Source organism: Pteronotus mesoamericanus, unplaced genomic scaffold, assembly GCF_021234165.1.
Source record: "Pteronotus mesoamericanus isolate MK-2021 breed Mesoamerican mustached bat unplaced genomic scaffold, CSHL_Meso_final contig_182, whole genome shotgun sequence".
NCBI classification, from domain to species: Eukaryota; Metazoa; Chordata; class Mammalia; order Chiroptera; family Mormoopidae; genus Pteronotus; species Pteronotus mesoamericanus.
This window is the reverse complement of record NW_026555078.1, coordinates 22,941,118-23,204,839: the sequence shown is the minus strand read 5'-3', so window position 1 is coordinate 23,204,839 and position 263,722 is coordinate 22,941,118. Positions and strand designations below refer to the sequence as shown.

The following is a 263,722-nucleotide window of genomic DNA, read 5'->3' as shown; positions in this document are numbered from 1 at the left end:
CATTGATTTAAATGAATAATAGTAATTACCTACACGTTTTGCTCCAAAGTGACATTTTAAAAAATCAGGTGCCTATACTTGTACATAGGGATTTCTGATAGCAAGAATTAACCAAGGAGACGCAATCTTACTGGGCCATGTGACCAATAAGGTGCAACTCTAGGATATGACCTATATATTTATGGTTCAAAACAGGGCATTCACCGGGACAGCTATTGCGTTAGCTGTTCTCATTTTTTTAATTTGACAATCTAAGGAAAAAGGGGTTGGTGCCCTTGATTACGTAAGTCAGGTGTTGCATGTTTTAAAAGTTTTGGGGCACATCCGTTGAAAATAGCTGACTTTAGTCATCCCTGAGTTCCATGGAATTGGGGGTGCAAGAGTGGATAGGGTGGAAACAGGCTCAGAACTTTCCCCTGGCCTCTAGTGGGGGCAGAGAAAAGCCCGCGTTAGCACGGCCACAGGTTTAAGGAAGCAGGCGCAGTCTGTAGGGCTCTTCTGCCCTCCAAATACACCCCTTCCTAAAAAGGGCTGCAGCGGCAGGTTTCATCCTTAGGGGCAAAAGTGAAGGGAGGCTGAGGAACTTAGTACTCTAGGTAAATAACAAACATTTTAATCAATATTTAAAAAATTACAATGAGTGACAAAAATCCGTGTTGAACAAAATATCACAATTTTAAAAGACAACTAAATCAACAGCAGCCCCTATTGGAGGGTGAAACGAAAGGACGCCTCAGGAGTACGGATTCAGTCTAAGACACAGTCGCTTTATTCTTTACTTGTGCTGCCTCCTGAAGCTCGCTATTAGGATGATTCACCAGGAAGGGGAAAGTCCCCAAATGCCTAAAAGGGAAGAGAAGGCTCTAGATTGGAATAAGGTGCCCCGGGCTGTGGAAGGCCAGCTGTGCCTTTGAAAGCCAGCCTGAGCTGACAAACTAAAGCACCAGGGTGGGGGTGGGGTGGGGCTGCCCTGGAAAAGGCTCACTTCAGCCTCCTGCACAGGTGACTTTCAGCTCTCCCCGCAAGTCCAAAAGCAATAATGCTCCCACTTCCTTTCAGAAGGACTATCATCGGCTCAGCACCTCGTGAAGCCAGGCCTGTCTGTAGTGGATGCTAGGTTTTATTGAATCCACAGCCACCCCGTGAGGTGAATTTATTATCCCATTCTTTCTAGCCAAGGAAAACTAAAAACTTGAAGAAATGTTGCCCCCGGTCCCCAATTTTTAGCTCCAGGGCAGTGTGAATGCACTTGCTCCTCAGTTCGTGAGCAGGGAAGGGGAGGAAAGGATAAGCTGAGCTCTGAAATCTTGCTGGGCTGAAACCCAGGACACGAGAAGGCAGAATGGGAAATTCCTACCCTCTTTGGCTCTAACCATGGTCTGTTATTCTCCTTCTCCCCAGATGCCAAGGGAACAGGCTGTTGGCACAAAGGCTGTTTTGGCCTTGCTCAGACACAACTTTCTAAGGCTCAGTAGAGGTGGCATTTTCTTGGGCAAGGAGGGTTCATGAATGAGTTTACAGAAATGGGAAAGGGAGACAGATTGGTTCTCTCTCCTGGCAGTGCCCCTACCAGGAATGAGCTAAGGCCTCTGTATACTTAGAACCTGCTTCCCATCCTAGGATAGCCCCTGGCTTAGCCCACCCAAAGTCTGACTCACTGGACACAGGGCATGAGTCATACCCCTACCTCCCCTGGCTGTGGCAGCTGAGCCATCAGTCAACCAGGGAACCACACTGACATAAGCCCGACTCAACCACAGGCAAGAGAATGGAGATAGAGGAAGCAGACAGGAAGGAGTGAGCAGCTGAGACTGGGGAAAGGGAGCAGGGAAGGGAAGGAAGCTCTCAGCCCAGGAACTTGACCTGCTCTTCCAGGCAGACAGCTCTCCTGAGCCTCTAGGGCTGGGGACTGATGTGGAAAGGACCCTGACTGTCTCAGAAGGGCCAGATAATGGCTAGAATGCGTGAGCTGTAGGGAGCCATAAAGCCAGTATTTGGGTGTAGGTGATTCAGTCTGATGTTAAATTCTACCATTAGAGAGCCACTCCTTTAGCCATAGGCAAGAATCCCCAGTTTAAGATATTTATACTGGAGAAGGGTAAATCATGGATCCTTATTCACAGTGTATACCTTGACTCAGTGAGTTTATCAGAATCACAGAATCAGAATATAAGCCTTGAATCATCAATTCCAGGCACTTCATTTTATAAATGAGCACCCCCAAAACCTAGAAAAATAAAGTGACTTGCCTACAGCCCCACAGCCAGTTAATGGCAAAGGCAGGACTTGCATATAGGCTAAAAGTGCGAGTGCTCGAAGGCTTGCTCCAGGCAACGCCGGGGCATGCCCCCAGCAGCGGCCTGCAACCCAGCGAGCAAGTGACCGCGCAGGCCAGGAGGAGCTGTCTGCAAGGTCAGAAAGGCCTTTAAACAATGTTTTCTGTTTTTCCAACCATAAAAATAATTTGTGCTCGCTATAGAAAACTGAGAAAATGCCAAAATGGACAAAATAATTCATAACCCATCACCTAGACCAGTGATTTTCAATCTTTTTCATTTCATGGCACACATAAACCACATTAAATAAAATTCTGTGGCACACCAAAAAATATGTTGTGATTTTTGCTGATCTGACCAAAAAAAAGCTATAATTTTGATTCATTCACACTGGATGGCTTTTCTTGCATTGTCATCATTTTTTTTTTTTTTTAATTTGACAATCTACGGGAAAAGAGGTCAATGCCCCTGACTAAATAGTCAGGTAGCGCATGTTTTAAAAATTCTTGTGGCGCACCAGTGTGCCGTGGCACGCCGGTTGAAAATGGTTGACCTAGACAGATGGTGAGTATTTTTACATGCATATATATTTTAATAAAACTTTTTTTAAAAAGTGTGCCCTGCCTTTTTCATTTATAATAGCTAATAAGCATCTTATCAAATCATCAAAAACAACTCAACAATATAACTTTAATGGCTGTATAACATTTTATCATGCCTGTATCATAATGTACTTAATTCCATTTAGGTCGAATTTCCTGTTTTACAGTATACTGTTGTATACTCTGTATGTAAACATTTTGTCACATCCTTGATTATTTCATATAAATATCTAGAGCATAATTTTATGTTAAAGGGCAAAATCTTTAAAAATTCTTGATACATTTCACCACACTGCTTCCCAGAAATGTTTCACATGACGTCTTCATGTTTCCTAGAAATGTCTTATCAGATGTGTATGATAAGACCGGTCTCAGGTGTTTATACCAACATTAAGTATAGTACTTCTAGAAATCCGTGTTGATTTTATCAGAATCAGTACAGACTATCCCAATTGCATGGACTCTGTGTAATTTCTGTTGGGGGAACCCCTAGGGACTCCCAGGAGTCAGCCAGCTGGACGAGGTCCCACTGAAAGAGACCCAGAAGTTGCTGGGGAAGAGGCCAGTACAAGGCCCAAGGTAGGACACTACTCACAGGAAAAGGAGGGTGTGCAGGGTCCTGAGCAGCCAGAAAAGCACCTTGAAGGAATTTAACAGCTTAGGCAGAGACAAAAAGGGGGAGGGTGGGAAATCAGAAGGGCGGGCAGCAGGAAAAGGTGGAAGAGAATTTTTTCCAAATTTATGGCTCTGCCCAAAGCCACCACATTGCTCTGTTACAACCAGAAACATGGTTCATTCACCTGTCAATTTTTTCATTCATTCACTAGTGCAAGGGACTCGTATTGAATATGTCCTGTGTACAAAACATAAACCAAGTGCCGTGGGCAATATGCACAGACCCTGCCCGTAAGCCTCACGCACCAGTGAAAGCAAGGTATCACTTTGGTTAGCCAAGAATAGTCATATTTTGGTATCCACTGGGGAACTGGTTCCAGGACCCTGTGGATACCAAACTCTGGGATGCTGAACCCTTATATAAAATGGAGTAGTATTTGCATATAAACTATATGCATCCTCCTGTATATTCAAAATCACCTCTAGATTACTTATAGAACCTAATGCAATGTAAGTGTTATGTAAATAGTTATTAATACAGTATTGTTTAGGGGATAATGATGAGAGAAAAAAGTCTGTGCATGTTCAATACAGACATTACCACCAGAGGCCTAACTACATAGTACATGTCAGTAACATTTTTAAAAATACTTTTGATCAGAGGTTGGTTGAATCGCCGATGCTGAACCCACAGAGGCAGCGGGCCACCTGTGTCATCCTGGCCGGCCACAGTGGACAGGGCAGGCCCCCTGGCACGTAGTGCTGGGTTGCAGAGCAGTGCCCCTCACCCCTTCTGTGGTGAAGACCAGCATTTTTCATTTATCCCACCTCCTGGACAACGGTGTGGTCTGAGCATAACTAGAACGCAGCCTCCACCACAGGCAACTTCCCAGAGACTTGTACATCCCCCTGACTGGTATATATTCTGTTCAGTGAAACAAGACCTCAGCCATGCATTTGAATGTCATAGCAATGCCCAGCTGCCATAGTTCCTAAATTTACTCTCAGTTTCTGTTCTTATCTTGTCCTAGAGCAGTACCAAGCAAATCACTCTAGAAAAGCATTGCTCTAGAGCGTGGGTTCTGGAATGAAGCATGGGTTCAGATCCTACCTCTACTGCATGGCTCAGAACATCTCCCTGACGTGGGGGGGTGGAGTGGCCTCTCGTTATCACCCTGGAGCCCACCACCCTGTTCCGCTGGAAAAGCTGGAACACCTTGAGAGGGTTTTCACTCTCTCCAGAATGCTCAGCTGGCCTTTGGTCGGGGACAGCCAAGACCCCCGGCTACCCCACCGGTGCCGTCGGCCCTGCCTACCCCTCAGACCCAGCCCTGAAGGAGAAATGCCCGTTGGCAGCTGTCTCAGGGCCAGGAGGGGTGCGGCAGGATGCATAGGGTGACTCAGCTGTGCCAGCAGGCAGAGCTGGACCTGTTCAACATAGATAAGGGCCCTCCTCGCCTTCCCTTCCCCCTTCCTTACCCTTTCTGCCTTCACTCCATTCCCTAAATGTTACCCTGGAGGGTAGGCTTTCTTTTTGCTTATTTTGTGTGGGTAAAAAAAAAAAAGGGCAGAGCCTTGGCCTGGGAATGCCTGGGGAACCCCAGCAGGACGGGGGTGGCCATGGTGTCACGTGCTGGCCACAGAGGCGCACACCTGGTCACATCCCCTCTCCAGGCCTCAGAGGCCCCCGCCTGGGCAATTATCAGAATCACCTGCAGGGCTTCCACCAGCTCCACCCAGAGCCACTGCTCCCACAAAGAGGGCACGGGCAAGCCGGGCTCCACCGTCCACGGCACGCCCCCTCCCCCCCACACACAGCTGTAATCCCCAAAGAGGAAAGGTTTTTCTTTACCTACAGTCTCTGTCCACTTGCCAAGACACATCCCTGCAGGGCTGCATCTGCCCAGAGTGAGGCTCCTTTTTCTAGTTCCTACCGAAGCAGCAGGGAGCATGTCCACCCCCAGGAGATTCTGCTTCAGGAGTTGGGGAATGCTCATTTCAGAAATCTCAGCAAGTGAGGAAAGGCTCTCAGAGGCTGAGTTGGTTCTGGGGGTCTTGGCCCTGGAAAATCCTTGAGCTTCTTGGCTCCTCTGGGAAGGGCCCTCCCAGCTCCAACAAAGTAGGGGCCAGAGGCAAAACAGCCCCCTTGCTGAGGTGGAGCCCCAGCTAGAGTCCTGCCTCTCGCAGGTGAGGTGAGCAAGGAGCTGAACTCAAGTGAGCAGCCAGTCCCCAGCCAGGCCTCCACTTGCACCCTGAGGCTGGTATGAAGGAATCCCCAGGCCCTAGGCACCCAGCTCCGCCTGCTCACGGAGAGGCTATCTGTTGCTAGGTGGAGCAGTTCGCTGGGGAGATGAGCAGAGGGTGAAGCCAGCCGGTCCCAGCCATCTCCACTGCAGAATTTAGAGACCAGTGAGAGGTGAAAGGTTGCTGTGGGCTTCCTGGGGTTAATAGTGGTAAGAGATGGAGAGAGGATTGAATTCTGATGCTGAGCAATCACGCCCCTTTTTGGAGTTGACCAGACCAGAAGTTCCCAGGACTGGAGCCTGGCGCTTCAAAGCGGGGCTAGCACTCCATACCGGAGGCAGGCAAAGCCCGGTGGTCCCAAGCCCGCCTAACTGTAGTCCCAAGAACACCAGCGGCCCGGACTAGGGTGGGGTGAGCTGGAGCCTAGGGCACAAAGTTTAAGGAAGCGCGCACCAGCTGTGCAGGTGCAGGGTCGGTGCCAGAAATCGTGTGCCTCCTTAAATGTTGCGCCCCGGCCTCTGCCGGCCCACCCTAGTCCCGGCAGAATCCTGACCCAGCGTAGGTGCAAAGTCTGAATTAGCTGGCGCTCTTTACAGCCTGTGGGGCGCCCGCCCACACAGTTCTGAGATTTGGAACACCTGGAAGCCCGCCTCCTAGGAGCAGGGGGAACCTACTCTCACCTGGAGATCAGAGAGGTCTTAATTAAGGATACGTTTCCAGTAAATGCAAACATGGAAGAAAATAGCAGACACACAGTGACTGAGCTTGCAGGCTCTGGGTGTAAAGTGCAGATCTGGTTTCGGAGGGTTATGCTGGGCCTGGGACTCTGCATTCCTATCTCCTACATGATGCAAATGCCATTGGTTAGGGACCACAGGAGTAAGTATTTAGCCCTTCTAAAGGGGAGAACTTGAACCAGGACTGGCTGCATAATTTGCAGGGCCCAGGACAAAATGAAAAGGTGGGCTCCTGGTTCAAAAATTAAGAATTTCAGCTGAGTAGTGAAACAATCACGGGAGCTGTGCCGCTCTCGGAGTCTCGGTCAGGTTGCCGAGAGGATGGAAGGTTAGCTGTGCGAAGCACCCTGTCCCTGTGTGTGGTGACTCCTTGATAATGTTAGTGATCATTACTGTCCAGCCCCAGACAGCCTCTCCCCCAACACATGATGACCTGCCAGGCTGCAAACTTATGTAGACCAACCTTCATTTTACAAAGGAGGAAATTGAGCTCCACAATAAGATCATAAGAGCTCGAAGAATAAGTGCTGGGTGAATGGGGCGACTTGTTAAGGGTCACTCTCAGGCCTCCAGTCACCCGGGCTGGGGCTTTTCCTTCTGGGCTGTCTTCTCTATGCCCTCCCCCCGCCGCCCCCCTCCCCCCAACACACAAAAAGGTGATGACAGCCAGAAGGTAACACCACATCTCCCAGAAATGCTGAGGAGAGCTGGGGACTGTCTGAATGGGTGAGAGGTGGCCCTGTATGAACACAGTTCTAACATCGGGTCGTGCATCTGTTGGGCTTCCAGAGACGCATGTTCTGAGCCCACTGGCAGGAGCGTGGAGTTCTACAGGAAACGCAGAGGCCCTCAAACACTGGGCCTCTGAAACAGATCCAGGCCTCTGTGTGTTGTGGGTTCTTGGTCTGCTCTTCGTAGTTTCTCCGTCTCTTCCCTTCCTGCCAGTTGCCACTTCCCATTGCTGTCAGGGCACCCGTCTCCAGCAGCTACTCCCTAGATTGCTAACCATCTGATGAGACTGGGACAAATAAACCAGGCTATTCACAGTGATGCTTAAAATGAGGATAAACAGCATCTGAGAGCATCAATATTTTCATCACCTGACATCCATTTCATCTTCTCCAGCTTTTTCTTTTTCACCTGATTTATGATTCTGCTCTTTGTTTTTGCATGAGTGAGGTTGCCAGATACTGAATTCTGGCTGAATGAGTTCTCCCTGTAGGAGCAGGAAATTGATAATAGAAAAATTGCAGGTTTTAAAAATTAACGTCATTATTCTGCACTTCCTATTACCAGTCAGGGTAATCCCTGCTAGAGTGGCAGCCTACCTTCTCCTTCTAGAGGCCACCCTCAGGCAGCTTATATTAAGGACAGGGCTTTGCTATTGACCTCCAGTTGCACTTTCCCAGGGATGGGGGCTCACTATGGCCAGAGATACAAAGACGGAATAGAGCGCTTTCCAGCCCTCAGATTTCTGTCCACCCCAAACCAGGGCACTGCTCATGGCCACCTCATCCCTCCCTCCCGCCATCCCTCCCTCCCTTGTACCCCTCAAAGTATCTCATGATTGGCTGAGGAAGGGAGAGATGGATGAGACCCAAGGGGTCAGCCCTGTCAAGTAGCCCCAACGTCCAATTGAGCCCAAAAGCCCTACAGGGTAGTTCCTTTGTATTTGCAGCTGAAACAGAAGTGACTTGCCTGGATAGCACAGGGCTGACTCCAAAGTCCGGGCTCCTCACCTCAGAGGGGCACTGGCAGTGTACCATGTTCCACGGAGGTGACCTCCTAAGGAGCAGACCAACCAGCACAGGGGCCCGGAGCTGCAGCGACTTCCGAATGGAGTGCGTGCATGCGTGCACAAAGGCAGGGGGTCGAGGCATTTCTGAGGGCAGGCATCTCTGCAGCCCAACTCCAGGGAGGGCCTCCAGGGCTGAAATGCTCCGCTTTTCCTTGTTGCCATGGCCCGCTCAGGACATCGCTGGTTTCTGAAAGTCGACTTGGGTAGCAAGCTTGTCACCTCTGATATGGAGGTCTCTGGGAAATAGTCCCGATGGAGAAAAACAGTCCTATTTCCTTCATGATCAGGAACAACTTGAGAGAATGCAATATTTGTGAGTGACCCTGAGGTGCTCAGGGAGGGAGACCCGGCCCTGGAACAGCCCCGTCCCTTCTTACATGACTTTATAGAACAGATCCCCCAGGAAGCCCATCTGTTTTACCTACCAAGTCCTTATCTTAAACTCTGAAACAAGGTCGCAGTCAGGGCTGCTCCCTTGCATCTTGTAGCTTCACGTGAACCATCTTCCCCTTCTGCTTCAGGAGCAGTACCGGGAGGCCATGTCCCCCTGAGGCCCTGTGCCAGGGCTCGATTCCAGGGCTGGGGGCTACCCCCAGCCTCACTCTCTCACAGACGGGGCAGGTGTGGGACCCCGGGGGTGGGCTCTCATTCCGTGACTTTACCTCCGGTCCAGCCCTGCAAGTGGAGCTCTTCTAGAGGCCTGAAGGCTGGACCCCTGGCCTGTCTGCCACCCTTATATGCATGCACAAGCACACACATGCCAGCCTCTCAATGGGCCTCCAACAGCCAGTTCATCCCAGTCAGTGTCCTGGTCCAGGAGTGAGCTGACAAGTGAAACAGACAGACCCCCTGCTTACATGTGGCCCTTTTCTCTAAGCCAGTGTTGTCCAATAAGGCTTTCTTGGCTGATGGAAATATCCTCTGTCTGCTCTGTCCAATACCATTAATGACTATTGAGCACTTAAAATGTGGCTAGTGTTAGGAGCTGAAGTTTAAATTGTGTTTCATTTTAATTAGAATTTCTACAGCCACCAATAGGGATCAGCAGGCTTTCTAAATAAAAACTCAGAACCCGGGACCTGATAAGTGGAAGTGGTCAAGTAGGGCAAACTATTTGAAGTTGGGACTAGACTGCTAATTCCTGGATGCTAGATCTGTGCTTGAGCCCTAGCTCAAATTTAAAAACTTCATCTTTGCCCTGGCTGGTGTGACTCAGTTGGTTGGAGTGCTGTCTCATATGTTGGAAGGTTGCAGGTTCAATTCCCTGTCAGGGCACATATCTAGGTTGCTGGTTCCTTCCCTGGTCCGGGCACATATGAGAGGCAACTGATGGATGTTTTTCTCTCTCCCTCTCTCTTCCTTCCTCTTTCTCTAAAAAGCAATGAAAAAAATGTCCTTGGATGAAGATAAAAAAAATTAAAAACCTCATCTTTGTCCCTCTTTCTTTTATATGTTTTTATTTCCAATTCCCACAGCAACTCTGTAAGGAAGATCATCTTGCATCTTTTTGCAGATGAGACAACTGAGGCTCAGAGAGCTAAGTGAGGGCTCCAGGTCCGTGGAAAGCTCGGTTAGGCCCTGCCCCCAGAGCTGTCTCGTTGCAAAGCCCGGCTCCTCCCATTGGGCCACACTGCCTCTCCTTAGGCCTTTTAAGGCAGTTTATCTGGAAAGTGCTCCAGCCATTCCACAAAGCCCCAGGCACTGCCGCTGTGAGAAACTGAGAGGAAGGGCGTGGCTGGCCCACCCACAGAGCCCAGCCTGCACCCCAGACTCCCCTGTGTGAGCCCACAGGTGCCTTTGGAGGATGCCAGGAGGCTGCCTCTTGGGAGGGGCGATGCCAGAGCCCTCCTCAGACCTAAAATTCTTTGCTTGCTGTTTGAATTCTACCAATGAGAGGCTGGTTCTCTCTCTCTCTCTCTCTCTCTCTCCTCTGTCCCTCTGAAGAAAATACAGGAGAAAATATCTTGGTTTACGGGGAGGAAAAGGAGGTTTTGATAGCGGAGAGAGTCATTTGAAGCGTGGGGTAGAGGGAGGAGCCGATCTGAGTGGAATCCCAGGGTGGGCGAACTTTAGTCAAAGCCCAGACACAGGGTTCCCGGGGGCAGTGTGAGATGGGCAAAGAGGCAGGGGGCAGGGAAGCCTGGTAGGCAGGACTTTGAGGTGGGACTGAAGAGAATTTTTTCAGCCCATTTACATTCAGTTTCCTCCCCTCAGGTGTCTCAAGCCTGCCTCAGGGCCTTGGCATGCGCTGTTCCCTGTACCCTTAGCCCTCGTTCACTTCTGCTTGGTTCACCCTTTTCTTCTGCCTTCAGCTCCCAGCTGAGAGGTCACTTTCTCAGGGAGGCTTCTCTGGCTCCCAGGCTTTATGTTGCATGCGTTGTGTCACATGTTCTCACAGCTTCTGTTTCTTTCCTCCACGTTCTTAGCTCAGCTTCTCATTATCGACTTGTTAGAATTACTGTTTGGCTAATGTCTTACTCCCCTCACTAGATTCCAAGCTTCATGAGAACTAGGACCATGCGTGCTTTTTCTAGATTTTAGCTACAACAACTCACAGCACATCAGTGCCACCCCCTAGGTAGTGGCTGAATAAGTTAAGTGGAGTTCCTGTCCCTTTCCACAAAGAGCTTGGGCTTGTCCAGACTGAGCACCAGAACTGTGACTTGTCCATCTTCAAGTCCCCCTTATTAACTTCCTTCTCTCATACACAGAAGAAAATCGGTTATAACACTTTAGGCTGTAAATAACCAAAAAGTTAACCAACAACGACTTAAACCCTAGGGAGATATTTTTATTTAATTAACAAGAAGTTTGGAGGTAGGTGATTCCAGAGTGGACTCAATGGCTTTATGCTGCCTTTGAAAAGCAGGCTTTCCCCATTTTTCTGCCTTGTCATCATCAGCGCATTTGTTGCCACAGCAACAAACATTACATTCTCCCAAAACAGTAGACCAAGCAGGAAAGAAAGGAACAAAGAGGGAATGGGAGGGTATTTGTGTGCAAGATTGAACTAAAAATACAAAGTGGCCACCTGTATAAGACCTTCAGGAGAGCCCTTATGACATGGTTCCGCAGTTATTTCTTTAACTGTGACCACCCCTCCCCAGTATCTCCCCAAGCAGCTTCTTGATGCCAGAGGCTGTGTTTGGGGAATTTCCTTCAGCAGCCCCTAGTGCAGCCCAGGCACCCGCATGCCTTCAGAGGGGGGAGACTTTCAGAGAAGGGGACAAGAGTGAGAGGTGAGAGGGGCCACAGAGGGGGGAGTCGCTGTGTCCACTGCTCCCAGGACTGGGGAACTCAGGGAAGGTGGGCATCAGGATGCTGCAGCCCAGCAAAGAGGAAGTGGTAAGTCTGAGAAAAGATGGGAGGGAGTTGTGGTGAACACTGGCACAGTCGGCAGGGAGAGGCAAAAAAGAGAAGGGCGTAGACCCCGAGGTTTGTGCCAATTCAGCTTCCTTTACATCCCAAGGGTTTCTGCCAGCTCAGTGGTGTGTCTTCCTCCCTGAGAAGGGCCGATGGGTGGCTGATATCCACCTCAAGTATTGAAGTGCAAGTGAGCCCTTGGGTGGCTACTTCTGATGGCTCCTGCAATAGTTGGAGGAAAGGATTTAAATCCTCCTCCCTCTTCTCACATCTTAGGGGCCAATGGAATGGAATGCTCCACAGCAGGCATTTTTTTTTAACATTGCAGGGAGAAGCTGAAATACCAGGGGTAGTTAAGGAGAGAAGGAAGCGGAACCAATCCCCTGACCCACTCCTTTCTTCCCTCTCCTGTGCATTCTCAGCACCTGGCATTCTCCCCAGTCTCGGGTCATGACCTGCCTTAGGAGGGTCCCTGCTGGGGCGTCCATGGTTGGGCGGGGAGGGATAAAACTGCCAGGGTCAGGGCTGGCTCTCAAGGTGCCATCGACCAGGAAGGACATGCCCACTGCTATGCTCACCCCTTGCACTTGGGAGTTGGTTCCCTCATGGTCCTAGCCCAGCTCCCCTGCACATCCTCCTCCCCTCTCACTGCCCAATTCTTCTCCTGTCCTTCTGGGAAAGGAAGGACACCATCCCAACTGGCTCAACTGCTTTGTACTGCCTGGGGAAACACAGTTAAGTTCTGGGAATGAAATCATCTTAATGACTGGCTTACGCTGCCCCAAACAAAACATCTCTAAGTCTTTTCTCAGAATAAGACGTCAAAACCCAAAACACACCCAATATCAAACATTTAAAATATTCAGTATGACTCTCAGATTACCTTTTTCTGCAGAAAGATAATCAGAGCAACAGGATCTAGGACATTCTTCATGCAAAAGAAGACGTTGTTAAGACTGATAGCATCTCCACGGAGCTTCTGAAGAGGGAAGAGGTTTTGAGCCTCCCCTCTGGGTTCTCAGTGACCTCAGCAAAGGCGTTGGAAACCCACGGCCAGGCGCCATGGCTGTGAGACCTTTGAAAGGATGGGAACCTCTGTAACTTGCCCTGTCGGAGGTTTCATTACCTTTAGGGGCAGTCGGTCAGCCTCTCAAATGGTCAAGTGTGATTACCTTCAGCAGTGGCAGAGAAAGGGCAGGTTTGGGGGGATATTAGGTGTGGTGTCTGGTTTTAAGAGGAACTGAAAGTCTGAAGGTGCCTGAGGCTTGAGCTTGAAAGCAAAGACAACTCAGTGCAGTTCTGGGCCTGAGGCAGGTCAGGGTACCAGGACCACCCTGTGAAGAGGAGAGAGTGTGGGCAAGCTGGGTGCAGGGGGCTGTCAAGTTCTGCAGTGCGCCTTCCGGTCCTCGGGCTGGAGTGAGAACCCAAGGCCCCAGGGGTGCCAGAACTCACCCAGCCTTTCCCAGGCTTCTCCAGGTTCCTGAAGGGACCCCTTCCTCTGCCCAGTAGGAGAAATTAGATATGCCAAGGGGGTCTGAGATGTGAGGTGTCAGAAGTGGCTGGGGAGAGTGTGGGGACAGAGGCTCAAGGTGGTAGGCATCCTCAAGCAAAAAAAAAAAAAAAAAAGTATTTGCAACAGTGCCTTATAACTAACTCTAAAGCACTATCCAAAGTCTATTACAAAGTCTGGTCTCCACCAATTTTAAGGGAACTTCTACACAATAGCCACTAGGGGGCAGCCAAGTTCTATATCGTCCCTGGCCTGGTAAGGTCATGGGCCCACCAAGGACAGGAAGGGAGAGGGCAGACCTGGGGGCCTGTGGCCCATAGAAATTATGCCAGCAGCCAACCCAGTGGCTCTGAGACAAAGCTGAAGCAGGCCACTGTGGTGGGATACGTCCTTCCTTCCTCTCTGGAATCTGCACACTATGCCCAAAACACCCAGGGCTTCCCTCCTGCCTCCCAAGGCCCCACCCACCTGTTGTCCCACAGAGTTGGCCAGCACTGACCTGCCTCATCCAGTTTGAGTTCTTATTCCTTTGGGTTCTACTCAAATATTGGCTAAGCTGAGAAACTCATTTGCACTGAGGAGCTAATGGCAGATGACAATTCACTATTTTGTCCATCCAAGGGATCCGATCACTAATCATGGTGGTGTAGCCTGAGTTTCCTCAGGCCCCTGCATTGAGGGCTTACAGTGACACTAAGACACCATACTTTCCTGACCTATTCTGCCATTGTTATGGGCTCTCCAAGAATCTCTTGCACGCATTTCTGAGACTCCCCAGAGGGTGTCATATAAGAGTTACACCTACACCCCAGAGCTCCACAGTCCGCATGGAGATGCCGCTGACCATTTCTTCTGAAGCATTAAAGGGATCCTCCCTTCTCCCTACATGAAGCCCAAAGCAGTATCTTGTTCCCTTTTGTTATAATATTCATTTCACAGCCAGCACTTACATAACGCTTATATGCCTGGCACTTTCCGAAGTACTTGGATACATTTAGTCCTCACAGCAACCAGTTGGAAAAACTATTGTTATTACACGGTTACACGAATGAGCAATGTGAGAAAACCAGAGAGGTTCGGTACTTTGACCAAAGTCACACAGCTGGAAAATGGAAGAGCCAAGATTCAAATCCAGGGCGTGAGGCCCTGCAGCCAGGTTTTAGCGAGAGCCCGCGCTGCCTCTTCAGAGAGCTTAGGAAACTGCATTCTCCCTCTGTCCTCACAACCTCCTCTCTCGCAGGGGGCTCAGTGTGAGGCAGACAGCTTCCTTCCGACCTAGAATCTCTGTTATTTCAGGTAGGCCTGAGGGCCAGGCGTCCTTCCTTCAGTATTACGCACCAGGCTTCTCCTGCAGTCAAGCCCCCCTGCCAGTGCCCCGCGATGCAGACAAGACAGACTTGGGTTTGGAGAAGCCAGGTGGACTTTGGCAGCCTCTCTTTTTCTCACTCTAGAGGTAGCCACCTTGTCTGATGGTACTAATGGCAAGAATTACCCCATTAGGGTAAAAAGGATTGTGGGCTCGTCGGAAGGAATATCGTGGCTCAAGGCCCATCGTCTCATTTTACATCAAAAAAGAGCCTGCAGAGGGAAAATAACTTACTCAAGGTCACAAAGCTCAATTGGGCTGAAGCCATAACTAGAAACTAGATCATTCCGTTAATAACTACAGCAACATCTGCAATATCTCCCATTTATTAGCCACTTACTCTTATACATGCCAGGTAGCAACACCAAGGCCTTTGTGTGCATTATCTCATTTATTTCCTTCAACAGCCCTGGAACCCAGCCCGGCTCTATCTTCATTTCACAAATGAAAAAACCGAGATTCCAGGAGATTAAGTAACTTGCTCAAGGTCCCATGGCCTGTGTACTGTGCAGCTGGGCTGGAACCCAGGTTTATAGTTGCCTCCACAGTTGCTGCTCTGAATGATCACAGTGTAAAGGGAATCGCGGCATCCTTATTAAACTCCCGCCGAGGAGAGCAAGACTGGCTGTGCCTTGGATGGAACCAGGGCTCAGATACAACGGCACCTGGAGACAGACCACAATTACACATTCGAGTCCCCTCTGATGCTCGCTCAAACCCCACCCTGAGCCAGGGGACACACCCTGAATCCTGTGTACAATTTGCCTTCATCAGTATACAGTTGGGGCTGGGGGAAGGGAGGTTATGGGGCATAGCATGAGGGCACAGGGAGGGGAGCTGCTGTCGGAGAGGAAGGATCCTGGCTTGGTGGCTCCGACTGGAAAACAAAGCCAAAGTGGCCATGGTTCTGGAGAAAGCCTGCACTGGCCCCGTGCCCAGTGCCTGGCTGGAATGTCTGAGTGCTCCCAAGCAGAGGGCCGATCGGCACAGCTGAAGGGCCATCCCACTGGGGGCTCCAACAACTGCTCTAAGCCCTCCAGCCCGAAGAAGGAGGGAGCGGGCCTTTCTCTGCTGGCAGAGAGGCAACCCGAGTGGAGCGTCGTATCAACGTATCAACGAGCTAGTGTAGATGGTGTCAAGGGGAGCGTGCTCTGGAGACCAGTGGTGACACAGGGAGGAGCTGGGGTCTGGGCGGTGAGGGGGCTGGTGCAATGTCAGACATGGAATCAAGACCAGGTCCAGATGAGACTCAGGACCCTGGAGGACTGCCCATCCCCTGGCAGGAGTGGGTCAAAGAGCCCTACTAAGTGGACCACAAGGCTCGGCCTCCTTTTCTGAGTCCGTGGGGATCCCGATCAACACCAACGTTTCTCGCTGTGCCTTTGGGATGGGCATAAGACCTCCGAATGCTCTGGGAAAATGTCTTCCCGAATATGCCTTGTCTTGGCACACAGTCCTGTAAGTCCCCCCAAGCACTCGGCAAGAGGGTCCCTGTCCTCCCTACATTCAGAAAGATAAATCAGACAGTGTGAAATCCATGGCAGCGCTGGACCCCCAGCTCTACCTTCCAAACTCTGGGTTAACCAGGAGCAGAGAAGAAAATGGTTGAGGGGCTGAGCTGGGTCGTGTCCCAGAGGCTCCCGCACCAGGAATCCAGGGGGAGACTGAGGTTCCAATGTCATCTTTGGGTGCCATTGGAATGGAACACGCAGGTTTACTTCCTTTCTCCCCTTCACTGCACAATGAAGTGGTGTTTAAACAAATTATTTTAAATATATACATGGAACAAAGAGATACAGTGAGAAGTAAATGTCCCTCCCACACTTCCACCCCATCCCTCCTGCCCCGCAGGCAACTGCTGTTGACAGTAACATCTGCCCAACGCTCTACAGTTGAAACAATGGTTTCCCATAAATTATCTCATTGGATCCCAGCAACAACTCCCTAAAATATGTTAGGGATAAGATCTTTATTATCTCCTTTCACAGATGGGGAGTCCCGCTCTAAGAGATTATGTGACTTGCTCAGAATTACTCTTCTAGGGAATGGCAGAGCCGAGATTTAGACCCTGGTGGTCTGAGCCCAGCTTCTGAACACGGCCTCCCTCTGCGAAAGAGTCCTGGGTTCTCAGAACTGGGAATACGCTATAAATAGTTTGCCTTCTACAAAGAGAGACTTGTGGTTGGTCAGGAAATAGGAAAACTCTCATCATTCCTTGATTATTTACATTCCAAAGGGGACTGTTCATTCTCCCCTTTGGGGCCTGTTTACAAGGATACCTCTTCCGTGTATTTAAGATAATCCTACAATTAAAAGTCAGTGTTGGGGATGCTTTCTGGCGAGCCCGCGGGTCCTGCGTGGGCTAGCTTCCAGGGCTGCCAAGCACACCACAAACTGGGCGGCTTAAATCAACAGAAATGTATTCTCTCACAGTTCTGCAGGCCAGAGGCCTGAAATCAAGGTATTGGCAAGTGTGGCTCCTTCTGGAGCCTCTCTCCCAGTCTCTGGCGGCTCCAGGCCTCTCTCCCAGTCTCTGGCGGCTGCCAGAAATCCTGGACATTCTGTGGTCTGTAGATGCGTCGTGCCAGTCCCTGCCTTCCTTGTCACATGACGTTCTTCCTCTGTGTCTGTGTGTCTGTGTGTGTGTGTCTATGTCTCTTTTGTAAAGACACCAGACATTGGATTTAGGGCCCAGTCTAATCCAGGTATAGCCTCATTTTCACTAATGACATCTCCAAAGACCCTATTTCTGAATAAGGCCACACCCCGAGGTTCTGTGTGGCCATGAGTTTTGAGGAGATACTTGTTCAAGTACATGATGGCTTCCTGTTTGGTTTAATAAATAGCGATGGCACTTGTAGAAAACGTTGCACCTTCCTTAACCAGTTGTGTCCTAACCCAGGAAGATGGTGCTGGAACCACGCTGCTTACCTTACAGACAAGGGAAGGAAGAGGGAGTAAGACAAACAGAGGTCTCCACAGACTAGCTCAGAGACTGCAGGCTGAAGCCAAGAGGCAACATATGCTGGGCCTGGGGACAGGGAGTGTATCATTTTATCTGCCTGGCTTTGGGTCAAAATGCTTGTGTTTTAGTGAGCATGAGAATAAGAGTAAGACTGGGACTGTGGGAAGGAAAAAAACTGGTTTGTTCAAAAAAATGACTACCTTCCCCCCTACCAAATAACTAGTTGGGAATTAATTGAAGTTGAAATAAATGATACTTTTTCAAAGAAAATTTTAAAGCAAGAGGAGTAAAGGAAACCATAAATGAATGAAGAGCTTACTCCTTGATTCTGACTGTGAAATCTAAAGAGTTACAATTGCAATGGAATATAAATTAAAGACACAATGAGATGCGTCACAGGGTTTAAAAAATAAATAGTAAAACTCATTTGGAAGAAGAGTGGGCAAAATGCCAAAAAAACATTTTGGAGGAACTTGGAATAACTAGATACCCGTTGCTATATTTTATTGAGGTAAAGACAAGAAAAACTGACCAGGGGAATAGAATGAAATCTATAGAAACAGATTCAGCTTATTTAAGGACTTGATGTAGGATGAATAGCATTGGCACAAAGCTCAAAGAAAGAGTCACTATTTAATAAATGTCATCTAAACGGCGGGACATCGGCATGCATCAGAATTAGCTTACACCCATATTTTTCACACCGTGCACTACAATACATTTCCAATGGGTCATAAAAAGCCAGAGAAGGAAATGGAAAAGCCAATGTGCTTCGACTGTGATGAGGAGAAAACATTTTGTCTATTGACGAAATAGATACTAGGGACAGGATGGATGGAACTAAATGTGTTTTTAAAAGCCTTTTGTGCCACAGAATGTAATAAAGCAAACACAAAAAATGAAAGCCATAGAAGAGGGAGAAGTGCATGTGGCAAACAAAGCTTTTTATCCAAAATAACTAAGAAATTGATATAACTATAAAAAGCCAGTATCCTGCTCCTTCTCTGATAAGTGGCCGCAGGAAATGAGTGGATAGTTTACATACAAAGCTTTACATAGAAAAATGAACAGCCCCACCATAAATCTTGAACTTACAATTTGAGCAACTTTTATGTTGTTACAAAAATCAATTTAATGCTAAAAGTTAATGTTCAATTATTCAGATTCCCTGGAGACTAAGTTGGCAAGAACTGCAAAGCAATGCCTATCCTTTGATTCTATAATCCTACTTTTAAGGAGATGTGTAAAGAAAATAATGTAAAAAAAAACAAACCCCGATTTCTACAAAGTCTTTATTGCAGTATTATTTTAAAAATTAAGAATCAGCCCTGGCTGGTGTAGCTCAGTAGGTTGGGCAGCATCCCACTGGGTGAGGTTGTTGCTGGTTCGATTCCTATCGGGGGCATGTGCCTGGGTTTCAGGCCCAGTCTCCACTGGGGCATGTGTGGGAGGCAGCCGATTGGTGTTTCTCTCACACGTTGACATTTCTCTCCCTCTCTCTTCCCCTTTCTCTCTCTCTAAGAATAAATAAAGTCTTTAAAAGTAAGTCAGTGTTTCTCAAGGGGGAGGTTCTTAGGAATCACCGGGGAAGCTTATAAAATGCAGGTTCCTGGGCCCCACATCAGACCTAGCGGATCGGAATCTCTGAAGGGGGCCTGGACATACCCATCTTATCAAGCAGGCCAGATGACTCCTAATTTCACCAAAGGCTGAGAGCCACTGCACTCTAAGCAAACTGCTCACCGTGGCAGCCTTTGGAGGACTAAACTCTGTTTCACGCAACAGAGCCTGTGCGTGCGTAGAAATTAGGAGGGAGGAAAGGTAACGGCGGAGAGAACCCCGGAGCCCATGGCCGGCGGCCACACCAGAGGCAGTAACTAAAGTCCCTGGGTGTTCGTCATGTTGTGTTTTGTACTATAGATTCTTTTAAAATTTCATCATGGTCATACAGGCTTTCATTTATCTGCCAGACCGCCAGGAAAGTCACCTGAAGAGGAATGTCACAAAGGCAGTCCAGCATTCCCGCCTCAAACCATACCTGCCTGCGTGTCAGTCCCTGCCCTTTCCTTCCTTTGGACCCTCAGCTCCCCAGGTGACAACAGATCCTTTTTGCCTTGGATCTGATTCAAGGTCTGGCACCCCATGAAGCATCACCCCACTGCGTCCTTGGTCATGGCTAGTGTCGGAGCCACTGTGTGGGATGTAGTCCTTTTATCGGGGCATTTTACTGACCATACCTTATTGCACCAAAGTGGGAGTAGACGGGGAGTTTAGCAGGCAGCGTATGGACACTGTGGAGTATTTTTTTTTCCAGGATGAGGAGGGGAGACAGGTCCAGTGGGGTGGGTTGCAACAGCAACTCTGAGTTCCAGAGGGCTTGCTTCCCTGCAGGCCGATCCCTGAGGCACGGAAATGCCACCACAGCTTTGCTTCCCACAGAAACCCCCTTCCTGGAACCCCTAGATCCACTGCTGCCCAGGACCTTGGGGCTGCTTGCCAGGACCTGCGGATGTCACAAGATATTACTGTCCAGTCAAGGTTGACCAACCTCTCCCAAGAAGGCTGGGCAAATGCCCCAGATGCCAGGCTAGTAGGCGTCTGTGCGGGAGGAAAGTCTACTCTCTCCCACAGACTAGCTGGGGGAGAGTGGAGCAGCCAGGCCCTACCCAGAAACATGCCCAAGATTTCGTTCTTGCTGCTCTGTACCCCTGAGGGAGAATACAAACGCCTTCTTTCAAACTGACACATCTGTTCCTGGCCCTGAAATGCCAGATCGCACCCCTTCCCGACTATCTCGCGGCCGCTTCCACTGCGCGGTGGCCAGCTCGGCAGCCCTGCACGGTCAAGCAGAAGGGGCCCCTTTTCCATAGGGAGACCAGGCAGAGGAAAGAGCTCCCTCAGAACACCAGAGGGGGCACTTGGGAGTTGCCACTGTGTTCCTGGCCTCCACACAGCACCCCATAATCTCACGCCTCCTTTGGCTCTTTCGCAAATCCTCCCCGCGGGTCAGAACCAGCCCAGAGAGCAGACTGGGTGCTTTCCCCACCTTCTACGCAGTGGCCTGACCTCTGGAGGCAGACAGCAGAGGGGCAGAAGCAGGAGAGGCAAGGCGAGACACTGCGCAGGCGCCTGTGGTCCTGCGGTGGCTTCTAGAATGTGCCTGCCATGCGCCCCAGACTTTGCTAGGAAGCCAGAATGATGGACAGACAGACATGGCAATTACAGTCCAGCGAAGGAGGCAAAGACCAAACAAGGAAGCAAAGTCACAAAATGACATTTACATTGTAAAGAGGGTTGAAAAGGAAATGAACAAGTGCTGTGATAGAAAATAAGTGGAATTCTCCTTCAGATCAGATGGTCAGGAAAGGCCTCTGGGAGCTGAGCCTGGGTGGCCAGAAACTTGACAGGGCTTTAGGCTGAGGGACCAGCAGGTACAAAAGCCCTATGGAGGAAAAGAGCTGTGTTCTAGGAACTGCAAGCCCACTGGGGCTGGGGTTCGGTGAGTGAGGGCAAGACCTAAGACCTGAGATGGTTGGAGGGGTGGGCAGGGGCCAAGCTGGGCAAGCCAAGGTCAGAGATTTTGACTGTTGCCTGAGTAGAATGGGAAATCATTGAAAGGCTTTAAGAAAGTGACATGATCTGATCTAAGTGTTCCAGCATCGCTGCAGCTGTAGGTGTGGGAACAGGCTTTCGAGACAGGACTGGAGGAAAGTGAACATTTAGGAGCCTCTGCAGTGTCTAGGTGAGAGGGGACACAGGCTTGGACTCGCCAGTGGGGTGGAGAGACAGGTGGTGGGTTTGAGGTGGATTTGGGAGGTTGGGCCTAGAGGACCTGCTGTTGGGCTGCAGTAAGCAAGAGGGAGGGACTGAGGCTGAATCTCCCCTTCCAGCTTGAGCAGCCTGGTGGTCATGGGCGGTTCCATTTACCGAGGTGGGGAAGACCGGTGGGAGGGAGGGCGACAAGGAGTCAGGGATAGAAACAGGACAAGACCTTCAGGCTTGTCCTGACTCCAAAGTCAAGGAAATCATGATCTCACATTCCTTCCCAGCCTCTCCCGTTTGGTAGGCTGGGAAAACTAGGCTGAGCACAGTGAGCTGAGTCAGGGCTGAGAGACAAAACCAAGGAGCCAGTCTACACGTGGGGCCTTAGTACCTTCCTTCCCAGCCCAGCAATGACCCATCCCTGCCAAGTCTCTCACGAAGGCCATTGTGAGCCATCTGGGCAAGAGCTCAGAGGACAGGATGCTCTGGCCCCAAGATATCTTGTCCCATCCCTAATCTCACCTGAGCCTCCCTCCTTTTCTCAAAATGCCTTTTCCAGCATCCTCTCCTGGGCTGACGTCCAGCAGGCGGGGCGCACCTGGGCTGGGACAGTAACTTATGAAGCACATAGGTCTAGGGCTGAGGCTGTTTTCTGCTCCTCCTGGTCTGGGCCTATTGCTGCTCTTCTCTGAGAACTTCTTCTTCTTCTTCTTTTTTTTTTTTTTTTTTTAAGATTTTAATTTATTTTTAGACAGAGGGGAAGGGAGGGAGAGAGGGAGGGAGAGAAACATCAATGTGTGGTTGCATCTCACACACCCCTTTCTGAGGGCCTGACTGGCAAGCCAGGCATGTGCCCTGACTGGGTATCGAACTGGTGACTCTTTGGTTCGCAGGCCGGTACTCAGTCCACTGAGCTATACCAGCCAGGGCTGAGGACTTTCTATTTCTGACTGCAAAATGGAACTCAAGCCCCCCTTTCTTTATGAGGTTGAATGTAGGGGCTTTTGAGTCAGGAAGACCTCAGTTCAAATCCCAGCCAGCTGTGTGGCCTTGGGCAGGTCGCCTCTCTAAACTGTAGTTATGTCACCTGAGAAAGAGAAATGATACCTTTCCTACGGGAGTCATGTAAAGTGAGATTATGGAAACCAAGTGTCTCAGACTCAGACTGTCAAAATAGACCGTGACTAATGCTATTGTATTGTTGCTGGACACTTAACGAGGACGTTCATAGGGGACAGTGGACAAGCAGCAGTCCCTAAAGTAGGAGGGAATTATAGGATCCAGGACGATGAGCTTTGGCCTTCATGCCCCAAGCCTTAGACACACACATACATTTTGGTCTGACCTCTGCAGAGTTACGAAAGTTCAAGGTCAACTGAATGCTATTTTGTGACTTCACTATTTTGTCTTCATGCCTCATTGTGCTTACCGGAAAACTGTGAATAATAATTGTGGCTTTCTCATGGAGTCATTGTGAAACTTGAGTTAGCTTTTTAAACACAAAATGTATAAAGTGTTTAGAATAGTGCCAGGCATGGGCTCTTGTTTGATCTTAGTAACAGCAGTCACAATGGCAGTAGTAGCAGCAGTAGGCTTTCATCAGTATCTGTCCTTTAGGGGGAAGTATCTCTTTACTGTGGTAGAAACTCCCTTGTCTCAGCTGCGGAAGGGAGAAAGGATCACTAGGTGCTGGGTTACTGACAACGCACAGACTGGCAATTCTGGGGAAAGGTGCAGATCTGGAAGGTTAATCCTTCCACGTAAGAGCTGGAAGATGGACCGGGAGGGCACGCAAGCCGGTAGCCGCCAAACGCCGGGCATCAGAGCAGTCCAGCCTACGATGATGTTTTCTCTCTCTAGGGCAATGTGGGGGAACATTGTAAATAAACTAGCAGATTTTTTAAAAATCTAAATTTACTCCACTTTCAATTTTGTCCTTTACACTTCTGGTGTTAAAATATACTTTTTCTTTTATAGACTGTTGGAGATAGTTGTTAATGATGTGGTTCTTTATGGTGATTTAAACTGGTCATGAAATCCAAAAGCCAAAAGCCATTTGTCTTTTTACAAATGAGGAAACTGAGTCCAGGAGGAGGAGTGACTTGCCCAAGGTCACAAGCTGGTCTGTGACAGAGCCGGGGCTGGAATCTAGGTCTCCTGACATTCGGTCCCATGCTCTTTTCACTGGACTCTTCTATGGCCTATTTAGGACTCTTTTACTTGCCAGTGATTGAAACCCAAATCAAATTGGCTTGAAAAAGAAAAGTTCAAGAAGTATTTCAACCTGAAAAAGAAGAAATAGATTTTTGGCAGGAAAAAAACCAATGGATGCCCACTAAACCCCTGGAGTAGACCCTGCCATGGCCAGAGTCTCCCCTCTCTGGCTCAAAACCCACCACTAGACTCCCCCAGTCTCTTTCTTATTCCCCACCCCCTCAGACACACACACATAATCCCCCTACACAAACACACTACCACACACAAATACAGACCACATATGAGGTCTGTCCAGAAGGTATCCAGCCGTGTAATATGAAAAATAGAGACATTTATTGAAAAAAGATACAAGATACAAGACACATTGTACATAGGACAACGATGCCTCAGTCCCCTTCAAAGTAGGCACCTTGGGACCTCACACAGTTCTCCCAATTGCCATCAGCTGCCCTGTCATATTTTCCTGAATCTCATTGATGGTCTGAAATCTCTTCCCTTTCAAAGGTGATTTTAGTTTTGGGAAAAACCAGAAGTCACAGGGAACCAAGTCTGGGCTGTAGAGGAGCTGAGTCACCTGGGTGATTGGATGTTTCACCCAAATACTCTGCATGAGATGTGATGCATGAGTGGTCATATTGTTGTGATGAAGCTGCCAGTCACCAGTTGCCCACAGCTTTGGCCTTCTGAATCATTGAAATAGTTTCCGCAGAGGAATGTTCAAGCTTAACTTAAAATTTGATGCAGACTCGTTGCTTTACTCGCTCATTTTGATGCAACAGCCACATAGCACACATGCTCACTCAGTGACGTCTACCACCCCCACCGACTAGTATAATGAAGTCATCATTGTTCGTACATGTGTATTCCAGTCCATTCTCCTTGGCTGCCAGGTTATATCGATGTCACCCAAACCATTCTTGTTATATTAACAGTGGTTGGACTTTTTCTAGACAGATCTTATATGTACCACATACTATAAACATTCCTCATGCACACACACCACACACCACATACATTCCACACACAAATACATACCACACACACCACACACACACACACACACACACACACACACCCATTCTGAGTAAGCCCATTCTTTGACCGAAGCCTTCTCTCAGGATGTACTGACCAGGAGTATCTAACCTACCCCCCACCATCCGACCCATCTTACTTGTTCTGCAGAGGCAGCTACCTCCCCAGCAAAGGTCATCAGAACACACTGTCCCCAGCAGCCTTTCAGCCAGAATTTATTAGCTAGGTAATTATGGGAAGCATTGGCATTTTCTTTATTGTGTTGCTGATGATCTGCACAAATCCAAAGATCTAAAAATAAACAGTAGGAGGGCTGACTTGTTTAAAGCTGGGTCAATGTTCATTTTCCCAAAGATTGAACCTCCTTGATATGGATGTAGTCACATGAAATGGGCCTTCACTGCGTACACTGTGGTCTGTGGCTCAAATACACAGGTGAGTAGGATTTGCACAGACAACTTTAGCTGTAAAATCTGTTTCTCTCATCTTGCCCTGCCCCTGGATCTCGCCTAAAGCCTGGAGGACACACTCAGCAAATTGCCCAGTTTGCCCTGGTGCTGCCCTGATTCCAGTATTTCCCCTCCTGCCTTGACACATTGAGCAAATGTGCATGCTTCCCTGGGCCCTTCTCCATCTGGCAAATGGGGAGACAGGAGAGGGTAGGAAAGATGGCAGACTATCAGTCTTAACTGTCAAAATGTCATTAGTCCCTGACAAAAGGCCTCAGGCCTTTCTCTCCAAGTAAGGGGGGCAATATTCCAGGAATAATGAAGCCACAGGATAAGAATGGAGCATTGCCTTTTACTGAATTATTTTGGGGGAAAATAAATATGAATATAATATGGGGTAGAATGCAAATTTATAATATAATTTTATAGAATAATAGACCCATGAAGGCACAAGTGCCTTAGGCGTATGAAAGTCATAACATGGCCCTGCTTGGGTTGTGGGTTTGCAATGCCCCATCCTTGGGTTGGGGGTCTTTTTACCTGGGAGCTAATGTCCACCCATGGGTTCAGTGGGTTGACCAGCATGGTGTCTCTATGGCCTTGCACTGACCTTGAAGAAGAGGTAGGTTACCTCTGGACTATTAAAAATAAAAAAGTAAAAAAAAAATTTTTTTTTAAAGAGTTTTTCAGCAGAACCAACAGCCTCCAAATCACTCCCGCCCCGCCAGATGCCCTCCACTGCCTGTGGTCTGGCTTCCCCCCAGCATGTCCTTTCCCAGGAGGGCAGCACAACCCCTCCTGTATTTTTTTTTAAAAGCACAATTACCACCTACAAGTTTTCAACGGCCTGCGAGTCTGATGCACCGTTAAGACATTGAAAGCTCGTTCTATATGCACATGACACAGAGCTGCTATGCTAGATGGTAGAATCAGGATTCAAAAATATGCCCGAAGACTTGAAAGACTGGTTGAAGCTAACAAGATTATATTTAATACAGAGAAATGAAAATCCCAGGCTCAGATCAAAAAGATCAACTAGATCAGGAGTTGACAAACCATGGCCCATGTGCTAAATCTAGCCTGCGGTAGCTTTTGTAAAACTAGGTTTGATTGGAACACAGCCACGTCCACTTGTTTATGTACTAGGCTGGCTTTCATGCTACAGCGGCACAGGCACTGTACGGTTCACAAAGTCTAAAATATTTGTTATCTGGCTGACCCCTGAACTGGACAAGGAAGTCCAGATGGGGAGATTTGAAGTGTAACTTTTTTTAGAGTTTGTGATTATTTAGTCTTCATTAATAGCATTACAATGTTAAGATGAGGAATGTCTTAGCCTCCTTTGATGTTAGTGACAAAAACTAATACAAAATTTGCGCAGGAGGAATACATCAGAGGGACGGTGTGGTAGCCCCAGAGAAGGTGAGGTTAACCAAGCCCCGGAGAAGGGGGGTGAGCCTCAGAAACAGTCTAATCAGGAGCTTTCTCTCCACTTCTTACCTCTTCTACCTATAATTGCTCCCCTCAGACCAGTTTTGTGTGTGTGGCAAAAACCATGGCAACTACAAGTTTCCTGTCACTAGTTTGCTACTTTCCACCAATCTTTGGTTTTCTTCTCTTTCTACTCAGCACCTAGAAGGATGACGTCTGCATCTCCCAGCATGCACCGTAGTTAGTTAAGTGAGTCTAGAGGTTGAAATCTGACTGAGCAATGTGGGCGGGAGTGAAGTGTATTACTTCAGGCAGAAGTCATTCAGAGCAGGTGGGCCTTCTCCATGCCCCAGCCCCCACCCACCCTTCCACCTCCCTCACCCTCATCTTCACAGCTCAAAGTGAAAGACATGCTTAGAGGACGGAGCCTCAGGGTAGGCTCTTGGATCCTGGAATCACCAGCCAGAGGAGAGCTCCCCAGAAGTACCCAACCCCATCAAACTTTGCATAAGAAAGAAACCTTTCATGCACCTTTATTGGATGAAGCCACTGGCCCTTCAGGGTTGATTCATCGCCACGGCATAGCCTACTCTATCCTGGTCAACAGAGGAGCCAATAGTGGCTGAGTTTTATGCCTCACGGTGTCAGTCTCCAGAGGGTCACTCAAACTTCCACAACCCAGAAGATGAATTGATTGGAGCAGCTCACATGTAGTGCCAAACCTCTTGGCCCATCAACTGTTCCTGGAGACAGAACCATAGATGAACATGGCAGCCCCTGCAAGGACCACATAGACACAGTTCTGAGGGGTGCAGTTTCCAGAAGAAGCCTGGAGAGCCAGAGGGGGCGGAGGGGAGGATGACAAAGAGTGACGATAGACAATAGTGCTGGCCTACTGAGCACTAGAGTGGCATGCTCTGGTCATTGTATTTTGAAAAAGATCCTGAGTCATGATTCCTGACAAGTCCATTAGAACAAATTGGGAAGAGAGGGGATGGGGAGGTAAGGATGAAGCCTTGAAGAGCTTGGACCTAAGAGGTAGAGCTGAAAGAAGTGGGGGATATTTAATCTGGAAAATAGAAGGCTTGACATGGACACAGGGACTTCCTTCACGATGGCAAAGGACTATGCCACAAGAGGGACGTTGTGCCCCTCCAAAGGGCCACACTAGGCCCAGAAGAGTCAGATTGCAGCCCTACTTCAGGAAGAACTCCAAACTATCCTGGCCAACCAGGAAGGGCTCAGACACTCTCAGGAGGGGCTCAGCTGGCCAACGCCAGCCACCTTTGCGAAAACTGCTGAAGATGAGATTCTGGCATTCCTGTCTATCTGCACTTTCCCCTCCAACGCTAAGATTCTCAGAATTCCTTTAAATTGGTCCCGGTGTGACCTAGAAGCCAAGTAAAATCTAACATGGGGGAGGATACGACCTATGAACACAGTGCACTCTGTCTGGAAGCCAGCCACTGCCCTTTCGGTGCTCTGGAGCTTCAGAAGAGGGCTGCGTGGGCACCCAGGAGGCCCTGAAGACGCTCTTTCATGGTCCCGTGTTGCTGATCTTTGAAGCCAAGTCTAGGAGACAAGGTATGGCCATGTTGGAGGCATAGGGGCACCATCTCCTGACAACTGTCCCAGTGCTTCGTGGGCCCATGGGTAGAGACAACACTCTCAGAAACAACTTAGAAGCTAAGGTAGTGCTACATGGGGTAGTCTCAGGGGGCCTTTCCCCTTCACTTCACAAGTGATGGTGTGGCATAAGTTACTAGCAGGTCCAGGATCAGAATTCTGTTCTTCAGGTCTTACAAGAAGCAGGGCAGTGTGGGGTGCTTATTTGGAGCACAGGCCAGAGTGGAGCCACCAGACTCTCCTGCTTACAAGCTGTGAAATCTTGGGCAAGTTAACTTTCCTCTCTGGGCCCCAGTTTCTCAAACATAAACTGTTATCAAAGACAGCACCTCCCTCAGAGAGCTGTTCTGAGGACTGGATTGGTTTCTGTTTCCAAGGTTCAGGGAGCCGCACAGACAGAAAGTGGCAGGTGCAGCGCTTGAACCCAGGTCTGCCTGATCCCGAAAACCAGGCTCCTTCTGCTCCCTGCCCTCTCCACGCTGCCTTCCTCAGCCCACAGATGGAATTGTTTTTTCTGATATTGTCTCAGGAAGGGCTCCCTTGGCCAAGCCTGTATGTGTTAGAAGCTTGAAAAGCTTGTTCTCGCACATAGGGAAACTAAGGCACAGATTGTCACAGTGTCATGTGAATAGTGAAGTCTGTGCCCGGTGTCTTCTGAGTCAAGCTCTTGAGCTGAAAGTGACCAGTGTGCTCCCAAGCTGCTCAGATGACCCCGATGGGCCTGGGTATGTGCTTGGCCCTAGGGCTCTGTGTCAAGGGTGGGACCCCATTGCCCCTCTCCCTGGTTTCAAGGGCATTTTGCCTGTCAGCCACTGGGCAAAGGCAGCCCTTGAGGCACAGAGCAGGAGAGCAGGGATGGGCAGCCCCAGGAAAGGAATCCTGGCATCCAAGTGGTGAGAGAGCAGATCTGCCTGAGGCTCCAAGCCCCGCCTGGGAGGCCTCCCGTCGGCCTGCACGCAGGGCCCTGGGATGCTGACTCGCTGAATCCTTAAGCACCTTCCCCTAGATCAGGCCGTCGCCTTCCTGTCCTGCAGGGCTGTACAAATAATTTTAGCTGCACCTATTTTTCCCCCCCAAAGTTGCTGATGGACTTAGCTGTTCCTAATCCGTGCGAGGTCAGGATGGTGTCCCCGAATCGGTCACGATGGATTAGAAACTCCCAGCTGGGATGGCAAGCTGGGGGCAGGGAAGGGGCTGCTGAGTCAGGAGTGTGCACGGGGTGCAGCCATCTGCCAGGCCCCCGCTTCGCTGAGGCCCCTGAGCTGCAGAGGGCATGGCATAGAAAACACCAGGTTCAGAGCTCAGCCGAGAGCAACAGGGGGATGCGGGAGGCAGCGAGAGTGGCTGTTATCAAAGATCCTGGCTCTGCCCCTTAACCAGCTGGCTGATCTTTGGTAAGTTAAGCTCTTTGAGTCTCAGTTTTCTCCTCTGCAAGATGAGGAAGACTCATACTTTCCTCTCAGGAAGATCTTTAAAAAAGTAACAATTCCTCAGTTGTAGCAGCAGAGCAAGGGCTGGCTGGAGGGTGGCGAAGGACTGGACTAAGAGCCTGGCTTCCAGGCCAAAGTGTGGGGGTTCGGAGCCTGGCTCTGTCACTTCCTGGCTGCTTGGCCCTGGGGTGTGTACTTCACTCTCTGCTCCTCAGTTTCCTCATCGGTAAAACAGACATAATCATAGTTAAATGCTTCATACAATTGTTATGAGGATTTAAGTGGTTTAATACTTGCAAAACACTTAGAACAGTGCTTGGTGCATAATGCAGTGAGAGCCTGCTACACACCCAGCTGACGTTCTCATTCAGCCTTATGAATGCATGGAATTTTATCTGTCAAAATCCCTTTTAAGCTCCTGGTAAACCAGTCCTCCTTGAAACTGTCAGCCCTCCTTCTCCTTAAGGACAACACTGTCCATCCTCCTTTCCTTCCTGTGGCCCTCACTGTACAGCATCCCCTGACCTTGCTTTTATAGCCTCTGGACCCCTTCCCCGCCAAAAGGCAGCAGGGTCTCCCGTCCACACGCTCCTGTTTGCAGCAGAGCTTAGCTGGGGCTTCCTGACTGTAGAAATCCAATGCCCTCCCTGACCTGAGAGCACTTCATTCATTCATTCATCAAACACTAATGGGACACTTATCATGTCCCAGCTACTCTGTGAGCCCCTGGTGGCATCTGATGGATAGTCAAGGTCTCTGCCCTCAAGCAGCTCACAAATCGAGAGACAGGAAGACAAAAAGGTAAGAAAGCAGATGATTAAAGCAGACTTTTGTAAGTTCAATGATAAGGGGAAGCTGGCTTCCACAGGAACGCAGAGGAGGAGGCCTAACCTAGGCTGAGGGGCTGGGGACAGTCCCCTGGAGGAGATGACATCTCCTGCAGGGCGCCTATGGAGCACATCTGAACTCTGCTGGCCGTCTGCTGCTGCTCTGGCCTCAGCGGGGGGGCAGACCCAGCCTCAGCTGCCCCTTCACTTCCAAGCTGTCCCTCCATTCCCCCTCCTTGCTCACTCTCCCCATCACCGGGACTTGCGCGTGCCGCTCCCTCTTCCCGAAGCATTCTTCTGTCCCCACTCTGGCTCCCAGGAAAGGACTTTCTTCTTTCAGATCTTGGCTCACACGGGACTTCCTCCAGGTAGCTTCCGCTGACCTCTCTGACGAGGTCAAATGTTCCCATCACGGATGCTTGTAGAGCTTTGTACCCCACTTTTGTAGCCCTGACACACACATTATGTGACTATTTTCATCTCTCCTAGAGATCAAACACAGGTTGACTGAATAAATAATCAACGAATAAGGCAGGACAATGTATCTTACTCCTCATAGACTATGGAAATTACTGTCTCCTTTTAAAGTCATGTATAAATTGCTTATTTATAATACTTACCATTTATATATATTAACATTGCAAGAGTTCATTTGTTGGTTTATTCATTCATTCATTCAGTCACAAGTGTTAATTAAGTACCTGCTTTGCTTCAGGTACAGTTGTTAGCACTGGGATGAATTAGGTATGTGTCCTGCTCTCTGGACCTTACATTTGGGTGGCAAAGACAGAGAATAAAGAGACAAATGAAAGAGAAGAAATCAGACTTTGGACAGTGACCAGTTGTCACAACCCCACAGCTGCAGACTGTCACGGCTCGGCTCGTCCTCTGAGATACTACAATGAGAAGGATGCCATTGACGTCAGAAACACAGGAAAACTCCTTGGGAAAGTCTCGCCAGTGGGCCAGGTGTCGGCCCCTTGAATGGGCTCCAGAGCGCAGGCTGACCGGGGCGGGGGGGTCCCCTGTTGTTGGTACCAAATGCCCCGGAGCAGCAAGCTAGTTCCAAGTGATGGAACCCTGAGATCCTGGCTGGTGGTGGATAAGGCCATGGCTGCTCTCTGGTGCCAGGTGTCCTCAGCTGGCCGGAGAGCAGCTGCTGGCTGCCTGACATTTCCCCGCCTCAGCAGCCCGGCACGGGGGATGAGGGTGGAACTGGTCAGTCTCTCGTGACCATGAGTCCTGCCTCCCTTGAAACCTGAGGAGACGCGCTGAGGTCACCGCCCGCCTCTGCTCCCCGGTGCAGGGAGAAATTTAGGCTTGGGTCTCTGCTCCCGTGAATGAGGGACTGCTCATAGTGGATTCATGGGTGACAGGGTCAGGGTGGGGACCGCTCTAGAGAGGATGGGGTGGGGCTGGGGCTGGAGAGAAGTCAGCCTGCTCCTCAGGCTCAGAGTAGAGGGAATGATGTGAGGTTCTTTGCCCATAGAGACTCACAATAACACCTGCTGATTCTCCCCTTGTCCACTCAACAAAGCTTGTTAAACTCCTACTATATGCCAGACCCACGCTGTGTTGGGTGTTTGGGGTGTGGCAGCAAATGGGACACAGTCCCCACACCTTCTAAGATCGTTTGAGCAACATTTTGTTCTTTCTAAAATAGTTGTCAGAGTCTCAAGTGATCTTCGTCACGATCCTGTGAGTCCTACAGAAGCATCACCGTCATTCCCATATGATGGATGGGTGAGGGGAAGCAGAGAAGGGTTCAGTAATTCACTTAAAGGAAAGTTAGAAGGGACAGCAACCAAGTCTTGCTTAGTCCTTGGATGACTGCACCGCCCCCTGCCGCCCCGCCCCGCCACAAGGGGAATCAGGGAAAGCGTACTTTATATTGATTTCTAATGGTTCGCCCTGACCATTAAAAAAGCATGACTTGATGAGTTGGGGAAGGCTTCATGGAATCCCCAACCTTGTTTTCCTTACTCACCATGTCATTGTTAGCACCTTCCTCCTGAGCATAAGCAAGGCCCTTGACAGGCAAGGGGATGCACCCGAGACCTGTTTACAGTTCTCGCTTTCACCACTTGGGTCATGCACGCTGGTGCCCATCTTGCCCAGCCCTCTCAGGAAGCCCCATTGGCTGGACTCAAACCCAGCTCGGTTTGAAGGTAAAAGGCCTCCCAGGGGACCCATAAGCTTCTTAAGGGTAAATGACACCGCTTATGCGTCCATGCCTCCTGCAAGCACTGAAGAGCACCCTGTTCCCCACGCAAGCACTCAATAAACCCCAATTGATTAGTTGATTATGAACAAATATATAGTCAAAGTGCCTGCAAATACTATCTCCCAAAGGCTGCCTGCCAGCTGGGGACTCAAGGGACCAGCGTTTTCGGATCAATGTGCTTGCTCATCCCCAAGGCAAAGTTTAAAGTGAGTGACTGAGCATTATTTTAGAACAGAGCAAAATTGGAAACATGCACAACAATAGGGGAATAGCTAAGCTAACTAGGTTATATTAAGATTCTGGGAGACTTCATGGTTTTTTTAAAATGACAATACACTACATTACAATACATTACAATGCAATACAGACAAATATGTACCGATTACCAAAGTGGGAAGAGCAGAATGTGAAAAGAATGTAGAAATATCCCTATATACACTTAGAAAGATGGGAAGAAAACCTGACTCTTTAGTAGCTGTTTTTTCACAAAATTCATTAAGCAAAGAGAATGGTCGTAACAGGGTCATGTCCGTCACCCTGTGTGATGTGATGGGAAGAGCCCCTGGGACAGACGGCCAGGTGACCCAGGCACCCTGCTGCTGCCAATTATGGACCCTGTGATTCTGAACAGCCCACTATTCTCATCCTTAGTTTGTTACCTGTCAAGTGGGAATTTTACCATGTGCCCTGCCTGTCTCACAAGGTAAGGATGTAAGACCATTTAAAGTCTTTATTTACTGCACTTGGTGTGATAGTCATAGATTTCCATGTAGAAATAATAATGTGTTTGACTATGGGGTGCTGACTCACATCTGGCTCAGGAGTTACAGAATATACAGCATACATATTTTTTTTTTTAAATCCAAAAAGTCTTGCAAAATCCCATAGGTTTAGTGTAAGAAATCATGGACCAATACTTAACATATTAGACATATCCTTTTATTTAACCTTTACAATAATCCTATAGAGTAGGTTTTATCATTCCCATTTTACAGATGAGGAAACTTGTATGTATAGAGGTTAATTTGACTTCCTAGTAATAATAAGTGGCCCAAGCCCAGAAATGCCTGTTAGCGCTTTTGACTTGTGAGGCTTACAGAGGAGAACATTTCTCCTGGCAGCTGACACTGATTGCATGCTAAGCGCTTGATGCGCATTGTCCCATTGGATCTCCACAGTGCTGGAAAGTAGGGACTATTGGTCCCATTTTTCAGATGAAAAGACTGAGGCTTACCCGGGTAATGTAACACACCCAAGTGAGTCAAGGACTTAGGATTCAAACTCAGGTCTAATGACTTTAAAGACCTTGGCATGTTTTCGTGGGCCACCAGGAAGTTCCCAGGGGAACATGAAGTGCAGAGGGCCCCATTCTGGGAAGACTGAGAAGGAGGATGATGGTAAACAGTTATAAAGTGGAGCACTCGGGTTCCTTCCATTTCCTGGTCCTCCCCCGCCGCCTGCCTTGCCCCCGACTCTCCCTCCTTCCTCAGGACAACAAGGTCAGCTGTCACCTCAGGGACATGAAGTGTAAGCCAGGATTCGGTGTCAGGTGCTTTCGGCAGAGTCATAGGAAGAAAAAAATATGTGAATAACAAGAAAGGGATGCACAAACATGTCAATCAGAAGGAGAAAAAAGTCATTTCTTCGGAAGTTCAGGGCCTGCACAGAGGCAGACATGATGAGATATCCCTGCAAAGGTGCCATCTGGTCCTGCTGGTCAGCAGGCCTGAGATCCTGGGGGAGCGGACTGAGTGAAAGTCAGCAAAATAACGCATAACGTCATGTTGTTTTCCGTTCTCAAGTTATCCAGGGAGGACGCGGGCCCTGTGGGGCTGAAGAGGTCCAGACAAGGTTCTGCCTCCTGCCTTGCCCTTGGCTCTGGCTCCCAGGAGAGCCTGGGCCAGCCAGGGGGGCAGTGGGCACTCACTGTCCTTGGCTGTGCATCCAGAGGGGTTTGGCAAACCGTTTGCCTCTAAAACACTCCCGGGGACCCTGCTGCAGAAAAGCAGAGCTCCGAGATGTATCTCGGCTTCAGCAGGGAAAGTCCCACGTTCTGGGAAACCCCGTAGTTCTGGCCCAGCTGGTCACCCTACAATCGGCGGGTGGGAGCGCAGCGTTGGCTGGTGAAAATTCCCCCAAGGGCAATGCTCACAAGACTTTTTTTAAAAAAAGATCTAATCTATTTATTTTTAGAGAGAGGGGAAGGGAAGGAGAAAGAGAGGGAAATGTTGATGTGCCAGAGAAACATCCATCGGCTGCCTCTCGCATGCCCTTAATGGGATACCTGGCCCGCAACCCTGGCATGTGCCCTGACCAGGGATTGAACCAGCAACCTTTCGGTGTGCAGGATGATGCCCAACCCACTGAGCCATACCCGTCAGGGCTCACAGGACTTTTAATAACAGAGATGTCTAGGGGGCATTCCATTTTAAGATGTTTCCTGTGCTGGACTGGAACCTAATCCCCCTCTGGTTGCTCCAAACCTTCAACGTATTTACTTCTACATTCAGCCTTGGAGGAGAGGAGGCTAGAATGTGTTCCCAGTCAATTAAACTAAACTGACTCAACTTGCACTAAATCCACCGAGCTAAATCCCAGAGGGGCTCCGCGTCTTGTCAAAAGTCAGACAGTGAGTGGCAGAGGCAGGCTGGAATTCAAGTCTATCTGATTCAGTACCTGTGCTGTTCTCCTCACTGCCCCTTGACCTGCTCTGAGATGTCCTAATGCTGCCAAGACCCGAGAGGCTCGAAGGGCCTATGAGTGGGATGAGGGCTTGAGTTGCCAGGGAGCTCCAGGAGGGCCCTTGCAGGCCCCACTCACAAAGGCTAGGGCGCACAATGTGTGGCATGTGTGTGAATGAGGGCAACAGACAGACAGATTGAGATTGCTCAGGACCTGCCTGGTGCAGGCTTCTCCAGAGGGCAGGTGTGCTTGTGGAACAGGTAGAGAGAAGGGTTTGCAGAAGCCAAAAAGACCCAAGTTTTACTCATGCTCAATCCCCAACCCAGCCTCTAGGAAGACAGGACAAATGCCAGGGGGACAAGAGGCCCCAGGCTCTGCCTACCATCTTCCGCTGCCTGGTCCTGCCCCTCAGGAGGGATTCTCCGGAAGGGGCACGGCCAGGCCCCCAAGTCTCCTTTGGAAAACCTCTCATGTCCATCTCTGCTCCCCACCCATCCTTCGACCCCTCCCCTGCACACTCTGACCCCTACCACTTGCATGCTGTGCTCCCCAGCCCTTTTCTTCTCAACTCCGGCCTTACCAGCCTTTTGTCTGTTAGTCAGACTATTCAAACTCAACCCATCCTTGGACTTTTGCCCTAGCTGTTCCCTCTGCATGAAATGTTCTTTCCCCATCTTCTTCCCCATTATCCAGGATTCAGCCCAAAAATCATCTCTTCCCAAAGACCTTTTAAGGGCTACCTAATCTAATGAGCTTCCTAATCCCTTACATACCACTCTGTTCTTAAAGCATCACAACCTGTTATCATCTTTGTTTATCATCTGTTGCTCCCTGCCTTGGTTTGCAGACATTTCCTGATCCAGGCCTGGCTTCCCGTGGACTCCACTATTCACCCGGGCTGCTTCTGCAGACCCACAGGTTCCCAGCCTTTGCACGTTGTCCTTTCTACCTGGAGACCTGCTCTTGATTCACCTCGCCTCCCATTTCACCCGCTCTTCTGGGTTCGTCAGATACAGAAATATTCCCTGACCCCCTAGATCAAGTTAATTCCTTTTTCTCTAAGTCAGCTCGTCAGAGTTCCTGGCACCCTGTAATTCAGGTGCAGCCATCACGCAGGGAGGGCAGAGGCTGAGTCTGCCTTGTTCATCCTCGTCCCGCAAGCCTACGGCAAGTCCTGGTGCACGGCAGGTGCAAGGGCAAATGAAAGTCTGCTGCGCTGACTGCACTGGAAGAACTTAGCTACTGCTGTTGGCGGGCTGTCACATGGAGAGTTTCCAGGGAGACAGCTCCCACCCTGTATTTGCTGAACTAAGTTGAGGGCTGGGGCCAGAGAGAGCCCCAAGTGACCAGAGACCACCGTTGCTGGCTGTAAGTGAGCTCCTCAGTCTCTTGCTGGGCTGACAGAAGGAGTAAGAATGTTCCGGGGACAGGAATACAGGGGCTTGCAGGCCCGGGGCAGTGAGCGGGGAGCTGATGGGGAAACTACAAATCATCCGGCCTGGATTGCGTGGGATGGAGGGGGAGGTGAGAAATGAGGCCAAACCACAAAGGGATGGGGAAGCCTCGCTAAGGCAGTGAACTTGATCCTAAAGGCCATGGGAAATCATTACAGTGTCTGGAGATGGGAAATGGTCAGATCTAAATCGAAACAGAAAAATCACATCGGCTACAGGAGGTGTCTAGGGGTGGAGAGCTCCATCCTCAATCTAAATCCTTGAGTTCTTTCTTGAGTCAAGCCACACTGTACTTCCAGCTCTTATTCTTAATGAATTCCTAAATGGGCACAAGGTGCAAGGGCTTCAGCAGAGATCTCCCACCTTAACCCCCATGGAGGGTTGAATGGTGGTGTCCAAAAAGATATGTCCATGTCAAAATCACTGGAAAATGTGAATGGGACTTTATTTGGAAAAAGGGTCTTTGAAGGTGTTATTAAATTAAGGATCTTGAGATGAGATCATCCTGGATTACCTAAGTGAGCCTGAAATCCAGTGGTAAAGTGTTCTGAGAAGAGGCAGAGAAGACAGAGACAGAAGAGGAGGGACACAACTTGGAGCGATACTGCCACAAGGAACATCACAGCCGCCGGACACTGGGGGAAGCACAGAGTGGTCCTCTCTTAGAGCTTCCAGAGGCTCCTGCTGACACCTTGATTTTGGACTCTGGACTTCCAGAACCGTGGGAGAATACCTGCCTGTTGTTTGAAGCCGCCCATTTGTGGTACTTCGTTATAGGTGCCCTAGAAAACTAATACAACCCTACACTCGAAATAGGAAGCTTCACTCTCAGGAAGCTTCATCACTAGTGGACCTTTATAAACCAGAAAACTTCCTTTCTGCTTGAAAAGTGTGATTGTGACAGAGGCAAAGAGCCAGACTAGATGACCTTCTTCTTCTGCACTGATTGGCACTCAAAGACACCTTTTCCCACACTGAGAAAGCATATCCCTCAGAGTGAAACAATGGGCAAATCAATGGGGCTGGGTCTTGGGCCAACGTCCAAAGACCCTGAGAATGACACTGGTGTGCTGGCAGGGCTCTGCAGGGGCTAGTGGTTTGGCAGGAGAAAGCAGGACAGTGAGTTGCTCGTGGTGGTGGGCACAGATTGGGCAGGAAGATTGTTGTTCAAACAGGAGTCCTAGCCTCAGGTTTCCAAAGGAGTCTTGGTGCTCTGGAACATTCAGCCTGGCCTTTAGGGTAGGCTTACTGAAGCTGACCCTTGATAGAACTCCATTATAAGGTTTCTTAAAGCACCCACTGTGTGCTGGCTTTGTTTTGCACCATATCCATTTAGGTACCTCCTGGGGCACAAAGCCTGCATTTCCAGACAGCGAGAAGCCAGCCTTCCACTGAAAGCATTGGTACTCATCCTTCAGGTCTATGGTGTCTTTTCCCTGGGGAATCCTTACCCATCCCTATAGACAAGATAGGTTCCTCTGTCGGAGGCTTCTCCTTTAGAGGTCTGTCAACAACGTAGTGATACAACGATCGTAGTGAGCATCCATGCAACATCTTTCTTCCTGAGTAGCCGAGTGTACTCCAGTAACTAGCCTGGTCCCTGGCTCACTGTGAGTGTCCGATAAGAAGATGAAGAACTAACCAGGTCAATTCTCAGGCCCACCTGAGTTTTCAGAGAGAGAAAGATTTCATCTGGTAGTTTTAAGCCTTCTGAGAACCTGTATAGTTAGGGGCCCAGGCTTAATCTCAAGTAAATGAAATAGGACCAACGGGAAAACGCTCAGGGTATGAACAAAACAAATGTGGGAGGGAGAGGTATCAACCCTAAACCCAGGGTTGAACAAGGCCAAAATTTCACAAACTTCCCTCCACAGGGATGGATCCTTGTGCCAATAGCATTTGAGAACTCCCCGTCAATAGCCTGTGGGTGGGCTGGAATCTTAAGAGCATCCATAATCTCATCAAAGTACAAAAGCGTACCTGATTCATCACAAATCCTCCCCAAAGTGTCTTCTGCTTATATTGAAACAAAAGAGTGATGTGATAAATTGGGGTTGCGCACTGGTTGCTACCAGCCCCCCTCTGTAAAACAGGGAACTAACAGTGCCCACCTCAGATGGGAGAAAATGCGAAAATGCCTTTGAGAGCTCAGTGCAGTGCCTGGCCACCCTGGCAGTACAAGGCACCATGGGGCTAGCAGTGGCAGAAACCACAGTTGTTAAAATTAAGCCCGGCGTCGCTAACCTGTAGTGTGATGAGTCAGTCACTTCCTTCTGCTAGCCCCGTTTCCCTGCCCAGCAAACACAAGCAAGCCAGCTGCCCCTCGGCTGCACCGGGGCGGCAGCACAAACAGTCTGCCCTGCTGAGACAGGCACCCTCCGCAGACCAGGCAAGGCTATGGTCATCCATTCATTGTTACTGATAATGCATTAGGCTCTCGCCAAGGCTGGGCAGATTTCACAAGATGCAGCCAAGGTCCTCAGCTTTCCTGGAGAAGTTCTCTCAGTGCAGGGTCGTCAGAAGGTCTCTTTGGATCAGGTGAGGAGGTAAGGAAGGAAAGTATCTAGAAAGGAAGGTAACCACTGAGTAGGGGACAGAAGGAGCTGGCTAGTTAAAAAGTCTTGCATCCCGTCAGCCTTCTTGTTCTGAGGCCCACCTCTTGCCTCTTCTCCGAAGTTCCTTAAGGTAGGTCCGTTTCATTATGCTTATCTCTTTCTTTCTACAGAAACCTGCTCTAAGGAAACAGCCTTACAGATTTGTTTACACCAACATATAAATGACTGTTGGGGCTTTATACTTGCCCATTTTTAGAAGGGGAAAATCTTTCATCAAAGATATAAATAGGTGAGTGGGGGAGGTAGAGGACCTTCCCAGTGACTCAGGAAGCACACTACCTCTCCGTCTGAAAACCCAGCCAGTGTTCTACAGCCTCGAGTGGCGGGGTCAGGGGGCGGGGGGCGGGGGGGCAGTGGGAGGGGTCAAACCCTGGTGTTTATTTGGACTGACCAGGCACATTCTAAACCCTCCATCCTCTTCCTGGAAGCAGGAAAGCAGGCAGGAGAACGGTGGGCGGAGGGGAGGCCGAGGGCCGCTAGATAGAGCAGAGGTAGACAAAGTAGGGAGAGATTGCTTCCTGCAAATGCACATCTCAGAGAGGGCCATGCTGCTGGGGAGAGCAGAGGATCAGCTTCTTCAACATGTGACTCTTAATGTAATGGAAAGTAGGGAGTCTGGCCTTCCAGCTCTTTGAGGTACCCTCAGCCTCCTGCCTTGTGCCCTCCCACCCCATGAGATAGCCCAGCTCATGGCTGGCATGTTCGAGAGAGCTCATCTCATGGGCAGATGCTGCTAACCTGTAGCCAACCTGGATACTGCCCAGGACTGCCCCTCTGCCTTGCAGCCTGGGACCAAAGTAAGGCCTGGACCAGATTCTGCTACTGGTGGGCAGTCTGGGCTTGGGTGGAAAATTGAGGTTACCAGACAGGGTCAGAGGGGAGACAGTGAAAAGGACTGGTGTGGTAAGTGCCACTGCGCTCCGCACAGGGCGGCCCCACACCGCAGCCTCTTGGTCCGGGACAGCGCGATGCCAGCGTGTGAAGAGCCTGGCCTTGGGCGGTCCCTATAAAAGGGGGCTCCAAAGTAGAAGAAGAAAAAGAGATGGATCGGAGCCAGTCCTGGAACACAAACACCAGTATATTTTATGTGCACAAACGTGAAAAGACAGAGACCAACAGAGACAGAGCAGGCAATGGGCGCACAAACCAGCTATGTGTCCTTCTGAAGAGCTGCTGCAGTTGAGAGACAGTCCCACCTGCCCCGAAGGCCCTTCTGCAGAGCTGGGACCTGCAGCGCCCCCAGGTCTAGGGCGGCCTCGGGCGGGGTGGCGGGGGAGGTGTTCTCCCTGCCGCAGTCATGGCTCCCTCAGGGCTGGGCCTCTCTGCATCCCCTGCGATGATGTCTGTACAGCCCAGAGCTTCAAAAATACAGGTTCTCATGACCTGGCCCACTCAGCGGCTGCCTCCCCAGGAGACCTATGCAGAGGGCAAGGGACCAGGACAAAAGGACTCATGGGCACTCTCTAGGTATTATTGCTGAGAATAAGCATAGGCCATTGTGACGCCATTAGGACTCACTGGCATCAGAGGGAACAGGGCACAAGGGGCAGGATACCTAGCAGACATGGAAGCGGTCAACCATGCAGGGCAGCACACGGCGATCTGTGTAACTCAGAGATGCTGTGATGTCCAGCGGAGAGGCCCAGGACACCAGCGGTTCATATACAGCAAGCAGAGTCTCTCCGCCAGTACCTCCACTGCTTGGCGGGGCTGGGATTATTCCAAACTTTGAGTCCCTGGGCACTAAGGAATGGGGGGCCCTGAAGATACCCAAAAAAGAGGAGTGGAAGTCTGGGCTACCCCCGGTGAGCTCTGAGCCTGCAGACCCTGTGGTCAAGCTCTGGCTCATCGCCTCCCTTTGTGGGGGACCCTGTGCCCTATGAGGGACAATAGGAGCCATGGGGCACCTGAATGAAGCAGAACCACAATGCTCTGCGCATTGCCAGGGAGGCAGGCTTACTCCAGGGCCTCCCGCACTTGGGAGTCTAGAGGGTCCAGAGAAAAGGTGGTGCCGAGGAATGCCCGTGGGGCAGCATCTGGAGCAGCCAGGTCCAGGGAGCCATCCAAGGGCTTGGTCAGGCTGAGAACTGTGGAGGCCTTATGCTGGGAGGCATCAACAAGCTGACCACCAGATTCCATCGGCGGAAGGGGGCAGCAAAGGTGGGTGGTGTGTTCTAGGGTCCCCTATGAGGGCCTGCAGGGGTGTTGGGGTCCAAGAGACTGAAATGGCATGGAGGTGGGGAAAAGGACCAAGGCAACAATTACCTGGAGGGAACAGGGAAGCCAGACAAGTCTTCCTCTGGAATCCCCCGCAGATGAAAAGCAATCTACCCCCACTGGAAGCCTGAATCCCTAGAAGGCCCAAAGCCTTGGAACTAGGGCTGCGGGAAAATCAAAGGTAGGGCTGGCCCCGGCAGAACGTACCTCGTGCCTGGAGGTGACAGCCTGCCAGGACAGAGGCTGGGACACACCCGTCATCCTGTCCCAAGCAGGGTCGACTGCAGGAAGCAACCCTGCCGAGGACTGAGGAGTCTCTCAGCCTTTCTCCCCACCGGGGACTGCACTCCCGCCCACAGCCCGCCCACCTGCCCTGGGCCAGTGCTGTCTGCACGATCTAGGGGCTGCGACAGAGCAAGGAAGAGGAGATTCTCTCCACAGGTGGCATTATCACTTTTTAATGTTCCATAAAAAAGGAAGGGCTCATTTCTACCTAAGAGTTCTAGTGTGGTCAAGAAGAGACCATGTACCATGGGATCGGCTCTGTGCTGATGGACCCCTCCCCTTGGCGAGTGGGGGCAGAGCCGGAAGTGGGCTGGAGTAATGGTTTCACCTGTCCACTGCCAGCAATGGACGCGTCCTGGGGGAAGGCAGGGCAACCCAGATGACAATGTCTGTGAGAGTGGCAGGGTAATACTGCTTCAGGGGCAAGCTCAAAGTGTCAGCCTTGCTGGGAAGGGTGAGGAAGGGGCGGCCCTGAGGAGGTTTTGCCGCAGGGCTGGGGCTATGGCAGAACCAGAAATGACCCCTTCCCACCAAGGATGGGAGGGTCGCCCTCACTCACTCTCCGTGGGTCTCCAACACTGGATGCCCTCCCCCATCCCCTAGAATGCTGGACTGCCCCTGAATGGACTGAAACGAAACCAGTGAGGTGTGCCTTTACCTGCCTCCAGGCGGCACCTCCCGTCACCCGCCACACACACTGATTTGTCTCTAAGTCCCCACCACGGACCTGTGGGGCCCATCTTGGCCTGACTGTGCGTGTGGGTGCCCTTCATTTTTCAGCTGGACCACTGCAGGGAGGGGCATGGATGGAGGAGAGCACCAGGGGCACTGCCACAGCCCAGGCTGGGGTAACAGCAGAGGGAGGCTGCAGAGGGCGCGCGGCCTGTCTCGGGGTTCTACCTCCAGCAGCTGCTGTGTGGGCTGCGGAGTCAGAGTTGGGGATTGGTAGATGACTGACATGGGTAAAGGGCTAAAAGTGATAAAGGCCTTGAAAATGAGAGAGAAAACGGGGAAACGCCACCGAACACACAGGGACTGAAACCTCCGAAAGCCCAAGGTTGGTGGGAATCCAGCACCAGGGGGCCCCCAGAAGGCCAAGAAAGCAGCGTGGGGCCCTGGGGGAGGGGAGAGGAGCCGAGGGAAGGCCTCCCAGCCCTTGCAGAACAGCACGGCTGCCCAGTCTCTCCTTAGGCTGCAGCTCAGCAGGCCCCGGGGAGGTATTGGTTGCAAGCAAGCACCTGAATATTGCCTAATGGAACCAGCCAAAGCCCACGTAAGTCAGGTGAGAGAGAGCCAGGTGGCCGAGGCAGCCCCCCAAGCCTCCTCAGACCTTGCCTCCCACCTCCTGCCCATTTCTCAGAGTCTCTTAGCCAGGACAGGGCCTGCTGCTTCCAAAGTCACCCATGTCCTCTAGCCGCTGCAGAGCCTCAGGTCCTCTGCCACCAGCCTCCGAGCTGGGCTGAGGTCCACGGACCATTCCCAAAGTACCTCTGCTGCCTCTACAGCCAGCCCCCAACACCAACTCACAGTGGAGGGAATGGGGGCTGCGTGTGCCCCACAGGGCTGAGGCCAGGATGGGGCAGGGCTTGTGCTGTACAGAAGGGGCAACTCCACCAGCTTGGTACCTTTCCCCACAGGGTGCATGAGACCCCCCCCAAAAGGCTCCCTCTCAGTCAATCTTGACGTGGCCGTTGGCCAGGGCCAGGGGGCCTCCAGGCTCCCCGGGCTCGGCGTCCTTGTCAAAGCGGAGGCGGAGGGTGTTGCGGATGATGAACTGCTCCATGATGAGGGCCCCGCAGAACCAGGGCACTGCGTACTCCAGGGTGATCAGGCCCATGAAGTCAAAGTCGAACTGGGAGTAGTCCCAGGGGCAGGCGTTGAACTGGCGCAGGATGAAGCCGGTGGTGAACTCCCACAGGTAGGTCCAGAGCGTGTAGATGAGGCAGCGCACCAGCAGCGGGCAGCGGCCCCGCAGGCGCAGGTACATGCGCTCCACGATCAGGATGGAGGTGCCATAGATGAAGAGCGCCCACACGCTCGTGACCCCTGGGAACTTCCAGTTAAAGTTCACCACGAAGTCCCAGGCCGCCGTGAACATCACCTCGCAGAAGTAGCCATGGATGGCGTACAGGTACCAGCGGGACAGCGCCGTCAGGGGCTCCGCGGAAGCCATGGCGCCGACTGGGGTCAGCTGCTGGGGACACAAAGGGGACAGGTGAGGGAGGGAGGGCTGAGCCTCTCCTGCTGCCTTCCCACTGTCCAGTTCAAGTCTCTGCTGTGACCGGGGCGGAGTGGATTTCAAACCGGTCTCTACTTTTCGCTTTGGTTACCAACCATAATCTCGACCGTAGTCCATGTTCATTACTTTATTCCATATTCTTTATCTGAGCCAGGGGACGCAAGAAATGAAGAAAACAAACAACCCCCCTGGCTTCCTCTGAGTAACTCCACTCAAATGCTTCTTGGGAGGAGCTGTCTACTGCCCTCCCTATGAAAACTTTTTTCGATGACCTGTGGTCTGTGAAAAAGTCAGCTGTCCTGGCCCATCAATCACCCCCATTTCTAGGCTACTAGCTGGTTTCTCAGCTGGTTTGCTGATGACAGCCATTCTAATGGGTGTAAAGTGGCAGCTCCTTGTGGTCACATTTGTCCTTAACTGCTCCATTAAGCGGGGTTTTGGTGTTTTGTTTTGATGTTGAAAGGAAACCAGTGGGCTGACAGAGGAAAGAGTCTTCCTCTCCACTTCTATTCCCTTCCCCCTCCTCTCCTTTAAACTCAGTCCTCAAAGCCCAGCCCGCAGGCCTCTCTGCTTTCTCCTCACCCTTCACGAGCAGCTGTCTGGAATGCCCATTTGGCCCTCTATCAAAGGCCATCCTCTTTACTGTTTGAGGCATGGGTCCTTTTGATCCCACTAGCCCACGTACTCCTTGAGGGCAGCACATGTTTCTGGGCTTCCGTTCTGCAGCCGCGCAGGGCACGGGCCTCCCCCGAACAGGGATTCTCTAAAGGTCACATGCTGTTCGTGCGGACGGTGGGATGGGGGAGTTCGGGGCTTCAGCGAGAACAGACGTGAATCCCAGCTCTGCCGGCTGCCAGCGGTCACCAGGCTTGACGTCGCTGTCAAGCCCTTCTCCAAGGGGGCAGAAGGGTCAGAGGTGAAGAAGGATCGGCAGCCTGCCTGCCTGTCTAGGAGGCCCAGTCTCATCCTTCAGCTGCAGTGGGCCTAGTCACAAAACGCCCACCCTTGTGCATTGCCCTGTGGTCTAAGCACTCTCGTTCACATTTTGTCACTGGTTCTTACCTAACTAAGATTCAGGTAAAGGGCATGTAGTTTTATTCCAATTGTTTCAGAGAGACAGTTTGGGCTCAGAAAGAAGTCATTTGCCCCATATCCCAGGGCCAGTGACTAGAAGAGCTGAAACTAGAATCCATACCTCTTGACTTCCACTTCAGAACTCATTCCACCACCCACTACTGTCCATCTCCTAGACATGAGGGCCTAATGTCACTCCCCTGCTCAAAAACATTCAATGGTTCCCCATTTCCTAGGGAAACCCTGCAGCATCCTTGGCCTGGCATTCAAGGCTCTCTGTGATCTCGCTCCAATCTACTTGTTCAGCCTTATTCTCACAGGCCACCTGTCTTGCCTCCATGCCTTCACATAGCCTTCCCATTGCATTTGCTTGCCTTTCTCTTCTCACCCGCATGAGTGCAAACCCAGCTGAGGGGTTACCTTCCGAACAAATGCTTTTTCATCCTCCCAGACACGAGTCCTCTCTTCCTCCTCTGAATATCCACAACACTCATTCTGTCTCTCTTTGGTACAGATGATTTTGTTTTCTGTTGATAACTCGCAGTCCCCAGCCAGGCATCTTTCATGCGTTCTACACCTGTATATCCCACTCTTTCCTGGACACCGTCACTTAAAAGTCCCATAGGGACTTCCAGCTCCTTTCCTAAATCAAACTCATGATCCTTTCCCCAAAACCTGCTTTCCTCCTATGACCCATCCTGATTGCTGGTACCATGACGCACCAGGTAGCAGCCGGAAGCCCTGGCATCCTTCTAGCTTCCTTTGCCACATCCCCACTCAACATGAGCTCCCTAAGAGTAAGGACCTTGTCTGTGTACACCCCACCCCCGTGCCTAGAAGGGTGCCTGGCACATGGCAAGCATTCCATACAAGAACAAGGACATTTCTTCATCAGCAATTGCTACGTAATAAATCATCCCAAAACTCAGTGGCTTCAATCTACTCTCATTTATTATTATAGCTCACGTTTCCGTGGGTTGGCAGATCTTGGGACTCAAGACTTCCATCCTGAGACCGCAAGTCCTCTGGGGTCTCTGTCCTATGTTTGGCTGGGATGGCTCTGCTCCACTTGCCTCTCATCCTCCTCCTGGGCCTAGGGGTCTGGCCCCAGCATGTTCTTCTCGTGGCAAGGGCAAAAGCAAAAGAGCCAACAAGTGCAATAGCACCAGCACTTTACAAGGTTCTGATTAAGTCACACCCACTAACATCTTATTGGCCGAAGCAAGTAACAGGGCAAAGCACCAAGTCAGCCATCAGCAACTCCTATCTTTTCTACCCCTTAAGTATCTTTGAAATCGATCTTCTCTTCATTCCTCTTTCTCATTGCTACAGCTCCAGTTCAAGCTCTTGTCATTGTTCACCTGGATGACTCCAGTCATCCCTCAGCTTGTCTCCTTGCTTGCCTCCTTTCCAATTCACACTACGAAGGAGTGTGTGCAAACAGCAATCTTTCTAAAATGCAAATCCAATGTTTCTCCCCACTTAAAGCCCATTAGTGGATCTTTAATATCATTAGGCTCAAACCCCTAGGGATGGCTGGCAAAGCCATTCGTGTGGCCCCCCTCTGCCTCAGATCCAGTCCTCTGGATCTCTGCATTGCGGCTTTTGCTACCCAGGGTGCCCTTCCCAACGGCTACCTCTACCCCCTACCCCACCATAGCCCATGAACCCATAATCCTTCAAGATTCAGCTCCTCCTCCAGGAAGACCTTCCTAAGCACCTCCAACTCCAGAGCCGTCCACTACGCTGTCTGTCCCCCTCTGAACCCCGTTCACTTCTGTGACAGCAGTTCACACTCAGCTTTGCCGTAATTCGTCTGAAGGCCAGCACCACAGCCACTCGATGAGTGTCTGTTTAATACAATGTTAAGAGAAAAAAGCAGGATTCGGAACTGAATATTTAATATGACTTTGATTTGGCAAAGGCACACATACATGTAAATATTCACAAAATTAGCCACGATCGTCTCTGGATGGCGACGTAAGTGGTTCTTATTTCCTTCTTTGTACTTTTCTAACAAGTGTGCATAACTTTGATAAAAAAATTTTCTAACAAGTAGGCATAGGTTTTATAAAAATAAATTTTATCTTAAAAAATTGTTACATGAATATGTATTAGTCATCTTTGTGCCTTGTATATAGAAGACCATCAATAAATTTGCCAGGCAGATGAACCTGAGGAAACCTGAAATGCACATACGTTCTTCCCTCCTGAACCATCCCCCACAACAAACCACGACGCACAGGTGTGAACAGGGTGTAGTGGCTTAAATGTAAGCACAGGGCCTCTAGATCCTAGCTGCCCAGGTTTGCATCCTGGCTGAGGCCCGCCACCTGCACCGTCTAGGGCATCTCACCTGGCCTCTCTGTGCCTCAGTTTCCCTACCGGTAAAGTGAAGATAGTAAGAGTAACTAGCTATCCCTGAGGGTTACTGTGAGGAAGGAGCTCATAGCTACATCCCACTACCGATACAGCCAATGAACAAGAAAGGGGGGCTCTCGTTTCTGGCACAGAACCAAGCTTCCCAGTCAGCGTCTCCTATGGCAGTGCCCCCTTCTACCGGAGGCAGGGTCATTTGGCCCCTGCCCTCACTAGCCACCTTTGCCAAGCAGGTCAGGTCTTTACCTCCACCCACAGCACCAACCCGGCAGCCAGAAAACCCTGTGAAAACAGTTACCACACACACAGCCCAAGGAAGAATAAGACCTCAGCCAAGGAGTCGGTTTGAGTTCCCGGCTTCCGCGTGGCTGAGAGGGGTGGGTCTCGGAACCAGCCCTCTGACGACCAGGCTTGAAAAGGAGGGTGAAATGGAAGGGCCGGTGTTCCCGGCACAGCTTCTGACACCCTCACTTTATCCTGAACCCCAGACAGACCACTTTGTCTCCCTCTCCAGCTCAGGCCCCTCAGAACTTGGATCTGTCCACCTGACCTGCTGCACTCGAATCCCCGGCTCCCCGGTCCCACAAGACCCGGGGAAGGGGCTCCGCCCCAGCAGCCCACCACCCAGGTCGGCCCCCACCTTGATGCTGATTTTTCAAACCCTGCTCTTGTTGCCTCTTGGTCTCATCTTTTGGAACAGCCAAGAATGGTTGGTTTCCCAGTCACTAAGGAGTCAGAGGCTCCAGTCACCCCCAGAGACAGCAGGTGACTTGGAAGACCTGAACTCCTAAATCTTATGAGCAGAAGCAAGATTAAAGAGGTGGCTGTCACAGGGAGGGCACGCTGCTGAACAGAAGAGAGGGCAGGGGTGAGGACGGGGTGCCGGCAGCCTGGATTCCGTTTCTGGAATCTTCCACAACCAGAAGAGCGGGAGGGAAGCATACCTAGGCAAGGTCAGACGGTGTCGGAGGCGCTGTGGCAGGAGAGCATGCCTGGTCCATGCAAGACAAGGGGGGGAATGCAGAAGCCGTGGCTGGGGCCAGGAGATGGGCGTGGAGGCAGGGAACAGGGATGTGAGGCAGTACTGTCAGCTGGGATGGCCGCTCACGCTGTGGCGGGACAGGCGCTAAGAGCAGAGGCAGTCTTCGGCTCCGGTGGATTTTCAGAAGCCAGTCCCCAAACCCATGTCTAAGAACCACAGGAGCTGTGCTCACACTTGGAGCTCACCCACCCTCTGCTAGACCCAACAGACACCTATCGCTGCCCTGGACTCGCCCCACCTGAGCCCTTTGCCTGGGACCCTTCCAATACCTCCTTGCTCAGCCCTGGGCTCAGAGCCCTGGGAGAGCCGGCATCAGGAAGGAAGGAAGAACCAGCAGCGCGCGGGATGTTGGCCTCTTTCTCCTGGTGACAAACACACCACCCTGAGGACCATGACCCAGAAATGGGACAGCCCAGGAAAGGAAATTTAGGGTGGAGTAAAGAGGAGGAGAGTGTGGGAAAGAACAAAGGCAGGAGAAACAAGTTTGGAGAGCAGCAGACAGTTTCCCAAGAGGGCCTTGGGGGAAGAACACTCAAGTACAAGTGTTGATTCAACTCCTCAAACTTGTGGACCAAAGGGCCCGGACACACCTAGTTCCTGCAAGGGGCCAGAGCTGAAGGGGGCTTGTCAGGGCAGGGCACCGCCCCTCCAAGGGGACAGGTGATTAGAGGGAAGGGGGCTGGCTTTCAGAGCCCTGGGCCCTAGGAGTATCTTACCTACTGCTCTCAGGGCCTGCTGAGCTATTCCTTGGGGTGTCAAAGAGCAGAGAAAGCAGCTGAGAGGAGTGCAGAGAATGCCATAAAAGTCCAAGGCAGCCTGGAAGCAAACCCAGGTGAGATGATTGTCCTTAGTTTTGCCAAAAACTCCCATCTTGTTCCAGGAAGCTGAGGTGCTACAGTGCAATGACTCCGGGAATTTTTGTCCAGAGGAGCATCCTGCTAGAAAATCAGTCTTCCCCTCCACAGAGCCAGGCTGGACAGGACTTCCTCTTTCTCCCCATTTACTTCCCAAATTTCACTGCCCATCCCTCGGTCCTAAAATCACTACAGTTCTATGCTCTGGGGAGGTGCACAGCCACGAGGGCAAGGCAGTGCGGACACAGCTTGAGTGACTGTGAGCCCAGTCTCCTGGCAGACCCTGTGCTGGAGGTGAGTGGAATCAGGGAGCTGCCCTTGCCTCAGGGAGCAAGACGCAAGGTCTGAAACCATCCTGAGCTTTCCCTGTGGTCATCACGTTGAGAGGGGAGCAAAAAAGAGTTTGCCTCAGGGCCCAGAAGGGAAGCAAGTGGAGAGAACACATGCGGTCACTGGCTGGCGCAGATGCCAGAGTTCCACCCTCTCTTGCTGTGGGCATCCCCTGGGAAAGCCACCCAGGATAGAACTCCCTCCACCTCCCAAGTAACAATAATATTAATAATCAGCCACCCTTCTCAGCATGTATTAACTCAAATAATCTTCCAGCCCACTTTACAGATGGGGAAATTGAGGTAGAGAAAGGCTAAATAAGCAGCCTAAGCTCTTACAGCTATAGAAGGTAGAGGTGGGATTTGAACCCAGCTCCAGAGCCTTCACTTCCAACCAGCACACTGCACTGCTTGAGGTGACTACAGGCTCCTCCGAGGGCACAATATATCCCATTTTCTGAGTTTCTGCTTTTGGAAGGCTGGGATGGTACATGAAGAGACAACAGGAAACAAGGAGGACATGAGCTTGTAGGTAGATCATCAAGGAAGCTCAGAACTGGGTGTCAGAGCCAACAAAGGCTTTCAGCCTATTCTGAGAGACCAAGTTCTGTTCTGAGGCCAAGGTCTGGCAGGATCCACATGAAGGTCTTCCAGGGTCACAAGCTGACCCTCTCAGGACCATGGCAGCTACCCCTCAGGGCCTCAAGGCACGTGCCACTCAAAGATCCCTCACCAGGACACACATTACCTAGAGCCTCCCTGACTGCCAGCCCGCCCCAGCGCTCCTGGGAATCTCCGACGGCCCGGCCCCGCCAGCCGAGGGCAGCGGCCAACGTGCAGGCTGCCAGGAGAAGCCCTGTGCCTGGAGCAACCAATCCACACAGGCCAGTGGGCAGGGGAAGATTTTAAAGGGTCTCACACGCTGAGCAAATCCCAGGTGGGCTTGGAGCACAAAGTCAGCCTTGGCACAGAGGCTCCCCAAGGCTCAAGCAGCAAAGGGCGCCCTGTGGATGGGGCCTGTAGGCTTGGCATCCTGTGTGTGGCCTGCGAGGTCTTCCCAGATCTCACGCGGTGGCCTCCCTGCGGTCGTTCACAGGTCTCAGCTCAACTACCACCCCTCAAGGCCTCTGATCTCCAATCTAAAACAGCCTCCCTGTCACCATCACCCCACTTCATTTTCTTCATAGCACCCTCACATTTTGATGTTTTGCTGCTTGTTCACTGTCTCTCCCAATTAGAATGAAAGCTCCGTGGTGGCAGGGGCTCTCTCTCGTTCACTGCCAGGTAGCCTGTGCCTGGCAGTACAACCTACTAATGCCTATGGAATAAACGGATGAATGGATGGATGGATGGATGGATGGATGAATGGATGAATGGATGGATGGATGAATGGATGAATGGATGGATGGATGGATGGATGGATGGATGGATGGATGAATGGATGGATGGATGAATGGATGGATGGATGGGTCCAAACAGGCACAGGCCCACAAACACTGATGAGGGCAGGTATAAACAGCTAGCCAGCTCCGCCCTTCTCTTCTCCTCTTTCTTGGGGAAATACAGCCTTTTAAAATTTTAGCATTTTAAACTATGTTTTTTTCTGATTACAAATGTAACAAGTGTCCACAGCTGAAATTTAAATAGTACAGAAAGGAATGACTTAGAAAGCACAGTCCCCCTATCATCCCACATGGTAGAGAAAGTCACCATTGATGGTATGTTGTGTATTCATCCAGATTAAATTTAGTTTTAAAAGAAAATCCATGCATCGTAGAAAGAAAAGGCATTCATAATTCCACTAACCTAGGAGCCATTCTCATTTCTATTTTGCAATCTTTTCTCGTGTTCATTTTACAAGTTACCATAATGTACTTATCCTTAACTTGACATTATCACTTATTACATCATAATCATTTTTCCAAGCTGGTATATCACCTATGTGTTCATCTCTATAATGGCTGTGTAATATTCCACAGGTAGAAAACTATAATCTACTTAATGCAGATGGTCAACAAAGGGAGGACAATCGTTTCCCACTTCCTCTGTCACACCGACACCACTAGAAACATCTTTTTTTATGCCTGTAACAAAAGAATTCATCCCTTTTCTTCTCTGGGACTACATGTTAATGAATAATTCCAGAAGCTGGACTGCTGCACAGAAGAACACGACAGTTTCAAGGAGGATGGTGTAGATTGCCCAGGGGCATTCTGTGGTATGTGGGGAAGAGGTCTCCCGACTGAGCCACCGTGTTCCCACTGTGGGCTTTCGTGGCCATCCGCCCACGCCCACGCCACTCCCATGGTCCACGCACACTCACACCACACCAGCTGCAAATCAACCCAAGACCATACTTCCTGAGAGACCCTCCTATCACAAACTGATTTTGCAAGCCTGGGCTCAATGAAAATAGATTCTAGCCCTGAGTTTCAAACTCTCAACCAGCAGCAAAGTCAAGCTCTACCTAAAGCTGAAAAATACCTACTTACTCTCTTCCCTCCCTGCAAAGTCCTCCGTGGAATCTAAGGCTCCCGCTCCCATGGGCCAGCCCAGCTGCTCCCACAAGCTTGTGCGGTCGGGAGGGCACAGCACCTGCTCTCCATGCCCTGCCTTCCAGGGGAGTGCTCTGCCTGCTGGTCCCTGGCCCCACAGACACAACAGCCTTCACGCAACAGGCCTCTGGGGCTGGGAAATGCAGCCAATTGTCACTTTTTAAAGCATCACCCAGGAAAAGCCAGAGGCCTGAGCTGGAAAGAAAGGCCGCTGAGGACCGGCAATACCCTGTAGTTGGGGGCCTCGCACCCTATGTGGAGCTTATCTGGACTGAAGAGGAGACACAGCTAATGGGAAAAAAACAGCAGATCCCTGGTGGCCAGTTTTATGGCAGCTCGAGAGCCACAAATCCCTCCCCTTCCAGTGCCCTGGATGTTTGGCCCAGCGTTGTCATAGAAACTGCTCATGGCATCTGGATGGAGTCGAAGTCCCAGGTGAGGAGCAGTTCCTACTGCACACAAGCAGAGCCCAAGACTCAAAGCACCCATGAGCCTACACAGCAGAAGGAGAATTTGGGAAGATGCCTCCTCCCGTGTGCTCGGTGTCTCCTATCACGCAGACCAGCACTCTGGTTCTGGCCCAGTTCTTAGAGGCCATGTGGCTCTAAGACGGCTCCAGCAAAGGAGATGGGCTGAAACTGCTGGACACTCCCCTCCCATTCCTGCCCTAGGCTTCTCTGGGACTATTTCTTAATGCATCATTCCAGAAGCGGGGGTGGGTCACTTGGCAGAGAAGCGTACGCCAGCTCCACAGGCCCTTGGATGGAAGGCGGGCTCAGCACCGGGGCTTCTGGACCTGGGCCCAGTCTGCTGGGGCAGGGAGGGCTGGTCGTCCCCAGGGCGCCGGTCACATACTCACTTATCACACCCTTGAGTGCGCAGCTCAGAACAGACATCAGGATCACTCTCCAGGAGCGCCCCGGGTTTTCCTTTGTCCTGGTGCCTGTCTGGGCGACGGTGCCATCCTCAGCAGTGTGGGTAACCATTAGTCCCAGGACTCCGCTGGTCTTCAGCTAGTGGGCGGGCGGCTTCCATGTGTCCTGGGAAAAAAAGAGAAGGCATTCTTTAGCTGAAACTGTCCCCAGCTCCGAGCCACCAGGCCAGCCAGAGAAGCAGCCCCAAGGCAAACATCACAAGGCCCCGGCTCCAGGCTCAGCACCAGACACGCATCCTGCCCAGCCACCTGACCCTCTCCTGGAACCTGCCACCTCTTCCAGGCTGCCCTGTTCGCTCAGGTCTGGTTAATCCAGTGATGAGAGCCTGGGATCCACCCAAAGTCACATGTGGGGCCAGGACTTAGGGCTTCTTTCACCATGAGAGAATGTGTGCTCACTTATAATCTGCGAGGGGATGTACTTTTAGAGTCCGGCTCCATTCTCCTTTAGCTTCAAATTACACTCTCACTTTCACCCTGCAGTGGGTGCCTCTGTTCTCAAGGGCGGTCAAGAGCCTCACGGAGGGCAGGCAATGCAGGGCGTTTGTCTTAGCGTTTGGGGAGTTAAGAACAACACAGAAACACAAGCACACCAACCATATGCGCGAAAACCCTTTATCCGCAATCCCACTGCCCTGATATTTATTTCATCCTATTATTTTATCATTATTGTGGTTGAGGCCCTTCCTATTAGCATCAATAACTGACTACAAGCTGATTATGTAAATCTGACTTTATAACGTCCGTTGCCATGTACATACTTTAATAAATCCCCCAAACTTGACCATTTGATAGAAAGTCCCACATTTTTTGTTTTTACATGAAGGTGCTGAAGCTTCCCTGAAAACACTTTGAATACAGCGCCATTTGCACAAGTCCAAGGGCAGGCCCAGCATGGCCCTGTGGAAGGATGCACTGGTCGCTCGGAAGCTGAGAAGAGGATGTGACTGGGGGTGGGAGATGGCAGACAGGGTAGAGCACAGAGGGGTCACCTGGTGCTGACACCCACGGTCACCTTCCTCCTTCCACCGCCCCAGGCTCTCTGAGCAGCGGTGACTCCAGGTTTTGCCCCTTAAGCCGATGACTTGCAAGGCAGCAGCGGGGCTGAGAAGTTAAGGGCTGGCAAGCGTGCTGGCGGGCAGGGGGCGGGGACGGTGCACAGCCCTGAGGCAGAGGGCCCAGAGGGCACGGGGCTCCCACGCTCTGCCTGGCCCGTCCCTCCCCAGCTCCTGCAGAGACAGGAGCCTCCAACCCTGCCCCACCCGTCCGTCCTCCTCCCATCTCCCCACCTGCCCGATGGTGGGCGGGGTCACTGAGGCACATACCTACCACTCGAGAAAGGGTTTTAATGGGGCATGTTCGACACCCCCAGCACCAGGACAACCCTGTGGCCTGTAGAGTTAATCCACCCATGGGCACGAGCACCTCCCTTCCCTCGGCTCTAAACAGACCACATCAATAGCCCAAGTCCCAGGCAAAACAGAGAGAGAAACCAAAGCCCACATCCTGGCAGCACAGCCTGCCGGTCGCTGCAGTCAGCCTCGACAGCCCGTTGCTGGCCGAGGTACCACCCTGGCAGGTGAAGCCGCAGCAGTGAGGACAGCTCCCGAGCCAGCCTCTCGCGGTGCACCTCCTGCTTCCGGGTCTGCAGGCTCTCCCCCAGGGTGCCGGTACAGCAGGGGTCCCAGCCCCTCCGACACTCCCAACCCTCTGGGAGGAGGCCCGGGGCCTTCGGCTCCTCCGCGGACCGCAAGGCCTGAGAAAGAGGTTTTAAGAGTATATGAATGAATGTGTGAGAGCCCCGATAACAACTAACGTGCGGGCAGAACTTAGACCTCTTTAAGTGATACATCCTCTCTCCTGGTTCTCCCAGGACTCTGGCAGGGAGGGCAGGAATTACCACGCCCTCGCTCCCGTTTTAGAAATGAAAACACAGAGTCTCAGGATATTAAGAAATAAGGCCAAATCCACGCATGTGACACAAACCCTGGTCCTCGGGCTCCGGGATCCTCCCTGTCCCCACACAGCATTCCTTCAAACTGCTTCCTATGCAAACATCATTCTTAAGGCATGTGTCTGCACACACATACTTCATTGCATGTAATCAACTCAGTCCGTTCTATAAGTTGCTCATTTGTAAACATGGACAAAGCCGAGTCTGTCCATACAGTTTTTCCATCCATATGCCAGGTGTTGCTAGGAGTTTGAAGGAGCAAAGGCCAGCATGGTTTCAAGCCCTCTCTACCTGCCCCCCTCCACAGCCCATGCCCACTCCTCCAAGACCCTGCTCCCTCCTCATTCCTTTGACGGTGACACCATCTTCCATAGCCCCCCAGGTATTCCATCCGCAATGTTCCCACGGGCCTTTGAACGTCCTTCTGTTGAAACATATTACATGTCTGTTTCCCTCCACATAATGAATTCCTTGAGACCATGGGACTTCTGCTGGATGGATAGACAAGCAAGGAAGAGAAGGGTCCAGCTAAATTCTGGGGTGATTGCACCACCCAGTGATTTTAACCAAACACAGTGATGGCTGCGGGTCTTCTCCAATGTGCAGGCTACTGTCACGGAAGGGCCTTCTCCTCAAAGCACCAGGAACAGTGCTTTGCAGCCATCAGGGCTGTCTCTGCAGACGAGGAAAGGGAGAGTGCAGACTCACTCTCCTTTCTCCCTCCTCCAAGAGCCATCATCTGGAGTGAGAGGTGCAGACAGACGAGGTGGGGGCCTTGGGTCCAGACAAACCAGAAGACATGTCATAGAAGGAAGTCTGGGGCAGGCTCAGAGTGTCCCAGGCATCCCCAGAGACACGGCAGGCTCCCACGGGGGCAAGGGGCCAAGCTCGGGTGCAGGTCAGAGAATAATAATGCCTATTCTGTTACGTCTACAATGCGCTGGCGCTCTCAAAAGGCACATCCAGTTTTCATGCAAGTAGGATTCATTTCCCAAAGAGGTTTAATCGGCAGCTGCTGGCAGGAAATTCCTTCTGCGCCATTCACTCTCCTGCTCTATAACTATTTAGAGTAAGATGGGCTTGCAGGATTGAGTCTCTGCTTCTCTGACTAGAACCTAAACACCAAATCTACCCCACCCCTCTCCTCACCTCCCTGGCCCAGAACCTAAGACTGGACCAGGAAGCACACGAAACACTCCCTCCTCTCTCACTCTCCTCTTCCTTAACCCTCCCCAATCTCCTGCACCCCAGTCTCCCACAAAGGAAAAAGAGGATGCCCCTAAGGGCCACTGGAGAGTCCTCTGGTTACTCAAAGCCCCCTAATGCTTCCCATGTGACCCAGAACAAAGGCTTTTACTTGTCCTGTAGGAAGAAGAGCCCTGAACACAAGTGGATTTGGCAACTTCCCAAACCAAGGAGTGACCACGCTCAGCTGCAAATGCAATTGGAATTCCAAATCCTCCCAGGGGAAAGGCTGTGTCTCATCGGCTCCCCCTGGGGGGGCAAGGCGACCCAGGCCCTGGGGACTTGACTGGCACAGGGAAGGTGGGCAGAGATAGGGGATGAACGCCACTCGACCGTGCCTCTCTACTCGGGGCCTCCTCACTCAGGGCTTGGAATCCGGGTTTTCCTGCCTGCCGAACATCTCGCCACCAGCCTTCTGTCTCCCCTGGAGGCCACTCTCTCCTGTCACCCTCCTCTCCCTTTCTCTTCCCTATCCAGCCCACTCTACTCTACATGCCCCTCTCAATGCCTCCTCTGCACACACCCAGACAGCCCAGCCCCGATCCCATGGGGGGTGGTCTCTGGCCCCATGCCCCCTCCTCTCCCTCCCACCCCACCTCCTGGCACCGGGTAACGGCCGCCTGCTGCCTGCCTGAAAGGCTGGACAGCTGCTGGGCTCTCTAATTAGCTGCCTGGCCGCCGTCCCAGAGCGAGGCATGTGTTACTGTAAAGAACTGCCTCGCCTCCCCTTCATCAATAATCCCCTATGCAGATCCCATCAGGCGGCAGCTGAAGGGCCCGAGAATCCGAGTCACATGAGACCAACAAGGCTCCTCCTGCCAGCGGGAAAGGGACAAACAGTTGTCTCACAGTCTCACCGACAAAGTGACCAGACATCTATTTATCTGGGTCCTCCCTATTATTGCCACATCTGTGCGGTGTCCCATAGGTTACCCCACCACACCACGCTTTTGGAGCAACGGGGACTCCGTCCCTGTGTTCCCTCCCCAGTGGAGGACAAGCCAGGACCGCCCCAACAGCGTGACACCCAGAGCTCGACTTTTCACAGCTTTCTACAGCCAAGTCACCCCAGAGGTTTCTAAACAACCAGGACACCTAGTCCAAGAAGTCCTGTGGAGACTGGTTTGTTTATTCGAGGTATTGTATTCCAGTCATCAACAAATGTTTACCGAGTACCCGCTGAAGGTCAGGCTCTGTCCAGGGTGTGAACAAGACAACGTCCCTGCCCCCTTGGAGCTCACAGGCCGGTGGGCAGGCACACAATAGGTACGCCGGCCAATGCAAACTGTGGTTTCCAATGTTGGGCCACAAGGAAGGGGAAAGACCTGACAGAGGACGGAAAGAGGCTGGACGTTCGAGAGTGAGCTTTACACTTCTGTAAGGAGGTGCCATCTGGGCATAGATCCGAAAGATGGGAGGAGGCCCTGCAAAGAGCTTTGGGGAAAGCACTGCAGCCAGAGGGAACAGTCAGGGAAAGGGCCCCGCAGCAGGAAGAGCGAAGCAGGTTTGAGAAACAGCAAGGCCAGAGGAGCTGGAGGAGGTGTAATTAAGGGGTCAGACACATCCTACCCTTTATTGCAAAAGTCTTCTGGTGGTGCCCGCCATGCCAGCCAGGCCGGGGCAAAGCGCACCCCCCCCCACCCCGTCACCAAGTGAACGTGGCCAGTCAATGAAGATTCCCCCAGCAGGCAGGGGCTGGAAACTGCGGGTCCTAGTCGGCTTTTGTTTGGCACTGTGTTTATTAACAAATGAAGGGAAAGTGAGATTGTAAAACCGATGGCCTGTAATTTCCATCTGCTTCCGATCAAAAGAACTTAAGTAATTTTACCAGGCCCTCTCTGGCCTCGGTGTTTCACTTTAACAGGAAGGTAAATATTTCTTTTTACTCCAGCTAGTTTCTTGGCCTTCCTGTCACTTGCAATCAAGAAAATCCTGCCCTGGCTAGGCATCTCAGTTGGTTGGAGCATCATCCTGGGCACCAAAAGGTTACAGGTTCAATCCCTTTCCCCCTCCCCACTCCCCGGTTGGGGCATACAGGAGGCAGCCGATTGATGTCTCTCTCCTCCCCCACCCCACCCCTCTGAAATCAATAAACATATCTTTGGGTGAGGATTTTAAAAAAAGAAAACCTAGCTCTGGCTGGTGTGGCTCAGTGGACTGAGCACCGGCCTGCGAACCAGAGGGTCATTGGTTCGATTCCCAGGGTAGGGCACCTGCCTGGGTTATAGGCCAGGACTCCAGCCGGAGGCACGCAAGATGCAACCACACATTGATGTTTCTCTTTCTCTCTCTCTCTCTCTCTCCCCCTCCCTCCCTCCCTTCCCCTTTCTAAGAATAAATAAATAAAATCTTTAAAAAAAATAAAAAGAAAATCTTAACACATCAGGAACATACCTCATCGGTGTGAGGATCACACCTCTGAGCGCCACTTGCCTACCTCTGCCACTGTGAAAACTGCCCCTTGTAGACAGCAAAGTGCGGAACGAGAAGACAGGTCAGGCGCCTGGCAAGGCAGGTCGGCCTCAGCAAGGCGGCTACAGCTCTTGAGGCTGTCCCTTCTGGCTACTACCCTGGCTATAGTCATGTTCCCTTGACTGGCCAAGGATGACTCACCTGGCTCTCACCAGTGACCTAGCACACCTTGACTACCTTCTGTAAACAAGATACATGAAAACCAGTAGCCTAGAGACAAGGCACAAGCCAAGAACAGGTAGTGCACAAATAGTTTCTTTTTCTACGAACTCCCGAACTGCACTATCCAATTTGACAGCCACTACCTATGTGTGGCCATTTAAATTTTAATTAACTAGAAGCAAATAATAGGAAATATTCCATTCCTCAATTGCAGTAGCCAGAGTCCAGTGCTCTGTAGCCGACTGAGGTTGGTGTCTACCATATCGGACGGTGCAGATATAGAACATGCCCATCACTGCAGAAAGTTCTATTGGACTGCACTGCTCCAGAACTTACCAAGGGCGACCAGAAGGCTGCCAAACACGCAGACCTAAAGCTGAGCTCCATTTCCTTGCTCCTGGGAATCCTTTCCTTCTGAACAGACTCCCTGCCCTGCCTCTTCTTCACGCTCAGGCCACATTAACCAGGGCTGCCACTATGAGACGGAGGGTGGGTTAACCTCTGTTCCGTGAAAGTCACTGTCCACTGTCTGCAGAGTGGCTTACACCCAGAAGCGCAGGAGAGGGCCCTGACTCCTGGAGAAGGTGGCCAGCCACTGGGTCTCCGGCTGCAACTCAGGCGAGGGGTGCAGCCGGGAGTGTTCAAAACTCCAGGCCTTGTGTGGGCACCTTCCATGTGCCAGGCAGCTTTCTCACAGACCACCTCATCAGTCACCTGTACAGGTCTATGGGGCAGACAGTACCTCCCATTTGCTCAGGAGGCAAGAGAAGCCCGAAGAGGTTAGTGGGAGGGCCGGCACTTTCCCTCCTGACACCCTCATGAGAGATGTGGACATGTAGATGGGAACTAAGAGACTTAATTTACCCATGGTAACCGGATGCCTATAGTTGGCAATGGGTTCTCATGGCAGACAGTCTTACGTGAGCTTCCCCTTCCAGCCTCGATTCCACCCAGGGGCTGGGGAGAGCCACCTTCCAAAGGTCTGCCCATGAAGGCCCAGGTAACGAAAGACTCACTTGAGAACCCCAGGAAGGCCCCGGCACAGGTCAACCTGGGAAGGCGATAGTGGTCAGAACACAGGCGTGTAACATCTATTCTGGGTAAAGAGGGGAGAGGCATGATGGCAACTTTGTTTTAGAAAGCTATCTGGACCATGAGTTCCTTATCTTTGCACCCCTGTCCTGGATAACCCTTGACATACAGTAGAGGTTCAATATCTAAGTGTTGAATGGGGAAAAAAAGTGGGCCCTCAGAAAGTGGCGACGGGGCGCAGGGGGGTCCTGGCCAAGAGAAGCCTTAAGGGCCAGTGCAGTGGGTCAAAGGCTAAGGAAGGAGAGTTGTCCCAGGGCAACTGTGACAGATACTGACCCAACCAACGGCTCCTTTCCTTTAAGTAATGGCGCGGAGGAAAGGCCGGCAGACACTGGGCTGGACACCGATGGCAGCCAGGCCCTTGCAACGAGAGCCTTAGCCCAGAAACCGCGGCTCCTCACTCAGCCTCTCACTGGATGGCTCCATCTAGCTCTAAAGTATTGAACCTCGCGACATACTCAAAATATGGCTTCAAATAGCACTTAGGCAAGAGTAATTAAAGGGAATGTTATCTCACTCAGTTTCTCATTAGCCACATAATTAGACTGCTGAAAATAATTAACATTCCTTTTGACAAAGGAAACAGAGGCCCCATTCCATTCACTAGGACAGCCTCAAACCTAGGCAAGGCCGAGAACTCGTCACCTCCCAGTCCTGTGCAGGACAGAGTCAGCATCAGGTAACCCAGGGCCGGAGGCAAGACCAGCACTGGGCTGTGCTCTGGGGCGGGCTGATGCACACGGTGTCCTGATACAGGTAACAACAGCACACTTGTACACAGTCGGAAAAAAGGAACTTGAAGGAAATGCATGATGGTTTCTAGATGGCAGGCCAAGGGCGTATGCCTGCCTTCTCAAAGGCCCTAGAAAATGACGAAAAAGGCATTTTCTAGAAAGGATAAATCCATTACAGTTTTTTAAAACAAGAAGGAATTATGTGGATTCCTTGAAAATGGAAGGCAGATGGGAATAAATGTGGAGAAAGCACAACCCCAGAGAATAAAATGAGAACGATAATAATGATAGACGCTTTTACAGCACATGTATATGCCAGACGTTTTTCTAAGAACTTTCGCACATATTATCTCATTTAACCCTCACAAAAACCCTTTGAGATAGGGACTATTATTATCCCCACTTCATAAATAAGCCCCTGAGTTATACAGCTTTCTAAAAGCACAGTGCTAAGTGTCAGGTCTAGGATTCGAACGGAAGCAGTGCAGCTGGGGATTCGACGCTCCATCAGACGTGCCGCTCTGGGGTCTCCAATGTCGGAGCCGGCATTTTGGGGGCCCAGGAGAAGCCCTGAGTGGATTTAGAGCATCCAGGCAAGTGGGTCCCTGCCCACCTCTCTACCCATGCTTGTGCCCTGGACACTAGGGTAGGGAGGCAAGGGAGGGGACACAGAGATCAGCTCCTGCCAGTCCCCAGCAGGCATGTCCTACCCTGCGGCCACAGCCAGTGGCGGCTGGCTCTGGAGCACAGAATCCACACTCTCAGCGAGGGGCACAGAACCCAGACTCACCAAACATCTGACAAAAACCAAACCGCACAAGCAGCACCAAATCTAAGAACAGAAGTTCTAGCTAGAGGACAAAATTAAGTACTATTAATATCCTCTGTGGAGCAAGAGGGGCTACTAAATCCATCACACAAAGCAAGGCTGCTAGCAGAAAACCATTAAAGATGTTAGCAATGGAGAAAATACATAGCAGTTAACTGGTTATCTCTGGATCAAAAACAGGATGACTTCATTAAAATTTTTCTTCACATATTTCTATTTTTCTAAACTCCCTATGTTGAACATACATGACTTTTAAAATTGGAAAAGTTTCTTTATTTTAAATGTCTGGCCCAAGTTAGGTGCTTGATAAGACGTGGTTGTAAAGTAGTTATTTTGCAAAGCAAAAGGGTGTAGATTCTGACCCCACCACAGCCCTTTGCTTTGTCCAGGTTGGCCCTTGCCTCAGACCGTCCACGCTCCCATCTCTGCATACACGGTTCCCTTTCTGGAAGGCCCTGTCTCTCCTCTCTGTTTACCCACTTATGCCTGCCCTTCAATGCCCACGCAAAGATCAGCCTCATGAAGGAAAGGTCCCTGCATCCTGCTTAACCCCCCCAACCCCCTCCCCAAACTCTGAGGCGCACCTACTTCTCCAGGGTCATGGGACGGCTCTGGTAGAGCTGTCTGATGGGGTCACAGTACTGATAACACTCGTGCCCTTTACCTTTCCGTGAGTCCAAGTCTTATCTCCCCAGCTCTATGGCAGGCTCCTAGAAGACACCAAGAAGGCACTAGCCTTCTCTTTATAGCCGCCTGTGCCCAAATAAAGCTGAGAAGCTTTTGCGAGAACAATCTCATATGTCAGTTGAGTGAATGACAAATGAACTTCCGTTCCTGGTGGGAGTAGGAAGAGGAAAACTACTGTGGAAGCGATTATTCGACAGGGTTGGGCCCATTGCAGCAAATGGGCGAGGCCCGAAATGGCCCACCTGGTCCCGGACAGCTGCGCACTCCCATACGCGTGGGATCCAGAAATACCTGCAAACCCAGAGGGGAAGATTGCTAAACCTAGAGGTGAAATATGGATGGAGAGCCGGATATTTCTATGTTCTTAAGGTATCTCCCCACAGGCTTTTTATAAGTAGTGAGGGAAACCAGTAAGTACACAGTGAAAAAACTGGACAACACCTTGCCTGAGTGATCCAACTTCACACATAAAGGGCAGATGGACATCCAGTGCCTCTGGATATAATATACTGAAAAGGACACACATCACCCTTGTATATCCCAGCCGGGAATGTGTAAATCAGAGTCTAAACATGTGGCAACATCACACAAATCCAAAGAGAAAAACATTTTTTTTTAAGGGGGAAGAAGGAGGCTATATCCTTCAACAATGTCAGTGTCATGGAAGACAAAGGAAGTCTGAAGAACTGTTCTAGATGAAAGGAGGTTAAAGAAACACGACAACCACACGCAGTTTGGGCCCCCCAACCAGACCCTGTACTGAGAGAAAAATGCCGTAAAGGACATGATCGGTCACTTGGCAAACCTGACATACAACCAGCAGACTAGATAAAGCATCCTATAGTGTTCTATTTGTTGAAGGTCATAAAGTCATATAAAACAATGTGCTGCCCTAGCTGGTGTGGCTCAGTGGATTGAGTGCCAGTCTGCGAACCAAAAGGTCGCAGGTTCATTTCCCAGCCAGGGCGCATGCCTGGGTTGCAGGCCAGGTCCCCAGTAGGGGGCGCGCAAGAGGCAACTACACACTGATGTTTCTTCTCTCCCTTCCTTCCCCTTTCTCTAAAAATAAATAAATAAAATCTGTAAAAACAAAACAAAACAATGTTCTTATTCTTAGGAAATCCACACTAAAATATTTTAGAGTCAAAGGGCCATGATGGAGACAACTTTTAAATGGTTCAGGAGAGAGAGAGAGAAAGAGAGAGAGAGAGAGGAGAAACAAATGATAAAGTGAATGAGGCAAAATGTTAAAAAGAGTGAATATAGACAAAGAGTATATGGGTATTTTGTACTATTCTGGCCACTTTTCTGTAAGTTTGAAATTAATTTCAAAAAAAAAGTTTGGAGGGAAACAAAACGAAAGGGCCTTCCATTAGACAGGGGTGGGGTGAGGGTGGAGCAGACACAGAGGGTGAATCTGGGAAGGACACTGGTCATCACATGTCTGCGCTGGACTCAAAAATTCCAACTCCACCAAAATGTCCCTCATGGACACATTTCCTCTCCCAGTCTGGCCCTCCTCTGTTCTTACTTCTTCATCGATTTACTCCTTCCTCTCCCAAGATCAGCAGTCTCCTAGGAGGCCTCCCCACGAATACCAGAGGACAGGACTGATGAACGTTTTGGGTGTATTTTTAGATATAGTTAATATTTTCTAGAAATGTTTTGACATCTGTTTTGTCCACAAGCCCATAATAATGAGGCAATTATATTTATTAAGCCTTCTGGGTTTTATAAGGTTTTTTATTCCCCCGTCCCTCCAGTTTTGCGGCTACTACGACTCACACAGCCTCCTTCCAGGCCTTTAGGCCACGTTCCTCCTCTCGGAGGTCTCACGCAGCCTCTCTAGGCTGGATGCCCCATTCCCCACACTGCCACCACCATCTCCAGTGTAACCCTAAGTAACCCCCCTCCTGCACCCCCCCCCCCACGGGCACAGCCTCCCTCCCCAGGTTCCCCGTCGGTCACAGCTGGCTGTGGTCACTTTAAATAACTCCCAGCCAGCCAGAGTCTCTTTAAGCAGCCTCACTGCGGGCTAAAGGGAATCGAGCAAGCCATCATACTGTACAAATTCATTTCCTTATTAATTCAGAGATCCTTACATGCACTGTTCATGCGCAGACTAGGCGATGCCAAGTAGGTTGGATATGAAAACAGAAGCACAACAGTGGGGCTGGTTATTTTTACCGCACTGGACATATAAAATACCAGACCTTCGGCTGCAGTATCAAACAGCAGAATGCTAATAATAATAACTTACATTCTGACAGTGCTTTCTACTCGAGTCCTTTCATCTCACAATTCACGCATTCATTCACATGCTCACTAAGTAATTAGCATGTGTCATGCCACCAGGCACACGCAAGGACCCCACAGGCAAAGACCCAAGCCCTGGCCACAGGAGGCTACGTTCTAAGTGCTCCTGGATTGTCCAACTGACCCACTGGACATGTGCTCCGGGTACCACCCATATGGGACACCAGAGAAAACTATTTCAAAGATGAGGAAAGTAAGAGAGAACCAAAAAGAGGTTCTTAGGGCTTCATGGCACACGTAAATTCTGTTGTTTCTAAAACCATCACTTTCGATTATAACCCAGAACCATTATTGCTATTTTAATTACCTATGGGGCCTTAACCTGGTCTGCGCTGACGGCCTCTAAAAGTTGTCACCCATCCCAAGAGTAAGCAGAGGTTGCAATGCTAAACGCCAACAAGCAGGCAACTCAAATTAGTGAAGGGCTATTAAGAAAGCAGGAGTGACAGGACTGCGTGAGGGTTTCACGGGGAGGGGGCGAGAGAGCAGGCAGCGGAGGGCGGCACCCTGACCTCTGGCTCGGGCAATGGTGGTGTCCCTCCCCGAGGGGACCCGCGCTGATGAGCTGCTGTTTTTCAGGCGCTCTATGTCCGGGAGGCCACGGGAGCCCAGGCTGGGGCAGGCCTGGGGCCCCCGCGGGATGGAGCAGCCCAGAGCAGAACAACGTGCTGGGGAGAAGGTGGGAGGGGTGGCATCCAGGGCTGGCAGAGGGCACGGCGTGAAAGGGCCCGAGGAAGGGCCGGGGAGGCAGAAGGGCACCCAGGAGAGGACCCTGTTAGGAAAGAAGGGGCAGGAGAGTGTGGGGCGGTGGTCAACTGTAGAGGCCCGGCCGACAGGGAGCACAGGGGTCACCGGGGGCCATCCAGGAAGGAGTCGCTGCAAAGGGAGGTGGCTGAGACTGTGTATCGATGACTCTTGAGAAATTTTCTTGTGAAGCAAAGGAGGGAGAAAGCTGCCAGAGAACAGAGACGAGAAGGTGTCCTTTCTCCCTCCCTCCCTTCTTTCCTTGGTAAGAGAGACCTGAGGATGTTTAAATGCTAAGAAAAACCACAGTGAGGGAGGGCTTGAGGATGGGACATATATTACAGGGCACGCACGGATGCTCTGGCTGTCCTGAGGTCATGGAGCGGAACTCAAGGAGCCACAATCCTGAAGGCCAGCAGGACACGTGTCATTAAATCCCCTTTACAAATCGGGGGCGGGGGGAACCTCACCTGCGGAGTTGAGGTGACACAAATACTCAGGCACTACAGCCCAGACCGAGGACACAGGTCTCCCAGTTCCTAGCTCTGGTCCTTCTTCCAGACCTGTAGTCCTAAATGGGGCCGCCCCCGGGGTGGGCGAACCCTCTCTCAGCACCACAGTGGGTAGGGAGTGCGACAGGTACTGTCGGGTGTCCTACAGTTCCCACAACAGGCACAAAAGAACTCTCTCACACAACTTTAGAAGGGCCCACTGGACATTCCAAGGCGAAAGGCCCATCCGTAATCATCTGCATCTAGAACCAAACTCTCTTCTTCAAATAAACACAGAGGGTTTTTTTTTTTTGCCTAGTTTTAACATGTACTGAGTTGTCCGGAAAGGCCATTAGAGCAGAGGTCCCCAGCCTCCCAGCGCGGACTAGTATCGGTCCAGGCCTCTTAGGAACCGGGTCGCACGGCCGCGGGTGAGCGTGAATGTAATGCGCTTGAATCATCCTCAAATCACCGCCCCCCAATCTCAGTCCAGGGAAAAATTGTCCCACAGAACTGGTCCCTGGTGCCAAAAAGGCTGGGGGCTGCTGCATTAGAACACAAATGGAGGGGATACTGTACTTTATGGTCTTTGGAAGTTTACCGAGAGTGGTTCACCCTTTCAGATAATCAGGTCGACTTCAGCAGCATCTCCGCTGATGCTCGAGGCTCCCACACAATGCACCTGGACTGTGGGGGTGTTTGTGGCTGCTGCATTCTCAGTGATTCTATGTACAGGTTCAAGCATCTGACTTCTTCCTTCCGTCTTCCGTGTAGCCATGTTCAAGCAAACGTGATACTGTATCATAACTAACTTGTTCTTTATTTCTCTCTTCTTTTACAGTTAAGGCATTTTACTGATGTTTTTAAACTTACGTAAGTAGGTAGATCATATTATCTATGAATTCTATTCAAGGTATTTAGGAGACATTACAAATATTTGCTAAATAAAAGGAGGGACACCATTCCACATCATGTGCACCTAGAAGCAAGAGAAACTACGGTGCTGAGGGAAATGCAGGAGTGAGCAGAATCCGGGGGGGCCATCGAGTGCTCAATCCCACCGAAGAAATTCAATGGTCATTTACAGATTGCTTACATGAAGCTTGTGGGTGATGGGTATACTGACACTATGGTAAATATGTGGGGTTTACGAAAACTATTCACATGGGCACCTTTGGGAAATTTCATTTCTATGATTAATTTAAATTATCCGCCATCTCAGCATTTTCCAGCGTAATGACAAGAGGTAAAAGACCACAAGTCAATCTGCATGGGCCAGGGAAATGATAAATGGTTTAACGTCCAGTGGCGAAGATGAGCTTAGAAGTCAAAGCAATAGGTGCCAGGCTTGGTCTGGGGAATATCTTCTTAATGGATGAGAAGATGAGTAAACAGTTTGTAAGAGGATGCTTATGGAAATGTATTTATGGAAAATGCTATAGCATGAGGAATAGTGGACAGGCAAAGGGATAGAGAAATGATCTCAGAGGACCTCCCATAGGTTAAAAGGCAAGCCAGAGACTCCAAGAGGGGCTGGTTATTTAACAGTGCGGTGGGGGGGCGGGGGGGGCGGGGTCGCGGGATAGCGGGATAAGGAGGCATAAATTCCCATGGGTGTGCATCACTGCTAATCAGGGACCCAGGAAAAAAAAAGACTGTGTCCTTCAATCAAGAGGAGATAGCTAACTGACTCAGGTGTCCTCCCCGACCTGAGGGTGCGGGCGCCTGGGGAGAAAGGAAGAAGCAGCCTGCTGGCTTGGGGTGCTAATGGGATGCCCCGGACCAGCTCTTGGAGTGAGCTCTTCCAGTAACACTCGCCACTCCTCTCCTCTCCTCTCCTCTCAATTTTCTCATCAAAAAATGAATAGAAGACTTTAGATTCCATCATTGTATATTTTTCTATTGTTTTCATATTTCCCTGGTGCATTTGTACATTTAAAAAAGTTTTTTTAAACATCAGATCAAAGCAGCTGTGGGAATTTAACAAGCAGATAGACTCTCAAATGGGTGGCTGCATCACTTCCCCCAAGTAGGCGGAGGAACCAGGGTCACCGGGGCCCCAAAGACATGCCCACTCGTAGGAAGTGTATCCAGGAACCAGTTCACAAGTCCCTCGGGGGAGCTGACTCAGCGAAGGGGCCAACAGCCCCCCAACCATGCTACAGTGAAGTAGGAACACCCCAGCTGGGACTTCCCACGCCGAGGGCGTGCCAGTTCATCTCAGAGACAGGAGGAGGCCCTGGGGACAGGAAAAGCCTTCTAGGTTTAGGAGTCATGCACGGCCAGGACAGACTAGGGTGAGGCAACAGAGGCATTCGCCTCAGGCACAAAATTTAAATTTAAGGTGTACCAAAAAAAAAAAAAAAGAAGCAGCTTATTGCATTACACGTTACTGTAATGCACTATTTCACAAAATCAAATTGGTAAACTAAGGCCCAGGCTGTAGTTATACTGTACCCAGGGCCAGGATTAGGGCCAGGCCAATGAGGCAGAGCCGGATGAGGTTCTGTGATGTTGGAAGAGTCCCACATAACAAAGCCCTGACCCATTCCCGGGGCCAATAACAGCTCAGTGGAGAAACACCACATAGCACCACAATCCCTTATCCAAAACCCTTGGAATTCAGGGCTGAAAAAAATGTTAAGAAGGTAATGTAGAGCAGATCCCATAGACTACATAGTCCTACAGCGGAGTCTGGGGTAGCGCCTCGCATCAAACTCATGGACATTTCTGCAGCCGCATCTACGACCTGTCACGCTGCGCAGAACCAACCACCAGGGGCCTCGTGTTAGGTCAGGTTTTGCCATCACACGTGTTACAGAAGTTTTCAGTTTTATCATGTCTTGGATTGTGAAACTATAGATAGAGAAGTATGAGTCCCGATAACACTCCATTAGCTTTCTTATTAAAAAAAAAAAAGGCAGCAGATTGGACCCAAAATTTTTGTTATAAACATATGCAGAAAAGACCACTGCAAAGTCCTCACCAGTGAGCCCCCAGAAGAATGCGGTTTCTAAAAGCTGATCAGGCCCAGAGCAGCCTTAGGGCGGGAGCATTTCCCACCAGCCAGCCCACAGGTGTTATTAAACACCTTCTACGTGTAAAACCTTGTACAGAGTCCTGGGAGGTACGAAGACATACAAGACACAGTTCCAGCCCTCGAGAGCTTAAAAGGTAGGAGGGACAGGAAGGTCCATATAAGAAACCACAGAATATTGACAACTGAAGGGAGCTAATCGACAGCTACAATTTTAAAATAATGAAACCAGGCAGTTAACGACAGGAAGAGATCAGACGCCAGGTTAGCTAACCGCCCCGCCGCCCCTTGAACGGCCCTTGCATCATCGTTGCCAATCCAGTGGGGAAGTCCTGAGAGGGGCAGAAGATCCCAGCTGAAGTGGTTTTGGTGACACACACCTTTGCAGCAAAAGTGGGCACTGACTTTAAAAAGAGCTTGGGGCCCTGGCCAGGTGGTGCGGCTGGTCAGAGCGTCATCCCGCAACCAGGGGTGTCCAACCTGTCAGTCTGTCTGGGCCACACTGGAAGAGAGTGGTCTCGAGCCACACATTAAATACACAAACACTAATGAAAAAAAAGCTCATATTGTTTTACGTCAATTTATGATTTTGTGTTGGGCCACATTCATAGCCATCCTGGGCTGCAGGTCGGACAACCCTGCCAGCAAAAGTTTGTGGGTTCGATCCCCGGTCAGGGCACATACCTAGGTTGCAGGTTCAGTTCGATTCCCAGTAGGGGTGCCTATAGGAAGCAATCAATCGATGTTTCTCTCTCTCTCTCTCTCCCCCTTCCTCTTTCTCTAAAATCAATAAACATATCCTTGGAAGTGAGGAAAATATATATGTATCTATATACATAGTCTTAACTAAGGTACCAAGTACAATAGGTCTGATGTTCCCAAGCTGGTAAGAGGGGCTTCCACAGGACCACTCAGGAAACTTGATGTCTGACCCTGCAACTGGGAGGACAGGATAGAGTGGCATCTGGCCACCACCTGAGACACCCCAGGCATGAGACACAGGCTGGCCATCTGCTATCGGAGGAGCCAAGGGAGATGGCTGCGCTGGGGATCGGCCTGCGTTCCCAGGTTCACTGTGCCAAATAATGTGTGGCTGTTTCCTTGGACTAATGTGGGCCACGTGCAGGAGAAGCCCCTTGTCCAAAAGGGCCCCTCTGACAGACGGAAGGACCTTGGCCAGGAGGGGCTGGAGGTGAATCACTGGATTTTAGAAACTAAGGAAAGAACAACGATTTAGCATAGAGGATAATTTGCTCTTTTCAAAACGAATGGAAGTGAACAACCCTGGCAATTGGGGGTGGAGGTGTCTCTGAGAAACCATGGACATGGCTGCATGAGAAAGAATCGGCATTAAATACCTGCCAGGCCCGGGAAGCTGGAAGCTGGCAGACAACAGAGCTGGCCAAGTGAACCCCTTCCTGTCCCTCTCAGCCCACTGACAAAAGACCGGACACGTTAAATACTGAGCTGTGACTTAAAGTGACCACAGGACCTTCTACTGCCTAAGAATGATCAGAAAAAGTATGGGGACTGATTGAGTTTTCATTCCAGGGCAGGGAAAGAACGAATCTCGCTGAAAAACATAAAGGGACAGTAGGAGACAAAATTAAGTCACTTTATGAGCACATCCCAATGAGTCATGTTTCTTTACACTAATTAGAAACATAGTTATTAAAATGGAATGTTTGTCCCTGTACCAACTAAAATCATCTCTCATATTCCCATTGGTATAGGAAACACCATTAGAAATAACTGGTTTAGGGCGAAAAGGAACTAAGGGGAAAAGCAAGGCAGGCAGGGACCTAAAAAAGATTATTTTGGTGGGTTCAGTAGGAACTTATTTGCTCCTCAACTTCGAATATGATGAAATGAAAATAGAAGATGTATCAATGGGTAGCACAATCCATGAGTCCCTGGACAAACGGCTTTGTTCAAAGGGAAGTCCAGATGGCCCGATTCCATGTACACAAGAGCTGTGACTCCCTGAGTTTCTAAGCTGAGCTTATGATGTGTTCTTGTTCTTTTAGGTGGAGCAAAGGCAGCAGAGAAGAGGCGTGCTCTCACGACACGGTGTCACTTGGAAAGCATCGGTCAACACCCCCAAGTCCTGGGGGGACCCCGGGCCGAGCCAGCCCCTGGAGTCTGCCAAATCCAAGTACAGAATGTAAAGCATACACCGATGCACTACTTGCCTGCCGCCTTCACTGGGGGACAGTGGGAACGTGAGGGGGTGTGAAATTTAAGTTTTAAGACAGGATACAAGGGGTGCTCCTCATGGCTTAAGAGAGGAAGCATCACTTGACCCAGTGTCCCCTGTACAGAAAGGTACTTACTCCAGCTCTGACTTTGTCCCTTAGTTTCCAATTTGGCTCCTTCCTTCTGGGGTTTCTCTTTCAGCCCTACTTCTGCCTCCCCAGCTCTGTCTTCCTACAGTTCCAGACCAGCTGAGCTATTCCCTGAGACGGGACCAAATTAACCAGATGCTTCTGGATCACCCAGTATTTTCGCTGGGAGAGATGTTAGAGAATATCTCTTCTAACGTTCTTATTTTACAGATAAGGAAACTAAAGGACTCATGTGCTGTGTCCAGAGTCACTGGGCTGAGACAAGAGCCGAAGCCTCCTGACCCCCTGCACAATGCTCCATCGTGCTAACCGCCACAGGGGGTCCGGCCACCACCTGAACCCTCACTCTCCCCCCGCAGACACCTCAAAATGGTAGAAGGGCCTCAGAGCTAACTTGCCTGAAACGAACAAGGATGAAAGAGATGAGAATCACCTCAGAGAACTAGCTGGTCACCTTTGAACAGAGTAATCAGTGGCCACAAATCTTTTCTCCGGAGAATGGGACCGTCTGCTGTACTTTGCAGTGTACCTGGGGCCCAGAGTCAGGATGAGGTCTCCACCGCTGAGCTGTAACAACGGGCAGGGAAAGGCCCACAAACAAGGTTGGAGGGTAAGGACTGGAGTCAAGACTCTGAAGAGATAAGTCGCTTTGCCTAGTGACAGTAAAGTGACAGAAAAGTGCTGCCCAGGGAGCCTGTTAAGCAAGAGGGGAAAAGCTGGCATCAAAATGCACCGGGGTTTGTGAGCTACATCCTATGCCAAACGGAAAGTCCATTCTCCTTACAGGAACCCGCAGGCCATCTGGTCTACTTCCCCAGTGCAGGACACTGACGTCTCTCTTCTTTCTGAACATTCACTGGGATGTTTTTCAAATAAGAATCTGGACTTCCAGCTCCTTTTAACTACAGCTACATCAGTTTAATCCACATCAGCTCTCCTCCTTATAGCTTAACTAATACTACCTCCACTTTTATCTTGTCCCCAACGTTCAATCCACAGAACACAATGGAATCAGACAGATCTCAGATCAAATCCCAGTTGGGACCCTTCCTAGCTGTGTGACATACACAATCATATTAACTTGCAGAGGCTCAGTTTTTCTAGCTGTGAAATGGGGATAAATAAGTAGCTATCTCATGGTTATGAGAGAAGAAGAGCATTTATCAAGCGTTTAGCCCGTGCCTGGTATACAGTAAGTATTCAATAAATGGTGGCTGTCATTGCTGTTATTGCTATGAGCCCTGAAGCCAGCTGAAGCTCCATTTGAGTCTCAGAGGGCTGAAAGGGTCTGTCAAAGGTCACACAGTGAGTCAGGAAGGGATCCCAGGTTTCCTGATTCCAAAAGCCTCTGCCAACCGTCAGCTCCTACACAAACAACATCATTGCCCAATGACCTAGAAGTCTGGGTATCAGATCACATCCAAGTACCATGGCTGATGATTTAATAAGCCCTCACCGTGTGCTAGAAGCTGCTCAGGCTATATGAAAGCTTTAAGTCTTCCACAGATCAGAGCAGGAAGGTCATCTCCTTTTTCACGGCAGCCAGAAACACAACTGAAAAACAACAATCTGGAGCTGCTGCTTGCTTAAGTTGCCCAGTGGGGACAGTATTTCTCGTCCATATTTAAGAAGGTAAATGAAAGTAAGATGGAGGCTTATTCCTCACTTTGGAAAGGCACTTTTGACGGGAAATAAGGGGAAGGGGGACCCTCCGGACCAGACACTAAAATGCGGTCTGGCTAAGGACAGCAGGGAAAAAGTTGGGGTGGCAGTGAGCTAAACACAGGTCCCCCACCACTGCTCCACAGAATGGCAGTGATTGTCTACACGGTGGGCTTCTTGCTGCACCAGGACCTGTCCCTCCACTTGATGGACAACAAACAGCAAAACCATGGCGTCTCGGGAAGCTCATTTTATCATGAAGCATGAATTGCCCCTGGGAGCCCAGAAAAGAACCCTCTCCGTTTTGGCTGGCATCCCGAGCTCCACGGGGTCAAGGCCTTAGGGGAACTCTGGGCGAGTGGCCCTGCTGACAGAAACGAACCATTCCAGAAACCCATGCAACGGGGATGTCTCTGAAAAACTGAAAGGAAACAATGAATGAATTAATCAGCTAGAGGGCATTGGTCACTGAAGTCCAGCCACAGAAGCAGTGAAAAATGGCTAGTGCGTTCTGACTGCGGGGCTTTTGGAGTGGAAAGGAATAGCAGAAAGTATATTTTCTGATGAGCCCCGTGATATATTAGGTCTCCCTATGTTAGGTTAGAATTTGACCATGCAAGCCTCTTTCTTTTCCTTTTTAACTGCCACACTTCTGGAGGATGGAGCAGCAGGAAGGAGCAATTGGAGGACCCAAGTCCTGCCCATGTCGACTGTGCGCACCAATTGCAAGGACACTGGCCCTTCTATAATACCAGGCACACTGGGAGCCAAGAGCCCTGAAAAGACATCAAAAACTCCCTGTTGGGGAGCCAGCAGAGTAAAGGGTAACGGGGAGCTTGATGTTCAGACACAGAACGTAGCAATGACTTTGGTGACTCCTCAAATTGCCACACCGGATTGTAACCGACCCCAAAGGTCGCACCAACATCACCAGAGGGTGGAAAGCGACCTTTCCAAACCATCCTGCCAAGGAGCAGAGGGCCAGTATCACTCTGTGGCCTCGGCCCCAGGAAATTTACAAAGAGGGGAGCTGATGTGAAAATGAGCCTTGAGAACAGCCTTGGGGCGGAGGAGAGCAGCAGTCCACACTCGCAGGATGAAGTGAGCAAAGGAAGGGAGCAAGGCCTTTCTATCTGGAGATGTGATAGATCACTTGTTCCGCCTCAGTTCTATCTATGGATTTGAGTTGCAGGGGTGAAAACCACACCTTTTCCTTAAGTCACAGCAGCACGGAGCACCCCACAGCTCAGAGTCTGCGGCAAATGTATATCCAAAACCAAGCACAAAGGTGCCTATATTCTATCAGTGCATCTCTGCCTCATAATGAAAAAAGTGCCACCCCTGGATCTCTTCCAGTTCTTGAGCCTAAATATTCTTCTTGTTGTTGTTCTGTTACAGTTGTCCCAATTTTCCCCCATTGCTCTTCCCTCCCTGCCCTGTTGAGCCTATATATTCTCATATCCCAGGAAAGGAAAATTTCCCCAACACAGCCATTCATTCAAACCACAGCCAGTGTGCTAGCTCTCAATACGACTCAGTTTCCCTCAAGGGAAATCATAACCGAAAGTGCCACCTCCTAGCCCTTCCCCAGAAATCAGCTTACCCTTTACTTCTCAAATACAAGGCCCCTGATGTCTGAGAGGTGGTGGTGGAGAAAGCAGAAGACCTTACCAGAAAGGCTGAATTTCTTCCTGCTCAGAACATCAGAATCCCTTCCAACATTCCCTCTTTAGCCAGGTGTTGCCACAAAGGGAGCTGAGAGTTTGCCAAGTAAGAAATTATCTACATCTTAAAAATGTTCCTGCAATGAAAAAATAAAACCCAAACCGCCTTGTCTATAAATTGGGGGTGAGGGGAGGAGGGAGGAGAAAGGTAAAGAGATACAAATTTGAAAACAGCCAGGCGGTTGGAAGGTTAGGTTTCCCTTCCCTCAAGGACAGCCAGATCTTACACGGTTGCTGATAAGACCAAGCAGCCTCATTTTGCTGCCCTCACCCAGGTCTCGACTTGGAACATCAGTGTCCCCAACATCATCAGTGACCCTTCTCAGTGAGAGCTTGGAGAGTGACCGTCCCTCACGTGCAGGCTGGACACCATCTACCTGGAAAAATCCTACTAGGACGGAGCTCTAAGATATCTGGAGAGCAGAGGCAGACAGAAAAACACGCTGCCCGTGGCTACAGCAAGTGCCTTTCCGATTAGAAACTATATTTTTAAAACCGGCACTGAGCTTTCCCTTTCACAAAAGCTGTAATTAAGTTAGCCCTTCCCCACAAAAATGACACCCTTCCCTTTAGAAACAATATGTAAATCAGATACAAGTAAAACAAACACAGTATAAGGCCCCCTAACTCATTTAACAGCTTTTATTCAAGGACTGGAGGCTCTTAAATCACTTTATAAATGTAAAAATCTTGCTTCATTACTTTAAAAAAGGGAATCAGAGAGAGTATCATTTTCCCAGGTTACAGTCAGTACATTTGAGGAACAATCCATGAAAAATCCCCTTCACTCATGGTGGGTGGAGAGGTCAGGACTCCATGTCACTATCCTCAGCTCTGAATCAACAGCTTGGGATAAACCCAATGGGGGCTGAGCAATATCCACCCTGCCATTTAGAGGGGAAAGGGCCCTAGAAATGGGACTAGTGGTGCTCTATGGCCTGAAACCTGCACCAGACACCAGCCACAAGCTCCAGAACTACAGATTGGTAGCTCAGGGGACTTCTTGTTCTGCTGCCCCTTAGTGGTCTTGAAACAACCCTCACTCCTGTGCCTTTAAGTGACCGAAGTCAACACGAAATCAGCTTGTCATTTCCCTACAAGGACCAGACAAATATTGGTCAAAAAGTTCGTTTAGTTTTTTCCGTACAATAGCTCTAGTAGCGCTTAGTTGTCTTTAACTTCATTTGAAATAATTTTGTTAGATTGTATGGTGACAGTTGTCATATCGGCGTGCATTAAAAAAAAAAACCAAACATCAAAATTGGTGAATTTTTGCACAGCCATTTTAATATTGAAGATGGAAGAAGATATGCAACATTTTTGGCATATTATGCTTTATTATTTCAAGAAAGGTAAAAACACAACTGAAACAAAAAAAAGATTTGTGCAGTGTATGGACAAGGTGCTATGACTGATCAAACATGTCAAAAGTAGTTAGCGAAGTTTCTTGGTACTACTCACATTTGGCCAAATAATTCTTTGCTATGGGGCTGTCTTATGCATTGGTAGATACTTAGCAGCACCCCTGGCCTCTACCCACCAGAAGCCACTATCAGGAGATAGCCAACATACTCAAAATATCCAAATCAATAAAGTTATTGGTGAAAATAAAAATATGTCTTTTCTTTTACGGAAAAAACTAAATGGACTTTTTGGCCAACCCAATCAATTGCCCCAGCCCCCGCTGTCTCCCCATTTACCCATCCCTTTCCCCAAATACAAAGTCTTGCAGAGGAGGGCTCAGCCTTTTCTGAGCCCACCCCTCCATGCCTTGCTAGACCAAGATGTCCTGCAGGCCCACCCCTAGCCCCATCACTTGTGTCATTAGCTCATTCACAGGAGCGGGCAGGAGAGTCACCCAGTAAATCAGCTACCCCTCCCACCCAGCCCCAGTACCTTCTGGCTCCACAAGGAAGCAGATGTAGCTCTGCCTTGCAAACGAGGGGGGGTGGGGGCGGGTACCAACTCTCAAAGGGCTGTCCTTTCTGAGAGAAAGAAAGGCAATGGGCAGTCCTGCCCCAGGACAGAAGCCGGTGGTCACAATGCAAGTGGCCTGGAGCTGGAGTTACCTCATTCCTGAAGACACAAGGTCGAGACCTGGGATTGGAACTGGGCCCATTTGTTTTCTAGAGAGAAAAAGACACTGTACGACCTCCAGGGCAGGCCATTCAGCCTTCCCCCTTTATCCCTCATCCTGGTTACAGCAAAGACAGAACCTAGGTCTCCTGATGATCCAAGTCTGAAGGCCAGAGTAACAGCTCATTTGTTACTAAGTGCTGAGAACACACCAGAACTGATAGGCAGAGCCCCCAAGGTTACATTGGCCCAGCTCCCCCAGGGTCCTGCTCTCTTCCTCTGGGGAGGGCACACAGCAGCATCTGAACAACCTGCCACCCTAGGCTCTCTCTGTACCTGAAGCAACTAAACACCACCCTCCCTCCAAGAAAAGTGGAGCAAGGGGGAGATCTAGTCCTGAGAAGGAAGGGAAGGGGTCAGCTTTTGACTGGGCGTACACAGAAAGAAGGCAAGAAAGACACCTGGGAAAGAGGCCAACGTCTCTCTGCGCTTGCGGGGAACAGCGATGAAATGGTCCTCATCTCAGCCCTGGGTCTCGCACCGAGGACTGGAGATAAGAGAGGGCAGGTAGAGGGCTGGCAGCCAGGGGGCTGGGCTGGGCTCCCGGGTGTGCAGTCCACCATCACCTAGTTTTTCCATTCACCCCCGAGAGAAGGCAGTAGGGTCATCTTGGCATGTCGGTTCCCTCCCTTTCTGGAAAGTCCTCAGCCTCAAACTCAGGAGGGTCTGTGCTTTCTACTCCCAAACGCTGGCTCCCTAGCTTCCACCCAGACTGGCGCCCCCCTTCGCTCTCCCGATGCGGCCTGGGAGGGGGGGGCGGTGCTCTCCGCCTGTTGGAAAGGGGGTGTCAACCTTCCACTGTCGGAGATCCCCGGCTGCCCCCTTCCCCTAGCATCTCCCCGATGCCCTTTGTTTTCAGGCGGGGAAAGTTGCCAACACGCCCCCCTGTGCGCCCATCCCCCTCAGGGAACCCAAGCCCGGGCGCACCCTCTAATCTGAGGCTGGTTCTTTAGCCGGGGCAGCCGCTTCGAAACCGAAAGCAAAGAGGAAGCAGGATGGGGCAGCGCCCCCAGCCCAGTCTCCCGATCTTCCCCATCACCGTATCATCGCCCGCACCCCCCGCACTGGCGCTGGCCGCCCCGCGCGGCCACCCTTCTGCGCGGTGGAAAGGCCTCTCTGCGGGCATCGGGGGCACCTACCGGGGCGGGGCTGGGGCCGCGGGCAGGGGCAGGGGCAAGAGCAAGGCTGGCCCGGCCGCCTGCCGGGTGCAGGTGCGGCCAGGAGCGCTGTTTCGCCGGCTCGCTCCCGCTCCTCCTCCCGCGCCGGGACTCTGGGCGCTCTCCTGCGCCGCCTGCTCCCCGCCCCCACGCCCGGCGTTCGGGCTCCCCCCACGCAGAGTTGCCGGCCGTGCCTCCCCAACGCCGCCCGGCCTCCCACGCCGCGCCTAGTCCCGCATTGTATGTCGGCGCCCGCCGCGGCGGCGCGGGGGCCGGGGGGCTGCAGCCGCCGCTGCCCGGGCCAAACGGAGCCCCCGGCGGCGGCGGCGGCGGCACTCACCCATAGTACGGATGCGATGCAAACTGCACATGCTCGCGTCTGACAGGCGCCCTGCCTCCGGCGCCGCTTAACTCCTTGCTCGCCTAGTCGTCTGCGGGCTGCGCTACCCCTCTGACCCCGCCGCCTCTCGCAGCCGGGAGTCTGCGGTGCCCCGGGCGCCAGGAAGTGCGCTCAAAGCCGGGCCGCTGCGCAGGTGGCTGCAGTGCAAAGCTCCTTGGTCCTCTCGGTTCCTGCAACCCCGCCTGCGTTTGAAATGTCTGCAGGAGCCGGGAGGAGAGGACGAGACCGGCTTGTAGGAGTTGTGGGGACTATGTGTACAAAATCCACTGTGGGTATCCTGCAGGCCCCCACTACCCGAAGGCCACGGGCCACATGGAGTTGCAGACCCACTAAGTGCCAGCATTGTGTTCTGTGCAGTCCATTCATTAAAGCAGCCCTGCAAGGTCATTTTATTAGCCCCATTTTCAAGATGGAGAAACTAAGGCCTATGGAAGGTAAGGAATTTGCTTAAGGCAAGGCCTGAACCTCCAACACCCACAATTTGGTTTAAACAGCAAAGACTAAACAGAAGATATTCTTTCCGAGGTCCACCTAGATACTTCTATTGGAAGGTGTACAATATCGAATGTCATCTGGAAAGGCTGAAGATTCTGGAATGCAGATGGCGGGGAACCCTGACAGAGGTCCTAGGCCCTACAGAAAGATTGAGCAGAGACCGGGAACGTAATTTAACCCATAGCCACACACCAAGCCCGGTCCTTGCACTGGGTGCTGCAGCCAGGAGAAAGGGACATTTAAAACATTTTATAATGCCTCCTGCACTGTCCTTTTGTAAATAATCCGTCCAGAGGAGGCGCCCTTTTCTGATTCTCACACAAACCTTCTGTGTGCCTAGACCTGGACTGCAAGGTCTGAAGACTGCATTTCTCCTAGCTTCCCGCCCCCTCCTCGTCCTCCCCACGCACCCTCCTCGGTCCGAACGCCTGCCCCACCCCGACTCCAGCCCTTTGTGTCTCAAGCCACTGTGACCAGTTCTCAGATATCTAAGGCAGTCTTCTAAGAAAAGGAACCTGAGGTTCATCCAATTGGTCTTGCCCCACTCTGGGGGGAGAAGCTGGTCTGCTTTTCTACTGTCTGAACTAAATCTATCCTTTCACTTCCCCCAATTGCCTGATGGGGCCAGGGGTCTTCCATCAACCTCCTGCCCCTGGCTGGCATATTCAAAGGTGCATCCCAAACTAGAGCAGTGTGGCTCAGTAGTTCTAAGCCCATGCCATACACACCCTGCTCTTGGGCTGGCTGAGTCCTTTCCATAATGAAAGCATTGGGGGGCGCAGGGTACAGAAAGAGTTATGTCAAGTTTCTCAACCACTATAGGAAATACACAACCATGTAATGTCAATGTCAAGAGCTCTTGGCTTCCCTGGGTTAGTTCCTCCTCTGTAAAATGAAGATAATATTGCCTATTTCACAAGTATATGTTGATGCCTCAAAAACATAATGCATATAAAGTTCTCAGTACACAAGAGGCTTCCGATAACAGAATAGCGTTTTCTGCTGGGATTACTCTGCAGGGAATGAAGAGAATGGGTCAAGGCTACAGTGAGGCAGGAGAGCTGTCCCTAGAATTCTGTCAAAGAGGCAGGAGACAGCCCCCTCTCAGGAACACCTTGGTAACAAGTGGCTTTAGTTAATCTAAGATAAAAACCCACCTGCTGAAGCGAAACCTCCCCTGTGCCCCTGGCCTTGGAGGCCCAGTTCTCCTGCTCTAGTTCTTAGCCAGTGACTGGCATCTGAATTGGCTCCCTCCCGGACTCTGGGAGGCAGTGTTGCATAGAGGAAAGCATAATGGGCTGGAATGGCAGAAGATCTGAATGCAGGGTGACTTATCCATTAGGCACAGGAGGCGCTGTGCCTAGCACCTACAGTATTTTAGGGCCCACAAAAATGAATTTCTTTTAAAATCAGAGACCAAAAAATAAACTTTGAGGTCTAGGGAAATATTTTCATATATAATGTGTATTTCATATATAATAAATATTGTCATCCTTAGTATAGAAGCCATAGCATACATAAGCCAAGGTGCCAGTTACAGAATCAGAAGGAAGGAAGCATTAGGAACTAAGGCACAAGGCTTGGCATCAGTATGTCTCTACTTTATCCAGCTCTCCCACGGACTTAACTCCATCATCTGGGTTTCCTTTTACCTGGGAAGCAGTCATTTCTTCCTAACAAAACTTTATAGAATGCCTTACAATTCACTTATCGTCTCTCTTTGGGTAGGGTAGCTATTTTTATACCCATTTTATTAAAGAAGAAATCAAGACCCAGAGAGATTATATGTTTTGGTCAAGGTCGCATGACTAGTAAAGGCAAAATGCAGTTCAAAGTCAGGTCTTCTGGCGCCTCATCCAAGGTCCTTTCCAACTGCACCTGGAAGATTTCAAATAAGATCAAGTGCGTCCAGGGCAGAGAAGTTTGCTGCCAAAGGAGACCTAAAACTTCACTGAGCGGTTCCCTGGCTTTTCACCCAAAGAAGGCTGAGACGTGCACACAGTGTCGCGTGAACAGCTGAGGAGGGTGGCCCTGGGAGCAGGTAGGCACAGTGGTAGTGGTTTAATGATTCGAACACGGAGTCAACTTGGGGGGCCGTGGGACAAACAGAGCTCCAAAGGATGCCAGCCCCTCCTTCGCCTGGTTGGAGCGACCTGGATCCGATTCAGACCCACGTCCTAACCAGATGGCATAAGGCAGGCTATTTAACATTTCTGAGCCTGTTTTCTCATCTGCAAAATGGAAATGGCAAAGATGCCCAAGCCCATGACTGTTATAAGCATAAATAAGATGATTCGTGTTAGGTATTTAGCCTAGTGCCAGGCATATAGACATAGTTAAAAGCCTGTCCCTGCTACAGCAGGCAGTTGGTGATAGTTCTCTTCACATCTTTCTCCTGTCACCAAGCAGGAAAAAAAGAGAGTCCTCCAAGTGTCTTTTTGTCTCCAAAGTGCCTTGAACATGTTAAATTCTTAGCCAGGTTTTCTGAAAGACAAGAACTGTCCTGTCCTTCTACGAAGCAAACCGTCCATGAAGCGGTTCCTCTTGTCCACTATATGTAATTTTCTTGCTGACTTCCTGTATACTTGTTAGTGAGGCTTGGTTCCCTGGGGGTTGCCCCCGGACCATAAGTCAGGAGAGGGGTGGCTCATGACGGTGATTTCCGTGGAGGGACAAGGTCCGCAGCCAGCACCTGGTAGGAAGCCGGAGCATGGAGAGCGGAGGCCAAGAGAAAGCGATGTACAATCTGTCCAAGATGCCAGAAGACAAAGAGAGAAGTGAGGCAGGAGCAGCGGCAGTGCTGGACTCACGGTCAGCCTTGAGTTTGGAATCATTTGAGCAGGTTTTACAAGAAAACAAGCGCAGTGAGAGAGGACAGGGGAAGTGCCAGGGCAGCAATGCTCTCTCACAAGCTCGTGGAAATCTTTCTGTTTCCCCAAAAGTCATCAAGAAACTTACTTGTTGTGGGCAAGAGCAACCCCTTTATGGATGGTTTGCTTCTTGGAAGGGCAGGAAAGTTCTGGTCTTTCAAAAAATATGGGTATGAGGTAAAGGGGGAGAAAATGAGGGACATCTGTAATAGTGTCAAAAATTACACATCTATATATGGTCTTGGCAGTAACAGAGGGAGTCAAGGTAATTTGATGGAGTTTGAAAATGAGGGGAGTATCTTTGTAACAGCCCCTTCTTGAACTAGGAGGGAAAGAAGCTAAGAAATGTGAACCAGTGTCATTTAGAATTCTTTGGTTGCAAGCAACAGAATTCAGCTGTAGCTCTCTTAAACCTAAAAGGAACTTATTGGAAGGATACGATCAGTTTGACTTATGGATCTTAAGAGAATGTTGGCAAAGTGGACTTGAAAATGTTAAGGATAGGGCAGCTTTGGGAGCCCAGATAATGGTAAATATTTGAAAGTCTCCTCAGGGCTCTTCTGCCAGAACAACTTCAATCTTTTTATCACTTCTGCTCAGGTGTAACAAAGTCAAATTTGCCTAAGTTGAGTGACACATTCGACTGTTGGCCAGGGAAGAGCCAGCAGAATACTCTGATATAAACTCTACCGCCACCCCACATCATGAGTGAGGGGTAAGTAGTGAAAGAAAAATTAAAGTGTCATTACTCAAAGGAAGAGAACGGCTGTTGTGCCACCCGCCGAAAGCAAATGTTCACGACATGGGAGGAGCAGGCAGCACAGGAAATGTACCCTTTCAGGAAATGTACCTGAAAGTTTCCTGCTTGTGAAAGAGGGTGAAGGGAGGAACACACAAGCCTCAAGTAAGTAACAGGAAGCTCGGAGAAGTACCGGGACAGAAAGCAGAGATGGCTGAATGAAGTCACTGCTTGTGCTGGGGCTGGGACAGAGCTGGAGACAGACAGGGGTTCCATGGACTTTGCCCAGTTTGAGCTGCGCCCCCGAATGGGTGAACTGTGATAAGGAAAGCAGATGCAAAAGGTTGTTAAGGATGTCCCCGAGTGTTGATAAACTGCCTCAGAGGATTGGAAAGGGGCACCAGCGGAGGGCAAAGCGGGAGCTCACTCCCCGGAGAAACGGTCAAGCTGACTGCAGCTTTATCAGAAGGTTTGCTGTCCATCTGTCCATGTGGGAGAGGGGCCCGCCCTTTCACAAAGCTCTCACAAGAAAGTGTGTGCTACTACGTTGGGGATATTGAAAACCCATGTCCTCTGTCTTTTTTTAGTCATCAAAAAGACAATGCAGTGGATAAGGACTAAGCAGTATTTGTGAACACCTGGAGACTAACAATGGAGAGCTCACCATCCTGTGATAATGTGAATTCATCCGGCTGTGACTGTGGGAGGGCTTTCCCGATCTGCTAGCGTCTGGATGAGGGTAGGACACTCCCGCAAAGTGGCATAAACTTTAATAAAGAGACACTTTTAATAAGGAGAAGGGTTCCCGAGAGCCAGCCCTTTGCCCCAATGGCAGCCCAGGCCCCCCCAGTCTCCCCAACACTGAAAGGATGTCCCCTCAGTGGTCTTCTGATGGTGACAGCCCCAAGCCTTGGACAATTGGCTCCTCTGGGAAAAAGGCTCTTTGTGGCTGGCGTGAGCCCCTGCCCGGGGCGCACCCAGGGTTCAGGCCCATCACCTCTCGGTAAATCCAGGCGCGGGTGTGACGAGCGCACGGCCGGCCCTAGCCCCTCTCTTCCTTGTTTAGTCTTTTCTTTTCCAATAATAGTCTTGGGGTATTGAGGGAAAAAATGAATTCATCCATAAAGCAATAAGACATTAATGTGCGTGCACTGAGACTTGAAAATGAGTGTAGTTTCATGAGACTGGCGGTAAATTAAAAAGGGGGAACGCCAATGCTGAAAGATATTAAAGTGAAAGTAGAAGTATACATTAAAACGACTTCTTACTTTTAAGTGTGAGTTTAACTGTGAAGGTTGTAAATTTCGGCGGCACAGAGCTGATTATGAATCTTAGAAATCATGGGGAGAGCCACCCCAACTCCCCTGCTGCTGCCATTTCTAACTCAGCAGTCAGCCCAGGTGCTGGGCAAATTTGAAAGAATTTCTGCCCTAGAGATTAGAAACCAAACCCCAGGCTGGTCGCCTCCCCTCCGCGCCTCCCTTTGCCAGGATACAAGGAGCTTAGTCGTCTGAGGAGGGACAAAGGAGTATTGTTAAGGAGAGCCTGGGTATGAGAAGGCTTTGCAACTGAAAGCTTTTATGCTGCTATCTAAGCCATTCTGCCCAGGGGGACACTGTGTGCCTGTCCCAACTTCACTATATCAGTTCAAAGAGAAATTTCAGCCAGACGCAGTGATTGCAGAAAGCTATCTGGGGACTTGGCAACATTAATAGGTTAAGAATTTCTATCACAACATCTTATCCAAGTCCCAATTCCTGGCCCCACTAGGTCCTGGGATGGGTTAGAGTGGAAAAATCTTTCTTTCTGTAGATCAGAATCAAAAGGTTTCTCCCATAAGAGCTGGTTGAGAGGCAGCCCAGCTTGGGGGTAGGGGTGCAGATTGCATCTCCGAGGGTAGGATAAAACCTGTTCCCATTCTTTTTACCCTCCTTGCCTTGGCCCTTCTGGGAGAATTCTGCCACCTTCAGGAAAGGCTGCGTAAGCCTGACAAATTGATGATCCCAGGGACTCTGTCTTCTCTAGGGAATTAATTCGCTTGAGGTGTCCTATTAGTCTCAAATGCTGATTAATTAATAAGTGCGTATTTAGTGTCTTTTCTTCCCTTGCACTGCACCCTTGTGGAGACTGGACTCCTGACTGCAAAGAACTTGTTATTCAATTGAACGACAACTAATGTACCAGGCACTGTACTAAGGATTAAGGTCAGGCAGGTAAAAAGATTGAGACCTGCGAGGTAGTATGAGAACAATGTGCGATGGTCTATATGACGAAGCATTACCACGAGCTCCTAGTGACTGCTTTAAACTCTGCACCTCCCGTGCCATGGAAGTTGTATGTGTGTATGATTATTTGTGTTCTGTGATGGGACTGTTTCCATGTCTGGCTTTATATCTACCATACGCTATTTGTTTTGTTATGTTGTGTTTTATTAAGATTTTATTTATTTATTTTTAGAGAGAGGGGAAGGGAAGAAGAAAGAGAGGGAGAGAAACATCAATCGGTTGCTTTTCAAACATGCCCCCACCAGGGACCAAAACTGCAATCCAGCCACATGCCCGGACCAGGAATCAAACCAGAGACCTTTCAGTTTGTAGGACGACCCCCAAACAAATGAGCCACGCCAGTCAGGACTACCACATTCTATTTGTAAAGTGAACTCTCAGGCTTTGGCTGAAAATTGGTCAGTATTTGTAAATTTACACAATTTTTCCTGTCAAAAGAATCTTTGCCCCTCTTTCTTGCCCACAGCTGAGGTCAGGGTTTGCTTTCTCTTCTGTCCTTCAGCAAGACACAGACCAGGGAAGAGGGCAACGCCATCTTTGATCTGTGATTTTTCCATATCTATGGGCAGTAATATCAAGTGTGCGGGACTGTAACCTCCCAGGGAATACTGAAGGGCCAGGGAACAGGAAGGGAAGAATAGTGGGGTTTCTAATAACACAAGGGAGGACACGGAAGTGCTGAGAGCTCTGCTCTGGAGCCGTGTGGCTGTGTTCAGAGTGCATAGCCTGAGAAGGGAACTGTTGCTCAGGGGCCTCATCTGGGTGCAGTAAGCGTCCTTGTGGGCATTTGTATGATAGAGATAAATACTATAGCATATCCCTGAGCTTTTCCTATTTAAATCCCCTATGTAAATGTCATATTCTAGGAAGGTACTGAGCACAGTGGGTCCCACTCCCTGTCCTAATTGCTACTTGACGACCCAGGTGCATTGAACTGGGTGATGTTCCAAAACTCTAAGAATGTCCAAGGAAGAGTCATGAGGGTCTCCAGTGCTGCAGAAAAGGAGTGTGGAAGAGTGTGGGTGGGTGTGGAAGAATGAAAAGCGGTAGAGAGAAGGAAGACCAGCTCCTGATTTTCTCCTTGGACCCATCTATTGAGCCACTCCCCCTAGAATCTCACGAAGTCAAGCCTCCGAACTACACCCACCCAGCCATACTGTCCTTCTTTCCTCAAGAGGAGAACATGGCCGAACACAGCATTTCCCTTGCACGATGTAAAATGGGTTTGGATTAGAACTAGGTCGAACTTAACTCTGTTCCCAGACTTGGGTCTGTTCCTTCAAGACCGGGACAATGGCCAGACCACAAGAACATAATGTATAATGGGAATCCAGTAACACTGTTGTGGTCATAGCTCAATTGCTCTGAAGAGGTAACAGATATCCAGCAATATCTAAAGCATGTGAGTCCCTTCTGATCTGAACATGGATCCCCGACTCCCCCAGGTCTCCACTGGCCATGCCCCTCCCCAAGATTTTAACCAGTTAAAGGCGGTTACTCAGAGGGATTGGCTTCAAACTTAAGGGATGGAAAGTTATGAGGGCAAATTCTGACTCTTTGACTGGCAGGTTGTGGCTTTATTGAGTCTTTCTCAACTTCCCTGAATCTCAGCTTTCTACTTTACTGATGAGATCAATACTTTTAAAACATTTTAATAGCTTTATTAGAAAAATGATTCATACTCCTTATAAAACATTTATATAATATAGAAAAAAAGCACAAACTAAAAACATTGCACCAAATTTCTAAATCCAAAGATAATCACTGTTAATGTTTGAAAAAAATCTTCTACCTATATTTATATACATAGATATACATATAGTTATGTATATACATATATGCAATTTTACATAAAATAAGTCATGTCATACAGGCTTTTCTAGAAATTGTTTCACTTGAAATTAAGTAATGAATATCTTTCCATGTCACTAAATATAATTCTTGAACATAAATTTTAGTGGCTGCATAGTATTTTATTTTCTAGATGAATCATACTAATTTAATTGGTCACACTTGATGGATATTTAGGTTGTATGTTTTTCTCTATTTTATTACTATTGCTGCTAATAAATATTGGGGACAAGACAGTCATTTCAACCATTCTTTTCTTAACAAAAATTATGAGAAATATTGAATAATGTAGCTCAAGAAAGAACACAAGAATCATAAATTCATGTCAAATGAAAGCAGGAATTTAAAGTGGAGGAAAAGGTCCTAGAAACATGTTAGTGACCTTGACCTGCATAAATGACTTCTGATCTTATGACCACTACTATCCCATTGGCTTTGAGTGGCAAGTGTATTTAGGGAAATTTCTTACTCTGAATATGTCAGTGGATTTATTTCAACACTAATATTCTGCTTCCCAAAAAAATCAAACTCTTCCCAGGGGTATTTTTTGTTCCAGAGATCCTGCATCTACACGGGACCGTCCCCATGTCCTGCAGGGAAATTCCTGCTTCTGGGATCAGACCCTTCCAGAGGCCATCTAAGAGTTTCCCCTGCGGCCAGCCAGGCAGTATGTTGTATTTGGAAGGAGCAGCAGCCATGTGCCCCCGCAGAGCGATGCCTGTCAGTTTCCTCAGTTCCCATCCTAGGAATCTAGGTCTTGCGCTACATGTTCTGACCTCCCTTCTTATGTAGGAGACCTGTCTGTCAGCTCTACCCAAATCCTTTGGGTGGGACCCACTCTGTAAAGGGAAAAAGACCCAGTATTCCTCTTCTGGACCTGGACCACTTGGATATGCTGAAATTCCCTTTTGGAAAGGTGCACTGTGCATTCCACTTCTCTTTTAACTCCAAGGCTTACTTCTGCATGAACTAAGCTCCCAATATATGGATTCCCTCAGTATTCTGAGCTGGGCAGTTTGTTTCCAGCTTCATGTCCTGTCACTTAATCTGTGGCAGAGCAAAAAGGATCCTTAGCCCACAGCTTGGACTTTGCATTGAAGATGCTATACTTCTCCAGTCCCCTCTCTCATGGCATGTCTGGTTGACATGGAATAAGTGGCCAGCTGATGGTCTGTGCACTGCCGTAGCCAGGCATCCAGAGCTGGGAAGGGCGAAATTGTTCTTTCCATCTTTCCGCACTTAACCCTGGTCTTTTAATACTGCTAAATTTTTCAATCCCCTTCCCTGAAACTATGCAATATTGAACAGAAACAAAGTATGCAGAGTTTAAAGTCTCCACCCTAGACAGAGCTTACAGCCCCATTAACCACCCTCTGTGGTGACTAAAGCTTGCAGTGGCCAGATCAAAAGGGAACAGACCTGGTCCTAGGTGTGGATGGGAGCAGGAATGCTGGGGCTCAGGGTCCTTTACGAAAACAAGCCAGCCTGGGTGTCAGATGGGGGGTGGTCCTAGACTTATAGGGGTGATCACTTAAGTTATATAAATGTCTAATCATTATGTTGTATAATACTGCATGTCAACTACAATTGAAAAAATTTTTTTAAGAAAACAAGCGATCATCACCACTAGATGGCGCTGAGAGACGTCCTGCGACGTCCTGACAGGTCAGTGACATTGACAAGGACCTTGATAGGAGAGACAGGTTTTGTCATCTTAACTAAACTCCCTTCACAAAAAGGAACTGGCAAAGAGAGCTTCCAATGGGATGTGAGCCCTGACATTTCTGGTAAAAACCCTGAGCCTGAGATGATGATCAGAAGCACAAGATGAAGGCCTGATTGATCAAAGGAAGTAATAGATCTACTAGTTTCATGCCAGGCCACTGAAGGAAGGAGGGAGGAAGAGCTGCCACGGCTATGTCTTCTCAACCTGTTCACGTATTTCACGTCTTCGCTTCTCTATGAATCCTGGAGCACTTGTTGGCTCCCTCTGTAGCAACCACTCAGCCTGGAAGGCACCCTGCAGAGAAATGTATGTGTCCCTGAAGCAGAGGAAGCTCACACTCACCGCCCTACGTGCGGGTCCCCGCCCCAGACAGTAGGCCACTTCCACTTCCTGTCAGGTGAAGCATCAGCTGCTTCCAGGAGGGGAGGCCTGGGGCGCTCCAAGGTCTGGTTCGCCCAGAAATGAGCCACCTATCCCTCCACTCTCTCCCTGTCCTGCATCCTGGCCCACAGGCAACATTCCCCAAATGTACGAAAGCAGCTTCTTGGCTCACCCAACCTCTCAATCTGTTAGCTCAGCTCTGAGATGAGCTAGTGGAAAACTCAGGCAGAACGAAGCGTGCGGCTAAGGTGGGGGTGGGAGGAAGGCTCTTCTTTTTCTCAGCTCGGTTCTGTCATCAGCTGAAGAGATCAGAGCAATGCCCAGCATCTACTGAGTACTTACTAAATGCCAATATTGAGCTAAATGCCAGAACTGGGATCTGAACTCTGGAAGTGGGACACCAGGGACCATACATTGCCACCTTGAGAGCTGAAGTGTCCAGAGCTGCTACACACGTGCCACAGGAAAGAAGCTGTGGTGCCATAACCAGCACCCTGACTGGCCTGAATTTCCTTGGCTGCTAAGAATCCCAGAGTCTCTTCCCTCACGGGCTCCCCAGGCTGCCTACATAACCAGCCCCTCCTGTGCCCTGATGGGAGCAGCCATTGTTTCCATGTGTGATGAAAGCTGATGGACATAAGACAGCTGGTTTAAAACCATGATATTGCAATTTGTAAAATGATCTAGAATCCCAGTCAGAAGACTGGGTTTCCCTGGTCCTCATTCCCTGAGTTCCATCAGCTCCCAAGGTAGCTCCCATTTCTCCATCCCTGCCATCTTCTCTGCCCCCTCTCTGCCTCCAGTCCACTGCACCCCCCTCCGCCTGGCTCCCTTTTGCTTGGCGAGCCCACAGCTGCACTGGACAGATCACTTTGCACTGATATATGTTGTAATTGCATCCATTCTACCCTGAGGTCCTCCCCTGTGGTTGCTCTCTGAGAAGATCGCTGGAGTGTTGGCCTATGATGTATGACAAACCAGTCACTACCAGGCACCCTACTGGTCCTACGGAACATGAAAATACAGATCCCTGGGCCTGCTGGTCCCAATGCCTGGAGTCTGAATCCATATTTTATTCAGTGTCCTCAGGATTTTATGACATGAGGTTAGATGGGAAATCACTGCTTACCTCCTCATCATAGCCCTCGACCAGACCTTCTTTCTACCCTACCCACTCCTCTTGCTTAGTTTCCAAGCCCCTAGGTCTTTGGGTGCCTTGCTAGACCTTTATTCCTTTATACTTTCCTGTACTAACACCTACTAGGTGCCTAATCACGCCAGGCACTGGGATCGACCCTTCAGCTCCTCCTTTACAACCGCCCTGTAGGGAAAGAATTTGATTGTTTCACCTCGCCCCTCCCTCCACCTCAGCCGCCTGGCCTTCGGCCTCCAGAACCCACAGCTGCACTGAGCAGATCGTCTGCAGTGATACCTGTGGCAATTGCATCAGCTCTTTCCTGTGATCCTTTCTGGGAAGACCCAGAGTTCAACCACGATCACATCTCATTCTGAAACCTGTGCCCTGAGTTTATTGGCCACACTTGTCACATTCTGTTTCTTCACACGGTGTCTCGAAAATGGTAAATATTTGTTAAGGAGTGACTGAATGAATAAAATGAAAGAAGAGTCCACACTCAAAGTTAGGACACTCCCCCACCCCCCGACACACACACTCACGCACACAGAATTCTGTGTCTGGACAACCGCATTTCCTTCCTACCGTGTTCCCTACACTTCTCTGCATGTCTGATCACTGCTCTTCCAGCCCCGCTTGTACGGTGACTGTGAGCCTCTCTGATGCAGCCCATGGTTGCCCTGGCTGATCCCAGAGAATCAGCAGTGGGACTAGCCTCCTGACTTCTCTAACCCAAGAGCAACCAAGCTCTAGCCCTAGCTCCTGAGGCAGAAGGCTGGCCCAGGACCAGCCCAGGGCTCCTGGGAACCTGAAGCCCCTCCCCCTTCTCTTTCTTCTCCCTCTTTCCCTTTCCTGCTCTTCCAACAGCAGCAGAACCAGGACCTGAAGGCAGAACGATGGATGCTTCATTTGGGAGGGTTTCAGTGAAGCAGGAGGGGTCTCTTTGGATCCTAGAGCCCTGCTCAGAGAAAACAAGTGGGGTTGGGAAGTGGGGTCTCTAGAAAGCCCAGGACACAGGGAAGATAAATTGTTACACATTTCACCAGTTCTCCTAGTTATTTTTGTCTCTCAAGCTGTCTTGCTTATTGGCCGTGGTGATCTTACAGCAAAGAGAACTCCTTGTTAGAGATACCACCTCTGGCATTTGTAGACACCTGGTAGACATCAAACCTCCAGCAAATATTTATTCAAAGGGTGAATAACAAAAGCTACCCTTTATACAGAACTTGCTACTGTACCAGACATCATACTATCTCATTGAATCTTTCCAACAACCCTAACAGTCAAGAATTATTATCACCATTTTACAAGTGAAGAATTAACTCAGAAAGCTTATGCAAGTGCCCCAAGTTTACATCAGCACATACACAGTAAAGCTGGGACTTGAACGGTGGTCTGGTCGGTCTTGAGGTCACTGTTCTTTCCCATAGTGCTGCCAGGCAAACAGGCACATACTAGAATGCTGTTATACTGACTCTGTAGGAACTTATTTTTTTAATTATTTCGCTCTAAACCATGTGGCTTGTGTATTCCTGGACTCTCCTCTCACCCCTGGAGAGGTTAGTTAGCATCTGAAGCACTCTAATCAGGAATCCACACTCTAGAAGGTGGTTACATAAACACTTCAGCCACCATCCAAATCTACACCAGCAGCCAAATGTGCTTGAGGGATGCTAGGAACAATGTCTCGCTGGTGAAATAAGTAGTTTTAAAATATGGAGAGAGCCAGGAAGATGATTTGGGTCATCGCACGAATGATGTGAAAAAACCAGATAGGCCAACTCCCTGACTCCCTAGAAGCAAGTGGGATTCTTTGTACCTGCTTGCTAATAAATGTTTGTATATATGGCAGACTTTGGCCTTGGCCATTTTAAATATCTCACCTGTAGGAAGTCATGGAAGAGGGAGCAAATGGCCTCCACTCACCTCTCATCTCCAGTGGCTGCCAATGTAAGAATCTGAAAATTGCCAAATTGCCAAATTGGTCCAGGCCTGTTCACACCAAGTGCCTGTCCAGGCCTCACCCTCTTTTCGGAAGAGAACAGGAGGCCCTCCACTTCAGTGACCCAAATGGCCCTTAGACTTGGGGCACATGGTGGCTTTCTTCCTCTCTCTCAGTTGTCAGGCCAGTCATAATAAACTAACATCAAACAGCAACAAGCTGTCAGTGTGGTGGGTGCCTTTCCTCCACGGATCCTTACAGGAGTCTAGGGGATGGAGCATTTCTCCCAGGCCTCCCAGCCCTCAGCTCCCACCCACTACAGCACCAGCCAAGGACGGTGCCTAAAATGGCGTTTTCTTTACTTCAGTTTTACAAAGTCCCCCTCTGCCGTAGTGACTCCCCCATAATCTTGCCTTTTCCTCCAACTTTCAAATCCTCTGAACTGAAGGGTAGCTGAGCTGAAGAAATAATTTCTCCACTTTACAATAGGACAAACTCAAGCAGGAAGCAAGGAGAAGGTTCACCAAGCTTACAGTTGGGCATCTCATAGCATACCTGGAACAACTTAAAAGTCAGCTACCATGAATGAATGAATGAGTGAATGAATGAAAGGAAGGGAGGAAGGGAAGGAGAGAGAGATGTCGGTGTCAGCTGATGTCATTGTCCGGATTTGGCCAGTGGCCACAGTTAATGCTCAATAGAGAGGAATATCGGTGTCAGCTGATGTCATTGTCTGGATTTGGCCAGTGGCCACAGTTAAGACTCAGTCTCAGTTCCAGCGAAGGCTACGTCGAAGGCACCATAAGACAGAAAGTTCATGGGGAAATGACAGTGGCTGTCATTCCAACCCTTAATCTCAGGATTAAGTTGGGGCACGCCAGCCTGGAGGTCCATAGGGATCCATCCTTGGGGTAGGGTGGCATGAGGGCGGGGGCTGTGGTTCAGGGTAACGTAGGAGCCAGGTCTCATTGGAGCCAGAACAGCTGCTTCTGCTGGTTGGGGACCAGTGGAGGAGGTAGAGAGGACAAGGGAAACACGACCAGGGTTTGTGGGAGGTGGGGCGGAGTTGCATGGGCTGCCAGCATGGGGCATTTGCATCAGCAAACGACAGTCCCTAGTATTAGATGGGAAAGGCTGTTCTGCCCACGAGCATCCCTTGCCGTGCCTGGTTATTGATTACCTGCAGCCCCCAAAGAACGCCGGGGCCTGGGGCTGCGGGAGTCACTCTCTCCCTGGAGTGGAGGAGGGGATGAGCCCATTCTCCTCTAATCATCCTTTCATTCTGTGAGTACTAGGTAGGGACTAATAATAATAAACAAAATAGCTACAAAATTCAGCTATAAAGGACATTATTGGGACAACTGGGGAAATTAGACTAAGTCCTGCACTGTAGATGATAGCATCGGATCCATGTTAAATTTCCAAAGACCGATATTTAGAGAACACTCTTGTTCTTAGGAAAGTACATGCTAAAGTATTCAGGAATAAAAGCTCAAAAAGTTGTGTAAAAAAAAAAAAAGGATAAAAAAGTTGTGTAGAAGTAACTCTCAAATGGGAGATGGGGAGGGGAGAGAAAATGTGGCAATATGTTAACAATTAGTAAATCTAGGTAAAGAGTATATGGGTATTTAGTATACTTTTTTTTAACTTCTGTAGGTTTGAAATTTTCAAAATAAAAGTTGGGAGGAAAGCTTGAGGAAAAAAGAATAGCTATCACTTATTGAGAGTAATTGGATCCCAACATTTATGAAACTCTCTTATCTGATTTAATCCTCAAAACAACTCCAGAGACAGATACTATGATTCTCATATTAAAGATAAGGAAACTGATTCCCAGAAAGGCAAAGGAACTTGCCCAAAATTTACAGAGCTGGGATTTAAACAAACCCCAAAGCAGGGAGCCATCACACAGAGGAATGCAGTTGGGAGACTAATTACTAACACTTCCTTGTGTGCTAGCGGTGTTCTAAGATTGTCCATGAACATCAACTCATTTAACCCTCCCCTTCTAAAAGCTGTGTGCTTTGTGATATATCACTTCATTGGCACGGGTGAGAGAGGATGAAAGGGCACTCACACACACTGATAGAAGTGTAGGTTGGCACTCTCTCCTTTGAGGGTAATTTGGCAGCATCTGTTGGAATTTAAAATTCCCATTCCCATTGTGTTTAGAGCCAGTAATCCCACTTCTAAGTATGAAATCATAAAGTCATACATGAGGACCAAGAAGTATATACAAAGACAGTCATTGTAGCAAGGTATGTAATAGCCAGACATTGAAAACATCCTAAATATCCATCATTAAGAATAGAAGGGAACCATGAAAAATAAGGAATCTCTACGTGTGCTCATAAGTCACACTAAGAGTCCACAAATGGTACTGTGAAGAGAAAAAAAACAAGGGATACTGCCTCAATGTTGAAAGGGGGCTATGAACACATATGCCTTTAGGATGTATGAATACTTACATATGCATTAAATATCTTGAAAGGGTACACACAAAAACTCACAACAGTAGTTGTGTTTGGGGAGGAGTGATATGGGGTGCAAAGGAGAGGGTGGATGACTCACTTTTCGTTGTTAGCCCTTCTGTATTATTTGAAATGTATACTATGTGCATGATTACTAATTTAAAGTGAAAGAATGCATGAATGACTGAATCTCCTTCACAAATTCCAGAGTACTTGCTTTTGCGCTTCCTTAGGCAATTTCCAGAGTGTGGAAGGGGACAGCAGAGGCCAGTGTCCCACAAACTGGGCTAACCCATCTCAGTTCCCAGGAGCTATGAATCTGTTTGCAGTTCAGCCCCAGGAGTCCAATGGGCCCAGTTTAACTTTCCCCCTTGGCCTCCGGAACTACTGGGACCATCTTTTCACAGTGTCTGGCCTCTCAGAACTGCCCATGACAATCACCTGGGGAGCTTGCTCGCTGGGCAGTTTCCTGGCCTTAGATTCAAACCTAGGCTGGAACCAGGGGATCCTTCACTGCAACTGGACTGTCTTCTAAAGCCCCTTCGGAGAACCCAGCCCTGGTGGTGTTTTCCTGTTCATTCCTTTGGGGAAGAAAGCTTTTACCCCATACCCACCTAACCAAAAGTGGAGTGATCCAACCCCTCTCTGTGTAGGATTACACTGGTGAGCTGAGGGACTGAAAGCCGTTGAAGAACAAGGGTGCACTCAAGACAGCACTGCAAACTGCCCAACCGGCTGTGCCCTGTTTGCTTTTCTGCCTTCTCGGCTGTCTCCTTTAAATAAGTAATGCATGCATAGGCACATACACATATACATATGTACAGAAGCAAGCAAGTTACCCTCAGGGCTGCGGTGACTTTTTTTACATCCAAATTACAAATCAACCTGTACCCCAGTGGGACAGGTTGTTTGAAATAAGAACTTCTGCTTCAAATATCTGGGCGTTAAAGTTTTTACAGGTCGCCAGACAAATGCTGGAACCTCCTTTGGTGGTAGGGGTAAGGGTCTGGTCTTGCGCCCTACTGCGAGGATCACACGCTTGCTGGGAGCGGAGCAGATCCAAGGGCACGCTCGCCGTCCCTTATGGCAGCTGGTGCGGCGTCCGCAGAGAGCTAGGGGAGGGAGCCCGGGAGACCCCCAACGCCCAAGGGGCCCCCGCCACCCGAGGGACGAGCCCAGCGGTGCGGAGAGGTGGGAGGCTGGAGCCTGCTGAGGTCATTTCCTGTGCCTCTCCGCGAGCCACCCGAAAGCCGAGCCCGGCGCTCTGCCTTTAAGGAGCGGGCGGGGAGCAGGCGGGGCGGAGGGAGAGCGGCGGAGCGTTGAATGGGGCGCAGGGAGGTGCGGCTCGCCTCGCCTTTGTACTGCCTGCCTGCGGGCACACCTCCAGGCCCAAGTCTCTCCCCGCCCCGCCCACCCCGACCCCTGCTGCCGGGAAACGGAGACCCGGCGGCCGCTGTGGACTCGGACGAGAACGACGCAAGGTCAGCGGCGGACGCGCGCGGAGGGCGCCCGTGTGCCGGGTGCGCGGCGGGGTCGCCCGCGAGCTCGCTAGAGGTGAGTGGCACCGTGCGCCCCTCGGGCAGGGATGGGCTGGGGGTGTGCGCTGGCCCGGAAGGTATTTGGCTGGACGGAGAGGACCGGCCCCCTGTGGCCGGAGGGCGATTCCGGAGCAGGTGCCTCCCCACCTGGAGTCGAGCTCCGGGCAGCTGGGAGCGCTGGGAGCCGCGCGGCTTAGGCTCGGGAACCCGCACCGGGAAGCGAGGAGTAGACTTTCTAGGGAAGACCGGGAGTTTGGGACCGGCTGGATCCAGTTGCTCCCGGGAAGGGCCCTCGGAGTGTACTCGCAGGCTTTCCACCGCGTTGCCTGTGCTCTCGCTCCGTTTCATTCTTCCCTCTGCCCTTCCCACCTTATCTTAGATTTTTCTCTTCTCTGATTTCTCGGTGGTTCTCTAGGGCTTCTAATGGGTTCAGGCTGGACTCCTACAGGCAGGTCAGCCGTGCAGAAAACAAGTCGGGCGCCGAATGACACCAGGAGCTTTGTGTCCTAGGAGCCGCAGAGAGGAATCGGTCACTAGGGACCAGGGGGCCTTAAAAGGGGGTGGTGGCAAAGGCAGTGAAGACCCTCGTCGGAGAGCAGAATCCGCTCCCTGTTGATTTCTCTCTGTCGGAACATCGCCATAAGCTTTCACCATGAACCCACCTCATAAAACTCTTCCAGACAGAGCCTTAGTTCCTGCTAAAACTTCTGCGTGAAAGGTTGTTTTAGTAACAATTCCTGTGGAAAAGTCATTGGTTCCTTCATAAGACTTTTTGGACTGATATGCGCCAGACACTGTATATGGTAATATCACTTAACACTTTATGAAACATCAATTCCACTATTTCTGCGTATTATTATCTCCATTTATACAAGAGGAAAGAGACCCAGAAAAATTGTGATTTGCTCAAGTTCATATAGCTAAAAAGTGGAAGAGGCCAGACACATCGGACTTTCGTAAATTCCAAAGGATTTGGTCCACTGTCCGGCCACCCTCCCTCCCCAGTGATCTGCTGAGGGGGTTCTGCTCAGATCTGGGCTATGGAGCGGTACATCCTGTGCTCCCAAACTCATTAAAACTAACAGCTGAGAACATGTGGTGCCCCTTCTGCCCTCTTCAGAAGTCACCTGCTATGAGGAAGAGGTATGTACCTCCCACTCCTCCTCTCCTCCCCCTGCACTCCTCCTCACTATTCCCTTCTCTCTGAGGCCCGTACCATCTGTGTGTGGAATCGGTGCTCCTTCTGGGCTGCAGAGCGCTTTATACGTGCTGACAGTGAGGTGCCAGGATTCCCTCACTCCGGATCCAGGTAACTGCACAGAGCACTGACTGCTGAGCCACCACCCTGCAGAGCGGCCTCTCCTTTCTGTAAAAAACTAGTGCAAAACTGCCTTCCGCGGCAACAGGCCCCTTTTGCTGGCTGGGTTGTGAATTAGAGTAGCCACAAGAGAGGGCAATTTAGACTCTTTGGGCATTTAAAAATGTGTATCACTTAACCCTGCAATTCCATTTCTAGGACTTTATTCTTCAGATGTATTCTGTTGTGTATGAAATGATATATAGTCATTGAATATTCATTGCAGCAGTGTTTATTTTAGCAAAAGGTTTCAAGCAACCCAAATGTCTGTCAGTAAGGGACCCTAGAATATAGTCATGCACCACTTAACGACAGGGTTACGTTTTGATAAATGTGTCATTTGGTGATGTCATCGTGTGTGAACATCACAAAGTGCACTTACACAATCCTAGGTGGTGTAGCCTATTGCTTCTAGATTACAAGCCTGTACAGCATGTTACTATAAAAAAAAAACAAACCATGAGATTAAATCAAGCACAAAACAAAATGATACAATCAAGAGACATTTTTTTAGAAAGTAGAAAGAGTACAGTTTAAAATAACAATAAAAAAACTGACAGGGAGGAGATATTGCAAACACCTCTGATAAAATAACAATAAAAAGTATTCTATAGTAAATACAAAAACCGGTAACATAGTTGTTATCACCAAGTATTATGTACTGTACGTAATACATGCTGTACTTTTCTACGACTGGCATCACCACAAGCATGTGAGTCATGCGTTGTGCTGCGACATTACGTCGGCTCTGACGTCCCTAGGAGATAAGAATTTTTCAGCTCCATTATCTTTTGGGAGCTGAAATTTACATTTATGCATTTAATCATTGACTGAAACATTGCTATGTAGCCCATGATCGAATACACAAAGAAGTCAAAAAGCATGGAGGGAAAATAGGGTAGGTATGTATATTGATACAGGATGGTCTCTAAGTTATATTAAGTACAGTGGTACTGTGTGTTTCGTGGGCCACCATTTGTGTGTGCGCACGCACAACACATATATGAATCCTTGTCTGTGCACTGAACACCTCTGAAAGACACAAAACCCCCTAATGATGGCTTCCTCTGCGGAGAACTATGGGTGAGGTAGAGGGGTAAGAAGAATCCTTACTCTGCATTGTTTACTTTTTGGTTCAAATTTCAAAAATAAAGAGGTGAAGTCATTTTAAAAAATCCCCTGACCTTCTCTCCCAGGTGGATCAGGTGGTAAGCACATCCATGGGCCACATCTCCTCATCTCCCTGGGGCACTGTTGGTTTGCCTTTGTTCATTGATAGTAGCGGTCATGTATTGAAAGCTTACTGTCTGCCAGGCTTTTGTAATATTCCCTTTAGTTCTCAAAAAAAAAAAAAAATCCGCATAGTGTATGGTTCAAATTAATATTATTGCCCTCCTTTGGAAATATTATTACCCTCAATTTCAAAATAGAACGGAGGCTCAGAGAAGTTGAGCAAATAATTTAAGATCACAGGATTAATTAGTGCCTGGGCCAGTATTCAAACCCCGGCCTGCCTGGCGCCTGAATGCAGACTCTTAATTGCTATACTCTGCTGTTTCTCTTCACTGGTTTTGTTCTCTAGGGATGCTACTCCTGGTTGTCCTAGCCCCTTCTTTTGGTATTTATACCCCTGAAGGCTGACACTTCAGGGTGACACTTACTCACCTTTTCCATCTCCCCCAACACTGTAAAATGTGATGCTCGTCAAGTGCACATTGTTGGCTTGATCAAATGATGATGCCAGTCAGAAGGAGCTGTGCCCCTGTGTCCACTGCCCCTCCCCCCGCGGAGGGGGGGCACAGAGCTCTGCCTTCCCCACAGTTGGTCAGTCTAGTTTAGCAGAGCACTTTTAGAAGATGGTGGTAGCCCATCACAGCAAGTGGACATCACAAAAGGTGCTCACACTCAGGGAGTGAACCATAGTGAGGTGACACGAGAGAGTCCAGTGGAAATTGTGCCCAGAACTGAGTCTCCGTTGCCCTCTGATGCACCCTGCAGTGACCTCTGAACTCTTTCTTTTAGGCTCTTATATTGATTGGCCCCCTTTGCAGAGAAGTTCCAGGATATTCAGACCATAGATCTGAGCCTTGCAAGCCACCAACCTTTATTCATCCTTACGGGCCCAACATCGCACATAGGAATCACTTAACAAAAGTTGGTTGAGTGAAATTTAATCTCAGCATTTTGTCAATTTCTGGTCAAATTCCTAAACTTGCCAGAGGCATCCCAGGGCAAGTTTGTGTTTTCTCTGACGCAGGCCCAGAGTCTGAAGCCACCTACCCACTCTGTGTGCCCACTTTGGCTACCTACTCTCCCCGAAGCCCCTCCCTCCAAGGCCTGCCTCTGCTGACCTCTGTGACGCACCACTCCAGGGTGCGAGGGGACTCAGCGCATTCCGGAGCAGGGGTCAAGCCCACGGCAGCCATTTGACTCTCGCCTGCTAAGCAGTCCGGCAGGCTGGGCCCCGATGGGGATCAGAGGCCTGGGTTTCACGGGAGTGGCCATGAGTTGATGGTGACTGTAGTTGGGTGGAGGGTAGGCGCATGGAGGTTTATTGTGCTGTTCTTCCTAGTTATGTGAAAAAAATGAAAAAAAAATTTTTTTTGAGCTTGTTTTTGTCCCCATCTCATGTCCCCTCTCTCATTTTCCCATTAATGTTGTATCTGTGTTAAAGCAGCCTGGTAGCATGGGACTCTCCCAGCCCTGCTGAACCATCTTCATGGAAAGAGGATCCTTGGCCCAACACTGATGCTAGTTAGCTCTGTGTCTCTAAGCAGGTCACAGATGTGATGAGTTTCTCATCTGCTCATTGTCCTGCATCGTGGGAATAATGAGAGGATAAGGAAAGAGATAACACATGTGGCGATGCTTTGAAACGTTAAGAACCATTCTGTAAATTTATTTCTGCTCATCCTTGTGCATCTTTATGGGAGATAAAGTGCAAGGTGACTTAGCAGGTAAGATTCAACTTACTGGTATCTCCCCTTTATATCTCGGGTTTTATAGCTGCTTCTCTGACCACCTGCTTCTGTTGAAAGAACCTCTGAGTGGGTCTTGTGCTTGGCAGCAGGCACCTTGCTTCAGATCTGTTGCGAAATCTCTTAGCCCTCCGCATGTGGAGACAAGCCTAGCGTGATGCCAGCCCTCTGGCCAGCATCCCAAAGGCAGGGAGAGGATTAGCAGGCACCTGACTGGTTCAAAACCGTGATGCATGAAGATGCTTGATCGGGGAAAGCACTCCCTTCGGTCTGGGTATAATCTTAGATGTCAGGGCCAGGCAGAGGCCAATAAATATTTTATTTCCAAAGGCCCTGGAGAGTTTGATAATTTGAGTTTCCACTCTCCCCATGGAATCTGAGCCACAGCTTTGACAATCAATAAGAGACCATCAAAATCCACCGAAGTCAACACCACAGAACAATTGTTTCCCCTGCCCCTTGTTTTTTGTCTGGATGCTTTCAGTGCTAACTCTTAGCCCTGGGGTGGGTGCAAGACTTTCAGATCCTGCTGTCAACTCTGTCACTTTTTAAAAATTTAAGGAAAAGCAAAAGCCCCGTAAGGGACAAAGCAAATCAAATGCAAGGCCTCGGAGCCTTCTCTGGGGGGCCCACAAGGTTCTGTTCTGTCTTTTCAGCTGTGATCTTAGCTCAGCAGAGGTCATGTTTTGTTTTTGTCTTTTGTCTTCCTGCCCGTTCCTGTTGGTCCCAGTCCTTTGAGGTGGGAATTGCTGGGAGGTCACAATGCTGGGATTGTTTGCGATGACAGTTCCGGGAGGCGGGGCTGAGATCATACGTCCAGCATTCTGAGCAACCCAGAACCGAAAGACTTAGGACACCAGACCCATCAGTGGTTTAATTTTCGGGCCTTTCCCTACAGGTCTGTTGACCCTGTTTTTTAAATGAAAAGTCAGGGCACATGATAAATGTCTGTGTTAATGGAGTTCATGGTGTCAGGAGAGTTGAGACCAGAGTGCCCTGAAAAATCTGGAATATAGCCTCATCTTAGTGCCTACAATCCTGAAAGATCTTGTAAAATATTTCTTTCACTTTTAACAATCCACCCCACTCTTGGTGAAATCAGAATCCTTTCTCATTTCTGGATGGGTAACGAGCCCAGGGGCTAGGAACAGAGACTTTGGAATGAGAGTCCTGCTGTGGAACTCTCTGTGTCGGTCAGCCAGTGTCTCAGTTCCTCAGTGTCCCCGTGTGAGACAGTGGACTAGTGCCCACCCCTTAACTCATGGGTTCTAAGGATTAAAGAGACCACAGGTGCCTGTCATCCAGCAAGAACTCAATAAATGATCGCTATTTGTGGTATGTAATGGGAGAAAGATACTTATAAAAGCCAAATGTGAGGTAGGAAGCAGCATTGGTGGTTAACCCATCAAAGACAGGCTCGCTGGTGCACCTGGGGAATACTTGGCAACAGGACGGGACGTGACTGGGTTTTCTGAGGCCGTATGGCTCCTGTAGGAAGGGAAAAGGGATTTAAAAAATAGCAAATATGCATATGGAAAATTCCTGGCATATATTCAAGTAGAGAGACCAGTATAAAGAACCCCCACGTACCCCTCACCCAGCTTCAAAACTTAACATTTGGATAAATCTTATTTCACGTATCGCCCTCCCCACTACTCCTCACCCCCCTACCAGGAAGTGTTTTAAAGCAAAACACAGACATTATATCATTTTACCTGTAAATCATATGTATCTCCAACATATGACATTTTACAAATATCAACCTAAAAAAAAGAGCAATCATTCTTTCAAATGACCTAGTACTAGGGTGATCATATGTCATGGTTTGGGACAAACCTAATTTTTGCTTGTTACCAAACCTAAGTACTAGTCGCAGCCTGGGCGGGGGCTGGGGTCTAAAGTCCAGATGACGCCTGTGCCTTCCAGCCTTTCCCTCCTCTGTGATATCTGTGCCTGTGTCTCCTCTCCCATGCACACGCATACATTCTTCATTTTCTCCTTTTCTCTAAAATATGCCCAGGAGACATCTGGGTAAATTCCCCTGGCTGAAGGAGAAATTATAGGTGTCTACTTGATTTGGTCTGAGTTTCTATGAAGTGTTTTCCAAAGGTTTGTGGCTTTCTCCAGAGGCTGCCCTGTTTACCTGCTCCTATTTATCTGTATATTGATTAGCTGTTATGACTCCATCCACTGTAGTTTGCTGTTAGGCTTCCTTGAAAAACTCAAAGCCATGTCGAACACCTTAAATTACCCAATGTTATGTGTCAAATATATTTTAATTAAAAATATGTAAATAAAATAAAACAACAACAAAAGAAAGTTCACCGTCCCCAACTCTCCCTAACTCTGGCCCTCCCTGTAGAACACAGAAAAAACTCTGTTACTTTTCTTTGCATTTCCAGTGCTTAGAACAGTTGTCTGGCACATAAATGTTCATTGATTGGATAAAAATTTGTTAAGTGTAATTATCGAATGAAAAACAAATGAGCCCTGCCCTGGGCGGTATGGCTCAAGCATCGTTCTGTAAACTGAAAGGTCACTGGTTTGATTCCTGATCAGGGCACATGCCTGGGTTGTGTGTGTGGTCCCCATCTGGGTGCATATGACAGGCAACCGATTGATGTCTAACATCGTTCCTCTCCCCCCTCTCCCTTCCTTCTCCTCGCTCTAAAATGAATAAGCATGTCCTTGGGTGAGAATAAAAAAATAAATGAGGTTAGATTCTTGTTATGGGTTCTCAGGTTTTGTGATCCCCTGAGGTTGCTCAGCTAACTTATGATAGAACGTGACACACTGAGCTAAGAAAGGGGGGCACAGGACAGAGGGAGAGCAGTGACTAACCCACCTGCCCCTGCCCTGTTTTCTCTGGCCTCCTTTGGTCTCCTCTCCTCCTTTCCCAGTATAACTCTTCCTCCCACACTTACTTGTCTCTCCGACTCTCTGTGGGCTGGTTCGCAGGGCTCCCTGGAATATCCAGAAGTTGATTCCATCATGGCTGAACTCAAGGTGGAGACGTGGACCAGCATGGACTGGCAGAAACGCTGCCTGGCCCTAGAAACCCAGCTTTTCCGGTTCCGCCTACAGGCCAGCAAGATAAGGGAGCTGCTTGCTGACAAGGTGAGTTCTGGAGAGCAGGTATCTGCCTAACCTCACTGGAGAAGTCTCTGTTCTACAGGGAAGGCCAGAGTTAGGGAGAGTTGGGGAAGGTGAACTTCCTTTTGTTGTTGTTTTATTTTATTTATGTATTTTTAATTGAAATATATTTGACATATAACATCGGGTAAGTTAAGGTGTTCAACATGTTAATTTGGTACATTTATACATTGTAATATGGTTGCCATCATAGTGATAATGAGCAGTTCTATTGCATTATTAATTATCATTCCTTTTTTTTTAAAGGTTTTATTTATTTTGTAGAGAGAGGGGAAGGGAGGGAGACAGAGGGAGAGAAACATCGTCGATGTGCGATACATTGATCAGTTGCCTCTCACCTGCCCCCAACTGGGGACCTGGCCTGCAACCAGGCATTTGCTTCGGGAAACAAAGTGGTGACTTTTTGGTTCGCAGGCCAGCGCTCAATCCACACCAGCCAGGGCTGTCATTTCTTTTCAGTGGTTGGAATGATTAAGTTCCAGTTTCTTACCAAGTTCAATGATTATAATACAACACTGTTGTCCATGTTCACTATACTGCGCGTTTGATCCTTAGGGCTTACTTACTAATCATTACAGGAAGGTGAAATTTTAATAAGATGTTTTTCACACGCAAAATTAAACCCACCCAAGGAGGGTTCCCCCACCCCCTGAAGGCCAAAATCAGAGCAGTTTATCAGGCCGCTGTCATCTGGCGAACGTTCCTCCCTGCTCTGCCTCTCTGTACGGCACACCAAAGAAATGACCCGAGTCGTCTTGGTCCTCCATCGCCTCCTGCATCACATGTGGCTGCAGTGGAGGTTCTCATGTTCCATTAAGATCTCTTCAGCGTTGGGGAAGAGGATGTTTTAGGAGAGAAGACTTGGAAACCTCCACCCTGCTGTTCACCCTCTATCAAGCATAGGAGCCACGGAAAGCAGCCTGGTTTCCTGGTGACAAGGACACAGGCTATGGAGCCAGACCTACGTGGCTCTGCCCCTTATTAGCTTTGTGACCCTGAGCAAGCCTGTTCACCTCTAAGACATGGACACAAATGTCTACCTTTTGGAGTTATTTGAGAATTGTATCAGATCACATATACAAGGGTTCTGGCTAGAATAGGTCTTAAATGGGAACAGTTATTATCTTCACAGGCTTCGGTGGGCTGGTCTGGGAAAGTGACCACCGTTCATAATGTTTCTGTGGGAAGATAGCTTCTAAATGGCTTTCAGTGGTATTTTAGAGCATAACCCATCTAGAGAGTAGAGACCTGCACTTAAAAATATATATGTGTATGTTGTGTGTGTGTATAAAATCTTAATTAAAGCAACCATTCTTTGTATACTTTTGTTTATGATATCCATCTGCTTAGCAAACCCTTCTTTTATAGTACAAAAGTAAAATTCAGGCCACCTTCCTACAAGTAATGTCGAAGTCTTGATTAGTAAAGCCTGAATAAACGACCTTTTTTAGTGATAGGCCCACAACCAGGCTGACAGGTTATTGGCATCACCTTTGCATTTGCACTGCTGAGGGCAGGGGCCCTGGACTAGCCTGGACGAGAACTTGTGAACCTTGGGTCTGTTGGCATCGCCATCTCAGTCAGGCTTTGCAGAACAGATTGGCAGGGTTCCTGTGGATGTGGTTCAGGCACTGCAGATAGAAAGGGCAGGATTCTACCACCACAGGGAAAGGGAAGCCGTGGTTCTCAAAGAGGGGCCCTGGGACCACCCGCGCTGCAGACCCAGGGTGCCTGTGAAGCATGTGCATTCTCGGGCCCCCTGACCCTCCTGATTCAAGTCTCCTGGGCTGCTGCTCATAGTCTACATATTTAACAAGCCCCCAGAAATGGATTCTGTGCACTATAAAACTTGAGAACCTCGCTTTAGGTTATGGTGTTGGGGAAGGTGTATGAGGGAAGGCAAGGATAAGTAGGGATCAGCCAGCTGGTTGAAACGCATCCCAGAGGGAAGAGATTTTCGTTTCTAGTCAGATGGACAATGAAACAACCTAAAAAAAATGACCACTGTGAAACACCTAGATATACTGGGTTAAATATCTAAAATGTCCTTCTCAGTTTAGAGCTGCACACTGAAAAAAAAGGGATCCTCAGTGGGCAAAATAAAGAGGAAGAACCCAAGTGGTCCTCAGCTCGGGCAGCTGCCTGGGATGGGGTGTGTGGCTAGCTCCCTTTCATAATGAAAGGTGTGAGGTTTGCGTTTTAACATCTGCAGAGAGAGAAGTGAGGTCTGGGCATTTGGAGGCTGGGCCCAACCCTGAAACTGCCATGCAATGTCAGGACTATAAAAGGGCCTTGCCTTAAAGGAAGGCAGACAAAGAAAGGAAAGTCATCTGCGAGCACAAGGGAGATAATGGAACAGCTTCTCATACTTAGCCAAGGCTCTGGGCAGGAAAAAGAAAAGAAAAAAAAAAATGTTCCCTGAAAACCTCATGGTGATATGGATTTAACTTTAGAGTTTCTACTGTCTATGTGAATTAGGAACCGTAGTGCTGGGCCAGAAATACCCCTGGGAAACCTTGTTGGAACAGGCACAGAACTTCTCTGGAGAAAAAAGACCTCAACCCAGATCAGAATCCTCCCAAGAAAAAAAAAATAAAGCCTTAATGAAGATGAATATATAATCCAAAATGACTAAATACTGAGAAAATAATCTACAGTGAGTGAGAGTCCAAATATACAACAAACAACTGGGGGTCTAGTCATAATAGAACTGTTGGCAAGATACTGTAAAATAAATGAGCTTAAAACTATTGAAGACAGCCCTGGCAGGCATGGCTCAGTGGATTGAGTACTGGCCTGCAAACTGAAAGTTTGTAGGTTCAGTTCGTACTCAGACACATGCTTGGATTGCAGGCCAGGTCCCCAGTTGGGAGCATGCAAGAGGCAACCGATCTGTGTTATCTCTTGCACATCAATGTTTTTCTCCCTCTCTTTTCCCCTATGTTCTCCTTTCTCTAAAAATAGATCAATAAAATCTTAAACTATTGAAGACATAATGAAGTAATTGAAAACATGAGACAAGATCAAGGCACTCTTCAAAAAGATCAGATAGACTTTAAAAGGGAACCAATAGAAGTGCTTGAAGTGAAAACTGTTTTCATTGAAACAAAATGTTCAGTGGATAATTAAACACCAGATTAGGCACCATTGATGACAGACTTAATAGAAATGTGGACCTGAGGAGACAGTGCAGAATGTGGCACAGAGAAAGACACAGAGGCTGAGACATGCATGCTAGGATTACAAGATCCTATATAAGATTCCAGAAGTGGAGAGGAGAGTGAAGAAGAGCCATTAACAAAGAAATAATGGAAATAAAGAAAAATTGTCTGAACTTGATGAAAGACATGAAGCCCCAGATTCAGGAAGCAGAGTGAATGTAAACAGGATACATTTTTTTAAACCCACGCTCACTGTACTAGCTAGATTGTAGTTTGGCTGCTGTAAGAAAGAACTGAGCTCTGGCTGGTGTGGCTCAATGGGTTGGGTGTCGTCCTGCAAATTAAAAGGTTGCGGCTTCGATTCCTGGTCAGGACATGCATGGGTTTCAGGTTTGGTTCCTTGTCTGGGTGCATGCAAGAGGCAATCAGTTGATGTTTCTCTCTCATATCAATGTTTCTTTCTCTTCCCCTCTCTGTAGAATTAATTTTTTTTAAAAAAGAAAAAAGTTTAAAAAGAAAAAGAACCCAAAATAACAATGATTTATAGCAGACAGATGCTTATTTTCTTCTCATGTAGTATCTCAGACATAAGCAGCCTAACACCAAAGTGATACCTGCTGCTTGTTTGAAGATGGTTCATCCTAATGTCCACCCAACTCTTCTTTGAAGTGCATGACCTGGAGGTTGTATTCATTTCTTGTATTCATATCCCATTGGCAAAAACTTGGTTACTCAGTTGCAGGGGAGATTGGAAAGTAGAGTTTTTATTCTGGAATAATCATGTGCCTCTGCTAAGTTGGAAATTCTATTTACATGAGAGAGAAGGGGAGAACAGATGGGGAGCGTAACTGGGGGACATTTAGCAGTTAGTAAGTCTAGAATTTGAGTTTAGAATAATAAGAATAACATATAGAGTATATAACTTTCAAATCAGTTGAGCAGGAACATTAAAAATGGAAGTCTGTTAAATCCAGGCAAGGAGAGGAAAAAAAAAAGAGTACAGAAAAAGAGAAGTAAATAGAAAGCACCAAATGCCTATTTGGGGAGGCTTCCAAGGCGGAGGCCTAGGTAGATACGCTTCACTTCCTTGCACAACCAAAAGAAGGATAACAACCAACTTAAAAACAAAAACCAACCAGAACTGCCAGAAAATTGAACTGTATGGAAGTCCAACAACCAAGGAGTTAAAGAAGATTCGTCCGGGCTGGTAGGAGGGGTGGAGATGGGCAGCCAGGGCAGAGAGCATGCACAGCAAGGTGGCAGCTGGCAGACTGGGTGGGCGGCTGGCGGACCAGGTGGTCCCACATTTGTATGTGGAAACCAGGAGAAACAGCAGGGGAGTGGGACAGACTCTGCAACCCAGGGTTCCAGCTTGGGCAAAATAAAGCCTCAAAACCTCTGGCTGTAAAAACCTGTGGGGATTGTGGCAGCAAGAGAAACTGTGAGTTTCATAGGGGAGTTTGCTGGAGAGGCCTATGGGTCCTAGAATGTACACAAGCCCAACCACCTGGAAATCAGCACCAGGGCAGCACCTTGAAGGGTATAATTCGCTTGTGGGTAGTGGGGGAAGTGACTGAAAGCAGGTGAGAGCCAGCAAGTGGCATTGTTCCCTCTCTGACCGCTCCCTCACATATAGCACCACAATGGAGCTAAGTGGGTTGCCCCACCCTGACAAATACCTAAGGCTCTGCCCCTTACAACATAACACATGTGCTGAGATAAAGAAATATGGCCCAAATGAAAGAATAGATCAAAACTCCTGAAATAGAACTAAGTGACGAGGAGAGAGCCAACCTATCAGATGATGAGTTCAAAACACTGGTAATCAGAATGCTTAGAGAAATGATTTGGGTACGGCTGCAAAATGAAGATGTGAAGGCTACACAAAGTGAAATAAAGAAAAATACGCGGGGAACCAAAAGTGATGGGAAGGAAACTGGGACTCAAGTCAACAATTTGGAACAAAAGGAAGAAATAAACATTCAACTGGAACAGAATGAAGAAATAAGAATTTAAACAAATGAGAAGAGGCTTAGGAGCCTCTGGGACAACTTTAAACATTCCAACCTCTGAATCATAGTGGTGCCAGAAGGAGAAGAGGAAGAGCAAGAAATTGAAAACTTATTTGAAAAAATAATGAAAGAAAACTTTCTCAATCTGCCAAAGGAAATAGACATACAAGTCCAGGAAGCTCAGAGTATCCCAAATAAGTTGGACCCAAAGAGGGCTACACCAAGACACATCATAATTAAAATGCCAAAAGTTAAAGATAAAGAGAGAATCTTAAAAGCAGCAAGAGGAAAAGAGACAGTTACCTACAAAGGAGTTCCCATAAGACTATCAGCTGATTTCTCAAAAGAAACCTTGCAGGCGAGAAGGGGCTGGCAAGAAGTATTCAAAATCATGAAAAACAAGGACCTACATCCAAGATTACTCTATCCAGCAAAACTATCATTTAGAATAGAAGGGCAAATAAAGTGCTTCCCAGATAATGTCAAGGTAAAGGAATTCATCATCACCATCAAGCCCTTATTATATGAAGTGTTAAAGGGACTTACCTAAGAAAAAGAAGATCAGAACTATGAACAGTTAAATGATAACAAACACAACTATCAACAACTGAACCTAAAAAAACAACAACAAAAAACAAAACTAAGCAAACAACTAGAACAGGCACAGAATCACAGAAATGGAGATCACATGGGAGGGTTATCAGTAGGGAGGGGGAGGAGGGAGAATGGGAGAAAAGGTACAGGGAATAAGAAGCATAACTGATGGGTACAAAATGGACAGGGGCAGGTTAAGAATAGTATAGGAAATGGAGAAGCCAAAGAACCTGTAGGTACAACCCACGAACATGAACTAAGGGGGAGAAATGCTGGGGGGAATGGGGGTACCGGGTGGAGGGGGATAAAAGGGAAGAAAAAATGGGACAACTTTATAGCATAATCAGTAAAATATACTTTAAAAAAAAGTAAGCACCAAATGCAGCAGTAGAAATACATTCAAATATATTGGTCATAAGGAGACATATAAAAGAATGTATATTGCAGCACTGATGTATTAAAAATTGGAAATATTCTAAATGTCTATCAACAGAGGATGGATAAACATTGAGTATATTTGTACAATGGAATACGACACTGCAGTTCAACATAAATCAAGTAGAGCTGCATTTGTAAGGTCAATAAATCTCAAAAACCAACACTGAACAAAAAAGTTTAGAAGGGGATGTGTGTGTGTGTGTGTGTGTGTGTGTGTGTAGTTTATGTAAAGTTTTAAAACATACAAAATGGCAGTTTAGCGCCTTTGTTTAAGGGTACATACAAATCGTGAATACCAGGAGAGGACTAACATTGGGGAGCGGTACACAGGAGGCTATCTGTGATGGTCCATTTCTTAAAAAGCATTTCTGACAGAAATTAAAATTTGACGTAGCTGGATGGGGGATGCATGTTTTATTAAAAATGGTTCTCTACATGTTTCTGTTGGCCTGAAATATTTCATAATAAGAGGCGTTTTGAAGTGCTTCCCTCCCCTATTTCCCAGGAGTCTTAAACACATTATTACTAAACACCTTCTTTCTCCTCTGCTCCTTGAGTCTGGGTAGTTTGAACTATCGTAATATCAGCCCCTTTTCTTCCTGTCTGCTTTTGATCTTGGTGTAACCAGAACGACCTCCCATAAAAATGTTGAGAGCCCGGAGTGTGAGTTGGGTAAAGAAAGGGGAAGCACGCAGACACAGGGCAGAGGAGACCAGGAGTCGGGGAGGGGAGAGGGGAGTAAAATGTCTTAAGTAGGGACTGTGGGCTGGGAGACATAAGTAAGCAAGAAGCCTGAGACTTAAGGACGAAGTGTGTTGGAATCCTTGGTGGGATTCTTCAGGCCATAAACACCGTGTTGCTCATGGTTGGATCTGTGCCTGTCACCTGCAATCAGCCCCAAACCAAGAGGTTTCCACAATACATCAAGGTGAGTTTCAGATCCCAGGAAGAGATGATTGGGTTTCTCAGGAGAGCACCCGCTGAGGCTGAGCCCGGGTCCTGTCTCTGTCACTCATCCCAGAACTCACTTGTCAGTCATCATCTATACCCACCTGCACCTGGGTGAGCCAGGTCAGCGGCGTCCCTCTGGCCAGCGCTCTCACTCACCTGCCCCTTCCACCTCTCCACACAGCCTGCTCCTCTGTGCCTGCTCATCTGTGCCGACGGGGTGCAGAGTCCGGATGACTGATGGCTACTCGCTCATTGCTGGCTGTCGTGCAAGGCAAGCCAGGCCCGGCTGTTTCCTAGGGGACCGGCTCGGCCCGGATCAGATTGCACCCATTGGCTGCTGAGGCTTGGAAACATGCCCTTCCTCCTTCCCCACCACACAGCCTCCTCTTACCTGACTTCCTCTTGCAAAACTGCCATTCTGCACTTGGAATAATCTGTGCTAAAAATAGTCCTTTTTTAAAGGAAAAATGTCAAGGCTACCAGATAATCCCTCACCTAACGGTGAGAGAGGAGACAGTGCTAAACTGTTTCTGCTGTTACACCTCCTGAGGTCTGGTGTGCTGCTGTCATGGACGCCCAGGTGGCCAGGGTCGCTGCATTCTGGAGCTAGATGAACTGGGGGTTCACTTTCCCTCTGGTTCAGGAGTCAGAGGATTGGCTAATGTCTCAGGGTTCACTGTACTCTGCTCCTGGGAGGCGTTTCCCTGGTTCTCTTCCTTGGTGTGTTGAAGAAGTCACAAAGGCGAGTCAGATCAATTTAAAACTTGGATGCTGTTCGAAGAGGCTGTGCCAATGGCTATTGAATGTCCCTTGGACTTTTATCATTCTTGTTAAACTTGTGCCTCAGTTATCCCACCCAAAAAAAAGTGGGACTATAATACTTATCCACAAAAGAGCTTTGTAAGAAGGATCGTGATGAACGTGGCATCGTGATATAGGTTTTACGTTTTTTATTTATTTACTCCCTGTCTGCTGCCAAAAGGCATTTGAGCGGACTTAATTAAAAAGAAGAAATAACTAATAAAACAGTTTCACATTTTTGCTTGAATATTTTTAACTGAAGCAGCTTTTCCCAAGTCCTGTTCCAGTGGGACCAGGTGCGCTTCCTGCCTGTTAGAATCCCTCACTGATTTCTTTAACCAAGGTTTTGAAATACATTCACTCAGTTTTATATTTATGTATCAACAATCTGTAACTCGGGACTTTTTTGAATGTATAAATGGCTCAGTTCAGTTTCCGTAAACAAAAGAACAATGAATATCGCTCCTCCCCTCCCACCCAGACCGTGGGTTATACAGAGTCAGTGATTCAGTTTAGGCAGCAGCTTTGCAACGTATGGATCAAACACGAGGCCCGGTGAAGCATCCTAAATACCTCAGAATTTGTGGGAAGACCAGGGACTATGAAAGGGGAATACTAGGACTGGGAGGACTGGTTGGGAATGTGTCAAAATCTGCATAAAGTTATTAAAATCAGCCTTAGCAAATCTCTGTGCGGACAGACCTGGGTTGCTTTGGGAGCAGGTCCCTCCTAGAACTTTTACTTACTGTGTATGAGCATATGTGCACGCACGCAGGGGCGTGCGTGTGTGGAGAGAGAGTTTTTATTGTTTTCCTCACCACCCCATTTGTTACAAGGTCCACCACAGACAGTATTCCTCAGAAACCACAGCGTCAGTGGAGCTCCGGACTCCTGTGAGGCCTGTGCTGACCGGCGTGGCCTGGGGCTGCATCCCCGAAGGAATCAGTTAGCTTTGCTTTGCGTTCTGTGGCCAGTCTAGTGTTTTTCAGGATGGGGTCTGGGGACCACCTGCATCAGGATCACCTGGGATTTTCTTGTCAAGGGCATTTCTGGGTCCATGCCTCAGACCCGGTAAATCAAAACCCCTGAGGGCAAGGCCCAGGAATCTGCCTGTAACAGTCCGCATAGATCTCTGCACACGGGCACCTCAGACTCGTGGCAGCCTGAGGTCGGCCTCCATGAACTGCTGCCGCGGACCTGCACTGGGCCCCAGCCTGCTGTCCTTCTGGTGGATGCCCTGGGCCCCCTGTGCACAGAGGAGGTTCGGGCTGTGGGGGCACAGTGCGACCCACAGACAAGCCTCGGAGCCCTTTCTCTCTCACCTCTTCCATAGCCAGACACCAGGGCATCCACAGTCGTGTATTTTATATATTTGAGAATATAAAATTGATTTCAATTTTTGTTTTCAGTTGATTTCAGTTGAACAAAAGATCTACTTTTTAAAAAACAAAGTTGAAAACTACTGTCTTTGATTACAACCGAATCATTTAATAGCTAAAACTGGGGTTTGCGAGCTCAAATGCTTGCAGGTAACGTGGATAAGTGACACACAGGGGTCGCAGGGAGGAGTCCAGGGCGTGCGATAGCTAGAAGAGGAAGTGGCTATTGCCAGAAGAAAATGGAACCCAGGTGTGTCCAGGTGTTCTGAGTTTTCAGGAGAAGCTGAAGTCAGGGATTGTTTATGGAATCTGGGTTTTTCCATGGCATGTGAGGCACAGTGGCTGACTATACAATAGACTCTGGAGCCAATCCTCCTGAGCGTGAATCCTGGCTCTGCCTCTTAGCTGTGTGACCTTAGGCACATTTCCTAATTGCTCTAGTCAGTTTCCTTATCTGTACAACGGGCATAATAGTACCTGACTCCTAGGACTGGGATGAAGATCAAACAAGTTAATACATGTAAAGTGCGTAAGCCCATGCCAGACACGTAGAAGCAGCCTTATTTAGTCATATCTGTGTCGGCTAAATGCCCACAGCATTGTAGGTCTTTTCTTTTTTTAAGATTTTATTTACTTATCTTTAGAGAAGGGAAGAGAGGGAGAGAATAATCAATGTGTGGTTGCATCTCGCGTGCCCCCAACCAGGGACCTGGCCCACAACACAGGCATGTGCCCTACACTTGGAATCGAACCGGCAACCCTTCGGTTTGCAGGCCGGGGCTCAATCCACTGAGCCACACCAGCTAGGGCTCATTGTAGGTCTTACAAGACACTCCGCAGGCTAACGGTTGGCCACCTCTGGCTTAAAGCCGTTCTTTCTGTAGATGGATCCTAAGTAGAATGCCCATATAATTTATCATCTAAACCAAGACACTTTGGAGAGAGAAAGGAAGCCCTATTACTGATTATTCCGGATGACCGATGAACAGACTGTCCCAGGCAAACCGATGGCCCTGGCCCTAAGTGCCATCTTTGTCTATGAAAAAGCAGCAAGTAGCTTCTATCTGCAAATGGCTCAGGAAGTACCCAGCTGTGCACACGAGTTTAAGGGAAGCATTCTGTGTAATCTTCAACACCAGCCCTGGGGGGTGGGGGCCTGGTAACTCTCTTCTTACCAGTGAGGACACGGAGGCACAGAGAAGTTACAGGACCTATCTAAAGCCACACCATGGCAGAGCCATTTGGGTCCCAAAGCCTAAGGTAAGGACATCAAACCCTCTTTTCAAAGGGAAGCTAAGATCCAGGATGGCATGGCTCTTGGCTCAGGCCACTGCTGTCACGCCGGACTGTGCCTGGCACACAGGAGAGCACCCGCCACTTCCGCCGCCACAGGGCTGATATTTCACAGCACCACCGAGCGTTACAAGGAGCTGTGGACATGAGGATTACATGCCAGGTCGGAGCCAAGTGCATTTCATCAGGTCGCTGCCGCTGCCAGTTCTCAGGCAGCTGATGAGTCTCATGTGCGAGTCACCGCCAGGGAAAGTGGATCCTGCCTAAAAGTCAGCCGCCTAAACCTGATACCTCCTTGGCTGGCAGATCACCCCAGACCGACAGACTAAAAGGACAGCTGAGGACACAGTCCTAAGGAATCCTCTGAGAGGAGAAATAGTACTGAAATGGGGGGGCCCACCCTGAGGTCCAGCGCCTCCGAGCTCCCGGTGTGGCCCTTTCAGCGAGTAGAGAAAAGAATGACCTGCCGTTGTGAAAGGTGTTGATGCTGGGACTGAGAGAAGATGTTCCAGCATAGACACACCCGCGACTTGCAGTGGCAATGGGGAAAATGCATTTTCATCAAAAATGATGGGAAACATGATGTTAAAATATTCTCTTCAAACAGGGACAGCGAGGGTTTGATAATCTCTGGAGTACAGTGATGGATACCTAGATGGCCCTAATACTCTTTAAAAAGTTGCAGATGTTCAAAATGTTTTCCATGACCAGAAATTAGTTTTAGAGGGAAAAGAAGACTCCAGCATGGAGGCGGGTACAAAATGCTTTGAGTCTCAAGTGTCCTTGCTGGGAAGATGAAGGCAGCTGGGAGGGTCGGCAGCAGTGAGGACCCCGTGGCAGCCAGCCCAGTGCTGGGAGGAGCCCTTCCTTTCTGTCTGCTTCAGCGATAGCGTACCTTAAAGAGATGGTAAAACCTTGAGGGGAAAAATGCTCACTATGCTGTCAATAACAGAGTGCTTTCTGGCTCCGACCAGCCTCCCTGGCCACTCTGAACCCAAAAGGAAATGTCTAGATGAGAGGTGGGACTCCAGTCTGTTCTATTCTTCACTCTACCTTGGTTTCTCCACTTGTAAAATAGGAAAACAAATGTTTCCATCAGATGAAGTTAGAAAATAGCAAACATTGCTAAGGTCACAGATATGAATTATTCCTATGGAAGGCTTATGTCTTCAGAGCTACAGGGCAGATATTAGATCTAAATGGTCCAGCTGATGGTCCATCTAGGAGAACTGTCAAGAATCCAAAGCCTTCCCATTCAATATTTCATTATATTCTTAAATGCTCTTGGTAATTGTATTAGTTCAAGTTGTTTTTGATGTGGGCACACTCCAACTCTGACTAGCTTAAGCAAACAAGGAATTTATTTGGAGGATCTGGGACAGCTCACAGAACTGCAGGAACTGCCCAGCAATCACAACTTGGTGAAGATTGTGCATGTTCTCTGGTGCAGCCCCTGGCTCCCTTCTCTGGTCTCTCAGTCCCAGGTTTCAGATTCCTGGAGAGAGAGAACCTGACTGGCCAAGTCAGCCCTGGTGTCAAAGTGGGGAGGATTATGTAGTACGAACGTGGCCGCTGAGGGTCACCACTGTGTGTCAAACCGCGCCCCCCACCCCACCAAGTATAATTCTTTCTGCACCGGGCAGCCACCCTATGACCATAATACTGGTGTGTACTATGCTGTTATCTTCTCAGTAGCTGCAAGCTAATGTTTGAAGGTCAAGGGATTCCTGTAAGATAGGCCCAAGGACTGTTTGGTGTTGGAAAGGTCATCTGCTGCTGGGTGTTTCTGGCTAGAGCTAACCCTCCTCCGGCCTGAGTTGAGAGGTTTGATCATGACTCTTGAACCCAGGAGAGGAAGGAAGAGATGTTGGCCTCCTTGGCCTGAGCACATGAATGCCCATCACAGGTGGTCCTGTCCATTGAGAGCCCAAGGGGCATTTTTGTTTCAAATCTTGAATTTTGCTTGGAAACCTCAGGTCCTTTCAAAAGGAATGTGCCCTGAAAGCATCTGTGTCTCTCCAATCCCAAAAAGGAGAAAAAACTGGATGAGGAAAGGCTGCCCTGAGGAGAGCTGCCCCAGGTTCTCAAGCATGAACTACTCCCGGGTAACTCTCCGCGGCTCTCCTCCTTCTCCCTTTAATGAGGGGGAGAAAGCAGAATTTCAGCCAAGAGGATGAGAGACTGGGAAAGAGAAGGGATCGCTCAGTTCATCGGTGACTATCAAGCCAGGGTCCGGGCCAAAGGAGAAGGTTGAGTAATGGAGCAAAGGCCAGGTCTGCAGATGGGATGGGTGTGGGCTGGGCCAGATAGAGCTTGGAGAGCTGCGCCTGTCTGGCCTCATAGAGGACAAGGCTACGCTATTGTGCCTCTGATTTATGCTGAATGCATCGTGCTGCCCTGGGGCAGGGCAGGTGGGGGAGGAAGCAGTTGGTTGACTAGGCCTTGGCACAGGGCCTTTGACAGGAGCGTTGGATGCGTGACTCAGCCTGCTTCTGTAGGGCCCTTGTGTGATGTGTGTGGTTAGGGCAGCGCACAGCTGAGCCCTGACCAGGAGGAAGGTGGGAGCTGAAATCCAGCCATGCTCCCTGTGCCAACCCTTGAACTCGCGAAGCTTCAGAGATGCTGTCGTGGGCCATGGGCCAGTGAGCAGCACCTTAGGCTTCAGCTTAGATTCAGGCCCCTGACAGGCCTCCACGTATAAGAACATTGGTCTCTGTGCTTGGGCTTAAGATTCTGGAATTAACCAGCCTTCTCAGACCTGAATGACATACCCTACTGGTAGCAAGATAGAATTTCTGAAATGTGCCTGGAGCCCCTCTACTTCTTTAAGATTAAAGAAATCATATAAGGTGGTATCTGTGAATGCCATTTACAGTCAGAGGCATCCTTGGCAGGGTGAGGAAGTCTTTGTCCCCAGCCAGGGAGCTATTCTGAAGGGGGAAGGAACATTCTCTTGCTGATGACATAATGGCGGCTCATGAGGGGACCTGTTCCACGCCAGCCGCACGGGTGAGCAGTGGCAGGGCCCTGCCTACAACCAGTGCTGAGAGGCGGGAGACGTCCGGGAGAGGACACTGAGGCAGGGCTGGGAGCGAGTGCCTCAGGAGGAGCGGCGGCAGCATTGCTGTCCTCCCTGCGTGCCTGGCACAAGGAGGCACGAATGAGGCTTTTCCTCCCTCAGCAAAGAGGACAGCACCATGAGCATGTCCCCTCCCAGAAATTCAGGATATGCAAGCCCAGAGTCGCCACAGAAACCTTTATCCTGACCCTCAAGCCCACTTGAGATGGACAGTTCAAACCTAGCCTGTGAGGAGTGTCTGCACAGTTCACTTGCATAGCCTTGATGTCACATGCACAGTAGGGACACCATACCTACATCTCCTCTTTGTCTCTGGTTGAGCAGATGCAGGAGCTGGAGCAGAGGCTGCAGGAGGCAGAGCAGAGAGCAGAGAATGCAGAGACCCAGGTAAGCGGGGAGGCGATGGAGGAGAGGGTGCAGGGGAAGTGACCGTTGGCCTTTCCTGCCCCGCTCATGGACTCGTGGATATACCCATCCCACTGAAGAGCGCCTTAAGGGATAAGGAAAACCAGCAGTCGTGTGTTAGAACTGCCGAACAAATGAAGGGGTGTGGAGCTTTCGATGGGTATGAATGAGTCTGGCTAAGAGTCGGTGCAGTGAGCGGGTGAGTGGATGAGGCCCAACAGACTAGGTTATGCTGGGGTGACGAGAGAAGTCTGACATCCCGCGGTTTATCACACTGAGTCCTCACTCATGGTACCTCTGCACTGAGGGAGAGCCGGGGACCCGGCCTCACACAGTGATTCAGGGATCCAGGGCGGGGGAGCACCCCATCTGCTGGCTGGACCTTCTGGAACACACAGCCTCCTTGGTTGCCATGGTAGGGAAAGAGAGCTGGGCGCTCACGCACCAGCTCTGACACACTTGGGCCCGGAAATACCGTGTCGTTCCTCCAGCCCCATTGGCTGCAGTGAATTGCGTGCCCATCTAACTATAGGAGAGCCAAATACTGGGGGGCACGTGGACATGCAGTGCGCCCCAAATGTCTCTGCCACGGCGAGGCTGGGGCAGTTTCCCCCCGGGGCCATTGTCCTGCCCAGCTCATCCCTGCTGGGGCCCTCAGAATTAGAGGACCCAACACCTTATCAATTCCTTCCCCCTCCCCCAACAATGAGGCTTATTTAATAAATGGTCACTGAATTAATTGGTCCACAAGCCCCGGGAAGGGCCCTGCCTGAGTGTCACAGGCTGGGGTACCAGGAAGCATCCCTTCCCATGTTAGTGGCATACAACACATCCCAACCGTATGAGACAATTGGTCCTTTTCAGGTGGGTGTGATGGAAGAAAAGGTGAAACTGTTCAACCTGAAGGAGGTGGGTTCAGCAGGCAGCCTGCACCGGAAGTACCAAGAATTGCTGAAAGCCATGCAGGGCAAAGATGAGCTCATCAGCCAGCTGGAGGCACAGCTGGAGAAGCAGGTAAGGGCTCCCCAGCAGCAGAGCACAGGGCGCCCGTGCCCTCTGCAACATCCGCACCCACTGGCCCCGGCTTCTCGAGCAGAGTCCCTCTGCTTGGCCCTGCAGTGGTGGGGAGCTCGCTCCCTCTTGAGACTATTCTTTCATGCTGAGATTTCATTATTGGAAGGTACACTAGGAGTCAGGCAGGGATGTAGTAGGAAAAGGGCCTTGGGGCAGATGGATCTGGGTTGGAATCCCACTTCTGGCACCTGCTGCTCTGTAGCTGTGGGCAAATTACTCAAGTCACTGATTCTCATTCTCCACATCACTAAGATAGGGGTTGCCCCCCATCAGAGGGCCATCAGGAGAATGATCTCAGAACCGTGTGGTGCATCAGACATGAGGCTGGTGTTTGGTAAGGGGAGCTTTCCTTGTCCACCCCCGGCTCATGGCCACCAGCACGTGGGACCCGGCACTTGGCGGTGGTATCAGAGCATCGCGGAGCTGGCCCAGCAGCAATGGTCCTCTGGTCGGCCACAGTTTCTGGGTGACCCCGAGTCGGCAGACACCAGCATTGCTGCCTCCTCTGAAAAGGGGGGCCTCCTACCCTGAGCACATGGAAGCCCAGGAGAGGCCACTGCCCAGCGTCCCTGCTACAGTTAGCGCCGTTACCTCCAGGAGGACGTGTGGAACGTTCCCCGCCAGTTCCTGAGGCCCAGCCTCCTCCCCTTCACAATCTCATTCACCTCATTCTAACTCTGTCCCTTCCCTCTGCCATTGGCCTCCCCTGCCCAACGTTGCCTGGTGCCGGGGCTCCATCGTTTGCAACAAACAACCCCACAGCGGGGCCAGATGGCTTTTAATTCGCTCTGAAGGTCCCAGCTAATTCCAGTTGTACCTTCCCTGGTCATGGGCAAATGCATGATCACTGACATTTCCTTTGTGGGATGCGGCTTTGTAGTCTGTGGGGCACCATGTGTTCTTGAAAAGTGATGGGAAATAGAACTTTGACACATGGCATCTAAGTTCCATTGATTTTAGAGATGCCTTTCCTCTTCCGAGCGGCTCATTGGAGGGGCAGTGTCTGGGGGCTGGCGGGCATCATGATCTCTGCTGAAGCTTAGGTCCGGGAAAAATCATTTACAATAATAATGGGTCAACATCAGACTGGAAAGAATGCTAGAAAGCTGTCCTGTAAGTCAGTGGACCTGGCTCTGGTCCCAGCTGTGCCAGGAATGGGCTGAGGCGAGTCCTTTCTCCTCCCCGGGCCTCAGTTTCTGCAGCCACATAAAGGGGGTGTCAAAAGTACGTCAGGGGTCAGGCAGACTTTTTCTAGAAAGGGCCGGGTGGTAAATATGTCCAGCTTTGTGGGCCACGTGGCCTCTGTTGCGGCGCCTCAACTCTGCTGTCTGCGCGGAAGCAGCCCCCGACCGTGTGTAGACGAGAGGGCACGGCTGGGTTTCAGTACACTTACTTCATTTCCAAAACTAGGTTGCGGGGGAGGGGCGTGTGTGGAAAGCAGGTGGAAGGCTGGGTTGGGCCTGTGGGCCCGTTTGTAAACCCCCAACCAGACAACCTTCGGGGCCTTCCGGCCCTGAAATACTGAGCCTGACACTGGCAGAGTCTGTCTCCTTTGTGCAGCGCAGACGGCTACCCTTGCTGCGAGCCTACTACACCCTGCGTCCTCCATTGATGAGGCAGTTTTTTGCTAGAAGTGTAACCAAAGTCACTATTGCTGGTCTCTAAACTACTGCAGAATATACCAGTTTCCTTGCATTTTAGATCAGGGAACTTGTACTCATTGCAGAACTGGTTGATTACCCTTGCCTCAAGGCACTGTGCTGGGCACTGTGTCCGTCCTTCCGGGGGCTCCAGGGAGGAGCCCTACCACCCCCCACTCTAGAGATGACATCTAGAGATGCCCCTGAGGTAAGCCTCGGGGCAGAGCCCGAGCCCCAAAGCCTGCATTACTTTCTCTACCAGGCTGCTCTGCTTTACATACAAACCTCACGCTTCAATCACCTTATGTACTCTTGATTATTTTGAGGGAATCACTGTACTTATGTGCTAATTTAGCTTTATTTTCTGTAAAGATAATACATGCATATAGTAAAAAATATAAAAAACCCAGAGGAATATAAAATGACAACATTTTCACCGTGTCCCCAAGTCCTTTGTTTCTACTCCTCACTGTTGACCAGTGTTCACTGTGAATGTTTCTTGTGCATCAAAGCGCAGCATTCCATTTTCCTGTTGTTTATTTAGCCAAGCCCTTATTTGTAGAGATTTAGGTGATTTCCAGTTTTGAGGGTTTTGTTTTCGTTGCTTTATGCAATTGCAACTAATAATTCTTAAGCGGCGGACTTAAATAGTACGTCCACTTAAAACGTTGACAGAGATTACCAAATGGCTCCCCCAAAAAGATTTTGCCAATTTGTGTCAGAGGGGTTGTTTTCCTGCATGTTTGACAATTTTGGATAATATCAAACCTCTAAATTGTGTTGGTCTGATAGAAGAAAATGTCTGATTTTTATCAGATTTCTTAAAATTATCATTGAGGATGAACAGCTTTTCATGGGTTTCTTTCCCTTCTTTTTCTGTTGATTTCCTATTCATATCCTTTGTATAGTTCTTATCTTTTGTATAGTAAAGGATATAGTTCATATCCTTTGGAGTGTTTATTGCAAATTAGCCCTTTGTATGTATGTCATTTGTGTTGCAAGTCCATCTCCAGTTGGTCTTTTGATTTTGTTTAAAGGATTTTTTTTATTAGATAGTAATTTATAATGATATAAATTTATTAGTCTTTTCCGTCATCACTTTTTGGGATTTCTGTTATGCTTAGGAAGACCTTTTCCACTTTAAAAATATTAAACATATTTGTAAATGAATTTTATCTTTTTCTATCAGGCCACACCCCTTCTAGTTGCCTGGTATCTCTTCTCAGGGTCCCCTGCCTCCCTCGTGCCCTAAACCAGCGACTGCCGTGAGGAACTCAAGGCCCTCTCTTTCTTTTAGAAGCAGATGAGAGCTGAGGAAGCAAAAATTGTTCAAGAAAAAGCTGCAAAGATCAAGGAATGGGTAACACTCAAGTTAGCAGAGGTGAGTCCCACATTCTTCCCGTGGAACCTGGAATGGACGTGCATGTGGGGGTGCCCCTGGCCCCCCGCCTTTCTCTGCTTCCTCCTATTGGAGGGGCCTTGACTGACCTTTACTTTGTTAACCATTTGTCCTTCATTCAGCTTAAACGCTGAGACCCTTTGCTTCCTTTGCTTCACTTTCCCCTTCCTCCGTCGTGGTTGGGTTTCCCTGGAGCTCCTGATTAGCTTCGTGCTGTCTGTCAGTTTGGGAAAAGAAATGAGCCTCATTTGGAAGGCAACCAATCGATGTTTCTCTCTAACATTGATACCCTTCTCTCCATGCTCCTCTCTAAAAGCGATGAAAAAATGTCCTCGGTGAGGATTACACACACACACACACACACACACAGACATTATATATAATATATAGCTTTTTTTAAGTGTAGAATTTAGTGGCATTGAGTACCTTTCACAACCATCACCACTGTCTGTTCCAGAACTCTTCAGCACCCTGAATAGAAACTCAGTATCCATGAAATACTAACTCCATTCTGTCTCCCTGCCCAACCGTGGCAACCTGTATTCTAGTCTGCTTTCTACATACTCCTTTTCTGTAGTTCATCGCTTGCTGCAGTTTTGTTTAGGAAACTCAGGGCTAGAAGCTATAGTACTACTAGCAAAACAAACAAACAGACAAACAAATCCTCTTTCTACATACAAGGAAGAGGAATTGAAGTTTGGAAAAGGATGAAGGCTCATTATTTTTTCCTCTGTGCTGGCACATGTGGCTCACACCTGTAGGGTGTATCAGCTTATTTTGCCTCCCGTCCCCTTCTGTGGGCCCACAGCTCTGGTCACCTGTTAGACCGCAAGTTCTTGGGGACAGAGCTGATGGCCTCCACATGGCACAGCCCTGACCTCTTGCTAAAAGGTGTGTTGGATTTCATTGAAAAGAAAATGTAGCAACCATGAGGATGGACCTCATAGACGTTAAGTTCAAAAGAAGCCAGACACAGAAGAACATGCTGTATAATTCCCTTTATATAAAGTTCAAAAATGGGCATGACAAATCCAGTATGTATAAGGGTTCGCACTTCGGCCGTAAAACCCGGAAAACAAGGAAGTGAGTGTAAAGTCTTGTAAACTCAGAAGAATGGTTGCCTCTGGGGAGGGAGGGACGAGCGGTTAGAAAGGGGCAAGTCCAGGGCTGTTGGGAGCGCTGGCAAGTTTCTTAACCTGGATGGTGGTCACATGAGTATTCTTTTCAGCATCATTTGTTAAGCCTTTCATTGATGTGGTATTCGGTTTTCTGTGTACGTGTATTTCACAACTTTAAAAAGCTTAAAAATGAAACTAGAGGGGGAAAAAAGTGCAGGGATTGCCACATGGAATTCTGTCCCAAACAAAACTAGGTTGCACAGACGGAGGGAGAAGGTCAGGGGCAGCGCTGTCCTTTTTCAAAGATTTGATCTTTAAGAAGGATTTTAGGCTTATTTGGAATTGTATGGCTAAACCTGTTAGCTGAGTACTCTAACCCTCCCTGTTGCCTTTCGCCTAGCTTGAGATGGAGAACCAGCAACTGAGAAGCTGTAACCAGCGCCTGGCAGAGCAGGTGAGAGCCCTTCAAGATGCTCTAGAAGGTAAGTGGGCCTGCAGGGGAGGGAGTGTGTAGGTGTGGGTGTGTTCGGTGTGTTGGGATGTATGTGCCCGTGTGTGTGGAAGGGATGTTGGGGTGTGGGGGCATGTTGGGGTGTGTGTGCGCTCATGCCAGAGTGTGTTTGGGGGTGTTGGGGTGTGGGGCTGAATAAAGGGAGCGCTTCGATGTGCATGTTTTTGCCCCAACCATAGCTCTTCAGATGGCGCCTTCAGAGAAGCTGCTGGTGGCCCGTCAGGGGACCCCGGAGCAGGATTCTGTGCCTTCAGGGCCAGGAGCCCAGCTGATGGGGCAGGACAGCAGTCCTCAGGCCCAGGATGCTCCGAAGGCGGCTCTGCCTGCACCTTCTCCAGGTTCTCTGCAGAGCAAGGACTCTAAGCCTGTCCCCAAAGTGGGAAGCCCCGGAGAGGAGCCCAGTTCCGTCATGGTCCGTCCAGGGCGGGTATCAGAGGCCAAGACCCTTCCGCCTCGTCTGGGAAGAGAGGGCTCTCCTGGCCAGCTGTCCCTGAAGACTCGCACCCCCAGACATGGTTTGGCTTCCTGGGACGAGAGCCTGGTCACTGCTCAGGGAGGGTCGCACCCTGAGACAAAGGGCCCTGCCAGGGAAGGCGGCCCCGGCTGTAGCCTGACGCTGCCGAAGGTGCGGGCTCCTGGCACCCCCCATGACAGCGTCCAGCTGGCCAAGCGGCACCACAGCCAGCCCCAGGTGGGCCCTGGGCACTTCCACCACGTGGTGAGCATTGAGATTGGGGCCGCCCCAGCCCCGCGCCCCTCTGGCCTCCCCGAGGTGGCCACCCTCGTTGAGCTCCGGGAGGAACCAGAGAAGATGGAGATGGACGAGCAACCCCCAGCCGGGGGGAAGGAGCAAAGAGAGAGCCCGAAGGCCCCAGGAGCTAAGCTGGAGGAAGTGGATTTGGGGAGCAAACCACCCACACCCCCCTTGCACCGGTTTCCATCCTGGGTAAGGGGCCACCTGGGGGCTGGGCAGAGCTGACAATGTGGCCACAGTTGGTCGTGCGCAGCCACACAGGGTGCCTGAGACCAGGCGGGCATCCTCACGGTGCCTCCGGGGGTAGGCCCCACCGCGCCTGCCCAGAGCACTCCACCATCAAGGGCAGAGCCAGGAAGGGGACGCCTGGGTGGAGGCCACCTGTCATGTCCTGAGTGTGCCACTCATCAAGCGCTGTGTGCACGTTTTCTCTTTTGATCTCCATGGCTCTTGGAGGTGGCGCAGCAGTGGTGGAATCTCAGAATTAAACCGCCGGGGTCAAATTGCTAACTCTGTGAACCTGGACAAGTTACCAAACTGCTGCACCTCTGTTTCCTTACTCGTGAAGTGGGGATAATGGTACCTCCCTAACAGGGTTGATATCTAATAAGCACTTGCAGTAGTGGGTCATAGGAAGTGGCATGTAAGTGTTGGTTGATACATTTCTGAGCCGGAGCTTCCTTACTTGTACCGTTGGATAAAATGGCATGTGGTCTGGTGAAATTGCTTCAGAATCAGTGACCTGGGGCAGGGACACCGATGAAACAAGCGGCCACCCATTCACCTCTGGGTGATGAAGTCGTACTTTATTCTGTGCTCTCCACTTCTGTGTCTGATGTTTTCCATGATAGAAAGTTAAAATGCAAAGCCGGGTGGGGCAGGGGGGCGTTAGTAAGGCTGCACGGTCTGTGGTGAGGATAAGGTGAGATAACAGATGTCGAAAGCTTCGCCCACTGCCCACCACAGAGCCTGCTGCTGGGGCAGGACTCCTTGTCCCAGGAGCTAGTTGCTGGGTTGCTGTTGTTTTTATTTGTTTTTCACAGATTAGGAGACTGTTCTCCCCCCGAGTCTTAGTTACTTGCCCAAGGTCATGGAACCTTGTAGTTAGGAGTTACTTGTAGTCAAGTAGTTAGTGAGGGGCCAATCTTTAAATATAGGCTCTGCTGCCCCCAGAGCCCAGTTCTAACTCTCCAGCTGACTTGCCTCCTGGGGGACATCGGAGAGTAGCTGTCAGCTGCTTACCCCAGGTCTGACCCCTGGATGCTGCAGAGGTGTGAGGCAGCACCGTTGGGACGGATGCCTGAGTGTCAGGCTGCCGGCCGCACGGGGAAGTGGGTCCTGGCGGTGGCACCACCCCACAGCCCTGCCTGGAAGGCCTGCCTTTTTAGCAGCACCTTCCCAGGGTCTCCTTTTGAAATGCTGTTAGTTGGGAGTGCCTTGCCACATCCTTATGCTTATGGGCCACATCCTTAGCAGTGACTGCCGCAAGGGGACCTGGATGACTCAAGACACAGCCATGCCTCGGGGGAGGGCGAGGAGGTCCCCCAGGCCAGCTGGTCTTGAGGCCAAGGATTGCTGACCTACCTGTCCCTGAAGCCCCAGGGTCACGGGAGGGCCACAGTGTGTTGCCTCCAGAGAGGAAGGGTAAGGTAGGGGGAGCAGCAGGCAGACAAGGGGTAAAGGGGCAGGTGGGACAAAGAAGGAGAGGTTTTGAAAAGGGAGGAAGGGCCAGGCCAGTGTGGAATGCCCCCCAAACCATTTCTCCTCTTGTTCATTGTTGTCTTGTAAATACAAATGCTCTGGGATCCTAGAGCAGAGGCGGGCAGTGAGGGCTCCCAGCAGGGGGCGCAGCTCCATCCAGGCCTGGAGACGGGCCCTCCTGTCGGCTGAGGGAGCCCCAGCGGCCAGGGAGCCCAACCTCCCTTCTCAGGTGAGACCAGCTGGTCAGTGACCATCTGGGGGAGAAATCAAGACTGAGAATTCCAGGAAGGATGTCTCTCCATCCAAGGGGGTCCGGTAGACTTATTTGCCAATTTAGAGTTTGCAGAGCCTTTTTCTATTGACCTTCAAAGTGACCTTAGGTGAGTTAGGTGAGTTTGACCCTAGATGACCTTTTATAAAACACTCCTGTTTGTTTAAGTGATAGTTGCTCGAATTCCTAAATGAAGGTGAATCTGACTTCCCCAAGCTCCATGCCATTCCCCTGTGAGGTGTGAGGCCTTTTCCACCACTACAGGCAGTTATAATCTTTTTTATGCCTGATTTATTAATTGATCCCAGTTCCTCTACCCCGCTCCAGCGCCCCTGCTGGGACTCCCTCACTGCCCAGTGTCCCTCACCCTGTCACCTGGGGCCCTTTCCCCAGGATCTCCTCCCACCCCCACCTCTCCCCTGCAGCTGCCCTTCCCCCATGCCTCCCCCCCCCCACCCGCCCCCAGCCAGGACCTCCTCTGGTCCTTATGAGTCACCAGTCACCTGAGGGGGCCTTTGTTGTCCTTTTATCCTGAGTGGAGAAAAATAGGCAAAAGCAAAGCATAGGCAGGGCCTGTGGGTTGCTTGGGAGCCATCAAAACCATTAGCCAAGCTCCGCAGGCCTGTAGGCGGCCTTTCAGACCCAGGGATACCCAGGGGTGAGGCCAGAGTTGAGGGTGGGCCTTCCCCACCCAGGTGCCTTGTAAAGTGGGGTTCCCGGGTCTGGGTGAGCCACACAGGTTTTGTGGGTTGGACTGAAGCCTACCCATGTCGTAACTTTACCACTGTAGAAAAAATAACGTGTCCCAGCTTCCAGACAACTGGCTTAAAAAAAGTCATACCCTCACCGTTGGGCTCTGACTTCCTCGTTGTCAACATCCCTTTTGTAGGGGTGAGAGCCTGCGACCCAAGAGCTGGAAAATGGGTCAGGTTCAGAGACACAGGTCACCGACCCCTCTGCTCTGGAACTTCCTTGCCCTAAGGGAAGGGCGGGTGTTAGGATGAGTATCTGTTGGGCACTGATTGCAGGCCAGGTGTCAGGTGTTCACATTACATAATGTCATTTCGGTGTCACAACAGCCTGAAAGGTGAGTGTTAGGGCCCCCGTTTTAGAGCTGAGGAAAGTGAGGCCTGGAAACGATGTGACTTGCCCTCAGTTCCCCCGCCAGCAAGTGGCCGGGCCTGGATGCAGACGCAGGTCTGGCACCCCCCAGAGCCACGGCTTTTCTCCACACCCGGAGGGGCTGGGGCGGGCCCTGCCAAGGGCTCTGACCCTCCTGGGACCTCTCATTCCAGGAAAGCCGCATCTACGCTGTGGCCACGTCAGGCATGCGCCTCTCCGATGTGTCTCCCAGAAGCAATGCCACCTGCTACGGTGAGTCCCAAGTGGAGTGCCCGTAAGGAGCAGGGTGGGCGTGCGGGGAGGAGAGGATTCTGAGCGGCATCCAAGGCTAGGGTCACCTGGCACTCCATCCCCTCCCCCAACAGGTCATGCTCAGATAAAATCACACAGCCAGGGCTACCTTGGAGAGAAAAGGAAGCTGTCGGGTTCAGCCCATCGCCTGCCGGGTGGGAGTGGCCTCGAACAGGGCTGTAGCTGGTTACAGAGCTGGAAGGGACGTTAGAGGAGGGGTCCCTCAGCTCAGCCTCCCACCTGCACTGGCTGCCCTTCTACAGCACAAGGCCCGTGGGTAGGAAGAGCCCCCAGTACCTCGTTAGATGAGCCCCCCGAAGGAGGCCCATCTTGCCACTGTCTCCTAAGTCACGGGCCAGCCACAGAACCCCCACAGGGAAGTGAGAGCCATGCAGTGCATGATGCTAACTCACCTTGGCGAGAAGGCCTTGGCCCCTATCCTAAGATCTGTCACCGGTCTGTCACCCTGAGTAATGTTTCAGGGAACACTTTCTGCAGCTTTCCACCTCCTCTCTCTGGCCCAGGTGCTGTTCACCGGGCTGTGGCACCAGAGTTAATCCCAGCCCTCTTCCCTGCCCCGCCAGGTTCAAGGCCTCCCATCCTTTCGTCCCCTGGGCCTTTCTCTGGCCTCGTCTACAAGAACTGCTCAGCGCCTGTCTACACCGCCCTGAAGGGGGTAAGAAGCTACTGTCCTGGGAGGAGCTGTCCCCATCCAGGGAAGCCCCTTGTCCAGTCAGTGGCTGGAGTGGGGCTCCAGTATTGGGCTTCTGCTCATATAACTCTGGGCAGGGAGTTTGGCCCTCTGTTTGCCATTTTATTTTTCTTATTTATCTTTAGCAGCCTTTTAGTAGAAAAATCCTACATTTACAAGAATTTGAATCAATATGATTGTGGACAAAGTAAAAAGTTAAAGGTTAAACCCATACCTGCTCCACCTGTCCCCCCCGCCCCGATCTTGTCACAGGCATGTCCCATAGGGCACTGGGGCTCTTTCTGAAATTTTTTATGTGTGTTCACACGTATACTCCCATAGACACTCCTGTAACATCCCTATATTTTTTAAAACAAAAATCAGACATAAATGCAACATATTTTTACATACATTTTTGTCATCCTTTATTACTAGTTTTTGAAGTCATACTTTGTAAACACTTTTTATAGAAGAATAAAACGCCGAAAGTAAAGTTGCCTGTCACATTACCTTCCCGAATTCCTCGCCCCAGAGGCAGCTGTCATCACCACTTGGGTGTTTACTCGGGGAGGCCCCCTGCTACGTTGACAAGTGCGTTTGCAAACACGCTGTTGCTCTCTCACTCGCTCCCACATGCACACGCACGCAGGGCATCACATTGCACAAGTCGTTCTGCGCCTGCTCGTTCACCCAGCCACATGCCAGGCCGTCCTCCCTGTTTAGGGCTGTCCAGCCCCCTCGTTGAGATGCCCCGGAACTACCTGGCCCGGCCCTGCGCTGGCTGACAGTGTAGGCCGTGTCTCTGTTGTTCTCTAAAATAAATGGTATGATGAATATCATTGTGCAAATACATCTCTGTGCACTTATAGATACATATTTCTGTAGGGCCGAGTTCTAGAAGTGGGCTTTATGGGCACACGATATGCATGTTTTAAATTTTGACAGGCGGTGCCAAATTCTCGTCTAAAAAAAAAAACTTTATCACACTACAGAGTAGCCTTGTCTTGACAATTTCACTAACATTGAGAGAATCAGACTTTCTCTTTTTAAAGATTTTATTTATTTTTAGAGAGAGGGGAATGGAGGGAGAAAGAGAGGGAGAGAAACATCAATGTGTGGGGGATACATCAGTCAGTTGCCTCCCACACGCCCCCAGCCTGAGACCTGGCGTGCAACCCAGGCCTGTGCTCTGACTGGGGATCGGACCTGCGATCCTAACCCACTGAGCCACACCAGCCAGAGCAAGATAACCAGACTTTCAAACTGTCTGTCAATCGAGATGATATCTTGTTTCCTTGCCCCCACACAGTTTTAAAGCTCCTGTCTCACACTGGGGCCATGGTGTAGCTTTCTGGCCCCCTAGTGGCGGGGAGGAGGGGCCACCGCAGTCAGGTGTTCCGAGGGGACGGGGCAGCTCCTTCAGGGGCCACCCCGTCAGCCCCAGGGGAGCCTTGGGTTGGGACGCAGGAGTAAGGCCAGGAAGGGACAGCGGTCTGTTGGGTGGCCTGGCCAGGTGATGGTGTCCACGTGCCCCAGGTGGGCTACGTTGGCCGCACCCTGAGCCCTGGAGCTGGAGGGCAGTGCTGCTGAGGTGGACCTGCCGTGCAGCCTGAGCCACAGTGGGAAGGCGGGTCTGTCTTGCAGAGAGCCACGCAGATCAGCAGCGTGCCCTTTGTGGACGAGTCCTCCGGGTCTGACGATGACTGCAGCTCGCAGGCGAGTTTCCGAACTTCGGTCCCCTGCTCGGAGCCCAGGAAGACCAGTGGACTGGGCAGCCCCCGCGCTATCAAGAGAGGTGTGGAGAAGGGGAGCGGGGGGTAAGGGGCGGCAAGAGGCCCCTCACCTCCTCATGGACGGTCACATATGGGACCCCTGCTCAATCTCTACCCATCACCCTCAGCCCCAACTCGGGGGTCCCAGGTGGGTGAGGAACTGGGGGAGGCACGGGACACAGGCCCTGAATCCTCCCTCTTGGCCAGGTGTCTCCATGTCCTCTCTGAGCTCCGAGGGCGACTACGCTATCCCCCCAGATGCCTGCTCCCTGGACAGCGACTACTCAGAGCCTGAGCACAAACTGCAGCGCACCTCGTCCTACTCCACCGATGGGCCCACCCTGGGCGGGGTGAGTGGGAGGAGCTGAGGTGGGGCGGATGGGAGCTGCCTGCCCAGGCCCTCAGCACAGGACACAGACAGCTTTCATGAGAGGAGGGGTCTGTGCAATGGGGGAAGGGAGGGGGGAGGGGGCGGGGGTGGCCACTGATGTGAGGCAATGGGGGTTGGGCTGGAGGGTGCAGCTATGGCATCAGGCACACACAGACCCCATGAGGAGGAGAGGAAGCCTGCTGAGCTCCTTATCAAACCAGGAACGGCCGTTCGAAAACCCGCTGGCCCTTAGAAAGCCCACCGTGGCTCACCGAGCCCCAGGGCATTACACAGGGACCTCATTTAGCTCCGCTGACCCTGGCGTGCTGGGACCCAACCTTTATGGAGTCCTTCCAGTGTGCCAGGCACCGGGCTCCGTGCTCTCCATGTACTGTCACATTTGTCCTCACAGTCCTTTCAGGATTATCACCCCGTTTTGTGGACAGGGAGCCTGAGGCTCAGAGACGCGCTCTCACACGCGGGAGCCAGCAGTGAAGCCAGGCCTCGGCCCCGGCCCTCGCTGCACAGCGCCATGCAGCCCGAGCCCTCCGCCCCAGCCTGGCTGATGGGCCCGCTGTTCCCCAGCCCTCTCCCTTCCCGGCGGCCTTCGTGGCCGCGCCTCCTGGCCAGCCCCTCCCTCGTGCAGCCCCTGCCCTGCCTTTTGCTCACGGTCAGGTGTGTCCCCAGCCAACAGGACCCTCCCACACCCATGCTTTATGTAATCCTCTCTGAACCCTTAGCAAGACTTGGTGCCCTGACAGTGCACACAGTAGGTACTCAGTTTTTTTCTGATGACAAAGCAGTGACTGCGCGGGGCCATTTTGGCCTGTGTGGCGTCCAGGAACCTCAGGGGCTCCCCCTGTCTGTTCACCCTTCTCCCCCTCTGCCCCCTTCTACGCTTGCAGGAGGCACTGGAGAAGTCGGGCTACCTGCTGAAAATGGGGAGCCGGGTGAAGACGTGGAAGAGGCGCTGGTTTGTCCTGAGACAGGGACAGATTTTGTACTACAAGTCCCCGGTGAGACCCTCCTAGGACCCCCAGAACTATCGTCTGAAGGACCCCACCCCAGCCCCAGCACTGTCGGGGAGGGGTCGGAAGGGGGTCGGCGTGGCCCATGGTCAGAGGGCAGAGGTCTGGCAGGTGGGGAGAGGCTTTGAACCACACACAGACTGTGAGGCTGGTCACTGGTTCTCACTGTGAGATCAGGCACTGAGCAGGCAAAGGCAGTTCTAGACGAGTTGGCTTGGAGATTCCTTCTTCCTTCAGAAGCCAAGTTCTTCTTTTGCCTGGTTCTGTAAAATGTTCTAAAAGGTGACCCACTGCCTCCTCCCCATCCTTCCTACACTGTTCAGAATTAGGGAGCCTTGGATGTTGGGACCTACCTTGACAGGCCCTCCCTGGTCAGTTACTAATGTTAATGATTTAAAGAGGGGGAAAAGACCTTGTCTCTTGTGCAAATCTAGTTGATTGTCAGTGGCTGTCTCAAACGCTTTGTTAAGGATTTCGGGCCTTTATTGCCCAATAGGCAGACATGCTCTGTGTGATTAGTAACGTCTGCAGAAGCACTTGAAGTGGGAATGGTGATACATATGTCACTTATTTGCCACATTTGATTTAAAGGATGTAGTAGAAAGAGTTGAATGGCTATATAGCTTAGTAATAACTTGATGGCTTCTGACCCAATTTTGAAGGCTCAGTCTAAAAAGGACACAATCTTAACCCTTTGCAACAGCACGGATGGACCTAGAGGGTATTACACTAAGTGAAATAAGTCAGCCAGGGAAAGAAAAATACCATGTGATTTTACTTATATGTAGAATCTAAAGGACAATATGAACACAACAGAAACCATCTTATAAATACAGAGAACAGGCTGATGGTTACCGGAAGGGGGGGTTTGGGGGCTGTGTGAGAGGGTGGAGGGACCGAGAAGTACAGACGGGTAGTTACAAAGTCATCCTGGGGGTGTGCAGTACAGCACAGGGAACGTAGTCAGTCAAATCGTTCACGCACAGCTACGTACTGAAAATACCCAGGGGAACACAGTCAGGTACTGGAAATATTCAGGGGAACACTTCGTGAAGTGGATGATTGTCTACCCACCATGCTGTACACCTGAAACTAATACAAAATAATACTGACTGTAAACTGGGTCAGAGGGACCCGTGTTTAATCATGCTCCATTTAGCTAGAACCAGGACGCAGAACAAGTTACCCATCATACAGAGCCCAGGAAAACTTTCTCCGATAACCTGGAACAAGATCATTCCCTTCTTTACAGAGTGATGTCATCCGGAAACCTCAAGGTCAAGTGGAACTGAACTCCCATTGCCAAATTGTTCGAGGGGAGGGTGCACAGACATTCCAGGTGAGGATGGCCCCAGCAGCTAAGATTTTAGACAGAAGAGGTGCAGGGTTTGGATAGGGCTGCGATGGAGACAAGGACGGGGCAAAACGGGTATGAGTGAAAGACAGTACATCGCCATTTGGGTGTGATCCTGATTTGGGAGTTCAAGGAAGAGGACAAAGAATGTGAGAGAGAGCGAAGGCAGGAGAGACAGAACAAGATGAGGAAGAAAAGAAGGGGCGCATACCAGGGGTTTGTGCCACCTCAGAGCCAGGTTTCTGGAACTCTCTCCTGTCTCTGGCCCCACCCCCATCCCTCACTCCTGCACAGCTCATCTCTGAGAAGAAAACCTATTACCTGACGGCCGACTCGCCCAACCTGCTGGAGGAGTGGATCCGAGCCCTGCAGAGCCTGCTGAAGGTCCAGGCCATTGGGCCCCCAGCCCTGTCGCAGGGGGGCGCCAAGCCCACCGTGAAGGGCTGGCTGACCAAGGTATGGCTGGGGCTGAGGGGGGAGAACTGTGGGCCTCCTGAGAGCCAGGGGCGCCAGGAGAGCCAGGAGCGGGAGTGCCGGGGCACGGGGTCCCCTCTTTATGTATAGCTCCTTCCTCCAGGGATTTCCTCAGGGGGTTAGCTGGCTGGTCTCAAACACGGTCTCTCCATACAGGGGATAGTGATTGATTCCCTGGAAACGGGGGTCAGGGTTGTTGGAACAACTGCTGTTCTCATGACAGAGGAAGGAAAGAACTGTCTGTCCTTCCTATTTTGAGGTCATTAGGGGTGTCCCCCCTCCCCAGCCGACCTATACCCACCAGTATGAATAGGAGCTGTGACCTAAGCGAGGTAGGTGCAGCCACTCAACTTATAATATCCCAGGCCTGCCCTAAAGGCGTCTTAGTTAGGGCTCTTCTGGCTGCAAGGAGCCGAGAGGCACACGTCAACCCCAAGACAAAGGAAAGCTAGCAAGGAAGCACAGCCCCCAGGGCCGAATGCCGGCAAGGAGCAGGCGAGGAGCGGAGTGGCTTGCAGGAGCAAGCTCAGGGCCGGCAGGCTCTCTCACTCTGCCTCCGCATTCAGTGTCCTCACCGTGCAGCTGCGTTTCTCGCACGGCGCACACTTGCCTTCCGTGGCCCCTCTGTCCCTCCCAGCGTCCTTACAACTCCAGCTCTGCCAACCAGCACGTTCTTCCCGTGTTCACAGTACTGGGAACCAGGCCATCTGATTGGCCTGGTTAATGTTTTAATGGCAGGACACACAAGGATGGGTGGGATGTCACATGGCACACACCGTGGCCCCTTGCTGCAAAAGGGCTGGTTCCATTAGTAAGGAGTCTTGAGTGGCACCTCCACTAAGGACCTGAGTTTGGCCAGCGGTTTGACACCTGCCTCCCTGTGGCTTCTCTTTGCCGGTCCTGGATTTACTTCCAGGGTCACCTGGCTCTAGCAACGCTGGCTCATTTCTGACTTCCAGGTGAAGCATGGCCACTCCAAGCTGGTGTGGTGTGCTCTTGTTGGGAGAACCTTCTACTACTATCGGAGCCATGAGGACAAGGTACTTCCCGGCCTCCCGACAGCACCTGCTCTCTCTTCCCCCACACCCCACCCCTGTGGCTCCACGCCCCGACGAAAGTCCCCAGCTTGCCCCTCTACCCTGGCTAACCCCACGGCAAGTACACAGCCAGCTGGCTGCTCCCTGCAGAGTGCACGGCCCACACACACTCCGTGGGGTCTGACTGCCCCTCCCCAAGCAGGCCTCAGCCGGGGCCTCTCCCCGCCTCATCCTGTCGTCTGTCCACACCCACGATTCCCAGCCCTACAGGGCCTCAGGGTGCCGAGAGAGGAGACTCTCCGTCCCTTGCTGGCCCTCCTGCTCACGGAAGGCTCACGTCCACAGCGACCCCTGGGCCACCTGCCTGTGCAGGATGCGCACATAGAGGAAGTCGATCGGTCCTGTGACTCAGACGAGGACTACGAGGCCGGAGGAACCCGGCGGTTGCTTTCCTCCCACTGCACCCTGGTGATCCACCCGCCGGAGCACAGCCCCACCTACCTCCTCATTGGCACCAAGCATGAAAAGGTAAGGGAGGGGCTGGGCCCCCATGGCTGCGCTTGGATCTGTGATTCCCATCCCCGCTTCTCTCTTTCTCCCGATCTTCCACGTTCATATTTATTTCCCTCCTGGACATTTTGGCAACTAGGATTCCCTGATTACAAGCATTCCTTACACTGAACTTACTCCCAGTGACCGTCTCTTCACTGAGGTAGAACCACAAGCTTAGAAACTTGGGCTGGTGTTCACCTGATCCCAAGTCCTTCCTCCTAGAGACCGGTGGCCTTGACTTGTGCGTGCCAAACCAGCTGACCCACCCCCGGGCTTCCCCTTCGAGGAAGCCTCCTGGGAGATCTTTCTTCCACCTTCCACCCCTCTAGCCCCATCGGATGACTTTCTGTCCTCTTCCAGGATACGTGGCTTTATCATCTCACAGTGGCCGCAGGGGGCAGCAGTGCCAAGGTGGGGACTGCCTATGAGCAGCTCATCGGCAAACTGATGGATGGCGAGGGAGACCCAGGTAAAGCAAGGGTGGCTGTCGTGGCCTGGGTTGGAGGCTGGTGGCTGGGTGGTTTGTCGTCAAGAACCCAGAGAAAGCACTGCTCTACCCTGTTGTTGTTTTAAGACCACCTGGGCCACAGAAGGGCATTCCCATCCCAAGCTCCAGGGTCTCTGGCGAAGATACTAAGGTGACCCCTCTGTATCTGGGGGAGTTTTTCTGGGAGGCAGACCTTCCAGGGACCTGGGTCAATGTTTTACTTTGTTCAACCTGCAGCTTTGCTGGCTGGGAAGAAGACTGAGGAAAGGAGGTAGCTGGTTAATCTGTAGTTAGAGCTGTTAATCAGTACGTGACGCCTAACCCAAACCTGGGGTACCTTGGGGTCTGTGTCTTGCTACCGACTTTTACGAGCCGGAGGCACTGACAGCACCTACCACACACACCCGTTGACCGCAGCGCTGCAGCTTGTTCATTTCAGGCTGATGCACACCCTTCCGTCCAGACCCGGCCCTGCAGGGAGGGGGCCTGCCCTGCACACACACGTGCCTGCACTCAGATGCTCACACCTCGCACACTTGCCCCTGTTGCAGCCCCGCAAGCAAAGTCGTAGCTGCCTTCCTGAAAGCAGTGCTTTTCAGTGTGCTCGGTGCAGTGCACTATGGTGCGCCCAGAGTCTCGATACGGACCCAGCACAGCCCGCCTGCCCAACAGTTGAACCCTTGTCTTCCCCACAGATCAGAGTGGGGGTGGGGCGGGAAGCAGTTCCCTGACCGGTGGTAACTGCTGCTGCTCTCCCCTGCTGTGCTTCGGGCAGATTCCCCCGTCTGGAGACACCCCATGCTGTGCTACAGCAAAGACGGGCTGTACACTTCCCTCACCACCCTGCCCTCCGAGGCCCTGCAGACGGAGGCCCTCAAACTCTTCAAGGTAAAGGGGGAGCGGAGCCCAGTGCCTGGTGGTGGGTGCCCAGGCTCTGCCCCAAGCGGCTTTGCCCCTTCTTGGGTGGAGGAGGCCTGTGCAGTTAGGGGGTGACCCGCAGTGCGATTGGAAGAGGAAGGAAAAGAGTCCCACAGGGTCCCCGCCATGTCCTGTGGGCCAGGGAGGCCGGAAAGCCCTGGGGCTGCGTTCACGAGCCCTGGGGAAGCACCTGTGACACTCACAGGAAGCCGGAGGAGCGCCCCACCTCCTGCAGTGACCAGCAGGAAAGGACAGGTTTATGTTGTTTCTGGCCCTAAGAGATTCCGACCTATTTTAGAATGTTCTTTGTGCCTGTCTGAATAGTCCGCCTTTTAAAAAAGTTAATGTCTTGCTTACGTAATAGAAACACTTAAAGAAGGAAGGTTTCTATTCCTAAGTAGCCTTCTCAGCAAGCAAGATGCTCTCAAGCAGTGACCGTGCTCCCCCTTAGAAACATTCTCTGCAGTGAACTGGAGCCCCCCTGAGCCCTTCTGGGGGGACGACCCAGTCTGTACTGTCAGAGAGGATGATGACCGGGGGCTGTTGGGCTGCCTGTGCCCACTGTCGTTTCCCTGCCAGTCCTGCCAGCTCTTCATCACTGTGCCTGTGGAAGCCGCCTCGGTGGACTACCATGTGTCCCTGGCCCAGAGGGCCCTGCAGGTCTGCCTGGTTCACCCTGAGCTGCAGAGTGAGATCTACTGCCAGCTCATGAAGCAGGCCAGCTGCCGCCCACCTCAGAAGCACTCGCTCACGCAGGTGGGTGCTTCCAGGGTGACCAGCTGGCAGGAGCCATTGGCGAGGGCTGCCCGGGAGGTGGGAACCGGGAGGAGGCGGTGCGGCGGGCAGCCTCGGCACCCACACCTGCCTCAGCGCAGCTGCCCTCTCTCTGCCCCTTCCGCCTGTCTGCCGGGTGATTGCTGTTCCGGGCAAAGCCTGACCAACTTGGCTGTCCCAGTACCCGGAGAAGGTGGGGGCTCTGGTTGGCAGAGTGCCGAAGGCTCTGTAGCTCAGAACCAAGAGGGCTGGGGACACTGCTGACCCAGCACTCACCCCCTGCTGCCGGTTCCCCTGCAGTGCTGGCAGCTCCTGGCTCTTTGCGCCCCGCTTTTCCTGCCTCAGCACCACTTCCTCTGGTACATCAAACAGCAGCTCCAGCGCCACGCAGACCCCAGGTGAGCGAGCGCCATTTCCTCTGCTGCTTCATCCCTCCCGACGGTGGCACGATTGGGGTGGATCAGGTCACCCCCACGCTCTGAGGTTTGCTCAGTGCTCGTGGAGACGTCACCTGTTGCAGTATACACAGATGGGCGCGTGGAGACCTGGGCATGCCTGGGCCTCTCTGCACACCAGTTCACGTATGCGTGGATGTTTTGGGGGGGCTCATTGCCGCCAGCTTATTCCCACATTTTCATTCTCTGTTGCCTTGTTCGTATAGGCCCTGAGTGGCAAGTCGTCAGGGCTTTCTTCGCAGCCTGCCCCCGCTGCCGACTTGGTCCTGGCCAGGTCTGGGCTGGGGGCTGGGCTGCCAAAGTGGCCGGGAGGAGTGCATTCCCTAGTGGTCCCTTCTTCCTCCGCCTGTCTTTTCAGCAATGAAACTGGCCAGTATGCCACCTACTGCCAACGGGCAGTGGCGCGGACCCTGCAGACGGGGGAGCGGGAGGCCAGGCCATCACGCATGGAAGTGGTGTCCATCCTGCTGCGGAACCCCTTCCACCACTCCCTGCCCTTCAGCATCCCCGTGCACTTCGCCAATGGGACCTACCAGGTGAGGGGCGGGCGTGTGCCCTTTCCTCAGGCTTCTCCCGTCCCTGTCTCAGTGGGAGTACCTTAGGGCCAGGGGTCACCAAGCCTCCTTAGGACCAGCAAATCCTTAACAGGCAAACCAGCAAAAGAAAGGACCTGGGGCTCGGGTGGGCGTGGGGTGGTTAGTGCCCGTGTGGCAGGGGAAAGGAGCACGAATCGCCAAAGCGCCCCACTATTTGATGTCCTGGAAGCAGATCTTCTGAACCAGTCGTATGAACAGGGAAGCTGAGACAGTGACCAAAAAAGTGGCATGGAAGGGCCTCCCAAAAACGGGCAGTAGAGGAGAAACAGCGCTTATGTCCAATTCCAGTTTCCAGTGGGCGGGCTCACGCCTTAAGCATGCGCCCTCTGCATGTGAATACAGAATGGAGTGCTTCTTTGGCTCTCGCATTTGCCCTTGCTCCTTTCAGCCAAGTCTTTCCACCTGTGGACGCAGACCCATCCACCCCCCCCCCGCCCCCCGCCGCCTCCCTGCCACCAGCCCTAGTGAGCCTCTGTCAGGGAGCCCCGTCTGGGACTAACGCCTCTCCCCGGCAGGTGGTTGGTTTCGACGGCTCCTCCACCGTTGATGAGTTCCTCCAGCGGCTGAACCAGGAGACAGGCATGAGGAAGTCATCCCGCTCTGGCTTTGCCCTCTTCACAGACGATCCTTCTGGCAGGGACCTGGAACACTGCCTGCAGGGGAGTGTCAAGGTGACGGCCCCCCGCTAGGCCGGCTGAGCCCCTCCTGAGCCCCAGGGTTTTGGTGGTGGGGAAAAGTCTGTCTGATGGGTACCTCCCTGCTTCACAGCCTGTTTGGTGTTGAGCCCAACGTGCTCCCCCCATTTCTATGCCATGAAAAGTCATTTATGCCCTTGTCTCTGGAGAGAAGGTCTCTGTACCCCCTCTCCCTTGAGTGGCTGTGCGGCATCCCGGGGGAAGGCTGCTTCCCAGCCAGCGCAGGAAGGACAGGGAGACACTTCTCAGCAGCAGCCCCAGCCGAGCCTGCTAGTTACACACACACGGGAGCGCACACATGTGCACGTGGGTGGATAGCTGTCTGCCTAGACCCACTGGATGTGGTGTCCTGAGCTGGCAGTTCATTCATACCCTATCTGCCAGGGCCTGTGCTATGCCTACAGTTTCAACCAGAGTTTTAGGAAGTAGATCCTTACGGTAATTCTGTACTAAAGGCCCTTGAATGGGATTGAGGATCTATCTTGTACTGTGGTCTGAAACCAGTGCCATAGCGCATGGTAAGTGTTTGTGGGGATGTGCTGTAGCACTTTGATGAGCTGAGCATTTGGGTCCAGTGCCCGCATCCTTTATGGCAGCAGGACAGAGGCTTCTGTAGTTATTTACCATTGCCTGGACGCACCGTACCTCCCACCTTCTTTGTAAACATGGAGGCGTCTGTGAGGCTTTGTTACCCAGGAGGTCTCTGGGTGTATTTGCTGAAGAGGAGAGTGGCAGTCAGTGGGAAGGAATTAGAGCTGGTGATAGGAGGACATGGTTTCTGAGTGGGACCTGCTTTGCCTCTGTGGGGGCCCCCTCAGGTGTTAAAGCCAAGACGGTGGTGTTGCTGTGCGTTGCCACCCACGCCACACCCAGGCTCCACCTCTGTCTGTGAGGAGGTTGCAGGCACCCGGGGTCCTGGGAATGGGAGCATGAGGCCCCGCAGGCCGTCGTCGTCCCCGCCCCGTGGAGGACAGTCACTCAGCTTGACCCTGCTGCCCTGCCAGAATCCAGCCCTGCCCGGACCCTGTCCCCTCATCAGGCACTTTTCTGACTTGCCTCTTTTGCCTCCTCAAGATCTGCGATGCCATCTCCAAGTGGGAACAGGCCCTGAAGGAGCTGCACTCCGGGAAGTCTGAGGGTGGCACTCGAGTCGTGAAGCTGATGTACAAGAACAGGTCCTGGGCCCTGCCCAAGGGGTGGACCGAGCCTGAGGGCTGCCACGGGGGTGCCAGGCAGGAGGCCCATGGAGAGAACACCACGTGGTGTCCACTGGCCTCGCGGACCTCTCGCGGGCTCTGTCCCGCCACTGTGTGCACACGTGCACGCACACCAAGAACACAGACCGACCTCATAAGATGGCTGCGTGCGTTATCTTAAGAGAGTGAAATTTTATACAAGCACTAGATATTTAAGGCTCAAAATAAATTGCTCCTATACCAATTCCAGGGAATACAGAAGTAGACATCCTGGCTTTTTACCAATTTAAATAAGAAAATTCCATCCCAGATATGTCTCCAGGCAAATAACTTCCATTAGTCTCTTGGATTCTTAATTCATCCAGTTTCCTAATGAGCTATGATTCCTAGTACCAGATTCTCTTCACCGGACCCAGTAAATCTAATCACATGCCCATAATTAACCACATGTGACCATTGCTGAGATCTGATAGCCCTGTGTCTACTCTGTGTTGTGCTTGCTTACATTTTTTAGAGGCAATAGAAAATAGGTTCACAAATGGTAGAAAAAGAGTCATTTCTTTCTTTGCAAATCAAGATAAATGGATGCCAGGATGACCTCATCCTTTTGGGATCCCCACTGACTTGGCTTCTCACTCTTCCCTGTAGGCTGTACTTTCGGAGCCAAGTCAAAGGGGAGACGGACCGAGAACGTCTGCTGCTTGCCTTCCAAACCAGTGGCGAGATCGTGGCAGGCAGGTTTCCTGTCAACAAGGAACTGGCTCTGGAGATGGCCGCCCTAATGGCCCAGGTGAGGTTCTGTTCTGGGATCAGGAGGGTCAGGATAGCATCCTCGGACTCAGAGGTGGAAGGTACCGCACAGCCTGAAACAGGAGATTCTGCAGATCCCATGGTGCCAGGGGAGAGGGGGCCTTGCTGTCCCTGGCCGTGCGGAGACACCGACTCCTTACGCAGCGCGGGCCCTCGCTGCGGTGCAGGCTGCATGCAGAGCTCTGGACGTAGGATCCAGAGGCCTGAGCTTGAGTCCAATCACTTCTCTGCTATGAGATCTCGACCACGTCACTTGACTTGTCTGGGCTTTAGTTTCCATTTTTGTAGACTGAAAGCAAAAATACCTCCCCATGCCTACCCCCGCAGGGTTGATAAACTAAGTATGATTCTTAAATAGCGCATATCCCATAATGTATGTGATAAAAGTTCTACTAAAAGCTGTCAAGCATTTTAACTAGAATTAGAAAAAGGAACACACATTCAGACTTTGACTTTTCTCCCCATTACCTCTAGGATACCCTCTTGCCAAAGGTATCTGGGATATCTGCGTTCCCACAGACCTACCTGCTGGAAAGGAAGGGGAAATAGAATAGCTGATCTTTAATATAATAGACACTTATTGAATACTCCATAGAGGGCCCTGTGCTAAATATTCTATGTGTATTTAGTTCTCGTCCCCAAGATAAGGATATTGAAGCTCAGAGAGTGTAAGTAGCTTGACCAGGTTACAAAGCTGGTAAGTGGCAGAGCTGGGATTTAAGCCAGGTGTCTGACTCCAAAGACCACATTTGGAACGCTCTGCTCTACATTAAGTCAGTCCTCACTTAATGCCAGCAACCGGTTCTGCGACTTCAAGCAAAATTACCTTGTCAACATTGTAATGAAATGACATTGAACATAACAGCATTATTCGAGGACCTGCTATACTCTGGGAGCTGTGGCATCTTCAATCCTGTATCCATATTTTCGGGTTGGAAGCCAAAATATCTTTGTTGTTTTCCCTTGTCTGCCACTAATGAATCGTGTCTTTGGATAAGGCACTTAATCTTGGCTGGAAATGACAGTTGGTCCAGATAATCTCTTACTAGAGACCCTTCTAGGACCCTGGAGTTGTTTCTCTAGCATCTGTGAAGCTGGAGATAAAGAGTCTGTTCACAAGAAATGTTTTTTCACATCCATTCACACCTCACCCATAAAGTTATGAAGTAATGATTTATTTCACCTCTCAACTGCCCACCCCAGCCTGAAACACCCCCCCATCTCAACCCCACCACATCCAGATTCCTGACTTTTGCCTCCCTGCGCTTCTATCACAGGTAGAGTTCGGGGACTTTGAGAGGCCCCTCCCACCAGGCCCGGGGGGCACACCCCCTTCCAAGGCTCAGCATCACCTACAGCAGGTCCTAGACAGGTTCTACCCAAGGCGCTACAGACACGGAGCAGCCCCTGAGCAGCTGAGGTGGGCTACGGGGTCTTGTGGGGAGTCTGGGGGAGACGCCGGTGCAGAGTTGGGGAGGTCTTAGAGCTGCCACAAGAACGCGTTGGCGCTTCACTGGCACCGTGTCTCCCTGTCTGTCCCATCCAGGCACCTAGTAGATCAGCTGACCACAAAGTGGGCCGCACTGCAAGGCTGCTCCCCTCCTGAGTGCATTCGCATCTACCTGACGGTGGCCCGGAAATGGCCCTTCTTTGGTGCTAAGCTCTTTGCTGCTCAGGTAAGTGCAGGTGGTTTCCAGTGGAAGGAGTGAGTGGTGACCACACTGAGGATTGCCCTGTTTGTCCTGGAGCCGCTGTCTTATCTGGCCATTCGGGTCCAGTCTGCAGCACCAGCCCACAAACCAGCAACCACCAGAGGTCACTATCTCTCCACCCATGTCTAGCCTACTCTGCATTTCCATGGTCCAGAACAGTTGTGCTTCATTCATTCATTGCTTTCAGGCCAGGATTATTTCTAGGTGACCCTTGTCTTTCCTTTATTGACTTCTTTCTCAATGCTTCCCCAGCAAAAAAAGATAGGATTAACTAGTCATAAGGGCAAATAACAGCGGGCTCCACTTGGTCTGGAAAGTTGGGGAAAAGTTCTGAGAAGGGTGACACATCTACCTCCCCAGCCCTTCAGGTAGGAGAGGGGAAACCTGGATGGCTCTCCTGCAGCCCTGGCCATGCACAATAGTCATTCCAGGAATTGCCCATTAAATAGTCACTTTTCTTACTGGTGGGGTCTAAAGCCTGTAAGATTTCATCCTTGCTTTCCTATTTCCTTTACAGTCCCTAGGAAATGGAGCAAAGCAAGATGCTCTTCATCGGGGGAAACTGGGGGTAGAATGCTGTCAGTCTCTGAGAGCTAGGAGGAAACAGCCTGTCCTCCACGCCCACGGCAGAGCAGCCAGGGGCGCTCTGTTCTGTAGCACGGAGCTCCCCAGCCAGCGTGCTGTGGCAGGATAGGCTGAAGGTACTCTGAGAAAGTGACCCCTCCCACCCTGGGATTGTTTGTAGGTAGCAGAGCCCCAAGGCCAGATGCCTCCTGTAGAGATAGCATCTTTCATGTTTTCAGAGGCGAGGAGAAGGTTGGAAATCACTGCCCAGCAGATCCTGCACGTGTCCTCTTCTTCATAAAGCTTTCACAGTTCAGAATCCCTAGTTGTGGATGTGTCTGATGGGATTTTTCCTGTTTCCCCAGCCTTCCAAGGAGAACACGCTGGTGTGGATTGCTGTGAACGAGGATGGCGTCAGCATCCTGGACCACAACACTATGGTGAGGGCTGGCTCCCTGACCCCCTCCTTCTAAATAGCCTTTCATTCTCTCTGGACTCCTCGGCCTGAGTTAGGTGACCATGGTCCTCCTGCCCCTGCCCGCAACCCAAGCACTGCTGTTCTCCAGTCTGAACACAGCTTGTGGACATTGAAGATGGGGATCTACAGATTATGACCGCGTCAGAGTTCCCCCTTCCTGGTTAAGGCTACCTGTGCTTAGAAAAGACAGGGGGTGCTAGTTCCTAGCTCAGGAGACAGATGGAAAGTTTCCCTAGAACTCACTGGCTCTTTCCTACAGCAAGTGCACGTCACTTACCCCTACTCTTCAGTGATGACCTTTGGTGGCTGCCGTGATGACTTCATGCTTGTGATTAGATCCATTCCAGACCAGAGCTCTGGAAAAGGCCACATTGAGAAGTTGATCTTCCGGATGGCCACTTCCAAGGTGGGTCTGAGAGCTACTAAAATATTTTACTTTAATGTGATAGAAAGATAGGGGCTTGAGCCCTCGCCAGGTGGCTCAGTTGGTTGGAGCATCACCCCACACACCAGAAGGCTGAGGGTGTGATCCCTGGCCAGGGCACATAGCTAGGTTGTGCGGGTTCAGTCCCCAGTTGGGCTGTGTATGGGAGGCAACCTATGGATGTTTCCCTCTCACATGTGTTTTTCTCTCTCTCTCATTTCTCCCCTCTCCCCTCTCTAAAAGCAATAAAAATATACCCTCGGGTGAGAATTGAAAATAAAAAAAGGAAGTGGGTATGGAATTTCGAAAGGAAGCTGGAGTTATGACAATATTCTAGAAGAGCCCTGTCCCAAATAAAACTTTTGTCCTTGTCTATAGTGAACACTCCAAAGGTTCCGGTGGAGTTGCCCCTCAGTAGTCACTGATGAGCTGGTAGGCGAGGGGCTGGCCAGCGAGGCCCGTGCAGGCCTGCGTCGGGTGCGCACGTGCTCTTCACCTTTGCAGCAAGCCCAGGGCCAGGCAGCTGCCTCCGTCAGATGTGCTCACCTGAAGCCTCATTCTGGATGAAAATAGGCACTGTTTTTGTACACGGTGTCCAGAAATTGTTAATGTGGCTACACTGAGACACAGGTTATACTGCCACCACAGTAATTTTATTACAGTGGTGACAATGAGACCTGTGACAATTTTTTTTTTTTTTAAAGAAATCTTCTCACCTTATCCTGTCCCAGACTAGTCACAAAGTGAAACAATCTGCACATGTGCCCCTCTCCTTCAGGTCCACAGACCTCTTTTGCCTCAAGGGCTTTATTCTCACTTAGTATAGGAAATGTTGGCCAGCAAAAATAAGAATTGCAGAGGCTCAGACACCTAAGTCCTGACTTACAATTCCTGACCCCCTTCTGAGGGTAACTAGAAACCCTGTTGTTTTAATCCTAAAATTGGAGTTTGCCAAATCTCCTCCTTTTAATAACTTCCCTGCCAAAGGAGAGGCTATACAGACGCTGTCCTACGGGGAGGCCCCCTCCCCTGGTTTGGAGCTACCGGGAGCAGGATGTTGCCTCGCTTGTTCTCAGGAGGGGACTGTGCAGCTCAGAGGACCTCCAGAACAATAGGCACCCATTTCCCTGGGCCCCGGAAGCTCACAGTAATGACTCCCTTGGATGTTTTCTCCCAGGTAAAGCCCAGGAAGGTTATGTACCATGTTTAACTTCTAGTGAGAAAGCCAGTATTCGAGCCAAGCCTAGTTCAATTGTTTCTCCATTGTCTCCTTAGATTGCAGAGGCTACTTTCATCACGGCCAGCTACATGAACCATTGCTCCGCAACTGTGAACCCACCCACCAACCCACCTGCTACCCACCAGCCGTGGCAACTGGATGGACAACAGTTCTTTGCGTCTGTTCCACGTGCTGCCAGGGGGCCAACGTTGCTGTGAATACTTCTTCGACCCCTTTCCCCCACCACCGCCTGGCGCCTCAGGGGTTGGAGATATGTGTCCTGGGGCGTGATACCACTGTGATACCACTGTGACGGGTCTAACAGCCCTCCCCTTACCCCCGCCCTGGTTTGTGCTGTGAATTGTGTATTTCAGTGTCTGCGAAGCCTTTCCTCTCCAGGTGCCTTATAATGTTTCAGGGCCCAACTTTTACAAATCCAGACCAGTATAAAAACCACTCCTTTTTCCTCCCCACAATACTGAGCTCTGGATGCTGCCTGCTTCTAGACGCAGACAGGGACGTTACTGGTTACCGAGGGCGTCAGTGCGGTCGGTCAGAGCCGTCCCTACGGACACCCTGGGAGGCTAATATTTTTATACTGTATATTGTCCTTACGTGGGGATTTATACTTGAAGTTTTCCCAACATCCCTGAATAGGACTCTCATTCCCAATTTGCCTAAATGCTGACAAAAGCCTGGAACTCACTAAAACTGGATGTCCTTTCCCATTTGGAGGGAAAGGGAGTAGAGTCATCTTTCCCCGCCGCCTACTGCAAGCGCACGGGCGTTTCGCAGAGCCCCTTCTGGGGCAGCGGCTCCTGCCTGTGCAGGACAAGCTCTCTCTCCCTGCTGAGACTGAAGCTGTTTTCTCAGCAGGCCTGGGCTGCACGGGACTGTAGGCCTGACTGGGTACAGGCAAAGGCAGGGGCAGGGCTACCCCGCCCTCTCTGTCTCATGGTGACTACTGGACAGGGCTCAGTGAAGGCTGTGCTCACTACTGTAGGACAGGGCGGTCACCGCTTCTTTCTCTGAAAGACCAAGCAAATGCACTCTGCTTTTTGCTGCTCTGTGAGCCACCAAAGACGAGTCAGAAACAGAAGACCCCTCCCAGCTTGTGGGCCTGGATTCGCTCCTTGAGACTTCCGGCGAGCTTCTACAGGGACATGGTCTGAGGGCAGAGGACACATGGTGTCTGTCCTCGCTAAGTGCATCAGGTGAAACTGAAGGTTTTTTCACCGTTTGCTTTCCTGACGATACCAGTACTCCCTGCCTCCAGCTGAGACCTTCTGTTGAGTACAGACGAGATGGTCATTGTTTCCACCCCCCCTCTCACAGAAAAAGAGACGAAAGAGTCCATTCGTACTCTGATTTTCCACCACGGGAGAAACTTGAGTTTTATTTCGCAGCTCTAAGGCAGTCTTGCTGTTTGTCAATAAAGTGCTGAAAACCCTATGGTTTTCGCAGTAGCACCCAAGAACCAAGCCTGTAATCCCAACAAAGTGTGTGCGCACGCGTGTGTCGCCTGATGCAAAACCGCATGGCTGGGACTGGCCTGTGAGCGCCTCAGCTGCGGTCCGCTTCCAGTCGTCCTTCAGGCTGACTAGCGTGATGAGAAAGGAGCACGTCCTAGTGTCTGCCTCCTCAAGGGGCTTGGCTTTCCAAGGCTGGCAGTTTCACGGCCATCCCCCATTTCTGTTCCTGCCTTTCTCCCAGCATTTGGGATCCAGTTGGATCATTTCTACCTCGAACAGGTCAACGCATCGCATGTACCACAGGCTTCTGAACCCCTGAAGCGCTGGTGTCAAAGGCAGGAATGACAATTGTGGTTTTATGATGCCTTGAATGTCTAAGGCCCATGAGGATAATATGTACCTAGGGGTTTTTTAAAAATTGGGATCCCAAAGAAAAAGCAAGCAAGAATGGAGCTGTGTTCATACCGAATTTGGAGGTCAAGCTACTTCCCCTACTCTTACTTTCTTCCCAGCCCTTAAGGGATTGTCCCTTAGTTTATGAATTTTATACAGAAGAAACTGCCTTATAAACAAAGGCTTCTAGTTTGCGTGTTTATCCCCCTTTAACATGCCTGGAAACCAAAGTCGAATTTCTGTCTGGCCTTCTTGTCCCATCTATCTTGGCTAAAGATTTTGAAACTGTCCATAATGCTGAATAACAGAAGAGCATTAATGTGCTTGACACTATGACTGAAATTCCACATTCATGTTTGTCAATAAAAAGCAGCTTTCTGTAAACCAGGAAATTGTGTATGTTTAGGAGGGAGATCTGTTTATTCAGTCATCATAAATTAACCCTGTACAGACACACAAGCTAGGTGGACAGAGACTGGTCTTTTGTAGGCCATTTCTTCCTGCTAACCCCGTACCTGGAGGGCTTGATTTTTTTCTTTTATACACGGGTACTATACAGTTGGATATTGTCATTCTCAGTAGACATGATACCAGTTTCCCATTGCCTTGCTCCACAAATTTCAACAGAAAGCAAACTTGAATGTGCTCAGAAATTTCACAAAGTGCTTTTTGTTGACATTACCTTTGACATCGTTTCTTAAGATGTCCCCTCAGTTGGTAAAGTAGGCAGTACCTTAAAGGGGAGCCCTGAAATACAGAGAAATGCTTTGCTCAGCACCACACAGTGAGCTGGGTTTGCAGTCACCTGCTGTGAGGTCCACCGCGTGCATCCTGGCTCCTAGGACCACATCCACATGACAGTTTAGAATACAGAAAATGCACCAGTCCCTAGGGCTGTGCAGTCCTTTCCCAAGGAAGACAATACTAGCCTTCTGAATGCTGGGATTCATGGGCTTGTAGGTGTGGCTTTCTGGTGTGCCAGGATCTCCTGGCAGCTCCTGTATACTTCAGTCAAGCAGTCCAGCCGGGGCTTGGCACTCTGAATTCCAAAGGGGAGAAATGCACAGTCAAGACGAATGTAAGAGAGTGCTCAGAAGTGCTGCATCCATGTGCAGCCTCAATCTCTCACCCGCATCAAGGGGACAATGTGGCATAGGCGTGAGCTCAGAAAGGCAGAAGTTCCGGCCTCACAGCACCTTGCTGGAAGAGTCCCTAACTAGGCCCATGGCCCAGCCTGCAAACTGTGTGAAGCAGGATCTCAAAGTTTTTAATCTGTATAAAGTTCATGGTCTCCCTCTAAGAGCAGGCATGAGGAATAACAAGGAGACCCTCCCAGACGTGTCACAGCTGTGAGACAGGCCTCAGACACAAGAAGGGGAGTTTAGTGTTGAAAAATAATTTGTATAATGAAATGTAATAAAACCAAAATTAAAAGTCACAGAATGGGAAAAAGATATGTAGAAATCATATTTAATAAAAGTTTGCTATCAAAACATATACATTGTTATAAATGCATAATCAATATCTAAATTCTACTTGCCTAATAAAGGAGAAATAGTTCAAAACGAGAGGAGATACTAATAGGTAAATACAAGGAAATATGAAGTCTGTGTCATTTAAAGATACAAATATAAAAACTTTAAATTCCTTTACCCACACATGAAACTAAAAAATAAGCCCACTGTTAGCCCAGACTATAGAAAAACAAGCACAAATTCCCCAGAATATGGTAAAGTCCAATTTCTGGAGCCAAATTTCAAACACTAAAAATCTATGAAACTATGAGTTTTAATAAAATAATTTTGAACTATAATGCAGAAGAATTTTAGCCGCCTTAAATCCTTTATGAAGCAGCACACTGAGGCAGAGATAACCATGTACATAAATTATACGCCTATAAAGTAACTTATAATTGTTTTTGAATAAGAGCAAAATAAAAAATAACCTGGATGTGATTCCAAAAGCTAGCAGTACAGTGGCTAAATAAACTAATACTCAACATAAAGATATATTTAAAATATTAAGTAAATTGGCCTTTGTAGATGCATGAAAATATGCATATTAGATTTTAAAAGATACAAAACCGTGAACAACAGTATGTGTAGATCAATTACATCTACATAAAATCATATTGGTAGGACTGACAGTCAAAGTACTGGAAACAAAAGGTGATTTATAGGCAGTAGTTATTTTTTTCTCTAAAATTTGTATTAATTTGTAGTATTTCTGAAAGTCTATATTTGCCTCAGAAAGGAGCTTCTGAAATAACTAAAATCCTAACTCTTACTATAAATAGCTGTCAGGTATCTTCAAGTATTCGTGACAAGAAAAGTTTACATTGCTATTAAATGTAAGTAGCGGTGGATATGTAGTGGGGGGAAGGGTAGAGGATTTCTTTGGAGAAGAAAGTAAAGCAAAGTGTGCGCTCACCTGGAAGACAGGCACTACTTGCGATATCCCCTGGGGGTCCACCGGATCGTTCAATAAAATGCAGAGGTAGTAAATCACCTTCTGCTGGAAGAAAATAAACCAGATAGCAGTGATCTGAGTGAAACTGATTTGGTTCAAGGGACAGCTGAAACTTTTTCATAAATGGCTATCTCTAAGTAATAGAACACTTGATAGCTTTGAAGTAAGGGAGAAATATATTCTCGTGCTTTACATGAAAAAAAAAGATGAAATAGCAGCAATGACAACAACCAGAGATGATTCTGAAGCTGAGCCAGAAAATAAAGTAAACGCTGACTATTCATGAAAACTATCCCTATCCATGAAAACCTGCTGTGTCCCTTTAAAAATAAAGGGACATATCTTTTTCCAGTATAAGTTTCACTTTTATGGCTTTTAGACATTCCCGTCCAAAAAGAAATACCACAAGCACTGGAACGGAGAGTCCTCAAATTTAATTTTTTGACATCTAATACTTTATGTATTAAAACGGTTCATACCCAGGCACACCCCAAGGGCTACCTCCTCCAGAGAGGCCTGTACTACCGCTTAGGTACCTACCATGTAAATAGCCTCATTAATGATAACGTCCTTCACCTTGCCCATCTCGATGAAGGTGGTACTTTCTTTGCCAGAGGCATAGGATGACGTCAGCTGGATGCCAAGGGAATCGATGATTAACAGAGTCTCCTGGTCAATCTTCACGAAATGGAGGTAACCAAGCAGGCCCAAGAGGGTGATGAAGATGGCAGCAGAGAGGATCATGCTGTTCTGAAGAGAGAGCCAGACACAGGCAGTAAAATTACCGAGTGATCTTCTGCATATGCCTGCTGCTGAGTAAGTCAACTCCAGGCAATGCAGGAAAAAAGCCTTTGTTCTGCTGTGAGTTGAACAGATAAGAACACGCATGGAGGAAGAGATCATGCTTGTGTTCCGCAGAGCCAGGAAAGCACATGATGAAAAACATCCAACGGGGTAGGTCTGTGGAAGAAAACCTTCATCAGCAAAATATCCACCACCACACCACTCTTTTAGTTTTCTTCCAAAACTGTAATTTAAGGACTCAGACCTTTTCCTCTGATGCTCCCTCAGAAGTACAGTGCAAAATCACAGACTGAACAATAATAAAATGTTTAGCATAGTTTAACAGATACTACTCCATAACCACTCTCCTTCCTAACAGAACTCGGAGTGAATCATGATTGGTTCCCATTCCTGCCACTGACTGGTTTAGAAATGGACACATGACACAACTGTAGCCAATGAAACATGAGGGGAGATCTGTTGGAAGGGCTTCTGGAAAACAAAGTCCATCTTAAGAGCTCTAAGGAAGATAAGGTCCCTTTATCCTGAGGTCTTGATGTCTAGAACCATTTACTATGGACTCCATCAGACCATGTGGAGAGTTAGGCTGAAGACAAGTACACCCAGACAAAAAAAACAACAGAACAGAACAGAACAGAACGATCTACTGAGCCTCTTACGCCCTTTAGAGGACTCCTAGCTCCTGATTTCTTGTTTTGTTAAATTATAGAGATATTATCATTTAGGGCTCTTTTAGTCGTTTGGTGTGGTGACTAATTCATGTGTTAAAGCTGGCTGATTAGCTGATATGACTGACTTATATTAAGGGCTCAAAAATGGTATTTATTCCTTTGGTTCTAAGACACATTTACAACCTTTTTCATTTCTGAGTGAAAGGTGTTTTTCTATTGATGTGTGTTTCTTTCATGCAATACTGTTTTTTTGTTCTTTGGCATTGTTTTACCCCATAAAGCTATTATATAGAAGGATGGCACAGGAAAATAATCACTGGCCTAGAACAAAAGAGATTCTGTAATTTATGACTGTCAATCCTTGAGGGCAGGAATCCTATTACACAGAAGAATGGCACAGGGAAAAAAAAAATCATTGACCTAGAATCAGAAGAGATTCAGTAACCTATGACTATTATTCCGTGAGGGCAGGGAGTATTTTTTTATTGATAGTGACAAGATGCCTTCCTTGACCTAATTCTAGCCGAGCTCTTCTAAGCCCCTGACCTTGGTGTAGCAAGAACCTTGCGAAGTCAGTTTAGAGAGAACTCCCACCCTTAGCCTGATGACCTGGCCTGTCTTCAGCAAGAATCCGGTCAAGTCAGTTTAGCCAGAATTCTCCTTTACCCCTGATGTTCCCTTTTAGTAATTTCCCATCCACTGGCCATCACCCTGCTCCTTGGCTATAAATTCCCACTTGTCCATGCTGTATTCAGAACTGAGCCCAGTTCTATACAGTTCTAAAAGGTCTCTCTTCTCCTATTGCAAAAGTTTCTGAATAAAATCTATTTTTACCACTTTACCTAGTGACCAGCTCTGATTTTCTTTGGAAGTACCTTTCTACCTAACATAAACTAAATGCTAGCTCAAGGGTCTGCAAACTATTTGGACCTGTGATTTATTTTTGTTTGGTCCACTTGAACTAAGAATAGTTTTTACATTTGTAAAAGGGCTGTTTGAAAAAGAAAAAGAAACAGAAGGATATGAGACAGAGACCTGTTAAGCCTAAAATAGTTATGATTTGGCCTTTTAAAGGAAAAGTTTGCTGACATCTGTGCTAGATACCAATTTGTTGATTAATCAATGGAGGATGATGAAATCTATGTACTGAGTGTTGGATGTTCCAGAAATATCTACTGTGAATTAATTAAATGTATAGTATCTAGTACAGTGTCTTGTACATAGTTTACACTGAATAAACATTATAGAAGAACAGAAAGAAATAAAATTCAGTCCTGGTCCTTAAAGGTTTATTAGAGACAAGATCATATATAAAATATTTTTGGAGAATACTATGATACTGACTATAAATGCCTGAGAAAGTATTAAAAGGGGGGGGGGGGATGGCAAATGAAAGCACACAGGAATGTCCCGTGAAGACTTCCAAGGAAGCAAGATTTAATTGGTGCAGAGGTCATTGATACATAAACTTAGCTGAGAAAAGGGGGAAAGAACAACATTCTAGGTTGGAATAAATAAGGTAAAAACCTGGATTTGTAATAGAACTGTGAATTCTAAAACTGAAGAAGGGATGAAGAGCAGTAAATACTAAGGAAATTTGATCCATATCAACTTTTCAGGAAGGTAATCCCTGCCCAAACTTTATTCCTACCTACATTTTTAATACTTTATTTTTATAACAATCCAGTATTTATTTAGGTTGAAGTTAGTCATGTTTTAATGAATTCCTTCATCAGATTTCTTCTCACTCCTAGCTGAGATTCATTACCCTGACGAATAGTGTTGAACAGGAGGACAGATAAGAAATTTTGAGGCACAGAGCCCTGAAGAAGCGCTACAATGGAGTTGAAAGGAAGATGAGGTTACTGAGTCCTGGACACATGAGGCGGCTAAGTGGTACCATGATGAGAGAGATGGGTATAAAAGGGAGCTGGCACAAAAGACAAACTTCTCTATTTAAAAATCTTGTCTAAGCAAGCCCTCCCCAAGGAGGAGCCATCACAGTTTAGTTTAGAGGAAAGGAAAGAGTTTCAGCGTCAGACAGCCTTAGGTTAGAAGCCGAAGTCTGCCATTTACTAGCTTTGTGACTTGGATGTTATTGCTCTTTCTGAGCCTTGGTTTTCTTCTGACGCTACAACGAGGCATTCGGTAAAGCAGCTGCATTTGGTGGGCATTAAATAAGTACTGTCCCCTCCTCACACGACACACAGCCAGAACTCAGACTAGTATTAAAATTCAAAAATATTATAAATTCAACTTTTTGGGGGGTAAGGGGAGAAGGGCAGCCCTGGCAACTTAACCATTTCAAATGACTTATGAACAAACTTTTAGATACAGTTTGGTACAAACTAGGGCAGTCTTAATTATGCACATATCTACGTGAAACTGCCATAGTCTGAAATACGCTGGGATGGTGAAAAAGCTAATGAATGCAGTAACAGAAGCAATATCCCAATTATAGAAATAAAAAGCCCGGCTGTACTTAGCTTTGATCAGATCACTCCTGGAATAATATATTCAACTCAGGGCACTATATATGAAACCGAAAAAGGCAATGAGGATGATTCCTTTTATTCAAGGGCTGTCACAAAACAACTGCATGTGACCCCCGCAACCCTGTGGAGCTGTAATGGCAGATATTAATTCTATTTCAGAGATGTGAAAACCGAGGCTCGGAGAGCGGGAATGAGTCTGGAAATTGAGCACAAAAGCCAGCCACCTCCGAAATTTTATAATTTCTTGAAAGTGCTTGAAGTTGGGGGAGCGATCGGGAGGAGGGATGATTAGATTGCCTTTTAAAACAGAGATTAGGAAGAACTACCAAAATCAAGCTCTTAAATAACGTCTGTGTATATACACACGCTACACACACGGTGGAGACAAAGGCAGTTTCTGGTAAGCTATATGTAAGGCATGGTTAGCAGTGATTCCTCTGAGGAGTGTAAGTGTTGATTCACTTAATAGTTCTCCGAGCCCTTGGAACTGAGTTACTACGAGCATGCACTACATAAAGCACATGCAAGTTAAAGTTTTTGGCTATCGTGCAAGGACTAGATGCATGTTGGATGGAACCACAGAGCGTAGCAGCGACCCATGAGAGGGGTAAAGTGCAGGAGCACAAACTTCACTAAACGTAATGTGAAATGCTTTCCAGCAGCGGGAGGGCGTCCCCAGAGCCAGCGAGTTCCCGCCCTCCGGCCTTAAGGCTCCAGGAGCGCCCCAGGAGAGGCCTGGGCTCGATGCCAAGATTCCAAAGGCCCTTCCAAAACCGAGTCCCGGACACCGACAGCGGAAATGGGCGATCGGCCATTACCTCGCAAAGGGTGAAGAGTCCATAGGCCGCCAGCCACACAGTGCAGGTGACAGCGGTGAGCGAGCGCAGCGAGAGCCGAGGGCAGCTGAGGCAGAACTCCCGGCATGACGGGGAGTAGTGGCGGCGCTGCAAGGCCAGGCGGCCGCCGCAGATGTCCGAGAAGCTCAGCTCGTCCTCCATGGCCCGAGGGCACCCACCCGGCCACACCGCCGCTCTAGCCGCCCGCCCCTAGCTGTCGGCCCCTGTCCTCTCGCCTCCTCCGGACCCACTTCCGGAGAACGGGGTTGGCCACGCCCCTCCCTACGCTCAGCGCAGCCTCAGTTCCGCGCCGAGAGCTTTGGAGCGGTATTTTTCCTCGTTCCTGTTCGGCAGGGATTCTGGAGTTGTCTACTCCAAAGACTCAGCTAGGGGGCCAACAACTCAGCGGAGAGCTTGAAACCGCTTTGATGTGCTTTTTGTTGATAAACCGATTTCTATTTCTAAGCCAGAGTACACCCCAAGGAGACAGTCCACAGGTATTCATTCATTCTCTCTCATTCATTCATTCATTCATTCATTCACTCATGTAGTTTTAGGTGCTGAGGGTATAGCACTGAGCAATATTGAGAAGGTCCTTGCCTTCAAGTACCTTCCTTCCTGGTAAGAGAAACAATATGGAAATAAGTTGGCAATACTGTGGCTGGCAGGGACGGCTTGGGAACTTCCAACGGTGCAGCCAGGAAAGCCTCTCTGAGAAAAGACACTGTAGCTACAAGGATGAGGAGCCAGATTGTTCTGCGGGAGTAATGGGGGAGGAATTTGTCCGGAAGGAAGACCAGGGAAAGCAAAGCCTTGAAGCTGGAGCGCAGCTGGCTTATGGGAGGAATCAAAGATCAGAGAGGCAGACACATGAAGAATGCAGTTGGAAGTTGGGGAGGTAGGCAAGGGTCAAATCCAGGAGTGTCTTGTAGGGCCTGGTATGGAGTTTGGATTTCACTGCCAGTGAGTTCTCTTTCCCAAACCACTGAGTGGAGCGTAGAGTAGGCAGACAAGTCCTGGCTGGGAGGTAAGCAAGAGTGGAAGACGCAGAAGGTAATGGGTAATAAAATTAATAAACTCATGAGTAATTGCGGCCTGTGGGTTCCCTCTTTCTCCTTAGGATATGGCTCAAGAGTGGCAGTGTGGCCTGTTAAAGAGTTATAGTGCTTCAGACCTGAGTCAGCATCATATATTAAAGAATTGATCCCTTTGTGTATAAAGATAAATCACATAACAGTCTCACCAGCTTTAAGCCTCTGATGAAAGTAAGGTTAAGTTTCTCCATCTTCATCCGAGGTTTTGTTTCCCTTTTATTTTCTAAAAGATTTTCTTCAAGTATTACTTTGTTTTTCAAATTTGTGTATCCTGAATCTTACCAAGCAGTACACCCCTCTCATTTTAGGAAATATCATGTGATTATTTTATGATTATAAAAGTTATGTTTGGTTATTGTGGAAATTTTGAAAAATATAGAAAAGAAGAAAAACTTAAACCACCCTTATTTTCACCACTCAGAAATAAACACTGTCCATGTTCTGGAGGAACCTCTAGTCCTGGGGTCCTCAACCTGGGCTCCACGGGTGAAAAGTGGAGTTTCATCTTTAGTTTCATTAACTTATAATTGAAATTCAACATTTCTTTTGATTATTAATGTAGGCAACAAACCAATTAGTATTAGCAATACTTGTGATTTTTGTCAGTGATAGAAACCCCAGATATTTTCATTTCACAATAATTGTTACCTATCTCAAAATGTCATTTCCACTCATTTATATTTCAAAATTGCAGTAATTATTAGACCCACTATTAGATCTTGTTATGTCATGTGTCAATAGATACACATTACTATAACATTAAAATAATATTTTTAAAACTTGTTTTTTTAATCCTATATATTTTATTCATTTTTAAACATTATAATAAGAAGTCCATTTGATATACCAGAATTACAGGTCTGTAGCCCAAAAAAGTCTAAGAAGCTGTGCAGATTCAGAAGTTTCACAATATAGAGTCATAGGGAAAAAAAGACAACAAAATATACTTAATTTTTTTAATATTAAATTATTAGGGATAAGAAGTATAGTAATATAATTCCAGAATATTTATAACCACTTTGCTTTGTCAGATCACAGCAGCATCTTAATTCTGGTATGCAGTTTGGCACCTCAGAAGAAATTGAAACCTATGTATTTGCCATTTACCTAGAAGCCACCTGGGATGTGAAGTGACAAGTTGTCTTGATCATGACCCTGTAAAAACAGCAAGGGGTGATTCTTTAAGCTCTCAGTGTTGAACTTCAAAGTATTAGCAAGCCTCAAAAGTTCAGTGGACTGTATCAGCAAGGAGGGGCAGCTAATGAAAAGAACCTAGACTTAGCAGCTGGCAGGTTTGCCCCAGGAGGTTTAATATTTTTTTTGCAGGATCATGGAAGGAGTCTCACAGCTAATTCCCTGGTAAATTCTATTGTGGAGAAGCAGAGAAAGGAAGCATGAGAAACATGTGTACTTGATATTTGTCAAGGTAGGCCAACTGCTATTTAAAAAAAGAAAAAGCATTTTAGTGGTTTAACATAATAAATGGGAATGTATTTTATGTCTACAGTGCCATTTGGGTGCTCCTGGGCAAATGGCTGATGATGTTTGCCAAGTGGTGATTCAGAAAGGACCATGGGGCCTCTGGATGGCCCTCTCCATTGGAGCCTCTGCATCTGGCCAACAGATGAGGGGCAAGAATGGAGGATTTATACACGGGAGGATTTTATGGCCAACCTTTCCACCTACATTCCATTGGCCAGAACTCATTAACATGCTTCTACCTAACTTCAAAGGAGGCTGGGAAACAGGGCCTATCAGTATGCCCCATGAGGAAAGAGAAAAGATTTGATGATCAGCTGGTCAGTCTTTGCTATGCTCTCCAAAGAGTTCTGGCTACAAGAACCAGGAATACATTAGAGTGAATTGAGCATCGTAGTGGCAGCACATAGGATTAATCTGACTTACTTTTGATAAGACGGGTAATTATTTCTACTGGTGAATCTATTCTTGGAACCTGAGTCTCTGAATTGTGTCATAAAACAATCTAGCCCTGACTGGTGTGGCTTAGTTGTTTGGGCATTATCCTGCAAAGTGAAAGGTCTCCAGCCCTATTCCAGTCAGGCACATCCCTACAGGGTGTGGAAGAGAGGCACCTGGTGGATGTTTCTTTCTCACATTGATCTTTCTCTCCCTCTCTTTCTCCCTCCCTTCCCCTCTCTCTAAAAATGAATAAATAAAAAGGTTTAAAAACTTAGAAAACCCTTTTAGTATTTGCTTACTCTCATTGATTGCAAGGTTCTAAGAATACTGTGTTATACGGTCGTTTTTATTGTTTCCTTTTTTAATAATATAGAACTAATGATTGCTGCTACTATGTTAACTGAGAGTAGGTCTCCTTCTATTTAGGACCACTTAGCAATATGGGAGGAAAAGTAAAGACCCAAATGAATATAAAGAAACCCCAAAAAAGCTTTTAAAAAGATAAGTATTGCTAATTAAACCTCAATTTTTTCAAAAAAGCAAATGAAAACTAATTTAAAACCTGTTGCAATTTAGTGAAATTGATCAATAAAGTAATTTACTCTGCATAAGTAAATAAGTATAACACACTTTATCTTTGTTTAGAATTCCATTTTGATTTATCTATACAGCGTGAGTGTATCTCTGTGTAGCTTTTTTTTAGTGGTTGCTCTAGGTATTACATTATCTATCCATGTACATAAATGTTTTAGGAAAAAACTCAGTCTTCCTCCTGTGTTTCTGCTTTACTCTCATACTGCTACCACACTCACAACACTTCTGACACCAAATGTGTGGGTTTTGTTCCCATATCAAGAGCAATTCTCTGTGACACCAGCTGGGTGGGTGTCCCATAATTTAATTCGGTTCTGACACTATCTACCTGGAGATGGCGTCAGATCCCACAGTTGCTTACATTTTAGTTTTTCTTAAGGGTTGAAATTCCAACATATTTTTACAACTACCAGGAATAAAGGAAACAATTTTGAATGACACGAAGTAACATATGTTCTCAGTAAAAGAAAGTGTATGGTATGGAAATACATTTTTGAAGGAATTAAAGTGGTGTGTCCTAAAATCAGGTTGGTTATTTCTGAATTAACAAGAGACAAACTAAAAGGGACAAAAAAAGTTGTAGAAGGTTTGTGGAAAAGTAATCTTTGGAAAAAAAAATTTGTGTGGACAAGCTGAGTGGGATTGAAATAACTTTAATCAAGTAAGCAAATTTAAATATCAAAAGTAAGCTGATGCAAAATTAGATGCAAAAAGTACCACCTGGTGCTTCTGGACAGTCCTCTTTAAATTCTTCTGACTCAATATTGATTTTATACATCACCCCAGAGCCTCCTGAAACATCAATGACTTTGATAGCTGTAGCTTGAGGAAAGTTTTGTCAGAGAATTGGGGTCACTTTGAGCTCCCCCTCAGTCTTCAGGGCAAACTTCCGCTGGGTATGGAGAAGAGGAAGCCCAGGGATCCAGAGAAGCAGAGGCGCTGCCACAGCCAGGCTCCGGGCCGCCATGCCTGCGCCTGGCTGACGCCTCCCGGGAGAGACTTGCCCAGACCGCTTCTCTCTCTGCTACAAAGGAGAAAGTTTCTGGAGCTGTTGGTCTGCTACTGATAAGATATTGTGAAAAAGTGTTCTACCTAGAAAGCGAAGATCCTGTGTTTTATCAAAATGATTTTTCTGTGTTTTATGTTAACCAGATCCTTGATTACTTAAGAAAGCTGAATCTTAATAAGAACTAAGTTTAGCTAACATGTATGTAAGCTTCTGTATTGGTCTTTGAAATCTTTTATTGTCACTTTGGTTAAATGGATAATTAACATTATTTCATAATGACTCATGATCCTATTTAGTCAAATGTCCAAACCTCTTGATATATTTTGACAAACTTCCCAAAATTCAAATAAAGTCTTGACCTAGGAATAACTTTGAGGTATTTCAGAATGAAATACCCTGGAGCGGCTCAAAAGATTTGTTTTCTCTCCTTACAAAAAATATATTTTAAACTAATTAAGTTGCATGAGATACATTGTAAAATAAGTAATGATTAGCTTTTAGGGTAAATAATAGCTGTAAATCAAATGAATAGTTGAGGCTATTAATTAATTAATTAATTAATTTTAGGGGCGGGGTTTGCATTTTTTTCAACCACCATAGAGCATTTAAGCTGAACTTCATGAACTGCCACTTAGTATGGGTTAACAATATGTTCTTCTTGTTGTATGCATGTTGTCCACATGGGTTGATGCCTTCCTTTGTCTTAAGGCTTGATGCCTGCACATTGGCAAAGAAACTGTTAGAAATTGTGTTTCCCACTTGGGGTATACCTTCCAGTCTCTAGTGACTGAGGCACCCACTTTACTGAGCACATCATACAAGCCTTGACAGACAGTCTTGGACACTTCTTGGAATTATCACTGGCCTGTATGTCACTCTCAATTATCAGGCAAGTTCGAGAGGACCCATGGAAACACTGGATTCAAGCAGAATGTTTTTAATTATATGAGACCAAATGAACTGATGAGAATGGTTACAATTTTATGACTTTTTGTTTAAAACATTGCTGGTTCTTTAATTTTCTTTTTGTTTTCCAAATATAAGGAAAAAATTTTTTCTCCTCTAAAGCTAGCTATGACTCAGCAATTTGGTGGATTATACCTTTGTAAAAAGAATTGAAACATTTGTCTTCTTCCTACTTGATCCTCAGAATTGGAAAACTTGCAATGCATGTTTTGATATTCATGGCAATATTATTATTTGCTTTAGTTCAATAATAAGAATCTGTTCTCCTTCCCTGGCTGGTATTGCTCAGTTGGTTGGAGTGTTGTCCCATAAACTGGAATGTCACAGGTTTGATTCCCAGTCAGGGCACATGCCTGGATTGCGGGTTCTTCTACGAGAGGTGACCAGTTGATGTTTCTCCTTTTTGCATTGGTTTCTCTCCCTCTCTCTGTCCTTCCTTCCCCTCTCTCTAAAATCAGTGACTAAGTCTTTGGGTAAGGATTAAAAAAAAATGTATGATCCATTCTCCTTGTAACAGGACACAATTAGAAACTAGTTATATAACCAAGGCTCTGACTGGAATGTCATGTTTGAGAGAAACATACACAGACTCAGACTGACCAGACATTTTTAAGGAATTAAGGCTGACTTATGAAAGCCAATAAAAAGCCTGTTGGAAATCAGGGCCTGGTACCCTTGCTTACAGGGTTTTAAGTGGCCTTACCAGGTGAGAAAAGAATGTCACTTCTTGGTAGGTGCAGGAACCTCATGATACTTGAGGGACCTCAAGAAGAGACGAAATCACCCAAAACTATGGGTATTTCAGGCAAAGTATTATAGAAAGTCCTTGTCTTGGTTTTTTCTGGCCTCTTGGGCCTTTTAAAGGTCAATCTGAAGATTTCTTATGAAAAATTCCAGCAAAAGAGTCTATGTGATTAATGACTATTCTTGCTGTCTTACACAAATAATCAGGCCACATTTACTGAAATGATTTATTTTGCAAAAAAGTTAGTCTTAATTTGGCTATCTTTTGTAAAAATGAGGGTGATTTTAGAGAGAAAAATTTGTTCAATAGAAACTAATATACCTTTGTGGATATTTGATTCTAGTGTTGTTCATTGTCTTTTAAAAATTAAATTTATTGGGGGCGATGCGGCAATCTTGGGCTGCGGTCTGGGCAAGTCTCTCCCGGGAGGCGTCAGCCAGGCGCAGGCATGGCGGCCCGGAGCCTGGCTGTGGCAGCGCCTCTGCTTCTCTGGATCCCTGGGCTTCCTCTTCTCCGTACCCAGCGGAAGTTTGCCCTGAAGACTGAGGGGGAGCTCAAAGTGACCCCAATTCTCTGACAAAACTTTCCTCAAGCTACAGCTATCAAAGTCATTGATGTTTCAGGAGGCTCTGGGGTGATGTATAAAATCAATATTGAGTCGGAAGAATTTAAAGAGGACTGTCCAGAAGCACCAGGTGGTACTAAAAGAAGGCACTAAATCAGGCACTAAAAGAAGAAATCAAAGGAGTACACGGATTGCAAATATTTGCCTTTGTTCCCAAACAATGACCATGCCCTACTGCGAAGCTGCTGCTTAAAACCTTGCATGATCTCTCCATCTCTCCTTCCCTCCTTCCCTCTCTAAAAGCAATGAAAAAATGTCCTCAGGTGAGGACCAAAAAAAAATTAAAAACATTTTTAAAACCTTGGATGAACTTGGCCCTGGCCATGTGCTTAGTTGGTTAGAGCGCCTTCCAGAGCCAGGGTTGTGAGTTTGATCCCAGCCAGAGCCCATACAAAAATCAACCAGTGAATGCATAAATACGTGGAACAACAAATCAATCTCTCTCTCACTCCTTCCCCTTCTTCCTCTCTCTCTCTAAAAACAAACAAACAAAAAACCTTGGATGAACTTGACCATTCTTTCCTAGGCATTTGCCAAAAATTTATCATTTGTTCATAGACATTTTCATATTATAATTATAGAAGAATATGTTATCTATTTAGATGTTAAATAAAGGCAACAGACAACTAAAAAAATTTATTGGGGTGACATTGGTTAGTAACATTGTATAAGTTTCAAGTATACAGTTCTATATCATCTGTATATCGCATTGTATCCACTACCTTAATCTGTTTTCTTTCCATTACCATATATTTGTATTGTCTTTTGAGTTTTTCCCTACTTGTAAAGCGGACCGGATCCTGAATACTTCTAGTTTCCTCCAATATCTGGCAATGACTTTCCAAACTAACATTTCCAGTTTTTCTCCTATCCTTTGAGTTGGAATCTTTGAAAACTAAAATTACCCTTTTCTCAAAGCCATGCAAACTAAAGTGGGGTGGCTTGATGTAAACTTGAAAGAAATCACCGTAACAGCTCATATATGGACAATCTTTGTGCCTGTTGCAGAAAGATCACCAGACACATTCAAACTGTGGACGACCAAAGTAATGCCAGACTGCCTGCCTTCACTCCATCTGAACAAGAGTTGAGACAGACATCAGGAAATCTTGACTGCTGCCAAAACTCCGAAACCGAGATTATAGTCTGTTCCAATCATTAACCTCTGTTTTTCTTTTCTTTCTATAGAGATGCCTCTTATTAAATACCTGATTGCTTACAGCACAGGTTTGGTCTTTGGAGCCCCCTTGCATCACTACCTCCTGATATGCAACATAACTGTTTAACTGAAATAAACTTCTCTTAAGACTGAGACTAGTTGAATGAAAGATGTGCGTCTGTGGTGTGCAGACTGTTTTGAGCTAAAGGCAACTGAGACCCTGTGGGCTTAACAGAAACTTCTGTCCCCCACAATATAAACTTACAAGTAAATTATATTAAAAATGAATATATGCTTAAAGCCTATCATTACCTAATTATTTTACTATACCTTACTGTTCGTTTATGCTCTTGCGGTTATTTGTGTTGATTGTATCTACATGGTATAAATATAAAATCAGCACCTAGTCCCAATGTCATGTGCAGTGATATCACAGCTAGGCGGGTATTTGTACCATGGAAACTGGCAAACACCATAATCAGCAGGTCTTACCTGCACACACACTCCCAACAATGTCTTAAAGGACAGAGTGTATGTGGGTAGCCATTGAATTAAAGAGGTAGAATCTCTAGGTCCTCCTATAGGTGAAGAAAAGCAAAAGCACAAGCTGGTTCAGCCCTGAGCTAGAGATAAGCAGTAACTGAGTACAAGTTTTAAATTTCTAAAATTTAGCTCATTCTTTTATGACTTTCACAACCTTAAGATACTATCTTTAATATAACTTATTTTGAAAATAAAAGCAGGCACACTCTCAGGAGCATGCTGGCACCCTTCCCTTCCCTCTCTTCTGTCCTCAGTTGTGTGACCTTTGCCTTTCTCTCTCCTAATTTCCAAGGACCTTCTTTTGCATCTATATCTTGTTTCCTGAGCCTACGCAGCCCAAGTGGCTCACTTCTACCACCTCTGTAACTTTCTAAAGAAAGAAAGAAAGAAGAAAAATAGACCAGTTATTTGAAATTTGGGGTTATTTTAATAAATTAGGAAATACTTCAGACATATAGAAGTAATTTGAATTTTAAAGGATAGTAGTAATGTAACAATCTACTGTTCACTCCCCTCGTGCACTAATAATGTGGAACTAGTAATTTACCTCTGACTAAACCATGGGTAGTGGCAAACCACTGAAAGTGACATGCAGGGTTAATTTAAAAATGGTCAATCTGGTGACTACCAGTAAGTGCTCAAAAAACAAAAAGTTTGTGCAGTAGTCTAGGAGGTCCTGAGGTAGGCTGTGCCCATACCAACTTCAGAAAATAGGAAAGGGGGAAAAATTGGATGTAGTAATGGGTAAGAAAAAGGTACCAAAATAGTTCCAAGGATCTGAAGTGTGACGGAATCCCTGACTGCACCCCTACTCTTTCCTACTGTTCCCCACCCTGGAGAGCTTGTTCACACTTAGACGGCTGGTACGCCACACCTAGAATAACTAAGTTTGGGAATAGGACCCAATAGTTTGCATTTCTGAGAAGTGTGCAAATGTTGCTGCTGCTGACCTGGCACTACGCTTTTCGCACCGTTGCCTTAGAGCAGTGATTTTTGACCTTTTTCAGCTCTTGGCGCACATAAACTAATTACTCAAATTTTGTGGCACTGACAAAAAATAGGTATAATTTTGATTGATTTACAAAAAATAATAATAGTAGTAATTACCTATCTTTTTGCTCCAAAGTGGTTTTTTAAAAATATCAGCTGCCTATACTTGTGTATAAGGACTTCTGGTACCAAGAATTAACCAATTAGACACAACCTTATTATGTGTAGTAACCAAGAAGATGCAACTCTATTATATGACCTATATATTTATGGTTCAAGGCAGAGCATTCACACCAGAGCGCTATTGTTGTGTTGGCTGTTGTCATTTTTTAATTTGACAATCTAAGGGAAAAGAGGTCAATGTCCCTGACTAAACAGTCAGGTATTGCATGTTTTAAAAATTCTTGCTGCACCCTGGTTGAAAATCACTGCCTTACACTACAGTAATACCACCTTATTTTGCTAAGGCTTGAAGGACATTTCTTTGTTAAACCAGCAGAGGGAGACAGGTATAAAATTTATCCTCTAAAAATAAATGCACTGCCTTATACTACTAAAGCTTTAGAGTTACGATGTTCCCATGGAGACTGCTGAAAATTTTTGGTAAGCAGCATATAATTGGACTCATGTGAAATATTTTTCAGGTTTTTACATAAATTATTTTGGTAGGACTAACATTCACATTCAGGTTCCTACAAAGCCATAGTGCCATGGCTGAGAATTTGGAATCTGGAGTCATGGAGCTCTACACCTTTCAAGCTATGTGACTTTGGGAAGTTACTTACCTTCTCTGATCCTGATTCCTCGTCATTAAATTAGTCTGTATAGTAGTCTCCCTTATCCCTGGGGACATGTTTTAAGACCCGTAGTGGATGCATGAAACCACTGATAGTAATGAACCCTATATATACTGTGTCATTTCCTATACATACATATCTTTTACTTAAAGGAAGCACTCTGCAGCTTCTCTTTGGTATAGCTGAATTACAGCATCATTACTCTTGCACCTGAGGGCCATTGCTGAGTAAAATAAGGGTTACTTGTACACAAGCACTGCAATGATGCAATACTGACACAGTTGATCCGGTAGCTAAGGCAGCTACTAAGTGATTGACGGGCATCTTATACAGCTGTGGCTATGCCTGACAGGGATGACTCATGTCCCCGGCAGGACAGAGCAGGACGGTGGGGATTTCATCAAGAGCTCACAATGTCATGCAGTTTAAAACTTAGAATTGCTTTTTTCTTGAATTTTCCATTGAATCTTTTTGGACCATGGTTGACTGTGTTAACTGAAACCCGTAAAAACAAAACCAGGATAAGGGGGGGACTACCGTACTCTACAGAATTGTTAGAGGGCTAAAAGTTCTTAGAACCATTGTTGGTTACTATTATTAAAATATTATTAATACTCTAGCCAGTTGTTACTTTCAGCCTTTTAGCCTCTCTAAAATTTATAAACAGTCCAGATATGTTGCTATGTTTGGTTTTTACTACCCACTGCTCCCGTTATTCAGGTAAAAAATTGAAAAAGTCTAGATGGTCATTGCTTTGTAAATCCTAATCTCCCCATCCACAATACCTGAAATAGATGGGATTTGATTAGCGTGCCTGACCCAGAGAGCTCTAATCTACATTTAATCTCCTAGCTTTCATTTCCCAAAGGTAAGTGCGTTTCTCGGACCTTGCGCCCTGAGGTGGAACTGAGGCAAGTAGATGCCGGCTTGGTCTTGGGAGGGCACCCACACAGGCACGAGTCAGACCGACCCCAGCCCACTCAGCCCTTCCTCGATCAGCGAGAGGTGTCTCTCTCGAAGGGACACATCTGCCCGTAACAACGCTCTTAATGTCCATACCCTGATAATTGGCTTTATGGCGTCCGCCGCAGGGTCTTGTCCCTAGAGGGAAAGCCGGCTCGGCGGTGGGGTGACGTCAGTGAAGGCGTGTCCGGACCCCAGGAGCAGTGGGCGGGGCCTGCGGGAAGGTGTGCCGGGGGCTGGTTGGGGGCACGGCCGGAGGGGCGGGGCCGTGACGTCTCGGGGCTGCGCTGTTCGGCCCGCGCACAAGTAGGTAAGCACAGCTGCCGGCGGCGGCGCTCACTTACGAGCTGCACTGAGCAGCCTGTCGCTTGGCAACATCCCGCGCTGCCCACAATGTCCCTAAGAAGCAGCCTCTCGCGTCTGCGGACGCAAGTGCATTTCGTCCTGAAAAAGTCCGTGCACTCCGTGGCTGTGATTGGAGCCCCATTCTCACAGGGGCAGGTGAGAACTAGGACCTGGCACCGTAGGGCAGGATCTCCGCTCTCCCCAGAACCAGAGAAAGCGGGGGTGGGGGGCCGAAGAAGCGAGAGGATGGGGAGAAGCGTAGTGGGGGACGTACTGGTGGGTTCCCGCGATTGGATACCGGGAGAGCACGTGGGATTTTCTCCGGTAGAAAATGGGGAATGAGGGAGGGGATGGAGGGTATCCTTTGTGCGTTTCGGACGGGGGCAACGAGCTGGCGGGTTTCTGCGGTCTCCGAGGAAGAGCGAGAAAGTGGTGGGTCCCGCTTGGGATGATGGAGGAGAGCGGGAAGAAGGGAGAGGATTCCACAGAGGGGCTATGGAGGAGGAACCGGCATGAATCCTTGGTGGAAAACAGAGGGAGCGGAGGTTAAAGAGAGCGATCTAAGAACTCAGGATCCATTCTCAGAGCATTGACTGGGAAGGCAATTGGTGCTGGCCGCTCTAGCGGCGGGAGGACGGGAGGGGCTGTTTGTTCTCTCTTCAATGAAAGAAACCTGCGGCGGCGGAGGGCTCGCTGGTAGAGAAGCTGGGGATCTGGCCCCTGCCTGCCACACGCACCCAACAGCCAGATCCTCACCTGGCTCAGCCTGTCTTGGCCTCCGCTTGGCCTTCACACATGGGGCTTGGAAGGTTAATCTGATTCCAGTGATTGTTGTTTCCCCCTCCTTTCCTGCAAGTGCTCGAAATAACCAGACCTCAGGTGAAAATAATGATGATGTCAGGTTTTCGGAGGCATCTACTGTGAACTAAGTACAGTAGTCCTCCCTCGATTTCGCTTTCCAATATTTGTTACCTATGATCAACCGCGGTCTGAAAATATTAAATAGAAAAGTCTACGACAGGGACCAGAGGGAGGGAAGAGGGGGATAAGGGAGGAAAGAAGGGGAAGGGCCTAGTTAAAGAACAAGTATAAATGACCCATGGGCGTGGACAACCGGGTGGGGGTTGATTGTGGGGGGAGGGGGACGCGGAGCAGGGGAGAGCAACGGGAAAATTGGGACAACTGTAATAGAATATTTAAAAATAAAAAAGTCTAGAAATAAGCAATTCATGAGTTTAAAATCACACGTTGTTGTGAGTAGCATGATAAAATCTCTAGCAGTCCTCTGTCCTAGCAGAGACCAGAATCATCCCTTTGTCCAGTGTATGAATGCCGTGCGCACTGCCCACTGGTTAGTCACTTAGCCCTCGTAGCTATAAGTTTGACTTGAGCTATCTCAGTGCTTGCTAAGCTAATGGTTCTGTTTTTTTTTATTAGTTATTGTTGTTAATCTCTCACTGTGCCTAATTTATAAATTAAACTTTACCACAGGGTCTGGTACTATCTGCACTTTCAGGCATCCATGGGGTGTCTTGGAATGTATTCCTTGCAGATAAGGGGGGGGGATTACTGTATAGTGTAGCAGATTTCTGTATTTCTGGGAATGACAGTCTTATTTGCAACTATCTTCCCTCACATCTCGCTGTGTAATGTATGTGACAGAAAAGAAAAGGAGTGGAACATGGTCCTGCTGCTATACGAGAAGCTGGCTTGATAAAAAGGCTCTCCGATTTGGGTAAGTGGGGGAATCTGAGATGTCTGTGCAGGGTGGTAACAGACCAGTTCAGAGTCTTCTCTGTTATATCCAGGGACCACACGGTATTAGTTCTTCTCTCGTATTCCCTTGAATTTCCTCTGCAGCTTAAGATCTGTCAGTCTTTAGGCAAAGTCCTGTTGCAATAAAGAGAGCGTATGAAAGGCAAGGAGGTAGAGAGAGGCAGGGCCTGGGACAAGCTGTTGATGACTGCAAAGTGGTACTAAGAATGCCAGCTCCAACTCTAACTGCACAGTCAGCCTTTCCCCCTAAAATTCTAGCTTCCCTAGTTCAACTATGAGGTGCTTATGACCCATGATTCTAGCCAGTTTCCCTCTTCAAATCATTCATTTCTTCCCTTGGAGTAATAGTTTTATATTACTATAAGCAGAGCTTTAGATTAGTGTTTTCCAAATTTTCCTGGCTATGAAAATCACTTGGACTACTTGTTAAAAATACTGATTCCTAGGCTCCTCCATGGAAGATTTTGGTTTATTGGGACTGAGGCAGGACCCAGACAAGTGCCTTTTCACAGATAGCCCAGGTAATCAGAAGAAAAGTTGCAGCCTTGTAATTAGGATGGTACTCTTAATTTACAGAAGCAAAAGTCAGTGGGACCCACAGATAAATGCCATTTATATAGTAATGGAGAACCCTTCTTTTAGTAATAGGGCACCAAATTCCATTACCTTTATGGTAGGAAGGTTCTTCCTTATATCTAATCCAAGTTTTTCTAGTGGATGTTAGGGGCCATTTCCTCCATTCGCATTAGGACCATTCACATATCTTTTCTGGAACTGTAAGTGCAACAGGCTTGGCAGCAGGAAGTTATAGGTCCTGGAGATAGTAATATAGAGTCTACTGTATTGGGTTGAATGCTCAAAGCTTTTCTTATTAAATAATTGCAGTTCTTTCTTAATCATTTCAATTACTCTCCAAGTTCACCACCAAATATGAAAGATAAATTGTTAAGATTTAGTCTTAATGTGTCACTCATTACCTAATGGAGGAGGTTTTTATTCCTGCTTATAAATGAGGATACTGCCCCTTTAAAGTAACTATGCACACTCTGCCTTTCTAAAAGCATTATTTTACACTGAAGGCAGCAATCTCTGGTAATCACTGTTTTTTAATACTGGCTAAACCTATGCAGCCCATCTGATGAGCCGGGCCTAGCGTTGCTCGAACTGCCTGCTCCTCTCTGGATTCTGCCTTCAGAGACTCCTGATAAGGATCATTTTCAGCCTCTCACACGGGACACGATATTTAGCTGAGGTTGCCGAATGAGCGGGAGGGGCACGTATGTAGCTGCTGCTTCTCCTGGAGCTTTGCAGACCTTCCTTCCTGTCCCAGCTCATGGTACTTTTCCACTCCAACCTGGGGCAGCCGTTCTCCCTTAAATACTGCAGTACTTCCCCTGGAAACGCACAACATGAAGTGATGATGAAGCTGCAGTTTATTTGGTCTCCCCTCTCATTAAAAAAATATTTTTAGTTTTATAATTTATATTCTTACCCTGTAGCCGATTGGTAGCCCAACTGGTCGCCAGACTGCTGGTGAGCAGTCTGAAATAGAATCTCATTGCACATTCATAAGACTGTGGCACTCAGCAGATTTCCAGCGTGTGGCCGGGCTAATCTCCAGGAACATGTTAGAGAAAAGTACTGAGAGAAGTTTCAATGCTCTTTTCCGAAACATCAATAGTACCAACATAACTTAAGTCCTTTGAGCACTTTCAAACAAGCAACATGCATCAAATTTTGCGAGGGAGAAGACCCATGGGAAGGTAACTTTCCCAAATCCCTTTGTTCCTTGCCTTCTGCCCTGATGCCACAGGCTCTCAATGTTGCCATGGTACCAAAATTCCTGTTTTCTCAAATGAAAGTATTTGACCTGGTGTTTGGGTTTAGTAAGGACATTCAGTGGCTCCTCACTCAGGTAAGCACTTACTTTTAATATAAGAAAGAGAACCTGAAAGAAACAAAGAGGCAATTGCTCTGGAAAGGCTCAGATGTAGTGCCTCTGCTCCTGATTCCTGTTAGCTCCGACAGCCATGGTAATTTGCCCTTTCCTCTGTGGGGAAATATAGCTGTAAACTAAGATTCGCAGCTGAGGTCTGTCTCGTTGTAGTTATGGTAATTTGACCTAGCTGTGGTACTTCAAAGAGGTGACAGCCTCTGGCACAACTATCTAAAGTAATGTGCCACTGTGACCAGGCCAAGAGTCCTGGAGTTTAGGAAGCTATTTGAGTGACCTTAACCCAATTGGGACATTTATATCCATTTATTTGTTCCAATTTGGGACATTTATTCTTTGTTCCATTGGCACTCCATCAAAAGAACAGGAATCTCTTTGGTTGAGACTCAAGAATATGATCTGCTTCAGCAAGAACTGATACAAGGGCCTGAGAGAACTGTCTAAACATAAGGACCTGACATATGTATGAGAGCTGTTTATCTGGAACAAAGCAATGTATGAGTTCAGGGAGCTGTGTGTGTTTTCGGGCGGTTGGTCGAGGACGTTAGCCATCACGAGTTTAGTAGTACAATAGTGATGCTACAGCCGGGCTCCCATCAGACCATTCCACCGAAACCAACCTGAGCAAGCTCACTTACCTGTCAGACTTTGTGTGGCTGGACATCTCTATTGCACAACTGACTGCTTTGTTCCTGAAATATTCTGTTAGCTAAGAATCCACTCTCCCCTGAGTCTCCCCTCTCCATTGACAGGTCCTTCCTGGAGTCTTTTGTGGGATCCTCTTCCTCTTCCCAACCCTCAAATGTTGATCGATCTTTTACACGCTTCTCAGTTTTGTCATGTGCCATCTAATTTGCCATATTATTTATTTTGGTGTTTTTTAATTGCCTTTAACCTTCATACTTTTATTTTTTAATTTAGTAAACTTCTTGGGGTAGCATTAGTTAGTAACATTATATAAGTTTCAAGTGTACAGTTCTGTAATACAACATCTGTATATTGCAGTTTGTGCCCGCCGCCCGCACTCTAGTCTTCTGTCACCGCATATTTGACCCCCTTTACTCTCTTCATCCTCTCCTCACCCCTTTCCCCTCTGGTAGCCGCCATACTGTTGTGTGTGCCTATGGATTTGATAGTTTTCTTTGTTCATTTGTTGCTTTCTGTTTTATATCCCATATATGAGTGAAATCATATGGTTCTTGTCCTTTTCTAAGTGACTTATTTCAGTTAGCATGATACTCTCAAGAGCCACCCATGCTGCCACAAATGGCAGTATTTCATCATTTCTTAGGGCTGAGTAATATTGCATTATATATATGTGCCACTTCTCCTCTGTCCGGTCATCTATTGAAGGACATTTAGGCTGTCTCCATATGTTGGCTATTGTGACTAATGCTGTAGTGAACATAGGGGTACATATAACTTTATGCATAAGTATTTTCAAATCTTTTGGGGTATATCTGGGTAGATACCCAGAAGAAAGATTCCTGGGCCATATGGTAGCTTTATTCTTAATTTTTTGAAAAACCTCCATACTGTTTTCCATAGCGGCTGTACCAAATTACGTTCCCACCGACAGTGTTGAGGGTGCCCTTTTCTCCACAGCCTCTCTAACACTTACTTCTTACCTTATTGATAGTAACCATTCATTGTGGTTTCAATTTTCATTTCCCTTATAGTTAGTGAGGTTGAGCATCCTTTCATATACCTATTGGCCATCTGTATGTCTTTTTGGGAAAAAATGTCTAGACAGGTCCTGTCCCCTTTTTTTAATTGGATTGCTTGTTTTTTGTTGTTGAGTTGTACGATTTCTTTGTATATTTTGGATATTAGTCCCCTTTTGGAGGTATTGTTTGCAAATATCTTCTCCCATTCAGTTGTTTGCCTTTTAATTTTGTTGATGATTTATTTTGCTGTGCAGGAGCTTTTTAGTTTGATGTAGTCCCCTTTGTTTGTTTTTAATTTTATTTCCCTTGCTTTTGGGGTCAATTTCACAAAAACCCCTCCAAGACCAAGGTCCGTAAGTCTAGTGCCTATGTTTTCTTCTATGTATTTTATTGTGTCAAATCTTGCATTCAAGTCTTTGTCCATTTTGAGTTTAATTTTTGTGTATGGTGTCAGATAACACTCTAGTTCATTCTTTGGCATGTAGCTTTCCAGTGTTCCCAACATCATTGAGCAAATATGCTTTCCTTTTGCCATGGTATGTTTTTAGCGCCTTTGTCAAAAATTAGTTGCCCATATATGTGTGGGTTTATTTCGGGGCTCTCAATTCTATTCCATTCGTCTGTGTGTCTGTTTTTCTGACAGTACCATACCGTTTTAATTAGTGTAGCTTTTCTTGTATAATTTGAAGTCAGAGAGTGTGACAACTCCAGCTTTGTTCTTTTTTCTCAAGATTGCTTTGGCTATTTGGTGTCTTTTGTGGTTCCATACAAATTTGAAAAAAATCTTTATTTCTTTGAAAAATGCCATTGGAATTTTGGTGGGAATTACATTAAATCTGCATATTGCTTCAGGTAATATGGCCATTTTAACTATGTTAATTCTTCTAGTCCATGAACAGGGAATGTCTTTCTATTTGTTTGTTTCTTCAATTTCTTACTACAGAGTCTTGAGGTTTTCAGTGAGTAGGCCATTCATTTCCTTTTTAAGTTTATTCCTAGGTATTTTACTCTTTTTCTTGCTGTTGCAAGTGGGATTGTTTTCTTCATTTCTTTCTCCAATATTTCATTGTTAGTATACAGAAACGCAACAGATTTTCATATATTGAATTTGTATCCTGCAACTTGCAACTTCAATGGTATTTGTTTATTGTTTCTAATAGTCTCTTGAGTATAGTCTTTACCTGTATAGATTCATGTCATCTGAAAATAATGACAGTTTTACTTTTTCATTTCTGGTTTGGATCCCTTTTATTTCTTTCTCTTGCCTGATTACTCCGACTAGGACTTCCAGTACTATGTTGAATAACAGTGGTGCAAGTGGGCATCCTTGTCTTATTCCTGTCTTAGAGGAAAAGCTTTCAGATTTTTACCATTGAGTATATAATCTGAGGGTTTGTTATATGTGGCCTTTGTTATATTGAGGTACTTTCTTTCTATACCCATTTTTATTGAGTGTTTTAATCATAAATGGGTGTTGTATCTTGTTAAATGCTTTTTTCTGCACCTATTGATGAGATCATATGATTTTTATCTTTTTGTTAATGTGGTATATCATATTAATTGATTGGCATATGTTGAATCATCCTTGCATGCCTGGAATGAATCCCACTTAATCATGATGTATTATTTTTTAATGTATTATATTTGATTTGCTAGTATTTTGTTGAAGATTTTTGCACCTATGTTCATCACATATTGGCCTGTAATTTTTGTGTGTGTTGTACTTGCCTGGTTTTGGTATCAGTGTAATGTTGGCCTCACAAAAATAGGAAGTATTCCTTCTTCTTCAACGTTTTGGAAGAGTATATGACTGAGGCTATTTGATTATTAGACCAGCTGAAAGAACCCGGAGGGTAGAGGACGTTTCCTCTGCCCCCCGCAATTGGCATCATGAATAGGATACCTCACTGGCTGGGCACTGCCGCTGCCGAAGCTCCTGCAGTAGAAAGATCTAGAATGAGCAGGCAGTGGTAAGAAGTCTTTCTTAGGCACACTCCCGGATCTCTAGCTGCAGAGTTTGGTCATGTACTCTTCCAAAATATTTAGATTAACCAGAGAAAATTTAGAGTCATATACCATCTAATTTGCTATATTTATTTATTTATAATTGGGTCTAATGCTTCATACTTTAAAATGTAACCTGCCCCGTCTTGACTAGCGTGGCTCAGTTGGTTGGAAGTTATCCTGCAAAGCAAAGGGTCACCGGTTTGATTCCTGGTCAGGGCACGTACCTGGGTTGCAGGCCTGGTCCCCGGATGGGACATGTGCCAGAGGCAACCACTGATCAGTATTTCTCACATTGATGTTCTCTTCCTCTCTTCCTCCCTATCTTCCTCTCTCTCTAAATAAATAAATGAATGAAATCTTTAAAATTAAAATAAAAAATTTAAAAAAAAGTAACCTGCCCCTGCAATAAATAATGAAATCTCAGGCTTGTGCCAGATACATTTTTCAAATACATTTTTACTTTAATAGTTTTATACTTTTTTATTGATTGATTTGAGAGAGGAAGAGAGCGAGAGAGAAAGAAAGAGAGAAAGGTCAACTTATTGTTCCACTTATTCATGCACTCATTGGTTGACTCTTTACATGCACCCTGACGAGGGATTGAACCTGAAACCATGGTGTATTGGGGTGATACTCTAACCACCTGAGCTACCCAGCCAGGGCTAGTTTTATGTTTTGATGTTTGTCCTTCAGCCACTAATGGTATGTTTTCCACACTTAACCAATAGGATAGGTCCTCCATAATTTGACCCTCATCTACCTCTTTAGACTTATGTCCATCCACATTTCACCCTGTTTTCATTGCAGCTAGGGTTGTGGGTACTTGACCTTGGCTCCACCAGCAGAAGCACCCTTCTCAAACTTTGATTTGAAATTCAAGAAGAGGCAGCAGCAAAAATCTCACTTTGTGATGGGCAGGGATGGCGGCAATTGAACAGTAGCTTCTGTCCAGGGTCGGTGGGGTCAGTGCTCTAAGCTGCCAGTGCCTTTGCCTAGGATGGAGGTGAGAGCAGCAGTAATAATCTGCACTGTACCGCCCTGCAGTGGGACTGTGGGGGCCGCTATTTCTGGCGGTGTGGCCTTTAAACCAGATCTGGGCCCTCTTAATTAAAGACCCTGGGAATTAGACAATTGAACGGATTGCTTTTCTGTTGCCTGCATTGATGATAAAACAGTTTACAGATTCCAATGAGAAATAAAATTTTGGACTGGAATCCTCCAAGCCCTCTCTCCCAGGTGTTGACTAATAAATTCTTGTTCTTTTGTTAGTTTTTTTACCTAGCACTTTACATGATGTTCTTGAAAGTTAATATAAATCATTATGTTATAGTTTCTTTGTCCTTCAGTTAATTCTGGACTATATTTTAGTCCCTGTGGGATTTAACACTCTGTTCTCTTGATGCTTTGATTTTTGAACCATTGTGTTCCTTAATGTGACTTCTGAAAACAGCAGCCTAAAGTTTTAGTTAAAGATATCTTCAAGTTCCAGGCCTACCTTACTGTAGTAAACAGATGTAGCATAATGTGTCATTGTGAATCATTTTAAATGTTCTGTATTTTAAGCGTGGTGGCAGCTACAGGAATATAAATATTAATATGTATTCTAAAACTCATTGAACTTAAAATGTGAATTAATATAAAGTATGGATCAAACTGTTTAAACATCCTTTGCAGGTTTATTTTTCCTAGGAGCTGCTTTTTATCACTAAAAATTGTAACATGTTCATTCATTCACTAATTTGTATATTCAAGGAACTTGAGCACTACTAATTTCTAGGTATTGGGAATACAATAGTGAACAAAACAGAAATTCCTGTTATCCCAGAACTCTCTTTCTAATGAGGAGTGGCTTGAAACAGATATAATTTGACCCTCATCTACCTCTATAAGTAAAACATATAGTAATCAAATGGTAATGAATGCTATAGAGTAAATGAAAGTGAGGGATGGAGGGTAGCAAGTATTGGGGTAAGGTAAGCATAGTCTATGTGGAAAGGGAGGACTCACTGAGGAGGTGTCATGTGAGCAGATCCTTGCGGGGGGTGAGGAAAGGAACAGTGTACATATTTGGGAGAATGGCATTTCAGGTGGAGGAATCAATAAGTGCAAAGACCCTGAGATAGAAAGATACCTGGAGTGTTCAAGGAACAAAAAGCTGTTACTGAGCTCTTGGCTGCCAGTGGTTGCTGTGGGGGAAAGGGAGGGCCTTCTACTCTTCTATCTTTGGTTTTGCAAGAAAAGCCAGAAATCTGGATTTTTGTGGGAGATTTGTTTGTTTTTTTTAAAGTGATCTATCCATACAATGGGCTATTATTGAGCCATAAAAAGGAATGAATTGTTAACTCATGTAATAACATGGCTGTACCTTGCAAGAGCATTATACTGAGTGAAAGAAGGCAGACACAAAAGGCCACGTATTGTATGATTCCATTATACGAAATGTCCAGAATAGGCAACTCCATAGGAACAGAAAGGAATTAGAGGTTTCCAGGTGCGGTGGGGAGAGGGGAATGGGGAGTGACTGCTCGTGAGTACTGGTTTCTTTCTGGAGTGCGATGAAGCTGTTCTGGAATTAGTAATTTGCTAATGCCTTAGCAAAAGCATACATCACTGATGATGTGCCTGAATATAGGCAAGTCTAATGTAGATATTATTGGGATTTGGCAAATTTCAATATAACTATATCATTCCTGCTTATAAAAGCAGCAAATAAATTTAACTTATAGCTTTTATTTTAAAGTTGTTTGATATCTAACATTGACCATGTTTTAGACGCTGTGCTAGGCTCTTGCTATTGTGTCAATCTTAATTCGTTAAAAGCAAATTATGATACCCATTAGGATGGCTAACATCAAAAAAACATGATGTGTTGGTGAGGATGTGGAGTTATTGGAACCTTTGTGCACTTGGTGGGAATGTAAAATGATACAGGCACTGTAGAAAACATCATGTGGTGGTTCCTCAAAAAATGAAAAATATGACCCAAGCAATTCTACTCTGGGCATATATCTAAACATTGAAAGTAGGGTGTTGAAGTGAGAGCTGCCTTGGCCTTTTAGAAAGAAAGTCATGGAAGCAGAAGAAGTGAGGCAGCTGGGCTGAGTGGACTCAGGAAACAAGTTACAGAGGCAAAAGAAGAGCCCTTGGAGACAGACTCAGAGGGTTAGCCTAGGATGAGCGGCTGCTGCTGCCTGCTGCTCCCCTGGTTGCAAGTCTTGTGGGGATCCTTAGAGCTCAGGAGAAAGAAAGCAAAGATATACACTGGGAGAAAGAAGGCACAGGTGCGTGCGTGACAGAGAGAGAGAACTCTCTATCGCGCGCGCGTGTGCGCGCGGGAACATGAGCACACATGTGCACTGGGTCCTTTGTCTTAGGTTTTAACCTGTTTTCTAAAGACAGGACTTTTAGGGGATGTCTCAGGGGAGGACCTCAACAGAGTATTCATCACCTTTCTAAGTGTGTCAATTTATGCTGATTCAGCAAAATGAGCATATAGGGTTAGGATCACGGTCACGGTCTCTACTGACTGGTTGGTGCTAGAGGAGGGGGTCATTGGTCATTGCGTCTGATCCTGATGCCAGCCATGATGTTGCTTTATCTGGTTTTGCTGCTTTTGTGGGCCTGGAGCCAAAACACAACTGAGGCCTAGATGCTACCTCTCATTTGACCAAAACTCTTGTTTCTGTGATCAGCAGACCCAAGGCTTTCTTCTTAAGGTTATATGATGTTGATCAGAACCTCAGTGTCCTGAGGGCTTAATGATTAAGGGAGAAGGAGGTGGGTGAGTCAGGGTGCCAGTTAAGGCCAGTTTGAATCAGTCATCCGTCTCAGTTTCCCCATTCCACTTGCCAAAGTATTTTGTAGCTTCTTACTATCCTGCCTCATTTCCATGTATTTTCAACAAGATATAACACCCTAATGCCAACTTATCCAAAACTGAGCTTATGATCTCCACTCCCTTCCCCTATGTCTTTTTCAAAACCTGGCAGTCAGCCAGAAAGCTGGGGTGCAGACCTGTTACCCCTCCACATCCCCTCTAAGTGTTGCTGGGCTCTGCCAGTTCCCTCCCATACCCCTCTTGGGAAGCTGGTCTTCTCCAGGCCTGTCCATTTTCCACAGGACACCAGGTCACTAGATCGACAGTGAAGATTTATCACTTCTTGGCTTGAAAACCATAGGAGCTCCCTAGTGCTTTTAGAATCTGGACCCTGCCCCGTCCTCCTGCCCCATCTCTTCAAAGTCCTCCTGAATGACCTGGGCCAGGGGGGTGTGAATTGTTTTCTTAGAGCTGAAGATATTTGCCTATTCTGCTTGGAAAGCCTTTTCCATTTCCCCTTTGATTCCTGGCTAAAACCTTCAAGATTTAGGTACTGCCACTTCTGAGAAGTCCCCCGGCTCTTCCTGGGTCTGAGTCAGCCCCTTCCTCTGTTCCTACCACACCCTGTGCACAGTTGCATCACAGAAGTAAGCACTGTATGTGTTTTCCCTGTTTTCTCACTAGGCTATGAGCTCCTTGAAGGCTGCAACCAAACTTCCTCTCTCTATCCCTAGGACTTGGTAGAGTGCCAGGCCCACAGTCAGCTTTTGTTGAAGGGAGATAGGGAGCAAAGCTTCTGAAGGGGGAGCAGAGTTTTCTACCCAAAGAATGCCTCTTTGGGATATTGATTATTTTAGGCTGGTTAGTTTTAAGAAATAGCAGGCCTGAGAGAAGCCATGTAGAAGTTACCTTATATCAAAAACACATTTACATTTGTAAAGGTGTCTCCCTTCTGTAGCAGGCCTGCCTTCTCTATTCATGTAGAAGGTAGGGACTTAAATCTTCACAACAGTCTTACCCTTGTGTACTGTGCTTTTCCTAGTAACCTCCTATAGCCTACTCTCTGTTCGGGTGGTTGGTGATGCGAGCTGTGAAAAAATTCACAAAGAGAAGAAAAGGCAGAGAGCAAAATTTTATTTACTTTCCAAGAGGGGAAAGGGACATGGTGTGGAGAGAGATATCAGCAGTGAAATGTAGGGGGTTTGAGCTTTTATTAGCTAATTGAGGTGGTTGTAGGACAGGATGTTTCAGCTGGTCTTGCACAGGCTGCAGCTTGTTCTGATGTTATCACTGGGTGCAGGGTGCAGGCCTTGCGGTCTGGCATATCTTGTTTTGTAAGTTCTCGGAACCTCTGCACCTTCAGGGTGCTTCAAGTAATTTTATAACCCTGAGGATAGAGGTTCATAAAACACGAGCCAGTCAAGCGAGCTCTGGCAAAGAGGGCCTGAAGACGGGGCTTTTGTCCTATCACTGTTCTTGCTTTCCAGTAATTTCTAGTCCTGGGGACGTAAGCTCAGAAGAATAAAATGGCAATCATGTTTAACAAGGTCATAGGCCTGCTTGGCAAGTGGTGCCACAATAGCAAATGGCACTGGTTTTGTCCTTTTATTCTCCATCCCCAACATCTTTTGTCTTTAGCTGAAGGTGGTCAAAATGGTTCTGCCACTTTGGTGAAACTCAGTAATCCTGGGACTCTACCATGTATACCAGAGATACACATGTTTTCTCCTGATAATCGGTCTCATGTCAATTTGATTATTAGACCAGTCAGAAGAACTTTGAAGAGTATATTTTTCCTCCCAACACATCCTAGTTTTCTCCTGTAACTTTTGTTGACATAAGATCCAAACCTGTAGAAGAATTTTATAAGTTTATTTGAGTTGTGGGACAAGAAGAAACTTTCCTATACCCTCAAGGTTCTTTCAGCTGGTCTAATAATCAAATCGACATGAGACAGATAAGCAAGAGAAAATAACCAAATTTCATTACATACAATGTATGGGAACCCCACATACAGAAGAGGCTCAAAGACAGAGGGAGAATGGGTATAAAAAAATATCCTGAGCTAGGGATGAGGTAAAGTGCCTTGGAGCGTCAAAGAGTCATTTCAGAATGATAAGAGCAGATGATTGGTAAATAGAAATTTGCCTTGCCCTGTAGATAGGTCAAGAGAGGTTATCTTTTATAGGCAGGGCCCCTAATTTAAGTTCTTGCAGGTAATTAAGGGAGGGGTAGAACTTTCTCTTGAGTACAGCCAAAGTTTCCTTTAGCCCAAAACAATCCTTATACCACTGAGGCACATTTTGGGGTGGCCAGTCTGAATCCCCACAGAGTCAAACAGAGGACAGTCTTGGAAGCAAGATCTTAACAGACTGAGAAAATGCTCCCAAGAGTGACAGTTTTGCAGCTTTTCTCGAATGTTGGGAATTAAGGAGGAAATGTAATAAGGAAGGTTACCTGAAGGTGCAAGAAAGCAGGGCAGGGAGTCAATTACAGGGTAGTTAAGACTATGTGCTTCCTGAGGATGGCCATGCCTCCAAGGGGTCTGAGAAAAGAGGATTACTCTGGCCTTTCAAAGGTGTGTTAACCTAGGTGCACGGAAACAATGGACCAAGCTTGTTTAACACAGATAAACCTTTTACTAAAGAGGTTATATTCAGGGGCCTGAACTACCCACCATGACCTGCCCAGTTAGGAATTTATGATCAGATCACCCTGTGAGATTACTTTCAGTCCTTGGACTTCTCAGTTTAATTGGAGACTCTTTTGTCCACATTTCACATTGTGATCCATTGGATTTTCTCTTTCCCTTCTCTTAAAATGAGTTGTTCCTTAGAAGCCATTTGGTTTCCCAGATTTTTAAGAATGTATGACTCAAAGAATAACTGCCATATATCAAACTGTTTAACTCTTAAAAGGTGTTTGGCTACCAGTTGATGAATTATTCAAGCAAATATTAGTAGATGATAATGGCCAGTTTTTGTTCCCTTTTTGAAACATACTTGTTTTTGAACCAGGGCCTGAGTAGCTAATGATGACTGCTTCAGGTAAGGCTGACCTCTAGTTACTTAGATATTATGTTATTCTTTAAATATCCAAAATAGCACAAGTCAGAGGCCCAGAACCTAAGGAGTTACAGTGGTTGGTTTAAATAATTCATTATTAATGACCTAACTCTTGTAGTGAGTGTGTGTTAATATAATAGGTGTGGTAATACTCAGATTTACCACACCTATTATATTAATAGGTGGCCTATTAATATCTAGGGGTGGCCTCCCTCACCCCTAGAGGCCAGCACCACTGAATAGGAAGAGAAGTAGAGAACACCTTCCTGTGTGACTCAAGAATTGAGTCACTGCCGGTGGAGCGTTGTGGTTAGGGCCTAGGGCAAACTGGCTGTTGTAGCTGTAGTTTTGTTTGTTTTAGCTTATTTCAGCCAAGCTGGTGAAAATCACTGGGAAGCAAGATCTCTGGAGAATGACGGTTTTGTGGTTTCTTTTATACGTTTGGACTTAAGGAGAGAATATAAGGAAGAATACATGAAGGCAGGAGAAAGCTAGGTGGGGTGTGTATGTGGGGGGTCTCTATGACTGGATTCCAGGATAGTTAACAAGATTCTATGCTCCCTTGAGGATGGGAAAGAGGTCTACAAAAAGAGAATTACTCTGTCATTTCAAAGGTGTGTAAACCTAGCTGCACAGGAACAAAGGGCAGGGCTTGCTTAAGGCAAAGAGAAACCTTTTGGAGGTCTGGGGTGTGGTGCTCCACCATGATCTGTCCAGTTAAGAATTTATGATCAGATCACCTTGTGATGTTACTTTTGGTCAGGTTTATTACAGAGCTCCCCCTTTTTTCCCCCATCCACAATTCTTCCTTTTGGTCATAACTCAATCTCAAGGATGCATTAATGGCCAACCTTTCGGTTGGGTGGCATGCTCGCGTAGTGCCAGGAAGGCTCATTCCTAGGAAGTGTCAATATCGATGCCATCTTGTTGCATTTCCCCAAAAGGGAAGGGCAGGTGAATGGAAGGCAGTCAGGTCTCATGGGCTTCATGTTCCTGAACAGCAAGTGGGGTCCTGCTGCCTGCCGCCACCCTCTGGGCAGAATTTCGGAGGCAAAGGTTTGGTGATAAAGAAAGGAGTCTTTATTCAAAAGCTACACAATTTTGGAATAACAGCTTTCCACACGCATTAGTCCCTTAAGCTCATCAATTAAGGCAAAAATCTTTAACTCCTGAGTTCCCCCATCATTCCCTGTTAGTTTTTAATTATCTTATTTCTATAGGATTAGTTTACAAACTAAAACAATGTAAGGTACAAAAGCTACACAATTTTGGAAGAATGGCAGGCTTCTGCCTCAGGGCCCGTCCGGGCTAGAACACCCAGAGAATAACTGCCACCCCCTGCTGGGCCCGTGTGATCCTAGGCTGCTCCGGAGTTTCTTCTCCCATCCAAAATCCATCCAAAATACCATCCTTAGGGAAACACAGGCAGCTGCAGCACAATCATCCAGGCATCCTCCAGGAAGAGAGCCTGACAGCCAGTCTCTGCCCTCCTTTTAAACCTTCTGGTCCATAGTTCCATGCCCTTTGGAGGCATTCAGCCTCTCAGCCAATCCCATTCTAGACTGTTTACCATTGTCGCGGGCAACCTCCTCCTAGGGCCCCTTCCTCGTGCATGCCCCCCTACTCCATGATCTGATCAGATCTCTGTATAATTCATTGCAAAAAAACCACTCTAGATCATTTTTCTCCTGTGAAGTATCATGATCTTTTTTAGTCACCTTTTTCATTTTTCTGTATTTTGCATCTACTATAACACTTACATAAGCCATAAAGGAGGAATTAAAAGTTATCTTGCACCTCTTCAGTAATTGTTAACAGTTGGAATATATAGAAAAACCCAAAGAACAAGTATAGCTATTATTATGACTAATATCATTAACAGACAGGTAAAGGCAATCCAATAATTGGTTTCTGAGTTCAACATCAGCCTGTAGGTATACAGGCCTTGTGGATATCTTGGGATAACTGTCTACCTCTGATATTTGGTGGCATCTTGTCCTTGTGAAGTCTTTGGTGCTTGTTGTAGGTGAAGGTGAGTGTCAAGAGTCTGGGGTAGATATCCATTCACAGTTAGGTGCCTGATTTGGTCCCTTACAATGAAGTTGGAAAATGTTATTTTATTTGATATCCTTTCCAATAAGCAGAATCTCCAGGTGGCAGTCAGTGATCTCTGAAGTCCTTGTATCCTGGGAGCTCTCTGTGAAAGGAAGCAGTTACCTATGTGGGATTCTTTTAAAGTGACCTTATTAAAACCATGGCAATAGTGTAAGCTGCTGCCTTTTAATAATGTCAGCTTATAAGTTCCTTCATCTAATTTAAGTCCAGCTTAAATGCACTATGATCTATGAAGGGAATGTAAAAAAAAAAAGGGGGGGGGGTTACCAGGTAGCCTGGAAGAACCAAGCAGCTATTTTGGGTTTCCCATACCCCAACTATCTGTTAAATTTACAACCACTGTTTACCCATACTGTATAGCTTAGAATTTTTTTATCACTTATTTACAATGCTTCCCATGAAATTTAACATAAAAAAGAATCTTTTCACACCACAGTTATTCCTACATATATTGATATTTTAACCCTTAAAACCTTAATTTCTAATGCAAATTGCTTTCCTAAGCAATTAGCATTCTTTAGCTAGGCCCATTAACGAAGACATTTTATAATAACTTCTGGAAACATATTTCCCAGACTTCAACATCAATTATTAACATGGACTTATTTTTGTAAAGCCTGGATAAAGTAGAATATTATATTTAATATCAATAACTCAAAAGATATCTCTGTTCTACTTAAACCAATAAACTTAAAGTTTTATTTACTAATGGTTAACCTTAGCTCACATGAACTCGAAAGGCATTTGAGTTAGTTTCTATATTTCTGAGAATTTTATAATACCCAATCCTTACAATTACTTGCCTTTAAATCAGTTCATTTTAATTTATTAAGTTAATTTTAACAATACCATCCAAAGGTAGAAAAATTATCTCACATTTACAACATACATATGTAGACACACAGAGACACACAAGACTTAGCTTAAGGAAAACTCATTCATTTATAAAAATTTGGATCCAGATTTTGTTTTGGCAGTTGGGATAAGAAGATACAATATGTATCTGTCCTTGACAAATCAAGCAACTTTCAAGTGATCTTCCCCATTTTAAAGTATGGAGAGCTGTTTTTAATTCCTTGAAAGAATTGGATTGCCATATAAATGACATCATAAGTTGATCCATTTATTTAAATCCTCTTTTTGAAGCTTTGAGATACCAATTACAGATGATTTCCATTCATTATTCCTAATTTTATAGCTGGCTTCTTCTAATTGTGTGCAAAAGATTAGAAGCACCAAAGGATCCTCATTTCGGCAATATTCCAGCAGTAGTATTAATGGGAGGCTGACTGTGGTTAGGTTGGTTGGCCTTAGAGGCACGATTTCCCACATTAATTATAGTTTCCTTTGAGATCTGTAGAGTCTGTACAAACTCTTAGGGAAAACCAGCCTTTACGGGCATGTCTCTGGATGAGTCAAATGTGTTGGCCACCCCTTTGGACTGCTCCATGCCCTACAGGACATTTTTCCTCAGGCAATTTCACAACAATTCTTAGTCATCTAAGCATACCTGAGATTTGTGTTGTAGAAGCAAGCGTCCTATCTTTTTCAGAGGCAAAATGAGTTCAGCCTCTCACTTAACCAACAAAGACTTTGTTCAGATTCTCAGTAAGCAATCCAATTAAAAGTTGAAATTAGAAGTGGTCACCCATTATTTTCCCCTTTCTGTGGGTTATCTCAGCCCTTATCCACCTTGAGGATTTAAAGATTTATTTTACTTGAGAGGGGAGGGGAAGGGAGGGAGAAAGAAAGGGAGAGAAACATGCCAGAGATACATCAATCGGTTGTGGGGATCAGGCCCACAACCCAGGCATGTGCCCTGATTGGGATTCGAACCAGAGACCCTTCGATTCACAGGCTGCCACTCAATCCACTGAGCTACACCAGCCAGGCGCCCCCCGCCCCCGCCCTTGAGGATTTTATAAGAACAGCTCAAATAAAGTCAGGACCTGACACTTAATATTGAGAGGGTTGGAATTCCAAGAGAAAACTCACCCACCTTCCCCCAGTGCAGAGCAGGGAGCTGGTGGTACACAGCGGGCCCATGCTGGTACCCAGCACCAGATTCCAGTCTGCACCATGATCCTGGGTGGGCTTCAGGATCCTGCTGACTCCAAGTACATTTTGATGTCAGAGATGTCCAAACCTACAGAAAATTTTTATAAGGGTTTATTTGAGCCAATGCTGGGAAGCAAGATCTCAAATGCCCTGGAGAATGACAGTTTAGCAGTTTCTTTTATACATTTGGGATTAAGGAGGGAAGCTAGGAAAATTACATGAAGTGGGAGAAGGCAAGGTACAGGGTAGTTAAGATTGTATGCTCCCTTGAGGGTGGTTACAGAAAAGAGGTCTGGAAAAGAGGGTTACTTCTGTCATTTCAAAAGTGTGGAAACCTAGACGTTCAAGAACAATGGAGGGGCTCACTTAAGGCAAAGGTAAGCCTCTTACGGTCCTGTGCCTGACTACCCACCGTGACCTGCCTGGTTAGAATTTTAGGGTCACTTCACGCTGTGGTGACCATTTGGTCGGATTTATCACAGAGCCCCCTTTTCATCCACATGGCCTTGCCTTTCTATTCTTTTTTAGAGACTGTAGCAAATTTGAGGTGTGTGTAAAAGCTGGACTCTTCAGGAGCCGTTTTAATGAGAAATCAATGGACCTGTGTTTGTTTTCTAATTCTCACCAAAAAGTCTGTCCTTAAAAATGACATAGTCATATTACAAACAGGTTTCGGGATGTCTCAGGTTACACCATCAGTTTCAAGGAACAGGATGGGAGGGAAGGGGTTCAGAATAAGACTCCCTCAAATGTGCCTCTTTGGCATGTGGATTACTTTCAGCTGGAGCGAGTGCAGGCCCAGAAGACCCCACAAGGGCTCTTTTTACTTCCCCTTGAGCTGCCTAAATGAGTTGAGGTAGAAAGCCTGGACCAGGAAGAGAATTATCACCAGAGATAGCTGCGAAGCCTGCAGGCTAGGTGTGGTAAACTGGAGGGAGCTTGGGCAGGTCACGTTTGGTCAAAGTCTAAAGTCCCCTATTTCTGCCTAGTATGGCAAACATTTGTTTACCAAAAATTTGCTCTTCCTATCTTCCTCTAAATTGCATTCCTTCCCTTTGAAGCCCCAGTCACCTATCCACTTCTCCAGCTGCCTGGGGGAATCGATCTAACCAGCAAAGAACCTAAAAGGGAAGAAAGGAAAAGTTTTCTTCCCTTGTAGGAAAAGCCAGAAAGATGCCTCACCCAGTTGAATTGATAATGTAAATCATGGCTCATATAGGCTTTTTCTTATCTCATTTAATCCTCGTCACAACTGTGGGAGGTTGGACCAGTTTAGAAACTGTACTTGGTTGGAGATCTTGACTCTTCTAGGAAATTATGGACCAGAGGGCAGGAAATCTTCCTCTGTATCTGTGGCGGCACTTGACCCCCAGTGGCAAGATGGGCGAGTGGTGATGTGGCAGCACCCTGCTCGCAGCCCAGGGCAGTGCGGAGTGCGGTTCCTGGGGAACACTCAGCACACGGCCAGCCCGCGGCCTGGGGCACATTGCTTCCCATCAGGCCATAACCGGCGAGGCCTTAGCCACCAGCCTGTTGCATCCCCTTTTAAATCCTTTCTGGAACAAGGTGGAGTATCAAGAATTTAAAACAGAAGAAAACACCCCATTGTGAAGAGGAAAAAAGGCCCCAGGGATTGTGGCTGTCTTCCTGTGGGTAGATGTTGGAATAGCTTGAAGTTTTGTCAACAGACCATTTTTCAGCGAAGCTCAACAGTCTTGCCCTAAATGAGGGAAACTGGTTTTGTTGTAGTAACCCATGACGCCAGGGGAGAGTCCTCCTCTTACCGCTGAAGCCAGATGGCGAGGGCGCTGTCAGTGGACGGCGCTGTCAGCTGACAGCCTGTGTGCGGAACACAAGGCTCACTCACTGTGATTCAGAGGTACTTAGAGGATTGTGAGTTTCGTTCACAGGGGCATATGTTACAAAGCCTGTCTTCAGACAGTGATACTCTGCTGTCCTTAGGAAGGAAGGACAGATGTAGCTGGAGGAGCAATTATCAGGAAACATAGATGGTATGGCAAGTCATCTCAGTTACATGTCTAGAGTTAAGTTTTCAAGTTTATTTTTTTACTCAAGGATCACAGTTATGCAAAGGCATCTATTAACACCATGTATCATTTGATTTTGAGGTTAATTCTGGTATATGTTAGATGGACATGTCTGAAATCACTGGCCAGGATGTCTGGGGTCCGTCACCTTCTTATCACGGCCAAAGGTGTTGACGAGAGAGACCTGGTTCTTCTTGCTAAAGCATGTAAAGAATTAGATATCAGCACATCCTTCAGAAGAAAATAGAAGTCCGGAGCTCAGCTAGGCAGGCACCTTGTGGTTCCCGGCGCCATCAGCTATGTCGCCGTGATTTCCAGTTCTTAATCCAAACCCACGTGGCACCTTCTCATGGCCCACCAGCAGGAGCCCCTCCCCTTTCCTTCCCACATGGTCTTTGCATTGTCCCGCCGGCCCGCGGTATGGAGCGAACCATATCCGAGTTCTCATGCATTTGCCCGGTGACCGGGGGGAGCCGCCTGCGGGGCTGCTGCATTTGCGCTCCTGCTTCCCAAAACTGCGCGGTCAAAAGCCTCTAATATGGCTGCCTGTGCCGGGGTCCCAACTAAACTTGTGCAAACCTTCCTGGTGAGCCTTGTTGATATGCAAAGTGACCATCTAGGACGATTAGGAATGAAGCGACCCCCCTGTTACGGACATGCCAAATGACTCTCCGTGGCCCCGCTCTGTATCTCCCACTCCCTACGCGGCCCGCCTGCCGGGGGGAGGGGTGAAAATGTCCTGTATTTTTCTCGGACACCCCAATTCCTGGATGCCATTACAAATCCCCTTTGTGGGGGGGCCTAGCTGCACCCCGTTACGAAGGTGACATCTGGGCCTAAAAGATCTTAATGGTACTCAGTGTATTTTTATTACCAGCACTGGGAGAGAAGGGACGAGGCTGTGTCAGTCTGTGCAGAGCTTTGCTTTTTCCCACTGCCAGTCACACAGGAGAGGCTTTTCAAGTTGGTTCCAAATCTGTCATTCAAGCTCCTGGTACGACGACCCCACCCATCTTCCTCAGCAGAGACCTTCGCTGTGTCTGACAAGGCTACTACCTGTTGCAGAGGCAACCGCAGGGTGGGGAGGAAGGGGATGCTGAGAGTGCTGGTTAGAGTCTCCTCAGGGACTCTGAAGAGCTGAACTGGAACAGCTATGTGTGCTTGCATGATATGACCTCTTTCCTGAATGTACCAAACACTTTGGACACTGGGCCTAAAGAAGCAAAGAGCTGATTTTTAGATACCCCAGGACACATGGGTTTTGAAATGGTACAGCCTTTGGGGAATTAAATGCACTAAATAAAACTCAGACCTCTTCATTTTATTGATGGTAACCAAATTAGTTTACCTTAAGTAATAGTCTCTTCAAAGCTATTACCCAAATTGCATTTTAGGGATGAGAGAAATTCTGCTTACTTCCAATGGACTGAATGAACTCTGGTATTCTGCTCCAGTAACATTGCAACTTTTTCAGGTACAATGTTAAGCTAGGTACAGCTTTAGGGTTCCAAGAATTAGCAGAAACATTCCTTTAAAGCACTAGAATTCCCTTTGCATGAAGCTAAATCTGCCATGTACAATGTTTGAGTCTATAACTTTATTTTTTAAAAAAGGTTTTATTTATTTATTCTTAGAGGAGGAGGGAGGGAGAAAGAAAGGGTGAGGAACATCAGTCAGTTGCCTCTTGCTTGTGTCCCTACTGGGGACCTGCCTGCAACCCAGGAATGTTCCCTGACCAGGAATTGAACCAGCGACCTTTTGCTTTGTGGGACGATGCCCAACCAACTGAGCCACACCAATCAGGGCTGAGTCTGTAATCTCAGTGTCTTTGTTTTTCTCCAGGTTTCACAGACTTGTTATTTCTGACAAGTCATAAACACTCCGTTCTATTCAGGCAGTTGTAAACACTGACACTGATGGACCTCTAAGTTTTTTCCAAATCTGTTATTCTGCCAATGGGTTACCTGGGGCTTTGTGGACTCTCCTGTGTGCCAGCCCTTCAAAACCCGTCTCTCTTGACTTGCTGGGAGCCTTGGGAGTGGCTGGAGTTCCCCATAACTGGAAGTCAGAGCAGTAGGGGAAACGGAGTTACCTCTATGCTATTGAAAAATGCCTGCTCACTCATAACATTGTCTTCTGTGAGTCTCCAAACAAAGCGTGAGGCAGGTTTGCTCTTAAACAGCTGGCGCTATTTAACTTTGCTGAATTTCACCTTCCAAAGTATGTGATACCAGCAGAAGACGTGAGGATTTGCAGCTATCTGTAAAGCACTGGGCATAGTTTGGTGTGTGGAGGCAGATAATTAGGGTCCTTTTCTTTCTTTCCTGTTGCTGGCTTATTCAGGGATTCACTAGTGATCAGGACCCTAAATAGAAGTGCTGTCTACAGGCATTGCTAAGGTCAGGTAGGCTGTTTTGATTTTCCCACACCAGCTGGTTGCATCATTCCGTTGAGGCACTCGTGTTCTCGTTTCACTCCAGTGGAGCCTGGAGATGTTTATCAAGGCCAAAGGTGATGTCTCGTCCCAAAAGATCATAATAGTATTCAGTGTATTTTTATTACCAGCACTGGGAGAGGAGCAAAGAGGCTGTGTCAGTCTTGCGTTTTCCCACTGCAAGTCACAAAGGAGAGTGCTTTCAAGTTGGTTCCACATCTTGAAGTTTCAGGTTCATTCTGTCCTACAGTGCCTTCTTAAAGAGAGGGAAGAGCAGCGATGAAACAGTACATCTCATCTGAGCTCGATTTGCAGATGAGTTGACATGAAGCACAAAAAAGTTCAAGAAAGGGACAGTTCCCTCAAGCATGACAGGCAGGTATTCCTTCCATATTACAATATTTGCTCTTTTCACTATTACGCCAAGATTCTTTAAAAATTAGTGAGACCGCCCTCACTGGTGTGGCTGAGTTGGTTGGGGGTCATCCCCCCAAGTGAAAAGTCGCCAGTTCACTTCCCAATCAGGGCACATTCCTGGGTTGCAGGCCCTGTCCCTGGTTGGGGTTGGTGCGAGAGGCAGCTGATCTCTCACACACTGATGTTTCTCTCCTACTCTTCCTCCCTGCATTCCCCTAAAAATAAAAATCCTAAAAAAAATTAGACCCTTTCCTGTACCTTTTGAACTAGATTCACCACAGCATAGATAGTTGTAGCTTCATTATTTCTTTGTTCATTGTGCTCTTAGAAAAAAATAACCCCCCCGTCAGCCTCCCCACTCCTCAGAAGCTCTGGCCTGTGGGTTGCAAATCATGTTCTTACAACTTCATATTGCATTGCTCCAATATGCAAACTTCCCATTTCTATTAAATTGCTCAACTGTTTTCCAAACACAGCATGTATAGTTCTTCTTTCAGGCCCTTGCTCACTCTTTAGAAACCAGTGCTGGGCTTTACTTCACTAGTCCTTTGGGTGCTATAATGCTATTGGAACAGTAGGCAGTAGAGGAGAAAGCTCCCAAGAGGCTCCATCAAGATGGTATCCTATATTCACTGATTCAGCTCTGTAATGAACTAGAATGTTAGGATTACCAATAGTTAGGATCAGCAACATAAGCTTTCATAATTGAGTTCTTAATTACTGTTACAACAGTCAGTAGAATTTAAAAGTACTCGGTGTGGCAGAGATTGTACCTATCTGCCCAAATCCTTTCTCATCATCACCTGGACATAAACTTAGACCTGCATTTGCTGGCCAGTGCCATGTGAGCAGGGATGACATGCCACTTGCTAGACCAGGGCCTTTAAAAGAAGTGCGCCTTCTTGGTGTTTTCTACTTCCGCTGCCTTGAAATTGGGGAGACCTAATTGGCCACACAGATGGCAAAGCCCTAGGGATGGTGGAGCCACAAGGATTAGGAGCCTGGTCTCTGAATCACTGCATGAAGGACAGTCCCCTGCTGACCTAGAATATCCACCTGGATGTTAAATGAACAAGAAACCAATTTAGTGTGTTTGAGCCATTGGTTTGGGGAGGATTCATTACAGCAGTTTAGCCTACTCCAACAGCCGCATTTTAAAGAGTATTGTGGATTATGTTTGTGCGTAAAGGTCCGCCAGGAAGGAGCAGTCCACCTGGGGAACGGGGCAGGGCACTTCACCATCAGACAGTTCCTTATCAATGCTACAAAACATTTCTATTGCCAGGAGGGAAAGAAAACAACAAAAATTAGTAACATAGCGCTGGCACAAGCTTTACTTGTTGCAGGAGCCATTCCTTGACCACCCCAGTTGTCACTGGATTTCTTTTTACTCCTTAAGCACTCATTCTCCCTCGTCCTTACCTGGAAAGTGCTGTGGAGATTACAGAGCAGAGCTGGGAGTCACAGTGCATAGGCCACTTAGGCAGGGCCTCACAAGAAAGAAATCCCTTCAAGGGCTCTGGCCCTCCGGGAACAGAAGTCTTGATATGCGCAGAGCTTAGCAGGTTCAGACCCAGAGATTCGTGCTAACGTTTTGCATAACCCTAAAGCCCATACATAATTATGGTGAGCAACAGCCCTTCCAGCATCCACTGTCAGGAAGCCCTCCTGCTGATGCGAGGGCAACTGGGAAACTAAGTGAATAACCAGAGGGCTGTTTGGTGAGCAAGGAATCAGAGCAAATGGATTTGCGTCATCTTAAAGAACCCACTGTCCAGCCTGTGAGTTAATCTAGTGATCCACTCTACAGAGTTACACATGTAATGGCCAAAATCCTTTATGAAATTCAGTCTTTCCTCCTTGGAGAGTATTGCTATGAGACTGCCAAATTCTCTCTAGGTTCCTTTTTAGGCTTTCTGCAGCCTCCTTCTAATAAGTAAATAATAGTGCGTCAAGTACTGTTTTCTGTCACACTTATCTGAGTCTACATCCTAGATTCCATGATTGAACTTGAGTGTTCCCCAAGTTCTGTCACTTATCCACCAGGCTGATTGCTTTAATTTCCATGTACTTGGTCATGTGAGGATTAGATGAGTTAAAGCAGTTTTCAAAAATTAGTTAACATTAACATTATTTAATTAGATTATAAACCTTTTTAGATTATACCCCTAATATTAAACACCAGACATGCCCTGGTGTCTTACACCTAGTTAGAACTCAAATGCTTGATGCAGTTTAAGGAGGTGCTGAGATAAACATGGAAATGGAAGTAGAAGCATCCGAGTGTTGGCACTAACGTTCAAAGGCTGCCCAGCCCAAGACTGTGTAGCCAACAATGGTAAGACCTGATATTGACCTGAAAGTTAGTTAAAGCTTCATTTCTCTTAAATCTAAAGTATCCTCACATATTTTGAGATTTGAAGTATATAATGGCTTTACTCATGGCTTTTTTTTTCCTTTTAAAAGATTTTTATAAATGTTTTATTTAGTCTTTTTTTCCCTCTTCCCAGTGTTTCTGGCCTGTTGTCATATTCTTCTCCTACCTTCAGCACCTTCCTCCCTTTCTTATTTAGTTGTCTGGATCACCTGTGGCTCTGGGCCTTTTATATGATTATTTTTTAAAATGCAGTGACCAAAAGATACGTAGCAGATTCTAGGTGCAGGTGCATCTTTTAACTGAGAATAGTGTAAGGTTTTCTGTTTTGCTTCCAGTGTGCTTTTAGTGGCGATCCCTTGGTTGGCCTTATGGCCCAGGTTACTGCTGGGCTTGGGTTATAGGCCACTGCTTCATTTTACACTTTATACTTCTACATTTTTAAACATTTTTTCAATAGTTTGGCTTTGGATTGAGTTTGGGTTCAAGAAGTGTAGTTCAAAACTGTACAACTTAAATTCAAGATGGGTCCATACTGATCTGTCTTAATCCAAATCTCTGCAAATAGTAAGATACCTATCCTGTGACCACTTCTGCTCCTTCTCCAACATACCTGTACTCCAGTTTAAGAAGCAGGGTCTTAAGGATACAATATATGGTACGTTGTGTTCTCCAGTAGTTCATATCCCTTCCTCTGATAGTTTGGGATTATTTTGTCCTCACCCTAATTGTGGCTTAGATGGAAAGACTAGTACTTACACCAAAGACAAAAATTAATGTGTCCTGACTGGTGTCACAGTTCGCTGGAATATGTGAAACCTGTTACATGGAAAATGTTACAGCTTACTGTCAGAATATATATATATCTAGTTCTCTTTTTTTTTAAATTGTTTTTTTAAAAAGAGCAGTCAGTGCCTCTATTGGCTGAACAAGCTCCCTGAAGATGAAGCAGGGTGGGCGGCCCCTGCTGCCCAGCCAGCCTTGCCTCCTAGGCTTTCATAGGCAATGGAAAACTCACCCAGGTAGAGGCTGATCATCTTAGATGTGATTCCCACCTGGAGAAGTCGCCCACCATGATGTCCCTGTGCATTGCCTCAGGCAGGAGGACCCTGTCCCACAAGTGCATCTTCACCTCGCTGGCTTCTGTGTGGGCAGTGGCTCCTGGTTGGCTCTGCACAGGTGCTTCAAGGGCTGCTGCTGCTGCTGCAGCCGGGAGCCGGGTACTGTGCAGCTGCAACAGCGGCTGCAAGGCCATGTCCAACAGCTGGTCAAGGTGTGCACCATGGTAGGAGACCCTTGGAAGGTCTGCACTTGCTCCAGCAAAATTCAAGTTCATTCTGCCATCTTGTTCATTCTTTACAAAGGTCTGTCTCGTTCTTAAAGTGTAGCAATCAAGAGAGATTCTTTGGGAGACAACTGCATAGTTAAGAATACATACTTTGGGGCAGATGGCCTGGATTTGGATTCTGATTCTGGCATTTAACTGCTGTGTGACCTGGAAACCTAGGTTTATAACATGAAAATTCCTGGATATGCATTTTTTTCCCCTCAGTTAACTTTCTTTAAAGTCCATTGGCTCCTCTTAGTATTTTACTTCCACGTTAGAACTGTGAAAGAGGTCCAACTGCTACACAATTTGTGATTCTTAAAGTCAGTTAACATTGCTGGGCCTCATTTTCCAAAACCCCTTCTTCATCTGCAAAATTGTGTTTCCAATAGAATCTCCCCAGAGGATTGCTGGGAGATAATGTTGCCTGCCAGTCATGTTAAATTTTGAATTTTACTGTGAAAAAATGAGGATGATGTGAACATCATCACAAATACATACTTGTGGCCTAGGCCAGTAAGAGTTGGAATAACACTTCCAGTTAATCATCTTATTCCCCACTTGTTTACAGGCTGCCGCCTAAAAGACTTTGGAGATTTGAGTTTCACTCCAGTCCCCAAAGATGATCTCTACAACAACCTGATAGTGAATCCTCGCTCGGTGGCCCTTGCCAACCAGGAACTGGCTGAGGTGGTTAGTAGAGCAGTGTCGGGTGGCTACAGCTGTGTCACAGTGGGAGGAGACCACAGGTAAGCTGGGGGCCAGGGGTGGTGGCAGGGCTAGATGGCATGGTGCTTTGGGCTAGTTAGCTTGTCTCACTTTCCTGAGTAAAATACCTTCAGAGTTTTTAGGGTATGATGGAATTAACAGAAACCTTTTTTTTTTTTTTTTTTTTTAAGATTTTATTTCTTTTTAGAGGGAAATGGAAGGAGGAAAAACATCAATGTGTGGTTTTCTCTCATGCACCCCCTACTGGGGACCTGGCCTGCAACCCAGGCATGTGCCTGGATTGGCAATCGAACCGGTGACCCTTTGGTTCACAGGCTGGCACTCAATCCACTGAGCCGGGTACTGTGCAGCTGCAACAGCGGCTGCAAGGCCATGTCCAACAGCTGGTCAAGGTGTGCACCATGGTAGGAGACCCTTGGAAGGTCTGCACTTGCTCCAGCTCCACGTCTGCCATCTTGTTCATTCTTTACAACGGTCTGTCTCGTTCTTTTACACCAGCCAGGGCCAGAAATCTCATTTAAAGTGAAGAAGGGAGGCCAGAAGAAGACACTCTCATGCCCTGACAGTTGATCTTGGAAGGACAGCAGGAGGAACTCTCTGCAACAGCCCTCCAGACTTCTTTTCCCCTCTATAAAAGAATTTTTTTCACCGTTCTTTTAATGGATTTGCATATGGCCTGCCATGGTTGCATGTTCTGGGTTAAAATTCTCTGTCCCCAAAGAAACCCAATTTCCTGGAGAAAAATCTAGCTTTTTGTTTAAGGTCAACAGTATGCCTAATAGCATTTTGACATCTAAGATCATGAGCTGCTGGAGGCACAAGTGGTTTTTTTTGTTAGGACACATTGTATAGTGGGAGGACAAGTTCAGAGGAAGAATAGGCAAAGTTTTTAGACACCCAACAGTGTTTCATGCTTACTTTTTGGAATGCTTCCTTGAGAAACTGCCTTATGACTTTCATTTTGGCTATTGGGAGAATTGGAAGGATAGGCTGAATTTGGGTTTGGTTTTTTTTTGTTTTTGTTTTTTTTAAGGAATTTCTGCTAATGGGTTTGTTCCAAATTCACCACTTGGCATATGAATACATTCTCCGCCTCCACAGTAACTGCCCCAGGTGACTAAACAGTAGATCCTTCCTCTCTTAATGAATCAGTGTGTACTTTATTGAGCACTGTTCTGCTGTGTTCTCAAGCAGCACTAGGGATTGTGGGAAACTTGTGATCTCTTGGGCCTAGATGAAATAAATACACGTGTAATGAAAAAAATTCTACAGAATTTCAGAAATCAGTCTGGGCTAGATTTTACAGGGCTCTACGATTTGAGCTAAGCAATGAAGGTTTTTGTTAGAAAAATATCAGCATTTGAGTACTAGGAGTATTGAGTACTTCATATATATTCTCAGTGAATCATCATATTAATGACATGAGGCAAATATAGTTTTATCTGATTTACTGCTGGGAACACTGAGGGTCAGAGTTTAGAAAGCTTACCCAAGGTGTAGAGCTGGGATTCAAATCCAGTGTGACTTTTATAGGCCATTAACTTTTGAGATCCATTCTAGCAACTTTCCCTAAGGTGCTTAGATAACTTTTCAAATCATTTAACAGAAGTTGTATCTTTGTTTTAAGTAGAAAGGCAGGTAGATTCCTCAAGAATAAAATTTTAGGTAGAATAAGGAAGTAGTCCCAGGTCCTCTACCAAGATTCAACCCGAGTGTGGGTCTCCCGCCTCTCAGCTCAGTGCTCTTTCAAAGTTCACTAATGTTGTCTTTCTTCTCATTGTTCACTGTTGGAGGGCCGCTTATCAATGTGATTTTCATAGTCCTTAGTTTTTCTTTTGTCTGGAGCGATCTGTATTGCAGCCCTGTGACGGCTCCCAATTTCCTATTCAGTGCTAGAACCTAGGCTATCTAGGAAGATTCTAGACTGGAAGAGATGAGTGTAAAACCTGAATAGCTATTGAACATTTTAAAGAAATAGGCATTTTGGGGTCACTCTGCTCCCTTTACACAGTATAACACACAGTATTCTTAAATCATCAAACCAACTTTGACTTAAATAGGCCGACATCATCCCTACCCTTTAGAAAAGGAAACTTAAGTCTACAGAAATTAGATGACTTATCCTACATCACAGCTCTTCCTGGGGGGACGTGAGGAGGTGGGGGACAGCATTGTGACTTAATCCACTGCTTTTAGCCCTAGACCATGCTATCCCTCAAAACGGCCCTATATGAGGCATGCAGCTTAAAATGCTATCCCATGCTATATTGACCAAGGATGGCTATAGTTAGTTCCTAAGATGCTTAAGCTGCATTTCCCATCTATGTCCAATTCTTCGGTTACTGGGAAGCTGGGCAGCTTTTCAACCACTATTTCATCAGCTATATTCCTACAGTTGAGACAGGAGAGTTGACTAATGTAAGTAGAGACCAAGGACAAGGAAAGGCAAAAAACAATGATATTTGAATGCCATGCTAATGTATATAAGATAATATGTAAATAGCTTCTATTTGCTGTTCTAAATAAGATCTTTAGTTGGGTTGCCCTGTTACTTTAAAGACTTGTTAAAGACTCAACAACTTTTATTTTTCCTTTTAGAAAGTACCACATATTTTTAAAAGCTATAAAGCTGATTTTTATCCTTAAAAGTTAATGTAACTAATTCTTTAAAAGTGGTAATTAGATTTTCCTGGTTTCCCTTAAGAGGTATTAAGCAATACTTGTGAATTGTTACATATAGACTACATTCTTTAACTGGATTTCATTCTTGAACAAATATTTAAGGTTCTTTTCTGGGCCAGGGCTAATGGATCAAATTTTAGGGCTTTGGGGGCAGTAATGACGTCTAGCCAGTGAAGCAATGATAACCCATGGTCAGCTCTGACCCTTTAGAGCCTTCCATTTCTCCCTCACTCAACGAAGGTTAATCTTTGGGAACTACTTAAGGATTCTGTCTCATCCAAACCCAGCCCCAGTCTAGGGCTCTGACTTTGCCCTCAGGGCAAAGTATGAGCTGCACTGGCTGAAGATATTTGTTATTGGTGATGTTTGCCAAGCAGAGGGCCTTGAAAATTCTTGTACAGTTGACCTTTGAACAATTCAGGGGTTAAGGGCACCAACCCCCCTGCACAGTCGAAAATCCAAGTATAACTTTCGACTCACCGAAAACTTAAGTTGTCCTTTGGTATCCACAAGGGATTGGTTATGAGGCCCTCCTGCCAATACCAAATCAGTAGATGCTCAAGTCCCTTACCTAAAATGGCATAAATCAATGCATAGAGCCGAGCCTCTGCATCCATAGACTTCCAACTGTGGGATGAAAATAGTTACAGGTATTTATTGGAGAAAAAAATCCATATATAAGTAGACCCATGCAGTTTAAACCATGTTGTTCAAGGGTCAACTATATTTGTTCTTTACAGCCTGGCAATTGGTACCATTAGTGGCCACGCCCGGCACTGCCCAGACCTGTGTGTGATCTGGGTTGATGCCCATGCTGACATCAATACACCCCTCACCACTTCATCTGGATGTCTCCATGGACAGCCGGTTTCATTTCTCCTCAGAGAACTACAGGACAAGGTCGGTAGACCAAAATGAAAAGAAAGTTGAATGGCTTGCAGGGGATTTGAGAATCTAGTTCAGTAAGATTTCTGTGAAGGATTGGTCACTAGTGGTAGAAATGCCTACCACTCCTTCATTTGTTCATCAAACATTATTATGGGCCAGGAAGTCTGTTAGATGCTATGGGACGGAAAGGTTCTCCCAACTCCCAGGGTATTTTTAATTTCAACTCTCAGGGAATTTAATTTCAGGGAGTTTGTAATTGTTTAAGAAAGGCAGGTGGTACTAGGTAGCTCTAGTGAATGACAGACTCACTGCCTAAAGACTTCCTGGTTAGAGGCTCACAGGCCTCACTTTCAGACCTACTGGTCTAGAATCCAAGCAAAATCACCATTACCTCTATTTTTCTAGGCTGTTCGAAAGACTTGGGAGTCCAGGCATAGACTAGAATCTGTTTATTCCTCCCCTCAGTGAGGGACCAAGTTAAACCAGGAATAACAAAGGTTATTCATTAGGCGGAATTTGTTTCCTGGCTGTAAGCAACTTGAGATGGCAACTGGATTATTTTTCAAGACCCAATCTGTAAATAATTCAGTACTGTAAAAAGGGTTAATCAGCAGTATTCCTGCTATTCAGCTAAGTTAATGAGAAACTGAGACCACTTTAGGAGAAAAGATTTATTCTTTTAATTCCTCTTGAGAAAGCTCTACTGTGTTCTTCAGTTGTCCTTCTGAGTCAGTTCGACTTGTATCAGTTCTCTTTCCCAGATCAAGTGTGTCTGGTGTTGTATTAAGCATACCCTGTAGGTAGGGGGAGAAAGCAGACTGCATACAGTGGGAAGCACACAGCGATTATCTTGGTGAGACCAACAGTCCTTGTTGAATCCTGTTTATTCCTCTCTTCATAGGTACCACAGCTCCCAGGGTTTTCCTGGATCAAACCTTGTCTTTCTTCCCCAAGTATTGTGTATATTGGTCTAAGAGATGTGGACCCTCCTGAACAGTAAGTTGATATGTAGGGGTAAACTCTGGGCCTCTCCCAGCCACTTATGTTCCATTTGATAGGTTGTTCCTTGCCTTAATTTGTTGAAGATCACTAAAAAGACAAAACCCCTTCTAAATGTGCATTTGATTAAAAATGCTGTTTAAACTAAGGATTCTTTCCTTTATATCTTATCACAGTTTTATTTTAAAGAATTATGATATCCAGTATTTTTCCATGAGAGACATAGACAGACTTGGTATACAGAAGGTCATGGAACAGACATTCGATCTGCTGATTGGCAAGTAAGTATAACAGCTATCTATGCCTAGGTTCCCAGGGGAACAAAGCAGCTCCCAGTGGGCAGCATACTTTAGCTTTTCTCTTGAGGATAGTAGCTTTTCTTTCAAATAAAAGCAAAACATACATATTACAAATTCAAATAATTTAGAAAGGGAGATTATAAAACATAAGTCATATTCTTCCTCTGGGGTTTGGAGAGGGGGGGTTTCCTTGAAGTCATTGCCCAGATCCTCTATCTCTCATGAATTTCTCTTTAGCTCCATTTTTAATGCTTATATTTTGAGATAAGAAGCATCCATTGTTCCAACTGCCCATTCTTCCTAGCCTATTTCTTCATCTGGAAGTTTTATATTAAGCAAAACTTGGTAGTGGATAAAGATGGCAGATGAATGCTAATCAAATGCTACTTTCAAGAGCATTTTCCCAGTGCTGAGTCTGCATTTTTGGATGACTAATTAACTGCCACCTGTTAAAAAATTTAGTTATTTAGCATATAGGTGTTGTATGTTAGTTTCAGCCATTAGTTCAGCTGGTTAGTTCACCCAGGCTAAACTGAAATCAGAACTGGGAGGTGGCAGGGTTGCAGGCAAAATCAGAATGAAGTTCATCTGCTGTTACACTATGAGAGAATAAAAGCAACTGTAATTAGCAAATGAAATTAGAATCTATCAGAGCCCAAGGTCATACGGAAGTGAAGAATTCCCTCTACTTAGTTATTAATGTAAGACGCTTTAATGCTCAGGGTAAGTCAGAAATATAAATTGGAATTAGACTGAGGCACACAGAACAAATGACAAAATTAGGAAATGGTATATACAAGCTAATATGCAAATATTCAGTTAACTTCTAAAATAGGAAACCTAGAAATCTGCTGTATTAACAAATTACCAAGACTAACAGCAACAAAATCAAAGTTGCATCTGTAGGAAGCACGAATGTTCAGGCACAACCAAATGACTATTCTCTTTCTCATTTCAAGAAGACAAAGGCCAATTCATCTAAGTTTTGATATTGATGCATTTGACCCTACACTGGCTCCAGCCACAGGAACCCCTGTTGTAGGGGGTCTGACCTATCGAGAAGGCATGTATATTACTGAGGAAATACACAATACAGGTAAGTAGTGATCAACCTGCTCGCTACATAAGTAAATATGCTGAAGCCTCTTGTTTGCCAGGGGAATCTTTTCTATTACATGTCACTGTAGACTTTTTTTTTTTTTTTTGGCTTAAGTTTGTTATAGCTAAAAGTCAAACTAATAAGGGATAGTCATTTAAAAGTATGTTTGGGTCTCATACCAAAATATAGTAAGGTGATATTGAATAAAAAGTTACCTGTCTTCTCAAACACTTACTAAATACAAGAATAACCTGCCAAACTAACATAGTTCTTTGCATGAGAACTGTCTAGAGACAGATTAAGATTAAAAGGCAAGTCCAGCTGTAATTTAAACCTTAAATTAAGAGGTTGGTTTACTGGGAGTTGGGACAGTGGAATTAAAGCTTCTCTGGAAGATATTTTAATGCTACAATGCCTTGGGTCCTTTCATGTAGGGTAAGTCTTACACTGGAGCTTATTTAATAGGAGGTTTAAATGAATGCCTGACAAAAAATCAGCACGATGGACACTAGATTGAACATCAAGAGTGGCTATCAAGGGGTTACTGTCCCAACACTCAAACTTGCTTGCAGTTTCCATTTCTGTCAGAAAGCTTTTGGTTTTAAAGTTACTGTGAATGAACTTTAATTGCAAAATTTAAACTACCACATGATACTTGAATACCATCTCATGAAATTAGGGTCTAAATAGCACAAAGACTCCAGACTGAAAGGTCCAGAGCTATAGGAAAGCCTCGAAGACCTGGGATAGAGGGAAATTGAGAAATGGTGTCCTGACTCTGGAACTAACTGGACTCTTAGACAGTACAAAAAGGAAAAGAATGCTTGTCTATCAGGTCTGACAGTGGCCAAGTAGTCTCATCCTCAGATTCATAATCTTACATGTCTGTTCATTGTCTTTGGGTTAGTGGCCAGTTAACCCAAAGTGGGAGTTCAGTCCTCCATTTTGGTTCCAGTGACACCACTGGAAACAGGGGTCAGGAACCTCTGGCACTTAGATGGAGTAGTGGCCACACCTTGTCCTCCTTGCTCCTGCTGTAATGTTACTCTATTCTAAAAGAATGTCTGTCATGACACTATCAACTAGATACATAAAACAATTTGTTTAAACTAATTTATAGGGTGGCAATAATCCACAAACATGAGTGATATATATTTTTAATAGCTCAAACCCTCTTGATTACTTCTAAGCTATGCTGAAAGCCCAGTGTTAGTGGAATGCAGGCCACAAGTTATCAGAGATACAGATGGCACCTGCAGGAATTGTTGGAAATGCTACAGTAACGTGCCTGCTCTCCGCAGTTTTGCAGTGCACTGAACTATGCTCTGCTAACGAGAGACAGCACACTGAACAGATGTAATGGCAATGAGTATGTCATGTATTATAATGTGGTATCAATAAACTATTAGGTATATTCACTTCACCCACGTGTCCAGGCTTTATGGCCACCCTAAATATTCTCAGATACATACCTGTATTCTCAAATACTAGTTTGTTCAGATAACTCTTGAAGAGGTAGATTAGCTTCACTCAGGATAACCAACTAAAAAGTTAACTACCCCAGAGAAGTGGGGAGCGGGGGATTGGGGAGAGAGAAGGCAGATCTGGTTAGGTTCTTTCAATCTAATTGTCCCTTCTCAAACCCTCTGGCACAAGCTCTCAAACCCTCAGAGATGGCAACTGGAGTCCAAATTGAAGTATGGTCAGGTGTTCCCTTGACCAAATATAAGATACTGGGTCATTCTGACAGGAGACCTAAAAAGTGTCAGCTGTGGAACCTGCTTGCAGGGCTCAGACCTGCATGGGTGCCAGTAAGATATCCAGTAATAATTATACTTCAGGGCATGTGGCGCTTTAAGAGATGCAGATACAGCATCAGAGTTCGAAAATGGGAACAGAGGTCTGGCTAGTGAGAAGTGGGAGTTCTCTTCACACAACTACACGCAGGCAGGCATCTGGAAGGTTCCTTTATACTGGAAATGGCACATATTTTCCCAACAAGTAGGTTGGCAACTCCTTTCCCCACCACCCCCCAAAGCGCATTCTTTATTCTTTCCAGAAAGCCTGACAGCTATGCCTTGTGTTAGTGAACAGGGATGACTGATTTTATTATCTTGAATGTGTTTTTCAATCCTACTCTAATATAGCAGTGTTTTAATAAATTCATGCCCAAGAGGATGAGGTGTAAGGGGCTTCCTGACGGTGGGTAATTTTATAGCAGAAAATGCCGTTTTTTGTTCTAAACCTTGGCTTGTTCTGTCCAGGCGGTGTGGCCCTCGCTGAAAGTAGCAGCTAGGACTTCTCTGAGGTTCTGTCATACTCTGTCCCCGCAGGGCTGCTGTCAGCACTGGATCTTGTTGAAGTGAACCCTCGGTTGGCCGCTTCAGAGGGAGACGCCAAGGCCACGGCCGGCCTGGCAGTGGACGTGATTGCTTCAAGTTTTGGTCAGACAAGGGAGGGAGGGCACAATGTCTATGACCAACTGCCTACTCCCAGCTCACCACATGAGTCAGAAAATGAAGAACGTGTGAGAATTTAGCAAACACTGTATGCTGACACATGTTTGTCACAATGGGCATTCCAGAGTTGTGAGGTGTTCGAGGGGACAGACACTACGAGGTCATCTGGGTCAACACTGCCTTAATGAGAACATTTGCATATTCTCACAATTGTAAAGCTTCCTTTCCTTCTCCATTTTGGTGACCAATAATTATACTGCAAATGTATTTGATTTTTTGCAGTTCACAGGGTATTAATATGTTGGAGTATTATGTAAATTTAAAGAAGTCATAAACAGCATTTATTACCTTGTTATATCACAATGTTCTTGTTGCTGTTCCTTCATGTGTAACTGGTTTTCCGTCTTCCCTCCCGCTTCCCACAGTCTGGCTATACAGTGCATCCTTGAACCGTTAGCTCACAGCAGCAATATGCTTATTCCACGTCTCTAACACCATTCATTCACAGGGCCAAAGTTCTGGTCCACAAACCCTTCTTGCAGGAAGTTCAATGCTTGCGAAAGAATTTGTAATAAACCAGGCCTCCCAGGATGGCTAGCTCCAATAAGATGACAATGGAAAGTAGCAGCTTGTTGGTTGTCACTCTACAAACAAAAGCAACAAGGTTTGACTTAGGGCCAAGGCTAGATAATGTGAGGCAGACTGAATTTTTGTTTCGCCTCATGACCACTTTGCAGGAAGTATATACAGGAAGGCCTCAGAGATGCTACAGGTTTGGTTCCAGACCACCGTAACAAAACAAATAGAGTAACAAAGCCAGTCACATGAATTTTTCTGTTTCCCAGTGCATATGAGTTATGTTTATAGTAGACTGTAGCCTATTAAGTACACAATAACATTATGTCTAAAAAAATAATGTTCATTACCTCAATTTAAAAATATTTCATTGCTAAAAATGCTAGCCATCATCTGAGCTTATTGGAAAAAAAGCAATGATAGATTGCTTGACACAAACCTTCCATTTGTAAAAAAAAAAGCACCATCTGCAAAGCACAATAATTAAAGGTAAGCCTGTACAAGGTTCTTTAGCTGGTAACAATTCAAAAGCTGCTGAAGCTGTAACAGGGAGTTGTAACACTACCTCACAGAAGTGTTGCAAGCTGGGGCAATATATACCAAAGGATAAAAATGTTTTTTTCTGGGTTGTTTTTTTTTTTTTTAATTTTAAAATGTCTTCAAATAGTAGTTACTTAGCTTTTCTAGGAGAGTATAGTTAGAAAAATATGAAAAAATATACCATTTCTGAAAGCAGGCTGAATCATATTTCAAAATAACAGTAACTACTAAATATCCTTATCTAACCATGCAGAGCTGCATCCGTTCCATACTACAGCTGTGAGCACACGCTGGGAGGTGCACTGCTGGCAGACTCACCAGTGCTGACATCCAGCTCAGGGATGGGTCCTAAGTCACCAGAAGCTGGGTACAGTGCCTCTCTACTTTCTCCCCCTCCATGATCCCAAATGGATCTCTCTACAAGGGTAATATAGGCGCTTCACAAAAAATGTACTGTCTTTTGCTAATAAAAAGAATCCACTCTGTGGTTCTCATGTTCACTCTAAACTGAAGGTTTCCCGCTACTCCACAAGGCATTTACCATTCACCACTGTTTCGGAAAATCTCTCTCTCCTGCTAGTCCTGTGACTCAGCTGTGGTTTTGTTTCATGCACACTATCACCCCACGTTCATCCTCAGTGGCGATACTTCCCTTTTGCCCCTGATTTTGTTGCCATCAGCACTTACATCAAGGATTTTTGTTGGTTTTGTTTTTTTTTAGTCAACTTCTTGCTAACAAGAGAGAACTTAAAGGTAATGGGCTGACTCCCATGAAGAGAAGGAGAGGCAAGGGTACTAAGCAGGAGCAATGAAATTTTCTAATCAAGTTTCTACGAATGTGAAACTCCCATGTGCTCTGTTACTCCCATATGCTGCCTTCTCTAAGGGAGCGTAAGCTGGAATGAAAAGTGCTTCCAGTGGACAAATTCTACACTGCTCCAGGTCAGTGTAGTGTGTACTTTTAACAAAAGATTCTGTCTTACACAAGACAATGTTCTTTATTTCTTCAGCTTTATTAGGAGCTTTGTAAGTCACAGATTAAAGCTTTGACATTCTTGGCTGAAAGGCATTAGTGTTAAAGAGAAATTAATTTTGTGACTATTTTTAAAACTTACTTTCTGGACATTGACCGGAGAATCTTTCGACTTTTGCTCAAGTTTTCACTTGTGTTTACCAGCTGAGAAGAGAAAAATAGCAATTATTTTCCCCTTCTTTCAAAAGTAACATACTCTAGAATCTGAACATTCCTAGACTGACAGGACGCATTAAGGGGTGTATGTTGAAAGCAAACCAATTTAAATGGCGGTCTCTGAGTATAATTAGAAGAAACTGGAGAGGATAAGATACTTTAGTACCTGTCAAGTACACGTAGGAATTATTACATCCCACTGCTGTGTGGGACTTGTGGGGCAGAGCTCGACCTTGGCTACTCAAAACAGAAAAGCTTCAAGGGTACCTTGCCAGTAACTATGAAGCAACTTTAGATTTGAATTTCATCAGGAGAACCTCTTGAGTTACAGTTTGTTTTTGTAGGCTGGTGGATTACCTCTTGGGATATGGTTATTTTTTTTTTCTTTACCCCTTTAAGAGAGACTTACCTTGAATTGTGAAAGGAATTAACTCTTTTAAATCACCCCCCCAACCCCTTTCTTTTTAACCTTTCCCTTTTGGTTGCCTATTACTAATCTAGACAGCTGGAGGATATTTCAGCAGATGTCACCTGCCATCTGCCCCCAATCCCTAGTGGCCTTGGTAAACTGATCTCTCAGGTCATACCTTGGCTTTTAAATTCAGTTAATCCACTTCGTATGTTCAAAAGTCAGAAACCAAACAATCTGTAAGTTGCCTTCTCTATAGTTTACCTTAAATCCAGTGCTTTACTGTGAATTTTTACTGAAGGAAGGGCATCATTCTGATATAAGAATGGAGAATTACAGCTATTAAAATGAGAAAACCATCCCAAATTCCCATACTGAACTATATTTTCCCATCTAAGTCTTGCCCACAGTATCTATTTTTCAGTTTGGATTTGCCCATGCTATTAAGAACACAGCATTGCATTGGCAAGTTGTACTATTTTCAAAATGTCTATGCAGATGTATGGAAAGGAAGGAGTAAGTTGTTTTTCAGAGCCTCTTAAAATGGTAGATTAGAGGTCACAATAGAGCCATCACTGCCCTATTTCCATTTGCTTCCCACAATGAACCAGCTTACCTTAGGTAACAGTAAAGAGTTACAGTGTCAGACTGAACCTCTATAAATTGTCAGTGGTGCTATTTTATGACATGTGAAAATAGCCTTGTCTCTAAATGACAGAAAAGCTAAATATTCCACTAGATGTGAGAGAAAGAAAAATCTCAGATTGGTAATACAGGAATAAAAGGATGGAGTGACTGCAATTTTATGTTTATTTGACAATCTTCAATAAATGCAGAAATCGAGTTTCTTCAGTCTTTCTTTTTCCCCCTTCCAGTGATCTCTAAATCTTAGGGGTAAAATTACTTACAAAGGAGCTCTCTCAGCTATGCAAACTAAAAACCAAGAAAAGCGTAAGAACCTCAAAGGCCACACGCCCTGAATTCAGAACTGCTGTAGCGAGGCCCACTACTTGACCCATCTTGCACCTTTCCCCATTTGCCCAGACTTACTCTATTCTTGGTACGTTCCAACTGCTCACGTTGCTCCCCCAGCTCTTCTATAATTTCTGAGCCGATCTGGTCAGTCTCTGTGGCAATCCGATGAGAACGCTCAATGCTCTGGGTGGCCCGGTTCAGGCTTTCAGTGCCTTGCAGAAGCAACGCCCGTTGAGACTGTAGCCGATTCTGACAGGATTATGAATGGGAATGTTAGACTTCTTCCATACTGTCAGCACAATCCTTATCTCTACTCTTACGTAAGAAGGAATATAGTGTGCAATAATTTTCATTATTTGAAGGCAACCAAAGATGCTAATGAACTTATTATAAGGTCCTATATACAGACAGACTAAAGTGGAACTTCGAATTCAACACAAGATTCACAATACCTCCCACTCCACTGCTTGCTACTTTAAGACAAGGTAAAAAGGATTGAGAATATCAGCCTTTGTGTTTGTAATGAACACAGCCTCCTGTGTTTGTAATGAATTTGAACTGGTTCCTGTGCTTGTTGGAGTAGCAGCTTCTGAGAGGCAGTGGCCCAGGTTTAAGGTGCAGGAGCTGCCTGAAAATTCATATAGCCTGTAACTTTGATGGGCAGCAACCACACCAGCTAATAAACTCTACAGCCCTAGAACAGATTAATTCACTGAAAATTCCTACCTGACTGGTACTGAGGCCAAGGAACCAGGAAGAAGCTATTCATTTTCAGTACAGAGAGAAATCAATTAGAGATCTGGATGTGACACCACCACACTCTGGAAAACACCTTAGGCAGCCACACTATTGGTAAGCTCTTCAGGCTAAACAAAACAAAAATCCAGAAGCTCCCACACTGGTGATCTATTCTCAGGAAAGGAGGTATTTGAGGCCAAATAAGGTGCTCTAGCTGCCCTAATTTCCCAAGTGTCCTAGTTTTCTAAATCCCCACAAAAGTTTTACTCCACATATAATCCTGAGTACCGGAGGCGTGAGGACAGAAGTAGCCTTTGTCAGGCCAGAATTTCCCACTGACAGAAATGGGTGCAGCTCTAAGTTCTTAGCTATGCGAAGCGCGCATGTGCGCGCGCCAGTTCACAGGGCCTATTACCAAGCACAAAACACCACCAAGCCAGAAACAGGTTACCGGATCAGAAGTAACAAGAAGTCTTCATATACAGTATAGAGACCAGTGGATAAGAAAACTACTGAGTAAGGTTGAAATAAACCCTCGTTACCTTAGCTTAAACGAAGCAGGAATAAGCCCTTTTAAAAAATTGAACAAAAAAAAAAAAAAAGGGGGGGGTTTTCAACTGATCAGGTTGAGAAAAGAACAGGAAAAAATGGTAAGATAACATAAATCAACCCCAGATTTAGAACAATTCTACTGAAAGTGGTATATATATTTAAATTGTTTAACTTTTGAAACTAATGATTTTTTTTTTTAAGATTTAAAAAAAAAAAAATTTTAGAGAGAGGAGAGAGGAAGGAGAGAGGAGGAGGAAAATAGCAATCAGTTGCCTCTTGCATGCCCCCAACCAGGGACCTGGCCCGCAACCCAGGCGTGTGCCCTGACCAGAATCAACCCAGCAACATTTTGGCCCACAGGCTGGCGCTCTGTCTGCTGAGCCACACCAGCCAGGGCTTACACGAATAATTTTAAAGCAAAATTATTCCTTGGACTTACTCCCCCTTTTGTTGTTTTGGGTCTTTGTGTGTGTGGAGGGGGGAGGCGGTGTTAATAAATGACCAAAGTCACTTTACACCTCTCATCTCACTTTAACAAGATCCACCTGCCTGCCTTCCTCCAGTCCCTCCCTTCACAAGTGAACTTTGAAAATTTTACACCATTCTGAAATACTCTAGTTTTGACATCAGCAATGTCAGGCCAGTAGCATTTGAATGTCTCTTCAACTATAATCGGGATGTATCATGAAATGGGATTTGTTTACTTAAAATGGTACTATCAGCCTTTCTACATATGTGCAGCAGTTTGTACTTCCATAGCTCTCCTATATACTACTTGCCAGGCCACTTCTACTTTGTACTGTGTGATATAATCCCAAATGCAACATATTAAATTTAAACCTTCTGAAGTTTTATTTCTTTAACTCTCTAGCTTCTCTGGATAGTTTCAGAATATAGATTTTCGATCTAGTCAGTCTAACTTTATAAATCAAATACCGGAGTTTAGAGAAGCAACCTGAGGCTCACTTTCTATTACAAGAGATCATGGCATCAGCCCCTTAAGAAGCATCTTGCCTTCTCTACTGTATCTGGGTTACGGGCCATCTTGTTATAAATGTAAAAGAAAGCCTGAGTTTATTTTGTGCCAATACTCTGATAAATTAAAAACCTAACTGAATTTTTTGTCATATGTGAGAAAGAAACTGGATCAATGGGTCAGAATACAGAGTTCAGATATAATAAGATTAGGTAACACCTGTATACCACCACTACATACTAAGTACTGTTTTATACATAAAGGATACCAAGAAATGTAAATAAGCACATGGTTTGGAAAGATCTGCATTGAATATAGTAGGGGTCAGCGCCCTCCCTCCCTCCTGGGATCACGCCCATGCCTTTGCCTTCTCCCTCTCCTTCCCGCAGACACATCGCCTTCGCCTTTCCCTCTCCTAAGCTCCAGTGGCCCTTCTTTTGCCTCTGTAATTTGTTTCCTGAGCCTACGCAGCCCAGCTGGCTCAGTTCTACTACCTCTGTTACTTTCTAAGTAAACTTTCTCTTATAATTTGGGGGGAAAAAAAGTACAGTAGGGATAAATATCCAAGGGGAAAAGGGAACTGGATGAAGGAAAGGATAAGGTGGGAAAAACAAGAGTGTAGTATACACTGTAATGTGAACTGTACTCCGCAATATGGTTATTCTTGTACCACAGGCCCTAAAGGGGGGAAAAACAGCTGAAGCTTACCACATGCTCATTCTCTACAGTGTACGTGCCATATTTCATGTCTCCTCTGCCCCCAGGTGTGGTTGTCAACGGGGTGCTTCTCACTTCCCGGTGCAGTTTGGCAAGGTCCTTCCGGTAGGTTCGAAGCTTAGACATCATAGGGTTACGGAAAGATAGGGGTGCATAACGTAGTTCCTCTTCCATCTCTGCCAGCTAGGAAGATGAAAATAGTGAGTAGGCGGCCTGGTTCTTTTCTGTCTCATCTGTACATATGCCTAGTTTGGACTAATCAATCCACAGACAACCCTGAATAAGTACTCTACCATATGCTTCACAGAGGCAGGGACCACATGTAACACATTTACTCCATTACTCTGATGTCTGCACATTGCCTATCAAGCATAGAATAGGCATTCAAAAAAGTATGTGATAAAAAAACTAGTACCTTATAGCTTATTAAACATTTTTATATGCATTCATTTAATCCTCACAGCAAATCAATAAGGTAGGAAATACTATTTCTACTTCATACGTAAGACTTGATGAAAATCACTCAAGATTATACAATAAGAGAAATCAAGATTTAAAACCTTCAAATTCTCTTTTCCGTTACCAAGTTCTTAGCCTGCTACGGTTCAAGTGCTGCCAGGAAGCACTTTCAGTCAGCTGCACTAAAACGATAAAGGTCTGGCATCACGGTTCTCCCATTCCTCCTCCTCTTCCTGAAAATCATTTGTCTCCATGTCAGAGAGTCCCAGTCAGATTTCCATTTTTCTGGGATAAATAAAATACAAAACTCAAGCACATTCACAAGAGGCCATAAATTACTTTTATCTGCCTAGGATGGCCAGAGTAGGACTGGTTAATTTTGCTAAGTTCAGAGAAAGGAAGTAAGCACCAAACACACTGGTATTTGCTCCAAGATTTTTTAAATGCTACTAACATGTTAACCAAAAAAGAAGACTGGCTCTGTAACAGGTATCAGGGGTATCGGCAGCTGTACACAGGTATTAAGCTTCTAGCGCCTTCCATCACGAAGGAGATAGCTTTCCACAGTCCAGTGGTCTGATCCTTCTTAAAGGAGATGCACACCAGAGAAAAGGATGCAGAGAAGCTTAACTTTTCAGAACTTCACCTGTAGAGGGAAGTTGTTCTTCAACAAGCAAGAAGGACATTCTCTGGTTTAAAAAGAATTTTTCTTCTTAATCTATGCTGGGGTAGTAAAAACTAGGGGCAACTATTTTTGCAGAGTACTACTAGGGAGCTGGATTTTAGCCCCAGTCTCCTGAAGGGTTTGCCGAAGCTAGAGCATATTGGAGACAACAGGACTCTTCTAATAGGTAAAAGCAAAGGTGTTTTGGTGTTTGGGGGGGGGGGGGCGGGGGTGTGTGTGTGTGTGTGTGTGTGTGTGTTGTTTTTTTGTTTTTGTTTTTTGTTTTTTGCCCCAGATTGAGAGAGAAGCAGTTGTTAAACCACTCAGCAAGCTGGACCAACTTCTGATGGCTTTCAGTTCTGGGTTCTGATTGGGAGCTCATCCTGTCCATGCATGTCTTACTCAAGACACCAGGTCCAGCCACTACGCTGTCTTTTAAAACAACAGGGAATGTGGCTTAGAACCACCTCTGAGCTACATTTTCTGTGACGGTAAGTTTAATAAAGAAGAATAAGTGATCCTAATAGCCAGCTTTTAAATGAGATTTTTAAAAGACCACCCAGGTAAAGGTATGAGAATGCCCTTTACAACTCACATCAAGAATGTGTTATCAAAGCCTCATTTCAGGAGAGGCTACAAGCTTTACCTATTTATGTTTGTTAATGCCCCACCCCTAATACCCATCCCCCCAAACTGGCCTCATTTAGTCAGAAATAATAAAAGTCGGGAACAATTAGAAGGAAGAGTTAATCTGTGATAAGATCATAGCATTACTTTTGGAAAAGATGAACACCAGGCAGAAGTAAGGATCTGTTCCCTGTTCTCACCGTTTCATTTGCTTCCTGTTGCTTTTCATCAAAATCTCTGATCAATTTCTTCTTCTCTTCTGCAAAGATAAGACAAGTTTCAAATGTTCAGTCCTGCTTCAATATATTTATAGAACCTATTCCCTCTGTGTAGAATTAACTCCCCATTCCTCTCTTGTTGGGGTTAGTAGTACTTACCCCTAAAAAAGTAGTACTTAATCACCCCTAAAAGGCACTTAGAAATGTATGGGAACTTGTTGTCACATGACTGGGGGACAGTGGGAGGGTCTGGCATTTAGTACCCAAGAATATCTATGCTTGGGACAGTCCTGCCTAACAATAATCTGGCCCCAAAGGCCAATAGTGTCCCTACTAAGAAACACTTCAGGTCTAAGTTAAGTATCGCCAATTTTCCACACACCGCCCCCCCGCCCGCCCCCCACAATCCTAACAGAGAGACCAGGCACATCAATAGAATGTTTAACAATACTGGTTTCTGAAATTCCTGTCCTCACTTTCACACACACTATGAATCACTTCTCTGTGTAGCCCTTATTCACTGCTTTTCTGCAAAACCTATTAAAACCCACCTTCTCTGCTCGCTGGGGAAGCTGCATGGTATGGCACGTGTTTCCCTGCCATACCCACTGGTTGTGGGTATGTGGTTGTGGTACCATTGGTTGTGTATGGAACTGACTCATACAGTGAGAAAGTCACTGCCCTTGAGATTCTCTTTTAATCCTTTGTGTCATGACCTTTTGGTGCTAATCTGTCTTTAATACCTAAAAATTATGACTCTTCCCTTTTAAACAAAAACTGATGAGGCTTTAGCGTCAATTAACATCTAACTAAAACAGCATTATTTTGCCTTCCCTGTATTTTTTCTGATCATTTAGACAGGTTGTACAGATTTTCCACTTAAAGTAGTGATATAGCCCTTACTGGTGTGGCTCGGTGGGTCGGACATTGCTCTGTGGGCCTAAAGGTCGGAAGTTCACTGGTTCAGTTCCCAGTCAGGGCACATGCCACAACTGCAGGCCAGGTCCCCGGTTGGCAGTAAGCAAGAGACGACCGATCGATGTTTCTCTCCCTCCCTTTCTCCCTTCTTTCCCCTCTCTCTAAAAATAAATAAATAAATAAATAATCTTTAAAGTAGTGATATAAAATTTCCTTTCATGCATTCAGTAACCATATTTTACATGAAATAAGTTGATTTAAAGAAAACAAGTAATAGTAAAAATGGTACTTGGACATGGCAAAAATGATGGAGGGAGCCCTGGCATGCTGTCACCTCGTAACCATTTGTACAGGGGAGAACTGCTGGTGAGTAAAGGGGACTAAGTCCTGGTCCCAGCTGTGGGCTTCACCTAATGTGTAAGCTTGGATAATTCCCTTCACCTTTTTGGGACCTTTCTTTGGCTATAAAGTGAGATAGGTCTTCCCTTCATATCTAACAAGCAAAAATTAGCCCTATTTATGAGGAGCTTGATTTTTTTAAATGTATACATTCAAATGAATCTTCTCAAGGAAATCTACACATAATCTACTTATTACCACAAGGTGACCACTACTTACAATGTTTTTTAAACTCATCTTTCGGAATTACCTTCACAATTTGGGGGGAGTCTTGTTTTTAATTGTGGATATATATATATATATTTTACCATTCTGATCCTTTTTAAGTGTACAGTGAAACGGCATTAAGTGCGTTCACACTGTTGTACAACCGTCACCAGTATCCATCTCCAGGACCTTGTCATTATCCCACACGAAACCCCATAGTCATTAAACACTAACCCCGTTCTCTCCAACCCCAGACGCTGGTAACCACCATTTCACTCTGTGTCTATGAGTTAGACTACTCCAGGCGCCTCATAGAAGAGGAATCACACAGTATCTGTCCTTTTGTGTCTGGATTATTTCACTTGGCATAATGTCTTCAGAGGTCACCCATGTTATAGCATGTATGGGGCCACAGTCTTTAAAAACTACGTATTTTTCATCCAGTGTGACTCCTAAATGCAAGCCAGTACGTCCATCCATTGAAGAAAGAGCAATCTTTTCCAATGCCAAAGAAAACCGCTGAGTTGGGCTTATGGAGGGATGGGATGTGGGTACCCAGTACACTGTCCTAAAATTTTCCTGGATAATTTTGTTTACCCTGACTTTCACCTGAAGCCTTGATTTTCAAACCCAATCCAATAAAAGATATATCATCACTATCGTGTTTTATATGGATTTACACTTATGTTAATCACAATAGCATCTAGCATGTCAGTTGTCTGCTACTTTTTAAGCGATTGTAAATTATTTTGGATATGTACATTCTAATATATTCTCAACTTGAGACCAAGCTCCTCCAGAACAAGGAAAGTTACTTTTTCTTTTATAGGTCTCATAATTTCCAGAACCTTAAACCTGACAATGCACTCTGTCATGTGACAACCCCTTAATACACACAAGGCACTCCAAATAAACTATTTCTCACTCCACACCATTCACAAAAACCAGGGTTTGTTGTTTAAAAGAAAAAGAAAAAGAAAATTCAGCCATGGCAAATGGCGTGAACCTTGCCTATCCTGATGAAATAAGCACCGAAGCACCTCTTACTATCCCTGAGTGGACTGTGTTTCCAGCTACTAGCAGTGAAATAATACCTGCAATCAAGAATGGCTAATTCCATGGAAAGGTATCATATTATTTTGTCACCAAAGTGCTGAGTGTCACCACCCCTCTGGAGAGGCCCATCTCCAAACTCAAACACACTCCCTCCCGATCCAAGCAGGACAGTATGAAGAAGCAGTCTATGTATGTGTGCATTCCCTTCCTAGCTCTGATTTTTTTACAACTCTATTAGTCATCAAGTCCCTTCCCATACTCCTCCTTTGCTAAAAGGACATGAAAATCTGCATTCTTAAGGGGCAAATTCTAGAATGACTTGAAGAAACGAGCTATATAAAAGTAAAAGCAGGAAGAAAAGAGGTAACCTACAGAATCTTGACTCTTCTCTGCATGATTCGATTAGTGTCAGTCTTTTTAGTGTCAGAGAGTGGAATACTCCACTCTCTACCTGATTTCCTGATATTCACTCTTGTAGGAGTGCTGTACAGATTATATACTTTTAAAAGAAATATACCCATTTCACCACATGAGATCCTTTATGTACTAAGATTTTTTTTTTTTTTAAGATTTTGTAACCATCCCTTCTGATGATGAAGTCAGGGAAGCAGATATTTAGAGATTCAAAAGAGCTTGAACCCTACCCAACTGAGAAGTATCAGTAGCTGCTTCTGTATACTGTAGTCACACAATTGTGGAATCAATAATGCATGTGGAGCTGAGATGGACCTCAGAGGTCACCTATCTGGTCTACCCTCATTTCACAGTTGTGGAAACTGGAGCCTGAGAAACTACCTTCCCCAAGGTCACAGGAGGAGTATGCAAGTCTCCTGACTCCCAATCCAGCGCTTCTGTACATCATAGCACTGAGGGGCCTTTCTGTGCTCCCAGCGTATATATAGCCTTTAGCAACGGGTAAAATCTGTTCAGAACTCTTGAATTTTTGAGAGAATTAACCCTAAAATCAACTACAAAACAGGTCTCCGTACTGGATAGCACAGACCCCCAAAACAGGAGTGAGCCACTCCAACCAACACTGCCCCCCACCCCGCATGCCTTCCCGAGCCTGTCACAGGCTGAGTTATTCACTCGAGACTGCTTCTGTTTGGTAAACTGGGTGGATGGCAGCACCATATCCTAGACAAAGAACACGACACAAGCAGTCCGCTCTGAAAGACAGCTAGAGGAAGCCTGCCTTAGCGTTCAACAAGGTGACATCCTCTCTTCTTCACAGGAGGTGTGAATCAACAGCTCCAAAGTGACTACCTTTGGTCCATTAGAGCTGTGGAAATAACTTGGGTTTCACCAGGATTTTTAAAATATGTGACGAATTTGCTTTTGGCGCCTCACTGTGGCATTTCTAAGACCTGCATCCTCTACTGGTAGACCACTGTGATTTACCTACTCTCACACCATGTAGAATAGAATTAAAAGCATCAGATCCCTCTATGCCTGTTTTCTCATCTGCAAATAGGAAACATAAAAGCACTGACCTCGTAGGGTAGCCTGAAAGGTTTACAAGAGATATTACCAGAAAAAGCACTTGGCAAAGGCCAGGAGTATTAAAAGTTCAATTAATAATAACCATCATTGTTTTTTAAAGTAAATCTTTACGTAGGAAGAACTAAGAGCAAAAGTAAAGTTCACTAAACACTATGAAGAGTGTTGCAAAAATTAAAATTCTGCAATCAATGAATAATTGGTATTTACCAACCCACTGCATAGGGTCCTCCATAGTGATTATTTTTTCTGGTTCCAAAAATAATGAGGTCTTGTGTATATATATTTGCAGATGACACGATATCATATATCATACATAGAAAACTAAAGACTCCTCCAAAAAACTGGTAGAACTAATAAATAATTCAGAAAGGTTGCTGGATACAAATTCTACAGACAGTCCCCAATTTATGATGGTTCAACTTACCAATTCAATTTTTTCATGGTGTAAGAGTGATATGTACTCAGAAACTGCACTTCAAGTTTTGAATTTTGATCCTTTCTTGGGCTAGTGATATGCAGTACCATCCACTCTTGTGACTCTGGGCAGTGGCAGCGAGATGATTTTGCCCAGCTGTAGGCTAATATAAGTGTTCTGAGCACATTTAGGGTGGATTAGGCTGGGCTATGATGTTTGGTAGGTTAGATGTATTAAATGCATTTTTGACTTATATTTTCAACTCACAATGGGTTTATTGGAACATAACCCACTGAAGTTGAGGAGCATCCGTGTACAAAAATCTGTTTTATTTCTATAAAACATTTCTATAAAAAATCATGAAGTATCAGAAAGAGAAATTAAGAAAACAATGATACTTATAATTGGATCAAAAAGAATTAAAATAGCTAGGAAGAAGTTTAAACCAGGAAGTGAAAGTCCTGTACAGAGAAATAGAATAAAAATCCAAAAATCTGTATGGAGCCACAAAAGACCGATTAGTAAAAGCAATTTTGAGAAAGAACAAAGCTGGAGGCATCAAACTTCCTAACTTCAAACTATATTTCAAAGTGATGGTAATCAAAACAGTACCGTACTGACATAAAACAGACACAAAGATCAATAGAACAGACAGCCCCGAAAGAAACCCACACATGTGGTCAATTAATTTATGAGGAGCCAAGGCTATTCAATGGAGAAACGTTCATGTTAGGAAAACCCAGTGCTTCCTCCTGTGTGTTTCTTTCCTGTCTCTCTCCCCTTCACTGGTCATACAGGGCACTTCACTTCCAGTCACCAAATATGTGGGGGGTTTCCCCCACCAAGAACTGCAACACCATCTGAATATCCTACAATTCAACTCAATTCTGACACTATCCAGAAACAGCATCAAATTTCACAGGTTAAGGGCTCGGATCCCATAAGACTACCTCTCCCCGCCCTCTTCAGATACCAATTACAAGTAGTAGATCTTCAGGTTACCCACAGCTTCTGCCCAATTTGGCAACAAACTGGAGATTCCCAGGACCCTCTCCTCAGGTGTGATTGATCTGCTAGAGCAGCTCACAGAATTCAGGAAACCGCGTACCAGTTTAGGTAATGCTTACGAGTTAGGTTTACCAGTTTATTAAATGATACGATGAAGGATACTGATGAACAGCCAGATGAAGAAATACAAAGGGCAAGGTCTGGGAGGATCTCAAGCACAGGAATTTTTGTCCCCTGGAGTTGGGTGCATCACCCTCCCGGTGTGAATGTGTTCCCCCATCGGTAAGCTCTCTGAATCCTGTACTAGTGGGATTTTACAGAAACTTCCACATGTAGACATGACTAATTTTAAAATCCATTCCAGTCCTTTTCCTTTCTCTAGAAAAGTGGGGAGCAGCGTTGAATATCAAGCTTCTAATCATGGGTTGTTCTTCCTGGTGATCAGTACCCACCCAGGGGCCACCTAAGACCCCACCCAGAGTTGCCTCCTTAGGACTGAAGAAGCTCCTAACGCTCTTATCACTGAGGAAATTACAGGGGTTTTAGGAGCCCTGGGTCAGGGACCGAGTCAAAGATCAAATATTAAAACAAGATGCTCCTAGTGTTTTTACCATTTAGGAAATTACAAGGGTTTTAGGAGCTCTGTTCAAGTAACTAAGGGCAGAGACCAATATACATATTGTTCTATTATCTCACAGGCAAGGACAGTCTCTTCAATAAACAGTGTTGGGAAATCTTGACAGCCACATACCAAGAATAAAACTGGACCGCTATCTTACACAACACACAAAAATTAAAAGAGATTAAAGAAAGACTTGAACATAAGACCACAAAACTAGAAGAAAATAGGTCTTAGCATCAGTCTTGACAAAGATTTTTGGATTAGATACCAAAAGTAAAGACAACAAAAACAAAAATTAACAAGTGAGATTACATCAAACTAAAAAGCTTCTGCAGAACAAAGGAAACCATCAACAAAATGAAACGGCAACGACCAAATGGAAGAAAATATATGCAAATCATAAACTTGGTAAGGTTAATATCCAAAAAAGATAAAAAACTCATACAATTCAACAGCAAAAAACCCCAATCAATCTCATTAAAATATGGACATAGGATGTGAACAGACATTTTTCCAAAGACATACAGATGGCCAACAGGTACATGAAAAGGTGCTCAACATCATTAATCACCAGGGAAATGCAAATCAAAACCACAATGAGATATCACCTCACACCTGTTAGAATGGCTTATTTTAAGAGAGACCAAGAAATAACAAGCCTTGGCAAGGATGTAAAGAAAATATAGAGCTTTTGTTCTAACTCAGAGACTTTCAAACTTGACATGCACCAGAAACCCCCTGGAGGGCTGTTAAAAGAGACGGTTTGTTAAAATAGCTAATGATTAATGACTGGCTGGGGCCCAAGAATCTGCATTTCTAACAAGTTCCCAGATGATGCTTATGATGCTGATTCAAGGACGACATGTGAAAACCACTGTGCTAGCAAAAAACCAGTAATATACTATAAACATCATAAATCTATAAGGCATCTAGTATGTTAGAAGATAAGTGCTCTAGAAAAAAACAGGAAAGTAGAACAAGGTAAGAGTAGTTGTATAAAGAGCTAGTATTCTCATGTTTTATTTAAATAAAATACCCACTTTCCCATATAACGGTATCAATGGCTAATCACTCTTACTACTGTCAAGGAGTATTCTAAGGGCTTTACATATATTAACTTACTTAATGCTTTTAAAACCCTTGTGACGTAAATGGTATAAATTCTCCCCATTTTGCAGGGTAAACTAGTTAGGTTAAAGTACATTGTCCAAGGTCACACAGCTGCTAAGAGGTGAATGTAGCACTCGAAAATAGGCAGCCTGGCTCTAGAATCCCTGCTGTTAAACATTCAACTGTACAGCTTCTCTATTCGCATTTAAGGCACGAACTCTTGGAACTCTTCAGCTCCCAGGACAGTGACTGATACATGATAATTCTCAATAAATGTTATTGAAAAATGACTGAATTCAATTACAGCACATAAGCTATATGCAAGGGCCGTGTTATATGCATTATTCAGTACCTGATAGTTCATGATGGAAATTAAAGCTCTGGAAAGCATATGAAGTGGTCCCTGAAGTAGAAATAAGGAATCAGAGATGAGGCCTAGTGTGTTTCCTTAATTAGATTCAATTTATTCAGAAAATATTCATTGAGTAGTATGAACAAAGTAATGGATAAGGAGATTGAAAATTGTTGAAATTCTTGTTATAACCTGAGGATACGTGTATATTATATTTAACCATTAAACAACTAGGTCTGTTACCAACAAGTTATGTTAGAGTACTTTGTGACTGGGAAGAAATTCACAGTGTTTTGATTGTCCTCTTTGCAGAAATGATAAAAAGATTAAGTAGATGATAAAGGTGAATATAACTAACTCAGTTTTCTATTTTTCAAACAGAATGCATTAGTTAGCCTTTAAAAAACTGGGTATTGCACAATTAAATCCAACACCTGGCTGAAAAAAAAGAAAACCCAGTATTTTTCAGCCTGGTAATTAAGATCCCATCACTCTCTTGCTCAATACCCTTAAACTAGACCCCATCTCAAACAGCAATAGCTGCAAACTTTCACTGTGGTCTACAAGACCCCACAGGATCTGGTCCTGCCTACTTCTTTCCAGCCTTACCCACTACCACTATCTCCTTCACCCCTTCCACTGACAACACAACGGGCCTCCTTGCTCTTTCTAGAACCAACCAACCTCATTTCAGCTTAGGGACCTCTGCAGGGCTATTCGGTCCTCCTGACACGCACTTCTCCCAGATTTTTGCATGGTTTACTCCCTTACTTCATTCAAGTCTCTGCTCAAACGCCATCTCTTCGAAGAGGCCTTTCACAGCACCTACTCCAGTTAAAATCAGAGTGCCCCCCTCTCTCTATTCCTTTGCCCTGCTTTGTTTTCCTCTACGAGAATACATTGGAAATGTTGTGGGTGGGGTTCCAAAGGACCACAATAAAGCAAGTATTGCAGTAAAGTGAGTAGTAATCTTTAGAGGGTCTTAAATTTGTTAAATACGCAACATCTGTGAAGCGCAAAAGGGGAACTGCAATAAAATGGAGTATGCCTATATCACTGCCCTTAACACAGCCTCTTAATATTTATATATCATCGAGGATTTGTAGGTCTTTTCACTGTAATTTACAATATTAAAAGCATCTAAGGCAGTGCCTGGTACACAGTAACCTCTCCCAATTAATACTAGTAACACAAAGGTATGAATTTTATTCTCACCAATCATTTGATTCATGCGACGTTGGGTAACTCACAGAGCTAACACTCAAGCTCTGACCCTTAAGTAAAAACAATAAAACGCAGTCTTATCTGCCTCCTCATCAAGAGCTACTTCGGTCTGAAGTGAAGAACTGTGCTTCCTACGGATTTAACAGGACAACTCAAGCTCCTCCAGACAAAGACTGCAGCAACCTGATTTTTTATTTTTTAGAGAGAGGATAAGGGAGGGAGAAAGAGCAGGAGTGAAACATCAAGTTATGAGAGATACATCAATCAGTTGCCTCTCACACGCCCCCAACTGGGGACCTGGCCGGCAACCCAGGCAGGTGCCCTGACTGGGAATTAAACCAGCGACCTTTCAGTTCACAGACCGGCATTCAAACCACTGAGCCACACCAGCCAGGGCAGCAACCTGAATTTTTAAACCATGGGGCCGGAAATAATCTCATCAGAAAGTTCATAACAGGACAACACCTAAATGCCACAATCCTGATTTTAAAGACTAGCCTCGCAAAACGTATTTACCAACCCCAAAAGCTATGATTCCTTTGGGTTCTTAGCCATTTTGGTGCTAGGGATCCTCTGCTAGTCTGGTGAAAACTATGGACCTCTCTTGAAAATAATCATGTAAATGCGTAAAACAAAATACAGAGAGCTACTAGTGCAATCAGTTCTACTGAAATACGGGACCGCACATTTAAAGTCGCCTATCCTCTTGGCACAGTGAAAGTGAGACGAGAAAAGGCTATAGTAGGATCAAGGATCCCAAGGAAAGGCTATTGAATGCTATAGCAAGATCAAGAATCCCGAGGAAACAGTACTCCGAGGTCCATCACTGAGCACCCTAAGTGACAGGAGGGAGATCCTGAGCGCCGGGCCCAGCCAGGTCTAGGGAACGTGTCTGAAGAGGAAAGAGGGCCCAGGCCTGGGAAGAGGGCAAGGGCTTTTCCTCCGAGAGCGCGCGGGGCCAACTCCCCAAGGCTCGGCCAGCCTCCACCTCACCTGTCCCTCCAGTCCCCAGGAGCCGCTCCGGCACCCCACGTAGGTCTTCATGGAGGCCGCGGAAGATCTCGTGCAGTTTCTCGAAATGCTCGGAGGAGGCGGCGGAGGTGGCCATGGCGCAGGCAGCAAGCACTTAAGCAGCGGCTGCCGAGATTCCGGGACTTGAAGCCCGTGGCGGTCAGCCACCCTGCTCCGCAGGCATCACGGCAACCTCCTCCAGCGGCGCCACCGCCCACCCTGGACGAGGCGCTTCCGGGGCCGCGGCGGGGTCCTCCCGAGTCGGAACGCCCATCCCCTTCATTCCGTCACGGAGGGAGCGCCGGGTAAGAAAGCCTCCCGGAAAGTCGCGAGCTCTGCGCTGCCCGGAAGAGTCTTGTGAAGGCGCCGGCGCGCCCCAGCTAGCAGAGGTCCAGGACCTCCGGGTACACTCAGCGCGGGTTTGGGGAGAGCGCCATAGCGGAAGAGACTATGGGGACCCGCGGTACGGGCAGCGCGGCCGCCTTTCTCCAGGGCCCCGCCTCCTGGCGTAGGGCGGACGCCGCAGTGCATGCCGGGGGCTGTATTTCGGCAGGGAAGGCGCTGTTTCCCGGAGGTCACGAGTCGAGGTGCGCTGTTCCGCACCGCTGCAGCCCGGGGTGGCACTGAGGGTTATTCGTTTGGTATCCGTGTGCCCCGGACGTCATCTGTCATCGCACATTCTGGCCCCCTTGATTTCCTTAGTTCGTGTCCTGACCAAGTGTTAGTTTTCAGACCTTTAAAGGTAGTCAGGCCAGGTTCCTGCCTGCCCTTGAGCGGTAAGGCACTTTTTCTGGGGAGGTCAAATGATCAGGGTCACCTGCCGTCAGAAGTGTTCCCCGGGCAATGCGACCCCACAAGCTGTACTCAGCTTTTAGGGGCTGGGATGGCCTTAGGGTTTTTCGTTCACTCAGCATATGTTAATGTTAAACCTAGTCACTGGGCAGGGGTCTGGGCACACGTTGGTGATGAAAAGATGCCCTCTCTGCGCTTGGGTAATTTATAACGTGGTGAACGAGGGGGATCCTGGTTCAAGCCCCATTCCTACTGAACATTGTTAAAAATAACAAACTCCTTTCCTGCCTTCCATGGATTTCCATGGATGACTGGAAGGGAATTCCCGTTTTCATTCATTTCATGGTTTGCCTATGGAGCTGGTTCTGGAATGTTTGCTTGGCAGCCCAATACTTAAGACTGCCCACACACATTAAAAGATATATTACTGTTCAGGAGGAAATGATGGTGATTTATATCTCCGAGACCCTTATTTTTACTAGATTGAGTTCGTTAACCATTGATTCAAGAAACTGGTTGAACTCCTAATGTTATGCATAGAGAGAGAGCAAAGCTGAGATTGTTAGTGGCAGGCAGTGTAGTGTAAAGCCCCATAGGATTGTTACAGAAGGGGCAAGTACAAAAAGGAGAGCTAAATAACCTGGGGCGGAAAAAGTAATGCTTGAACAGCATCGCAAAAGAAAAGTAGAAAATGGGTAACTGAGGGATCAAATTATCACAAGACTGAGGTTAATGGCATTTCAATTGAGACTGTACTGTAGCTAAACTCTGACACAAATTATCCTTAGAATGAGAAATGACTGCATAACCGTTATAGTGAAATGTTTTCTTCTTTTGGGTATAGTTAAATTTTCATTTAATTGTTTTCTTCTGTTGACTCGAAGTAAACTTTCTTTAATTCTTAAAGTTTTTATTCTGGTAAATTAAAATGTAATAAAAATTTTTATTTGTCATTGACAGTTCAATATAAATTAAGTAAAATATTAATTCAGTTATTCCACTGCACTATTATCAAGTTTTCCAATTTCTCCATAAAATAACCACTTCTAAATATATAGTTTAATGGTCAAAACAAGTACAAGAGATTATTAATTTACAAATATGAGAAGACTGTGGTCCTATAACTCTTCACCAACAAAGTGAACATATAATTGTTGGTCCAAGCAAATCACAAACTCCATTATGATAACAGACTGTAAACAGATGATGGAAAATTACCCATTCCTCAGACTGCCTTTGGCAACATTTTGATAAAAGTTCTCCAAATAAAATGTAGATTTTTTTTTAAGCAAATTGACATTTTAATTTTGTCAAGATAATGTAAGCAAATGCCCTAAAAGACTATTAAATTGACTGTAACTGGCAATATCAGTCCTTAAGATAATGTTGCTGAATAAACAATTGAGGGGTATTTTTTGTTTTGGTGGTTTTTCAGCCATGATGGTTGACTGGTGCTTAAGATAGTGCCCTAATAAGTCTTGCTAACTCAGGTGCTCACCCTTAATTCTACAGCTGGATATTACCATCTTCAGCTTTTTTTTTTTTTTTTTTTTTTTTTAATTCTTAACTAGACCCTTTATTATCTTCCAGGCTTATTCTCTTTTTTGAACTTATTTCCTGCTACCCATGGGCTTCCTGCTGGGTAGTTACCAATGTAAACAGTCTGCTGCTCCTTGCAGCTCTGCCCATTTGTATCAAAGACTATATGACACTGGTTTGCTCCATCTCTGATCATTTACCTGCATCAGGGTCCAGTTTAATACTGTTCCTTTATGGCTATTTTGAATTTTGTGAAGATACTCCCAACTGCAAAAGTACACAGGAACACATACTCAGTAACAATCACCAAATAGCCTTTCCCATCTGCTGGTTTTCTAAGAGAAACCAAGGCACGAAAAGGAGGCCTCCATGTGTCGGAGGTCAGTAGCTGATGTCAGGAGGCCTACCTTCTCAAACGGGTCCTTTCATCATCTCCTTGTTGGCAGGACACTGAGAATTTAAACTTGATTTTTACTTCTGCCATCCTCCGGAACCCACGAACGTCTTAGAAAAGGAAGCTCTTCCATGGGCTCGGCATGGGAAAGGGTCTCAACAGCCATGGCTGTAGGTTGTCAGAGACAGAGCCCTGCCACAATCCAGATCCACTTAAATTTCCTCAAAGGATCCAGATGTGGGCACCACGATGGTTTCACTAGGAGACGAGGGATGAGCCCTGCTTTTGACCAAGCCACGGTGACTCCCGGGGTTCCACGGAGGCTGCAGCGTGGCTCCTTGAAGTGAAGGTTGGTTGGTTGGGAGGAACTACGTTGTAAACAAAGAGGGTAGAAACTAGTCCAAACTGCCACAAATCAACCCTGCCCTAGCATAGCTTCTCCTAGGTAGTAGCTATGCCTACTACGGGGTTTAGAAGGAAAATACGAACTTGCAGGTCATGGTGGTGTACTTATCCTATGGTATCTGTAGTAACTGGCAATAACAGGAGCAAAGTAGAGCTGGACAAGTGCAACGTGTAAATTTGGCAGTGTATACTGGGCTTTTATAAGATATCGAACTGGCAAATATGAAAGGTCTGCTCTCTTTGTGCTCAAGGTTCTGGCCATCCTGAAGGAGAATCATTTTGGCTGAGAGTACTGAGTAGTCTGATGCACACTTCTCTTAGGTCCAACTGCTACCAACTGTCAATCCAGAGGGATGCCCAGCAGGTCACAGCTGACGTCCCAGAGCCTCCTTGCTACTGTCTCATTACGAGCCTGGGCAGAGACCCATGTCACATGGCAGTCACTGAAAGGGAAAGAGAGTAGTATAAAGCACAGGGTAAAGAATGGAGCCTGGGCCCTCGTCAGGTAGCTCAGCTGGTTAGAGGATTGTCCCGATACACCAAGGCTGCAGGTTTGATCTCTGGTCAGGGCACATATAAGAAATAGACAATGAAACAACGAATGCATAAATAAGTGAAAAAAAAATCGATGTCTCTCTCTCTCTCAAATCAATAAATTTTAAAACATTTTAAAAAGAATGGAGCCTGTTCTCTGCCTGGGATAAGGAATACAACAGAAAAACAACCCAGGGATGACATGTCCTCTAGGCACTTTTCAGATCCAGTGTTTGTCCTGTGTCTTCATTCTCCAGTCTTTACCCCAGAGAAAATGTAATTACCATTTCAGAGCTCACCAGACCACCTCTGAGAAGAGTGCTCTGTTTGATATAAATGCATATCATTTACTCTTAATATTCCCCTTTGTATACATGTAATTGTACTATCAGTACCTGCCTGACAACAGTGTATGTCCATCTTGTTCAGATAAGTCTCTGAGGTCCACTTTATAGGACCCTGTACAGTGTCATGTAGCTGAGATCCTACTATTTCCATTGGTTGGAAGTGCTTATAGTAGTAAACAAAATAAAACAAAACAGTACAAAACTTCTTATTTCTGGTCCACCTGTTTTTAAACTGGGAGAACAAGTAAAGTCAGTTTCATAAGTAATGAGAGAAGAGATGATAGCAGAAAGTAAATGGTAACAAGGTATCCAGTGTTTCATATATCTTCTCTTCACTGCTGTAATTCTAATTACTTTAAGTGCCCATTAAATACAGGAGGGGTATCTCAACACTGCATGACCCGGAAATTTTTCCCAAGGATAATTCTTTTATTCATTTTTGTCTTTTCTGCATCTAGTACAAAGCAGGTATTCAATGAAGGGTTTTTTAAAAAGGATTGGATAAATGGTTCACAATCTTTGAAATCACATAAAAAGCCATTTTTAAACTGCAGTATTTCAAGAAAACTGCTTCTTGGGCATTTTAAGCAAATTCTGAAGGTAAAGGGCTGAGTTGACAAGTCTGGAATAACAGTATGAAGCAAACGCCTACCACGGTGTCCATTCCGACAGTGCCACTCAAAGCGTGGGCTGGGCACCAGCAGCAGTAGCATCACCCGGAAACCCGTCCAACATGCCAGTTCTTAGCCCCGCCCCAGACCTACTGAATCAGAATCTCTGGGGTTGAGGACCCGGAATCTGTTTTTAACCAGTTCTCCAGATGGTTCTTAAATGCACGAAAGTTTGATAAAAACCACTGGAAAAAATCTTTGCGTTTAAAAAACAAGCCTTATGCTCTGACTGGTGTGGCTCAGTGGTCTGGGCGTCATCCAAAAACGAAGGGGGTTGCAGGTTCGATCTTTGATCGGGGCACATGTCTGGGTTGCGGGCCAGGTCTCCCCATTTGGGGGTATGTGAGAGGCAACCGATTGATGTTTCTCTTGCACACTGATGTTTTTCTCCCCTATTTTCTCCCTCCCTTCCCCTGTCTCTAAAAATAAAGTATTTAAAAAACAAGCCTTGTAAGTATAGTACTTCTGTTTAAGGGAACTCACTAGCACAACTTGCCATTTCCGAGTGAAACGTCCATTACTGAGAAGCAAAAGCTCTGTATGACTTTGGAAATAACTTGGCCTTTGGGAGCCTCGGCAGCCTCCACTGCACTATGCCTCACACTCTTTGTAAGTTTATGGTGAAAAGCAAATGACACAATGGACAGGAAAGTGCCTTGTAAGCTATGATGTGTTGTAAAAATTATTCAAATACTACAGTAAGAGCAACTTAAATGTGGTTAAGATGTAAGCACAGTCATGATGCTGATATTTACAGTGGGGTTTTGGTAAGTATTAACCAGTATAGTAGAAGGTTGTCTGACCAGTTTCAAAACTTTCCACAAAGGCACAGTAATCAACACAGTGTGGTACTCATATAAGAACAGATATATAAATAAAAAGAATTAAAAGTACAGAAGTAAATCCTTACATTTACATCAACTGATTTTTTAAAATTGAATTTTACAGAGAGGAGAAGGGAGGGAGAGAGGGAGAGAAACACCAGTTAGTTGCCTCTGATACACATCCCCACCGGGGACCTAATCTGCAACTTAGGCATGTGCCCTGACCAAGAAATGAACTCATGACCCTTTGGTTTATGCAACAATGCTCCAACCAACTGAGCCACACTGGCCAGGGCTACGTCAACTGATTTTTGATAAGGCTACTATTATGAACTGATTCATGTAACCCAAAATCCATGTGTTGAAACTCTAGCCTCCAATGTGACTATATTTAGAGATAAGGCATTTAAGGAGATATTTAAGGTTAAATGAAGTCATAAGGGTCGGGCCCTAATTCAATGGGACTAGTGCCCTTATAAGAAGAAGAGAAGACACCAAGGGTATGGTCAAACAGAGGAAAGGTCATGTGGAGACACTACAAGAAGGCAGGTGTCTGCAAGTCAGGGAGAGAGGCCTCACCAGAAGCCAACCCTGCCAGGACCTTGATCTTGAACTTCTCGCCTCTAGAACTAAGAAAATAAATTTCTGTTGTTTAAGCCACCCAGTCTGTGGTATTCTGTTATGAAAGCCCAAGGTGCTCTAATATAACTACCAAAATAATTTAATGGGAAAAGAATAATCTTTCCAACAAATGGTTCTGGGACAATGACCCCTACCTCATACCATATACAAAAATTAACAAAAACGGCACAGACCTAAACGTAATACTAAAACTATAACACTATTAGAAGAGTAATAAATCTGTGTGACCTTTGGTTAGGTAATGGTTACTTAGATATGACAGCAGAAGCACAAATAATGAGGAAAAAAAGATAAATAAGACTTCATCATAATTAGAAACTTGTGCTTCAAAGAACACTGCAAAGAAAGTGGAAAGACAAAGCAACATAATGAGAGAAAATATTTTCAAATCATATATAGATAAGAAACTGGTATCTAGACAATATAAAGAACTGTTACAACTAAACAATAAAAAGACAATAATCCAATTTAAAAACAGTCAAAGGATCTGAATAGACATTTCTCCAATGAAGATATATAAATTGACAGTAAACACAAGAAAGGATGCTCAGCACTGCTAGCAGGAAAATGCAAATGAAAACCATAAGGAGATACTACTTCACACTCACTGGGATGGCTAAAATCAAAAGGACAGGCAATAACAGGTATTGGCAAGGATGTGGAGACTGGAACCCTCATAGTCTGCTCATGGCAATGTAAAATAATGCAGCCACTTTGGAAAACAGTCTGGCAGTTCCTCAGCAGCTAAATACATAATTGACATATGACCCATATTCCAGTGGAATTCCAATTCTAGGTATATATGCAGGAGAAATGTCCATACAAAAATTATTGATGAATGTTCATAGCAGCAGCATCCAAATAGACAAGCAGTGGAAATAATCCAAATGTCCATCAACAGATGAGTATACTACAATAAATGTGGTATATCCATGAAATGAGGTATCATTCGGCAATGAAAAGGAATGAAGCACTGACGCACGCTTTGGCATGGATGGACCTTCTACACATTATGCTAAATGAAAGAAGCCAGTCGCAAAAGGCCACAAATTGATATTATGATTCCATTTATATGAAATGTCCACAGAGACAAAAAGTAGATTAGTGTTTCAGGCAGAGAGAACAACCAATGCAAAGGTCCTAAGGTTTCATTCAAGGCACTTTTAAGGCCCTGACCCCTGGCTTGACTCAGCTGGTTGGACATCAACCCGCAAGGCAAAGGTTACCAGCAGTTTGATTTCTGATTGGGGCACATGCTTGGCTTGTGGGCCTGGTCCCCCCAACTGAGAGGCAACAGATCAATGGTTCTCTCTCACATGATCTTTTTCTCTCTCTTTCTCCTTCCCTTTCCCTCTCTCTAAAAATAACTACATAAAATCTTTCCAGAAAAAAGGGACACTTTTATGTTCATTTGATAGTGGCCTACATGGCTGCTGTTTGATCCTCAGTGTTTAAAATCAATAATCTATGGGAATGGAAAGGCTCTCCAAAAGCCAATTAAAAAATCACATATCTGAGGCTGATTTTCTTTAAACCACTGACTCAAAACCGAAATAAAAGGTTATTTCTTAAAAACTCTAGAAAAGAAGAATCCAGTCACACTTGGAAAATCATTCCAGTGTACAGAACCAAATAATCTGTCTTCTTCCAGTTCAGACCCACATTTCAAACTATTTGCTACACACTTCTACTCACATCTTATGGAAAACTCACTCAACATTTATACAGACAGGTTCACTACATAGCGGGCAACTGTTACTCCTCGGTCGAACATCCCTTCCACATTCTTTTGCCAACAGCAACCTGATTTCTTTCTTTGGATTTATCTCCTTTCCCTTAGATATGGTTTGAAGACGATTAATCATGTGCCTGCCTATCTATCCGTAGCCGAGGAAATGGAGGTGAGGGATGGTAGGTGGGTCCCGGAGGAAGGAGATGCAATGCTACTTCCCTGGAGAGTAGATGACGAACAGCAAAACAGACTAAAGACAGCTGGAGCTCACTCACCCCCGCAGCAGTGCCCCGCCACCCAGCAGGCTACCGAGTGTTCTAGCTCTGGCTCTTTGGTCTTCTCTTTGACCCGGGAATACCCTAACATTTTAATAAACTCCCTTCTGGCTGCTTACACTAGCCAGAGTCCATTTCTGCTGCGTTGAAATCAAAGAACCCTGAATTATACACATTATCTTTCCACGTGTGCTGTCTCAGTTAATGTCACCATCAGTTTCCTAATAACTCAGGCTTGAACCCAAGTCACCAAATCTTCCCCTATTCCCTCACTTCATTGGTCAACAAGTGGTAAAAATTCTGCCTTTTCATTTAACCATTCTTTTAATTCCAATTATCATTACCCTAAATCAGGAATCATTACCTCTCACTAGGGTACTCACTCATTCATTAAACAAAGTGACCAGGGATTTTTTTTTTTTTAAAGGACAGACCAGATTATGTCACTTTCTACTGAAACAATGTCTGTGTCTCCTCTCACAGTCTGGCCTTAGAGGTTGTTCATGATCTGACCACCTACCTTTCATTCCAACCTTAATTTATGTATAGTCCAGTCTCTAAAATTTCAGGTCATTTCCACAAACTCTTAAAGGTAGAGGTAAAAACATGCTAAGAATATGATCTTATGTGATACCTGGGATTTTCTTCAAAATAATATGGGATGAAAAAATATGGGAGCAGGCTGTAGATTGGGACAGGGTAGGATCGAGCATGACTTAATGGTTGTTGAGGCTGGGTTATGGGTATATAGGGATTTAACATCCTATTTTGTCTACTACTGTGTACATTCAAAATTCTCTATAATAAAAAGTTTTAAAAGTCTTCATTTATTCAAGAAATGAGTTCACTTATACTATTTCAGTCCTGAAGACAGCAGAGAAATACAGGTTCAAATTCTTTTTAATATTAAAAAGAATAGAACTAGAAGTACAAAAAAGGAACAAAGAAAACTGGGTTGACATAACAAAATACAGGAATAAAAGAAATAACCAGAAAGAATAATCATCAGCGGAAGAGATGACATGAATAAAATCAAATCTAATAGTTACCACAAAAATATGTGAATGGGTCAAATTCTCCTACTAAAAGGTAAAAACACTAGAGTTAAAGAACAAAAGCTATGTCAGGCAACGTACTTTTTAAAAAAGGATACGGTATACCAAACAAATCCAAATTATTTCCTTTAGGCAGTAAAATTCCATCTTCAACAACAAATATACTCATACCTGAAATGATTCCCACTTAGAATCTCAAGACCTTCCGTTAGGGCGCAGTACAAGCTGGTCTGGGCTCCCTGCTGAGGGGTCTTGATGAAGAAGGAGAAAAGCCGCCACATCCATTGCATGAGAAATGAGTGCCGAGTCAGTTCCGAGTTGACTGTGCCGGGGTGCACCGAATACGTTGAAACGCCGGAGCCTGATGAGGGGTGTCACAGAGAGAGGGAAAGACAGGACTTAACATTGCTGAGTGGCCAAAGAGAGCAGAGGGCAAGAGTAAACGTTGCCTGGTTCCAAATCCCAGCTCTGCCACTCCTTAACTGTGTGACTTTGGGCAAGTTCCGGATGTTGTCATTCAGTTTCCTTCTCTGTAAAATGGGGATAATAATACCTGCACCTCACAGGATCGTTCTGAAGATTAAATGAGTTCATATGTAAAAGAGCTTAGAATAGTGTCTGGTGCATTCATACATTTAGAAATGGCATTTATACATATGCTATTTCAGGTCCCCATTTCTTCACTGGCCAGAAATGTTTCCAACTTTTTTCTGTATTACACAGGTAATATAATACATATACACATACTGTCTATTACCTACTCTCCCTATTACAGGTGAGGTTTTGTTGCCCAATGTGTTTTGGTGTCAAGCTTATAAAAAAAACTGAACTTTCAGGCCTTTGTAGATTTCGCAAATTGCAGATAAAGGACTTAGACTTTCAACTCGACATTGACCCTATATGACCGCTCTTATATTCTAGGAACTAACCATAACCGCCTTCTCTCTGTTTCTCAAACTGAGCCAACATTTCAGGCATTCTCCCCCTTCTCCCGTGAATGTTCCTCAGCTTCCTCGTCTGACCTGCACTGTGACCCACTTCATTTCTAATCATCCTGCAAAGGCTCACCTTGCAAGTCACTTCCTCAGAGAAGCTACCCCGGCCCCTCAGACAGTTAAGGCCCCCTGCAAATCTGCCATAGGTCCTTGTAGTTCCCCCTTATAGTATTTACCATAATTATAATTACACAACAACAGAAAAAAAAAGAAACAATCTAGATGTTTTTAAGGCAATGAATCAATAAACGAAGGCACATCTATATTATGAAATACAACACACCCAACAAAAGGAATGGCATAAATCTCTATGTACTAAGTAGAAAGACCTCCAAGATATTACGTTGGAATTTCAGTTCCTTATATATGACAAATATATACTATGTAAATGCGCAAGATGATTGGAAAGGTGCACATTAAAAATTGTTGGCCGTGGTTTCTTGAGGAGAGAAAAGTGAAGGGGGTTTTTCACGTTTAAGTCTACATACTTCCGCATTATTTGAACTTTTACAATGAAAACTATTCATGTATTATTAGACTGACTTGCCACGTAACAGTTGTATAAATACTTGGTAATTATCTCTCTCTCATTGGATCTAAACCATATCAAGGAAGGGACTGTACCTGCCTTATGCACCACTCCATCCGCAAGCCCCAAATCCAGTGCATAGAACAACAAGGGCAGTAAATACTTGTCTGCTGAATGGCTGAATAAATGACTCTTCTGTAAGGCCCAGGTTCTTTCATTGCACCACAGCAATTTCCCACCTAATCCCACCAGCCTTTTTCCTTTGTGCAGCCTCCTTTGTCTCTACCGGAAATCCAGAGTGAATGGTGCTGAGGAACTCTGTTTATCTGTGACTGGAGCTTCCCCTCTTCAACCATACATTTCCTTCTCATTGGACCCTTTGCAGTTAGGGAGACGCCCACCCCTCCGGCCCCACCCCAGCACTCGTTTTATCCTAATAACTGCAGTTACCGCCCGTTCGGGTCCCTCCCTTCTACCTAGTTTCACTATACGTAAAGAACCTTGACTAGCTCATGAAGCCTAAATTAATTATGACAATAATCTGTGAAGTAGTCCCATTTTACATATGAGGAAGTCAGTCTTGAAAAATTAAGTAACTTGCTGCAGCTCACACAGCTAGTAAGTGGTGAAGCCAATCCTTCAAACTCAAAGTCAGAATCTCCCCATCCACGACAGTCACCTCCAATATTCTGTGGTGGGCCGCTTACTAAAACTAAACCCAGCCACACCATGGCAGCAGGTGCTGTCTGGAGGACAGGCCCCAGAAAACAGTTTCTGTTTCTGTGGTTTTGAGCTACTTCCCTGACTCATGTGTCTACACTCATTTCTTCTCGGCCTACCTTTTAGCCTCCGGGCCAGCTCCTTGGTGAAGAGAATGTTGGCTAACTTGCTATGACAGTAGGCCAGACCTGCACTGTAGAATTTCTCGCCATGAAGGTTATGGAAATGGATCCTTCCCAGGTGATGTGCTAAGGAAGACACATTCACTACCCTCGATGGGGCTGATTCCTTCAGCTTCTCTAGCAGCAGATGGGTCAAGAGGAAGTGACCTGTAAGAAACACTAGAATTAACCCGAGTTCAGGAACAAGGCAGGGGCAAAGGAGGAGTGGTGAACAGAACTCTGCTATGGGAAGCAGAGAGCTCAGGAATAAGGCTTTTGCCTCATTAATTCATTGTCAACTACAGAGCAAGTTCAGTGAGGGTTTAAGGAAACAGAAACAGTCAAAGCTGTAAAATGTCCTTCTGTGAGGTAAGTCTGGGTTATATGAATATGAACATGACGTCCTGTCTCATTCCAGCTGATTAACATCACTGTTTAAGAGCAGGCAGCCTCTACCTGATGCTGACCACAAGGACCATTACAAAGAAAGCAACACCACCCCCAATACGATTAGGTTGTTCAAAAATGCCCCAAGGTAACTTGAATCTGAATCACAGGTTAAAAAGTGGGCAGAACTGAGTGGGCCTCAAGTTTATCCCTGTGCTATCAGGCAGGACGATGATATTTATCATTTACTTATGGTCTATTATAGCCCAGAGGTCCAATCACACCACAAAGAAGGCTCAGTCTGGTCCCTAAGTTTTCCAAGGAGAAGTTTAGGTTCCCTCTGGCTTTTGTGATGAGACCAGACCAGATTTCTCACCCAAGTGGTTGACGCCTATGTGCATCTCAAAGCCATCTGCTGTCTTGGAATAGGGACACATCATTACTCCTGCGTTGTTGATCAGAATGTGGAGGTGCTTTTCTTCTGCAAGGAAGAGGAGACAGAGCTGTAGCTATTACACCTTACAAACCTGCCTCACAACCAGGCTCTGGAAACGGAGAGGCAGGACTTTCAATCTTTCCTCCATGTTCCCTTTATACTTATTTTGCATTGTTTTCATTCTAAGACTTTAGGTGACTCCTGCATACTTTTACTACGTGGCAAAATTCCATCTTATACTATCAAATGGCCTTTCCAATTCAACAGTAATTATTTACTGCTTCTGGGAAGTGTTCCATCTACCTTTCTCAACAGAAAGACCTCCCTGTTGAATGGAAAGATTCCAAAGCAAGAGAAGAAAAGGATATTCTGTATGCACCCCCACCAATGGGACTGAGGCCCCACGGGAAATGCTGGTTTCACCTGTTTGTTGCCTCTGCTGACTCTCTGTCATGGTTCATTTTCTCATGTGGTTAGTAATTTCTGACTATATGCTCATATTTGTGGAAGTTGTTTTTCTTGGGAGGTGTAGTTCCCTGGGTTACAAGAGGATATGCCTACAGAAGGCTCTTGGATTTGCTTTTCATGTGATACTACCAGGGTTTATGTTAATTTTCAGTTTAAGATTCTTGAACTATTTGGAGGTGTGAATTCCACCCCACCCCTGATAGATGACGCCAGCTGGAGATTCTAAGTTCTTGCACATGACTCTATTCACCTGTGTCCTGAAGAGATGATAAGCTTCTTTGCCATGTCCCTCAGCTCATGGGGCTTTTTTAAGCTCCTATACCACGGACCAAATGGCGTTCCGTGAATTCCAACCTTATGTGGAGCCTCAGATTCAGCTCCCCAGCTCTCAGGGGCCTGAGGCCTCATCTCCAGACCCTAAAACCCATATTGAATCCTCACAAGTCCTGTGAGGTTTTTGGCTTTAGTTCTTACCCACTGCTATGACTTCTTGAGTTCACTTCCATTGCTGATGATTTCCCTTTGTTACTAAAGAGTTCAGCTATGAATCAAAAGTTTTTGGTTATATTTGATCTAGCATTTCTATATATTAGAGGGGTAGAGCAATCTTTTCCTTTTAGCTAAGCCTGCCATATTGATCACAAGAACCACAACAGTTTCAGGTTCTACACTCACCTTCCAGGAAGTGCTTAGCAAAGGCTCGGATAGATTTAGTATCAGCCAAGTCTAGTTTCCGCACCAACACCTGCTGGTTCCCTGTCATGATCTGGATCTCTCTGGCCACCAGTTCCCCCTTTTGCACATCTCGGCAAGCTATATATACTCGGGCTCCTGTTAACCAACATACAAGAGACAAATTGTCAGCTCTGTTTTGGGGTAGGTATTATAGCTCTGATACTGATACCGAATGTTATTTTCTCCTCTTTTATTTATTTTTTTACCCTTACTTCACAACAGAGGTATCTGATGAGTAAATTAGGAAAGAAAAATAAGTCGATAACCTTAAGCATCCATTATCTATGGAGCATCGAAAATAAATGGGGTACTTGGAATGTTCTTGAATCCCTGGGCTGGAGGAAATAAATGAGAATGGTCATCTTTGTGGGAGGTAAAACGGCAGTAGTGGGGGAATTAGAAGTAGATAAACTTGCCTCTTTGAGCCAGCTCTTTGGCCGTCTCCTTTCCAATGCCTGTGTTGGCTCCGGTGACCACAGCCACCTTCCCGGGAAGCTGGACAGTTGACGTACACACCCCGCTGGAGAGCATTTTCCTGCAGACAGAGAAAGAGGGCTTATCAGTTCTTCATTTTCCTTGTTTCAAGCGGAGGTTCCTGCAACCCCCTGTGTCTTCAGGTCCCAAGGATGAGCTTGGCTTTGGTTCTTTCTACTGCAGTTCATTTACAGATTTAAGGAAGGTTGGAGGAAAGAAAAGTTTTCTGTTCAGGCTCAAGAATAAAAGTGAGGCTATTACAAAGGCAATAATAATTGCTTAGAGCTATGCCCTACTGTACAAGAACTGGATGAATATTTGTTTAGCCGGGCATCTAACTTTGGTCTGAGCTCGTCTACAAGCTTAGGAAATCACAAGACTCAGTCTGGAAGAAAAAACTGGTCCACTTATGCCAATCCATTTATAGCAATAATTGGCACTTTTATGGCCTTGATAAACAGTTAATCCAACATGAAAAGTATGAAAGCATGTCAAACTGGGACAGAAGAAACAGAAAAAAACCCACACACATACTATTAAAAATAAGACAAAGAACACACAACTAAGTACAAAAGGGAGCTGAGATTCAAGTTCTGGTTTAATTGATTAGAGTCTTTGTTCTTAAGCACTGAACTATCCTTTTTTAAAAGAATGAATACACAAACAGGAATTAGCAGGCCTCAGATTGTTCTCTTCTCTGCAAATCTTGAAACTCATATTAAAATAATCTGTTGACCAGGAGATGCACTTTTAAAGGGCATTTCAGCCTTTTTCATTGAACTTGGAATTGCAAGGTACACACTCCTAGGCATTAAAGCTACCTGCTTAGTGCAAACAGGCGGATAAGAATAAGCCTCCTCTGGTAGTTTCCCACATCCCTTTGGCTCCAGGAGGGACAATGGATCAGGCCCTCTACTTAGCTCTTTCTTCTCCTCAACCACCAGGAATGAGAAGAACAATCAACTATGAAAATCCAGCTCTGGCCTAGCTCCCATGACCTAACTGGGTGATTAGGAACAGGACTCTTGGAGTATTATCTTCCTCAGAAAAATCTCGCTGAGATATGAGCACTGTTTTCATTTTAGGCTCAACTTTTCTTTGACATTCTATGTAGATAAGAGGATCTTGTCCTGGCGACTTTAAAAAGCAGCACTTTTCTTCTGAGTATGGACACCCATGTGTGCCTGGGGGTAGAAGCACCGAGTGTTCAGAGGAGGGGAAAAATACAACTGGATGAGGGGCACGACGGAGGCGGGGTAGAGGAAAAGAGGGGAATTCGGTAAGAAATGACAGTATCATCTAGCACTATTCCCAGTTCCATTGGGACAGTGACTATCCCAGCATCCGGTGACCCGCCCCACCCCGCCCCTCGGTGTCCTTTCAGTCTCCCGTTCACCGTCACCACGGGTGATTTACTCACAACCAATCAGCGGGCTGCTTGTTTTCCTGTTCGCGGCTGATTCTCGGGGGGCACTCAGCCAGACATTGCCTGATTTACCACCTGGTTGGGAGTCCACTACCCTCATCCTCTTCGCCCCACCCCAAAACCCCAGGGCCTGATTCCCATCTCGATAATTCTGCTCCAAAAGCAGGATAGGGCTCAGGATTTTCATTTTCTTTACTTCACAACATTCCCCAGAAAAAGAGCGAGTCTAATGATAACAAGAGAGCAAGCAATGGGGATGCAGAGGTCACGATCCCCGTCAAGAGCCAGTTTCAGAAAGCACAAAGTTGGATCGCTTCATTGTTACTTTAAAGGCTGGAAGCAAGAGTCTAGATAGAGCTGGTTCAGGGCGTGGAAGCTACAGGGAAAACAGTCTTGAGGTCCACACCCTATTTTGCAAAACTGTAAACTTAAGTGTCTGAGATAGCCTTGCACTCGGGGTTCACTGGATCCGGAAGCAAGGGCTGCTTAGGTGAAAAAAAGGGACCAGGGGAAAGAAAGCAGGGAACTCCGGTCTGCGGTTCCTTCCCAAGTCCTGAGGTCCCTTGGTATCGCCCTCCCCTCATCCAGAGCAGCCGGACCTCCTCCGACCAACCAAACCCAGCCCACGTGGTTTCCTTTTCCTTCTGCTGAAGAATAGAGCTTCACTGAGGATTAATTACCCCTCCCCCCAAACACTGCTCGAGAGAAGGCATTACATTTGCACAGACCTGATTTGGGGGGCAGCGATGTACAGAAGAAGGGGGAGGAGGAGAAGCAGGAGCAGGACCCCAATCATCTTGCCGGGCGGCAGCTGCGTTGGGGAACCAAGGGAGATGCTCGCTAAGTGTGGCTTCCCTTCCCAGGAACGCCCTAGTCAAGTACAACAGCCACGCCGGGGAGCAAAGCCGTCTGGGAAACGTAGTCCAAAGCCTGGCGTGGGCTAACAAGCAGGGAGCGTGCAATTCCCGGTCGCCGAGAGAAGTTGACCCGGATGGCAGGTGCACTGCAGACCCCCAACCATCTAGGGTCCAGGGCCTTTGGGACCATCCAACCAGCTCTCCCACGGCCCTTCTGGCTACCAGCGGTTCTCGGGAAATCTCCCCAGACCTCTCTCTGCAGGTGCCCAAGTCCAGACCCCGATTCACTTTTCCCCAATCATCGTTAGGCAGTTACCACATGGTTTATCCTGGAGATCAAATATCGGCACCTGGTAAATGTTTTAGGGCCGTTTACACAGGAAAGGAGCAGTTGGCGTCTGACAGTTGGTAAGAGAGGAGGTGAGAATTCTTCCTCCTTAGGAATTCCAATACAGCAGAAGCAATTGGTCCCTGAACACATTCCCAGGAGAATCACTTCATTGTGTCTATTTTGAATTATAATGGTAATTATCATAATTTTCCTGGTGTTTGATGATTGCTTGATAATAGAATATAGTTTTCTTGATGACTTGGGTTACTTAACGTATACTAACCCAAAGGAAGCAATGAATTTCTCAGGTAAGCACCACAGTTGGTTTTGCCAACACATCAAAGTGTTTAATCCTGTCTTGAATGAAGGCCATGAAAATTCTCTGGGAATAAACAAGTTCCCTGTTCAGGCATTCCTTTCAGCTCTGCCATCTGAGGCCTGTATCTGGTTTCCAGGGGGTAAAGATGGGGGTGGCTTAGCTAGTCAACATCTGGCTGTGGTTCCTTATTGGACCACACTAATGTATTCTGGATATTCATTTCCATTTGATTGAAAGAAACATCTTCCAAGGTCAATTGAAATCGATATATCAATTGGAGAAGAGAGGGTTTCCTTCGTGCAATACAAGTTTCTACTGATTTGATATTAGGTTATCCAATTTTGTCACATGTTCATTATTGTGTTGCCTAATATTTGTACAGGGTTTACACCTTAAAAGCTTTTCGCATGTTTTGTTTCACATGTATTCCTGTGCTGAGGTCCAACAGGGAGCCAGGCAGAAATGACTTACGGCCTGTCAGGGAAGACCTTAAACAGGTGATCACTGTTTAATAAATAAATCAGGTGATCACTGTTTAATAAATAAATCATGACAAGGATTATGAAGGGAAAAAAGAGAAAGCTTTGGGAGCTTAGGGCAGGTGTCCCATCCAGGTCTGGAGATCAGGAAAATCTTCTTTGAGGAAATATTTGAAGTGAAGGCTGAGGAAATGTCACAAGTTAGTGGGCAAGCACCCCTACAGGCAAGAGAGCTCTGTGCAGAGGGAAGAGCCTGCTTGAGGGATCAGAGTCTGAGCAGGAAGCACTAGAGCAATGGGAAACATTGATCTAGCTGAGGCATGGGGCAGGGCAGAGAGCCAGAAATAGCAATCACAGCCAAAACTTATGGAGTGCTTATTACATGCCAGGCTGTGTCCAAGTGCTTTATATATATTTACTCCTTTTATTTCCATAACAACTCTATAAAGTAGGTACTATAATTTTCCCTATTTTACAAACAAGGAAACTGAAGTAACAGGAAGGTTAACTAGGTCAGCCCAAGTCAGAATGGCAGAGCTGGGATTCAAGCATAGTAGGTTCTCTCCAGGCTCTGTGTTCTTAATTACTGAGCCGTGTTGCCAAAAGTTGAGGCTCGAGACTTAAACATATTTGCACACCCACACAAAATAGGCACACAGTTTCATCCACTGAACATGGAATAAACACCACAGGTTAAACCTGATAACTGAAGGTGGGTAAACAGATGAGTTGCTTTGAGAGGCTGAGACAAAAAGCAGAAAGGAGGGCCTTGAGGAGTACCAACATTAGGGGTTGTTGGAGGAAGGTAAGCCCCAAGGTGAACTGCGGAAATGGAGACAGAGAGTTTGGAGATGTGTCAGCCTGGGTCCAATCAGGTTAGAAAAAACATGGTATTTGAACAGGGAAAGTTTAATGTAAAAAATGATTAATCGTAATAGGGGATTGAAGTAATGAGAGATGGGCTAGTACAGCGGTTCTTAAATTTTTTTCTGTAAAGGAAAATAAATATTTTAGACTTTGGGGCCATATGGTCACTCTTGCAACTCAGCTCTGCTGTTGTATCATGAAAACAGCCATAGACAATATATACATGAATGAGCATGGTTGTGTTTCAATAAAACTTTATTTACAAAAACAAGCAGTAGGCCAGATTTTGCCTGTTGGTCATAGTTTGCCAACTCGTGGGCCAGTAAGAAGGAAAGAGAATTCAAAAGAAGGTAAAAAGAGCAGATAGAATTAAAAAAATATAGTAGCAGATATAATGTAAACATTTTAAAACAGATATAATATTATAACATAAATAACAAAATATAATATAATATAATACAATACAATACAATATATCATAGCCACTATCTGGGGCTGAGATAGAGCTCCCGAGGAAGAGACCCCTTCCACCCCTGATCCGAGACCCAGACTCTGCTGAACAGGAATAGCACCCTGAAAAGCACAGAAATTGCTGTGGTGCTGCACCAGTAGAATTTGCAGGAGATCTACTGCTTTAGGGTACCAGGGAAAGCTGTCCAGCCTCTCTGCTGCAAAACCACCTGCTGGGAAGGCCACCTGCCACCGAGTGTGACGGAGTTGGGCACTGGGGAAGCTGTGTGTGCTGGGGAAGCTGTGTGCACTGGGGAAGCTGTGTGCACTGCAGGAGCTGTGTGCGCTGCAGGAGCTGTGTGCGCTGGGGAAGCTGTGTGCGCTGGGGAAGCTGTGTGCGCTGGGGAAGCTGTGTGCGCTGCAGGAGCCCGGTGCTCCAGGAGCCACGCGTGCTAGACTAGCAAGCCCTCCAGAACCTGGAGGCAAATCCTTTTCCCCCAACAATGTCTCTCCAGTGCCACCTACTGACAAAGCTTAATCAACATCAGGCTGAGTGGCAAAGAAAATAATAAACAGTCCATTTCCACTTTCACCCAACAGGCAAAAAGAATGAACTGAAGCTGAGAGACAGTAAGTTGATAAATGGCATAAAAGGTAATCTGGAGAATATAGTGTAATAAAATCTATTAAAAAATTATTTCAAGAAGTAGGTACTTATACAACACCAAAAAGCATGATTCATAGAACAAATTCATATTAGACCTCACCAAAATTAAAAATTTCTGCTCTTTGAAAGATAATAAAATCACAGACTGAGAGAAAATACTTGCAAAACACAAACCTGATAAAGGATTTGTAGTCAGGAAACTACCAAAACTCAAGACTAAGAAAAAACCCAATTTTATAAATGATAAAGTGATTTGAACAGATACTTCCCCAAAGAAGATACAGAGATGGAAAATAACCACATGAAATAATGCTCAATATTATTAGTGCTTAGGGGAAATGAAAATTAAAACCATAATAAAATAACACTATATACCTACTACAGGTCCGGCACAAATAACACCCCATTTTTAGCCACAGATAGTAGATCCCTGGCTAAAGGGGGCAGAAAGAGTTCTGGAGACACTTGAGGAGAGACTGGGGACGGAGGCTTTGGGGAGAGAACAGAGAGCGCAGCCGGCTGGATCTCGGTGCTGACTTTTCCCCAAACGGCAGCAGTGGGAGAGGACCCAATAACCCCGCCCCCAGGAGGGACTCCACCCTGTCCTGAGCTGTCTAAGACAGCTGAGTGCAGAGTGAGTAGATTAACAGCTGAAGGAGGCAGCCACAGACAGTAGATTTCTGGAAGTCTCAAACAGACTGCCTAAGGCCAGACAGGGACAATATCTGACATCATCAGAGGCAGATCCAGAAAGTAAAAACAGCGGTCTCCTACCATAGAAGTTCACACCAAAAAGTCAGGAAAGCAAGACAGATCAACTTAAGAAACAAAAGCAAAAAATAAGAGTCTCACAAATAATGGGAAGACAAAGAAATACCCCCCACTTGAAGGGAAAGGAGGAATCCCCAGAAAGAGAACTAAATGAAATAGAGGCAAATAAACTATCAGATACTGAGTTTCAAACAATGGTTCTAAGGAAGCTCAATGAGCTCAGTGAGCTCAGAGAGAATTACAAAAAACTACAGGGAAACTATGAGGAACTTACTGCAAACTATATCAGCATGAAAAAAGACATAGAAACTATCAATAAGAGACAAGAGGAAATGAAGAATACAATTTCTGAATTGAAGAACACGGTAAAAGGAATCCACAGCAGGCTAGATGAAGCTAAGGATCAAATCAGTGAGCTGCCGGACAAGGTAGAAAAAAGCTCCCAGAAAGAGCGAGAAAATGAAAAAAGACTCAGAAAGAATGAAGAGGCATTGAGGGAAATGCAGGACAACCTGAAATGTAATAATATCCGTATAATAGGGATACCAGAAGGAGAAGAAGATGGGGAAGGAATAGAGAACCTGTTTGAAAAAGTAATGACAGAAAACTTCCCTAATTGGAGGAGAGAAAAAGTCATACAAGTCCAGGAAGCACAGAGGGTCCCATTCAAGAGGAACCCAATGAGGCCCACTCCAAGACATATCATCATTAAAATGGCAAATAGCAAAGACAAACAGAATCCTAAAGGAAGCAAGAGAGAAAGAGATAGTAACATATAAGGGAGCCCCAATATGGCTAGCAGCTGACTTCTCAACAGAAACACTGCAAGCCAGAACAGAGTGGCAAGAAATATTCCAAGCAATAAAAAGAAAGGCCTGCAACCAAGACTGCTCTACCCAGCAAGGCTCTCAATTAAAATGGAAGGCAAAATAAGGAGTTTCCCAGACAAAAGAAGGCTAAAAGAATACACCTCCACCAAACCAGCACAGCAAAATATGCTAAAGGACTGCTTTAAGATGAAGAAAAAGAGTCTATGAATACCCAGTTCCTTTCATAGTTGCCAATACTTGATATTACCAATATTTTTTAATACTTATCAATCTGATCGTGACAACAATGTGTTATTTTAATTGTTACTTTATTATTGGTTGAAACTAAACCTGTTTTTGTATATTCCTTGCCTTTTTCTATTATTTTTAAAAAGCTTTAAATGACTTTTTGGTATTCTTTACCCATTTTTTGATTAAGTGTTCATAGAATTTTTTCCCTAAAAAACAAAACAAAACAAACCATTAACCCTCTTTTAGGTGTGTTGCAAATACTTTGCTATTCTATTACTTGTCCTTTAACTTTTCTTATAGGTATATTACTGTACAGTCTTAAATATTTAATATAGCCATATTATCAATATTTTACTTTATAGCTTCTGGGTTTGAATATTTTACTTCAGGGTAAGAAAAATATTAGTTTTTATTTTCTCCTAAAACTCCTTAGATTCTACATATTGATTTTTAACTCACCTGAATATTTCTTGTATAATGTGTGAAATAGGGCTCTACATTTGTTTTATTTCAAGTAATAGTGGTCCATGCACCTTATTTATTAAATAAGCCTTATTTTATCCATCGATTTGAAATATCAACTTAATTATATATTACTTTGTTAGACAGATATATATGTTTGTCTCTAGAATGTTCATTATATTTCATTGATCTACTTGATTATTTCTGTGCTGATGTCATGTTGATTTAATTGCTGAGACTTTATAATGGTTTTAATTTTTTTAACATTTTATAATTAAATTTGACATTTAAAAAATAAAATCAATCTGCATTTAAGGAAGGAAGGAAGGAGGGAAGGAAGGAAGGAAGGAAGAAAGGAAGGAGGGAAGGAAGGAAGGAAGGAAGGAAGGAAGGAAGGAAGGAAGGAAGGAAGGAAGGAAGGAAGGAAGAAAGAAGGAAAGAAAGAAGGAAAGGAAGAAGGAAGGAAAGAAGGAAAGAAGGAAAGAAAAAAAAGTGATGGAACTTCTACCTTTTGCGACAACATGGATGGAACTGGAGAATATTAAGCTAAGTGAAATAAGCCAGTTGATGAAAGACAAATACCATACGATCTCACCTCTAAGTGCACTCAATTCAACAAAATAAACTAATGAACAAAATAAGCCACAGGTCTAGAAACATGGAGCAGACTGAAAGTGACCAGAGGGGATAGGGAAAGAAGACAATGGTGGAAAGAAGGGGAAGGGACTAGACAAAGAACATGTATCAATGACCCATGGACACGGACAACAGAGTGGGAATTGAGTGTGGGAGTAGGGGGTGGGGGTGGGATGGGTGGAGGGGGGTAAAGGGGGAAAAATTGAGACAACTGTAACAGAACAAACATGATTTATAAATTTAAAAAAAGTTAACAAAAAATAAAACAAAATAAAATAGCGTTATAAACTTGGTACAGGATATTGAAGAATTTTCCTTCTGATGATCCCTATTTGTGCTCGCGCGTGCGTGCGTGCGTGCGTGCGTGCGTGTGTGTGTGTGAAGAAGCCAGGAAATATGGTGAAATTGAGGGGAGTAAGCAAAAAGTTTAAGAAGGGTAGCAAATGTTTGAAATAATTACTGTGGAGGTTAAGGAAATAAAAAAAAGATTGACAGTTTTATTGGAGGCTCTGGGTGATGTTGGTGGCTATGTACAAGGTAAGGCAAAAGTAAGTTTACAGTCGCTCATATGGAAAATAATACAATAATTAATCAGTAGTAATTCAATAATAAACTCTGTAAACCTACCTTTGCCCCACCCTGCATTTGTAATGGCATCAACTCAAAAGGCAATGTGAATTTTTCTTTAGCAGTTCTTATCAGCCAGGTGCACAAAAAAGACAGTTGGGTTCATCCGGAGTTAGGGTTTGTCAGGCTCCTGAGGATATTGGCAAGAGAATGAGTGAAATGATGAGTATGAAATCTCAGTTGGATAATTCAAGGAAGTTACGACAGGAGGGACACAATTGTCTGGAGGCTCTCCTGGGGCTAAATAACTGCTGCATTGGAATTCATACCACAAGAGAGCTAGGTGAGCAGGAGATGGGAGATCTGAAGGTAAGACTTTAGAGGAAGATGGTTCCAGGTGCTGGCAGACTGAGGGGCAGGGATTAGGCAGAGGAGAAAATTTCAGGAAATAAGGAGGTCAAGTGCGTGAGGGTTCGAGAAGTTGCTGGCTCATCTATAAAGATAATGAAGTCATTATAAACATATGTGTACAAGTCTCTGTGTAGATATATGTTTTCATTTATTTTGGAAGATATATCTAGGAATGGAGTTGTTAGATTATATGTTAATTGTCTGAGGAATTATCAGACTTTCCCAAAGAAGCTATATTATTTTCCAGTCCTGCCAGCAGTGTATGGGAGTTCCAGTTTCTCTACATCTTTGTCAACACTTTTTTTGTCTGCTAGTAGATTTTAGTCATCCTGGTGGTTATCGGTGATATATTATTGTGTTGGAGTTTTTTTTTAAGACTTTATTTATTTACTTTTAGAGAGTGAGGAAAGGAGGGAGAAAGAGAGGGAGAGAAACATCAATTGGTTGCCTCTTGCACCCCGGCAACCCAGGCACGTGCCCTGACAGAGAATCAAACTGGCAGCCTTTTGGTTCCTAGGCCAGTGCTCAATCCACTGAGCCACACTAGCTAGGGCTCATTGTGGTTTTGATTTGCATTTCCTTGATGGCTAATGATGCTGAGCATGTTTTTTGTGTGTGTGTACTTATAAGCCATTTTGTTTTTGGAAACATTTCCCTGGAGATATGTCTATTTTGATCCTTTGCCCATTTTTTATTGGGTTATTTGTCATTTTATTGTTGAATAAAATCAGGATTTTGAGCCCAGGAAGTCCCTCCCTACAACCTGTAGGCTTAACTTTCATGCTCTCCTGCTTCTTGCTATGCATCATGGTTACAGAGTGATACAAATTTTGTTTTGTTACTATTTACTCTATGTAAGAAGTTGGGTGAAAAGCCATTTAAAGGCTGGAAAATAGTTTCTTTTAGAGTTGAAAGCTGTTTTGGTTCGGGAAAATACGCTTATAGCACCTTCAGGAAGGAAGGGAAGAGGAGACAGTTTAATAATTTGGACATAGCTAAATTGCCTCATATGAGAAAAATAAAGGAATTTGTGGCGTTTAGGTAAACAATCAAAAAGGATAGAAGACGTTTAAGAACAGAGTTATCAAATCATCCTGTTGTATACTTTATTTTTTTTCCTTTTTATTAAATTCACTGGGGTGACGCTGGTTAACAAAATCATACAGGTTTCAGACGGACAACTCTACACCATCTGTACACTATTGTGTGGTCACGACCCCAAGTCAAGTCTCTGTCTGTTGTACACTTTAAATATCTTACACTTTTATTTGTTAATTAGACCTCATTAAAGCTAAAAAAAAGGGAGAGTTAAGAAAAATGTCAGGAACTAGAGTTTATAGATAAAAGTGATGAAAAATGTTCAGTGATGTTTAAAGTTTAAAGTTAAACTGTTTAAAGTTTAGTATTGCCATTTATGTTGCTAAGTTGTAAACCATCTTCATCTTCCCAAACCTTTTTGGAAAGTACTATACACACAACGTAAGCTGCAGGAATTCACAGAAATCTGCTATTTTAAGACAAGGCGGGGGAGGGAGAAAAGGAGACATTTATAGTTCTTCCTTCTACTCTAATTTGTAAGAGGCTGCTTTCTAGAGGAACCAGGTCAGGGATGACCCGCTGGCCAAAGGATATGATCCCACTTGAATTCAGACCAACGGTCAAACACAGAGCAGCTTTTCAGCCTCACAGCAGGCCTTCCCCTGTGAAGAGCCTTCCCCTTTCTGTTGCAAGTGGTAAATGAGTGCTTCTTCATTGGTGAATTTCCCGTCCGTTCTTACTCTGGCTTCTCTGGTGTTTTCATCTCTTTCTATTATGTATATCTATTCTATCTCAAGTTGGGTGTCCCTAAAAAATCAGGCATCAGACTGGTCTGTGATCCTTTCGGTGTCAGTTACAGTGATGAAGGAGGCCATAATGATGGCTTTGCTTCTGTGGCAACATGCATTTATGAATGTCTCAATGTGGATTTGAGAAATACCTTTGTATTGTGATATTGCAATGATTAATTTAACAAAAAATGAATAGGTTCTTTCAGAGTTATCTGGTTCTTTTCCTAAAAATGTTAATTTTCAACAAACCATAGGCTGGTTCCGTTCTTCTAGAAGCAACCATTGTTATCCCTTTCTTGTTATCTTGTTCCTTGTTATCTTGTTATACAATATGTCCATCTATTCCCTCTATTTTTTAAACAAATGGTAGCAAATTATAAACACTGTTCTACTTATTTTTTCACCTAATATGTATGTCTCAAAGATTCTTCCATATCCGTATCTTTAAAGAGTATTATTTTTCACAGCTGTTTAGTAGTCATTGTATGGCCGTAGTATTGATGGACATTTAGAAGGTTTCCAAACTTTTGGTATTACACACAATGGTGCAATGACAACCTTATGAATGTGTGGAAGTGGAAAGTTCAGGTCAATGAGTATGTGCATCGCTTTGTTAGATGTCACCACACTTCTCTCTCTCGCAATTGTAACAATCAACTCTCCCACTAGCAGTATGTCATTATTTCTTCACACTCTTGTCAGTGGACTGTGTGACAGCCTTTTTGATCTTTGTTAATCTGATAAGTGGCTCCCAGTGTAATTTTAATTTGCATCCCTCGTATTCTGAGTCAGGTTGAAGAGTTACTTGTATTTCCTTTGCTGTAAGCTTTTATTTCAATTGGGTTGTTTACTCTTTTTCTTAGTGATTGTAACAGTTCTTTATATACTAAATAAATTAAACTCTTGTCTACAATACATGTTATGAACATTCCTCCACCCTCGTCTCAGTTTCTCTTCTTTTTGCCTTGTGTATGGAGAGTTTTTTTTTTTTAATGAAGATTCTATTTTCTATTTTCTTTTTTTTTCAATTTCTGGGTTTCCTATCTTATTAGAAAGGTTTTGCCACTCTAAAATTATTATTTTAATATTTGTCTAATAGGTCTTCTTAATACTTAAGTGGTTTTATTTTTCATATTTTTATCTTTGCTCTATTTGAAATTTTGGTGTAAAGAGTAAGGTAAGAATCAAGTGCACTAGGCCTCAACAGGATAGCAAAGTATTATAATACTTTATTAAATAATTCATTTTCCCCCAGCACTGATTTGAAATGGCATTTTTTATTACATTTAAATTTCCATATGCATTGTGGTTTATTTCTTGGTTTTCTTTTCTGTTCTATTGATTTTTCTGACTATTCACCTGACCATACCACACCATGTAAATTAGTACAGCTTTGTAATGTAATTTAATATTTGGTAAGACTGATCAATTACCTGATGGTTGTTTTTTTAACAAAATATTTGTGCATTTCCATAATTCTAGATGCCTTATATGCCTTCTAATGTCTTCTCTATGTTTCTCTAGAGCATTACTTCTTGCAGACAAACTCAAAAAAAATTGAGCATCATCTCCACAAGTGTAGGGTATTTTGGGGAGCCCAGAAGAAATTAGTACAAAGGTACCTTTATTTGAGGTTATTAGATGTATTCTCCCTTGCACAGTATAGCATTGTGTCTGTCCCATTGATTGACTGCAGCCCCGATTACAGGGGATAGGGAGGACTCTAAGCATAAAGCACCAGCAGATCTTGTCTTTACATATAATCTAAGAGGTGTGGCAGACCCAGTGTCACTAGGCATTGGGAGGAAAAGGGCCCTGTCTAATCAGCAGGACCATGTTGGCCCAGTGGACATTGACTTCTAGGAGGCTCCAGCAACAAGATGTCAGGAGCTGCTGGGACTTTGAAGTCTCTGCAGCTGACATTGTAGGTCTCTGCAGGGAACTGGGGCCAGAGTGGGAGAAAGGGGAAGAGATGGGAGAGGCCCTGGGAATCAAGAGAGATCTCGCCTGTAAATTACAGATTGCCTCTTGTCCTATTTAACAGATCCATGGGATTCCCAAGGGGCAGGAACTGTGACTTTAGAGTACTTGGCACAATGTCTGGCACCAAGAAGTATGCAGTAAGTGTCAATTAAGTGGATGGAGGAATTGAAGAGAGAGGGAGTGAATACTTGCATGCCATAGAAGTCTTCTTTCATCATATGTGCCTTCCTGGATCCTCTGCTAACCTAATAGAAAGAAGCAGAACTGGGGCTTGACCACTGGGGTCCTGTCCTGATTCCTTGCCTGCTGCCCTGTCTAGGAGAGCAATGCCAAGTCAGCAAGTGCTGGGAACACTACTTATCCACCTCCAGAGGGGTGTGAGACTTTCTGCTAGCTTTTCCCTTGTGTTTCCTCTCTTCTTTAACCGCATTCGATTGAAATGTCACCTTCATTCATTGCCTCCCCCTTTTCTGCACCAAACCCTTGAGTAAAGCAAGTAGCAAGAGAGACAAGAGTCAATACAGCTAATTATAACAGCCAACTCTTACAGAGTATTTTCTATGTACTAGCCTCTGTCTCAAATTATCTACCTATTGAGTGACCTATTTAATACTTAAAACAAACAGGTACACACACACACACACACACACACAGTCTTTGTACAAGTGAGGAAACTGAGTTAACATAGAGGTTAGTAGATTGCCCAATGTCACAGAGCTTAAGTAGATCAGTTGGGATTTGAACCAGGAAGACAATGCACTGAAACACTGTACCTTTCCCCTGGTATTTATGCAGGTGTGTTAACTTCATTGAAGTATCACATAAGACACAGAAAAGTGCACAAATCAAGTGTATGATCCAGCCTCAAAGAACAGAACACTACCGGAGTTCCCAGCATGTATCTGCCTGATCTCTACCCCTTCCCCATCAAGGGAAACCACTGTCCTCACTTCCCTCGCCATTCTTCTGGGGGCTGCTTCCTTATCTTTCTATTTTTAACACACTTGTATTTCAAATATCATGGGGTCTGTTGCTAAAGCTAAAAATGTTTCTCTTGCAGGAATAGAGGTGAGAGTGGTTGGAGAGAACACATTCCCTAAATAAAAGAAATAATTGAGGGTGGAAAAGTTAGGGGGCAATTGTTTCATTTCCCCTTATTCTCTTTGCTGGTCAGTGCGAGATTCTCCTCCTTCCTCCATCGTCCTCCCCCAGGACTACATCTCCCAGCAGGCTGTGTTCTGACAGCTCTCGGATTTAAATAGGATACTGGGCTACGCTGAGAGCCTGGCTGTTGCTGAGAGCTCAAGAGGAGCTAGAAGAGGGAGAAGCAGCAGGAAGCAGCCAAGAATTGGAGCCAGACCAGGAGCCCGAGTCAGAGTTAGAGTCGAAGTTGTTTTTGCCAAAGTAGCAGCAACTAAAGAAGCTGAAATGCCGATGGTTATTCTGGGACTGCTCACCTCCATTTCTTTCCTGTACATGATAGCTCCATCCATCAGGTTTGTCTTAATTCAGTAACATACAATATTTTATAAAGTCCTTAATTGGGAGCCAGGGAACTTTTAAGTAGATGAAGTCTCAGCTGCTGAAAGAAGAGAAAGGGATAGAGGTAAAGGGAGAGAGTCAGGGCAGAAGCAGCAGAAAGGAAGGAGGTAATTTGGGATAGCATGAAAAAAATAAGAAGGAAGCACCTGGGGCGGGGGGTGGAGGGGCTAATTTGAATTCTGATGCTCGTGGAAAGCTGTGTGGATGACTATCAAGTAGCTTGACAGGCAACTTCGGTGAAAGTCCTGGCTCTTTCTCTCTGTTCCCTTGGGTTCCTCAGGAGATCCTCCTTAATTCATTGTTTCTAGTTAAGGTGGCTCTGCTGGGTTACCATGGGTGGTCATTACTGAGGGACTCATTGTTAAGTACCAGGCATTTGGGGAAAGAAACTCTTTTCCCTCAACTAGTGAATGTTTGGGGATGGCTCTTTTGCTGTGGGATTTCTGGAGGTGTCAAAGACGTGTGTTCTGAGTAGAGAATTTTTAAGTCTCTGATGATAACAAAGGTTACACAGACCTATCAGGGACAGTATTGCTCTGGGTTCTGGCATAGAAACCTGGGCTCACATTTCAGTTTTGCCACCATTAACAAGGGATTTGAACTTCTCTGAGCCTCAATTTTCTCCAGTGTCATATAGGGATATTAAGAGAGAGATTGAGAGGATTAAAATAAATTCCCTATGGAAAGTGCCTACTCTAGTGCCTGGCAGTTGACTAATGCTCAGAGAATCAGCTGGCTGCTCCCCCACCCCGTCCTCTTTTTAGGACTTGTCACGTAAACTCTATGTAAAAAGATGCTCTCTGCAGAGAGGTCTAAAAAAGGAGGTTTTCTCTCTGTGCTAATGGCTAGAATGGAATCTCTAGTTGGATGGCAAAAAGTCTCTGAAGATGCTGGCCTTCTAAAACTGGAGAGGGAGCCCCGGGGACCCCTTGAAGTGCCATTCAGCAGTTATTTGCTATTGGTGCTTATTGAAGACCTAGGGCTCAGGACCACTGATGCCACTAATGTCCTTTGAACATTTTTTTTTTTTTTTAATGCAGGTTAGAGGAGGAAGGTTACCTCTTGGAACCTCTAGAGAGAAGAGCTTTGCTAACTTTGTTATCTAATAAGGAAGGTCTCTCATGAGCACTTATTCTGTTTGTCCAGATGACTATTTGTAGCTCTTAGACATATGACCTCCCAACCGTAGCTGAAGAGCAGGAGAATGCCTTGCCCCCTGCGAAAATGCCCCCTGAAGATTAGCTTCTTTAGGTGTCCTGACAACAATGGAAAGAAATTCTTCTCTGAAGCCGGATGGATTTTATGTTTCTCAGTTTGGGAATTGGAAGGATGGTGCTTGAGCACTGTTGTTTCCTTTGTTTATAGGAAGTTCTTTGCTGGTGGGGTTTGTAAAACAAACGTGCAGCTTCCTGGGAAGGTGGTGGTGGTCACCGGCGCCAACACGGGCATCGGCAAGGAGACAGCCCGAGAGCTTGCTCGCAGAGGCAAGTCCCTCCACTTCCGCACCCACGGGGCAGTGCCACTTGCTGTTCTCACGGGGGCTCTGCCCACATTTCCCTATCATTTCTCCGGGGCTCGGGGGTTCTAGCCAGGGATTCAGGGAACCTGGGATTCAAGTCCAGCTGTGGCACCAACTTACTCTGTAGACTTCAACCTTCCTTCCTCCCTTCCTATTATATAAAGTAAGAAAAACAGTGATGTCCATGTATGGTGTTGGTCAAGTCCCCTATTCTAAGAGGAGATACTAAGCAACATTAAATATCAGGGTGTAAAAAGCAGGGCTCCCAGCCTGGAGTTGAGCTGATAGCCAGACGGATGAGCAGGACTGCAGTGAGGGTCCTAAAGTGGCAATACAGCCAACCACTGCTTTAGGAATGGCTAGAGAATGCTCGGTCCACCAGTCCCAAGCTCCACTTACTAGACTCTTTTTTTAGCCTAGGGCCTGAACTCATTGCACATTGCCCTCTTTTTTTTGTTGTTGTTGTTGCCCAGGAGCCCGTGTATACATTGCCTGCCGAGACGTACTGAAGGGGGAGTCTGCTGCCAGTGAAATCCGAGCTAATACAAAGAACTACCAGGTGCTGGTGCGGAAACTGGACCTATCGGATACCAAGTCTATCCGAGCCTTTGCTGAGGGCTTTCTGGCAGGTAATGCCTAGGGGGTAGCTAGAAAGGCAAGAAACTGAGTGTGGGAGGGGTTGTTTCATCCTAAACCACCTCTGACCCTTACATCAGAACTATCATGGGTTCCACTGACGGGTTCTGCCACATGAACCAGCTGGGCAGGAAGTGGCAAGGGGATGGTGGGTGGACAAGTTGGGCAAGATACTTATCATCTTTTTCCTCTGTAATGGGAACGTTGAAGGTATCAGCTCCCAGTCTGGGCTTGTACCTTGGCATCAAGGTGTGGCCTTAATGCCACTCTCTTCTTTTATCCTGAGAAGCAACCTTCTGTGTCCATAGGCACCAAATGAGGTTGTAGTGCTGCCAAAGTTTTTCTGTGTCTTGGAAAATAACCAGCTTTTACCAATGACTATGAAATCCATGAGGAGCAGGAGCCACGTCAGTCTTGTTTTACCACTGTATGCCCAGTGCCCAGCAGAGTGGGCCTGACCAGAGCCAGTATTCAGTACTTATTTTCTGAATGAATGGATGAATGAGTGAGTGGTGTCCGGGAAGACAGCAATAACTAAAGATAGGTCCAAAGGCAAGAAGTAAATACTCAGGTCTGTTACGGACAGTTAGCAGACCCTTTGCTAACTACAGGGTCTCCTTGGGGGTGTTGTAGAGGAAAAGCAGCTCCATATCCTGATCAACAATGCAGGGGTGATGATGTGTCCATATTCCAAGACAGCTGATGGCTTTGAAACCCACCTGGGAGTCAACCACCTGGGTAAGTATCTTCGAGTGGCTGAGCAGTGAGGCTGACCCCACTTTGTTCTCTGTAGGTGTAGATGACCTTACACCAGTGCCAAAAATCTCCAGTGGTCCTATTAGAGGCTAGGGTTCCAACAGCCTGGACATACTGGTTTTTTGTTCACTATCCCTCTCCTAACCAGTCCAAAAAAGTGAGCTCCTCCGACCCATACCATTAAGAAACCCCAATTACTAGAGGGAAAAGGGGGGTGGGGTGGTACAAGAGGGTATAAGGGGGATAAATGGTGATGGAAGGAGACTTGACTTGGGGTGGTGAACATACCATACAATATACAGATGATGCATTATAGAATTTTATACCTGGATCCTATATAATTTTATCAACCAATGTCATCCCAATGAATTCAATAAAAGAGTAAAAAGAAAAAAAAGAAACCCCCAAACTTTGGAGACACCAGGAAGAAAAATGCCATTCTCGGATGGAGCTGTGGTAGCACAAGGCTTGCCAAGCAGGGCCAGGCATGGGGGCTGCAGGAACATGTGTTTGGCTGGAGGGGGATCGCATCAATAACTGAGGGCTAAGAAAGCCAAGAGCTGGCTGATCAAGGAGGCGAACCTTAAGGACTTAAGGTATGTGGGAGGCGGGGGTTCAGAGTTCTAGGTGATGGCTCTAGAGAAGAAATCATGGAACACGTTCTCTGATCCTAGACAAATGTTATTTTCCCTGACTATCCCACTTCCCCTCTGTACACGGGTAAACCTGGACCCACGGTTGTGTGGTTATGGCCATAGCAGAGCTGGAAGCCAGCAGGTAGCATGTCTCCTGACGGGCAAGAGCAGAGGTTCAAACAAGTACAGACAGTCTACATGGCCTTACTGCTGGTCTAGCTCTGGCCCTTGCCTTAAGGACTTCACTCACTCAGACTGCCTGACCCTTAGCACTGAGTTACATACACACTTGTTCACACCCAGAAGAGAGAGAGCTAATGCTGACGCCCTGTTGCCAGCGCCCGCACCCTGAGCCTGGGCAGCCACTCCATTCTTCAGCCTTCCCTGCTGGCTCTCTTGCAGGCCACTTCCTTCTCACCCATTTGCTCCTGGAGCGGCTGAAGGAGTCTGCTCCTGCACGGGTGGTGAACCTCTCATCAGTGGTCCACATTGCTGGCAAGATTCACTTCCATGACCTCCAGGGTGAGAAGTGCTACAACCGGGGTTTGGCTTATTGCCACAGCAAGCTGGCCAATGTGCTTTTCACTCGTGAGCTGGCCAAGAGGCTCCAAGGTAAGTCTGGAGAAAGGGCCAGGGTTCAGGCAGAAAAAGCAGGGCCTTCAGTCCAGATTAGAGACGCACAGAAATTTCTGAAATCAGGATGTCAAACATGTGCATTACAGTGGTTGCTCTATGCACTAAGGAGAATGGGGTTATAAATAGAATAAAAACAGAGTTCTTGCCCTTGGGAAGCTTAAAATTGAATAATGGTTAGGAACCTATACAGTTACCTTACATGTATGTCAACTCATATCTATTATCTCATTTTATTTTTCACGAACATCCTCTTGCAACAGGCAGAGCAGGTATTATTACTATATGGGTCCAAACTGAGGTCCAAAGAAGTGGCCAGTCCAAGTCTATATGGCAAGTGCAGGAATCAGGGATGGAATGTGGGTCCTCTGCTTTAACTCCAGGATACTTACTTCTGTGTGCCATTTGCTGAGGTTCACATGGTGAGCTGAGTGACAGAGGTGCCACTGCTGGGAACCAGGGAGCAGGGCACCAGGGCGCCAGGGCTGGATGTCAGCCCCCGGGTCTGAGTTCTTGCTTTACCACATACTAGCCACATGTGTATATGGATGTGTCCTTTTAACCTCCCTGACTTCACCTTCTCAGCTTTAACATGAGGTGATGCCTCTCTTAATCGTATGATTCTCTGCTTTCCTGGCGTTTTCCTTGAGCTGCTGGCTTTGACATCTGCAAATCATGAGGACCATTTGCTACATGGAATAAGCCAGAGTTTGGGAACAACGGTGTTTACTCTCTAAACACAGAAGGTAGAAGACTAGGGTAATTGTTAAAAGAAGTAATAATAATGACAATAATAATTGAGAGTCTTGTGTGTGCCATGTACTATTTATTCTACATAAGTCATTTAATACAACATTCCTATGAAGTAGGTGCTACTGTTTTTCCCTGCTTGAGAGAGAGAGAGAGAGAGAGAGAGAGAGAGAGAGAGAGATTAAGAAACTTGATCAAGCATTTTCCTAGCTGAGCCAGGATTCAAATCCAGTCGGTGTAGCTCTGCAGTCCATGGTATTTACATCAGAGTTCAGACCTTAGCCCTGAAAACTACTAGGTAATGGCCCTGGGCAATTTATTTAACATTTCTGTGATGAGACCTCTGTTTGTTCAGCTGTAAAAGGGCATCATAATATAACCTACCTCACAAGCCTCTTTAAGAATCAAATGACATAATGCAGGTAAAGCATATAGTAGGCTCTTGTACATAATAAGCACTGAAAATAGTAGAGGCACCAGGGGTGTCTTGGGGAGTGTTAACGCCTATCATCTCCATCAACACCCCTCAGTCTACACCTCATAAAATGTGCTTGCCTGGCAAATGGAACTCCAAACACCAGCTTCCCCACTTTCAACCAGATTGCTTCCCTTAAGCCCTTCCTATAGAAATTCCCAAGACACCACTGTCAATAATTGATACTACTACTATGACTAACTACTACTAGTATTAGCAGTACAACTGGTACATGTTGTTGTTTCTATTATTAATATTTAAGCCAGAGAGAAAGGTGACATTGACATAGAAGGACCTTCAACCAAGCATTCCTTTCGGAGCACAGAAGGCCGAGGGAGATATAGATCTTTCTGGAAGAGATCAATTAATTACCAGTCAGATTGTACCTGGCTTAGGAGTGGGGTTCTCTTTCCTGAGACCCTTCTCATGTGTGCATTTTGCAGCAGGAGGCGGGCTGTTTCCGGGGCTCAGAGTGTGTCCCTGGTCTAACTGTGCTCTCTTGGCTGTAGGCACGGGGGTCACCACGTATGCGGTGCACCCAGGCATCGTCCACTCCGAGCTGGTCCGGCACTCCTTCCTGTTGTGCCTGCTCTGGCGGCTCATCTCACCCTTTGTGAAGTCGGCGCGGGAAGGGGCGCAGACCACCTTGCACTGCGCCCTGGCCGAGGGCCTGGAGCCCCTGAGTGGCAAGTACTTCAGGTGCGTGGAGTCCGTGCAGGTTCTCTCCCCAGGCTGCGTGCCTGGGGACACACAGTGCTCCCTGGGCTTTGCCCCCCAGGTGGCTGAGTTTGTGCCTCCTAGCAGAATCCAGATTTGAGCTGGGCCTGCAAACCAAATGCTGTCACTTTTCCCAAGGAACTTACATTAGAAACTTGTCAAGAGTTGCCCTAATGGCAATATTGTGTACCTGTGTGCCAAGTTTCCAAGAAAGATTTCTTGCTTTCTGAGAATTGTTAGAGAAGACTGTCCCTATTGATTGTGCCTTGGTAAGGACATCAGCAGGCTGTCTGGGTCCTTTGCCGCCTCGTTGAAGCTTTGGGCTGACTTTTCCCATGCATTCCGTAACGCTGCCTGGCACAAGCCGTCAGGGCAAGGCCGCCGTCGCCCTGCTGCCACGATCGGCACTCTCTGGGAGAGCAGAGAAATAGACAGTTCAGTGTTGAGTCTTATCACAAACCCAGTTTGGGAAAAAAGGGAAGCCTAGGATTAAAACTCCTTCCTTTTCCATGACTTGATCCCGCCCAGTCTGCTCTTTCGTCTCACTTTGTTCATGGCTATTCACTGGTACACCACTCATAAGTGAAGCTAGGAAATAACCTCAGTGTCCAATGCTAGGGGAATGGATAAATGATAATAGCTAATGTTGTTTGAGTGCTTACACAATGTTGGGCACTGTTCTAAGTGTCTAACATGTATTAATTCATAGAGTTATCACAGCTCTACGAGGTAGATAATATTATTATTCCCATTTTGCATGTGAAGAAACTGAGGCACAGAATAATGAACTTGTTCAAGATTATATAGCTTGCAAGTGGGAGACCTGGGTTTTAAACCCAGGCAGTTTGGGTCCAGGGCAGTGCTGTTCAGTATAGTTGTCACCAGCCACATGTGGCTATTGAGCACTTGAAACATGGCTAATCCAGGCTGAGATGTGCTAGATGTGTAAAATGGGCACCAGATTCTGAAAATAGAAATGTAAATTATTTAACTAATAATTTTATAGTGATTACATGCTGAAATGATTTGGCTACATTGAGTTAAATAAAACATATTACTAAAATTAATTTCACTCTTTTTTTTTTTTACTTTTTAAAATATACTTAAAAAATTTCACTAGAAAATTTAAAATTTAAAATCTGTGGCTTGGATTGTGGTTCACATCATATTTCTACTAGACCATGCTACCCTAGAGTCTATTTAACATCACTGCCTTAAATATGTGATAAAATATTGCTATCAGTAAATGAAATATTTTCAAACATTTAATGAGAAAATGTTGCTGATATAACATTGTGAGAAAAACTGCAACACAGAACTATAAAATTATCATTGTAAATACAATTCAAACAATCTGGGAGGATGCATAGCTCACGGTAGCAGGAGAAGGAGTTGCGGGGACAGTAAGAGGAAGTGTGGAGCAGGGTTGTCACTTCTGACTCCAGGTATTTATTATTTAAAAAAAATTTAATGATCATATATTTATTTATTACCTGTACAATTAAGATATACATGTTTTTTATCAAGAGAAAGATATCCCTCCCAAAGTAGATACAGTATGATCCCAGTTTAGTATAAAAGAGTGAAAGTCTGTAGAGCTATTTGTATATTTGTACAAAGAAGGCAAACAGGAGTGTAAAGAAAAGTAATGAATTCACAGCTTTTCTACTTTGTCAGTACTGCATTTTCCATGGATGTAGGCAATGAACTGTAGGATCAGTAGTAATACCTATGACTTTGTCACCAATAAAACTATAATATTTGCACATCACACTGCAGTAGCTGCAGATTTCTTAACGTCATTTCTGCTCACCACTACTTTGAAATCCAGTGTTTATTAGACCCAGTGCTGACTCTTGTTAATAAAGAAGCCTATGTATTACTAGATCATGGATTTTTTACAAGATCTAAAAACTGTATTTCAATACAATTAGTTTCTTTTCATCCAATATATTTTATACATCTAGAAACACAGCCTGAGAAAGAGGCCACACACTCTTCCACATGGTCAGTTTCCACTCCTGGATGTTTATATTCTTTCTCTGCCCTCCAGTGACTGCAAGAGGACCTGGGTGTCTCCAAGGGCCCGAAACAACAAAACGGCTGAGCGCCTGTGGGACATCAGCTGTGAGCTTCTAGGAATCCAGTGGAAGTAGAGCTGGTAGAAGAGCCACAGCTTTATCAGGTCTAGCCTGCGCCATAATGGAAGGGGACCAAGGAGAAGGCCAACCCTGAAGGATTGTCTTCCCGGCTGGCTGCTGCTGTGAATCCTGTCCTCCTCCGATTCTCCTCACCTTTCTGGAAACCTTTGTATACCACCCCTCTCATGAAGCTGGCTCAAGGCATGAGATGTTCACACCCACAGAGCATTGTTCTCCAAGACTTGCAGAGCTGGCCACCCTCTTGTTCCAGCAGGAGCAGGCAGGTGGCAGGCTGAGCACGGGGATGTGGGGAAAAAAGCCTGGCTCTTTTTGGGTCAGCTTCCTCACCGATACCAGAAACACCAGCCAGCATGCTCAGCTGAGGCAACAGGAGCATCCGCGCTACGTATTTCTAGGGACTACAGACTCAAAACTCCTGACTGATCTGTTTCTTCTTTGAAGTGCTAGTCACAACTCTGGAGTCCAGACCAACTCAGATAAATCTTAAGTGTGGCCAACTTTGGTTCCTTTCTCTGACCTTCTTGGGACCACTGTGTGAAGCTGGACATTCCCAGTTTATTTTTCCACTTCTTTTTTAAAAATTAATTTTTTTCTAGCTTTATTGAGATACAATCGACTTATAAACAGTGTGTAAGTTTGGACCTTTCCACATTCAATCATGTAGATGGTTTCCTTTTCTAAAGCATTCCCTTTACCTCAGAGTTTAGAGGAAATAGACTACACATCTCATTGCCTTTCTTATTTTCTCAGGGTAGCAAGAGGGTTATGAAACAAAGCAAGGGGGCTAGCCTTCTAGTTTAGTGAGTAGTATCTTACCCTCCTCACGACCCATAACGTTTTTGTAGTATCACATCTTATAATGCATTATTAAGATGATGTAAAAGTTAGATGTTTTGGTTGGGTATTTCCTCAAGTTTCTTTCAGCTCTCACATCTTATTATTTAAGAAGTGATAGAAGTGACTTCAATTACACAGAGTCTAAGCTTCATTTTAGATGAAGGCCAGAAGGAATATGGGACTTCATTTAATTTGATACATAGAAGCAGAAAAACCAAGCCCTGATAAACTCTCTACCTGAAATCATATGTCTTCTCTTTTCTGGCCTCCCTGCTCTCCTGTGCTGCGGCCCCGGGTGACCTGCTTCTTGCTTCAGGTGCTGAAGGCCATGAAGAAGAGGCAGAGGGATGTGCCTAATCTGTCAGCCAACTGACAGAAATCATGTTATTGGTTCCTGTATTAAAGCATCCAAAGGGCATCTGGTGACAAAAATGTCTTTTCTTCCATAGCAAGTAGACTTTTTAAAAAAACCTTATTATGGGAATTTTCAAATAGACAAAAGTAGAACAAATTGTATCACAAATCACTCTATCATCCAGCTTCAACATGAACATCTGTCAGTCTTGTTTAATCTGTATTTCCCACATGACATCTTTTGGGGGCGTGGTGGGATATTCAGGTATCACACATTCACTAATAAATACTTTAATGTGTATCTAAAAAAGAACAAGCTCAGGGAGGCCACATGCAGCCTGAAAAGCTTAGTAATCAAAAGTAACCACACAGGATGGTCTGAACACAAAGTCCTGCCTGGGCAGGTCAGAGCAGGTAGTCACATCCCAGGTGTCTAGCTTCCTTAGCAAGGGTCAATCTTTACCTTAAGTGATCTCTGCCCACTGTCTGTATGCACCTAGGATGACATACCTTTGAAATGTCAGAGTAATTTTCTTTTCCAGGCTCCTCGTAGGCACAACCACCAGGATCCAGAGCACAAGACCACAGGATCCCTTTTTTACCTTGTTGCTTGAATACCATTTCTATGTGCTGTGAATGTTAATTATTAACTATCCTCTACCCACCAATGTAAAAGTATGTGTTTCTCCATGTTGCCTTTTATCCATGTTTTTTCCCACCTTCTTAATCTACCCCAGTGGATTTCATGGAACCCTCCTATGTCTCCTCTTTTGATTCTAGTCTATAAAATAAGCTGCAAAATTGCTCTTCTCCAGAGCATTTTTCAATCTGTTGAGATTTTGCTTCCTATCATATGTTGTCAGTTTGGCTCAAATAAACTCATAAAAAACCTCTATAGGCTTGGACATTTCTTACATCGACATGTAACTGCTAGCAACATTAATAATTCCTGAGTATCTTAGCACTTGGAGTTCAAGTTTCCCTGGTTATTTCACAAAAGTCTTTTTACTGCTGATTTGTTCAAATCAGGGAAAGACAAGTGGTTCTCCAGGAAAAAAGACCAGGCACAAATCTCCTTGTGCCTCATTGGCCTGAATGAATCCTGGGCTCCCTCCTGAACCAATCACTATGGCTAAGGATGGGCTTTGTTAATTGGCTTAAGCCAATCACTTCCCACACCTGAAGCTGGGGTCCATCCCACGCACCCCACCCAGTGGGGAAGAATAGTAGCTAATGTAAAGCACTTATGCTAATTAGGATTAGCTGTCCCCAGAAGAACCCTCTGGGGTAGGCACTATTGTTATCGCAATTTACAGGCACAGAGAAGTCACGCAGCTTGCCCAAGTTCACACAGTTGATGCACGGTAGACTGGCCCCAGGTAGCCTGAGTCTAGCACCAGCACTCTCAACAGTCGTGCTCCATGGCTTCCCACGGTGGAGGAAGCAACACATTCCCTCAAGGAAAACTCTGGCAACATGAATGAGCAAAAAGGTTGGGGGGGGCGGTGGCGAGAGGGGAATACTGGGGAAGCAACCAATATACATTATGTTTACTCCTGAGACCTGTTGCCTCCTAGGCTGTTGGGTCCACTGCAATGCCCGGTGATAAGGGGAGAAAAAGAGGAAGGCTGGGGGGACAGGCAAAGGCCATGCAAGGGTAGGAGACAGGGCTGGTGAAGAGCATGCCCTGCGCTGATGATCCTTTGTCTCCTCTGGGCTGGAGGAATAAGCAAATATCAAAAACCAGGACTGCACCGGGCTGCTGTCTGTGCAGCAAGGAGAGCGAGCAGACCATGCAGGTGACAACAGCGAAGGTTCACACCTGTGTACGAGCCGCAAGCACTTAAACACTGAGGCCAGAGGCATGGGCTCGGGGCGGGGGCCTTTATGCATGTCAGAGATGGCTGGTCATAGGTAGAGGAAACAAAACAATGAATCGGTTGCAAGAAGTAGGCTCCAGCGGCCACATCTACACAATATGCGGGTATGGGTATTGGTAGCATAGGGTTTCTGAATAAACCTGCTCACAAGGCTGGGTTCTTCCACTTCCACATTCAAATACAGTCATTTTTATTAAATTGGGATCTTTTCCCTATATAAATTCCCCCCCCCCCGACCCAGAGAAAACAGAAAGCTAACATGTTCAAAAGATTTTTCCTTAAAATACAGGGCCTAGCAGAAGGAAGGCCTGCTTGAGTGTGGTTGGTAGGATAATAGTATGGGTGTAATAATTTAGCTTTAATTTGAACATTTTACCAAAAATGTCATATGGTGTGCTTGAGTGTGATATTGTTATGTTACAGAATTACATGCTTATGACTTTGTAGTAAGATTTTTGTAATAAAAAAGGGGCGTTATTTGTACTAGATCCTGTATATGGAATCCTCATAATATATGTGTTTGGAACCCTTTGGACTATTATATTTGACAACTTCTTATGTTTGCCAGACTGCCTGCTAGTATGGTTGGCTTCACTGAGGTCAGGTATCTTGGGAAACAGACTTTGAGATGGACACTTGCACTCAGGAAGTTTGAGGGGAGTCCCCTTAGGGAGAGATTAATGGAAGTAGGCTTGGGCAGAGGGCAAGGGGAACTGGGGGGCGGTCACAGCAAAGGCTTAGGTGCTCCTGCTACCACAGGAAGCTCTGGAACTCAGTCGTCCTGCATTGAGGAAAAGCAGTTGGCCTTCCTGCCCCTACACTGGCAAGTTGCCGGATGAGAGCAGATGGTCAGGCGGTCAGGCTGGGATACGGCACAGCTTGGTGCCAGAGCGTCAGCAACAGAGATGCCCACTTGAATAAATTTACTATATTCTTGTGCATTTTTGTGAAATGTATGGCTTTTTAAGGTGCATGACCAAGGAAAGGAGCCCTTCTTGCTTAGTGGTTCTAAGGGCATCACCGGTCATAGAGCCCTGGCAAGGGTGCTGGGAGCCCAGCCCTGGGAATCCCCAGAAAAGAGACCCCTTTCATGTGCCTGGACCCGTGCTTTCCACAGAGGTTTAACATCAATCTGGAATGAAAGAAAGATTGAGTGTTTACTGAACATATGATAATTTTTCCTCATATATATGAGAGAGTATGATTACACAATAAATATCTTAACTCAAATAACAACATGGTACTGTAGGGAGACCAAGTGAGTAGTATGGTAGCTGTGGGTGTATATGCGTTGTCCAAAGCACTGGTATTGAAGTGTGCCGTATGCCCACTCAGACTTGGTTCCCTGATCTCCTCAGCATTGGACTTACTCACTCCTCTTCAGTCCCTCATTCCCATGACAAGGACCACACCTGATACCTTATCATCACAGGAACTTGCAGTTCCTTAGATATCTTAACTTGTTCCAACACAAGCAAAGGGAACTTCTACTCTGCCAGGTTTTCCCCTTGCTGATTTTCTGGTTACATTATCACCCTCGTCTAGCAAAGGCCAAGCATGGAGGAATCCAACTCTCTGACTTCTACATGCCAAGATCGGTGCTGCAGAAAATCACAGACCTCGACAGACTGGAGCCACTATCGATGGCTGGTCATCATCACCTGGGCTTTCAGCCCTGCCTGATCACCTGTTCTCCCACAGCTCAGGATGGATCCAGGGGAGTGTGTACAATTTGGGGGATCATCTTTAAGAATACAAAATTACAGATACAAAATTAGGTACAAAAGTGGACGTTAATGTAGAATGAGAGGAAAAAAAATAAGTAACTGGAGCGGTGGAAATTTAAGGTCTCTAGGAATTTAGGATCTCTTTCAGAACTTTACCAGCAATACTTGCAGAAAATGGCTCAGAGCAAACGGGCTTCCCCTCAAATAGCATGCAATTCCCAGCAACTCACAGGAGCCCAGGTGAACTTCAAGAGCTTCACAATGAGATTGCCTCTCCATAGTTGATGTCTTCTCTATATTCTCAAACCACTGAATCCACCAGCTCCCTCAAACCATTAACAGGTGATTCCCCCCCCGCCAATTTTGTAGATAACATGAAAGCCATCAGCCATAAATTCCCTGAACTTTCTGCTATCGAACCAGCAAACTTACCTGTATCCCACTCATATTCTCTTCCTTTCCACCTTCTACATTAGAAGTGTCACTTGATCCATTTTAATCTTTGTATTGTGGATTTGTCTTACAATTGTCTCCTAGTTTAATCAGAGATAGAGTTTGTTTCTGTTTGTTGCCCTCTTTGTCTCTTTCTTTTTCCTGCCCTTACTACAAGGACACCTGGCAGAAGTGCCCACCTTAGTCAGGGGTAGAGGGTAGAGATCAGAGACTTCCTGAACCATGTTCTACATTTAAGCAAGACCTGAAGGATGAGTCACCAGGCAAAAGGCTCAAATAGGGGAAGGACAATGTCTCCTCTGGGAAACTGAAAGGAGGAGGTGGGGTGGAAGGTAAGAAATGAGTAATTTGATCTTGGGAAGCTTACAGTTTGGAAAAAGACACAGGTAACGTCAAAATGTTTACTTTCTCATCCATTTCATCAGGACATACTACAGTCTATACAACTTCATTCTACAAATCTTTATTTACTGGTAAATAAAGCACAAATAATTTTCACATAACATGAAGGTGAGCAAGAGATGATCCTTGCCCTCAAGGAGCTTATGGCCTCTCAGATAATCAAATAGCAAGTACAAATTGTCAAATGGGCAGAATAGGAGAGCTTTAAGCGAGACAGAAGGGTTAAAGGAGTAAATTTTATGTCATGTATATTTTCACCATAATAAAAACAATGAAATGGTCCAAGGATTCGGGGGTTTGTATCGGTTTAAGAAGACTCTTTATACCTCAAGATTATAGAGAAGTCTGTTTATTCTTCTAGAGGTATTATTTGTTAATATGGAGTTGATATGACGTATACTTTTTGGATAGGTGCTTGAGGTGAAGGAGAGGCTTCTGTGACAGGGGAGAAAGTGACAACGACCAGAAGTGAGGTGATGAAGATGAAGGACCAAGCTCTTCTGACTGGGGATGTAGGATGATAGGACATGGTTTTCAACTGGGTATGTGCTTGATGCATGGTAGGTACTGGAATGTTTGTGGAATGAGGAGGAAGAAATAGTC

General features: G+C 46.6%; 7 protein-coding genes, 1 non-coding gene and 1 pseudogene across 16 annotated transcripts; 5 read left to right on the top strand and 4 right to left on the bottom strand.

Moving 5' to 3' along the window:
• Positions 1-40,289: 40,289 nt before the first annotated feature.
• Positions 40,290-78,361, bottom strand: TMEM229B (transmembrane protein 229B). 5 transcript variants are annotated; one of them, XM_054567398.1, is made up of 3 exons: positions 78,261-78,361; positions 53,059-53,239; positions 40,290-43,918 (listed from the first exon to the last, which is right to left on the bottom strand). In XM_054567398.1, the coding sequence occupies exon 3, from the start codon at positions 43,898-43,900 to the stop codon at positions 43,397-43,399; it is 504 nt and encodes a 167-aa protein (XP_054423373.1). In that variant the 5' UTR covers positions 43,901-43,918; positions 53,059-53,239; positions 78,261-78,361; the 3' UTR covers positions 40,290-43,396. The 5 variants fall into 5 exon arrangements, with proteins under 5 accessions (XP_054423373.1, XP_054423374.1, XP_054423375.1 ...); XM_054567399.1 differs by lacking the exon at positions 78,261-78,361 and adding an exon at positions 77,165-77,185; XM_054567400.1 differs by lacking the exon at positions 78,261-78,361 and having other exon boundaries at positions 40,290-43,921; positions 53,066-53,442.
• A 17,359-nt stretch (positions 78,362-95,720) lies between these two features.
• PLEKHH1 (pleckstrin homology, MyTH4 and FERM domain containing H1) lies at positions 95,721-145,059 on the top strand. The gene is made up of 29 exons (XM_054567021.1): positions 95,721-95,769; positions 103,047-103,205; positions 117,274-117,336; positions 118,219-118,368; positions 121,366-121,449; positions 122,986-123,067; positions 123,276-124,042; positions 127,118-127,196; positions 127,820-127,911; positions 129,571-129,721; positions 129,906-130,048; positions 130,974-131,084; positions 132,349-132,435; positions 132,745-132,906; positions 133,884-133,964; positions 134,307-134,489; positions 134,874-134,982; positions 135,776-135,888; positions 136,498-136,674; positions 136,993-137,090; positions 137,506-137,683; positions 138,259-138,414; positions 139,513-139,613; positions 140,283-140,424; positions 141,722-141,864; positions 141,991-142,120; positions 143,086-143,160; positions 143,458-143,604; positions 144,898-145,059. The coding sequence occupies exons 2-29, from the start codon at positions 103,080-103,082 to the stop codon at positions 145,057-145,059; spliced, it is 4,092 nt and encodes a 1,363-aa protein (XP_054422996.1). The 5' UTR covers positions 95,721-95,769; positions 103,047-103,079.
• Positions 144,173-144,310, top strand: LOC129066133 (small nucleolar RNA SNORA1). Its single transcript, XR_008528663.1, has one exon. It is a non-coding gene; the product is annotated as a small nucleolar RNA SNORA1 (small nucleolar RNA).
• A 2,039-nt stretch (positions 145,060-147,098) lies between the features above and the next one.
• Positions 147,099-154,186, bottom strand: PIGH (phosphatidylinositol glycan anchor biosynthesis class H). 4 transcript variants are annotated; one of them, XM_054567392.1, is made up of 5 exons: positions 153,964-154,186; positions 149,716-149,925; positions 149,137-149,220; positions 147,636-147,745; positions 147,099-147,453 (listed from the first exon to the last, which is right to left on the bottom strand). In XM_054567392.1, exons 1-4 carry the CDS (start codon positions 154,141-154,143, stop codon positions 147,653-147,655), a joined length of 567 nt encoding a protein of 188 aa, XP_054423367.1. In that variant the 5' UTR covers positions 154,144-154,186; the 3' UTR covers positions 147,099-147,453; positions 147,636-147,652. The 4 variants fall into 4 exon arrangements, with proteins under 4 accessions (XP_054423367.1, XP_054423366.1, XP_054423368.1 ...); XM_054567391.1 differs by having other exon boundaries at positions 147,099-147,745; XM_054567393.1 differs by having other exon boundaries at positions 147,099-147,745; positions 149,137-149,217.
• A 6,571-nt stretch (positions 154,187-160,757) lies between these two features.
• LOC129065752 (bolA-like protein 3) lies at positions 160,758-161,098 on the top strand (annotated as a pseudogene).
• A 4,594-nt stretch (positions 161,099-165,692) lies between these two features.
• On the top strand, positions 165,693-202,108 carry ARG2 (arginase 2). 2 transcript variants are annotated; one of them, XM_054567388.1, is made up of 8 exons: positions 165,693-165,887; positions 167,394-167,466; positions 193,362-193,539; positions 196,942-197,101; positions 197,991-198,085; positions 198,265-198,369; positions 199,347-199,483; positions 201,820-202,108. In XM_054567388.1, exons 1-8 carry the CDS (start codon positions 165,780-165,782, stop codon positions 202,023-202,025), a joined length of 1,062 nt encoding a protein of 353 aa, XP_054423363.1. In that variant the 5' UTR covers positions 165,693-165,779; the 3' UTR covers positions 202,026-202,108. The 2 variants fall into 2 exon arrangements, with proteins under 2 accessions (XP_054423363.1, XP_054423364.1); XM_054567389.1 differs by having other exon boundaries at positions 201,751-201,941.
• Positions 202,109-202,254: 146 nt separating this feature from the next.
• Positions 202,255-220,788, bottom strand: VTI1B (vesicle transport through interaction with t-SNAREs 1B). The gene is made up of 6 exons (XM_054567390.1): positions 220,393-220,788; positions 210,568-210,626; positions 208,609-208,800; positions 205,710-205,883; positions 204,177-204,238; positions 202,255-202,589 (listed from the first exon to the last, which is right to left on the bottom strand). The coding sequence occupies exons 1-6, from the start codon at positions 220,505-220,507 to the stop codon at positions 202,493-202,495; spliced, it is 699 nt and encodes a 232-aa protein (XP_054423365.1). The 5' UTR covers positions 220,508-220,788; the 3' UTR covers positions 202,255-202,492.
• A 1,945-nt stretch (positions 220,789-222,733) lies between these two features.
• On the bottom strand, positions 222,734-236,807 carry RDH11 (retinol dehydrogenase 11). Its single transcript, XM_054567387.1, has 7 exons — positions 236,680-236,807; positions 234,468-234,586; positions 233,992-234,147; positions 232,789-232,893; positions 231,984-232,193; positions 229,792-229,981; positions 222,734-223,983 (listed from the first exon to the last, which is right to left on the bottom strand). The coding sequence occupies exons 1-7, from the start codon at positions 236,745-236,747 to the stop codon at positions 223,881-223,883; spliced, it is 951 nt and encodes a 316-aa protein (XP_054423362.1). The 5' UTR covers positions 236,748-236,807; the 3' UTR covers positions 222,734-223,880.
• A 12,226-nt stretch (positions 236,808-249,033) lies between these two features.
• Positions 249,034-257,460, top strand: RDH12 (retinol dehydrogenase 12). Its single transcript, XM_054567020.1, has 7 exons — positions 249,034-249,137; positions 250,549-250,667; positions 251,176-251,331; positions 251,972-252,076; positions 253,132-253,341; positions 255,097-255,286; positions 257,358-257,460. Exons 1-7 carry the CDS (start codon positions 249,070-249,072, stop codon positions 257,458-257,460), a joined length of 951 nt encoding a protein of 316 aa, XP_054422995.1. The 5' UTR covers positions 249,034-249,069.
• The last annotated feature ends 6,262 nt before the right edge of the window (positions 257,461-263,722 follow it).

Excerpts from the sequence above, each read along its gene's own strand:
- TMEM229B (XM_054567400.1), bottom strand. The coding sequence starts at position 53,185 with ATGGTTACCCACACTGCTGAGGATGGCACCGTCGCCCAGACAGGCACC. Across the intron at positions 43,922-53,065 it reads TGAGCTGCGCACTCAAGGGT|CAGCTGACCCCAGTCGGCGC; the intron begins GTGATAAGTGAG and ends TTGTGTCCCCAG.
- PLEKHH1 (XM_054567021.1), top strand. The coding sequence starts at position 103,080 with ATGGCTGAACTCAAGGTGGAGACGTGGACCAGCATGGACTGGCAGAAA. Across the intron at positions 123,068-123,275 it reads CCTTCAAGATGCTCTAGAAG|CTCTTCAGATGGCGCCTTCA; the intron begins GTAAGTGGGCCT and ends CCCCAACCATAG. Across the intron at positions 129,722-129,905 it reads CCCCCGCGCTATCAAGAGAG|GTGTCTCCATGTCCTCTCTG; the intron begins GTGTGGAGAAGG and ends CCTCTTGGCCAG.
- PIGH (XM_054567391.1), bottom strand. The coding sequence starts at position 154,143 with ATGGAGGACGAGCTGAGCTTCTCGGACATCTGCGGCGGCCGCCTGGCC. Across the intron at positions 149,926-153,963 it reads GACTCTTCACCCTTTGCGAG|AACAGCATGATCCTCTCTGC; the intron begins GTAATGGCCGAT and ends CTCTCTCTTCAG. Across the intron at positions 149,221-149,715 it reads TTAATGAGGCTATTTACATG|CAGAAGGTGATTTACTACCT; the intron begins GTAGGTACCTAA and ends ATTTTCTTCCAG.
- ARG2 (XM_054567388.1), top strand. The coding sequence starts at position 165,780 with ATGTCCCTAAGAAGCAGCCTCTCGCGTCTGCGGACGCAAGTGCATTTC. Across the intron at positions 198,370-199,346 it reads TTCGATCTGCTGATTGGCAA|AAGACAAAGGCCAATTCATC; the intron begins GTAAGTATAACA and ends TCTCATTTCAAG. Across the intron at positions 199,484-201,819 it reads TGAGGAAATACACAATACAG|GGCTGCTGTCAGCACTGGAT; the intron begins GTAAGTAGTGAT and ends CTGTCCCCGCAG.
- VTI1B (XM_054567390.1), bottom strand. The coding sequence starts at position 220,507 with ATGGCCACCTCCGCCGCCTCCTCCGAGCATTTCGAGAAACTGCACGAG. Across the intron at positions 208,801-210,567 it reads AACAGGAAGCAAATGAAACG|CTGGCAGAGATGGAAGAGGA; the intron begins GTGAGAACAGGG and ends TCATCTTCCTAG. Across the intron at positions 204,239-205,709 it reads TGGAACGTACCAAGAATAGA|CTGGTAAACACAAGTGAAAA; the intron begins GTAAGTCTGGGC and ends TTCTCTTCTCAG.
- RDH11 (XM_054567387.1), bottom strand. The coding sequence starts at position 236,747 with ATGATTGGGGTCCTGCTCCTGCTTCTCCTCCTCCCCCTTCTTCTGTAC. Across the intron at positions 229,982-231,983 it reads GCTGGCCCGGAGGCTAAAAG|GCTCCGGCGTTTCAACGTAT; the intron begins GTAGGCCGAGAA and ends ACCCCTCATCAG. Across the intron at positions 223,984-229,791 it reads CTAAGTGGGAATCATTTCAG|TGACTGCCATGTGACATGGG; the intron begins GTATGAGTATAT and ends TTTCCCTTTCAG.
- RDH12 (XM_054567020.1), top strand. The coding sequence starts at position 249,070 with ATGCCGATGGTTATTCTGGGACTGCTCACCTCCATTTCTTTCCTGTAC. Across the intron at positions 250,668-251,175 it reads CCGAGAGCTTGCTCGCAGAG|GAGCCCGTGTATACATTGCC; the intron begins GCAAGTCCCTCC and ends GTTGTTGCCCAG. Across the intron at positions 252,077-253,131 it reads CCTGGGAGTCAACCACCTGG|GCCACTTCCTTCTCACCCAT; the intron begins GTAAGTATCTTC and ends GCTCTCTTGCAG.